This window comes from Mobula birostris, chromosome 18 (genome assembly GCF_030028105.1).
Source record: "Mobula birostris isolate sMobBir1 chromosome 18, sMobBir1.hap1, whole genome shotgun sequence".
NCBI lineage: Eukaryota > Metazoa > Chordata > Chondrichthyes > Myliobatiformes > Myliobatidae > Mobula > Mobula birostris.
In genome coordinates, this window is record NC_092387.1 from 56,346,870 (window position 1) to 56,635,227 (window position 288,358).

At 43.3% G+C, this 288,358-nt stretch overlaps 3 protein-coding genes across 8 annotated transcripts in view; 1 reads left to right on the plus strand and 2 right to left on the minus strand.

Moving 5' to 3' along the window:
* Nucleotides 1-1,342: 1,342 nt before the first annotated feature.
* LOC140212133 (synaptotagmin-11) lies at nucleotides 1,343-84,017 on the plus strand. 2 transcript variants are annotated; one of them, XM_072282730.1, is made up of 5 exons: nucleotides 1,343-1,467; nucleotides 59,051-59,949; nucleotides 73,047-73,215; nucleotides 73,963-74,129; nucleotides 77,418-84,017. In XM_072282730.1, the coding sequence occupies exons 1-5, from the start codon at nucleotides 1,464-1,466 to the stop codon at nucleotides 77,565-77,567; spliced, it is 1,389 nt and encodes a 462-aa protein (XP_072138831.1). In that variant the 5' UTR covers nucleotides 1,343-1,463; the 3' UTR covers nucleotides 77,568-84,017. The 2 variants fall into 2 exon arrangements, with proteins under 2 accessions (XP_072138831.1, XP_072138830.1); XM_072282729.1 differs by lacking the exon at nucleotides 1,343-1,467 and adding an exon at nucleotides 47,880-47,947.
* An 8,000-nt stretch (nucleotides 84,018-92,017) lies between these two features.
* On the minus strand, nucleotides 92,018-235,167 carry LOC140212134 (uncharacterized). 3 transcript variants are annotated; one of them, XM_072282732.1, is made up of 32 exons: nucleotides 234,618-235,167; nucleotides 208,203-208,360; nucleotides 200,753-201,074; nucleotides 198,386-198,483; nucleotides 191,795-191,927; nucleotides 187,657-187,782; nucleotides 183,176-183,301; nucleotides 180,797-180,901; nucleotides 170,578-170,766; nucleotides 166,764-167,002; nucleotides 162,443-162,650; nucleotides 160,539-160,615; nucleotides 156,825-156,921; nucleotides 156,665-156,732; nucleotides 156,254-156,317; nucleotides 154,874-155,020; nucleotides 153,124-153,206; nucleotides 151,420-151,469; nucleotides 144,874-144,925; nucleotides 142,332-142,449; nucleotides 132,825-132,866; nucleotides 130,598-130,729; nucleotides 121,565-121,638; nucleotides 120,026-120,110; nucleotides 118,493-118,554; nucleotides 116,386-116,450; nucleotides 114,060-114,142; nucleotides 105,306-105,404; nucleotides 102,492-102,608; nucleotides 97,789-97,944; nucleotides 95,382-95,442; nucleotides 92,018-95,274 (listed from the first exon to the last, which is right to left on the minus strand). In XM_072282732.1, the coding sequence occupies exons 1-32, from the start codon at nucleotides 234,804-234,806 to the stop codon at nucleotides 94,694-94,696; spliced, it is 4,206 nt and encodes a 1,401-aa protein (XP_072138833.1). In that variant the 5' UTR covers nucleotides 234,807-235,167; the 3' UTR covers nucleotides 92,018-94,693. The 3 variants fall into 3 exon arrangements, 2 of the variants coding, with proteins under 2 accessions (XP_072138833.1, XP_072138834.1); XM_072282733.1 differs by lacking the exon at nucleotides 170,578-170,766; XR_011889652.1 differs by lacking the exons at nucleotides 92,018-95,274; nucleotides 95,382-95,442; nucleotides 97,789-97,944; nucleotides 102,492-102,608; nucleotides 116,386-116,450 and having other exon boundaries at nucleotides 105,321-105,404.
* Nucleotides 235,168-245,095: 9,928 nt separating this feature from the next.
* The window catches only part of edc3 (enhancer of mRNA decapping 3 homolog (S. cerevisiae)), a 152,912-nt gene continuing 109,649 nt past the window's right edge, over nucleotides 245,096-288,358 (minus strand). For all 3 annotated transcript variants that reach the window (XM_072282734.1, XM_072282736.1, XM_072282735.1), the window contains exons 5-7: nucleotides 269,864-270,017; nucleotides 267,294-267,511; nucleotides 245,096-255,616 (exon numbers count right to left, since the gene is read on the minus strand). In XM_072282734.1, the coding sequence (XP_072138835.1) occupies nucleotides 255,282-255,616; nucleotides 267,294-267,511; nucleotides 269,864-270,017 (707 nt within the window). In that variant the 3' untranslated portion in view covers nucleotides 245,096-255,281. The remainder of the gene's footprint in view (nucleotides 255,617-267,293; nucleotides 267,512-269,863; nucleotides 270,018-288,358) is intronic.

Consider the following 288,358-nt stretch of genomic DNA (forward strand, 5'->3'; position numbering starts at 1 on the left):
TTGTGTGTGTTACTGTGTGACATATTGCCGTGTGTGTGACAACCAGTTTACCAAATACAAAGTCTCCCTCACAGGACTGCTTGAGGGATGAATATTAGTCCAAACACAAGCCTTGCATTTTTTTGTTTTAAATAATGATACAGGAAGCTTGCCACTCAATCAGAAGGCAACATTCCTTGGTATAGGAGCATAACAGAAAGATCACAAATGTCAAACAAGAGAAAGTCTGCAGATGCTGGAAATTTGAGCAACACATACAAAATGCTGGAGGAACTCAGCAGGCCAGGCAGCATCTGTGGAAAAAAGCACAATCGACATTTCAACATGAAACCCCTCAGCTCAGGGCTAACAACCCGGACTGATAAAACAAAATGGTTATGGAAATAGCAATGAAGAATCTTTCTGCATCAGAGTGTGACTGTATTCCTGAGACTTGAGTGACTGACATCAGTGAAAACCAAGAGGAAGCTACTGTCATGATAATGGAAGTCCTGAACACCACCAGACCTGGAGGACCTTCATTGCTGCCCTAAACACCAGTGACGTAATGGGCAGTAAGTACCTCCCCGCTTCTTACATCATCCCCACTCTCCTATCACCTGCCAGATCTTGCTCCACCCCTTTCTCCCACCTTTTTAGACTGTCTCCCTTCTTTCTTTCTAGTCCAGTTCCTTGACCCAAAACACTGAGCATCCATTTCCTTCCATAGATATTGCCTGAGTTCCTCCAATATTTTGCGTGTTACTACAGTTTATTGCCTGTTTTATTTTAATATAATTCCGAGCTTGAGTACTCCTGATGGGGATAGTTTTACCGAAGAACTCTGTGTATTCAGCCTCTTCTGTGGTGCTGGGAATACCAAGAGCCAAAGTATCCCTGGGAGATAAAATACAAAAGTTTAAAATTAAGTCATCCTCTTAAAGACTTTCAAGCCGCAATAAATCCTTTAAGTGCAAGTTTACTCGGGGAGAAAAATAATCAATAGGGGACAAAGGGTTAAATAGTTTTGTTCTTGAAAAGATTAATCATTGCGACAGGAGGAGAGCTGTAGTGTCTGGCTCCTATCTTTGCTATCTGAGCCTTTTTCTCTGAATGAAGGAGGGAAATGGTTCTGATGAATCATACCTCGCTGTTTATCGAAACCTCCCACAGACCTGGCCAAATCTGTGCTGAAAAGCTGCTGAGTGAAAATCAATTGGACACAGGCATGCCCTGCCTCCGTAGTGATCAGAGGCTCTAGCTTCTTGTTTTTGGACAGCAGAGAAACATTTCCTCAGTTAAGCAAGGAAGGGGGCGGGGGTGGGGGTTGGGGGGGGGGTGAAGAGTAACTCCAACTGGTATCACCACACAAAGCTAGCTAAAAGACTTCTTTTGTTCTGCACACTGCCAACTTTGTGTCAGATTTAAACTGGAAGATAAAAGTTTCCGAAAGTGAAGAGGTGCACGGTTCCTTCCACAGCAACATGAGTAAGTAAACAAACTTTTAAGTCTTCAGCGAATCGTGGCGTGTGGGAGATAGTTGCATGCAAATGTCCATCCTTGAAATTTGCGCATTTGGAGCAGGATTAAATTTTATGAAAGACTAGATTTAAACGAATCATTGTAGACTAAGTTTTGGGCGGTGTGCATGCCGTTGGCATGTAAAAGGGTCTTTGTTTAATGTAGTGGTAGTTGTCTGAGACGTTGTCGGACAATATTACTGACCTCTCACAGACTGACTGATTTACTAAATCACTTTTCATCCCTAAGAATCCTTCTGCTTTTCGAAGTCTGTGGCTTCTGTCTAATAGATCTCTGTATATTTTAAATGGAGCATTGAAAGATGAAACTGTGAATAGAACCCCTAAACTGTTTGTTATCAGCAACATCTTTCAAGCAAGCACTTTGTAACATGGATGTTATCCGGATGGGTTTGGGGATTCATTATTTAACTCTTAACTGACGCAGATTCGACTGCAGCTGATATTAAGTACCATTTACATTAATCTTTCCTTGCTGGCTGTTTAAATTATGGCATTCTGCTCCAAAAAGTAAGGTTCTGGCCGAAAGATGGTACACTCAGTGAAGGCTGCAAAACGTTTTGGGAGTAATAGAGATGATAGAGTTTTTGGAATCCTAGACAGAAGAGATTCTGCAGATGCTGGAAATCCAGAGCAATAGACACAACATGCAGGAAGAACTCAGCAAGTCAGGGAGCATCTGTGGAAAGGAAGGGTTACAGCCCGAAACGTCGACTCTTTATTCCTTTCTATAGGTGGTGCCTGATGTGCTGAACTCCTGCAGCATTTTGTATATGTTGTTTAGGAATCCTATCCTCATACTCTGTGAGATTAGACCCTCATTATCCTACAGAGTCTAACGATCGAATTAGATTTTATGGGAAGCCATTTGGGAGTTCCCTAATGCCAATTCCACATAATTAAAAAAATGCATCCAGCTGCTGTAGAGACCATTCAGCCCATCATGCTGTGGCAGCTCTTTGAATATACTGCCACTGTCCAAAAGGGTTCTGTCATCGAATAACTGAAGATGAAATAAAAGGCTTGAAAGTGATTGTAGGAGACAATCTTATGGATCTTATGTACTATGTTAAGTTCAGTGCAATATATAAATTCCAATAAAAAATAGAAAATGCTGGAAATAGACCGTAAGACCATAGAGAGTAATAAAAGATGAGCTGCGTGCTGCAGAAGGAAGCAAGCTAGTGTTTTATGACATATCACCAGAATAGAACATTCATTTGATCTGAAACCAGAGCTCTGCCTCACCCTAGATGTTCTGCCAAAACAACCCAGTACTTCCAGCTTTTATTTCAGACTTCCAGCATCAGCAGTATTTCATTTCTATGTTCTATTTAAATGCCAATCGTTGTATTAGATTACTTCATACAATTATAGGAATTTATAATGCCAGTTTGCCCTGTCTAGGCTTCTCGTGATTTTACCTATATTGCTTAAATCTACCCTTGGGGTTCTTTGTTCCAAATCAAAATGATCCCACTCTAGACAACCTCTCCTGTTAATAATAATTCTCCAGCCCTGGCAACATCCTGTAAGAGTCTGATTAATTCAGCTAGAGACAAAAATAATAATTATATTAAAATATTGGGATTCAGTATTTGATTTTACGGGGCAACTCAAGACCCAAGGAGAGATGAAAAAGTTTAGCAGGAGCTAACTGAATTGGTGCCTTCATGTTTCAGAAAAGTGTTGTTTCATCCCAATGCTTTTGCAATCCAAAGAATCCATGGAAGTCAAGAATGAGGCATTTTATTAAGTATTACATGACAAAGGAAAAACAAAGAAAAAGACAAAAGAAAAGGTAGACATGGCTGTCTCATACTCAGACTAGAGATAACCTAAAATCCCAGTGATATCAGTTAGTCTATAAAATAGCCAGATTCAAGTGGTGTGATACCTGCTACTGAAAACTAAGAATTTTCTAGAAAAATAAAGAAGGAACTGTAGTGTAATTACTTGAAAATTCACCAAACAATTACATATAATAGGGAATTATGTAGAACTACAAAAAAGCATAGGAAACTTCAATTGCAAGAACAGTAACAATTCTCCATCCCAATTCAACAGCTTGTAAACTTTATTGAACTGATGTAGACAAGGACGCTATTTTGCCCATCATTTCACTGTTGGCTCTTTGACCTTGCTTCTTGAGTGTCAGCCTCTTCAAATTGTTAGAGTGTAAGTACATGGTTCCCTGGAAGTGAACTTGCAGTGAGAATGGATGGTGAAGGCTCTTGGCATGCCGGTTTCCTCAGAGGAGCACAGAGCATAACAGTAGGGAGATTATACAGCAGTCATAGAAGATGCTGATGAGGTTGCACTTGGAGCATTTTGTTCAGTTTTAGTTGCCCTCCTGTAGGAAAGATGCTATTAAACTGAAAAAAGTGCCGAAAAGATTTACAAGGATGTTCCCAGGACTTGAGAGGTTGGACAGGCTAAAACTTTATTTCTTGGAGTGTGAGAGACTGTATTTGTATTATTTTTACATCCAAGGGAGTAGAAATCTTTATGTTGTGTCTCTGTCGCAATGTACAAGCAACAAAGAGGGGAAATGTGGGAGGATATTGCCACTAAGATTGCATACATAATTGTTTTGTATACATGTATGTACAGTCAGATACACAGAGATGATCATATGGATAATCATATGATCCTATAGAGTTGTATAAAATCATGAGGGGCATAAACAGAGTCAGTGCACTCTGTCCTTCTCCTGGGCTTGGAGAATCAAGAACCGGCGAGCATAGATTTAATGCGATAGGGAATATATTTAAGGGGAACTTGAGAGCAACTTTTTTTTACACAAAAGTTTGTATGTACACTTAGTGGCCACTTTATTAGGTGGCCCCTGTACCTAATAAAGAGGCCACTAATTGTATGTTCATGGTCTTCTGCTGCTGTAGCCCATCCACCTCAAGGCTCGACATGTTGTGCATTCAGAGATGCTCTTCTGCACACCACTGTTGTAACGTGTGGTTATTTGAGTTACTGTCACCTTCCTGTTGGCTTGAACCGGTCTGGTCATTCTCATTAACAAGCTGTTTTCACCCATAAAACTGCTGCTTAACGGAAGTGTTTTTTGTTTTTTGCACTATTCTCTGTAAACTCTAGAGACTGTTGTATGTGAAAATCCCAGGAGCTCAGCAGTTTATGAGATAATCAAACTACCCTATCTGGCACCAACAATCATTCCAAGGTCAAAGTCACTTTGATCACATTTCTTCCCCATTATGATGTTTGTCTGAACAACAACTGAATCTCTTCACCATGTCTGCATGTGTTTATGCATTGAGAAGCTGCAAATGATTGGCTGATTAGATATCTACATTAATGAGCAGGTGTGTGGGTGTACCTAATAAAGTAGACATTGTGTGTATATGGAATGAACTGTCAAAGGAAGTGATTACAGCAAGTATTGATTAAGGAACATGGTGCCATTGGAGAGAGTCCAGAGGAGGTTCACGAGGATGATTCCGGGAATGAAGGGGTTAACATACGAGGAGCATTTGGCAACTTTGGGCCTGTACTCACTGGAATTTAGAAGAATGTTGGGGGATCTCATTCAAACCTACCTAATGTTGAAAGGACAAGATAGGGTGGACTTAGAGATGATGTTTCCTATGGTGGAGGTATCCAGAACTAGAGGGCACAGCCTCCAACTTGAGGGGCGACCTTTTAAGACAGAGGTAAGGAGGAACTTTTTTAGCCAGAAATTAGTAAATCTGTGGAATGCTCTGCCTTGGACTGCAGTTGAGGCCAAGTCCGTGCATATATTTACGGTGGAAGTTAATCATTTCCTGATCGGTCAGGGCATCAAAGGATATGGTGAGAAGGCAGGTGTATGGAGTTGAGTGGGATCCGGGATCAGCCACGATGGAATGGTGGAGCAGACTGGATGGGCTGAATGACCTAATTATGCTCCAATATCTTATGGTCTTAAGTAAATTAACAACCTTTTAAGGGCAGTTGGAGAAGTATGTGTAAAGAAAGTTTAGAGTGATGTTTGGTAGGCATGAACAAGTTGGGCTGAAAGGTCTGCTTCCATGTTATATGATTCCATGACTAAATCTTCTAATGAATAGTGTATATAATTGTTCAAACTAAATGATTAAACTGTATTTTAGTATCCATGGGCAATGTTGGCATTAACTACCTGTCCTTTACAATCTCCAAACTGGGGAGACAGTGTGAAGCGAAAAGCAATTTGCTGGATGAACTCAGCAGGTCAGGCAGCATCTGTAGAAGGAGATGGACAGTTAATATTTCAATATGGAGGGTCTCAACTCAAATTGTCTACTGTCTATTGCCCTCAATAGATGTTGCCTGACCCGTTGAGTTCCTCAAGCAGATTATGTTTTAGCTCCAGATTCTAGTGTCTGCAGTCTTTTGGCACCACAGCATTGGGTACTCGGGGGGAAAACAAACATGCCCACACATCTCCTTTGAACTTCCCCCAACACACTTTAAATGCATGCCAGCTAGGACTGGTCATTTTAACCCTGGTGGGTGGGGGGAGGGAAGGATACTGCCTGCCTACCACAGTTATGCCTCTGATAATCTTATTAACCATGGCAGGAAAAGGACAGCCAATGTTTTGGGGCAGGACCCTTCAACTCAGGTTAGATCCAGCCTAAATGAAGGGTCTTGACCCCAAATGCCGACTGTCCATTTCCCTCTTCGGATGCTGCCTGACCTGTTGAGTTCCTCCAGCCTCTTCTGTGTTGCTCCAGATTCCAGCAGCTGCAATCTCTTGTCACCATGCAGTGGGTCTGGAGTCACATGTAATTCGGACAATGTAAACACGGCAGATTTCCTTCCCTGAAGGACCATAGTCATCCAGATGTGTTCTGATAATAATCTGATGGTTTTCTTGGTTACTGTTACAGTAAGTAGTCTATTTTTTTATTTTCCTGTTACCATCTCTATCTCTGTAATCTCCTTCAAACTTAGAAAAAAAACATCCTCCCTGATGTTAATCCCTCCACCATTGGCAGACAACCTGTCTCCCCCCAAGACTCAGGAATCCTCTATCTAAACACATAGCAGTTAATATAATGCTCTTCCAGTGCCAGCAGCCCAGGTTCAATTCCACCACTGTCTGCAAGGATCTTAAACGTTCTCCCGTTTCTGTGTGAGTTTCCTCTAGTTGTCCTCGTTTCTCTCACATTCCAAAGATCTACAGATTAATAGGTTAATTGGTCACATGTGTATAATAAGGTGGTACAAGCTCATTGTGCGTGAAGCACCTTCAATAACTCCAAAAAACTGAGGTTGGGTAAAATACTGAAAGGCTTTTATTCGCTGTACAATACGACCTCCATGGTGAGTGTCTGCCCCCGGACTGAGGGGGAGGGGCAAGGCGAAACACCTTTATACAGGACTATGTGGGAGGAGCCACAGGGGCGTCAGCAGAGGGGTGTGTCCAGACAGTTAACCCAGTTACAACATATATATGGTTTACCACATGCTGGAAGGACCTGTTATTGTGCTGTACACCTAAATAAAAACAAAACAAAACAAAAATAAACTTCCCTCTTTCTACCAAGAGACACTTTAAACCAACTGCATGACTAAGTCTATGAAGATGGAGTTCAGTATCTCCTTTATGGAGTTTAGTGACTGTGCTACTGTGAAGCACCTTCAGATGTTATGTAGACTGTATAAATGCTAGGAGTCACAACTGGGGAGTAACAATTGTTGTTGTAATTGAGGGAGTAACATTTGGGGGAGTAACAATTGGGGTGTATTGAGTCGGATGTGTTTCTGAAGTTACTCCCTAAGACCCAGGGCAACAACATTAAAGGCACGAGGTATATCAAGAACCCAAGCCCATGTGGTCTAACGTCTCAGTTCTTCCATCTACTGTTAGTTGGTAACTACCCGAACACAACATAGAACATGAGAAACAGAACATGGAACCACACAGGAACACATGTTTCAGTGCATTATGTTGTGCCGAACTAAACTAATACTTACCTAGTTAAGCCCCTCACCCCCTCTGGGGCTCAGGCTGCCGACAGCAGCTCACCTGATCCCTCTGTCCTGGGCCAGTCTTTCAAGCTGTCCCCAGGTGTAGCCTGTCTTCTTGGTGTATCTGTAGCTCTGGGTTTTTTACAGGATGGAGTTGTTAGCAATAAGACCACAAGACCATAAGATGTAGGAGCCGAATTAGGGCATTTGGCCCATCAAGTCTGCTCCGGCATCTCATTATGGCTAATCCATTTTTACTCTCAGCCTCAGTCTCCTGCCTTCTCCCCGTATCCCTTCGTGCCCTGACCAATCAAAAATCTATCAACCTCTGCCTTAAATATACATAAAGACTTAGTCTCCACAGCTGCCGGTGGCAACAGATTCCACAGATTCACCACTCTCTGGCAAAAGAAATTCCTCCTCATCTCAGTTTTAAAAGGATGCCTCTCTAATTAGAGGCTATGTTCTCTGGTCTTAGACTCTCCCACCATAGGAAATATCCTCTCCACATCCACTCTATCAAGGCCTTTCAGCATTCATTTGGTTTCAATTAGGTCACTCCTCATTCTTCTGAATTCCAGTGAATACAGGCCCAGAACAATCAGACACTCTTCATAGGACAAGCTGTTCAAACCTGGAACCATTTTCATGAAACTCCTTTGAATCCTCTCCAGTTTCAGTACATCCTTTTTAAGATAAGGGGCCCAGACCTGCTTACAATACTCCAAGTGAGGCCTCACCAGTGCTTTATAAAGTCTCAACATTACATGCTACAAATCATTGCCATATAACATAAAAAGAATTAGTTCCAACACAGACCTCTGTGGAACACCACTCGTCACCGGCAGCCAACCAGAAAAGACTCCTTTTACTCCTACTCTTTGCCTCCTGCCAATCAGCCACTGCCTTCTCCAGGCTAGAATCTTTCCTGTAATACCATGGGCTCATAGCTTGTTAAGCAGCCTCTTTTGTCAAAGGCCTTCTGAAAAGCCCTGCACAGATACTGCCTGACCCGTTGAGTTCTTCCAGTCTTTCGTGTGTTACTCCAGACTCCAGCCGCTGCAAACTCTTGTTGTCCTCTACATTATTTGCCCAGGCTATTTCAACTAGCTCCCAGATCTGACATACGCCCTTCCAAGCTTACAAACATCTGACATGTACGGTAGCATAGCGGTTAATGTAATGCTTTACAGCACCAGCAACCTCGGTTCAGTTCCTGCCACTGGCTGTGAGAAGTTTGTACGTTTTCTCTTGTGGTCATCCTGGTTTCCTCCCACTTTACATTACATATGGGTTAGGGTTAGTAAGTTGTGGGCATGTTATATTGGCACCGGAAGCATGGCGATACTTGTCAACTGTCCCCAGCAAATCTTCCGACAGTGTCGGCTGCTGGTGCAAGACGTTGCATTTCACTGCATGTTTCGATGTACATGTGACAAGTAAAGCTAACCTTTATATCTTTACAGTCCATACATAGGAGTGAGTGTTTGGGAGACCGATGGGATCGGTTTGCCAGCTGCTGAAGGGCTGTAGATATCTCCTGTCAGGTGCGGTGTCGATTCCTGACCTGTGAGCTGTTTGAGTGACAAGCATCTCACAGAAACAGAACCCTGCCGTAATTCGCTGTGCCGCTGAGCAGCCCAAAGGCAGCGGGCGTATGGGAGCGCCACCGCCTACAGGTTCCTCACTGCCATTCCCGACTTGGACTTGCATCACTGATACCCCATCACTGAATACAGATCTGGGATCTCCTTCCCCCAGCTGCCCTGTGGCGGGACCACTGCCAGAAGGAATGCAGCAGTTCGACAAGCAGCACGCTAAGACTTTCTCAAGGGCAATAAGGGCACCACGGTAATGTAAAAGTTAGTGCAACACTATTACTGCTCCAGGTATCAGAGTTCAATCCCAGCATCCTCTGCAAGGAGCTGGTATGCCCTTCTTCCTGGGTGCTCCAGTTTCCTCCTCCTGTCCATAGATGTACTGGTTAGTAGGTAAACTGGTCATTGTAAATTGTCCTGTGATTAGGCTAGGATTAGATAGGTGGGCTGAGCCAGAAGGGCATGTTCCGCACTGAATCCCTAATTAAAATAAACATGATGATTATGAAGACACGTAGTTCTCTTTTATTGTCATTTAGTAATGCATGCATTAAGAAATGATACATTATTTCCTCTGGTGTGATATCACAAAATACAGGACAAGCAGGCTTTTTCCACTGAGGCAAGGGGAGAAAAAAACCAGAGGACATGGGTTAAGGGTGAGGGGGGAAAAGTTTAAAGGGAACATTAGGGGGGGCTTCTTCACACAGAGAGTGGTGGGAGTATGGAATGAGCTGCCAGACGAGGTGGTAAATGCGGGTTCTTTTTTAACATTTAAGAATAAATTGGACAGATACATGGATGGGAGGTGTATGGAGGGATATGGTCCGTGTGCAGGTCAGTGGGACTAGGCAGAAAATGGTTCGGCACAGCCAAGAAGAGCCAAAGGGCCTGTTTCTGTGCTGTAGTTTCTATGGTTCTATGGTAAACCAAGACTGAAAAAACTGACAAAACCACATAATTATAACATATAGTTACAAACAGTGTAGCAATACCATAACTTGATGAAGAAGTCCGTGAGAACAGTAAAGTTCAAAGTTTCTCAAATGTCCCACATCTCACGCAGATGGGAGAAGGAAGAAAAACTCTCCCTGCCATGCCGACCGCAATCCGACTCTGAGTCATTCGAAAACTTGGAACTCTGATCAGCTCTCCGAGTACTGAGCGCCTTCTCTGTCCGAACGATTCGACCTCCTTCTCGGTCGCCAAAAGCAGGCAAGGCCAGGGATTTTGAGGCCTACCCTCCGAAAGATCCCCGACCACACAGTAACGACAGCAGCGAACGGGCATTTCAGAAATTTCTCCAGATTTTCCTCTGTGCTTTCACGTCCATTCTCCATCCAATCAGAATTGTCCATGGCCCCTATTTAACAGATACGGTATCATTTTTCACCGGAGAGCTGCGCACGCGTGGCGCGTCGCCATCTTCTCCTCCCGCCTTATAAGAGATAAGTAATAAGTAATAAATGCCAGCTGGCTAAGTCTTTCTCACGGGTAATAAGGGACATGCAATAAATGCTGGTGTCGACAGTGACTCAAGGAAAATGAATGGTAAAGATTAGCAGAGGTGGAAACTGAAAATTGGCAAGATCTCTCTGATTATACAGTGTCAATGATTGTCATTAAATGGTAATTACATAATAACACAATCACTGGATTCATTTTAAGATAAAAGAAACAGCCACAAAGCATAATGTGCTTACTTTATATTGAATCAATAAAGTAGAAGTATTCTCAATGGATGGGAAGGAGATATTTACCGAAGTAAATTAAGGTCCCACTCTGCTCCCTTGATTGGTTGACAATTAGTATTCACTTTAGTATTTGACTTTCTCGAGTTCAGAAGCACAGATATTCCTTCTGGCTCAGATCTATCATTAAAAGGTTATTGACCCAGCACAGAAATAGGCCCTTCTGCCCATCGATTGTGTTGACTATCTGCCACTCATTTTGTTTAGAGGTACAGTACAGTAACAGGTCTTTCTGGCCCAACAAGCCCACGCTGCCCAATTACACCCATGTGACCAATTTATCTACTAACATGTACGTCTTTGGACTGTGGGTGGAAACTGGAGCACCCAGAGGAAACCCATGTGATCTGAGGGAGATTGCACAATACAGCGATGGAATTGAACACAGGTCACTGCCGCTGCAATAACATTATGCTACTTGCCAACTTTCCAGCTAATTAATCTTCTAACCCTCTCATCTCCAGGAAACTGGGGTATCTGGAAGAGCATGCAAACTCCACACAGGCAGCTCCCCAGGTCGGGGTTGAACCCCCAACGTGAGGCAGTAGCTCTACCAGCTGACCACTCTGTCACCTTAATGTAATATAGATTCAAGATTCAAGTTTATTTATCATGTGTACATCAACACGTACAGTGAAATGTGTCAATTGCTCTGACAACGAACATACCCAACGTGTGCTCGGGATGTCTGCAAGCGTTGCCACACATTCTGGCACCAACATGCACATGGTGCTCAGCAGAACACAGAACACTAACAAGCAATGAACAGCAGCAAAAACAAATCCCATTCCTCGCTCGCATCGATGCACAGAATCCCATTCCTCGCTCGCATCCTTTAACCCCAGAACAAGCCTCCCTTGACCCAATGCACACACATAGTCCCTTAACATCAGGACAGCTCTCCAGTATACTGATATACGCACAGTTGTCACTTTATTAGGTACACCTGCTCATTAGATTAGATTATGAGGACACGCAGTCCTCTTTTATTGTCATTTAGTAATGCATGCATTAAGAAATGATACAATGTTCCTCCAGTATGATATCACAGAAACACAAGACAAACCAAGACTGAAAAACTGACAAAAACCACATAATTATAACATATAGTTACAACAGTGCAAAGCAATACCGTAATTTGATAAAGAACAGACCATGGGCACGGTAAAAAAAAAGTCTCAAAGTCTCTTGAAAGTCCCATCATCTCACGCAGACGGTAGAAGGAAGAAAAACTCTCCCTGCCATGAGCTTCCAGCTCCGCAAACTTGCCGATGCAGCACCCTGGAAGCACCCGACCACAGCCGACTCTTGAGTCCGTCCGAAAACTTCAAGCCTCCAACCAGCCCTCCGATACCGAGCACCGACCACCATCTCTGCTGAGTGCTTTGACCCCGGTCCCGGCAACAGGCAATAGGCAAAGCCAAGGATTTGGGGCTTTCCCCTCCGGAGATTCTCGATCGCACAGTAGCAGCGGCAGCGAAGCAGGCATTTCAGAAGTTTCTCCAGATGTTCCTCCATGCTTCTCACATCTGTCTCCATCAAATCAGAATCGTGCACGGTACCTACTTAACAAATACGATATCATTTCGGAGTGGCCACGAGTCAGCCAATCATGTGGGAGCAACTCAGTGCAGACATGGTCAAGTGGTTCAGTTGTTGTTCAGACCAAACATCAAAATGAGGAAAAAATGTGATCTATTGTAAGAGACTTTGACCATGGAGTGATTGTTGGTGCCAGGTGGGGTGGTTTGAGTATCTCAGAAACTGCTGATTTCCTAGCATTTTTACACACAACAGTCCCTAGAGACTACAGACAGCGGGGCAAAAACAAAACACATCCAATGAGTGGCAGTCCGGTGGGTGAAAACACCTTGTCCATGAGAGAGGTCAGAGAAGAATGGCCAGACCAGTTCAAATGACAGGAAGGTGACAGTAACTCAAAGAACCACATGTTATAACAGTGATGTGCAGAGGAATATCTCTGAACGCTCATGTTGAACCTTGTAGTGCATGGGCTGCAGCAGCTGAAAACCACAAACATGCACTCAGTGGCCACTTTAAAATGCAGAAGGTACCTAATAAAGTAGCTGCTGAGTGTGTACTTAGCCAGCAGACCATTTTGCTCTGGGACATGGGAGCTTTCACCACACAACATCTTATCAATTGACTGAATAAATTTGCCATGCCGATAATTAATTTCTTTGTAAAAATAAGATGTAATGTTTAACATAATAACTCATTAACTGGAGAAAGAAACAAAAAGAGCAAACTGTTGGAAGGTATGGAGGGCTATGGTCCAGATGGGCCAGAACAGTGGTTCAGCTTGGACTAGATGGGCCAAAGAGCCTGCTTCTGTGCTGCAGTTCTCTGTTACTCTCAACTGGTGAAGATGAATGAGGATGACTATTCAAGAATACAAAACTGTAGAGAACATTTACATATATCATCTAGGCTGATATAGAATTTATGGAGTTCCAGATAGTCTGCTGAGTTCTCTCTCCAACAAGCAGAAAAAACTCAGAAATAGAATGACTCAGATGCGTGCGTCTTCAGCCTATGTCTCCAGGGCTTCCCAACATTTTCTACTGCCAGCCAGATACTTGGTACTTAGAGGGCAGTGTTACCATCTTACTAAGAGAATAGGAGGAGACTGATGGCTAATCTTATAGAGGTTCATAAAATTATCAGGGGCATAGATAGGGCGAATGCACACAGTCTTTCCTAGGGTTGGGGAATCAAGAACTAGAGAGCATAGATGTAAGGTGAGAGGGGAGGGATTTAATAGGAATTTGAGGGGCAACTTTTTTTACACAAAGGACGGTTTCGGTTTGGTATGGCAGCTGCTCTGCATGTGACCACAAGAATCCACAGAGAGTTGTGGACACAATGCAACACATCACATAAACCAACCACACCTTCATGGGCTCTGTCTATACTTCTCGCTGTCTCAGTAAACAGCCAGTATAATCAAAGACCCTTCCCACCCCGGATGTTCTCTCTTGTCCCCTTTCCCTTTGGGCAGAAAGTAAAAAAAAAGCCTGAAAGCACATATCAGCAAGCTCAAGGTCAGCTTCTATCCCGTAGATATCAGACTCTTGACCAGACCTCTTGTATAATAAGATGGACTCTTGGCCCCATAATCTACCTCGATATGATCTTTGCATTTTATTGTTTACCTGCACTGCACTTTCTCTGTAGATTTACACTGCATTGCTATTGTTTCTCTTTGTTCTACCCTAATGCACTGTGTAATGATTTGATCTGTATGAAATGTATGCAAGACAAGTTTTCACTGTATCTTGGTACATAGGACAAAAATCAACCCACACCAATATCTTGTTGAAGCAAGCTGCCAGAGGAAGTGATTGAAGCAATTACATTAACAAAAGCCATTTCAAAAGACAGTTGGACAGTTCCATAGATGGGAAAAGTTTCGAAGGTATGAGCCAAGCACTGGCAAATGAGACAAGCTTAGCTGAGCATCTCGGTTAGTGATGGATCACCCGGGCCAAAAGGTCTGCTTCTCTAATATATGACTCTGTTGTAGAAATCGTAGCAGACAGCAGACCACGTAGGGTTCCTCTTGGTGTTCCACCTTCCACCCACATCCCGCATGCTGAGAGGTTAGCTACTGATTGTCAATTGCCCTCAATGTAAGGAAGTGGCAAAAGGCTTGGAGGGAGAAATTGGTGGGAATAAGAGATAAGGCAGGAGAAATGCAACAGAAGAGACTATTCTGCTGGTATGGACTCAATGAGCCAAACGGCCTTCTTCAGTGACATACATCACTGTTTATACCCAAGGCTGATCTCGCAGATTTGGAACCTAGTGGATTCCATTGGCACAAGAATCCCGCAAATATTGCATGTGGAATTAACAGATCATCAGCCCAAATTACACTAATTAAGCCTCAAATGCTTGTTTGAGCATTGTATTAGAAGAACAGGATAGGGGACAATTCCCCAGCTCTTCAAGCTAAGACTTCAGGACCTGTCATGTCCTCAATGTAAGTAGTCAGTCATAGATTCATAGAACACTACATCACAGAAATGGCCCTTTGCCCCATCTAGGCTGTGCTGAGCTGTTATTCTGCCTAAACTATTGACCCTTATCTAAACCATAGCCCTCCATACCCCTCCCATTCATGTACCTACCCAAATTTCTCTTAAATGTTACACTTGAACTCATATCTACAACTTTTGCTGGCAGCTCATTAAACACTCGCACCACCTTCTGAGTGAAGAAGTTCCTCGTCAGGTTTCCCTTAAATATTTCACCTTTCACCCTTAACCTATAACCTCTAGTTCTATTCTCACCAAATATGAGTGTAAAAAAGCTTGCAAGCATTCATCCTATCTATACTGTCATAATTTTGGTTTACTCTACAAGATCTCCTATCACTCTCCTGTGATCTAGGGGATAAAGTCCTAACCTATTCAACCTTTTCCTATAAACCAGGTCCTCAATTCACAGCAACAGCCTTGTAAGCTTTCTCTCACACTTTCAAGCTTATTGATATTATTCCTGCAGATGGTGACCAGAACTGAACACAATACTCTAAATTCAGCCTACTAACATCTTGTACAACTTCAACACACACTCAGTGGCCACTCTATTAGGTTCACCTGTACACCTGCTCGTTAATGCAAATATCTACTCAGCCAATCATGTGGCAGCAACTCAATGCATAAAAGCATGCTGACATCACCAAGAGGTTCAGTTGTTGTTCTGACCAAACATCAGAATGGAGAAGAAATGTGATCTAAGTGACTTTGACTGTGGAATGTTGGTGCCAGACAGGGTGGTTGAAGTATCTCTGAAACTGCTGATCTGCTGGGATTCTCATGCACGACAGTCTCTAGAGTTTACAGAGAATGGTGCAAGAAAACATTTAAAAAATCCAATGAGTGACTGTTCTGTGGATGAAAATGCCTTGTTAATGAGAGAGGTCAGAGGAAAATGATCAGACTGGTTCAAGCTGACAGGAAATCTACAGTAACTCAAATAACCACACATTAAAACAGAGGTGTGCAGTGGAATACCTCTAAATGTGCAACATGTGAAACCTTGAAGTGGATGGGCTACAGCAGCAGAAGACCTGGAACATACACTCAGTGATCACTTCATTAGGTTCAGGCAGTATAACTGGCCACTTACTGAAACATCCCAGCTCCTGCATTCAATGCCCTGATTTATGAAGTCTTTTCAATCACAACCTTTCATTAGTTGCATTAAGTTGTTAATCCTGACTCTTCATTGTAGACTGTGTCCACTCAACTGCATGTCTCAACTTCTAACGGCAAGGAATTTCATGTGTCAGTTTCCATGCATAATTTAGAGATGTTCCCTTAGCAATCTATGTGTCAAATCAATTGTGTGTGTCATGCAGTTTTTGCAGCCTGTTGAATACTGATAGAGGAAAGGCAGGTAACGTATTTACTTTTAAGTTTATCGCCCCTACTGGTGCATAGGCCGCCAACAGCAGCTCACCAGAATCCTCTATCCTGGGCCAGTCTTTCAAATTGACCCTAGGTGTAGCATGTCCTCAAAGGTCTTTCCTCTCCCAGGGATGAGGTCTTTGGAGCTTCTGGTGACGTTTCTGTAGCTCTGGAGGTTTTACAGGATGGATTTGCGAGCCCCTTGTACAGCCCTCCTCCTTTTCCTGCCGCGTCTGGGACCGTCTATGGCAGTGTTAAAGGCAGATAAGCTGCAGTCGTAAACTTTGATAAAGTAGTAATTCCATTGCGTTCAATCTCTATTGAAGCAATGACATTACTGTGTTACACTGGCTGACACAAAGTACAGAGGGTGACAATAAACTTGAAATGGCATCATTACATCATAAACCTAAGTCCATATTCAACGCGAAGTCTTTCTGCCTTTGACAGCAAATTCACAATCTATGTAACTTTGATCACAAATTATTATGTTACTCCGTCGGTATCTGGGAGGGATATGTATAGTTGCCCATTAAGAATGGTATGGTATACAGGAGTTCATGCTGCACCCTCCCAGTTCCCTGCATTCTGGTACTCTCTCTGTGGACCAGGCATGCTCTTCAGTGTGGGCCTCCCCCACGTGCTCTGGTTTCCTTCCAGATCCCATAGGCATGCTGAGGGGTCAATTGTCAACTGCAAATTTCCCCTTGATTGGTTGAGAGCTTCAAGTTCCAAGGTGTAAATATCACCACCAATTTGTCTTGGACCAAGCAAGCACACTGGTATCTTTACTTCCTCAGAAAAAAATTTGCTATGTCCTCAATAACTCTCACCAATTTTTATAGATGCATCTTAGAAACTATCTATCCAGATGAGTAGCAGCTTGGTGTGCAAGCTACCCTGTCCAAAACTACAAGAAATGGCAGAGCATTATGAACATGGATGGGGCCATCTTGAAAACCAAGCTCCCTCCATGAACCATTGACACGTTCCACACTTCCCACTCCTGGGAAAAGCACCCAATGGAATCAGGGACCCCACCCCTGTCATCCTCTGTCCTCCCCTTTCCCATCAGAAAGAAGGAATCCACCCCTGTCCTCCCCTTTCCCATCAGACAGAAGGAACCCACCCCTGTCATCCCCTGTCCTCCCCTTTCCCATCAGTCAGAAGATACAAAAGCCCGAGTGCTTGAATAGCTGGATTCAAGGACACCTTCTATCCTTCTGACATCAGACTCTTGAACAGACGTGGCACTCAAAGGCTTTTCATTTGTTTTTGGTGCATGTGACAATAATAAACCAATGCCAATTAAGATAGGTAAGCAGCAAAAACAAGTCAAAAAGGGAAGTTTGTGGGCTTGTGAGAGAGAATGTGTTGTGGACCAGTAGGGATAAGTCAAGGGGAAAATTAAACTAACGTGACTGCCCTGCTGGGCTCACTGGGCAAAATGGCCACCCCCTGTGTTGTTATAAGAATGTTCACATTGATAGATAGAACAATGCAGCACGGGATCAGGCCCTTCTGCCCCCGAGGTTGTGTTGAACTATTTGTTAATGACAACACACACAAAATGCCGGAGGAACTCAGCAGACCAGACAGCATCTATGGAAAGAAGTACAGGTGACGTTTCAGGCCGAACCCTTTTGGCGGGAAACCTGGTGTTTCGGCCTGAGAGGTCGACTGTACTTTTTTCCGTAGGTGTTGCCTGGCCTGCTGAGATCCTCCGGCATTTTGTGTGTGTTGCTCGCATTTCCAGCATCTGCAGATTTTCTCTTGTTTGTAAGTTAATGACAAACCTCTTTTGTGAGTTGTGCCCTCTGGTGCTAGACTCTCCCACTATTGGAAACATCATCTGTGCTTCCACTCTGTCACTCTGTCTAGACCTTTCGGTATTTGGTACTTTCAATGAGATCCCCCCTCCGCCTCATTCTTCTAAACTCCAGTGAATACAGGTCCAGAGCCATCAAACACTTCTCATGCATTTTCATTCCCAGGTTATTCATGTAAACATTCTCTGGACCCTCTCCAATGCCAGCACATCTTTCCTTAGATACAGGACTTAAAATAATGGACTATTTGGCCTATTGGGCTCCCATTTCCGAATTTCTCTGTGAACAGCAGATTTTCATTTTATTTTTTGTCTCTATCAACCTATGCTGAGCTATTTAATACAACCATGCTCTATAGTACATGCCAATGACTTCTTTATCAGAGCGCAGCCCTGTACAATCATCCAAGGACTTCACTGCCCAAAAGAGCCTCTAATCCCCTCCATTAATAACTACACCCTTGACTGATGCTGATGAGTACTTTTTGGATTCAGCAATACTTAGTCAACTCATCAATTGGTGTTTGATTACATGCTGACTAATGCACTTGTTTCCCGACATTCTGCATTGTAAGCCGTATACTTCTGTATCTTTCAGACTGGTTTTATTTCTGCAGAGATAGTTGGCACTGAATGAGGATCAGTAATAATTGATTCGGCTCACTGATGGGAACTGAAAGTTTGCTTTCATCATGAATCCTTAAAAAAAACTTTTAAGGTATAACCATCAATCTGAAAAAATTGGCCTCGAGTGTGAGAGCATCTCATATCCAAAGCAGTTTGAGGGAAAGCAGCAGAACTGGAGAAGACATGTGTCCTGGACTCAGCTGGATTTGGGTGAATAATTAATTTGCTAATTGGTACGATTGATTCCATCACACTCCAAAGAGATACCATTGGTTGTTGTGTTTGGTGTGTCATTTCTGGGGATTGTGGTGTTCGTCAACAATTTGGCCTCTGCTGTGTCGCAGAGAATGACTCACTTCAGTGTTAAAACCCCACTTTAGATCCTCTAATGCAGCGAGAAAGCCGAATTGTTAAAGATTTTAGTTTTATTTGTCACATGCACATGGAAACAGTGAAATACATCTTTTGCATCAAATCAAATCAGTGATGATTTTGCTGGGCAGCCCACAAGTCTGTTGCTGTGCTTCTGGCACCAAATTAGGATGCCACAACTTAATAAACACAAGAGATTTTGTAGGTGCACGAAATCCAGAGTAATACACACAGTTCTGATGAAGGATCTTGGCCCAGACTGCTTATTCCTTCTCATAGATGCTTGCCTGACTTGCCGAGTTCCTCCAGCATTTTGTGTGTGTTACGCACAAATTATTAACCCTAATTCATATTTCTTTGGAATGTGGGGGGAAACTGAAGCACCTGAAGCAAAACTATACATTTATGAGAGAACATACAAGATCCTTACAGAAAGCAGTGGGAATGGAACACTGATCGGTGATCACTGCAATTGTGTTAACCGCTACACTGTCGTGCCGTGTATTTGTATAAGAAGTTGCCTGTATCCACTCTCATTTCTCTTTTATTTTTAACATACTTGAAAAAACTTTTACTATCCACTTTGATATTGTGTTGGGCACGTGACCAAGTGGTTAAGGCATTCGTCTAGAGACTTGAAGGTCACTAGTTCGAGCCTCAGCTGTGGCAGCCTGTTTGTGTCCTTGAGCAAGGCACTTAACCACACATTGCTCTAGTCTGTGCGAGGAGTAGCGCCCCACACAGACTTCCAATCTGCGCCTTGTAAGGCATGAAGATGCCCGACGCAGGCGTCTCATGGTCTGAATCGACGTTCCCTCCCTTGATATTATTTGCTAGCTTGCTTTCATATTTCATCTTTTCCTTTCTAGTGATTTTTTTAGTTGCTCTCTGTAGGTTTTTAAAAACTTCCCAATCCTCTATCTTCCCACTGATTTTTGCTTTGTTGTATGCCCTTTCTTTTGCTTTTGCAATAGTTTTGACTTCCCTTGTCAGCCATGGTTGTGCTGTTTTACCATTTGATTATTTCTTCATTTTTCTTCACCTTCCACATTTTTCCAGAAACACACGCCATTGCTGCTCAGCAGGTTGGCGGCATCTGTGGTAGGAAAAAAGTTGTTGATATTTCGGGCTATTCTTTGCCTCAGTCAGGGGTCTGATGGATGCACAGTAACCAGTAGGTTCCCTAATTGACAGCAGCTTTAAGAGTGTAACATTCCCTCCAAGCATAAGAACAAAGGGACATGGAAGTAGTTATCCACTCAGCCCCTCAAGCCTCTCCTCCTGTTCAATATAAGTTTGACTGATTTCCTCCAGACATCTCATCTGTATCAGTTCTCAAAGCCTTCAGTTCCCTGATTTTACAAAAATATATCTACTTGTTCTTTAAATAACCCCTGTGATCTAACTCCACAGCCCTCCGGGGATTCTCTACCTTCTGTAAGAATTGGGCAGCACAGTAGAGTAGCAGTTAGCACAATCACTTTTCAGTGCCAGCGATCGTCAGTTGGGGCTCAATTCCCTCCATTGTCTGTACGGAGTTTGCATGTTCTTCCCAGGACCACATGGGTTTCTTCTGGGTCCTCCCACATTCCAAAGAGACAGGGTTAGGGTTAGCTAGTTGTGAAAGTGTAGTGACACCTACAGGCTGCCCCCCAGCACAATCCTCGCTGCTTTGATTTGATGCAAACGATGCATTTCACTGTATGTTTCGATGTACATATAACAAATCTTTAATCTTTAAATCTCGTTGAACGTCCTATGCACTGCAGTTTTAATTTACCTCCGCTAATCTTGTAACTATGTCCCTTGTTCCAGGTATTTCCATTAATGATTTGATATTTCCTTTCCCGTCATTAATCCCAATTTTCTGGAGAAGTTTTGTACATTTTTTTCCTATATTCCTCTTCAAACAATCCCTTCAGATTTTTACTGAGTGAGAATGGATCTGGATTTAATTCAGGGTTCAGTTCCACATCATTTGTATAATGAACTACAATGTAGAGGTGACATAGAGCAACAGGCTGAAGTTATTCCATTGAGTAGATTTAATTCTTTTTAGATAACAACCGTTTCTAAAGACCTACCTTAAAAATTTGCTTTCTACAATTATACCCTGTGGAGATCTATGTTGCCAATATACAGAAAATGCTGACGAAACTCAGCAGATCAGGCACCATTTATGGAGGAGAATAATCAGTCGATTTTTCATACTGACTTTCAAGAGGACCACAACTTCGTCATTGGGTTTGAAGGCTTGCATCTCTCAATGAGCCAGAGAGCTATGTTGGCTGGAGTCAGGGCTTTATGCTTTGGCTCTTGGTAGGGTCACCCATGCCAAACAGGTCAAAGGGTAGAGGACAGACTAAGAATGGTCCTCCAGGTTTGGGGGTTCAGCTCAGGGCTAACAAGCCTGACTGGTAAAACAGAACTGTTACTGAAACAGCAATGAATAATCCTTCTACATCTGAGTGTGACGGTATTCCTGAGTCTCCACCTGGGACTTGCATGACTGTCAATAATGAAAACCGAGAGGAAGCTGCTGACATGATGAAGGAAGCTCTGAACAACACCAGAGATAGAGGATCTTCATTGCTGCCCTAAACACCAGCAGTGTAATGGGCAGTTAACTACTTCAGACCGAGACTCCTCATGGGAATAACAGGTCACAGCCTGAAACGTTGACTGTTTATTCCCCTCCATAGACATACAAGTTCCTCCAACATTTTGTGATGTGCTGCTTAAGATTACCAGCATCTGCAGAATCTCTTGTGTTTATGTTGGCAATCTTTTTAATTACACCAACCTTGCATTTTCATTTTAAGAATATGGCATGCTATCATGCATGGATAAGTGACAAATCATATTTACGTATGGGTTATACTACAGAGTTAACTATTCAATGATATGACTGGAAAACAAAGCTCAAATCAGTGAAAACACTATGAGGAAATGAATAACTTTGAGGACATGTCTTAATTACTGATATAACTATTCACCCGCAGCTTATAAAAAAGCTGCAAGATGATGCATTTGCCTAAAAATTTTAATAACTTTTGATTTCTAGCAACACACTAAAATCTGGAAGAATTCAGTGGGTCCGGCAGCATCTGTGAGGGAAACGGACAGCTGACCTTTCATGTTGAAACCATTTATCGGACAGAAAAAGAGTGGAGATAGCCAGTACAAAGAGGTGAGGGGAAGGACTGGAGCAAGAGCTGGCCGGTGATTGGAGGATCCGGGTGAGGATAGGTAATGGGCAGCTGGAAGAGGGGAGAGTGGTAATAGCGATAGACGCTGGAAGGTGATAGGTGGAGATGACAAAGGCCTGTCGATGGCTCATGGACCTCCGGTTCCCTCCTCTTGAAGTCAATAATCAACTCCATAGTCTTGAGTGAGAGGCTGTTGTGGTACAGCTCAGCCAGATTTTCAATCTCCCTCCTATATGCTGACTCATCACCACCTTTGGTTTGATGATAGTGAGTTTGTCTGCAAATTTAAATGTGGTATACAGGCTGTGCTTCGCCTCATAGTCATATGTGTAGAGCAGGGGTTTAAACACATAGCCTTGTGCTGCACCCATGCTGATGGAGATTGTGGCTATTAAGTGTCAGCCCAGTAACCGAAACTCGACACCCACTCTTAAATGAACCAAAAATAAAACCGAGAAGTGCGAGATCTAATCATGTACCATCTAGCTTATAAAAGGAAAGCCATATTTCATCAGCTGCGAATTACAAGGGATCAACAAACCTTCTCTGCCCTTTATAATCTTGTATAGAACAAATGGTTGAAATAAGAATGCATAAACAGCTATTAAAGCAATATCACAGTTAATAGAAGCTATTGACTGACATGGTGTGATAACGTGACATGTTCCTCTAGAGGAAATCACCTTGCATGTAAGCTAGTGCAAAGCTCCTCAAGAAAATTTATGCATTGAAGTTCTCATTGTTTGCAGACATTTAGAATGGGCTGTTAAATAGTAAAATTTCCTGGGGTCCTTTATCCAGATACAGAGACTAGGAGAGTGGTGATGTTGATATTGGCACTGGGTAATTATTGTCACATAGAGATCATGGAACAGTACAACACAGTACAGGCCCTTCAGCCCACAATGTTGTGCTGACTCTTTAACCCACTCCAAGATCAATTTAACCCTTCCCTTCCACAGAGCCCTCCATTTTCCTTTCATCTATGTTCTAAGATGTAGAACGAAGTGAAAAAGCTACAGAGAAAGTGTAGAGTAGGTAAACAAAAGGTGAATTATCATAACAAGGTAGATTGTGAGGGCAAGAGTGCCTCTTATTGTATAGGAGGTCTATTCCAGAGTCTGTTAACAACAGGATAGAAGCTGTCCTTGAGCCTGGTGGTACATATATCCTGGGGGGTGGAGGGTGATGGCAGAACAGAGTATGTCCATGGTGGGTGAGGTCTTTGATTGTTGCAAGACGTCTGAGTTAAGGTCAGTAGGATAACATGGACCGGAGAGTAAAATGGAAAAGTGTAGTAAAATGTAATTGTGTGGAAAAGGATTTGCATTCCTATGGTGCCTTTCATGATGTCCAGAAATAAAGAAGTCTATAAAAATGGCGGATCCATCGCAAACAAAGCCCTCTCCATCACTGAGCACATTTACAAGGAGCACTACCACAAGAAAGCAGCATCCATCATCAACGACCCCCATCAATCAGGCCATGCTCTCTTCTCACCACCACCGTTGGGCAGGATGTACAGGAACCCTAGGTTCCACACCGCCAGGTTCGGGAACAGTTATTACCCTTCAACCATCAAGCTCCTGAACCAGTGTGGATAATTTCACTCAACTCAACACTGAACTGATTTCACAACCTACAGATTCATTTTCAAGGACTCTGCAGCTTAAGTTCTCAGTATTACTTAGAACATAGGACATAGAATAGTACAGCACAGTACAGGCCCCTTGGCCCACAATGTTGTGTGGACCCTCAAACACTGCCTCCCACATAACCCCCCACCTTAAATTCCTCCATATATCTGTCTAGTAGTCTCTTAAGCTTCACTAGTGTATCTGCCTCCACCACTGATTCAGGCAGTGCATTCCACACACCAACCACTCTCTGAGTAAAAAACCTTCCTCTAATATCCCCCTTGAACTTCCCACCCTCTACCTTAAAGCCACGTCCTCTTGTATTGAGCAGTGGTGCCCTGGGGAAGAGGCGCTGGCTATCCACTCTATCTATTCCTCTTATTATCTTGTACACCTCTATCATGTCTCTTGTCACCCTCCTTCTCTCCAAAGAGTAAAGCCCTAGCTTTAATAAATAAAATAATTTATTTGTTATTATTATTTTTGCATGGCTTGTTTTCATTTGTACATTAGATGTTTTTCAGTTTTTGTTATGTATAGTTTTCACAAATTTTATTGATTTTTCTTTGTTTTCCAGTAAATGCCTATAAGAAAATGACTGTCAAGGTAGTATATAGTGGCATATTTATATACTTTGATAATAAATTCACTTTTATTTTTGAACTTTGATCTCAAGATGGCTCAAAACTTCTGCAACCAATGAATGCCTGTAGGGTGCAAAACACAACAATGATTTGCCATCAGACAATAACCCAATGAAAAGCAATGAAATAGCTGGTCTTGATGATCTGTTTCAATGATTTGTTTGGGGACTGGCTAGGCTGGGAATCACTTTGTCTTATTGTGTGTACTGCCTTGCAAACATTTAAGAGCCATGGTTTAACTTTGCATTCCCGAGTGGGACAGAGGTGCACTGAGTAGAACTGCTTTCACACTGCCTCACAGACTGGGGTTCAATCTGGTGCTGACTGTGTGACAGGATCAGGCATGGAAACTATCACCAGATCCCCATGCGTGGAGCAGTAAGTTTGCCTTTCACTTCGTCCTCCATGCAAATTTTAGCCTTCACTTCTGTGATAGGTGTCATTGTCTTTTGAAGGCTTTTTAACCTGCCTCATCCTTCAGGAGGACAAATCAGAGTAGTACTTGGACACTGAATGGTAGGTGTTGGAACAAAGGGACCAGCGAACGCAGATCCATTCCTTTGAGGTGGCACCACAGGTTGATAGGTTGTAAAGCAAGCTTTTGGCACATTAGCCTTCATAAGTCAGGGCATCGAGTACAGGAGTACTTTGTACTACCTCAACACACCATTGTAATAAAATTATCCATATGCAAGGCATGCAAAACAAAAGTATTTCACTATAATTCAGTAGGCAACAATATAAATCTATTTATCCCCTTGTTTTAGACACAGCCAGCAATGGAAATAGTTCTGCCTTACCTATCCCGTAACAAGTTATATGAGACATTGGTGGGACTAGATTTGGAGTGTTTCATTCATTTCTGGTTACCTACCTATGGGAAATATATGAATAAGATTGAAAGAGTGCAGAGAACATTTACAAGGCTGTGGCTGGGACTTAAGGACCTGAGTTAGGGTATTATTAAATAGGTTAGGACTTTATTCCCTGGAGCACAGGAGAATGAGGGAGATCCTATTGAGGGATACAAAATTATGAGGGGTATAGATATGGTAAATGTAAGCAGGCTTTTTCCCCTCAAGTTGGGTGAGACTAGAACTAGAGGTCATAGGTTAAGGATGAAAGGTGAATGATTTAGGAGAAACCTGAGGAGGTGGCTTATTGTCTCAAGGGATAGTGAGAACATGGAACGAGCTGCCAGTGGAAGTGATGGATGCAGGTTTGAGTTCAACATTTATTTATCTATTTATTGGGGTACAACATGGAACAGGCCCTTCTGGCCCTTTGAGCCGTGCCACCAGCTACCCCACGATTTTCTCCCAGCCTAATCACGGGATAATTTACAATGACCCATCAACCTACCAGCCGGTACACCTTTGGACTGTGGGAGGAAACCAGAGCACCCGGAGGAAATCCACGTGGTCATGAGGAGAACGTACAAGCTCCTTACAGGTACAGTGGCTGGGTTTGCCTGTACTATAAAGCATTGTGCTGAGCATTTGGCTACCACGCCACCAAACTAAGAGAAGTTTGGCTAAGTACATGAATGGAGGAATATGGCGAGCTATGGTCCAGGAGCAGGGTGATGGATCTAGGCAGGAAACCAGACTGGCAAGAACTAAATGGACTACTGTAGTGTTGTTTCTCTACTGTAGTGTTCTATGACTCAATGACTCTATGACTCTAATAAACCTGAGTTTCTCTATTTACAGCTGGTTGTTCATCCCTGAATTGTATCTCTCCACCATTAACAGCCTAGCATTCCCTCCCTAAACCTCTCCCCCTTCTATTCTTCTTTTATGTAGCCCCTAAGGCTAGCCAAACTTTTGGCCATCGCATTGAAACCTCCCACTGCGGCTCAATGTGAATTTCTTCAAGTTTGCTAACATTCTTGGGATGCTCTTCAGGAAGATCTGCTACAGCAAGTAGGAGGTGTTGACTTTTCTGAAGTCAACCTCACATGCATTATTGATTTTTAAAAAACAAACAGGTCCACAGCTTCCTTCCTCCTGCTATAATACGTTCAGGAAGTAAACGACGTGAAAGGCTGTCTGCCGGGCCATTCATGGTTTCAATGCCTATCTTATCTTGGTTAACACAAAAGCATCACGTCACCGCTCTAACTTCCACAAACTCAACCTGCAAATTAACCTTTAGGGAATCCTGCACAAGGACTCCCGAGTCCCTCTGTGCTTCATATTGTTGTATTTTCTCTCCATTTTAAAAATAATCAACTCTTTCATTTCTTCTACCGAAGTGCATGACCATATACTTCCCAACACTGTATTCCATCTGCCACTTCTTTGCCCATTCTCCTAATCTGTCTGTCCTTCTGCAGCCTCTCTACTTCCTCAAAACTACCTGCCCCTCCACCTATCTTTGTATTGTCTGCAAACTTTGCAATAAAGCCATCAATTCCATCATCCAAATCATTGTCATATAACGTAAAAAGAATCAATCCCAACACGGACCCCTGTAAAACACCACTAGTCACCGGCAGTCTACCAGAAAAGGCTCCCTTTATTCCCACCCTTTGCCTCCTGTGACTCAGCCAGTGCTTTATCCATGCTAGTATCTTTCTAGTAATACCATGGGCTCTTAACTTGTTAAATAGCCTCATGTCAGACACCATGTCAGAGGCCTTCTGAAAATCGAAGTGCACAACATTAACCATTTCTTCTTTGTCTATCCCGCTTGTTATTTCTTCAAAGAATTCCAACAGATTTGTCAGACAAGATTTTCCCTTGAGAAAACTATGCTGACTATTTTATCATATGCTTCCAAGTACTCTGAAACCACATCCTTAACAATCGACTCCAACATCTTCCCAACTACTGAAGTCAGATGAACTGGCCCATAATTTCCTTTCTTCTGCCTCTCCCCCTTCTTGAAGAATGGAGTGACACTTGCAATTTTCCAGTCTTCCTGAACCATTCCAGAATCTAGTGATTCTTGAAAGATCATTACTAATGCCTCCGCAACCTCTTTAGCCACCTCTTCTGGAACCCTGGGGTGTACACCATTTGGTCCAGGTGACTTATCTACCTTCAGACATTTCAGTTTCCCAAGAACCTTCTCTCTCGTAATGGCAACTTCACACACTTCATGCCCCCTGACACCTGGAACTTCCACCATACTGCTAGTGCCTTCCACAGTGAAGACAGTGCAAGATACTTATTCAGTTAGTCTGCCATTTCTTTGTCCCCCATTACTACCTCTCCAGCATCATTTTCCAGCGGTCTGATATCCACTCTCACCTCTCTTTTATACTTTAAGTATCTGAAGAAATATTTGATAACTTCTTTAATATCTTTTTTGTAATTTATTTTTTATTGAATTTCATCATCAAACATTTCCATAAGATGTATTTCAGATACTGTACATATATAGCATATAACCATATTTGTCATAAATCTCCACACGGTATTTATCTGAGGTATACACATATAGAAAGGAGAGGAAAGAAAGAACAATTGAAAGAAAAAAAACAATGTACAGAGTAGGGAGTGATTTTTTTACAACATATTCATTGACTTGTGAGAATAAAATCAGGCCTATGAGGTGTTATGTAGTTAAACCATTTTTTCCAGTATGAATAAAATTGTTCCAACTTATGATTAACAGATGCTGTTATCTTCTCCATTTTGTAAATGTCCATTGTAATTTCCATCCATACATTTAAGGTTGGGCTCTCCTGTGATAACCATTTCCTGGTGAGGGTCTTTTTACCAGCCACCAGCAGTACATTCATTAGATATTTATCTCTTTTCAACTATTCTTGAGGTATATACCAAAAGTATATGGTCTTACTCTCTAAGGGTATTTCACATTTAAAGATGTCTTGTAGGGCATTGTGTGTCCCACTCCAATAGTCTTTGATAACGCAGCATTCCCAGAAAATATGATAATGGTTTGCATTTTGATTTCCACAATTTCTCCAGTAAGCAGGGGACCTACTGTACTATTATAATGGGATTTCTGAGAGGGTGTAATAAAATATCTTATCAAGCTTTTCCCCCCAAACTCCCTCCATTTCTGTGAACTGGTACACTTCCATTGATATCTCCATATTATTGTCCAGTCTTCCTCAGATATTATTATCCCTCCTTCCCTCTCCCATTTTGTTTTAATGTATGAAGTCAAATTTGTTTTAAGATTTGACAAACCCTTATAAACGCTTGAAATTATTCTACTATCGTTGTCTGAATTATATGCTTTTCTAAATAGCTCTATCAGACACGTACTTGCCTTGGTTACATTTTTAATCATCCTATTAACATACGGTCGCATTTGTAAATACCGGTAAAAATCTTGTTTTTCTAATGAGTGTTTCTGTTTGAGCATTTCAAAACTGAACAGTGTTCCTTCTTTCATTATATTGCAAATAGCTGTTATTCCTCTAGCTGTCCAGTCCTTAAATCTAGCATCCAGTTTATTCGGTGTAAAATCTGAGTCATATGCACACCATTTAAGAATTGCAATGTCTCTCTCTAGATTATATTCTTTTATAACAGTTTTCCATATTTTAAGAGTCCATTTCACCCACGGGTTGTCAATATTATTTATGTAACTTTGTAGGTTGTTATCAGCCAAAATTGCCTGTATGGGGATGGAAAGTATTCTTTCCTCAAATTTTTTCCATTGAGCGTCATATGATGGGTTGCACCAGCATATCACAGCTCTCAACTGTGCTGAAAAATAATAACCTCTAAGAGGAGGTAGGCCCCATTCCCCCCTTTTCCTTGGCTAATTGCAAAGTTTTGAGATGAACCCTAGGCGTTTTACCTTGCCATATATATCTTGATAGCATCTTGTTCCATTCACTGAATTGATTTTGGTTAATTTCTATTGGTAGGGTCTGAAAGAGATATAGTAGTCTGGGCAGTATATTCAATCCTTGAACTGAGACCAAGAAAAGGAATTAGGTTCCATCTTGTTACATCTTCCTTAATTTTTTATATATAGGCTGATAATTGCATTCTGATAACTTTGCCAAATCTTTCGGCATAATGATGCCAAAATATTTGACGGACTGTTTGCCATGCCCAAGGATATCTACTTTCAATTTCTCTTGGTGGGCTATAGTTATATGAAAGTAGTTGGGTTTTATCAATGTTGATCTTGTATTCTGATAATTGGCCATATTGTTCAAAGGATTGCATCAATTTAGGTAAAGAGTATGTTGGTTGCCCTAGATAGATCAAAATGTCATCTGCATAACAGGCCAACTTATGCTCTGTCCCTTTAATAGTAATTCCCGTGATACCTTCATTTTGTCTGATGTATTGAGCTAATGGTTCCAGATATAATGCGAAGAGTAGCAGTGACCATGCACAACCCTGTCTTGTGCCCCTTTCTAGGGTAAAACTATCAGATAAATGTCCATTGATTTTAATCCTGGCAGTAGGATTGTCGTATAGTGCCTGTATAGTTTTAATAATTGTGTCATGTCGACCAAATCTATGTAAAACTCTATAAAGAAAATTCCAATTAACCGAATCAAATGCCTTTTCAGCATCCACGCTTATTGCTATTGCTTCAATTACATTTTTTAATATGATCCATACTGTGAAGTATCCTTCGTATATTGTCTTGTGTTTGGCGTTCTTGTATAAAACCTGTCTGATCATTATGTATCAGTATGGGTAGAAAATCTTCTAATCATTTGGCCATGATGGAGGTAAATATTCTATAATCCACATTAAGAACAGATATTCGTCTAAATGACCCACATTCCATTTTATCCTTGCCTTCTTTCGATATAGCTGAGTAAAGGTGGCATTTGTGCCTTTCTCAGGGCCCAGTTCAGTGTGGGGAGTAAAATAGGAATTAACTTACTTCTAAACTCTTTATACCACTTTGCTGTATATCCATCTGATCCTGGTGACTTTCTTAATTTAAGCCTACTAATTGTAGTTTTTAGTTCAGCTTCAGTTATGTCAGCAGTCATCGTTCTATTTTGTTCTTTGTTTAAAGTGGGTAACTAAAGAATTCAGGAAGGTATCAATTTGGCTTATGCTTCCCCCTGGAACTTTGGAATATAGAGTTTTGTAAAACATTTCAAAAGCTTCTTGAATTTCACTTAGCTTATTTTTTTATCACTTTTGTTCTTGGATCCCTTATTCTATGAATTGTATTTTCTGCTATCTTTTTGTTTCAGTTTCCAAGCCAGTATTTTCATAGATTTAGATCCACTTTCATAGTGTCTCTGTTTCAGAAACATTAAATTTTTTCTAATTTCTTGGGTAGCCAAACTATTAATTTCATTCCTAATTTTTTAAAATTTCCTCTAGTGTATCCTGTGCCAAACTCAATTTGTGTTTTTTTTTTCTAGTTCCTTCAGCTTATTTTGTAATTCCTCTAATGTTCTATTCCTTATTTTTTTCTTATATGAAGATATCGCTATAAATTTTCCTCTTAAGACAGCCTTCAGAGTATCCCATTAGAATGGGAGGTGAAACCTCTCCATTATCATTGAATTCTAAGTAAAGACCAACTTATTTTTTAATTTGTTCCTTAAAATAGGGATCATTGAGTAGACATGAATTTAGTTTCCAAATAGTATTCTTTGGTTGTAGGTCAAAATCAACAGATAACTATATAGGTGCATGGTCACTTACATCTATTGTCTCAATTCCACAGGTGATTATGTTGTCTCTAGCTTTTCCAAATGTTATGAAATAGTCTATTCTTGTATATACAGAATGGGGGCAGAATAATGAGTGTAATCCCTTCTGTCGGGGAAAAAGTCCCTTCATATATCAATTAGACCAACATCCTCAAAAAGAGTGTTAACTTTCTTATGTAAGGACTTTGTTTCATAAGTTTTTCTATTGGAAGAGTCTAACTTTGGTTGTAATTGTAAATTTACGTCTCCCCCACATATCAAGAGACCTTCTGTTTCCATTACCATAATATTAGTAATTTTCTGGAAGAAACTAAGATCACTTCCTGGGGGTGCGTATATATTCAATAAAGTAACTGGATTTCCATCTATATTCCCCCTTACCAGAATATATCTGCCCTCCGTATCTCCCGTTTTGAATACTTTTTCAAAATTTAGCTTACTTGAGATGAGAATAGCAACTCCTCTTCTATGTCCTGATTTATATGAGGAGAAAAACAAATCAGTGAAGCCCATTCTCTTTAATTTTCCATGCTCATTATCACTTAAGTGAGTTTCCTGTAAATATACTACATGGGCTTGTTCTTATTTCATTTTTGATAGAATTTTACTGCACTTGATTGGATTCAACAGCCCATTGACATTAAAAGAAATTAATTTTACTTTGTCTTTAGCCATGAAGGCTAAAGAGCGCCTGAAGGCTTTGTGTGTCAGTGCAAGGAGCATTTGTAACAAGGTGGATGAATTGAAAGTGCAGATTGTTATTAATGATTATGATATAGTTGGGATCACAGAGACATGGCTCCAGGGTGACCAAGGATGGGAGCTCAACGTTCAGGGATATTCAATATTCAGGAGGGATAGACATGAAAGAAAAGGAGGTGGAGTGGCATTGCTGGTTAAAGATGAGATTAACGCACTAGAAAGGAAGGACATAAGCCGGGAAGATGTGGAATCGATATGGGTAGAGCTGCGTAACACTAAGGGGCAGAAAGCGCTGGTGGGAGTTGTGTACAGGCCACCTAACAGTAGTAGTGAGGTCAGAGATGGTATTAAACAGGAAATTAGAAATGTGTGCAATAAAGGAACAGCAGTTATAATGGGTGACTTCAATCTACATGTAGATTGGGTGAACCAAATTGGTAAAGGTGCTGAGGAAGAGGATTTCTTGGAATGTATGCGGGATGGTTTTTTGAACCAACATGTCAAGGAACCAACTAGAGAGCAGGCTATTCTAGACTGGGTTTTGAGCAATGAGGAAGGGTTAATTAGCGATCTTGTCGTGAGAGGCCCCTTGGGTAAGAGTGACCATAGTATGGTGGAATTCTTCATTAAGATGGAGAGTGACATAGTTAATTCAGAAACAAAGGTTCTGAACTTAAAGAAGGGTAACTTTGAAGGTATGAGACGTGAATTAGCTAAGATAGACTGGCAAATGACACTTAAAGGATTGACGGTGGATATGCAATGGCAAGCATTTAAGGATTGCATGGATGAACTACAACAATTGTTCATCCCAGTTTGGCAAAACAATAAATCAAGGAAGGTAGTGCACCCGTGGCTGACAAGAGAAATTAGGGATAGTATCAATTCCAAAGAAGAAGCATACAAATTAGCCAGAAAAAGTGGCTCACCTGAGGACTGGGAGAAATTCAGAGTTCAGCAGAGGAGGGCAAAGGGCTTAATTAGGAAGGGGAAAAAAGATTATGAGAGAAAACTGGCAGGGAACATAAAAACTGACTGTAAAAGCTTTTATAGATATGTAAAGAGGAAAAGACTGGTAAAGACAAATGTAGGTCCCCTACAGACAGAAACAGGTGAATTGATTATGGGGAGCAAGGACATGGCAGACCAATTGAATAATTACTTTGGTTCTGTCTTCACTAAGGAGGACATAAATAATCTTCCAGAAATAGTAGGGGACGGAGGGTCCAGTGAGATGGAGGAACTGAGCGAAATACATGTTAGTAGGGAAGTGGTGTTGGGTAAATTGAAGGGATTAAAGGCAGATAAATCCCCAGGGCCAGATGGTCTGCATCCCAGAGTGCTTAAGGAAGCAGCCCAAGAAATAGTGGATGCATTAGTGATAATTTTTCAAAACTCGTTAGATTCTGGACTAGTTCCTGAGGATTGGAGGGTGGCTAATGTAACCACACTTTTTAAAAAAGGAGGGAGAGAGAATTATAGAATTTTTAAAAAAGGAGGGAGAGAGGAATTATAGACCGGTTAGCCTAACGTCGGTGGTGGGGAAACTGCTGGAGTCAGTTATCAAAGATGTGATAACAGCACATTTGGAAAGCGGTGAAATCATCGGACAAAGTCAGCATGGATTTGTGAAAGGAAAATCATGTCTGACGAATCTCATAGAATTTTTTGAGGATGTAACTAGTAGAGTGGATAGGGGAGAACCAGTGGATGTGGTATATTTGGATTTTCAAAAGGCTTTTGACAAGGTCCCACACAGGAGATTAGTGTGCAAAGTTAAAGCACACAGTATTGGGGGTAAGGTATTGATGTGGATAGAGAATTGGTTAGCAGACAGGAAGCAAAGAGTGGGAATAAACGGGACCTTTTCAGAATGGCAGGCAGTGACTAGTGGGGTACCGCAAGGCTCAGTGCTGGGACCCCAGTTGTTTACAATACATATTAATGACTTGGATGAGGGAATTAAATGCAGCATCTCCAAGTTTGCGGATGACACGAAGCTGGGCGGCAGTGTTAGCTGTGAGGAGGATGCTAAGAGGATGCAGGGTGACTTGGATAGGTTGGGTGAGTGGGCAAATTCATGGCAGATGCAATTTAATGTGGATAAATGTGAAGTTATCCACTTTGGTGGCAAAAATAGGAAAACAGATTATTATCTGAACGGTGGCCGATTAGGAAAAGGGGAAGTGCAACGAGACCTGGGTGTCATTATACACCAGTCATTGAAAGTGGGCATGCAGGTACAGCAGGCGGTGAAAAAGGCGAATGGTATGCTGGCATTTATAGCGCGAGGATTCGAGTACAGGAGCAGGGAGGTACTACTGCAGTTGCACAAGGCCTTGGTGAGACCACACCTGGAGTATTGTGTGCAGTTTTGGTCCCCTAATCTGAGGAAAGACATCCTTGCCATAGAGGGAGTACAAAGAAGGTTCACCAGATTGATTCCTGGGATGGCAGGACTTTCATATGAAGAAAGACTGGATGAACTGGGCTTGTACTCATTGGAATTTAGAAGATTGAGGGGGGATCTGATTGAAATGTATAAAATCCTAAAGGGATTGGACAGGCTAGATGCAGGAAGATTGTTCCCGATGTTGGGGAAGTCCAGAACGAGGGGTCACAGTTTGAGGATAAAGGGGAAGCCTTTTAGGACTGAGATGAGGAAAAACTTCTTCACACAGAGAGTGGTGAATCTGTGGAATTCTCTGCCACAGGAAACAGTTGAGGCCAGTTCATTGGCTATATTTAAGAGGGAGTTAGATGTGGCCCTTGTGGCTACTGGGATCAGGGGGTATGGAGGGAAGGCTGGTGCAGGGTTCTGAGTTGGATGATCAGCCATGATCATAATAAATGGCGGTGCAGGCTCGAAGGGCCAAATGGCCTACTCCTGCATCTATTTTCTATGTTTCTATGTGTATTTATCTGTTAGTATATCATTGAAATTTGCAGAATATAACTTAATCAATCTACTCCCTGAACAAATAAGAGCCAAGAAACGCGAATAATAAAAAAAAGGTAAGGAAGGTGTGGTTCCAAGGCTGGGGTCTCTAGATGACCCTGGGTTGGGCTAGAAGAAAAATCTAGCCGTGGGGGATAGCCCCTCCTACCTGTAGGTTGAGGGCCCCCGTTGCAGTACCTATAAAAGTAAGTAAAAAAAAACTATGTCCATTACACAGAAATAATTTCCCTGTGTATTCCTCCCATGTATATATTCTCATTTAGGAGGGGAAAAAGGAATAAATAAATGAATTTTTAAAAATTGAGTAATATAAATTCCACAATATAACACGTATTTCTCGAGATAGGTATATCACCGTCTATTTTTGCTTCCATTTAGTTTATCAGCACTTTTAAAGTTAGCCAAACCTTATGGCTCTTCTGGAGGAGGTGAGGGCTGCCTTCGGAGAATTGACAGTCTCTTCCTAATATCCTTCTCTCGTCCTGCTCCCGCCCCCTCCACCGTCTGGTACAGTCGCATCCCTTCTTGGTAAAATACCTTCAGTTTAGCAGGGTGCGGGGTCTGGAATTTAATCTTTTCTTGCTTTAATATTCGTTTCGCTTCGGAATATTCCTTCCATTTCTGTAGGACCGCCGGGGAGTAATCATGATCGAAGTATATTAACTACCCAATCCAAAAAACCCTCTTCTTACCCCAAGCCCTTCATAGAATCTCCGCCTTGCCCCTGAATCAAAGGAATTTAAGTACAATGGAGTGCGGTTTACTTTGTCTGTCTCTGGGAGGCCACTGGACGAACGAACGATGTGCCCTTTAAATTTCAATCTCCATAGACTGGGGAATCTCCAGCGATTCCCGCAGCAGCTTATCTACAAAGTCCATCATCAACAATCCCTCCGTTCCTTCGGGAACATTATAAATCCTGATATTTTTCCGTCGCAGTCTTCCCTCCTGGTCAAGCAATTTACTTTCCTGTTGATTTAATATTTTAATCGTCTTACTTAGTATCTGTTCCACGTTTTGCATGTGATCTTCCATCTTCTCAATTCGAGCCTCTGCCACCGCTATTTTCTGATTGACGTTGGCGAGCTCTGACTTTATATCATTGAGTTGCTGCTTTATATCTTTTTGGACTTCCCTTATCCCTTTCAGAATCCTTATCATATTTGCAGCTTCGCCTGCACGAGGCCCAGAGTCAGCTCCACCGCCACGCACATGTATAGGAGAGCCGCGCGTTGCACCTCTCTCTTCCATAGGCTCCACAGTGGTGCTTTTTTTAATCTCCATTCTTGCCCCCCTTATCAATTCGGATATTTTCGAAAGATCTAATACCTGATGGATTAACGGGGCGAAGTATGTGTTTTTCCGGAGGAGCTGTTGATTTAAGCTGCCATTCTGAACGATGACGTTACTGGAACCCCACCTCTTTAATATTATTGGCTAGCTTACATTTGTATTCTATCTATACCTTCTTAATAACTTTTTTAGTTGCCTTTCATTTGGTACTTGAAAGCTTCCTGATCCCCTAACTTCCCCCTAGTTTTTGCTCTATTATATGCTCTCTCCTTGACTTTTATATTGTCTTTGACTTGTCTTGTTAGTCATGGTTCTGCCATCTTGCCTTCAGAACACTTCTTCCTCTTTGGGATGTATATATACTGTGCCTTCCGAATTGCTTCTAGAAATTCCAGCTGATTCTGCTCTGCCGTCATCCCTGCCAGTGTTCTTTTCCATTCGGTTCTGGCCTACTCCTCTCTCATGCCTCTGTAATTCCCTTTACTCCTCTATATCACTGATGCATCTGACTTTAGCTTCACCGTCTCAAGTTTCAGGGTGGATTTGATCATATTATGATCTCTGGCCCATAAGAGTTCTTTTACCTTAAAGAACTCTAATCAATTCTGGTTTATGTCAATGGGTATCCAAGGGAAAACACCCCACAGTTTACATCATAGTTGTTGAAGGCCAGTCACCCCAAATTCAGGGCATCATTTCAGGAGATACTCAGGACAGGGTTCAAGCCCAGAATTTCAGTGTGACCAGCCACATAAGAATAATAGCTCCAAGAGCCCAATTGATGTTGAGTGCCATGCCCTGACATCCAGAAACCTCTCCACAATCTACAAGGCACAGTTCAGCAGCTCATTGGAATACTGTCCACTTGCCTTGGACGGTGCAGGTGCAACAGCATCCAGGACAAAGCAGGCCCCCTTTATCAACCCAATTAACCACCCTAAAATAGTCACTCCCTTCCCCACCAGCACACAAAGTGTGTGCCATCCACAAAGTGCTCATTTGTGCAACTTTAACAGCAGTACCCAACTCTACCATCTTGGACAAGCACATTGGATGCATGTGATCATCTCCAACAGTAAGTTCCACTCCAAACTTCACACACTCCTAACCTGCAAATATCTTGTACCTGTGTTCTAGAGCTCCCTCCCCAGCAGTACTGTGTAAAGAAAGTTCTCCCTGAGACCACTATGTTCTAAAAAAAACACAGGGGAAAGGAATAGGTGCTAGCTGACCTTGTCAGCAATAGTTTGCTCCCACTAAAATTAATTTTTAAAAAAATCTAGTTTCATAGGAAATGCATTTATTGGATGCTGGTATAATTATTGTTTAATGCATTTATTTCTGCAAATGAGATGTCTAACTTGGAACACAGCCAATCGATGTTGATAAATAACTATCAGAAACTCGCATAACTTAAGAGACTAAGGTTTAATCTTCCTTGAGTAAAGCAAATTGTTTTATTTTCTGGGAAGGAAATAATCATGCCATTGTCGGTCATCTGTTAGGAAGCTATGAGTTCAATCTACAAGTTGTATTGGAAATCTTTTAAGGGTAGTGAAGAAAGATATGTATATAGATTACATATATTTTACACACAAACATGAACATACACACACACACACACAAACGCGCGCGCGCGCATGCACACATACATACATACATACATATATAGTGGATTCCAGTTAATCGGGACCAGTAATTTTTGGCCCAATTGAGCACTGCTCCAATTCGCTGAAGTATCATGGAAATAGTTGAAAATATATAAAAAAGTCAAATTACCATTCAACTGAGTAACAAATTGTGTATTTAAATGAAATTCAGAAATTACTGCTTATCTATCACTGCTTTTTGAACATAAGCACATGCAAATGATGCCACTTAAAAACTGTTCGCTCAGGTATGGTGTAGTGTCTAATGGCCATACAAGTACATATGTTGGATGCCAGTTATAAACTATTCAGCAACAGTCTCCTGCCCCAATTAAGTGTCTTAGTCTCCCAAACAAAGGGAATCCCAGCTATTTTCTCAATTAGTTTTTGTCCTTTATGAGTTGCCCCAATTAGCCGATGGCCCAATTGACCAGAATCCTCTGTATACACATATATAGCCAATGGCCATGTGCATTGGCTCGATAATGCACTCTAATAATATCTTTATTGAATGTGCATGCATATATGCATATATAAATGTATATACAGACACACACATATAGGTTACATGAGGTGCTTAGTGGACACAAGAGCTGCCGATGCTTGAATCCAGAGCAAAATAACCATCTGCTGCAGGATCTCAGTAAGGCAAACAGCTTCTGTTGTAGATCATTGTTTCAGACAGAGATGCTCCATAGGACTTCTAGTCCTGGTGTAGGTTCTCGACCTGAAATGTTGAGACCCCAGAATTTGATGGATAAGTGTTGGTTACTAGTGGACGTCATGCTTATCTCCAATTCATACAACTGTTGGTTCAACTCTTGCATCACAAATTACCTCCATAATCTAGTGCAGTGTTGAGGGAATGCTGCACAGATAGAGGTGGTAGTGAGTAGAGCAGCTGCTGCACATCCTCAGAGATGTGAGACCCATCCTGACCTCTGCTGACTGAGTGGAGTTTGCAGGGTTTCCCTGTGACCACATGCTTTCTTTTAGTTGTTCCATTCTCTCCCACATTCCAAACACATTGGTTTGTTGGTTAATTGGCTGCTATAACTTGCTCCTAGTGAATACTTAAGTGGTATAATCTGGGGTTGGGGGGAGTTGATGGGAATGTGGGGAGAAAATATGGTATTAGATAGTATAGCTTTCAAGTGACTGAACAGTTGATGGTCCGTACAAATTCAATGGGCTGAAGGGTCTTGTTTACATGCTGTTCTCTCTTTTATTCTATACTTATTGAAATAGGGCCTCAAGTTGATACAAAGAATCCCATGACAAGAGAGAAATGTAGGGGATTCCTTCCTTGTGACCTGACCAATGTCTATAGCCCAGTGAAAATTATATAAAAATATCCCAGAGATTCATTTATTTATTTAGAGATAAAGAATTGGAATCAAAATCAGGTTTAATATCACTGGCATGTATCATGAACTTTGTTGTTTTGTGGCAACAGTACATCGTAATATATAATAATAAAAAGTATAAATTACAGTAAGTACCTAGATATAAAAATTAAATTAAATAAGCAGTGCAAAAGAGAGGGAAAATACTGAAGCAGTGTTCTTGGGTTCTTTGTCCATTCAGAAATCTGATGGCAGAGGGGAAAAAGCTGTTCCTGAAATGTTGCCTGTGGGTCTTCAGGCTCTTGTACCTCTTCCTTGATGGTATCACTGAGAAGAGGGCCCGTAATGGATGTCAGTCAGTCAGTCAGTGGGTGTCGTCCCGAATCCGGGATTGGCGGCTATGCACCTCCGTCTTCTTTGACCTTGCGACAGCATCGAGTACAGCCTCTCCTCCAGTTTGTTCTCACTGGCTGCCTTGGCAACGCCTGCCGCCGCCCCTGCCGAACTCGGGCCCTAGGCCATGTCGGCCTCCAGCCGCGGCCGCTTCTTTGAGCTCGGCCCTTCCTTAGACGGCGGCCTTGGACAGGTTCAGGCACACGGTGCAGCGCCCAAGTTCATCATGTCTCTTCTAACTAGGTGCATAGCATACGATTTGTAGATACATGGTGAGGCTTTAATCTCTTCCACGGAAGATGGCTGTTGGCTCACAAGTAGCTTGTCCACCCTTTGTCAGGTTTGTTTCTTTTTTAATCGTGCTGGGTGTCCTCACACTCTCCTCACCAGACTAAGTCCGGTGGGGGAGCCGGACAAGTCGCCAACCACTCACCCATGGCCCCCGGCCGAGCTCCGGGTGCCTGCCCCTCCCACCGAATCTCTCCAAGCATCCAGCACCCGACCAAAAACCAAGGCCGAGCGGCCGGCAACCAAACCGGTCCTGGATGATGGGGGTCCTAAATGATGGATGCCACCTTTTTGGGGCATCGCCTTTTGAAGGTGTCCTGGATGCTGGGGAGGCGAGTGCCCAGAGTTTACAAATTTCTGCAGCTTTTTCCAACCCTGTGCAGTTGCCTTTCCATTCCAGACAGTGATGCAACCAGTTAGAATGCTCTCCACGGTACATCTGTAGAAACTTGTGAGTGTCTTTGATGACATACCAATTTTCCTCAAAACTCCGAATAAAATATAGCCACTGGCATGCCTCCTTTGTAATTGCATCAATATGTTTGGCCCAAGATAGGTCCTCAGATAAGTTGACACCCAGGAACTTAGAACTGCTATCCCTTTACACATTCTGATCCCTCTGTGAGGACTAGTGTTTGTTTTATCACTCAGCTTACCCTTCCTGAGGCCCACGGTCAATTCCTTGGTCTTACTGACGCTGAGTGAAAGGTTGTTGCTTCGTCACCACTCAACCAGCTGACCTGTCTTGCTCCTGTACGTGTCCTCGTCACCATCTGAAATTCTGCCAACAATAGTTGTGACATCAGCAAATTTATAGATAGTGTTTGAGCTGTATCTGGCCACAGAGTTGTGGGTTTAGAGAGAGTGGAGTGGTGGGCTAAGCATACATTCTTGTGGTGTGCCAGTGTTGATCATCAGCAAGGAGGACATGTTATTTCTGATCTGCACCATCTGTGGCCTTCTGGTGAAGAAGTCAAGGATCCATTTGCAGAGGGAGGTACAGAGGCCCAGGATTTGGATCTTCTTGATTAGAACTGAGGGTATAATTATGTCGAATGCTAAGCTGTAGTCAATAAACAGCAGCCTGATGAAAGTAGTATTATTGTCCAGATGATCCAAGGTGGAATGGAGAATAAATGAGATTGCATCCACCGTAGACCTGTTGTGGTGGTAGGCAAACTGCAGTAGGTCTAGGTCCTTGCTTAGGCAGGAGTTGATTCTACCCATGATCAAACTCTCAAAGCACCTCATCACAATAGATGTGAGTGCCACTTAGCGTCAGTCATTGAGGCAGCTCACTCTGAACTTCGTGGAGACTGATATGATCGTCATTCTTTTGAAGCGGGTGTGAACTCCAACTGCAGCAGTAAGAGTAAAGATGTCCTTGAACACAGCATGGTAACGGGGTCTTCTAACAAGCTCAAGGTCTCCAATTAAACCCATGTGACCACTTAGCTGTCAACCCGTATGTTTTTGGGATGTTGGAGGAAACCAGAAGAAACCCACATGGTCACAGGGAGAATGTAAAAGCTCCTTACAGACAGTGGCAGGAATTGAACCTGGGTCGCTGGTACTGTAGCATTATACACCAATGCAGGATTATGGGAACAATGCACCTCTGTAAGTGCTATCTATTGGATAAGGTTTTAAGCTGTTGCCCCCCTCTTCTCTCTCAGGAAGTTAAGGAACCTACGGCATTAAAGTCCCAGAAAAGCAGGGGTGTTCATCTGGATGTCCCATGTGGGTAAACACGCCTACAACTGGCCATCTAGTTCTTATCCCGTTGTTGTCTGTTGGAGCATGGTGGACAAATTAACTGTTGTGTTCCTTCCCTTGTAAGAATGGCCACATTTCAGAAGTTAATTGGCTTCAAACGATTTTGGATAACTTGAGAGTGACATGGAGGGTGCTACAGAAATGCAAGTCTTTTACATTGCATTTACATTACAGATTAGTTGTTGTTGCTGTTCTGATAATCCAAATCCAATATAGAACCTCATAAATCTAATTCCTTCCCAAGTCCAGGAATCCTCCCAATATGCCTTCAGGATGTTGATCTCTGTCTCACTGTACCTGACTGTACAGTGGCTGTACAATTATCCACAACGTTATGCCCGCAACCCCCTGCTCTACTCTTTGTACGCTCATGACTGTATGACCAGATTCTGCTCTATCTCCATCTACAAGTTTGCAGGTGATACCACTGTAGCGGGCTGCATCTCAAATAACAATGAGTCAGAGTACAAGAAGGAGACAGAGAGCTTAGAGAGAGGGTGTCATGACAACAACCTTTCCCTCAATGTCAACAAAACAGAAGAGCTGGTCATTGAATTCAATGAGGGGGTGTTGCACATGCTCCTGTTTACATCATAAATGCTGTGGTTGAAAGAATAGAGAGCTTCAAGGTTCCTTTGGGAGAGCATCAACAATAGCTTCTCTTTGTCCAATCACATTGATATCACAACCAAGAAAACTCATCAACAATTCTACTTCCTCAGCAGGCTAAAGAAATTCGGCATGTCCCCATTGACTCTGACCAATTTTGTCTGAGGCACCATAGAAGCATTCTGACTGGATGTATAATGGCTTGGTGTGGAAACTGCTCTGCACGTGAACGCCAGAAACTGCAGAGTTGTGGACACGGCTCTGCACGTCACAGAAACCAGCCTCCCTTCTACCTTCTCTGTCTATACCTGAGTAAAGCAACCAGTCTAATCAAACGTTCCATCAGCCTGGACATTCTCTCTTTTCCCCTCCCGCATCAGGCAGAAGAAAGAAAAGCCTGAAAGCACACTCCACCAAACTCAACGACAGCTTTTATCCCACTTATCAGGCATTTGTTTGTTAAGTTTGTTATTTCTGTGGGATCATGGGGATATCCCCCCCACTACCTATTAAATGCTCCCAATGGCATGTGTCTCAAATAGCTTCTGACAACCAAGTCTAGACCCTGGCCTTCACGTGTGGCTTAGCCACTAAGTCCAGTGGAGCCATTTTTACTGACAGGAGTAGGGACAAAGGTGGGTTATCGGCACCTTAAAATCAGTCGCTTTTGCAGATGGGGCTCATTAGCTGTGGTTAGCAGGTCATCTCAGAGAAGGAAAGCTCTGATCTCAAACCTCGGCTGCCTTGGAGCTATACACACTCATGGGGTAGGCTTTGGGAGTAAACCCTGAGGAAAAGTCCGGAGCTGGAGTCCCTAAAGCAGTCCAACTCTGAGTTCAGCACCAATTGTCAACTTCTGCAACTGGTATCAAACTGTATCAGCCTCTGCTCTTCCTTTAAATTCATCAGTTTCATGGAGTGGGAGAGCCTGCTGCATGGGCACCAGCTTGCTCTCAGTATCGTACTGCCCTGGCTTGTGCACCAGTTTGCGTGTCATGTAGACAGCAAGGACACAATATTCATGGTTGTCCCCAATCAGTGGAGGGCCTCAAATATCCAACACTTGATAGACTTCTTGTACTCTTGACTTCACACTCCACCTCATTATGATCTTGCACTTTTTTGTTTACCTGCTCAGTACTTTCTTCAGCATTATTCTAGCTCAATGCACCGCAATGATTTGATTTGTATGAACAGTATATAAGAGATGCTTTACATTGTATCCTAGTACATATGACAGTAATAAACAAATACCAATACCTGGCTGTATCTTACAACTTGTATGTTGATGTAACTGTCCTCCTTATATTAGAAATATAAGGAAATGGACAGTCAGCATTTTGGGCCAAAATTCTTCATCTAGGACTTCTCCTTGGAGGGAGCTGTTCCACTGGGACAAACTTCAGTCAGTCTAGGGCCAATGTCAAATTGAATAATTGGGGCTATAGATAAGGCTTTAAGCTGGATGGTGTGGGAAGTGGGTGAAGAGGTGGATGTGGGTTCCATTGAGGAACATCACTAGGTGCTTGTGGATCAGAATCAGTGGGCCGAATGACCGAAACCTGCTCCTAAGTCTTACGGTCTTATATTGCTCTGACAATTTATGATGCAATTCTTCATCTTCAGGATGATATCCATATCCAATTTATGTTTAGTAATTAGTAATTCATTGGACCCAATTAAAGGCTTGTTCCTTCTAAACTGATCCTTTTAGAGCAGCTTATAGAATTTTATTGATGTGATAATAACACACCTAGCTGTCTTTCCTCACTTGAAGTGTGTCATTCCACTGAGTTCAACCTCATTCATTATTTTCTGGTATAAAAATAGTCTTCCCCTGTCATTACAGCTCAAAGGGAAATGGTTATATATTGGCTTTCAGGAAATGAGTGATGCAGTTATGAAAAACACAAGTTAATATTTCACAAGGCATCAGAGATACAATGGAGTGAGAAGCGATCCACTTGTTATGCAATAAAACCTTATCCACAGCCTCAAAACGCAGGCTATCTTGCTTCTAATTGCATGGGAATAAACCAGACGCTCTGCTACACAGGTAACTGATCGCCACTAAGTTTTCAATTGCAGTCTGCATGCAGTGTTGTAACTTTACATTAGACCTTTACACCTTGGTGGTTTGCTTGGCCTTTCCTATCTTTGACCTTCCAAGTTAGAACAGCATGCTTGGTCATGGAGCCCATTGAAGTGCACAGCACTGAATGAGAGACATTCAGCCCATTGTATCCCATGCTGGGGCAATACACACAAAGTACTGGAGGAGCTCAGCAAATCAGGCAGCATCTATGGATGAGAATAAACAGTCAACGTTTTGGGCCAAGACCCTTCATCAGTCCTTCATAGATGCTGCCTGATGTGCCGAGCACCTCCAGCACATTGTGTGTATTAATCTAGATTTCCAGCATATGCAGTACCTGGGACACATTAAAAACTTATCTCGCAGTTGCTGTGCCTGCAGTCAACGAACGACACAGCATTCAATTGAACTGAACTGAACTAAAATGACTGTGGTTTGATGTTTTATATTCAATGTTTTGCTTGTTTTTTTTTGGTGCTTGCGTGAATGGGCAAAGAATTAGGGAGACATAAGCAGATTTTTATTTACTTACTGAGTTAGAACGCAGAATATGCCCTTCTGGCCCTTTGATCCACGCCACCCAGCAACCCCTGATTTAATCCTAGCCTAATCACGGGACAATTTGCAATGACGAATTAACCTTCCAACCTGTACATGTTTGGACTGTGGGTGGAAACTGGAGCAACAGGAAGAAAATACGTGGTCACAGAGAGAATATACAAAATCCTTACAATCAGTAGCGGGAATTGATGGTTAAATTTCTTGATGCATGGATTACATATCAAAAGAATCCTAATTCAGAATATCAAGCCCTGTTATTGTTAGCAAAATGGTATTGAAGTGATAAATCAGTAAAATTAATTTTAATCTTTTTAATATTCATAGTCTCATACAGCACAGATACAGGTCTTTGCCGACCAAAATTGAAACTAGCCCAATTTGCCTAGCGTTTGGTCTAAATTCCTCTAAACGTTTCTTATACACGTACTTGTTGAAGTGTCTAGGTTTAGTTTAGTTTAGATTCACTGCAGATTAATTTGATGTGTAGATTCACCTCAAATGAAGGACTCTCCAGTAAAGGGAGACTGAATTTAAAATATTGTGAAGTAATCTCATTGCTCTAAATCTTGCTGTTGAAATACATAGAACTTAGAACAACATAGCACAAGAACAAGCCCTTTGGCCCATGATGTCTGTCCAAACACAATGGCAGATTAAACTCTATTTCTCGTGCCTGCACATCATCCATATTCCTCCACTCCCTGCATTTTCATGGATCTAACAGTCTTTTAAACACCACTACCCTATCTGCTTCCACCACTACCACTGGCATCCCATTCCAGGCACCTCCCACACTATAATTTTAAAAAAACTTACCCTCTCACTTTAAATGCATGTCCTCTAATGTTTGACATTTTTCCCTTTGGAGGAAGATTCTGTTGGTCTGACCTATATATGCCCCTCATAATTTTATGAACTTCTTTCCTGTCTTCCTCAGCCACTGACTCTGCAGAGACAACAACCAGAGTTTGTCCAACCTCTCCTTATAGCCCATAGAAAACCTACAGCACAATACAGGCCCTTCGGCCGGCAAAGTTGTGACGAGCCCATGCCTTCTAATCCAGGTTTCATCATGGTAATCTCTTCTGCACTCTTTCCAAAACCTCACTTCCTTCCTGTAACAGGACAAGCAGAATTGAAAGAGATAAGATGTGTGATCTCTTCAAAAGGCAATGCCCCAAAAAGGCAACATCCATTATTAAGGACCTCACCACCCAGGACTTGCTCTCTTCATCTTGCTGCCATCAGGGAGGAAGAACAGGACCCTGAAGATACACACTCAACATTTTAGGAACAGCTTCTTCTCCTCTGCTCTCAGGTTTCTGAAGGATCCAAGAATCCATGAACACAACTTCACTATTTTCTCTCTTTTTGCACAACATTTACTTTTTCACGTACACTCAGTGGCCACTTTATTAGGTACCCCCTGCACCTAAGAAAAGGCCACTGAGTGTATGTTCAGGGTCTTCTGCTGCTGTAGCCCATCCACTTCAAGGTTCAACGTGTTCTGCATTCAGAGATGCTCTTCTGCACGCCACTGTTGAAAAGAGTGGTATTTGAGTTTCTGCCGCTCTCCTGTCAATTTGAACCATTCTGGCCACTCTCCTCTAACCCCTCCCATTAACAAGGCATTTCCAACCACAGAACTGCTGCTCACTGTGGTTTTTTTTGGGGGGGGAATTTTTTGCACCATTCTCTATAAACTCTAGAAAATGTTGTGCATGAAAGTGCCAGGAGATCAGCAGTTCCCGAAATACTCAAACCACCCCATGTGGCACCAACAATCATTCCATGGTCAAGGTCACTTAGATCACACTTCCTCTCCATTCTGATGCTTGATCTGAACAACAACTGAACCTCGTGACCATGTCTGCATGCTTTTACGTATTGAGTTGCTGGCACATGATTGGCTGTTTAGATATTTGCATTAATGAGTAGGTATAACGGTGTACCTAATAAAGTGGCCACAGAGTGTACATTTCTTATTGTGACTTACAGTAACTTTATGTATTGCACTGTACTGCTGCCTCCAAATATCAAATTTCATGTCTAAGATAGTGATAATAAATCTACTTCTAAAGTTAAGATAGTAGATCAAGTTGACACTTGTTTCATGGAGAACTGACTAGGAATTTGTTCCCTTGTGAATATCTAGAATGTGTACAATATACCCTGAAATTCTTACTCTTCGCAGACATCCACAAACCAGAAAAAAAGTCCCAAAGAATGAATGACAGAAAAACATTACAACCCCAAATCCACCCTCCCTCATAGTCAAAGCATCAACCCTCCCCCCACTTGTTCTAGCAGAAAGCATCAGCCCTCCACCCCCATCCACCATCCACCATGCAAACAATAGCAACCCCCAAGAGACCATGATCTAGAGTCCATCAAAATCCAGGTTCATCCCAACAGGATGATGGTGTACTTGGAGAATGCCAGAGCAAGTTCAGGGATACCTGTGATCTACTGTTCCTGCTTCATACAACTAAGCGGTAACCTTTTTGCAATTGAAGCATCAAAGAAGTTAACATGTGCAAACATGTGAAATTAGCTTGCCCTAGATCTGATCTGTAAATATTAACACTCTCTCTTGAATGCAATTACATAATGATAAATATTGCTATATTTATCGATGTGGTTCGAAGGAAAGTTATTGCTCTTTTAGACACTTAGTAGGTTTTTGTTTCTGGTACAAAAGTTCACGTGAATGGCCTCAGTCAGAGACAGTGAGCAAACAATCAAGCAAGTTAATGTTAATCTAGGTTTACATTTTAAACAATGTTATTTTGCCAGTTCCTCACCCCACCCCCACCTCGGAGAGTCTGTGGATATATTTCCATTGCCTGTGCTGATATGAGCAATAAGGAATGACGTCTGAGCATTTTCACAGGGGAACGGCTGACATAAGAGGCCAGCTAGTGTGGGAGCTTAGCTAAAGCTGCTTGCCTTCCTCTCAGACTTTCTTCTGTCTTTAATGCAACATGATTTTTGTCACTTGGGAAGTTTAAACCCTTAACTGTATGGAAACTTCTACACAAATCAACGCAGCAGGTAGGAAACCGGATATCTGATCATTTTAAGAACTTACTGTCCTTCCTGGCAATTGGTTTGATGAAATCTATTTGGATACTGTATACTTACTGTTTGAATACTTACTGTGAGCTCCACATTGCATAGACAAAGTTGTTCCATACAGTGTTTATGAGGCAGTTTTAAACACAATTGAATAAACCGTCTGTTTGATAAAATGGATTCTTGATCTCACAGTCTACCTCATCATGGTCTTGCTCCTTATCGTCTGCACTGCCTGCACTTTCTCTGTAATTATAACACTATATTCTGAATTATGTTTTTGTGTTTACCATCTACTACCTTGATGTACTGTTGCACTGAAATGGATGGCATTCAAATCAGCACTCACTGAAGTTTAAAAGAACGAGGGGGGGATCTCATTGAAATCTACGAAATATAGAAAAAACCTAAATTGAGTGAGAAGATGCTTCCCATAGTGGGGGGGGGGGGTCTAGGACCAGAGGGCACAGCCTCAGAATAGAAGGAGGTCTCTTTAGAACGGAGAGGAGGAGGAATTTCTTTGGCCAGAGGGAGGTGAAACTGTGGAATTCCTGACCATACATGGCTGTGGAGGCTAAGTCATTGGGTATAGTTAAAGCTAAGGTTGATAGGTTCTTGATTAGAAAGGCATCAAAGGTTATGGGGGAAAGGCAAGGCAATGGAGTTAAATCAGCCATATTTGAATGGCGGAGTAGACGCAATGGGATGAAAGGCCTAATTCTGCTCCTATTGTCTCGTGTTCTTAGTACTGAACACAGGTTGCTGGTGCTGTGAGTAGAAATGTTTGCTCGTTACATACAACAATAATAAACTAATTACCAATTGTCACATGAATTGACAGGGAATAGAAAGTTACAGAACACATATAGGCAAATGGGTTTAGTTAGTTTGGCATTCTGATCAGCACAGACATGATGGGCCAAAGGGCCTGTGCTGTTTATGTACTATTTATATTCATGTTCATTCCTCTGTATCTTTCCCTCATCCACCTTTCTCTTCAACCTGTGTTAAACACTCAATTTGACGATCCCATCCCACTCCCACCAGCATCCCATGTTTATACTTCAGACATGAAGCATCCCCAATTCCAGGTCTCCTGTCTCCCAATTTCCTCCATCCAATTCACTCATCACCCTTTCACTTGGTGACCTATGGTGGCTCCCAATTAAACAATGTATGACCACTGTAAAATTCTTGCCCTTCTTTTGAAATGCTTCCCTATCTCCGTAATCTCATGAGAAATAGAGGTGATAGATCATTCACTCAAGAGATTCAGCTGATGCTGGAAATCTAAGGCAACACACACAAAATGCTGGAGGAACTCAGCAAATCAGGTTAGCAGCATCTATGGAAAGGAATAAAGAGCCAACATTTCAGGCCAAGAAACTTCATCGGGACTGAAAAGGAAGGAGGAAGAAGCCAAATTAAGGTGGGGGGGGCAGGGGGGAGATTGGTTTGGAGTACAAGATAGAAGGTGATAGGTGATGCTGGTGGAAGAGGGGGTTGAAGTAAGGAGATGAGAGCAAATAGGTGGAAAAGGTAAATAGCTGAAGAAGAAGGAATTTGATAGGAAAAGATTTGAACATAGGAGAAAGGTAAAGAGGGGAGCACCAGGGAGAGGATATGGGCAGGTGAGGAGAAGAGAAGAGGTAAGAGGGGAGCCAGAGTGAGGAATGGAAGAAGAGGGAAGGGGAAAGGGAAAAATGACTAGACATTAGAGAATTTTAAATGGAAGGAAGATCTTCTCCTCCTTGTGATTGATTTATTGTTCAAGAAAGTCACCACTAATGTTCTAAGTTGACACTGTTTTCGTATATTAACATCACATTACTACTAATTTCCTTTGATTTCTTTGATATCTGCTCCCACTAATATCTGTATTATCTCCTACAATAGTTCAATATCAATAGTTCCATTTAATATCGGAGACTGTATACAACATACAACATGAAATTCACCCTTTCTATGCCTTCATGATTTTATACAGTCACCCCTCATTCTTTGCATTCCAAGGAATAAAGTCCTAGCCTGTCTAACTTCTTCCTGCAACCAGGCCCCTCGAATCCTACCAATATCCTTGTAAACCTTTGGGCTCGAAACCGCTGAATAGGAATTGCTATTGTTGCACAGTGAATGTCAATCATGCTGTTTTCTGTGCAATGTGCCTCTGCCAGTAGGCTGCAGGGACTGTCCGGATGAGGTTTTACTAAGTGGAATACCCAGGAGGCAGATCCTCCCTAATTGCTGGGCCAATTGAGAGAGTTTGTGAAGGACTTCCTTTTGATCTTACAGCACCTCCCATCTCAGAATTAGAATCGGATTTATTATCACTGACATAGGTCATAAAATTTGTTGTTTTCAGCAGTACAGTGCAATACATAAAGAATTACTATAAGTTACATCAAGAATTATACAAAAATATAGTGCAAAAAGGAAGAAAAATTGAGAGGTAGAGCTGCTGGGTTCATAGGCGGTTCAGAAACCTGATGACAGAGGGGAAGAAGATTCAAAGATTCAAAAAACTTTATTGTCATTTTAACCGTACATCAGCTCTGCAGGGCAGAATAAGACAGCGTTTCCCAGGAGCAGTGCAATCATAACATAACAATGAAACACTAAATAATAAACATAACAATAGATAGTAAAACACAACAGCCACATGTCAGTTAAAATCAAGTTATAAGTGTCCAGTGCAAGTTAAAAGTGTCCAAAGCAGAGTCAGGTGGAGCAGCTATTTAGCAGTCTGACTGCCTGTGGGAGGAAGCTGTTTAGTAGCCTTGTGGTTTTAGTTTTGATGCTCCTGTAACGTTTGCCTGATGACAGAAGAACAAACAGTTAATGGAGAGGGTGTGAGGGGTCTTTAATGATGTACTGTATCTTCTGGAGGCATCGACTCTGAAAGAGGTCTTGGACAGAAGGTAGGGAGACTCCAATAACCTTCTCTGCTCCCCTAACCACCCTCTGCAAGGCTTTTTTGTCAACAGCACTGCAGCTGGATTACCAGGTTGTGATGCAAAAGGTCAGCACACTCTCAACCACGCCTCTGTAGAATATAGTTAAGATGTTAGTTGGGAGTGATGCTTGTTTAAGCTTCCTCAGAAAGTGCAATCTCTGCTGGGCCCGTTTCACAATCCCAGTGGTGTTCCTGGACCAGGTGAAATTGTCTGAGATCTGCACCCCAAGGAACTTGATGTTTTCCACTCTCTCCACTGTGGAGCCGCTGATGCTGAGGGGTGTGTGCTCAGGCTGAGACCGTCTGAAATCGACGATCATCTCCTTGGTTTTGGTGACATTAAGCATCAAGTTGTGTCATCATTTTCCTGTACCACCCCCACCCCCAATGGTAGGAATGAGAAGAGAAGATATCCTGGATGGTAGGCACTGCTTTTTGAAGATGTCCTCTACGGTGGGGAGGTGAGTACCCATGATGGAGATGGCTAAATTTACAAGACTCTGCAGCTTTCTTCCAGCTTTATTTGGAGCCTCCATGCCAGACTTTGATGCAACCAGTTAAAAGGCTTTCCACAGTACATCTGTAGAAATTTTCTGGAGTTTGTAGTGACATACTAGTCACATCAGACTCCTAATGAAGTATAGCCATTGCTTTCCCTTATGACACAATCTTATCTGTAGTCTATGGGGAATGTCAGTTCATGAGCGAACCTTGAGTCTCTGAGGTCTTGCTTTCTCATTCCTTCTTTATCTGCTTGCTGAGAGAGTATATGCAAAAACCATTGATGCTATCCTCACCCGCACCTCCTCCCATGACACAAACATTTCCTGAACATCCACGTTCACCCCATCTTTCTGCCGTCTTAACAGTGATAGAGTTCCTCTTGACCTTACCTACCACCCCATCAGCCTCCGAATCCAGTACATTTTTCTCCGCAAAGTCCGCCATCTCCAAAGGGATCCTACCACCAAAAGCATCTTTACCTCACTCCCCCCACCCCACTGTCTACTTTCCACAAAGATCGCTCCCTCTGTGATTTCCTTGTCCATTCGTCATCTTCCCAGAACATCCTTGCAAGTGGCCAAAATGTTGCTGTCCATTCACCTCCGCTCAGGTCCCCAAATAGTCCTTCCCCGTGAGGCACCACTTCACCTGCAAATCTGCTGATATCATCTGGGGGGGGGTGTTGCTCCCTATATGGCCTACTCTACATTGGTGAGACCTGTGGCAAATTAGGGGATGCTTCATCAAGCACCTTCGCTCCATCGCGAAAAGCAAAACACTTAGGTAGCCAAATATTTTAATTCTCATTCCCGTCCGACATGTCAGTCCACAGCTCCTCTTATGCTACAATGAGGCCAACCTCAGGGTGGAGGAGCAACACCTTATATTCTGTTTGGGTAGCCTCCAACCTGATGGCATGAATATCAATTTCTACCTCCAGTTAAAAAAATTCCCTCGGCATCTCCTCTTCTGCTATTCCCAATCTGGCCTCTTATCTCTTCTCACCTGCTTATCACCTCCCCCTAGTGCCCCTCCTCCTTCCCTTTCTCCTATGGATCACTGTCCTCTCCTATCAGATTCCTTCCTCTCCAGCCTTTACCTTTCCTACCCACCTGGCTTCATCTATCACCTTCTAGCTATCTTCCTTTCTCTTCCCATACCTTTTTATTCTGGCATTTTCTCCCTTCCTTTCCAGTCTGGATGAAGGGTCTCAGTCCAAAACTGTTTGCTCATTTCCATGGAAGCTGCCTGACCTGCTGAATTCCTTCAGCATTTGTGTGTGTTACATATAAAAGTAGTTGTGCTTCATTGTACAAACATCTCTGCACTAATAATATATAGATAATATAGTGAAGAAGATAAATCTCTGAAATTCAATCACAAAGGGATGCATTTAAATAAATTCTTTTGATACATTTTAATCTCTTTTTTTTCCCAGTCCTGATGAAGGGTTTCGGCCCGAAATTTCAACTGTGTTCTTTTTCATTGATGCTACCTGGCCTGCCGAGTTCCTTCAGCACTTAGTGTGTGTTGCCCGGATTTCCAGCATCTGCAGATTTTCTCTTGTCTTTTAATGTATTGTATAGTTAGATCCGAAGAGTCACATAGCACAGAAACAGACCCTTCAGCCCACAATGTCCGGGCCAAACATCAACCACTCAGCTATACTAATCTTATTTATCAACAGTTCTTCCATTGCCTTAAGTATTTTAGGCAGAAAAGTAACGTAGCAGTTAGTGTAAAGGTATTACTGCCCCATCCCTTCCCACCGATCTCCCTCCCGGCATTTAAGCGGAACAAGTGCTACACATGCTCTTACACTTCCTCCGTCACTACCATTCAGGGCCCCAGACAGTCCTTCCAGGTGAGGCGACACTTCACCTGTGAGTCGGCTGGGGTGATATACTGCGTCCGGTGCTCCCGGTGTGGCCTTCTATATATTGGTGAGACCCGACGCAGACTGGGAGATCATTTTGCTGAACACCTACGCTCTGTCTGCCAGAGAAAGCAGGATCTCCCAGTGGCCACACATTTTAATTCCACATCCCATTCCCATTCTGATATGTCAATCCATGGCCTCCTCTACTGTAAAGATGAAGCCACACTCAGGTTGGAGGAACAACACCTTATATTCCGACTGGGTAGCCTCCAACCTGATGGCATGAACATTGATTTCTCTAAATTCCATTAATGCCCCTCTTCCCTTTCTTACCCCATCCCTTATCTATCTATCTATCTTTCTTTCTATTTATTTATTTATTTATTTCCCCCCCCCTTTCTCTCTCTCTGTCCCTCTCCATCTTCCTGTGGTGCTCCCCTCCCCCTTTCTTTCTCCCTAGGCCTCCCGTCCCATGATCCCCTCCCATCTCCAGCCTTGTATCCCTTTTGCCAATCATCTGTCCAGCTCTTGGCTCCATCCCTCCCCCTCCTGTCTTCTCCTATCATTTCGGATCTCCCCCTCCCCCTCCCACTTTCAAATCTCTTACTATCTCTTCTTTCAGTTAGTCCTGACAAAGGGTCTCGGCCCGAAATATCGGCTGTACTTCTTCCTATAGATGCTGCCTGGCCTGCTGCATTTCACCCGCATTTTGTGCGTGTTACTGCCCTCCTATCTACCCTGACATCTTCTGGTAAGGATTGGAGTCAAATTTACCATCGTACTGCAAAGTTCACTCAAATACTAAAATGAACTAGAGGAACATGATGTGGAAGTTGCAAGTTGCTTTTCACATTTGTAAACCATGAGTTTGTATCACAGGAGCCTAGAAACAGAATCAGATTAAACATCACTGGCATATATCATGAAATTTGTTGTTTTGTGGCAGCAACACAGTGCCATATATAAAGAGCTATAAATTACAATATGAAAAAACTATGCAACACACACAAAATGCTGGAGGAACTCAGCAGGCCAGGCAGCACGCCTTTACTTCCTGAGAAAGCTAAAGAAATTTGGCCTGTCCCCTAAAACCCTCAATAATTTTTATAGATGCATCGTAGAAAGCATTCTTCTGGGGTGCATCACAACCTGGTATGGAAGTTGTCCTGTTCAAGACCGGAAGAAGCTGCAGAAGATCATGAACACAGCCCAGCACATCACACAAACCAATCTTCCGTCCTTGGACTCACTTTACACTGCATGCTGTCGGAGCAGTGCTGCCAGGATAATCAAGGACACGACCCACCCAGCCAACAGACTTTTCGTCCCTCTTCCCTCCGGGAGAAGGTTCAGGAGCTTGAAGACTCGTACGGCCAGATTTGGGAACAGCTTCTTTCCATCTGTGATAAGACTGCTGAACGGATCCTGACCCGGATCTGGGCCGTACCCTCCAAATATCCGGACCTGCCTCTCGGTTTTTTTGCATTACCTTACTTTCCCTTTTCTATTTTCTATTTATGATTTATAATTTAAATTTTAACTACTTACTATCGATTTGTAATCCAGGGAGCGGGAAGCGCAGAATCAAATATCGCTGTGATGATTGTACGTTCTAGTATCAATTGTTTGGCGACAATAAAGTAAAGTAAAGCATCTAGGGAATAGAGTCCAGCTGATGTTTTGCACCGAGACCCTTCATCAGGACTGGAGGAAAGAAGATGAGGAGTCGGAGTAAGAAGTTGGGAGAAGGGGAGGAAGTAACACAGAGTGATAGGTGAAATTGGGAGTTGGTGGAGGGGTGATGCAAATTGCTGGGAAGTTGATTGGTGAAAAAGATACAGGGCAGGAGAAGGGAGAGCCTGATAGGAGGATAGAAGTCATAGAAGAAAGAAAAGGGGGAGGAGCACCAGAGGGTGGTGATGGGCAGGTAAGGTGAGAGAGGGAAATAGCAGTGGAGAGAGGGAAGGGGGTGGGATATTAGCGTAAGTTTGAGAAATTGGCGTTCATGCTATCAGGTTGGAGGCTACCCAGACAGAGTATAAGGTGTTGCTCCTCCAACCTGTGTGTGTCCTCATCACGACAGCAGAGGAGGCCATGGACTGACATGTTGGAATGGGAATGGGAAGTGGAATCAAAATGGGTGGCCCCTGGGAGATCACAATTTTTCTAGTGGGGGGACCGTAGGTACTTGGTGAAGCGGTCTCCCAATCTACAAACTTCATTTCCAGAAGAGTTGGGATATTTTCCAAAATGCAATAAAAACAAAAATCTGTGATATGTTAATTCACGTGAACCTTTATTTAACTGACAAAAGTACAAAGAAAAGATTTTCAATAGTTTTACGACCAACTTAATTGTATTATGTAAATATATACAAATTTAGAATTTGATGGCTGCAACACACTCAACAAAAGTTGGGACAGAGGCATGTTTACCATTGTGTTACATCACCTTTCCTTTTAATAACACTTTTCAATCATTTTGGAACTGAGGATACTAATTGTAGTAGATATGCAATTGAAAATTTTGTCCATTCTTGCTTGATATAAGACTTCAGCTGCTCAGCAGTTCATGGGCTCCGTTGTCAGATTCTCCTCTTCATGATGCGCCATACATTTTCAATAGGAGATAGATCTGGACTGGCAGCAGGCCAGTCAAGCACACACACTCTGTGTCTACAAAGCCACGCTGTTGTAGCCCGTGCAGAATGTGGCCCTGCTGAAATAAGCATGGATGTCCAGGGAAGAAACGTTGCCTTGAGGGCAACATATGTCTCTCTTAAATCCTAATATACCCCTTAGAGTCAATAGTACCTTCACATACATGCAACTCACCCATGCTGTGGGCACTGATGCACCCCCATACCATCACAGATGCTGGCTTTTGCAACTTTCACTGATAACAATCTGGATGGTCGTTTTCATCTTTGGCACAGAGAACTCGACGCCCGTTTTTTTCCGAAAACTAGCTGAAATGTGGACTCATCTGACCACAGCACATGGTTCCACAGTCTTTCAGTCCATCTGAGATGAGCTCGGGCCCAGAGAACTCGCCGGCGTTTCTGCATAGAGTTGATGTACGGCTTCCTCCTTGCGTAATACAGTTTCAAGTTGCATTTCTGGATGCAGCGACGGACTGTGTTGAGTGACAATGGTTTTCCGAAGTACTCCCGAGCCCAGGTGGCTATAATTGTCACAGTAGCATGACGGTTTCTTAGGCAGTGCCGCATGAGGGCTCGAAGATCACGCGCATTCAACAGTGGTTTCCGACCTTGCCCTTTACGCACTGAGATGTCTCTGAATTCTCCGAATCTTTTCACAATATTATGTACTGTAGATGTGAAAGACCTAAATTCCCTGCAATCTTGTGTTGAGAAATGTTCCTTTTGAACTGACTAACAATTCTCTCATGAATTTTGGCACAAAGGGGTGAGCCACGACCCATCCTTGCTTGCAAAGACTGAGCTTTGATGGACGCTACTTTTATACCCAGTCATGATACCTCACCTGCTACCAGTTAGCCTGCTTAATGTGGAGTCTTCTAAACCGGTGCTACTTGAATATCCTGTGCACTTTTCAATCTTATTTTAACTCTGTCCCAACTTTTGTTGAGTGTGTTGCAGCCATCAAATTCTAAATTTGTGTATATTTACAAAATACAATTAAGTTGGTCAGTAAAACTATTGAAAATCTTTTGTCAGTACTTTTGTCAGTTAAATAAAGGTTCACGTGAATTAACATATCACAGATTTTTGTTTTTATTGCATTTTGGAAAATATCCCAACTTCTCTGGAAATGGGGTTTGTATGTTAGGTCTCACCAATATCGGGAGCACCGGATATAGTAGGTAATCCCAATAGACTCACAGGTGAAGTGTCACCTCACCTGGAAGGACTGTTTGTGGCCCTGAATGGTAGTGAGGAAGGAAGTGTAGGGGCAGGTGTAGCACTTGTTCCCCTTGCGAAGATAAGTACAAAGAGGGAGATCAGTGGGGAGGGACAAATGGACAAGGGAGTGATGTAGGAAGTGTTCTCTGTGGAAAGTAGAATGTTGGGGGAGGGAAAAATGTGCTTGCTGGTGGGATCCCGTTGGAGATCTGGAAGCTACAGAGAATTATGTGCTGGACGTGGAGGCCGGTGAGCTGGTATTTGACGACAAGAAGAACTCTATCCCTGGTGGGGTTGCAGAGGATGGGGTGAGGGCAGACATGTGCTAAATGGGAGAGATGCGGTTGAGGGCAGCATTGATGGTGGAGGAAGGGAAGCCCCTTTCTTTGAAGAAGGAGGACATCTCCTTAGTTCTGAAATGAAAAGCCTTATTTTGAGAGCAGATGTGGCAGAGACGGAGGAATTGAGAGAAAGGAATGGCATTTTTACAAGTAACAGCGTGGGAAGAGTTATAGTCCCGGTAGCTGTGACAGTCAGTGGGGATATAATGGACATCAGTAGATAAGCTGTCTCTAGAGATAGAGACAGAGACAGAGAGATTGAGAAAGGGGAGAGAAGTATTGGAAATGGACCAGGTAAATTTGAAGGCGGGTAGAAGTTGGAGGCTAAGTGAATGAATTCGACAATTTTCACACGAGTGTAGGCAGCAGCCCCATTGTAGGAAAAGTGGGGGCAGCCACCAGTGTTGTCTTAGAACACAGACTGTTCCACGTAGCTGACAAACAGGCAGGCATAGCTGGGACCCATGCGAGTGCCCATGGCTACACCTTTTGTTTGAAGGAAGCGGGAGGGGCCGAAGAAGAAATTATTGAGAGTGAGGATAAGTTCCACCAGATGGAACCAAGTGGTGGTGGAGGGGGACTGCTTGGGTCTGGTGTCCAGAAAGAAACGGTGTGCTTTGAGGCCTTCCTGGTGAAGGATGGAAGTGTATGGGATCTGGATATCCATAGTGAAAATAAGATGATTGGGGCCAGGGAACTTGAAATCATTGAGAAGATCCAGAACATGTGATGTGTCACGGATGTAGATAGGAAGCGTTTGAACCGGGGGGATAAACTGAGTCAAGGTATACAGATATAAGTTCAGTGGAACAGGAACAAGCAGAAACAATGGGTCTACCTGGACAGATAGGTTTGTGGAGCTTGGGTAGAAGGTGGAAATGGGAGGTGCAGGGTGAGGGAACTATGAGATTGGTGGCAGTGGATGGGAGATCCCCAGTGTTAATAAGGTCAGTGGTGGTGTGGGAGACAATGGCCTGGCACTCTTTAGTGGAGTCCTGTTCTAGGGGCAAGTAAGAGGAGGTGTCAGACAGTTGTTATCTGTGGGTTTGATGGTAGGTTAGGCTTAGTGCAGAGTGAGTGGAGATTAATGCGTTCGGAAGGAGTGAGCTTGGAATAGGAGAGATTCATTGTCTGTTCAGTAAGATGATGGATGAGGGGAAGAAGCTGTTCCTAAAAGAGTGAGTCTTCAGGCTCCTCAGCCTCCTCACTGATGAGAAGACAACATGTCCTGGGTGATGGGGGCCCCTAATGATGGATGAAAACTTTTTTGAGGCATTGCCTTCTGACGATGTCCTCAGTGCTGGGGAGGCTAGTGCTTTTCATGGAGCTGGCTTGGCTGAGTTTTCAACCTTCTGCAGCTTTTACCAATCCTGTGCAATGACCCCTCCATACCAGACTCTAATGCAACCCTACTTTAGAGCATGCAAAGCCAAGTGCAATCCTATTGATCAGGTCCATAAGGTTAGGTAGGTTTTGTTCCTGTATCACATTAACATTATCATGTCTGTCTTTTGATTAGTGCCCCTCCAGGTTCTCTTAGGAGCTGGTCTGGCTTTCCTTTGCTTCTGCCTGATTGTTGGCTGTGCAATCTGCTGGCGGAAAGGAAGACGTCGGGATCCCACCAATGGAAAAGACCAGGCTCTGGAGCGGATTGTCCTAGACTCCAGTACGGGGCTGCTTGGGAACCCCAGCAAGCCTGTCAAGCAGCAGTACGAGGAGGTAGAGGGCTCAGTGCTGGACTACCCACAGAGCATGACCGGCAGCCCGCTGGAACTTGGCAGCCAGTGCCAGATTGGTCCTCGCGGAAGACCTTCCTTGCCTTCCATCCCAATTATCCAGAAGACCAGCCTGGCAAGCAAAACCAGGAGAATCCTGGAGAGACGTTGCACTTTATCAGGATCCAGCTTGGACTTCAAAGAACCTGCTGCATTGGGAAGCTCAATGGTAAAGCCCTTGGGTCCGACATTGGGTCATTCCCAAACTGCGCCGGACAGCCTCGTGGCCATGAAGTCAAAGCCAAAGCCTCTCCTGCACTTCATCATCTACTACTCCTCCTATGAGTTGACTCTAACAGTGTCCATCATTGGTATCCACAACCTCCCCAAGAAGTTTGGTGCCGGCTGTGACTCCTATGTAAGGGTCCATCTCCTCCCGAAGGTCATGGAGCCACAGCAGACTGCTGTACGCAGGAAAAGCCTGAACCCCGAGTTCCGAGAGAGCTTTCAGTTCTCGGGATACACCATGGAGGAGATCAGATGTTTCAAGCTCCGTTTCGCCACCTACGTCAAGGAGTTCCACAACCTCAAAGACACGTTCGTTGGCGAGTTGCTCTTTCCCCTACAACAGGCTGACTGGAAGGCAGACACTCCCTCCACCTACAACATGGAGCTGACCACAACAAAGACAAAGCTTAAGAAGGTAAGACTCAGTGAACAAGGTTAATGACAGATTCTTAACAGTGGAGGAACAGAGGGGCCCAAGTACACAGAGTCTTCAAATTTGCCATGCTAGTTGATAGAAAGTCATATATTTTTTTGGCCTTGGTCAGTCAGGGGATTCAGTTCAAGAGCTACGAGGTAATGTTGCAACTCTATAAAACCCGGACTTGGTACGTCGTGTTCAGTTCTGGTCGCCTCACTGTAGGAAGGATGTGGAAACTTTAGAGAGGCTGCAGAGGAGATTTGCCAGAATGCTGCCTGGATTAGAGAACATGTCTTATCAGGAAAGGTAGAACAAGCTATGGCTTTTCCCTTTGGAATGTAGGAGGATGAGCAGTGACTTGATAGAGGTCTAGAAGTGGACAGGCAGCACCTTTATCCTGGGACAGCAATGGCCAATACCAAAGGACATCCTGTGAAGGTGAGTGGAAGAAGAAAGTTTATGGGAGATGCCAGAGGCAGCATTTTTATTAAGAGAGTGGTAGGTTCCTGGAATGCAGTGCCAGGTGTGAAGGTAGAGATTGATACAATAGGGTCACTTCAGAGACTCTTAGACAAATGGATAAGAGTAAAATGGAGGGCTATGGATTATTAGGAGGAAAGTGTTAGATAGATTGTGAAGTAGGTTAGAAGGTCATCACAACATCATGGTCTGAAAGGCCTATTTCTGTGCGCTACTGTTCTATATTCTATGAGGTATCTGAATTAGTAATCATGGATGACGAAGCAAGTTCCCATAGTTATTTCATCCTTTCCAAAATGGTACTCCATATGCAAAGTCCATCCCTTTCAAAAGTATCCCCAGATCTTAAGCAGCTCTTAGATAGTTTTTCAGACATTCTGAACACCTAATTCAGATTCACTTTACAATGCTGTATGTTGCATTACCACAGAAAAATGAACTTCTCCTTTTGCTCTCTAATATGGTTTAGGAACTTGGATAACATACAAGGAGCATTTAATAGCTCTTGGCCAATACTTGTGGAGTTTAGAAGAATGAGGGGGGATCTCATTGAAACCTATCAAATATTGAGAAGCCTAGATAGAGTGGACATTGACAGGATGTTCCCAGTAGTGGGAAAGTCTAGAACAAGAGGACACAGCCTCAGAATACAGGGACATCCCTTTACAGCAGAGATGAGAAGGAACTTCTTTACCAAGAGGGTGGTGAATATGTGGAACTCATTACCACAGACAGCTATGGAGGCCAAGTCATTGGATATACTTAAAATGGAGTTTGATTAGTAAGGGAGTCAAAGGTTATGGAGAGAAGGCAGGAGGATGCAGTTGAGAGAGATAATATATCAGCCATGATCATAGTCATAGTCATACCTTACTGATCCCGGGGGAAATTGGTTTTCGTTACAGTTGCACCATAAATAATAAATAGTAATAGAACCATAAATAGTTAAATAGTAATAAGTAAATTATGCCAGTAAATTATGAAATAAGTCCAGGACCAGTCTATTAGCTCAGGGTGTCCGATCCTCCAAGGGAGGAGTTGTAAAGTTTGATGGCCACAGGCAGGAATGACTTCCTATGAAGCTCTGTGCTGCATCTCGGTGGAATGAGTCTCTGGCTGAATGTACTCCTGCGCCCACCCAGTACATTATGTAGTGGATGGGAGACATTGACCAAGATGGCATGCAACTTAAACAGCATCCTCTTTTCAGACACCACCGTGAGAGAGTCCAGTTCCATCCCCACAACATCACTGGCCTTACGAATGAGTTTGTTGATTCTGTTGGGGTCTGCTACCCTCAGCCTGCTGCCCCAGCACACAACAGCAAGCATGATAGCACTGGCCACCATAGACTCATACAACATCCTCAGCATCGTCCGGCAGATGTTAAAGGACCTCAGTCTCCTCAGGAAATAGAGATGGCTCTGACCCTTCTTGTAGACAGCCTCACTGTTCTTTGACCAGTCCAGTATATTGTCAATTCGTATCCCCAAGTATTTGTAATCCTCCACCATGTCCACACTGACCCCCTGGATGGAAACAGGGGTCACCGGTACCTTAGCTCTCCTCAGGTCTACCACCAGCTCCTTAGTCTTTTTCACATTAAGCTGCAGATAATTCTGCTCACACCATGTGACAAAGTTTCCTACCTTAGTCCTGTACCCAGCCTCATCTCCCTTGCTGATGCATCCAACTATGGCAGAGTCATCAGAAAACTTCTGAAGATGACAAGACTCTGTGCAGTAGTTGAAGTCCGAGGTGTAAATGGTGAAGAGAAAGGGAGACAAGACAGTCCCCTGTGGAGCCCCAGTGCTGCTGATCACTCTGTCGGACTTCTTTCTTTTTTTGTGTCTCTAGTGGATTGTAAGTCCATTTTATGGACTTACAATCAACCTGTCGGATCGAATGGTGGAGCAGATTCAATGGGCCAAATGGTCTAATTCTGACCCTATGTCTCATGGTCTTAAAATCTACATTCTGTGGAATTTTGGAGAGTAGTGGTGATTTTATTGAAACACCTAAGAGCCCAAGGAGGTGTGGCAATGTGTTTCCCCCAGTGGGAAAACCTCAAATGAGGAAAAGTAGTTAGGGGTCAGTCATTTAAATCAGCAGTACACTGGAACATTTTCTTGCAGAGGGTGTGAATCTCTGCAGCTCTCTACACTGGAGAGCTCTAGGGTCCAGATAATTGAGGATATTTAAATAGGAGGTATATAATTTGATGGAAAGTCAGGGAATTGAGGGCTATTGGGAACTGGGATGGAGGAGGGGGTGATGAGACCTGGAGCAGAGCAGCCAAGATCATGTTGAATGAGAGGGAGGGCTTGAGGGACCGAGTGGCCTACTGCTGCTCCTATTTCTTATATTCCCATCAAATCTGTCCGAGTGCTGTATTGTTGTGTTTAACATACTATATCAGACCCCCAGGCTGCCCTCTTGGGTGGTTGTAAAACATTTAATACCCGTTCTTTCTTCTGGTCTGAGTAGCACCCATCAGCTATCTCCTTCCCCTCGCCATTCTCTCCACCCACCTGTCATCCACACACTCCTCCCACTGGTTCCCCTCTCCACCTCCTTCCCTGACAATGGATAGACAAAACTACCCAATGCATCGCTGGCACCAGCCTACCCACCATCAAGTACATATATACAGAATTTGCTGGAAAAAAGCCAGCAACATCATGAAGAATCCCACTCACCCTGCTCATGGACTGTACGTCATCCCACCCCCATCAGGGAGGAGGCTACGTAGCATCCATGCTAAGGCTACCAGATCAAAAACAATTACTTTCCACAAGCTGTGAGGCTGATCAACACCTTCCCCCAGTAACCCGCCCCTCCTCACCACAACCTCCACTACCTTATCATTACCAGTCTGTCACCTTATGTATAGAGACTTCTGTGCCTCAGCCAGCTGGTGGCGTAGCGGCACCAGCGCCAGACTTCGGAGCGAAGGCTCCCGAGTTCGAATCCAGCCGGCTCCCTTGCACACTTTCCATCTGTGCTGGGTTGAGCGTCGAGCTAGCAACTTGGCCTCGTAAAAATAAGAAAGCCTGCTAAAAAAACGCCGTCATGACGGCGTCCTGATGACTCCACTCGGAGTTCAGGGCTTTCTTCTTCTTTTGTGCCTCATGTCATTTTATGGGCTTATAATCAATCTACGTATATCAGCTATCTTATGTATTTATATTTATCGTGTTTTCTTATTATCGCACTATTCATATTATTGTGTTTTTTTTGTGCTACATCAGACGCAGGGTGATAATTAGTTTGTTCAGCTTTACATTTGTGCACTGGAAAGGATATTAAACAATTTTCAATCTTTATTTTTTGCTCAACCTTCCTCTTCTATCAGATTTCATCCAGCCCTTTGGTGCTTTAATCTGTCACCTCCCGGCTTCAGATAACATTCCCACACTCCCCCCAACTCACCTATCAATCACCCCCTTGCCTAGACACACCTATCACCTGCTAGCTCCTTCTCCACGTTTCACACTTGAATATCTCCCTCTTTCTTTCAGTCCTGATGAAGGGTCTCAGCTTGAAATAACGATTGTCCACTTCCCTTGACAGATGCTGCCTCACCCACCGAGTTCCTCCAGTGTTTTGCGCATTGTTCAAGATTATGGCATCTGTAGTTTTTTGTCTCTTCAGGTCAATATTTATGCTTCAGCATTCAAATCGGATCAATAAATACGTTTTGCTCAATTCTACTCACTGGGAGCTTATTGAACAGTGAACAATAAACTCACACACATCGTCCTATCAATGATCATTCTTTGAGTTGAACAAATAGCATTAGATTCATAAAAATAAATTTCTGAGAAGGGAAAACAAACTCCAGTCTCAACAATAGTGATGCTTAACAGATTATCACAAATACCATCTGCTATACTAACTCCTTTTAAAGAAGGAAATATTGTTGTCTTTATGCAGAGGGTCCATAGAAGGTTCTTAGAACTCGGTACAGTTCAGGGTAAATCATAAATACAGGAGATTCAAAGTTCAAAGTAAAATTTATGATCAGAGTACATACATGTCACCACATACAACCCTGGGATTCTTTTTCTGCGGGTATAATCAGTAAATCCATAGAACAGTAATTGTAAACATCAGAAATTATAAACTATAAACAAACTGTGCAAATGCAGATATAAATAAATATCAATAAATAAACAGCACTATATAACAATATAACAGAGTCCTTAAATAAGTGTAGCTATCCTCTTTTGTTCAAGAGTCTGATGGTGGAGGGGCAGTTACTGTTCTTGAACCTGGTGGTGCGAGTCCTGAGGCTCTTGTCCCTTCTACCTGATGGCAGCAGTGAGAAAGGAGCATGGCCTGGGTGGTGAGGATCTTTGATAATGGATGCTGCTTTTCTACAGCAACGATTCATGTAGATGTGCTGTGCTCAATGGTTGGGAGGATTTTACCCATGATGTACTTGGCTGAATCCACTACCTTTTGTAGGATTTTCCACACAAAGGCTTTGGTGTTCCAATACCAGCCTGTAATGCAGTCCGTCAGCACACTTTCCCTCACACATCTATAGAAGTTTACCAAGGTTTTTGATGACGTGCCAAATCTCTGCAGACTCCTGTGGAAGTAGAGGTGCTGTTGTGCTTCCTTCACAATAATATTTATATGATGAGTGCAGGACAGGTCTGCTGAAACAGTGACACACAGGAATGTAAAGTTACTGACCTTCTCCACCTCTGATCCTCTGATGATGCTCATGGACCTCTGTTTTCCTGCTCCTGAAGTCTACAATCAGTTCATTGGCCTTATTGCCATTGAGTGAGAGGTTGTGTTTATTACACCACTCAGCCAAGTTTTCAACCTCCCTCTTGTATGTGATACAGCCCACAACAGTAGTGTCATCAGCAAACTTGTATATGGTGTTGGAGGGGTTCTGCAGCTGTCAGAAATCTACGAGCAACACACACAAAATGCCGGAGGAACTCAGCAGGAGAAGGGCAGCATTTATAGAGAAGAATAACCAGTCAAGGCCCTTCATCGGGACTGGGATGAAAAGGGGCAGAAGCCAGAATAAGAAGGTGGGGGCAGGGAAAGGAGTGCACACTGGGAGGTGACAGGTGAGACCAGGTGAGGGGGAATGTGAGTGGGTGGGTGAAGTAAGGAGCCTGGAGGTGATAGGTGGAAGAGGTAAAGGGCTGAAGAAGAAGGAGTGGTCAGCAGACCACTCTTCCTATTGCTTCCCAGCTTCTTACTTCATACTCCTCCCCTACCCACCTACTTTCCCCCTCACCTGGTATCACCCGCCAGCTTCTATTCATCATCACTCCCATGAAGGGTCACAGTACGAAATGTCAACTGTGTATTCCTCTCCTTAGATGCTGCCCGACCTCCAGCATTTTGTATATATCACTGATGCTGAATGTCTGAAATTAAAAAAAAATACTGGAAACATTCATGGTGTTGGGCAGCTTCCTGGTGGGAGGAACAGAGTAAATGTTCTCAGACACCTTAATTCTCTGTCCTGAGCCTACTCTGACCTCTCTATCCTTCATCTCCTATACTGTTCCAGTAGAGCTCAGTATAAACTCATCTCCTGGTGATACAATACAACCTTCCAAAGCCAACAATGAATTCAACAGTACCAAATTGTCAGCTAATTCATCACACAGCACACAGTTCCATCGTTCACTTTGTCCTTCATTCACTTCCTCCAATTTATCCATCTGTCAGAAGCTACATTTTATTAGATTAGATTAGATTAGATTATGAGGACACTCAGTCCTCACTTATTGTCATTTAGAAATGCATGCATTAAAAAATGATGCTATGTTCCTCCAGAATGATATCACAAGAAACACAAGACAAATCAAGACTGAAGCTGATAAAACCACGTAATTATAACATATAGTTACAACAGTGCAAACAATACTGTAATTTGATAAAGAGCAGACCTTGGGCACGGTAAAAAAAAAGTCTCAAAGTCCCGATAGCCCATCATCTCACGCAGACGGTAGAAGGGAGAAACGCTCCCTGCCATGAACCTCCAGTGCCACAAACTTGCCGATGCAGCACCCTGGAAGCACCCGAACCGACTCTGAGTACGTCCGAAAACTTTGAGCCTCTGACCAGTCCTCCGACACCGAGCACCAAGCACCATCTCTGCCAAGCGCTTCGACTCCGCCCTGACGCTGCCTGATCTGCAGAGTTCCTCCAGCATTTTATGTGTGTTGCTCTGGATTTCCAGCATCTTCAGAATCTCTTGCATTTATAAGGCTAATCTTCAATCTACTTTGTTATGATCTTGCACCTTATCTTAATGCTTGCAATGCACTTCCTCTGTGGTTGTTGTAGTTGATTCTGGTTTCTGTTACTGATTTACCTTGTACTATCTCACTGCACTGCAATGATTTGATCTGTATGAACAGTATGCAAGATATGCTTTTCACTGTACCTCGGTACATTATCACTAATAAACCAAGTTGCTGGATATACATTATGTTTGCGAAGAGAATTGTGTGGCAGGCAATTCTTCATCAAAAACTGAGAGACTTTAACTTCCGGCTTGTTGGATCTGCTGCAGAACCCTGGCAAGGGCACTAGATTTTAACAAGTTACTGTTTATTCTAGATTACTTTTCTTTACAATGTTTGCTCATTGTAACAGCCCATTCAGGATCTGTGCTCTGACGTCAGTAGATTATCCTGATATAATTATATTCACATTTATGCCTTGCTTTATCACATTGAAAATACACCGGGGACCTGCTATGAAGTTCAGTAATTAAGCCTCTGGACAATATTTCCCACACTTCAGTTTTCACTCACTCTCATCCTGGTCCCTGTGGTCCCTGTGGTCCCATCCCCCTGCCACCCACCAATCCTCCACATTCAAGTTATTTCATCCACCAGACACTCTTTCAAGATCTAAGATTCAAGATTCAAGATCAACTAATCTCATTTCTGGCACATGTGCAAAGGAGAATGAAATAATTGTTAATTCAGATCCATTACAGCACAATAAAAACAGTAAGATAAAGAACACAATAGTAAAAATAATGCTATAAATATAAATACATAAGAGAGCTAACGTACTTAGATTGATGAAGTGTACATAAAGTGACGTTAGGTACAGGGGTGACTCTACCTAAGGTAACTGACACGAAATGATAAAGTAGTGGTGGTTGGGTGTGTGGAGATATTGATCAGCCTTACCTACTTGGGGATAAAAACTGTTTCTGAGTCTGGTGGTCCTAGGGTAGATTCTATGTGGCCTCCTCCCATATGGGCTGCATGGTGGCATAGCTATTACAGCACCAGCAATCCAGATTCATTTCCTGCCACTGCCACAGGGAGTCTACACATTCTCCCTGTGAGCGCGTGGGTTTCCTTCGGATGTACCAGTTTCCTCCCACATTCCAAAGGCGTGTGGGTTAGTTGGTTAATTGGTCACATGGGTGCAATTGGGCAGGCTGGGCTTGTTGGGCTGGAAGAGCCTGTTACTGTGCTGTATCTCTAAACTAAAATAAAATCAAGGAAAAATAATTATAGACACTACCTACCCTTCAAAGTGCCTATTCCAAAAGCTCTCTTGTGGAAAGTGCTATAGGGCTATCAAAACAAAAAAAAAACAACAACTTCATGCTATTTTAAAAACTTCTTACCCCAGGCAGTTAATCTGATCAACCATTCTTGTTAGCCCCTCTATCTGTTACCTCAGTCACCGCAGTGCACTAAAACACTTCAGACCACTTTTTATAATGCTGGTATTTAGGAGTCTATGCACGTTTTATTCAATTTCTATCCTTTAGCCTCTACTTTTGTTTTTTATATAATTCTTTATAGTTATTAAATATGTTGTTTTTTGCTGCATGTCATGCCTGACCAACGCACCACAGCAAATCCCTAATACTACGATTAATAATAAATGTATATGGTGAATGAAGTTGGTTGTTGATCATCGATTCCATTCAAGAGATGGAAGCAGTGCTGATGAGGCTAGCATTTTTATTGCCCACCCCTGTTGGTCCCCTGAGAAGGTAACACATAAGATCACAAGAAAATAAAATCAGACTGTGAGTCATGGGTTAGAAAAGTTGAAGAGAAGCTCAGTTAAAAAGTCGTTTTGAAATGGTAATGAATGAAGAGAGAGGTTATAGGAAGAAATTCAGTAGGCCCCAACAGTGGAGCAGTTATTATTAAGTCAAAGTCAAAGTAAATTTATTATCAAAGTATTTATATGTTACCATATACAACCCTGAGATTCATTTAGGGTTAAAGATAAAATATACCCAACATAATAAGTTAATTACCATATACTACCTTGAGATTCATTTTGAATTAAAGGATAATATATACCATATATTAGAAGATACTCACCATATACTATCTTGACATTCATTTAGAAATAAAGAACATTGGATTTATAAAATATTGGGATTAAGGAAGAGACTAATAGTTCATGGAGATCTTGAAATGAAGCAGAATTGGAAAGGTTTACTGAGAGGTGGCAGGTGCAATAGAAGCTGAGCACAAAAAAAATTATTTATCAGAACCTATCACAATCTGAAAGTAATTCACAGCCAGTGAAGCTCCTCGTGAGTACAGTCACGGCGATGGCGTAGCAGATGCCCCAACCAATGTGTGCACAAGCCGGCAATGTGATAACGGTCAGTTGGTAATGCTATGGAGAGTCAGTTCTGCACAGAACCTTCACCTTACGTAATTTCCTCTCTGTACATGTTTTCCGCTGATACAGTTGCTTGTGTGGGCATATTTGTAAACAGCAATATAAAGATAATTTAAACCCATTGCTTTTCTTTATTATACGTCACCCCACTACATGAAGCCTGATCAGAAATCTGCTCTTGTGTTCATCAACTTGGGTAAATAATTCATAACTGTGAATCGACATGAATTATTAGCCAGCTTCTGGTTATTTTTAGATAGCATGCATAGTATATTTTATCAATCAGCTTGTGTCATCCTGGATAGAAAAACATTAGATTTTTTTTGTGACGCACTTCGTTCCCACTCGGGGAGCTGCTTTTCTTCTACAACTGTCTTGGCACATTTGAATAGCTGTTTATCTTGTCGTTGTTTGTGTTAATTTTATATTCATCTCACTAAGGGCCATTGCAACACATCTGTTTTTGCAGTACCGGTTATGACATAGCACCGTATTTAAGGTCCTTTCATAAACACAGTTTTGAATTGTAATTACCTTTGCAATTTAGGTCGCACTTGACTGATTCATTCACCGTAAGTTTCCGCCGACAACCGTTTGACTATCTTCACGTTACTTCCTTAGTGCCATGGATCAAAGGATAAAATTTGAGCTAGACACTAGAGATCTAAAATGCTGGGAGTTCCCAACTGATCATCCAGCATCCGTGGGAGGAGAAACAGGGTCAATGTTTTAGGTCACGGACCCTTCTCGTAAAGCAAGAAAATGAATGTGTTAAATTGCAGGGAGAGGTATGCCCCTGCTCTTTTCTAGAATGCAAGTGCTTGCCAACCTGTGAATGCCAGCACGTGTGAATGGTGAGGTAGTGTGTCCCTTTACGTTGCAGGCTAGTGTAGCTGAGGGCACTTGCTTTTGGTTTCAACACACAATGACTTAAAACAATATGAACTATCAGCCAAGGAAATGTCGGCTGTGACAGATAACGTTTAGTTCAAAAATACAATTGAATGCATAGGCAAGGATATGAAGGGACAAAGTCAGTGACAACGGGGCCTGAGGTCAGGAAACCGACCTCAGGTATTGTGGACTGTTCAGTGAACCAGGATGATGATTACAGATCACTGACCCTAGGAAGCAAAGACTCTTCATTGTCCATCCCTCATCTGTAACCAGACACCGGGAGCAAGGGTCTGTGCCGACGAGGAGGTATTGATATTGATGATGTACCGAGGTACAGTGAAAAGCTTGTCTTGCATACAGATCATACAGATCAAATCATGTAAAAAGCATTACGCAGTGTATTGAGGTAGAACAATGTAAAACCGTCACAGAAAGTAGATTAAAGTGTAACAGCTACAGAGAAAGTGCAGGTAAACAATAAAGTGCAAGGTCAGGAGTCCCTCTTTAAGATACAAGCGCTCCGTTCAAAGCCTGATAACAGCTGTCCTTGAGCCTGGTGGTACATGCTTTCAGGCTTTTGTATCTTCTGCCTGACAGGAAAGGGGAGAAGAGAGAACGTCTGGATGGATGGAGTCTTTCCAGAGTCTTATAAAGTTGAAATATTGCCTCCTGGCTGTCGAATGCAATTTCTTGACTATTAAAGGCCAACACACCATGCACCTTTTTAACCACCCAATCAACTTGCATGGCAGCTTAGAGGGATCTGTAGGCATTCCTCCACTCTGCTAAGGATCCTGTATTCTGCCCTTAAGTTGAATATTCCAAATTGTATCACTTCAGACTTTGTCTACATCTCATTGCCTGGAAGAGTGGTGGATGTAGAAGCCCTCTCAGTATTTGGAACTAAAATATCTACATGATGAGTGACTTTCAGGGTTACAGACTGAGATCTGGGGTGTGGATGGTGAGATTTGGCTGATTATTTCTTTTCCAGCCCTCATGGAGACAGTGGACAAACAAGCCTCTTCCAGTGCTCTAAATTTCTGCCGTGCAATGATCTCACATTCCACACTGGTGAGGTTGCTGAAGGATTCACAGTCTGGAAGGTGCTGGGATGGATACTTTGCAGTTGATTGGCATCCGTACTTATTAACCATTTAGACATCCAAAGTAAAAATAGGGAATGCTGGAAATGAAATGTTAACCCCGTTTCTCTTCCCCCAGATGCTGCCTGACCTGCTGAATGTTTCTGGTACTTTAAAAAATTTTTGATTTCTAGCATCGGCTGTTTATTTGTAATTTTCATTCAGATATTCACAATGATTCACAGTGGGAGTGGTCATATTGGAAGGCACACTTGCCAACACCTTGTGTTGTCTGTAACAATGTGCACTACATTCACAACATTTTCCACATCGTGGAACCCCTTCAAGCTCTGAAAGAGCTATGGAATTACATAGACAGAGAATTAGACAGGAGTAACAATAGGGAAAAGGTAAAGAGATTCTCCTTGGAACAAATTTGGTTGAAGTGCAACCTTCCAGATGGACGAGGAAACTTTTAAAAGCATAGGCAGGAAGTAACCTAGTTAAGAATGAGAGAGCTTCTAAAAGTTCAGGCAGGCAATAATCTAGTTAAGAACTAGAGGGCTTTCAAAAGTGTAGGCAGGCAATAAGTGGAACAGAAGGAATTGCAGATGTGTGATCTGGAGCAAGAAACAATCAGATAGAGAAACTCACCAGGGAACAGCTTCTGTAGGAAGAAAGGAATTATTGACATTTTGGGTCTGATGTGGGGTTTTGACCTGAAACATCGATAATTCCTTTACTCCCACAGATACTTGCTTGACCTGTTAAGTTCCTACAGTAGATTGCTGCTGCAGGTAATAAATGTCAATGTAGTGTATCAGCTAGCATGATGCTATTGCATCTCGGGTATTCCAGAGTTCAGAGTTCAATTCTGACACAGATCTGTGAGGACTCTCTGTACCTCCTCCCTGTGGAATGTGTGGGCTTTCTCCAGGTGCTCCAGTTTCCTCCACAGACCAAAGGTAGGATAACTGGTCATTGTAAGTTGTCCCATGGTGAAGTTAGGGTTAATCAGGGTTGAGGGGTTGCTGGGGTGGCATGGCTTGGAGGGGCAAAAGGGCCTATACCATGCTGTATTGCTAAATAAACTACTCCTGCTGCCATGAGCCAATCATCAGACACTTTGGTGTCATAGAGTTATACAACATGGAAGCAGGCCCATTGGCCCAACTCATCCATGCCAACCGAGATTCCATCTAAGCGAGTACCAGTTGTCCCATTTGACCCCTATCCCTCTAAATCTTTCCTATCCGTGTACCTGTCCAAATATTTTCTCTAAATGTCTCCAGATTTAAATTCAGTTGTGGGAGATCGAGGGGGACATGAGGAGATGCCCCATGCACACTTATTGCAACAGGTAAGGAGTATATTTAGCCTATTAGATCAATGTTAGCTTTCTTGGAGGAGATCTCAATTGTTTCAATTCCACCTTATTCTCTCACACATTTTGATTAATTTCCCTTCAATTCTTCAACCGATTATCTTTACTAAGAGGTAACGTTCTGAAGCTGATTAACCTATCAAAAAATCTTTGGGATGTGTGAGGGAACCAGAGTGCCTGGAGAGGGAACTCATTGGAAGAACCTGCAAACTCCACATAGACAGCAGCCGAGGTCAGGTTTGAACTTAGGCCCTTTTGAAGTGTGAAGCAACAATGATGACCAGTGTGCCATCCAGGAATTTGGGATGTTTTCCCCAAAGTGAAGTGCTGATGAAGGGCCTCAGCCTGAAACATTGACTGTTTATTCCTTTCCATAGTTGCTGCCTTCCCTGCTGAGTCCCTCCAGCATTTTGTGTCTGTTGTCATAGGAAGGCAGTTGACTAAGGAGGAGGTGTTTACAGGTTCAACAGCTGAAAGAAGGAGCTTGTGCGACTGCAGGTGTCTGATGTTTCAGTTAGCCTGCACGATGATAGCCATCTTCTGTAAGTTTGTCTGTTGACTGACCAGCCTTGCTTTGTTTTCAGTGTCTCAGCACACAGGACATGTCCAATCACACAAGCATCATGGTGCAGCCCAAGCTGGTGGGCCAACTCTTCATCCTCCTGCAGTATCAGACCCTGGCAAACCGCATCAAGGTCATGGTCCGGAAGGCTGAGAGCCTGGCCCGACTAATCCGCATACCGGGATCACCAGGTGAGGGACCGCAGGGATGGGTTTTCATAACACTGAACCTGGGCACAAGTGTGAATAATTCTTCATCCTGTACACTTGCAGTACATTCTCCCCATGTGGGAATAGAAACTACTGTAAAACTATGATTATCTGCTTTCTGATTGTGTGGTAGATCCCAGGTTTTGACAACTGGTCCAAGAACATGGAACAGTACCGCACAGTAAAGGCCTTTTGGCCCACCTACCACCCCTAACAGATTCCATCATTTTCAGCACTTTGTTGCCTCTCCTATCACCTCCCAGCTTCCAACATCATTTTCCACCCTCCTTCGTCCCACCTCACCTGAATCCATCTGTCACCTACCTGCCCCTGTTTCACCCCTTCCCTCCACCAGCTATCCTCCCACTTTCCTTCAGTTCAGATGAAGGGTCTCAACCCAAAATGTCAACTGTCCATCACCCTTAATAGATGCTGCCTGACCCATTGAGTTCCTCCAGCATTTTATCTGTTGCTCCAGATTACAGCATCTGCAGTCTCTGTGTCTCCATCTGGCTGTGATGGTGCTCACCGTGTAAGACTTCACAAACCTTCAGCAGAGAATGCTGATCCTCTTGTCCTGAGCAGAACCGGGCTCAGCTCAGTGAAAACAGAGGGCAGAGTCAAATCACGGATCTTCTTGCCATCGTGACATTTCAGGAAATGAATCAGCTTAAATCATTTCTCATGGAAGACTCTGTCTAACCCATTACCTTTTGTGCTTCTTTGTAGATCACAGCATCATTATAAACCTTTACAGAGATGGCAAAGTAATTTCCAGCAAGGAAACCAAGACTGCAAGTGGCTACAATCCTGTGTGGAATGCTCCATTTCTCTTTGACATTCCACCAGGAGACATTGCAAGTCTGGACATCTCTCTGGAGTTTATTGTCATGCAGGTAAGGCAATTGCACAATTGGAGCTTATGCTGTTGCCACTTTCAACAAGGTGAAATTCAGGATTGGGCATTTTACAGAAACTGCTGATGGTGAGGTCAGGATATTAAGCTGGAAATGGTAAGATGGTAGATGTTGCAAAGTAGAGCTACCAGGACTTGATGTTTCAATCACTATGGTATGTTGGCACTGTCGATGTTGGCAGTGGGCTTGGAGTGGTGACAAGGAGGGAGGGTAGGTACGTCATCGGGGTCATCGGGTGGGCACCCTCCTTCTTTGACGTTTCGCTGATAAGTCCATGACGTCTCCAGAGGGCTCAATGGTGCTATCTGGCGTCCCAGATACACCCCCCTCATTTCCATACCCTCCTGTCTTCATCTTGCAGCCCAGTTGTTGTCTTTCCTTTTAATCCATATCCAATTGCTGCTTTCTTCTGCTGCATTTGACAAGGACTTGATGGCTTGTTGGAGGGAGTGACCCCTCACCCCCATCTTCTTCAATAGACTGGTCGTAGATGTAGCAACGAATCCCCTGCATCCCACTTCTACAGGGAAAATCTTGGTCTTCCAGCCATTCTGGGCAGCTTTAGTTGCCAGTTCAGAGTACTTGGTCTTTTTCCTCTCATAAGCTTCTTCAACACCATCTTCCCATGGTACTGTCAATTCCACAACATATGCCACACAAGATATATATTTCTTAGGAAGTATACATCATCTAAACCTAATGTGTAGGAATGCAAACTCTCCATCTTTGTCTAGAGAATGGAAACTCATCTAATCAGGATCTAATCTAATCATCTAATTAGGCCTGGTTGCAGTATTTGATAAGGGTAGCATTGTTTCTTTACAAGATAAAAGTTCCTGCCATTAGGTTGCAATTTAATAGCACAGTAGAATTTTATTATAACTTATGGGCCAATTAAGGGTTGCAGACTTTTAATTAGGATTAAAGTTCTTATGACAGGGTTTACTCTTGGATGGAGCTGTAATCCATACCAACTAGCTGGTAATTGATCCGGTCAATGAAATATTACTGCCATCCTCAACTGGACTAAACGTTGAGTACTAAAACCCTCAAGCGGCACTGTAGCGCAATTGTGCTCCTGCCTGTAACTGGTTTGTAGATTCTCCCTGTGACTGTGTGGGTTTCCTCCGGGTGCTCTGGTTTCCTCCCACATTCCAAAGCTGTACGAGTCAGTAGGTTAATTGGCCACTATGGGTGTAATCGGGTAGCATGGGCTCACTGGGCCAGAAGGATCCGTTACTATGCTGTATCTCTAAAATAAAATATTTTCTCAAGGCTAGGTTAAGTTACGGGCCCAATAGGTTTCCAATTTTGTTTTGCTTCAGGAGAAGCCTTATGTGTGTTGGAAAATGAGAATTCTGGAATTGAGCTGTATATGAGGTCACTGGGATCTTTTGGGTCGATGAAATTGTGTTCAGAGCCAATTGTTTTGTGAAATGTCTGTGTAGAATGATGGCCCTACTTGATTTACTTGTTTCTTGTGGCTGGTAGGTGACTAAGAAGGATTTTTTTGCCACTTTCTCTATAGCAATGTCAGTCATGTGAGGCATCAATTTAAGGTGATTAGCAGAAGGTTTAAAGTGGGAGCTGACAGAAGAAATATCACCCCACCAAAGGCAGTGCCTGGTACTCACTACTCAAAGGATGGCAGAGTCACAAACCTAAATCATACTTAAATATTGCCTGGGCAACATCCCAAGCACCATCAATCTTCAGACCACCCAGGGACTTGTGCTAATATTATTTTGTGATTGTATGTGCTATTGTAACCACATGTGCTGAGTGCTGTGTGTGACTGTATGTACTGTGTTTTGCACCTTGGACATAGAGGAGCACTGTTTTGATTAGCTGTGTACATGTGTATTGTTGAATGTCAATTAAACTTGAACTTGAAGATTTAATAGCTTATTAAACTGAGTATGAAGAGCTGGGAAGTGGAATTATTCTCACTAACTCATTTGTCACTGCATACATTCAAATGGACCTATTGTAAATACTAATATCCATATTCCATTTCCTTGAACAATACTGATGTGAAATTTGGATTAACATCATTGCTGGCACAGACATCGTGGGCTGAAGGGCCTTTTCCTGTGCTATACTGTTCTATGTTCTATATTGCTTTGCTTATTCTTTTCAGATCTATGTCAAACTTCTCCAGTCTTCAAAAGTATCTCCACTGCTACTTGTGGCAAATTTCAAGTTATACTGACAGATTTTTTAAAAAAAATATTGACTTGGCCCTTTGGTGCCCACAGTGGCTATTGGTCCAGAAAGGCTCATATCTACTGGCAAACTTCACTTTCTCCTCACCTAGGACCACCTGGGCTCAGACAAGGGTGTGGAAGAGAGCTTTTGGGCCCCCCCTTCCTGTTAGGGCCAGGGCATGACAGAAGTCCGAGTTCCCACACCACCTAGTTCAAGACAGCTACTCCCCTTTGATTCTTAAACCAACGCAACCCTAATGAGTATCTCATTATAGTAACACTTTGACCTCTTTGTATTACAGTGAGCACACATACAAAGTGCTGGAGTAACTCTGCAAGTTAGGCAGCATCTATGAAGAGGAATAAACAGCCGATGTTTTGGGCCAAGCCGAAACCTAGACAGTTTATTCCCCTCCACAGATGTTGCCTGACCTGTGGAGTTCCTCCAGCATTTCATGTGTGTTGTGGATACATACAGTACATTTATAATATTTTTATTTTGACGCACATTGCAGTAACAGGCCCTTCAAGCCAAACAAGACTGCATCACCCAGTTACGCTCATGTGACCAATTAACCTACTAACCCATATGACTTTGGAACGTGGGTGGAAACACACGCAGTCACGGGGAGAAGGATCAAATTCCTTACAGACAGCGGAGGCATTGAACCCAGGTCACTGTTACTGTCATAGTGTTAGGCTAAACACTAACTGCTGCTATGTTGCTCAATACACTGTATTGTGCCAATGACAATAAACTTGACTTGGGTTGACTACAGATGGGCTGTACATGATCTTGCAGACAATGGGATTTTCAGGGGCTGTTGGATAGCGTCCTGAATGATAACCCTACTTGTTCACTCTATCGCAAGGGTTCCCAACCTTTTTTATGCTTGGACTAATACCACTAAGCAGGTCAGTGAGCCCCAGGTTGGAAACCCCTGCTCGATAGTCTCCATCCAGAGTCCAGATCTATCTCTAAGACCGCCTTCCCCTTCTCGAAGTCGGAAGTGAATCCAAACACAGGTTACTCTATGTAAATATCTTCTCTCATTCCCAGGGTCGTATCTACACCAGAAGCTACGTGCTTGGTCGTGTGTTCATTAGTGCAAGTGCTCCGGAGGCAGGGAAGATGCATTGGAAGGAAATGTCCAGCCGGGGTCACGTGGAATCTGCCAGATGGCACCCAATCCAGTCAGACACTTTCTAGATATCCATGTATATGCCATATTCTCTCCCTCTTCCGAAAGCATTGGCCTATCAGTGATAAGATGTCTCAACTATCCTATATTTATTCAGAGCTTGGTGTGGTAGAGGCAAATGGTCCCCTTCACTTCTGTTGGTCCATCCCAGTCAAGTGTTAGTTGCTAAGGGATTCAAGGGGACTATGTTGAAACCATTTCATCTCTGAACCTTGAGGATCATGGTCAATAGAACTGCCATTTCAACATGCAGAGGATTGAGTGAGATCAGTTGTGAGAAGTAGCAGCGAAGCTTAACTAGCCTGTAGCAGGGTAAAAGTTGCATTATAATCACATACATGTGTTTAAATAGCACTTCTTCCCAGCATAAGGGCCTCACATCCAGGACAGGTGAAGAAAGGTACGATTAAAGAGATAGTTTTTTAAAGAGTATCGCAAAGAAAGGTTAAGAACCTAATTTCAGAATTCAGGAACCATAAGCTTAAAGGAATTGGATGCCAATGACAGTGTTTAAAATCAGAGATATACAAGAGGCCAGAGTTGGAGGAGAGCACAGCTCTTGGTGGTGGATTAAAGATGGAAAGATTAGCTTTATTTGTCACCTGTACATCGAAGCATACAGTGAGATGCTTCATCAAATAAAATCAGTGAGGATTGTGTTGGGCAGCCCAGAAGCATCAGCACACTTCCAATGCCAATATAATATACCTGCAATTCACTAACCCTAACCATACACCTTTGAAATGTGGGAGGAAGCCACAACATCTGGAGGAATCCCAGATAGTCATGGAGAGAGCATCTGAACTCTGTGGGAATTTAACCCTGAAATTACAAGTGGCACCGTAAAGTGATGCACTAACCACTACACTACTGTGCTGCAAGAGAGGGAACATAGTACTACAAAAGTATTTGGAAACCAGGATGAGAATTTCTAAAAGTATGTGGTTACCATACCAAGACCCAACACCAGGCAGAGAGCCTGCATTGGAGGATGAACATGACGCAGTCTCTGCTGGGGTGATGGGTGAATGAGATTTGGTGTGAGGCGGGCTCAAGGGTGAATGGAATTTGGTCTGAGTCAGGGTGAGACGGTGCGGGTTGGGAGTGGCATCAAGGTTTGGTTGCCTGACAGAAGAAGCTCAAAATGTTCTGAAGGGTGTGTTTGATTCCCAAATGCCACAGGGCTTGTTGGGGAGGAGGAACAGATGGATTAGAAATGATTGGAGGCTATGGTATATGGTTTAACATAGTGCTATGGTTGGACCTTCTCTAAGATAGATCCCTCCTTATGAACATTATCATAGGATTCTCCAGAAGGTCATTCATGGAAACATCTGCATTCTTCTTTCCAAAGGAAAAGGTAACTAATTAAAATATTTCCTCTGAGGGCCAAAGAGAAGGATAGACCTGATTTAGGTTGGAAATGTAATGCGGCGGCTTATTGATGCATGTAGGATTATTAATTGTAATTGTCAATGACATTGCGTCAGAAGTGATACTGGAAACTGCACTGGTGCACATAGTTCAGGATTATCAGAGTCTTAGGGGAGTAAAATGATCAGACAGCAGGTGATTTGTTAGTTTGCAGAGACTAAAATTTGTGTGCATCACAATTTGGAGTCTGTGTGTGGGTGCTTATCCTAATGGCACAATTTCCCAGAATATAATGGACCACTAACAGTCTCAGGAGAATTGCTGGAGCACTCCACATTATGTTTAATTCTGAGCACACAGTGGAGCTCTGTACCTGTCATCCACTGCACCATTCTCCGCTTTTAGAAAAGTATCATTCGTGCATTCACATAATTTGCAAATTTACAGGATTTCTCAATTTCTTTGATTATCTCAGTGTAACATGTTATTGACTTTGCATCCTAATCTTGAAGAAAATGTCATCCCTTGTCTAGATGCAGTCGAATTTTGTGCCATTTCTTTTACAGTCTCCACCAAGATTAACTTCTGAAATACACTCATGACCTCAAAATTCTTTGGCATTCCTTTGTACATCTCCTGTAGGAATTAAGTGATTTATGTGCACGCTTCTAATTTTATCTTCTAGCTTCATGACAGACCTCTTGGTGCTGCTCACTTCCACTATCACTCCAACATCCCATCTCCAAATGTCAGATCTGTTAGCTGTTGGTAACAGATCAACTTTAGCTCATTGTTTAAAATGCTTACTTTCATGTCTTGAATCATAATTTAATTTCTGTCTCAACTGCTTCTCTTCAATTCTCCCCTCCAAGTTTTGGATGAATCATGTTCTAAGTTTAACGTGTCTAAGTAAGTCTGCACTAGTAAGTCAATGGGAAAATAACCCATTGTGGAGTGTGGAGTGTGGCAAAAAGTTACAAATTGATACCTTATAGTTAAACTTGAGCTCTCCTGTAATACCTGCTCCCTTCCTGTTTCTTTAACTATTCTCATGAGTCTCTGTTGTTTCATTTCATGTTGGCTAATATGGTGAAATAGGTTTACCAGTAAACACCTACTGCTTTTGAGCTTCACGTTGTATTTGTGTAGCCACCCAAACTTCTAAACCTGTAGATTTTCTTTTTCACTATTTATGATCTTGAATGGACAATGACCAACATCTTGTGGAAGCCAATCCATTCTGGCATGAAAGACCGTCAATGACTATTTCACTCCTAAGTTTAGTTTGCAAATACAGGTCACTAACGTGTATTAATTGTGAACAATTGCTGACTCTCCAATACCCACATTCAACTGAGCAGACACAAGTGGCAGATCCAGTTCAGTCCCACCAACTCTGCAAAGGAACTCTGTGACACATGCCATGGAACCTTGCTTAGTTCAAAGTCACTTTGTAATCACGACAGAGTCCGCTACAATTCATGTTGTCTGATCACTCCTGCATATAGACTAATAGAGTCACAGAACACCACAACACAGAAACAAGCCAGGTATAGGCAGCAAGGAAGAAATGAAATACTTGAGGAATATAAGAAATGCAAGAAAAACAATTAAGGAAATTAGGAGGGCTAAAAGAAGGCTTAAGGTGCTCTAACAAACAAGGTGAAGGAGAATCCCAGCACCTTCTACAGCCGAACAGCAAGGCACAAAATTGATCCCCTTGAAGATCAGAGTGGTCATCAGAATGAGAATCAGGTTTATTATCACCGGAATGTGTCATGAAATTCGTTGACCTAGCAGCAGCAGTTCAATGCAATACATAATATAGAAGAGGAAAAAATAAAATAACAATAATGAATAAATCAGTAAATCAATTACAGTATACATATAATGAATAAATTAAAAATTGTGCCAAAAAAACCAGAAATAACATATATTAAAAAAGTGAGTTCGTGTTCAAGGATTCAATGTCCATTTAGGAATTGGATGGCAGAGGGGAAAAAGCTGTTCCTGAATCGCTTTGTGTATGCATTCAGGCTTCTGTACCTTCTGCCTGATGGTAACAGTGAGAAAAGGACATGCCCTGGGTGCTGGAGGTCCTTGATAATGGACACTACCTTTCTGAGACTCTGCTCCTTGAAGGTGTCCTGGTTACATTGTAGGCTAGTACCCAAGATGGAACCGACTAAATTTACAACACTCTGCAGCTTCTTTAGGTCCTGTACAGTAGCAACCACCCCCCCCCCCCACCACCACCACCACCTCCCAGCCTGCCAGACTGCTCTCCACGGTACATCTATAGAAGTTTTTGAGTGTATTAGTTGACATACCAAATCTCTTCAAACTCCTAATGAAGTATAGTCACTGCCTTAACTTCTTTATAACTGCATTGATCCGTTGAGACCAGATTAGGTCCTCAGAGATCTTGACACCCAGGAACTTGAAACTGCTCACTCTCTCCACCTGATCCCTCTATGAGGATTGGTATGTTTTCCTTCATCTTACCCTTCCTGAAGTCCACAATCAGCTCTTTCATCTTACTGATGTTGAGTGCCAGATTGTTGCTGTGACACCATTCCACTAGTTGGCATATAACACTCCTGTACGCCCTCTCATCACCACGAGATTCTACCAACAATGGTTGTATCCTTAGCAAATTTATAGATGGTATTTGAGCTATCCCTAGCCACACAGTCATGGGTATAGAGAGAGTAGAGCAGTGGACTAAGCACACACCCCTGAGGTGTACCAGTGCTGATTGTCAGCGAGGAGGAGATGTTATCACCAATCCGCACAGATTGTGGTCTTCTGGTTAGGAAGTTGAGGATCCAATTGGAGAGGGAGGTACAGAGGCCCTGGTTCTGTAACTTCTCAGTCAGGATTGTGGGAATGATGGTAGTAAATGCTGAGCTATAGTCGATGAACAGCATCCTGACATAGGTGTTTGTGTTGTCCAGGTGTTCTAAAGCCGTGTGAAAAGCGATTGAGATTGCTTTTGCCGTTGACCTATTGTGACAATAGGAAAACTGCAGTGGGTCCAGGTCCTTCTATGCATGGAGCCAAATGAGATGGGGAAGATCTTAAATGTAGTTTTTGCATTTGTATTTACTCAGGAGACAGACACAGAGTCTAAAAGTTCAAAGTACATCTAAGTCACCATAAACAACCCAGAGATTAATTTTCTTGCGGGCATACTCAATAAATCCATGATAGAATCAATGAAAGACCGCACCAACTGGGTGTTCAGCCAATGTGCAAAAGACAACAAACTGTGCAAGTACAAGAATAAGGAAATAATAATCATAAATAAATAGTCAATAAATATCGAGAACCTGAGATGAAGAACCCTTGAAAGTGGGTCCATAGGTTTTGGGAAGATTTCAGTGCTGGGGCAAGTGAAGTTTTGTGAAATTATCCTCTTTGGTTCAAGAGCCTGATGGTTGAGGGGTAGTAACTATTCCTGAACCTGGTGGTGCGAATCCTGAGGTTCCTGTACCTTCTTCCTGATGGCAGCAGTGTGAAGAGAGCATGGCCTGGACAGTGGGGGTACCTGATGATGGATGCTGCTTTCCTGCAACAACGCTTCGTGTAGATGTGCTCAATAATGGGGAGGGCTTTGCCTGTGATGGACTGGGCTGTATCCACCACTTTTTGTAGGATTTTCCATTCAAGGGCATTGTTTTTTTACCCCAATAGCAGGCTGTGATCTATAGAAGTGAGGTAAAATAGCAGGAAGATCATAAACTATATAGGGATGCTATGCTACTGTGCCGTACATCCATGTAGGTGTAGTTAAGATAATAAGTGACATCTTAAAAGAGTCAGTTATTTTCAGACAGAACATCAGCTCGGCTGAGACTAATGGGTTAGGACTTTATTTCCTGAAGTGCAGGAGAATGAGGGAAGATCATATAGAGGTATACAAAATGGCATACATTAAGAGCAAGAGAATAACTAGAGATAGTATAGGATAAAGTGGGGAACATTTGCTTGCATGTGGTGGATGTGGGTAAGGTTGTTAATGAATACTTTACTTCAGTATTTACCAAGGAGGAGGAAGTGGTGGATAGGGATATCAGTGCCAAGTGTATTAATACGCAAGGGCATTTTAAAGGAGGATATAATCTTGGGTCTTTTAAAGAGCATTATTGTGGGTCCTGGGTTCGAATCCAGCCAGCCAGCTCCCCTGCACCCTTTCCATCCGCAATGGGTTACGAGCTGATGATCTCTTTGGAAGCTCCGCAGCAGAAGGCAATGGCAAACCACTGCTGTAACTTGTCTCGTACACGGTTCCCCACTACGTCAGAGAGGTGTGGAGGGAAATCGTCCGCTAACCAGAGAAACTCCGGATGCGACGTACGTTTCCTTTTCCCTGCTGTGGATAGGTCCCCAAGCCCTGATGGGTTATTGAGAGTGGCAATGGATGAGATTGCTGGGGCCTTGACCAATATGTTCATTTCTTCCTTAGCAACAGGTGAGGTCCCAGAGGACTGGTAAGAAGTTAATTAAGACCTTAAGACAGGTGCAGAATTAGGCCATTCAGCTCATTGAGTCTGCTCTGCCATTTGATCATGGCTAATGTTGTTCCATTATTCAAGAAAGTAACCAAGGATAATCCTGGAAACTATACACTGGTGAGTCTCACATCAGTAGTAGGGAAGGTACTGGAGAGAATTCTTAGGGATAGGATTATATGAGCATTTGGAAAATCATGGCCTAATTAGGGAGAGCCAGCATGACTTTGTGCGAGGCAAGTCAAGCTTTACTAATTTGTTTGAGTTTGTACAAGGTGATAAGGGTGAATGATGAAGGTAGAGCTGTGAATGTTGTCTACATGGATCTTAGCAGGGTGTTTGAGAAGGTCACTCATGGGAAACTCATCCAGAAGATTAAAATGCATGGATCCATGTCCGAATTGGCCTTTAGGATTCAGAACTGACTTGCTCATTGAGGACAGAAGGTAGTGGTCAAAGGGACTTATTCTAGCTGGAGGTCTGTGATTAGACATTTTCTGCAAGGATCTGTGCTGTTTGTGATGTACATAAATGACCTGGATGAAAATATAAACAACAATTCAAGCAACACACATCAAAGTTGCTGGTGAACGCAGCAGGCCAGGCAGCATCTCTAGGAAGAGGTACAGTCGACGTTTCAGGCCGAGGCCCCTCGTCAGGACTAACTGAAGGAAGAGCTAGTAAGAGATTTGAAAGTGGGAGGGGGAGGGGGAGATCCAAAATGATAGGAGAAGACAGGAGGGGGAAGGATGGAGCCAAGAGCTGGCAAGGTGATAGGCAAAGGGGATATGAGAGGATCATGGGACAGGAGGTCCGGGGAGAAGGACAAGGGGGGTGTGGAACCCAGAGGATGGGCAAGGGGTATAGTCAGAGGGAGAAAAAGGAGAGTGAGAGAAAGGATGTGTGAAAAAAATAAATAACGGATGGAGTACGAGGGGGAGGTGGGGCATTAGCGGAAGTTAGAGAAGTCAATGTTCATGCCATCAGGTTGGAGGCTACCCAGATGGAATATAAGGTGTTGTTCCTCCAACCTGAGTGTGGCTTCATCTTTACAGTAGAGGAGGCCGTGGATAGACATGTCAGAATGGGAATGGGATGTGGAATTAAAATGTGTGGCCACTGGGAGATCCTGTTTTCTCTGGCGGACAGAGCGTAGATGTTCAGCAAAGCGGTCTCCCAGTCTGCGTCGGGTCTCACCAATATATAAAAGGCCACATCGGGAGCACCGGACGCAGTATATCACCCCAGCCGACTCACAGGTGAAGTGTTGCTCACCTGGAAGGACTGTCTGGGGACCCGACGCAGCCTGGGAGACCGCTTTACTGAACACCTACGCTCTGTCCGCCAGAGAAAACAGGATCTCCCAGTGGCCACACATTTTAATTCCACATCCCATTCCCATTCTGACATGTCTATCCACGGCCTCCTCTACTGTAAAGATGAAGCCACACTCAGGTTGGAGGAACAACACCTTATATTCCGTCTGGGTAGCCTCCAACCTGATGGCATGAACATCAACTTCTCTAACTTCCACTAATGCCCCACCTCCCCCTCGTACCCCATCCGTTATTTATTTTTATACACACATTCTTTCTCTCACCCTCCTTTTTCTCCCTCTGTCCCTCTGACTATACCCCTTGCCCATCCTCTGGGTTCCCCCCCCCCCGTCTTTCTCCCTGGACCTCCTGTCCCATGATCCTCTCATATCCCTTTGCCTATCACCTGTCCAGCTCTTGGCTCCATCCCTCCCCGTCCTGTCTTCTCCTATCATTTTGGATCTCCCCCTCCCCGCCCACTTTCAAATCTCTTACTAACTCTTCCTTCAGTTAGTCCTGACGAAGGGCCTCGGCCTGAAACGTCAACTGTACCTCTTCCTAGAGATGCTGCCTGGCCTGCTGCGTTCACCAGCAACTTTGATGTGTGTTGGATGAAAATGTAGATGGGTGGGTTAATAGGTTTGCAGATGTTACAAAGATTGGTGATGTTGTGGATCATGTAGAAGACTGGCAAAGAACACAGCGGGATTTAGATCAGTTCCAGATATGGGCGGAGGAATGGCAGATGGAGTTTCACGCGGCCAAATGTGAAGTATTGCACCTTGGATTCAAGATTGTTTCATGTCATTTCCTGTACACAAGTGCAAGGAGAATTATTACTCTGAAACTGATGCATTGTAAAAAAACTACAGAATTTAAAGAACATAATAATAATAATAACTACATAATAAATACAATTACATAAGATAGTTTATGTACATAGATTGATTTCATGTCCATAAAATGACTCTAGACTGTACATAAGGTGACTAACAGGAAATAATAAAGTAGTGATGCAGTTAGTGGGAGGACGTGTTGATCAGACTTACTGCTTAGGGAAAGTATCTGTTTTTCAGTCTGGTAGTCCTGGCATGGATGCTATGTAGCCTCCTCCCTGAAGGGAGTAGGACAAATAGTCCATGAGCAAGGTGGGTGAGATCCTTCATTATGTTACTGACCCTTTCCTGACACCTTTATGTATCTATGCCATTGATGGCAGGTAGGCTGGTTCTGGTGATGCCTTGTGCAGTTTTGAATCCCCATGGTAGAGCCGTCCTGTCCGCTGTGGTGCAGTTTCCCTACCAAGCAGTGATGCAGCTTGTTAGGTTGCTTTCTACTGCGCATCTGTAAAATGACATGAGAATGGATATGCAATTCAAAACCAATTTCCCCTGGGATCAATAGAGTATGACTATGACTATGACAATGCCCAGCTCCTTTCAGCCTCCTCAGAAGGTAGAGGTGTTGTTGAGCCTTCTTGGTTGTGTAGGATGTGTTCTAGGACTATAAAAGCTTGAGTGTGATGTTCACTCCCAGGAGTTTCAAACTGCTTACAGTTTCCACTGCTGTGCCACTGATGTAAATGGTGCAAAGAGCGACACGAGTTCTCCTGAAGTCGATAACCATCTCCTTTGTCTTGTTGACATGAAGGAAGATGTTATTTGCCTGGCACCAGGCCTCGAGCTCGTCCACCTCCTCTCGGTAGGCTGCATCATCATTGTTGGTGATGAGCCCCACCACCGTCATGTCATCAGCGAGCCTGATGAGATGATTGCTCAGATGTTTGGCTGTGAACAGAGTGTACGGCAATAGGCTCAGCACACAGCCCTGGGCGACAGCCATGATGAGGATGAAGGAGAGGGTGGAGTGGTTATGCCTCCTGATTATCGGAGGTCTGTTCACTGGGAAGTCCTACACCCAGTTGCATAGTGGGGTACTTAGACCAAGGGGCAGGAGCTTGTTCTCCAAGGTCTGTTGGATAATAGTGTTGAATGCTGAACTGAAATCCAGAAACACCATTCTGACATAAGTGTGCGGCAGGTCAAATGTAAAGCGACAGTACTCTGTTAAGGGCAAGACCTTTAATAGTGTTGATGAGCAGAGGGATCTTGGGATCCAAGTTCATAGCTCTCTAAAAGTGGCTTACAGGTTAATAGAGTGGTTAAGAAGGCATTTGCCATGCTTGCCTTTATTAATCGAGGTATTGAGTTCAAAAGTCAGGAATTTATGTTGCAGCTTTATAAAACACCCATCATTCCATGAGGGAATGTACATTATGTAGGTTTCATACAAAAATATATGTTCTCATGCATGAACACTAACCTAGCAAGAGTTTTAGCTTCTAGCAAGCATTGTTAAGAATGGGTTTCAAAGCACTGGAAACACTGCCCCTGTACCAGGTAGATGGAATGAGTTGGGGGTGGGTGGCTGGGAAACAGGAATTAATTATCATACAACATTAATGTTAGTTTGTGTATGATTTTCTACAGGCATCTGGGTGCTATGTTTGGAAATTTTCTCAGTACATCCTAACCCCAGTGCTTAAAATATTACTGGAATGTGAATCAATAGATCTTAATCGGTTAATAACAAGTGGAATGTGAATCAATAAATCTTAATTTGTCAATAACAAGTGGAATGTGAATCAATAAATCTTAATTGGTCAATAACAAATTACTAGGGGTGTGAAAGAGATCTTCCACTTCCCTGGTAATGCAAACACTGACACCAGTATCAGTTTCAATATTACTCAGGTGCATTGACGATTTGTGTATAAGTGATACCCTTAACAATGTGAGGTGCTCGATTGAACTGCAGAAGAGCATTGCATGGTGGAGAGCAGTTAGCACAATGCTGTATAGCACCAGCAAATACCAATCGGATTCAATTCCCTCCACTCTCTGCAGGGAGTTTGTATGTCCTCCCACATTCCAGTGATGTATGATTGGGATTACTGAGTTGTGGACATGCGGTGTTGGCACTGGAAGCATGGCAACACTTGCAGGCTGCCCTTAGCACAATCCTCACAATGTATTAGCCGTTGGCACAATCAACACACTTCACTATCCGTTTCAATGGACACATGACTAATAAAGAATACTAACCTTTATTAATGGGAATTGACTATGTACAAATTCAGATGAGCCAGAGTCTGGTCAAAAAATTATTTATTAGGAAGGATTTTTAAATAAATTGGAGATGGCTAGCCAGTGAATTCTAAATGTTGGGCAGAGCTACCTGTCAGCAGATGAAGCCAAATTTATTATGCTGAATTTTAATATCAAAGCAGAAGAGGGAATTCTTTAATAGATAAGAACATTCCAGCACAGAGCGGCTCCAGGGCCAAGTTATGTTAAATATAAAGAATAACTTTGATAAATAAACCACCACAAATCCTCTGCAGGACTGGTATTTCACCAACATTGTTGACTAAGTTATATGTTGTCTTGGCTAAATTCCTGGAGATCACAGAACTAATTGCAGGTCACATGCAATGGTGGCAAGTAATGGCAATCATTTATTTGTGTGCAAACCTCAGATCATGCAACATCACCAGCTTTGTTAGTTTGGTAAAACAATTATCCATTGATGTGCATTGAAATGGTCCTTGTTGGTATAGGTTCATTCTCTGTGTGAACCACTATCTCTCCAGAATGAATAGCTGTGGTGTGCCTCTATTCAGAGCATGTATACACTTCGGAGAGTTTGTACACCTTTGTATATTAATGTAATTTGTGTGTAAATGTTGTTATCCAAATAAATATTGCAAAGTGAAGATGCCTTCCTTTATTCTGTCTGATGTAATTTTATCTGGTTTAATCTACATACACTCAGTGGCCACTTTATTAGGTACACCTGCCTATTAATGCAAGTGTCTAATCAGCCAAACATGTGGCAGCAACTCAATTCATAAAAGCATGCAGACATGGTCAAGAGGTTCAGTTGTTGTTCAGACCAAACATCAGAATGGGGAAGAAATGTGATCTAAGTGACTTTGACCATGGAATGATTGTTGGTGCCAGACGGGGTGGTTAGCGTATCTCAAAAGCCAAATATCTCCTGGGATTTTCACATACAACAGTCTCTAAAGTTTACAGAGAATGGTGAGAGAAACAAAAAAAACCATCCGATGAGCGGCATTTCTGTGGGCAGCAAAATGCCTTGTTAATGAGAGAGATCAGAGAAGAATGGCCAGACTGGTTCAAGATGACAGTAACTCAAATAACCATGCATTACAACAGAGCTATATAGAACAGCATCTCTGCATGCAGAACACGCCAGACCTTGAAGTGAATGATCTACAGCAGGAGAAGACCACAAACATAATGTCAGTGGTTACTTTATTGGGTACAGGAGCTACCAGAGAGTATATTATTTCATTGTTTGATATTTTACCCCTTCTCTTCTGCAACTATTGGGGAACAGATCTACTTACTGTGCTACATCATCTATAGCCCATTTTTCATCTGGGAACCTTGAAAGAACCATGGAGGGCTAGTTTAGGCAATTAGGCCATCTCTTTCAATGCTCTCCTGCACTTCAGTCTCCTTTCCTCATGCCTCCCCAACACTATCATCTAGAACTTGAGACTGTAATTATTATAACAGTCTTCCCAGCCGTAGGGACTCTGGCTCAGTCCTGATTTCATGTCTTGCTGTGCATTGTACACATTCTCCCTGTTACCACGAAAAGTTTTCTGCTGGGTGCTCTGGTTTCCTCCCTCATCCTTAAAGACCTTCACAAAGCCCTTACAAATTTCCCAACATAGGTCAGTGATAATAAAGCTAGTTCTGGTGGGTTAACTGGTGACTATAAATTATCCTTTTACATAGGTAGAAAGGGCAGTTGACAGGCTTGGGAACATAAAACATTACAGGCCCTTTGGCCCATGATGTTGTGCCAACCTCATCACCTAATGTTGCCTTGCTGCTGCTTGTACATGGGAGGGGGGAGCTGGGGGGCTTTGGGGTTTTAACATTTAGCTGTCATTCATTCTTTGGGGCACTCTTCTGTTTTGGTGGATGTTTGTGAGGAAAAAGAATTTCAAGATGTATACTGCATACATTTCTCTGATGTTAAATGTACCTATTGAACCTACTCTAAGATCAATCTAACCCCCCCTTCCCAAATAGCCCCCCATTTTTCTTTCATTCATGTGCCTACCCCTAACAGCCTCTAGTGCCCTAGTTTATTTGCCTCTACCACCAGCCCTAAAACTTACTACCACCACCAGAACTTACGACTCTCTGCATTAATAAACCAACCTCTGACTTTCTCCCTATACTTTCCTCCAAATCACTTTAAAAGTATGTCCTCTCATATTAGCCAATGTCGCCCTGGGAAAAAGGGGCTTGCCCTCCACTTTCTCTATCCTCTTATCTTGTGAGAGAGAATAAGTTACAAGATGGCTCTGGGCCTGTATTCACTAGAATTCTGAAAAATGAGAGGTGACCTCATTGAAAGCTATCGAATGGTGAAAGGTCTTGATAGAGTGGAGGTGGAGAGGATGTTTCCTATGATGGGAGAGTCTAAGACCAGAGGACACAGTCTCAGAATAGAGGAGCATCCTTGTAGAATGCGGACAAGGACGAATCCCTTTAGCCAGAGGGTGGTGAATCTGTGGAATTCTTTGCCATAGGCAGCTGTGGAGGCCAAGTCTTTATGTATATTTAATGCATAGATTCTTGATTGATCAGGGCAAGAAGGGATACAGGGAGAAGGTAGGAAGATTGGAGCTGAGAGGAAAATTGGATCAGCCATGATGAAATGGCAGAGAAGACTTGATGGGCCAAATGGCCTAATTCTGCTCCTATATCTTATGATCTTATGGACTACAGGGAAATAATGATGGCAAAGAGTTTGCTCTGCCAGGAACCACTGTGGCCCAAGAATCCCCCTTCTATAGTATTTAAGTATCCAATTTTTTTTTGAGAGCTACAATCTGTTACTTCTATACATTAGGTACAGCTATGTGTGAGTTGATGGTAAAGTGAAACCACGTCACTCACTTTAACTGTTAAACATCAAAGCATCTCACCACTCCACTAGGAATTTCATAAAGAATCATAACTGCTTATGAAATTTATCCTGCCACCTACCATTCCTTTACCAATCAAAAATAATAGCAACAGGACATCAAATCCAATGCTTTCATCAACTCGAGCAAAGACAGACACTACAAGCAGATCCATGTTATTCTTTCCCCACCCACTTTTCTTAAAACTCATTCTTCAATTTCCCCTTTATCTTCCTACTCCCTCCAGCAAAGTTCAGTCAAAGATTGACTATGGCATCAAATTTATACCTGATATCACAGCACTTCTATTTACATCTGAGAAAGGACCTGTGAATTGAAGTTCACAGCCTTCTGTCAGGATAGTATCAGGTTGCAGGAGGTTTGGCTGGCAGCTCTCCCTTACTAGGAGTTTCGAAGTGATTTGGTATGTCACAGGCTCTTGCAGATTTTTACACAGGTATGGTGGAGAGCATTCCGACCGTTCGCTTCACCACCTGGTATGGAGCCTCTAATGCAAGAGGCTGCCAAGCATTGTAGACTCAGCCAGCTTCATTCCGCGCACAACTCTTTCCACTATTGAGGACATCTTCTAGAGGCAGTACCTCAAGCAGCTGGCATCTATCATTAAAGACCCTCACCATCTGGGCCATGCCATTCTTCACCTGCTATCTAACAGACAATGTGTGAGTGAATTTGCGTCTTATAAAATACAGTCCACCGAGAAGACCACAACCTTGTTGTGGTTTGGAGGCTTTTGTGCCTTAGTGACCCAGAGAGCTGTGTTGGCTGGAGTCAGGGCTTTACGCTTTGGCTCTTGGTAGGGTCACCCATGCCCAACAGGGCAAAGGGTAGAGGTCAGATTAAGAGTGGTCCACCGGTCCTCTGGGTTCAAGGGTTCCGCTCAGGGCAAACAACCCTGACTTGTGAAACAAATTTATTTTGGAAACAGCAATGAAGAATCCTTCTACATCTGAGTACAACAGTCTCCACCCAGAACTTGCGTGACTGACGGTAGTGAAAACTGCGCAACTCACACAAGAGGGAAGCCCTGATCACCACCAGAGATGAAGGACCTTCATTTGCTACCCAAAATGCCCGTGGTGTAATGGGCAGCAGAGAAACAAAGCACAGTATTCCGACAAAAGACCACATGATACAACAGTATAGGTGCAGCTCTGGTTGTAATGAACAACATGTCACAAATCAGAAAACATGCTAAATACAAGGCTTCACAGGATCAGCAAGGTAAGGAAACAAACATATTCCACATATCGTGACTGCCATAACAACATTGCCAGTGCTCTGACTGGGGACCGTCATTAACTTTGATGCTGCATAAATATGTAGAACTAATTTTTCATAGAAAATGCCGAATTTTCAGAAACCTTAACAACTCTTCTAGGGAGCTTAATAAATCTAGGCCAAGAATTCTCACTTTCAAGATGTCATTAATTAAATAATGTTCCTATCATTTTACATTGGAAACAAAGTTATCTCAACGTTATTTTTAATCCTACCATCTTCTGTGGAACCTGGATGTTCAAAAATGGGACAAGGAGAAGCATTATAGCATGGTCTAACTTTGAATATGAGGGTGGCACTGCTGTGCAGTTGGGAGGGATAAGACTTCAGAGCTCCCGTGACCTGGGTTCAATCCCGAAGCCCGGTGCTCTGTGTGTGAAATTTTGCACGTTTTCCCACTGACGAGTGGCTTCCTCTGGGTGCCACAGTTTCCTCCCACACTCCAAAAATGTGTGGGTAGGATGGTTAACTGGACAGTGTAATATGCCCCTCTGTCTAGATCAATGGTTCCCAACCTGGGGTCTGTTCAAGAAACATGTACATGGCCCTGGGAATAACCTCCTGGTGGAGTTGAAATTCATTCACGGCATAAAAAAGGTTGGGAACCCCTGGTCTAAATGAATGGTAGAACCTTGAAGACAAACAACCAGATATCGATTCTGTATTCTTCCCATTTTTTCCATCAAAGTTGATCCAGCCAGGCTTAGTCAGTTTATCTCTCATGAAGTGATACATTCTGCATTTTCTTATGAAGATTTGTTCTATACAGATTAAGGACTGAGCTAAAAGAAAGCCAAAGCATGAGCTCAGAAGGTTCCAGTGCATTTTACAGCCAATGAATTATAAATAGTAGACGCTGCTACATTGTCAGCAACCCAGCAGCCAGTGCATAGGAGTCTTGCAAACAAAAGATGTGAGAAAGGTACCAGGCAATCTGTTTATGCGATACTGGCCAGCACGTTGAGAAGATCTCCTCTACTCTACCGTTAAACTATGATGTGGGCTTTTTCCATTCAGGAGGGAGCTTAATGTTTCACTCTGAAGACAGCACCTCCAGTGATGCAGCTCTCCTTCAGCAAGGGTATTATTCCTCCCTCCCCACCCCTCACAACTGTAGGATCCTGCCCAAGAATCGGGAATGTCCACACTGAGCCACAGTCACCAATTCAGAGTGGGGTCATGGTCAAAGATGAAATGTACATTTTGCTTTTTTAGAAGAATGAAATAATTGTCATTTAAGAACCATCTCAGGAGATCTAGTAGATCTCATTTGAATCTATGGCAACTATTTTCATAAAATACTGTCCAAATTTTTTTCAAAGGTCCATTGATACGATAATCCAACATTTTGGATTGCATTTTACAGAGAGGAGCTGTACCCAATAGCACTGCACTTATTCAGTTGCTGTTCAGGAAACCTGTGGATGACATTGGGAACAACCTCCTGGTGCAGTCGCGATTTCTCGGAAGTAAGCATAAAGAAGATCCTCCCCTCATCCATTGAACCACAGTCATAGAGCAATACAGGACAGAACCAGGCCCATCGGCCTATCAAGTCTGTGCTGAATGAGTCTCATTGACCTGCACTTGAACCATAAGACACAGGAGCAGAATTAGGCTATTTGGCCCATCGAGTCTGCTCCGCCATTCAATCATGGCTGATCCTTTTCTCCCCTTCATACCCATCCTATCCATGTATTTAAACAAACTTCTCATAATTGCTGAAATCAAACCTGGCATCAGCTCATTACACACTCTCGCCACTCTCTGAGTAAAGAAGATCCCCCTCACGTTCCCCTTAACCTATGACCTCTAGTTCTAGTCTCACCCAAGCTCAGTAGAAAAAGCCGGCTTACATTTATCTCCTTCGCTCCAGTGAATAAAGCCCTAAGCTATTCAACCTTTCACTATAACCCAGGGTCTCTCGTCCCGGCAACATCCTTGCAAATTTTCTCTATACTCTTTCACTCTTATTGACACATTTCCGGGAGAATGGTGATCAGAACTGCACACAGTACTCCAAATTAGGACTCACCAAGTCCATAGCTCTAGTCAAATTGTAGGCAGCTCCAATGTCTCACCTGTGCCTGAATAGAATGTCCAATCCATTATACCATCCATACACCCAGCTTCACCCCAATTTCTTTAATGTCTTTGGTTAACCAAAACCTATCAGTTGCTGATTTAAAACCAACTTTGTCAGTCATGAAAGAATTCCAGGTTCCTAACCTCTTATGCAAATAGAGCAAAAAAAAAAGACCAAACTGCTGGAGGAATTGAGTGGGCCAGGTAGCATCTATGGAGGCACGTTCTGGATCGAAACCCTGCCTCAGCACTGGATATGGAATCATTCAACAGTGCAAAGGAATAAACACAGTGGCAGAAAAAGGAAATCTATCTTGGATCGTAAACAAACCTGCAGTGCAATATTATTTGCTGTGTTGAACCACATATTATAGTGACAAGCAAGCAACAGCCTCGTAAAATTAATAAGCTTGTCAAAGATTATCAAGAAGACAATGCTCCTTAAAGATTGAGAGCTTCATTCATTTTTGTTCTTCAATTTAGCAGCTTTTTACGATCTTGATTCCTTCCTAAAGGACACAGCTACATTATTTTTTATTCAGATTCACCCTGTGCATATTAAAGGGCCTAGGAGATAAGAGAAGAGAACATTTAACTGCAGACGACATTGCTCTTCCAGATGGCTTCTCGTCCTCATTCTGGACCTCAGAAGCTGAGGAGCAATCGGGAGGTGACTTGCCCGCGCTCAGAGGTGGGATGGGGCAGTTGGGCCTGGAAGGAGATGGAGTCCTGCTCAGGGGCAAGGGTGATAGAGGCCTGTCTGGTGTGCTGGCTCCCTTGGGCTGCAGTGGGATTGGTGGAACCCCACTCAGCCTTGCCTCTGGAAGCAGAGCAATCTCAGAGCCTTGGTCAGAAAACAGGGCCTCAAAGTAACTCTGGCCAACTTTTGCATTTCGTGCACTGGCCTTGGAAGGTGAGGTCATATCTTCCCTTCGGAATGGGGAGAGATCTCTGCCCCTTCGGTTAAAAGGCCTGTACTCCTGAAAAGAGTGAGCTGCCCACGGACTGACAAATCGCCCATCTGAAGCCCTCAGTTCAGCTTCTGTCCCAGATGCAGCGAGAGATGAAGGTCGGCTCTTCTCCATCGGCTGGTCACCCATCACTTGAGCTGTTGGGTAGGAAAGAGTGGGGGGAGAGAACAGTCAGAGGTCAACATGAACTTCAGAACAAGGGACTGTGCGCCCGAAAGCAGCGGCAGAGATCACAGCAGTTCACCTTTCATCAGGTCTTCATTTCTGTGTTTCAGCAATTCCATTTCACAAGCCATGGCAGCCATCTAAAATAGAAGAAAGGAGCATGTTTACAAAGTTGGTACTTTATCAGGAATTGGATAACAAACTCCCTAAAGAACAGAATACAGAATAGTGCAGTGCAAGAACAAGCCCTGCAGCCCAGTGTCTGAAGTTCAAAGTGAATTTTATTATCAAACTACATATATTACACCATATACAACCCCAAGATTCATTCTCTTGTGGGTATACTCAACAAGTCGATAGAATAGTAACTGTAACAGAATCAGTGAATGGTTGCCAAATTAGGGTTTCCAACCAGAGAGCAGAAGACAACAAACTGTGCAAGTGCAAAAAGAAGAAACAGTAATATCAATAAACATCAAGAACATGAGATGAAGAGTCCTTGAAAATGAGTCCATTTTAATGATGAGGCAAGTGAAGCCTAGTTGAGAGGCAGTAACTATTCCTAAACCTGGTGGTGCGAGTTTTAAGGCTCTTGTACATTCTTCCTGATAGCAGCATTGAGAAGAGAACATGTCCTGGGTGGTGAGGGTCCCTGCTTATACACGCTGTTTTCCTGCGACAATGCTTCAGGTAAATATTCTCAGCGGTTCGCGGTGCCAAGATTGTGTTTACAAAGCACAATACCAAATTGAAATTAAACCTCTTCTTTCTATATGGGATTCGTGTCCCTCCATTCCCTGCACGTTCATATTTCCTGAAATTGGAACTAGATGGGAGAGTAGTTTAGCTCATGGTGGAACGGTGGAGCAGACTCAATGGGCTGAATGGCCCACTTCTGCTCCTTTGTCTTGTGATCTTGTGATCTAAATGCCTTTTCAATGTCACTATTTTACTTGCTTCCATTACCATCCCTGGAATCCCATCCTAGGCACAATAAACGTGAAGTCTCAGTCTACCACCCAATTCAAACCATAATAGGGTCACTATATCTGAATCTTATATAGGCTAGATTATTACCCTCTACAATTTGTATCTTTTATTACTTCACAAGTGATATCTCAGTCTCTAACAATCGTGCTATCTCTATTCTAACTAACAAGATCTCACTGACACAATGTTATCGAGAATTATCGGTTAGAGCATTGGCCTAAAGCAGGGGCCCCCAAACTTTTTTTGCACCGCGGACCAGTTTAATATTGACAATATTCTTGTGGACCGGCCAACCGGGGGCGGGTTGTTCAAGTAGGGTTGCCAACTTTCTCACTCCCAAATAAGGGACAAAAGTAGCAGTCAAATACGGGACACTTGTGTTTACCCCGAGAAAGACTACAATGACTATGAAGCCTCGCGCGGGCACCTGTGTGCGCATGCGTGTACGTGCAGAATTTTTTCTACAAATCGATTTTGGCTTAATCTTCCTGATTCTGATAAGTGAAACTACACTGTACGAACATTATTTCTACTTTATATAGGCTGTGTATTTATCATTCCTGCTTTTACTATATGTTAGTGTTATTTTAGGTTTTATGTGTTATTTGGTATGATTTGGTAGGTTATTTCAAGCCAAAACAGTGCGTGACAGGGAATGAGGAAAGGTGCAGCTGACTCATATCATTTCATATCGCCAAATAATATTGTTTCTACGCGGCCCAGTAGCATATGCTTTGCGGCCCGGTGGTTGGGGACCACTGGCCTGAAGCACCATAATGCCTCCATTTTTAAATTCTCATCCTTTAAATTGCTTCTCAGTCTTGCCTATCCCCAACTTTTGTCTCCAGTAGTCCTAAGATCTTCACTTATTAACTCCAGATCTGTCTCAGCTCTTCTTGTACACTGGCTCCCATTGCTCAACTATTAGCTGATGAAATGCCTCTGCGATTCTCCCTCCCTTAAGACCTACAGTTGAATCTACCTTTGGACATGATGTTAAGCTTTCTTGAATACACCACCAACACACACAAAATGCTGGAGGAACTCAGCAGGTCAGGCAACATCTACAGAAAAGAGTAAACAGTCGATGTTTCAGGTAGAGAGAGGGGTTGGGAGGGTTGATATTTTAGTACGGGTGGGTGATCTGTTAGTTTCTGTGTGAAGGAGGGGTTGGGGTTTGTGAGTTTTATCTCTTTTTTCATGTGGGGGGTGTGGTTGATGTCTTTTCTTTCAATGACTTCCATGGGTTTTCTGTATTTCATGGCTATCTGGAGAAGATGAATCTCAGAGTTGTATTCTGTGTACTTTCTTTAATAATAAAATGAATCTTTGAACTTCTTGCTTAGGACATTTCGTCCACCTCATTGCAAAGTGATCACTGCTTTGTTAGAAATGGAAAATGTCAAAAAGGTTGCACTAAGCTTTTACGGAGTGCTGAAACACCAAGATTTAAACTTTAATGCTCTAATGTGCATTTCAAAGAATATTGTGATTACCTTTTGTCTTTTAGTGTGCAATTGGTGCTGCAGCTGTTGCATTTCCTCCTCTAGCTTCTGAAAGTTCTGACAGGCAGCATAGTCCTTCAGCCTCTGGTTCTGCTCCTCTAGACTCCGTTGCTGCTCCTCCTGGGATTTCAACATCTCCCCCACATTCTGTCTCAAGCAAAAAAAAAAGTGACAGGTTAATCTGTGGGAAAGACTAGTGTTTCTATAGCTTCTCTTACAACCCTTTCAGCACTAGAAAGCTGGAAACAGCAGGGTAGGCCACATCTGAGGAGAGAGAAACATTTAATGTTTCAGCTCCAAGACCTTCCATCAGAACAACACAAAAAGCACTGGAGGAATTCAGTGGGCCAGGCAACATTTATAGAGGGGTAGCCTCCAACCTGATGGTATGAATATTAATTTCTCCTTCCGGTAAACAAATTCCACTCCCCTCTTCCATTACTATCTACTCGGACCTTTCACCTCTTCTTACCTGCCTATTACTTCCCCCAGATCTCCTCTTCTTTCCCTTTTCCCTATGGTCCACTCTGCCCTCCTGTTTCACTTCTCACCCCAAACCTATGACCTCTAGGGATCTATTCCCACCCAGGCTGGCTTCTTCTAGTCCCCATTCTGGCTTCTTGCCTCTTTTCACCTGCCTATCACCTTCCCCCACCTTCCCTTTCACCCACGGTCCACTCTCCTCTCCTATCAGATTCCTTCTTCTCCAGCCTTTCACCTTTCCCACCCACCTGGCTTCACTTATCACCTTCCAGCCAGCCTCCTACCGCACCCCCCCCCCCCACCATTTTATTCTGGCGTCTTCTGCCTTCCTTCTCAGTCCTGAAGAATGTTCATTCATTTCCATTAACGCTGCCAAGTTCTAACAGCACTTTATGCATGTTCCTCCTTATTTATGGAAGGAAATGGACAGATGACATTTTGGGATGAGAGGCTTCAAATCACCCACTGCCCATTTCCTTCCACAGATGCTTCCTGGGAGTTCCCTCATCACTTTTTTTGTTGCTTCAGATTCCAGCATCTGCAGTCCCTTATGTCTCCTTTCATCAGAGCCCTCTGTTCTGATAAAGGGTCGCAGATCCTAACCGTTTACTGTGTTAAAAGTGCCCGACTTGTTTTCAGCCATTGAATGTGCAGAACAATTTTGCATGTTACTTTGAACATGTACATCACACATTGCTTGACATCATTGTACTGGATTCCTACTATGTATTCACACAGAGAGTATAGCATGCATCCAGTGGCCACTATATTAGCTACACCTGCTCATTAATGTTCATCTTCTTAGCCAATCATGTGGCAGCAATGTATTGCATAAACACGTAGACACGGTCAAGAGATTCAGCTTTTCTTCACATCAAACACTTGAATGGGGGAAAAACGTGATCTAAGTGACTTTAGCTCTGGAATGATTGTTGGTGTCAGATGGGATGGTTTGAGTATCTCAGAAACTGCTGATCTGGGATTTTCACACACTGCAAGTATCAGGGAATGATACGAAAAGCGAAAAAAAAAACCAGTGAGTAACGTTTCTGTGGGCAAATTGCCTTGTTGATGAGAGAAATCAGAGAAGAATGACCAGACTGATTCAAGCTGACAGAAAGGCAACAGTAACTCAAATAACCAAGTGTTACAACAAGATGTGCCAAAAAACATCTCTGAATGCACATGTCAAACCTTGAAGTAGAGGGGCTACAGCAGCAGATAGCCATGAAGATACACGGTGTGGCCAGCTGAATATTCATAGGAGGTACCAAATAAAGTGACCATTGAGTGTACACGCAAACAACAGGAATTCTGCAGATACTGGAAATTCAAGCAACACACATCAAAGTTGCTGGTGAACGCAGCAGGTCAGGCAGCATCTCTAGGAAGAGGTACAGTCTCGGCCTGAAACGTTGACTGTACCTCTTCCTAGAGATGCTGCCTGGCCTGCTGCGTTCACCAGCAACTTTGATTGAGTGTATACCCATGAATTGAGTCTGTGAGTTGACAATAATCATGTTTTAGCTAAAATTCAAATTCAGTCTCACAGCACACAAAATCACAGCGCTAGACAGGTGAATTTCTAGTCGATAGAGGGATGAATATTAATCTTCAAAAAAATGCAATTGGACTGTGACTCAGGCTTGTTTTAATGTCACGTCGAAATGGCAATCCCAGCTAAGCCACAGTTTCTCAGTTCTCCGCTGTAGTTCCAGGTTTAGAATTCCATCCACAAGACCTGAACTGTGACTCAGTATACCGCTCAGCCAACACTTCTAACGCTTTGAAAACTACTGCACTTCAAACATCAATATCCAAAATAAAAATGGAGTAAAGGGAAATGCTTTGTCCCTCCATTTAGAGTTGGGTCAACATGAAGGGTTGGAGAAATGCAGATTTCTAGTTGGATAGGAAGCATTGAAGGGATGATTTTAGAGAAGAATGGTTCATCTAGAGCAGGGTCTCCCAATCTTTTTCATGTCACGGATCAATACCATTAAGCAAGGGGACCAGCGACAAGGTTGGGATTCCTGATCGAGAGTTAATTACTCAGAGTAGAAAAGCATCAGCCAGACTAGTTACCTGATAGCGGGAGGTTATCGTTATAGAATATAGAACAGTACACAGACGTTGTCCCTAACTAATAAAGTGAATGACACCTAATCCTTTCTGCCTGCACACGTTCAATATTGTTTTATTCTCTGCACACTCATGCACCAATTGAAGAGCTTCTTAAACCCCTCGACTGTACCTGCACCTACCACTTCCCTGGCAGGATATTCCAGATACCCACCTTTGTTGTGGACAGTACTCATTGCTGGGACAAGACTCTAGTGGTGGAGGAATGATTTTTAAAGGTCTTTCATTTGAAAGATGAGATTTACCTGTCACACGTACTGTGAGACATACAGTGATATGTGTCACTTGACCAACACAATCTGAGGATTGTGCTGGGGCAGCCTGCGAGTGTCCCCACACTTCTGGCACCAACACAGCATGCTCACAGCTCACCAACCCTAACCATGTGTCTTTGGAATGTGGGACGGAACCAAAGTACAGTACACAGAGGAAACCCACGGGGAGAACGTACAGACAATGGCAGGAAGCAAACCCCGGTTGGTGTTTGCTGGCACTGTAAAGCAATTACACCAACTGCTACATTAAAGACCTGGAAAAAGATGCAGTTTTTTTTGGCATGTGGGCCACCTCTTAGTTGATGGGTCAAGTGGTTTTGCTCAACAACAAGTACTATTAATGTGGCAAATTCATTCTAAATCCCTTTACCACCACCAACAAATTGATACGCTGATTTAGGGGGTTCTTTCTTTCTTTCTTTCATTCATTCATTCATTCATTCATTTATTTAACAATACGGCGCAGAGTAGGGTCTTCTGGTCCTTTGAGCCATGCTACCCCAACAACCCTGATTAACCCTAACCTAATCCCGGGGCAATTTTTACACTGACCACTTAACCTACACGGTATGTCTTTGGAATACGAGAAGAAACCGGAGCATCCGAGGAAATCCCACACATTCCATGGGGGTGAGTGTACAGAGACACCTTACAGAACAGTGCCGGGATTGAACTCCGAGTCCTGAGCTGTGATAGTGTGGTGCTAATGGCTATGCTACTGCGACACCCATGGTAGTGTAGAAATGTGGAAAATTATAGTAAATTTCATGGAAAGGAAGAACTTAAAATGTCTCAAAGGAAGAGGGGTAGAGAAGTTTAGGAAGCAAATTTCTAGCACCTGGTATCTTGGTGGGTGAAGACATCATCAATGACAGATCAGGTGAGGAACCTCCAAAGGGTGAAATTAGGGCAGAGGGTCTTTGGAGAATTATAGGGATGGAGCAGATAACAGCAACTATAAATGAAGATTTACCAGATGCTGCCTAGATTAGATGGCATCTACAAGGAAAGGCTGGATTCTCTTGGCTTGTTTTCCCTGGAGCGGTGGAAGCTGATGGGAGATCTGGTAAAGGTTTATAGAATTAGGAGAGGCATAGATAGAGTAGACGTCCAGTACCTTTTTCCCAAGGTTGCAAAGTCTAATACCAGAGGACATGCATTTAAGGTGAGACGGAGTAAGTTCAAAGGAAACGTGCCAGGCAAGTTTTTTTTACAGGGGAGTGGTGGGTTAGGGTTAAGGTTATTATTGCTATTTTTTTCTCACGTAGTTTGTTGTGTTTTGCACATTGGTTGTTTGTCCACTCTGTCTTTCCTTGATTCTATTATGGTTCTTAAATTTACAGAGTATGCCTGCAACAAGACGAATCTCAGGGAGTATGCCCGCAAGAAAATGAATCTCGGGGCAGTATAAGGTGACATATATGTACATAAATTTACAATGAACTTTAAACTTTTTGAACAGCAGTCCAGCAAGTTCGAACCTATTAAGTGAACAGTGAACGCCTGGAGACAATGAGCAACTGTATGCAGCCAGCGCTGTGCTGTAACTCAATCCTGCACCCAACTTCTCATACAGAAACTGAGACCATTCTTTGAGTCCTTAGAGACTTTGTTTTGATGAACTACAGTTCATTTTATACTACTGAAGAATGCTTGCTTGTTCCCTTCCAAACTCCGGTTCTGTTACTATGGAAGTGTGATTTTTTTTAAAGATTTAATTTAATCAGAATGGTTGTTTGTTTGAAAATGAAAGGTGGTGCTCTCATAAGGTAGATCATGATGGAACATAGTTACCCGGACAAGGTGTGACCTGGGGGTCCAATATTCAACAGAAGTCTCCCCTTTCCTGTCATCTGGTAGGTTGTTGTAAGCTTTTATCAGATCTTCTTGCTCTTTTGCCAAGGCAACCAGCTGTTGAAAAAGCAGGAAAGCTATCATAGTATCCTTTGCATAGTATTGATACAAGAGTAAAGTTCTTTAAGACTCTATGCTGCCTATTGTTCAATCGCAAACAGAAGAGTGTATTCTTCTCCATAGATGTTGCTTGCCCTGCTGAGCTCCTCCAGCATTTTGTGTGTATTGCATTGAATGGGAATATTAAAAGACCACTAAATGATCGACTAATCACATTGCAAGTGGGTTACAATGAAAATAAGCTTCAACAGGGGTGAGCATTTGTCCCGTAGTGTGTCTGCTACAGATAAAGCCACTTCTTTGAAGCAAGATATCCCCTACATCCAGGATACTCAAGAGAAAACAAACACAGAAAGCTGGAAACAAAAAATAAACTGTTTATCCCTGTACTGTATATACTGCATTTCTCTATGATTGTGGGCTTCTGTTGCTGTAGAAGAAGTATCCACTTCAAGGTTTGTTATGTTGTGCATTCAGAGATGCTTTGCTTTTCTGCACAGTACTATTGTAACGCCTGGTTATTCGAGTTACTGTGGCTATTATCCTCTGACCTTTCTCATTAACAAGGTGTTTTCACCCACAGAACTGCTGCTCACTGGATGCTTTGTTTTTTTGCTAGATGCTCTGCAAACTCTAGAGACCGTTCCATGGAGATCAGCAGTTTCTGAGATACTCAAACCACCCTGTCTGGCAGCAATAATCATTCCACAGCCAAAGTCATTTAGATCACATTTCCTCCCTGTTCTGATTGTAGTCTGAACAACAACTGAACCTCTTAACTATGTCTGCAGGCTTTTATACATTGAGTTGCTGTCACGTGATTGGCTGATTAGATATTTGCAGTAACGAGGTGCATAGGTATACCTAATAATGTGGCCACTGGGTGTATTTCTTGATGCTGAACGCCTTCATCTGAAACATGAACTCTGTTGCTCTGTCTGTTGAAGCTTCCTGACCCCTGCTGAGTTTTTCCAACTTTTAAAAGTCAACATATTGTTGGTTGTACACTTTCAGCATTGTTAAACTTACACCCAGCCACCTGCTCAAATTGATAATACAATTGCTTTCCCCAACTCACCTCAGCTGGACATAAATGTTCCCGCAACATCCTCCCCACCATTGAGACGTCTATAAGGAGGGCTGCCACAAGAAAGCAACATCCATCATCAAAGACCCCGGCCTTCCAAACCATGCTCCCTTCTCACTTCTGGCGTTGGGAAGGAGTTACAAGAGCCCTAGATCCCACACCACAAGCCTCCTTCAACCATTAGCCTCCTGAACCAATGTGGAGAACTTCACTCATCTCAACATTGAACTGATTCCACAACCTATGGACTCTACAACTCATGTTCTCAGTATAATTTATGTACTTTTTAATTTGCACATTGGCTGTTTGTCGGTCTTTGTTTATGTGTAGTTTTTCATTGATTCTAATGCCAGGTATGAGGAACTCGTCAGTGACTGTCGGAGGCAGGGATGGAAGGCAAAGTACATGCCTGTTGAAGAGGGCAGCCGGGGCTTCGCTGGACAGTCTCTCCACAGAGCCCTCAGTGCATTGGGCGTCACTGGTACGAGGAGGCAGAGAGCCATCGGCAACATCACCGAGGCAGCGCAGGAAGATTCAGGGTGGCTCTGGATGAAGAGAGCACGTCCATGGGGATCTGCAGCATATGCTACCTGAACACAAGTTGTGGCTTGATTAACCACAGCTGGGTCGCCTGGTGAGGGTGTCTGATGTTGAAAGACCCAAGACACCCAATAACCCCAGGTTACATCACTGAGCCTCACGACAAGTGTTCTTCAAATCAAAATACCTGTCTTTCCTACTGTGAATGCCTGCAAGAAAATGAAACTCAAAGTAGTTTACGATGACATATACAGTACATACTTTGATAATGGTTCCTTTAAACTTTGATGGAAAACTAAATATATAATGCAAACTGTTCCTTTCCTAACTGCTTATTACTCAGACATGACACCTTCAGTCACCAATCTCCTGATCAATGAACTCCCTCTCAGCACCACTTCAGCTTGCTACGCCACTCTTGTCCTTAAACTCTCACTCTTTTAGTTAATTTGTCCTCCATGATCTCCACTCCCCTTTCAGAAGAGTATCAATCTCATGAAGTGGAACTTCTTTACTCAGAGTGTGGTGAGAATGTGGAACAAGCAGCCTGCAGAAGCAATAGACCAAAGACAATAGACAATAGGTGCAGGAGTAGGCCATTTGGCCCTTCAAGCCAGCACCGCCATTCACTGTGATCATGGCTGATCATCCACAATCAGTATCCAGTTCCTGCCTTATCCCCATAACCTTTGATTCCGCTATCTTTAAGAGTTCTATCCATCTCTTTCTTGAAAGCATCCAGAAGCGGCGGATGCGAGTTTGATTTCAATATTTAAGAAATTTGTATAGGTACATGGATGAGAGGGATAAAGAGGGCTCTGGTCTAGGAGCAGGTGGATCAGAGTAGGCAGATTAATAGTCCAGCGTGGACCAGGTGAGCCAAGGGGCCTTTTTCTGTCGTGAGGTGTTCTATGACTCTATGACCTCTAGGCACAATGAAGCAATGCAGGTTATCCTCAAGTAACAAGTTACACTGAGGGAATGTGCAAGCCCAAAGCTGTTTGTAGCACAGATCACGCAAGACAAACAAAAATGATTAACCTGGCTCCATTTCCAAGGTGTCTCACCTGTTCCGACATCAGCTGGCTACGTCGGCTGAAGTCGCGATTCTCTCCTTCAAGAGTCTGGGTGAACCGCTGTTCAAGGCTCACGGTCTCTTCAAGCCCCTGAAAAATACAGACGATCTCCTTTATACCATACTCATTAATTACTCTTTTAAAGTCTGCTGGAAAAAGTCTGTTTAGGCTGAATTCTGAGCAAAAAGATAGTGCTGAGGCTTTATAAGACACTGGTCAGGCTGTACTTGGGAGTACTGTCAACAGTTTTGGGCCCCATATCTCAGAGAGGATGTGTTGTCATTGGAGAGAGTCCAGAGAAGGTTCACGAGGATGATTCTGGGAATGAAGGGGTTAATATATGAGAAGCAACACACATAAAAATTGCTGGTGAACGCAGCAGGCCAGGCAGCATCTATTGGAAGAGGTACAGTTGACTTTTCGGGCCGAGACCCTTCATCAGGACTCACTGAAGGAAGAGTAGTAAGGGATTTGAAAGGGGGACGGGGAGGGGGAGATCTGAAATGATAGGAGAAGACAGGAGGGGGAGGGATGGAGCCAAGAGCTGGACAGGTGATTGGCAAAGGGGATATGAGAGGATCAAGGGACAGGAGGCCCAGGGAGAAAGAAAGCGGGAGGGGGGGGAAACCCAGAGGATGGGCAAGGGGTATAGTGAGAGGGACAGAGAGAGAAAAAGGAGAGAGAAAAAAAAAATATATATTATAATAATAAACAAATAAATAACGGATGGGGTATGAGGGGGAGGTGGGGCCTTAGTGGAAGTGAGAGAAGTCGATGTTCATGCCATCAGGTTGGAGGCTACCCAGACGGAATATAAGCTGTTGTTCCTCCAACCTGAGTGTGGCTTCATCTTGACAGTAGAGGAGGCCGTGGATAGACATATCAGAATGGGAATGGGACGCAGAATTAAAACGTGTGGCCACTGGGAGATCCTGCTTTCTCTGGCGGACAGAGCGTAGGTGTTCAGCGAAACGGTCTCCCAGCCTGCGTCGGGTCTCGCCAATATATAGAAGGCCACATCGGGAACACCGGACAAATGAGTAGCATTTGGCAGCATTGGGCCTGCACTTACTGGAATTTAGAAGAATATAAGGTGATCTCATTGAAACCTACCAAAAGGACTAGATAAGGTGGATGTGGAGAGGAAGTTTTCTATGGTGGTGGTATCCAGAACTAGAGGGCACAGGCGCAAAACTGAGGGGCAACTTTTTAGAATAGAGGAAAGGAGGATTTTTTTTTAGCCAGAGGGTAGTGAATCTGTGGAATGCTCTGCAGTGGAGATCAAGTCCCTGGGTATATTTACAGCGGAAGTTGATAGTTGATAGTATGGGGTTGGCTGGGATCTGGGATCAGCCATGATGGAATGGCGGAGCAGACTCAATGGGCTGAATGGCGTAATTCTGCTCCTACGTCTTATGGTCTTATGCCAAGATGATACAGACCACTGCAGATGAGTGATAGAATCTAGGGTCAAATAATGGGAATGTAGGGTGAGTAAGAAGGGTAAAAGTCCTCCACGAGGACCACAACCTTGTTGTACTGTTTGGAGGCTTGCATGCCTCAATGGCCCAGAGAGGTGTGTTGGCTGGAGTCAGGGCTTTATGCTTTGGCTCTTGGTAGGGTCACCCATGCCAAACAGATCAAAGGACTGAGGCCAGACTAAGAGTGGTCCACTGGTCCTCCAGCTAAAACTCTGACTGGTAAAATAAAACTGTTACGGAAACAGCAATGAAGATTCCTTCGACATCTCAATGCGATGGTATTCCTGAGTCTCCACCCAGGACTTGCATGACTAACAGTAGTGACAACCAAGAGGAAGCTACTGAGCAGACATGATGAAGCCATGAACAATGCCAGAGATGGAATAACAGCAACATAATGGGCAGTAAGTACGTAAGTGTCAAAGTGGGCAATTGACTCTTCTGGGTGGAGTCAATATTGGAGGATATTGGAGGGTAAATATGGGACTAATGTAGGAGTAGTAGAAATGAGTGGTTGAAGGTCAGCAGAGACTCAGTGGACTGTAGGACCTGTTTCTGTGACTATGAAAAAGTGGAATCTATCAAAGCCTCCATCTATGAGCATCTCCTTCAGCCACATCAGCAAACCAACCACAGATTAAAAAACTAGTCAAGCTGTCTGAGGTTATTCTCTCCACTGCTACATTGCACAATAATGTAACTGAACGATAATTGCTAATTTATGTCCGACCATTTCCTGTTGGATTAGTAAATCACTTGGGTGGAAAAGGTTTTAAATGTCAATGTACTCATTTACATCAATGAGTCTTGGCAACATTGCTTTACCCGTCAGAGTGTATCTATTACCAAGCCGCCCCCAGGTTTCAAAAGTCAAGTCAATGCATAAAGCGGCACTGCAAATGGAGCAATGCCTTCATAACAAAGCTGCAAACTGTCTGATCACCAATATAGAGCTGTTGAACCTCCGTCATCCCTGTCTAAAATGACAATGATTGTTTTGAAATGCATTAGATGGCAACAGTAGATAACTCATTAGATTTAACATTTTCCCTGGCAGATTTCCACAGCATGCCAATAAACATTGTGTATGCACAGTTAGCATTGCAGCCTGTTTTAAACAAGCAATGAAGCCAGTTCTGCTAGGGTTGGGTTTATTATACTGGTCAACAAAGATTTTGCTTCTTGAATAGTTCTGGGTGTACCTTATGCATTTTGGATTGCAGATCATGAAAATCGGCATGGAGTTTTCCCATCACACACCATTTTTCATGAAATTGCCTATATTTTTTAATTTCAATTCATAATTCAAGTCAGAATAACTGATGCTGAGATTAAGGAAGGCATTTTTGTTGGTCCACAAATAAAACAGGTCATCAATGACAGGCAATTCGAAGAATTCTATTGGGACTGGAGAAAATCACATGGAAGGCATTCAAGGATATTCTTGAAAATTTTCTTGGCAACTACAGAGCACCAAACTATGTAGCAGCTGTTGACAACATGCTTCAAGCATACAAACCATGAAGTGCAACATGTCACTAAAGATTCATTTTCTGCATTCCTAGTTACACTTCTTCTTGCAAACCTTGGAACTATCAGTGACGAGCATGGTGAAAGGTTTCACCGGGACATTGCAGTCATGGAAAAATAGCATCAGGGCAACATGGATCAATCAATGCTGGTTGATTATTGTTGGACACTTAAGCAAGAAACCTCAGACAGTGAGTCCAAAAAAAATCATCAACAAAACATTTTTGGCTTAGTTGAACTATTGCAAAGTGTCAGCACTGTTGTGCGATTAAACACATTATATTCAATAAAAGTTAATTTCCAAATTCCTATGAGGTACAAGTAGTTTAAAATTATATTTGTGTTCAGCTTCGTGCAATCTATCATTAACAAAAAATGTTCTGAAGAAGCAAAACTTACAAAAAAAATGTTGTCCTTTGTTACCAGTCCAAAGTTGTAGATTCAACACCTTCATTCCCCCAAGCCAAAACACAGACCTACCTGCAACCCCCATCATCCATCACCCTGACATCTCAGTATCTGCTTTCTCGCCCCGCATTACAAAAACTGCTCCCCTTACCCCCCTTCACTTCAACCCTCTTGTTAAACTCCTGAAGTTTGCAGACGACACAACTGTCATTGGCCTTATCCGTGAGGGTGATGAGTCTGCATACAGACAGGTGATGGAACGGCTGGCTCTCTGGTGTGGTCAGAACAATCTGGAGCTAAATACGCTCAAGACTGTGGAGATGACAGTGGACTTCAGGAGGAGCCCCCCAATACTCCCCCACTCACTATACTCAACAGTATTGTGTCTGCTGTGGAGACCTTCAGGTTTCTGGGTGTCACAATCTCCCAGGACCTCAAGTGGACACCCAATGCGGACACTCTTATCAAAAAGGCTCAGCAGAGGTTGTATTTCCTACATCAACTCAGGAAGTACAACCTGCCTCAGAAGCTGCTGACTCCGCTCTATTCAGGAATAGTCCAGTCTGTTCTCGGTTCGTCCATCACTGTCTGGTTTGGATCAGCTACCAAACAAGACAAGAATAGACTCCAAAGAATCGTCAGGGCTGCGGAAAGGATTATCGGTGTGAAGCTGCCCTCAATCCAGGACTTATATGCATCTAGAGTCAGGAAGCGAGCAAGCAGCATCATTGTAGACCCATCACACCCTGGACATCACCTGTTCCAACTCCTTCCTTCTGGTAGGCGCTTTAGATCACTGTATGCCAGGACAAATAGGTACAAGAACAGTTTCTTTCCATATGCCATCAGTCTTATGAACACTTGAATTTTAGTTGTATTATAAACCAAGTCCACCTGTACATACACAGGTATACCTCATTGTATATAGTTCACGATTATTTGCACTATTGTTTTGTTTGCTTTTTGATTCTGTACAGCGAGAGCTCAGGGAAACCGGCATCAACTTCCCTGTATGTGTCCCCATACTTGGCGATAATAAAGGATTCTGATTCTGATTCTGATTAAAGTCCTGTAAATCTAACAGCACTGATGTTTAAACAAAGATTAGTTATGCAGCATGGGGTGGGGATTATGCAGTGATTAGAAGGAGAAATAGATGAACTTCTTTCTCCTGAAAGACATTATTAAATTCACCAGAGCTGAAAACAAGTCAGTACCAGCTGGCACAGCAGTAGGAAAGTGGGCAACACAACCAGTACAAATGGGCTGAAATAGTACTGTTAGCCAGATGACCACATGGGTAGGAAATGAAGTGGGATTTAACCAGATGTTAGCTGTGGCTGAGTGGGTAGTCCTTTTGTCTCCCAATCAAAACGTTGTAGGTTCAAGTCCCACTCCAGCTCTTCGACCCCCAAATCCTGACCAATGCAATATACAAAGGGGAATGCACGGTGTAATAGTGCAGTATTGAGGTTCATCTTCTTTCTACACAAGATACTAAGCCACCGTTTCAGAGGAGTTGTTCTGGCTTGCTGCCTAGTCGACATTACTAAATACAATGGGGTGTCTGGGGTGTCAGGGAGGGGTAGCACCTCTGGTGGAGGAACATGTCGGTCCTTTTCAAGGCGGTTAGTCCACCTTTGGTCCCCACCTGGCACTCAGCTCTCACCTGTGGCTCCCCGTAGCTGTTTGCATGCGACAGCGGCCACACCCTGGCCAACGGCTTCAACAAGCCGGCTAAACCAGGTGAGGGTAGCCGACGGGTCTCAAACCCTCAGTGAGATAGGGTCTCAAACTCTCAGTGAGATGTCTATCCCAGCATGTGAAAACAGATCCTGGCAGATTGAGCAGACAAGACCAATGGAAGGTCCAACGGTCAAGAAGGCCGTCTCTGCAAGCGTCGTGGAACGTGTAGAGCAGGACAAGACACAGAAGACGTCCTGGTCATCCACTGCGCCTAGACCCATCTCCAGCCGTCTTGACTCTGTCTTGCCACTAGATCCAGATGGGAATTGGGAAGAGAGAGTGGGGCTGACGCTGCGCAACTCTCCCTCACTTAAATCCAAACCACGTGCTAGTCTCAACACCATCATAATGGTGTTGAGGTCCTCATCGACGTGATGGACGAACACACTAAATACAATATGTATTGGGAACTTCCATGTATAATTTGTCCATTATATTTCCTAATCTGTAGACTCATGCAGCAATCTAATAAAGTAGTTCCCTTTGCCAACATTTGGCCCATATCCCGCTAAACCTTTTTCATCCATGTCCCTGTGCATTGTAATTGTACGTGCTTCAATCATTTTCTTTGGCAGTTTGTTCCATACCTCCTCAAAAGTGAAAACATTGCACCCAAATCCCTTTTAATCTTTCCTCTCTCAACTCATACCCACATCTAGTGGTTTTAGACTCCCTTACCACGGGAAAAAGACTGTGTTCATCCTTGATTTTATATACTTCTCAGCCTCCTACTCGACAACGGAAAAGAAAGTCCCAGCCTATCCAGACTCTCCTGATAATTCAAGTCCTCCAGTACTGGTAACATCCTTATGTGTATTTTCTGCATCCTTTCCATCTGAATTACTGTATATTCTTTCAATAACTCTGAGACCAGAACTTCACAGAATACTCCAAGCGTGTTCTGATCAACGACTTGCACAGCACTTCATTGTCTGTGAAGTATGCTGTGATCTTTTGCTTGTATTTAATGAGTCATGAGGTAATGTTGCAAATCCTGGTTAGACCCCACTCGGAATATTGTGTTCAGTTCTGGTTGCCTTAGGAGAATGTGCAAGTTTCAGCAAGGATGGTGAGGAGATTTACCTGGATGCTGCCTGGATTAGAGAGCATGCCTTATGAGAGTAGTTGCAGCAACCTAGGGCTTTTCTTTCTGGAGAGAAGGGTGAGAGGTGCCTTGTTAGAGATGTTCAAAATGATAATAGCCATATCTCAAGTGGACAGCCAGAGTCTTTTTCCCGGGACAGACATGGCTAACATGAGGGGGCATAATTTTAAGGAAAGAATGGGGATGTCATAGGAAAGTTTTCTTTTTTATACGGAGTGGTGAGTGTGTGGAACACCCTGCTGGGAGTGGTGGTAGATGCAAATACATGAGGGGCATTTAAGAAACTTGGGCACATGAATGATAAAAAAAAATAGAGCTATGTAGGAAGGAAGGGTTAAATTGATCTTAGAGGTAGTTTAAAAGGCCTAACCAACATCATGGGCGTAATATTCTAAGTTCTGTCTCATAAGATTGTGGAATGCTCTGTATAAATATGAGACTTTTAATTAAGACAATATTAATAACACTTTTCCTTCCTGCTGTTCCCTGAAATTGGTTTATTTATTCTCTCTCTCTCTCAAATTTCCACAGCACCAGGTTCAAGAACAGCTATTTCCCTTCAATCATTCATTTCTTGAACTAACCAAAACAACTCTAATCACTACTTCAGTACAGCAACACTGACCATTTTACACTAGAATGGTCTTATTTTTTGCACTTGATGTAAATGTTTTATTCATTTAATAACTTACAGAGCAGACACTAGTAATTTGGGTAGCTGAACTGTGCTATCCCAGGTATACATTTAGATGCCACATGTTTACACACACCTCAGTAACACACAGTTTGGTCACACCAGCCCTTCTTATCAGTCCCTCATTGCAAATACAGGTTTTGAAAACAAAGATCAAAAGTGTTTGACGCCCTTTATGACAGATCCCTATGACACTTTGAACTCCCCTTCTTTAAAAGCAGGGGAGGGACACAGATCAGCTTGAGAACCCTCATAAAAGGGCTGATCTTCAGTGCAGCACTAGTACAGGGCAAAGTGTTCAAGACTGAACAACATATCTGGGAAAGGAAGGAGTAAGGCTGGGAATACCTTGGCACGCTCTCCAGTCTGAGGTAATTGTCACAGGATACCCTAGACCCTGGCTGTTACTAGGCAGGGTTGCTCTCAGGGCTGGAGAGTGAGAGAGGACTAGAAAGGATACCTGAAGACATTTGAGGGGAAGGAGGAAAGGAGAGTTCATTTGAGGAGAGAAGGGATATTGAGGACATTTGAAGGGCTATGGGAGGAGAGGTGGGACTTTGAGGACATTGAGGGCACTTGAGGGACTAGAGGAGGAGAGAATGAGGGGAGGGGCGAGCATTGAGGAAATTTGAGGGGAGTGGGGGAGGGGGGAATGAACAGGAGAGGAGGAGAGGAATGAGCCAAACTGCAGCTTGGCAATAGAGTGGGTGAAGGTTGGAAGGGGGAATCTGAGGAAAGGGCAGGAGGTGGTTATGGTATAGGTGGGACAAGGAAGAGGAGCTTACGTAGGATGAAGGTGAGAGGGGTCAAGGGGACAGTTAGAGAGGGGTGGAAATGAGGTGGCCACAGCAGACAAGAATATCTGTGCCCTAAACCACACATGTGTGTTTCTGGACGTGCATATTGATAGGTACCCACACACTCACCCATGCAGAAGATGCCTGGTGTCCAGTTTCCTTGGAACCCTTTGCCTGTGGATTAAAGCCAGGAGCAGGTCCTAGTGTGGCTGTGCGCAATGGCTATCCTCTCATCACGGGGTCACAGGCTGGCAAATTCCTCTCTCACTTGGAGGAAATACCCCAAAGAATGCAATAACTGACCAAGATACAGGAGGGCAGGTGACAAAAAGCTTCAAACCTGGAGGTGGAAATGTTTATGGATAGTATTCTGTGACTTATGGCTTGATAGAAATCAAGGGTACACAGGAGTCCGATGTGGAGCCTTCCTGAAATAAAGATTATCATTGACTGTACACAGGAAACACAGGAGACAGCAGATGATGAAATCTGCAGCAAAGGAACAAACTGCTGGAGGAATTCAACGGGTCAGGCAACTTCTGTGGGTGCTCAATACACACAAAATGGTGGAGGAACTGAGCAGGTCAGGCAGCATCTATGGAAGGAATAAAAGTTCGATGGTTCAGGTTGAGTGAGTGATCAACATTTTCGGTTTTGATGTAGGGTCTCAACCCAAAGTATCGACTATCCCTTCACCTCCATAGATGCTGCCACATCAACTGTATAGAGTATAGTATCATATTAACATGAGGAACTGGCCATTCAGCCCCTCAAATCCATGCTAGTGTTTCTGATCCACCTAATTGAAGTGCCAATGTAGAAATGCACCAATTTCATTCAAAATGTTGGAATAGTTCACAGCCAGGTAATTTTAAGAGCTTTGAATTAAATTAATCTGCAAGAATGAGAAATTCAAACTAACAGTTCCAGCATATGGAAAAAGAGCCTCGAGTATCTAGTAGTTTCCAATGAACATCCACTTACCTGTGTAAGAATTTGGGCCTCGTTCAGTGATTTCAGAGCGGTATCCTTCCCTCCTCGCAGCTCAGAATTTCTATCGGAGTAGTCTGAAAAATACAAGGAATATCAAAAATTTGAAACCTAACACAGGACGGGAGATGAAAGGATAATTATTGAAGACAGTTTTATGACTCAACTAATAGAGTTTTGGTTACAACTAACTCTCTCTCTCTCTCTCTCTCACACACACACACACACACACACAGAAATACTTCAGATTCAGAATTAGTTTAATATCACTGACATACAATCAATGGCCAATTTATTAGGTACATCTGCTCATTAATGTAAATATCTAATCAGCAGATCATGTGACAGCAATGCAACGCAACAAAGCATGCAGACATGGTCAAGAAGTTCAGTTGTTATTCAGACCAAATATCAAAATGGGAATGTGATCTGAGTGACTTTGACTGTGGAGTGATTGATGGTGCCAGACAGGATGGGTTTAATATCTCCAAAGTTTCTGATCTCCTGGGATTTTCATGCACAGCAGTCTCCAGAGTTTATACAGAATGGTGTGAGAAACAAAAAAAACAATTGTGGGCAAATGATAGAGGTCAGAGGAGAATGGCCAAACAGGTTGAAGCTGACAGGAAGGTGATAGTAATTCAAATAACCATGCAATACAACAGTGGCGTGCAGAAGAGCATTTCTGAACGCACAACATGTCAAACCTTGAAGTGGATGGATTACAGCAACAGGAGACCGCACCTGAGTTCCATTCCTGTACCTAATAAAGTGGCCACATAGTGTATGTCATCAAATTTCTTGTTTAATATCACTGACATTATCATTCTATTAAGACCTTGAAGAGAATGAGAGGAGAGAGAAAAGGAGAAGAAGGGGTGGGAGGGACAGAGGAAAAGGAACAAAGTGGGAAAAGGGAAAGAGGGAGAGAAAGAGAGAGTTCAAAGGATAATGAGTGGAAAAAAGATAAAGAAAGATAAAGAAGAAGGAAAGTGAGTGAAGAAAAGAGGAAAAGCAGTGAGGAAGAGGGAAGGAGATGGTAGAGAACAACAAATAAAGGACATGAAACAGAAGAGGGGAAATAAAATGTACTCAGTTAAAATATTAGAAGGTGGTTGAGAGAATGGGGACATAAAGGATGCTGAAGGCAGAGACAGATTTTCCATTTCAACCAACCAAAATACAGTAGGCTGAACAACGTCCAGTGCACAGGTTTCTGCATTGACTAGTGGAATTAGAAGTTAAAGAAGGCAGTGATGTTGATGAATGGTGTCCATTGAGTTTATTTTGATATGCATAAGTACATGTATTCACATGTGCAATGAAAACTTACTTGCAACAGTGTCTCAGACAGATACAACATTCACAAGAAAAACATAAGTTACATAAAGAACACAATTAGAACGAAGAAAGTCCATTGTAGTGACAATTGGTCAAAGTGAGCATAGTGTTTCCTCTACTGAAGTAGTGATTAGATGTGTGCAAGGACGGTTCAAGAACTGAATGGTCGAAGGGAAGTGGAATCATCCCATAGTGTGGAACTTCAGGTTTCTGTTCCTCCTGTCCAAGAAGATGCTATGGCCCAGGTCTTTGCCAATTGATGTTGTGTTCTTGTCACTTGAACCAGTTTTGTGTAGTTGATTCTACAACCCACAGACTCACTTTCATGGACAACTGACGTCTGCAGGATTATTATTTTTGTATATTTGCACACCGTCCTTTTTTGCACATTGATTATTTGTCAGTTTTTAATGTATATTTTTCATAAATTCTGTTGCAATTCTTCATTTTCCTACAGGAAAATTAATATCAAGGTTGCATATGGTAACTTAAGTTCTATGTATTTATTTATTTACTTACTTATTTAGGGATAGAGCCTTTCTGGCCCTTTGAGACACACTGCCCCAGCAACCTCACAACCCCCATTAACCAACCCTAATCATGGGACAATTTACAATGACCAATAACCAGCACATCTTTGGACTGTGGGAGGAAACCAGAACACCTGTGGAAACCCATCTATTCCATTGGGAAGGTGTACAGAGACTCTTTACAGAATGGCGCAGGAATTAAACTCTGAACTCCAGAACGCCCCCAACTGTAATAGCGTCAGGCTAACCGCTACGCTACCGTGGCACTCTAATGCAATTTGATAGTAAATTGTACTTGGACTTTGCCTTTCATTTCTGTGAGTAGTGACTTTAGCCTGTAAGTGAGTTTGAGGGAGAGATCAGGTGGCAAAGTGAACGAATGTGACTTAAGTGCACCAGCTAGGATGAAGCTCGTACAGCCAGACCACAGACAGAAGGGTGGATGCTACCTTGCACTTTGGCATTCATTTTCTCAAGAAGGGAGTCACAACGATGACAACTCTGAAGCGAATAACTGCAAAAAGGAGGAATTGAGGAATTAGTTCCTTCTGGGGGAGGGGAATTCTGGATTAGAAAATTATTAGCAGAACTTCACTCATCAATGTGGGCATCACTGGTAAGACCAGCATTTACTGCACATCCCCAATTCTTTGAATTGATTGGCTTCGCACTTTACTGCCCTTGTGTCTGGAGTCATATATAGGCCTGAACAGGCCAAAGACATCAATTCTTTCAATGAAAGACACCTGTGAACCAAATGGATTAATCAAATAAAGATTAATTTTACAGATACCAACATTATATTCCAACTTTAATATTTTTAACTAACTATACCATATCCTAATGTAATATAGTAAATATTGGCTGCTGTAGTAGCAGGGCATGAAACAAAAGTGAATATGAGATATTCGAAACCAGGGTGCCCAATTATTGTTCCAGTTATTTAATAGCTATGTTTTGTGAAGACTTAATAAGGTCCAATCAGATTCCTCCCATGATTAATTTAATTTGTTTATTTAAAATGGTCATATTTATTGTGTATGCTCACACTGTAACATCAAAAACAATCATTATTATTTCATGCACATTAATAAAGGCATTGTAATGACATGATGTGGATTAAATACTTTCAGCTTGCAAGTTCATATCTCGCATAGCAATGAATAACCATGATATATTGTCAGAGAAACCTCACCTACAGTAAAATAAACGTATTAATTCAGACTGCACACAGCTCCCATTATACTATTTATTTATTTATTGAGATACACACAATGTTCGCCCTTCTGGCACTTAAAGCCACACCATCCAGCAATCACATGACAATTTATAATGACCAATTAATCTATCAACTGGTACATCTTTGGACTGTGGGAGGAAACCAGAGCACCCAGAGGAAACCCACACGGTCACGGGGAGAATGTACAAACCCCTTACAGGCAGAGGCGGGAATTGAACCCAGGTCTCCTGTACTGTAAAGCGTTATGCTAACCACTATGGTACCGTGCCGCCCCTACTATTGACTCTTTGGTAAATAAAGCTTACTTTTATAAACACAAGAGATTCTGTAGATTCTGGAAATCCAGAGTAACACACACACAAAATGCTGGAGGAACTCAGCAGGTCAGGCAGCATCGTTAGGCCGAGTCCTGATAAAAGGTCTCAGCCCAAAACGTGAACTCTTTATCCCTCCATAGATGGCACTTGATCTGCTGAGTTCCTCTAGCATTTTGTGTGTGCTGTGTTTACGTTTACATCTCAGTTTCCATGACCCAAAGAAGTTCCAAAGAAAATTAGTCCGTAAATTACTCTGGAATTACATTCACTATAATGGGATGGCAGGGTAGAGATAAATCTCTACCAAAGGAGGTGTAAGGTACTCATTGCCTCCGCTAGCCTGCAGGTCACCCTTGGGCAAGGTGCAACACCTGCTCAGCCCCCCCGATCAGGGTCATGTGAAGCCATGGGAGGAGGTGGTGTATGGTCATATGAGCAGCCGGTGCAGATCACAAGTCCTGGTTATACAACCACTGACACCAGGCAGACAATCTCTGCAGACCATTGATAATGACTGGGGTCACCCATCTTGTAAAGGCACTGCCCAGAAGGCAGCAATGGCAAACCACTCTGTAGAAAAATTTGCCAAGAACAATCACAGTCATGTAAAGATCATGATCGCCCACGTTATACGGCAGGGCACATAACGAAAAATGATAATGGGTCAGATTATGGGTTGAGGTCTCACTCCTGAGACTTGAGAGGAAAAAGCAAAGTGTGGTACTAGAAGGAGTACAGAACTCTCAGAAGTATTGTGTTTCAGACAGGGGAAAAACTCAGGGGATACCAGTGTAAAACTCCCATAGCATCTTTAAGGGAAGAGCAGGAAAGCCTCCTCTATTGCCCTGGGAATTATTTCTCTCTCAAAATACATAAGTGAAATGATGATCATTATGAGGACCTTGCTGGGTATGAATTGGCTGCAGTGTTGGTCTCTCTGCTTAAGGGTCAGGCTTGGGTACTTTGCCAGCAGGGTGTTGGTACAGCTGTAAGTCCTACCTCTCGTGTTCATCTGTTGGGCTCTCTTGTTGAACTTCACCCAAGACTTCCACTTCTGCTAACTGAAATAGATCAATAAGGTCAGTCTAACACATCCTAGGTCTAGAAGTATAACATTAACAGCAGCAACAACAACTAACTGTGCTCATTGAGTCATAGTCATACAGCTCTGAAACAGGCCCTTTGGCCCAACTTGTCCATATTGACCAAGATTCACACCTAAGCTAGTCCCACTTGTGCACATTTGGACAAGCTTCATGGGAGACTGAAGAGAAATCCCATGATCAAAAATTTGGGTGCCGGGGTAGGTATTAGAGACCTTCCTTACAGAATGAATTCAGAGTGGGATAGAAGTTCATTCGGAGAAACAGGCCCTTCAGGCCCAAAAAGCCCACACTACCCAACTACACCCATGTAACCAATTAACCCACTGACAACCTGAACGTCGCTGGAACATGGGAGGAAACTGGAGCTGTCACAGGGAGAATGTACAAGCTCCTTACAGACCGCAGCAGGAGCTGAACCTGATGACTGGCTCCGTAATCACCTTATGCTAACTGCCATGCCACCATAGAGAGGGAATTTAAATACTTGGGATCTAAGCAGTTAAAGGCAAGGTGGCCAATAGTGCAGAGGTTAAGTTCTGAGATAATCGAGTCCTAAATTACAGGAGCAAAGATCTTGGAGGGTATTAGGGAATTATTAACCTCCTTTGAAGTGCTTATGTCCCCTGGAAAATAATGTTACCTGATCCCCACAATACCTCTTTATAATTCTCCATGCTTTTACCCGGAAACTCAAAGAACACTCCTAACTCCAGGCAGTGTCTGTCAAGGTCAAGAGTGGGGCTGGGCTGCGAACTGTTGTGGTTCCCACACTGCAGTGAGAAGACCAGTCACAAACACAGGGGATGCTGCAGGCGCTGGAAATACCATGCGAGTCAGCAGAGAAATGTAGCATTTGTGCAACTGCTTTATAGCACCAGCTATAAGATCAGGGTTCGATTCCTGCCACTGTCTGTAAGGAGTTCTCCCCATGACCACGTAGGTTTCCTCTTGGTGCTCTAGTTTCCTCCCAAATTCCAGAGACCTACGTGTTAGGCTTAGGGAGTTGTGGGTATGCTATGTTGGTGCCAGAAGCATGCTGACGCTTGTGGTCTGCCCAGCCTAATCCTGCCTGATTTGATTTGACTGCAAAGCCACATTTCACTGTATGTTTCAACGTACACACGGCAAATAGAGCTGATCTCATTGATCTTTTAAACCTTGAGCAATATATACAAGTACTGGAAGAACTCAGCCAGTCAGGCAGCATCTATGGAAGGGAATAAACAGTTGACGTTTTGGGTCAAGACTCTTCATCAGGATCAGAAAGGAAGGGGCAGAGAGCAGAATGCGAAGGTGAGGTAAGGGGAAGGAGGCAAGGACAGTCACTACTCCCTGCCCGAAACCACAGTGGGAGTCAGAACAGCCAGAGACGGGACGGTGATTAGTGACAATGTGTGGGGAAAACCAAGGTAAAAATGTAACAAACCTTTAATTCCATTGCCGAAATCTTTATTTCGAATTCAGTCTTCTCCGTTCGTCTGAGCCTTTCAAGCTGTCGAAGTGTGTGCTCCCTGGAGCCACAGAGACAAACTTCAGTAAAATACCCTAAAGCAACATCCAAATCTTATGAGGTTTCATCACATGGCCTATTATGCCACCCAAATATATTTAATATTAATAAGAGGGTTCAAAGACATTGAAAGCCAATGCTTCTTTTAAAGCTCTCTTGAAAATTTCTATCCTGGTTGCTGTTGTTTTAACCAAATTAACTTCATTCATAATAAGTATTTGCAAGAATAAACCACGCAATGCCACATGACCATAAGACCATAAGGGACAGGAGCAGAATTAGGCCATTTGGGCCATTGAGTTTGCTCCACCATTCCATCACAGCTGATTTATTATCCGTCTCAACACCATTCTCTTGCCTTCTCCCTGTAACCTGTGATACCCCTACTACTCAAGAACCTATCAGCCCCTTTTTTTAAACATACCCAATGACTTGGCCTCCACAGCAATCTGTGGCAGTGAATTCCATGAATTCTCCGCAATCTGGCAAAATAAATTTCTCGTCATCTCTGCTCTAAAACATTGTCCCCTTATTTTGAGGCTGTGCCCTCTAGTCCTAGACTCTTCCTCTATAGGATCATCCTCTCCATGTCCACTCTATCTAGGCCTTTCATTCTTCTAAATGTCAGTGAGTACAGGCCCAGAGCCATTGAATGATCCTTATATTTTAACCCTATTTTCTTTTCAATGCATTTTCATTCTTAAGTCATAGATAATGTGTTTAGTGTTAAATTACATTGTTTAACACCAATCATATCGTTGTCATTTGTGGTCCACTGGGTGGTACACCACCACAATAACTGAGGGGCTTCCTCACCCAACCTAGCCCCTCCCTGTCCAATTGTGGAAGAACCCTGTACTGTGGTCCTTCCCCACCAATCCCTTTGCTTGCTCCAGTACTCAGGATAATTAACTGGAGATTTAGAGCAAGTCCCAATGACAGAGAGGGCAGGGAAATGGACACAATAACCCATGTTAAAGTCCACTGAACCTGAAGCTTTCAGCTGCCCATCAACTGTAGTGCTTGTACCCACAGCCTCCAAGTTGGCAACCTCAAACCCAGCTCACAGAACTAATCCAGCTGGCTAAACAGAATTTGTATCTGTTTTGTTAACATCAGCCTCTGCTAGTCAGTCTGAGCTCAGAGAAACAGAATGACTTTAAAATCATGTACATCACTCAACTATTGCTAATCCTGCAATATTGATTTTTGCGACCAAGCTGCACTGATTCACGCAGTGACATTATGGGAGACATTTTCTAATGTAGCCCTTACCAGGAAAAAAAAGCATTACTTCTCTCTGATCCGTGATCAACCCAGTTCGGGTCTGCCTTTGTTAATCCCACTAAAATCAAAGGATAAGTGCCACACGCAGGCAAGCATGAAGCATGACCTTTACTTGCAACCCCAGCACGCTCTCCATCAGATGACGAGTGAATGATTCACTCGACTTACTTCTCTGTCACTTGCTGCTTCAACGTGGTGACCAGGTTTTCCAGTCTCTGGTTTTCCGAGTTGCATTCAGTGAACTGCAGGGCAAAAGAACTCACTGTCAGCTTGGGAGAGGGCAGGCGAAGATAATACCAGCATATGCTTGGATCTTTAGTCCTGCGCTGTATAGGGCTACCAACGTGAAGTTGGCGAATTACAGTCAGAGAGTTATACAGCACTGAAAAAGGCCTTTCGGTCCAACTGCCCATGCCTATCAAGATAAGCCATTCCTATTTAGACCATAAGACTGTAAGACCATAAGACATAGGAGCAGAATTAGGCCCATTTGGCTCTGCTACTCTATCATGCCTGATCCTTTTCTCTCCTCCTCATCCCCACTCCCCAGCCTTCTCCTCATAACCTTTGATGCCGTGTCCAACCAAGAACCTATTCATCTGTGCCTTAAATGCATGCAACAACCTGACCTCCACAGCTGCCTGGGGTAACAAGTTCCACAAATTCACCACCCTCTAGCTAAAGAAATTTCACCACATCTCTGTTTTAAATGGACACTCCTTTATCCTTAGGCTGTGCCCTCTTGTCCTAGACTCCTCCACTATGGGAAGCATCCTTTCCACATCTACTCTGACTAGGCCTTTCAACATTCAAAAGGTTTCAATGAGATTCACCCTCATCCTTCTAAATTGCAGTGAGTACAGACCCAGAGCCATCAAATGCTCCTCGCATGATAACCCTTTCATTCCTGGAATCATCCTTGTGAACCTCCTCTGGACCCTCTCCAATGCCAGTATATCTTTTCTTAGATGAGGAGCCCAACACTGTTCACAATACTCAATGTGAGGCCTCACCAGTGCCTTATAAAGCCTCAGCATCACATCCCTGCTCTTGTATTCAAGACCTTTTGAAATGAATGCCAACATTGCATTTGCCTTCCTCACCACCGACTCCACCTACAAGCTCTGCACACGGACTCCCAAATCCTTTTGCTTCTCAGATTTTTGGATTTTCTCTCTGTTTAGAAAATAGTCTGCATGTTTATTTCTACTAATAAAGTGCATGACCATGCATTTTCCAACATTGTATTTCACTTGCCACTTTCGAGCCCATTCTCCTAAAGTGCCTACGTCCTTCTGCAGCCTACCTGCCTCTCCAACAATCTTCATATCATCTGCAAACTTGGTAATAAAGCCACCTTTTCCATAAATATAATCTGATATACAGCTTAAAAAGAAGCGGTCCAAACACTGACCCCTGCGGAAAACCACTAGTCACTGGCAGCCAACCAGACATTGATCCTTTTATTCCCGCTCGCTGACTCCTACCAATCAGCCAATGCTCTAACCATGTAAGTGACTTTCCGGTAATACCACGGGCTCTTAATCTGGTAAGCCACCTCACATGTGGCACCTTGTCAAAGGCCTTCTGAAAGAAGACTTTTTTACCCAAGTTTGGCCCACATGTTTCTAACCCTTTCCTGAGTAAAACACACAAAATGTTGAAGGAACTCAGCAGATCAGGCAGCATCTATGGAGAGGAATAACGAGTCAATGTTTCAGGCTGAGATCTTTCATCAAGACTAACCCTTTCCTGTCCATGTACCTCTCCATGGATTAGATAAATTTCCATTTGTGACTGCTGAGTAGACACAGTCCAGCCTGTGGTTATCACTCGTTGTGTAGGGCGAGGCTTGTTTGCTTTGACTTTCAGTGACAGGTTGGGCGGGGGGAGTTAACCAAATAAATTTGCAGATGGTGCAAATCCATAAATGTCAATAGCAAATTCTAGAAATTTGTTGCAGGTCAAGCAGCATCTGTGGAGAAAAAAATTGGAACTGGGAGAGGTTAGAGAGAAAAGAAATCAGGTTTTTAATACATGGGGAGAGGGGAGAGCACAGAAGAACAGTTCGTCTTGTCCCCATAAAAGATAATTGCCCTGAAATATCAGCTTTTGCTTCTCTCCACAGATGCTGCCTGACCAGCAGAACATTTCTACAGTTTCTGTCTTCTTTTCAGATTTCCAGAATCTGCAATATTTCAAGAGGTGATGAAATTTCCCCTTATTTCAGTCATAACTGGTCACCCCTCATGCTAGGATAAGGTCCTTGTCACTGAAAGGCAAAGTCTATACCAGAGTGGAAGACAAGAAAGATTAAATAACCACTAAGGTTGTTGTGTTTTGTAACTCCAAAACAAAACAAATTGAAAGAAAAATATGGGAGACTGGGGATAATGTGTGTTTAGCTTCATTTTTATGTTTAGTGAGACACCCACTATGTGGTGGAGTGATGACGTATACCATTCACATACTTTTACATTCACCAGCATTGCGTTATGTAAATGACAAAGAATGCTTAATCAAACAATATTTACAATGTTACACAAATATTACTGTAATATTAAACAGACAACAGAGGTGATAGTGCAAAGTGACTAATTCCCAGAGAAGGTGAAAATGTAGATCAGCTACTGGAATCCTTCAGCCCAGAGGAGAATTGGAAACTCAGTAATAATCAGCCTGCTGGAAGAACTCAGTGGGTTGAGCAGCATCTGTGGGGGAAAAAAGGATTTCTCAATGTTTTGTATTTAAATCCTGCATCAGGTCTGAGCGCAGAGAGGGAAGATAGTCAGTATAACAAGAAGGGGAATGGTGAGACAGGGCCAGTGGCTGACTGGTGGATCAGAGAACGGATTTAAATTTAAGATTTAGGATTTAAGATTCAAATTTTAAGATTTAAAATTAGAGATTTAAGATTAGAGATTAGCTCTATTTGTCACATTTTTTAAAAAAAATCATTTATAGGATTTGAGTATTACCAGCTAAGCCAGCATTTATCGCCCATCCTAATGCACATAGCAAACAATGCATACAGTGAAATGTATCATTTGTATCAAGTCCAATCAGTGAGGATTGTGCTGGGGCTGCCCACAGGTTTAGCCGCACTTCCAATGCCAACATACTAACCCCAACTCACTAACCCAAACCATATGTCTTTGGAATGTGGGAGGAAATCATGGGAGAAACGTACAAATGCCTTACAGACAGTGGCAGGAATTAAATCCCAATCTTACAGCAGGCGCTGTAAAACGCTCTGCTAACAACTACACTACTGTGTCACCCTACTGAAGGATGACCAGCAGATGAAGTCAGGGGAAGCGGTGGTCATAAGTAGTCCAAATGAATTTGAGTGTGGGGTGAAAGTTAGTGGCAGAAGTAATACAACAGAGATGTCTGCATGGGTGCAGGAAGCAGCACTAATACAATCATCAGTACTCTGGAGAATGAGCTGAGGAGCGGTTCCAAACCTCCAGTGGCACAAGGACTATTACATCTAGCCTACAAAAAGTCAGGCGTAGCTAAGATCCAGGCGAATGCCCATGGATACAACTCTGATTTACAGCAATCGAGAAGAGTCAAACGAGAAGTTGCTCAGGGCAAGAACAAGTTCAGCCAGGGAAATGAGACTGCTGGAGGGGAAACTAGTGGGATCTTTGTTGCACAGGGAAGCAACATGAAAATTTCCGTGTCAGCCTCCGTTGGAAATCCAGTCACTGAGTACATACAAAATTAAGACCAAGAGACTTGACCCTTTCTGATGGTGATGCATATTGCAACCATTTATGAATGAGGGAATTGGAGGAGCATCATGTTGCTCAGTAATTGTGGAATCATTTCCTCGTACACTGCCCATATCAGAAAGCCAGGTAGGTTCAGCTAGGAACTCCAGACACACCAAACTAACAAACCCCCATTGGCTCAACGGCTGGCCAAGCAACAAACCAGTCGGATGTGCCAACATGATTCTGAGACCTCGAATCAATGCAACATAAGCAGTTATATAAAACACAAGCTAAGGTGATCACGCAAAAGCTCACATCGTGACTAAAATGAAATCAGTAAGACCACTTATGCACTGCTACAATATCAATGCACAGTCTCATTTTGCATGGAAGTCAGAGAGGTCGTTTTACACAAAAGCACAGCAAACATCAACCGTTCTGTCAAGTGACTCATCGACAATGGAGCTCTTTGTTCCACAATGTGCAATTTGTCTCCTATTCATCTGAAGCAACTTGAAAAGGGTTTGCTGAGATGAAGCTGCTGCGTTTTAATACACCCACGTTATTTAATCCCGGGTGTGGTCAATGCAGTTAATCCAACAGCCGACTTCAATATCAACGCTTTCACACTTTAAGGCCAATTTGGCAGGGCAGTGGTTTGTCAATTGGCCTTCACTGTGATTTGAGGGTTATAGGACACAGAACATTACATCACCGCACAGCACCTTTGACCCACAATGTTGTGCCAACCTTTTAACCTCCTCTAAAATCAATCTAACCTTTCCCTCCCACATAGCCCTCCATTTTTCTATCATCCATGTGCCTAAGAGTTTCTTAAACGTCTAATGCATCAGCCTCTACCACCACCCCTGGCAGGGTGTTCCACGCACTCACCACTCTCTCTATAAAAAAGACTACCTCTGACCTCTCCACACCCCTCCAGCCGATACTTTGCTCCAATTATCAATCGGTTTGAAGGCTTGTAACCCAAGGCAGCAGAAAGCAACAGAGTTGAAGATAACACTACAGTTGATAAACACACCAATCTGATCCCAGGTTAAAGAGCTGCATTCAATTCTGGTCACTTTCCCTGGGTAGGGCATACAGGATTCCAAGAGTGCTCCATACGGTTACCAAATTGAACAGTGATAAAAATGAAATGAAAAACAGAGAATGTTGTTAATTCACAGTCAGCCAAGCAGCATTTGTGGAGGGAGAGAGAGAGAGAGAGGGAGAGAGTCGATGTTTCAGATTTATCAAACAATCTGCTGGAGGAACTCAGCAGGTTGAGCAGCATCGGGGGTGGGGGGGTGGGGGGAGGAATTGTCGGTATTTCGGGTTGCAGGGTTGATGTGTTCTGCTTTAGACTGATGACCTTTCATCATGTGACCTTGGATCAGTCTGGCTACAGTGTCTTGGCATTGAACTGAGACCTGATGGAGAGAGCTATTATTGATGGAAGAGATCAGAGCAGCCTTAGAAACAGAGCCTCGATATTAAGAAGCACTGTGCTCCGATTTCCTCCCAAATTCCTAAAAAAAGCACGGGTTAGGTTTAGTAAGTTGTGAGTAAGCTATGTTGGTGCTGGAAGCATGGCAACACTTCTGGGCTTCCCTCCAGCCCATCTTCAAACTGTATAGATCATTGATACAATCAACACATTGCACTGCATAATTTGATGCTTCAACGTGCAAGGTAATGAAAGACTCTCGTTGAATCTATGCAATCTATTTACAACAAAAAGAGTAGTTGTTGGTAACACAGGGTTAACAAATAAACTGGATGTTGGGAGTATATATTTTTCATTATTTCCTTCCGGCATAGGAGACCATTCAGCCCGCTGAGCAATCCAGTCAATCCCTTCCCGTCCCTTATTACCCTCCTTCACGTGCCCATCGCCTTCCTCCTGGTTCTTCTGCCACCCACCCATAGTTCATAATGTCCAGTTAACCAACCCACACGTCACTAGGACGTGAGTGGAAACCCCAGCCCCAAGGGGAGACCTGCACCGACAACACTGGAGGTCAGGACTGAACTTCGGTCATCTGCGCTTTGTGGTAGTGGCACTAACTACTGCACCATTGTGTCACCCAAAGTGGCACAAAACAGATAGTTCCCGTTCAGTGAAGTCAGCCAACGTAAAACTGAGACAATTTACAATGCAGAGGGGAAAAAACTGCAGTACCTTTCCAAATGAGAGATTGTTACATATAACTGAATGCATAAAATCAGTCTCAGTGATTAAATGAAGGATGGTCTCCAAGATTTACTGATTGTCCCAATACCCAACTATCTCCATTTTCGATGGCTGCAACATTGTTACGAATTGCAGCCATTAGGAATTCCAAAACTAACTTGAGAGGTTTTATTAACAGCAGACTGGACACTTGAACAGATCTCTCATACACTAAAGATGAACTTGATTTCACCATCTATCTCATTATGGACCTTGCACTTTGTTTCCCAACACTGCTCGTCCTCTTTAGCTGCAACACTATATCTGAATGTTGATCTTTACTACCTTTGATGTACACTCAGTGGTCACTTTATTAGGTACGCCTGCTCGTTAATGCAAATATCTAATTAGCCAATCATGTGGCAGAAACTCAATGCCTAAAAGCATGCAGACATGGTCAAGAGGTTCCGTTGTTGTTCAGACCTAACATCAGAACGGGGATGAAATGTGATCTAAGTGACTTTGACCATGGAATGATTGTTGGTGCCAGATGGGGTGGTTTGAGTTTCTCAGTAACTGCAGATCTCCTGGGATTTTCATGCACAGCATTCTCTAGAATTTACAGAGAATGATGCAAAAATGAAAAAAAAACATCTAGTGAGCACCAGGTGTGTGGGTAAAAATACCTTGCTAATGAGGGAGGTCAGAAAGAGGTTCAAGCTGACAGGAAGGTGACAGTAACTCAATGTGCTACAACAGTGGTGTGCAGAAAAGCATCTCTAAGCATCCAACACGCTGAACATTGAAGTGGATGGGCTACAGCAGCAGAAGACCACAAACATCCCTAGGAGGTACCTAATAAAGTAGCCACTGAGTGTATATTCAGGAAGTGAAGGATGGAGACTCCCATAACACAAGTTTCAAATCTGTTTGACAGAATTTTAAGTATTAAGAGTTGTAGAACATTTGGGTAGAGTCACAGACTTTTAATATCAGCTGTGGGAGAGGCAACCAGCCAAGGCATGAGACCCCAGGTTTGATATCTTACTATACCATTCTCAACTGTTTTGCTAAAAATCTGGGAATAGTTCCAGTTTGCATTCCTCACTAACATTTCGGTTGTAGAGTAATACAGCATGGAAACAGGCCCTTCAGCCCAATGGTTCAATGCTGACCGTTATGTCCCATCTAAGCAAGTCCCATTTGTCAGAATTTGGTCTATAACCTTCTAAATCTTTCCACTTCAGGTACCTGTCCATCTGTCTTTTATTTACATTGGTGGTGCGCAAGTGGAACAGGTCAAGAGCTTTAAGTTCCTCAGGGTCAATATCACAAATGACCTGACTTGGTCCAACCAAGCAGAGTTCACTGCCAAGAAGGCCCACCAGCGCCTTTACTTCCTGAGAAAACTAAAGAAATTTGGCCTGTCCCCTAAAACCCTCACTAATTTTTATAGATGCACCGTAGAAAGCATTCTCCTAGGGTGCATCACAACCTGGTATGGAAGTTGTCCTGTCCAAGACTGAAAGAAGCTGCAGAAGATCGTGAACACGGCGCAGCACATCACACAAACCAACCTTACGTCCGTGGACTCACTTTACACCGCACACTGTCGGACCAGCGCTGCCAGGATAATCAAGGACACGACCCACCCAGCCAACACACTTTTTGTCCCTCTTCCCTCTGGGAGAAGGCTCAGGAGCTTGAAGACTCGTACGGCCAGATTTGGAAAAAGCTTCCTTCCAACTGTGATAAGACTGCTGAACGGATCCTGACCCGGATCTGGGCCATACCCTCCCAATATCCGGACCTGCCGCTCGGTTTTTTTTTTTGCACTACCTTACTTCCCATTTTCCTATTTTCTATTTATGATTTATAATTTAAATTTTTAATATTTACGAAATTTAACTATTTTTAATATTTAATATTTGTACTCCAGGGAGTGTGAAGCGCAGAATCAAATATTGCTGTGATGATTGTACGTTCTAGTACCAATTGTTTGGCGACAATAAAGTGTAAAGTTTAGGACCTCCAGCTGGTCGGTGTCACCTATGGATATTGTGTCCTAGCTGTCTACGTGATACTCAAGCCAGTATGCAAACCAGGGCACTGTGATGTGGAGAGCAAGCTGTTGCCCAAGCAGCAGACTTCCCCTCTCCACCCAGCTGATGAATCCAAAGGAGTGGTGGAGACCAATACAGTTTGGCCCCGGCAGCGTTGTAGGAGTTGGTAATCAATGTTGAACTCAACATAGGACTTCCTGAGGGACTGAAGCTCTAGATTCTTTCCTTGAGGTTTACTCCCAAAGCCTTCCCTATGATTGGGTATAGCTGCAAGGTAGCGGAGGTTTGAAATCAGAGTTTCCTTCTCCTAAGTGAGCTGCCAACCTGCCTGAAGCGAATGGTTTAGAGCACCTGCAACCCGCCTTTGCCCCTTCTCCTGTCAGTAGAAACAGTCCCACTGGGCTTAGTCACTAAGCTGGCCCGGGAGCTGGCCTTGGTTGTCGGAGGCTTTTTGAGACGAATGCCATTGAGATAAATTAATAGGCAGTGTAGCATTTGATAGGAGCTTATCCCCACTACCTCCCCGGCTATGATAACTTTAAGGAACTAACTGTCTTTTAAAAGTTGCTATTGTACGTGCCTCAACCATTTCTTCTGGCAGCTCATTCCATGTAGTTATCACACCTCGTGTGTGAAAAAAAAAGCTGCTCCTCAAGTTCCTCTTAAATCTTTCCCCTCTCCCCTTCAATCTTTGTCATCTAGTTCTTAATACCCAAGTTCTAGGAAGAAAGAGAATTATTTATAAGAAATAAGAAAATTATTTGTGTGGGCATGTGGCCAAGTGATTAAGGCATTGGACTAGCGACCTGAAGGTCGTGAGTTCGAGCCCCAGCCGAGGCAACGTGTTTTGTCTTTGAGCAAGGCACTTAATCACACGTTGCTCTGTGATGACATCGGTGTCAAGCTGTATGGGTCCTAATGCCCTTCCCTTGGACAACATCGGTGTCGTGGAGAGGGGAGACTTGCAGCATGGGCAACTGCTGGTCTTCCATACAACCTTGCCCAGGCCTGCGCCCTGGAGAGTGAAGACTTTCCAGGCGCAGGTCCATGGTCTCGCAAGACTAACAGATGCCTTTAATTTAAATTAAGAAGAAAGCTATGTGCATTCACCATATTGATACTCCTTATGATCAGTTTCAGGCTAGTTGGATGGTGAAATGGGAATTGAGGGTTAAATAGCCTCCTTTCCTTCCTGTTTTTGATGTTCCCCCCCCCCAACTCTGCAACGTGTGCCTCTGACCTGTCCTCGCGCGGACTCCAGCTCCTGATGCTGCTCCTCCAGCTCGCTGTTCCGCATATGCAGCATGTCCCACACCTTCTGAAGCTCCTCCCGCACCTGAAAGAGCTCGCTGTCCACTTCCTCCAGAGAGGCCTGCAAGGGAAAGCCACAGCGTGACACTTGGGTAGGGCCATGAACACGGAGTCACACGCTGGAGGGAAGGTGGCACAGCGGGTAGAGCCGCTGCCTCACAGCCCACAGACACACGGGTTCAATTCTGACCTTGGGCACTGTCCGTATAGAGCTTGCACCTTTTGCCTGTGACCGTCTGGATTGCTCTGGATGTTCTAGTTTCCTCTCACACCCCAAAGATGTCCAGTTCCGTGGATTGATTGGCTGCTATAAGTTGTCCCTAGTGTGTGCATGTTGAATGGGAATAGAGCAGATAGTCAGTGCAGGTACAGGGAGCCGAAAGGCCTGCACACATGCTGCCTGACTGTAAATACACTGCATATCTGGAGAACATTCTGCCATTATTCAATATCATACAGTCACAGAAAATTACAGCACAGAAACAGGACTTTCGGCCCATCTAGTCCATTACTATTGCCCTGCCTAGTCCCGTTGACCTGCACACGGACTATAGCCCTCCATATCCCTTCCATTCGTGTGCCTGTCCAAATTTCTTGAACCTGCATCCACCACTACCGCGAGCAGCTCATTTCACACTCTCACCACCCTCTGAGTGAAGAGGTTTCCCCTGCTGTCCTGCAAAATCCTTTCATTTCAATGACGTATCTAGTTCCACTTGGAAGTTGCTATCCATTCTAGTTCCATTGCTTTTTTAGACAACCAGCACCTTGTCACATAAGGAATTTCTCATTTTGTTTCTTTTGTGCCAGTCATAGCCTGGTTACTGCCTATCACTCTGACCCCACCATCAGAAACCAATTCATCTCTAGATATTCCAACATTTCCAACATACTGTGTCCAGTTCTGGTCGCCTCACTATAGGAAGGATGTGGAAGCATTGGAAAGGGTACAGAGGAGATTTACCAGGATGCTGCCTGGTTTGGAGAGTATGCATTATGATCAGAGATTAAGGGAGCTAGGGCTTTACTCTTTGGAGAGAAGGAGGATGAGAGGAGACATGATAGAGGTATACAAGATATTAAGAGGAATAGATAGAGTGGATAGCCAGCACCTCTTCCCCAGGGCACCACTGCTCAATACAAGGGGACATAGCTTTAAGGTAAGGGGTGGGAAGTTCAAGGGGGATATCAGAGGAAGGTTTTTTACTCATAGAGTGGTTGGTGCGTGGAATACCCTGCCTGAATCAGTGGTGGAGGCAGATACACTAATGAAATTTAAGAGAATATTAGACAGGTATATGGAGGAATTTAAGGTGGGGGGTTATATGGGAGGCAGGGTTTGAGGGTCAGCACAACAATGTGGGCCGAAGGGCCTGTACTGTGCTGTACTATTCTATGTTCTATAATGATTACAAAATGCAGAATGTGAAATTCCACTCTGGGAAACTTAAAAGAAAAATCTGTCAGGCCAAAAGAAGAGGCCTTTGGAACTAATTAGAGCAGATTCCCAAAGAGCTGACACGGATACAATGGACCAAATGGTCTCCTTCTGTACCTTTTGGCTGGAATTGCTCGCAAATTCATTCTTGGTCAGTAAGACTAGTTACTCAATATGTCTGCATCAGCCATCATAGGTAGTAATGCAATCACTCGAATCCAGTATAATGTCTGGTGATGATCTCGGAGAAGATCCTTCATTAACCATGTTCATCATAACGCAGGTCTGAAATTTATTTCTATTGTTAATGGAATTCAAGCTGTTGCTGGTGGGTAACACATTTCAAACCAACACTTTCCCTTAGTTAATGTGTAGCAGTGTGGTTCACTTACTACATTCTTTCTAAGAGGAATTTTTTCACGTGCGTAAATTAACATCCCACCAACGTGAGTTTTGGTTTAAGCGTTTCAATGTATTACCAGGAGATGGGGCATTTAATGGCTCAGGCTGGTTATCTTCAAAGGAAGCATGGTTGCAAGTCAGAAGCAGGTCACCCAACCCAGTGTTAACTCCTACCAACCAATGTGCACACAAAGATGTATATACACGCACACACGTGCACACAGACACACGTGTGCACACATGCATATATGTGGACAGAGAAAGTCAGCAAAGTCAATGAGTGACAATAAAATATTTCTGCTCATCCCACACTTACCTTTATTTCCCCTGGTTTGTTTAAGTTGGCCTCTTCCAACTCCTGGAGAGAGAAAGTTACACAATTAAAATGCAGAATTGTCAAAAAAAAAACACCTCTGAGTAGTTTGGAGCAATAATTTGCCAGATCACAACAGCAAAGTCTTGATTTGCAGAGTGCTGTGGAATTCTGACTGGTCATCAGGCAAGTAAGGCTCTGCTCCACACAGTGTCTGCCAGCATTTTCTCTTACCTTTTCTAGCCTCCCAGTAAAGCCCAGTGGTTTGTGGTGCCCCTATTGACAGCTTTTACTCAGCAAGACTTGTGTGAAAGGGCTCCTCAAATCTTTAATCTCCACCACCATAGGGAACAAAGGATTTACCACCTGAGTTGTGTAGCACTAAAGCTATGGATCGTTTTATTTTGTTGTTCAGCTAAGAAAGAAGATGCAGATTCTCATTTAAGCTGAGAGGGGGTAAACGTGCGAGGAAGTTTTTTAAAAATAGAGAGTGGTGGGTACCTGGAAAGCACTGCTAGGGGAGGCAATGGAGGCAAGTAGAGGCATCTGAGAGGGTCTTTGATTCCATCTGGCAGAAAGGGACTAGTATAGTTTGGCATTTAATTAATTTGGCACAATTGTGTTGTACTGTTCCATGTTAAACATTTTAACCTCCAGGCGTATGGTTTCTCTCCGTGTGGGATTAGGAAGGTCAGCTCTGGAGTTCAGGATAGATGAATGAGCCTCAGGATTAACTTTTGGGAGAGGAGTCAGGGGAGTTGCTTATTACTGTTCACCACTGGATGCTACACGGTCGTCAGACTTCCCCCTCACTCCATCTCACCAAATATCAGCCACCCCCATTCCAGTACTCAGCATCCCCATAGCTTAAACTGATCATAGTCCAAACTTGCTGAGAATGGACAGGATGCCAAAGATGCCCAAGCCCTGCACAACAGGCTCCGTGATGGTCTTTAGCAAGAGAAAATGAATGAGTGTGAAACCCCCAGAGTCTGCTCAAACAATGGACCCACCAGATGAAGGTAGGATTCACACGAGCCCACTGCAAAGGATCGGAAAAAGCTGAAGTGAGTTGCAAACTCAGCCATCTTGATTATAGACACTAGTCTTCCCACCATCAAGGACATCTGCAAAAGGTGATGTCTCAAAATGGCGGGATCCATCATGAAGGATACCCACCACCCAGAACGTGCTCTCTTCTCATTACTACCATCAGGGATGAGGCACAGGAGCCCCAAGGCACAACTCAGCGCTTTAGGAATAGCTTTTTCCACTCTGCCATGAGAGTTCTGAATAGACAATGAACCCTTCAACTACTTTTTCTCTCTTTTTGCACTAATTTAATTTTATACATACTTCCTATTATAATGTATAGCACATTTTACATATTGCACTGTACTGCTACCACACAACAACACATTTCATGACATACGATAATAAAACTGATTCTGATTCAGCCCTGTTCCCTCTGCATCCTCCTCTCAGTGACTACACTGGGAGTCAGAAAGGATGATCTAAGAGGAGACATCTCAGACTGATGAGCTGTCACAAGCAAAGGTTCCAACGGGAGAATAGGACCATCTGTACTGTAACAAATCCATTTCTAGCTCATTAGTTTAAACAGATGGGCTGGCGAACATCATACGCCTTTCATTTTTAAGTATTGTTACATCCAACTGGCAGACTACAGCCAATTCTGTACAGAAATTCCCCGTGGGCACAGGAAGAGAGGATGACTTCTTAATTGTGATGTTGACTGCTTATTCCCCTCCACAGATGCTGCCTGACTGACTGAGCTCCTCCAGCTCTCTGTGTTGGTTGAACTCATTGTGGTGCCACTAAATGAGGTGACCCGGTGGCAGAACTAACAGAGAAGCTGCAGTGACACAGGTTCAATCGTCCATAGGCGGCATCTGTGGAAAGAAACCAGAGCTAACATTTCAGGTTGGAGACCCTTTGCCAGAACCGATGACCTCTGGTGCCAACAGTGTGGCGTTCACGTGTTCTTCTGTGACCATATGGGAACTCCCTGGGTGCTGCAATTTCTTCCCAGATTAAAAACTTCTCCGGGTTGGTAGATTGATTAGCCATTATAAATTACCCCCATGTGCCGGTGAGGCAAGTGATGAGAATGTAGGCAGAAAGAAACAGGATTAGTACAAGACTTGGGGTGCCACGATAGTGTAATTCTACTCCAGCGCCAGCAACCAGGGTTCAATTCCCGACGCTTGTCTGTAAGGGATTTGTACATTCTTTGTGTGACCACATCCAAAGACATAGGGGTTAGTTGGCTAATTGGCCCCATGTGTGTAATTGGGCAGCACAGGCTCGTTGCACAGGAAGGGCCTATCACCATGCTGCATCTCTAAATAAATAAGATAAATTAAATAAGGGCAAGTTTATGTTTTGTGATCGCTACAGACTCAGTGGACCAATGACTATTAGACACAGGAGCAGAATTAGGCCATTCAGCCCATCAAGTCTGCTCCACCATTCCATCATGGCTGATCCCTGATCCCACTCAACCCCATACACCTGCCTTCTCACCATATCCTTTGATACCCTGACCAATCAGGAAACTATCAACTTCTGCCTTAAATATACACAGGACTTAGCCTCCACTGCAGTCTGTGGCAGAGCATTCCACAGATTCACGACTCTCTGGCTAAAAAAGACCCCTCTTTACTTCTGTTCTAAAAGGTTGCCCCTCAATTTTGACACTGTGCCCTCTAGTTCTGGATACCCTCGCCATAGGAAACATCCTCACCACATCCACCTTATCTAGTCCTTTGAACAATTGGTAGGTTTCAATGAGATCTGCCCGTATTCTTCTAAATTCCAGTGAGTACAGGCCCAAAGTCGTCAAGCACTCATCATATGTTAACCTCTTCATTCCCAGAATCATCATTGTGAACCTCCTCTGTACTCTTTCCAATCACAACACATCCTTTCTGAGATATGGAGCCCAAAACTGTTGACAATATTCCAAGTGCGGCCTGACCAGTGTCTTATAAAGGCTCAGCATTATCGCCTCGTTTTTATATTCTAGTTCCCTTGAAATAAATGGCAACATTGCTTTTGCCTTCTTTACCACAGAGTCAACCTGTAAATTAACCTTCTGGGAGTCTTGCACGAGGATTCCCAAGTCCCTCTGCACCTCTGATGTTTGAACATTCTTCCCATTTAGATAATAATCCACACTATTGTTCCTTTTACCAAAATGCATTATCATACATTTCCCAACACTGTATTCCATCTGCCATTTTTTTGCCTATTCTTCCAAATAACTCCTGCTGCAATTGCATTGCTTCCTTAGCACCCCCTATGTCTCCACCAATCATCTGCAAACTTTGCCAGAAAGCCATCAATTCCATTATCCAAATCATTGACAAACAATGTGAAAAGTAGCGGTCCCAATACTGACCCCTGAGGAACACCACTAATCTCTGGCAGCCAACCAGAAAAGGCCCCCTTTATTCCCACTCGCTGCCTCCTGCCTGTCAGCCATTCTTCTATCTAGGCCAGTATCCTTCCTGTAACACTATAGGATTTTACCTTGTTAAGCAACCTCATGTGTAGCACCTTATCAAATGCCTTCTGAAAATCCAAGTAAATTACATCCACTGCTTCTCCTTTGTCTACCCTGCTTGTTACTTCCTTGAAGAACTCTAACAGGTTTGAAAGGCATGATTTCCCTTTGTAGAAATCATGCTGACTTTGACTTATTTTTTTAGTCTCCTAATACCCCAAAACCTCATCCTTAATAATAGACTCCAACACTTCCCCAACCACTGAGGTTAGACTAACTGGCCTATAATTTCCTCTCTTTTGACTTCCTCCCTTCTTTGAGAGTGGAGTGACATTTGCAGTCTTCCAGTCCTCCGGGACCATGCCAGAATCAAATGATTCTTGAAAGATCATGACCAACGCATCCATTATCTCTTTAGCAACTTCTCTCAGGACTCAGGGATGTAGTCCACCTGGTCCAGGTGACTTATCCACCTTAAGACCTTTGAGATTGCCTAGTTCTTTTTCCTTTGTAATAGCAATGGCACTCACTCCTGCTCACTGACACTCACGGACCTCTGGCACACTGCTAGTGTCTTCCACAGTGTAGACAGATGCAAAATACGCTTTAAGTTCAGCTGCCATTTCTTTGTCCCCCATTACTACCTCACCAGCATAATATCAATTCTCACCTCTCTTCTACTCTTTACATAAGTGAAAAAACTTTTAGTATCCTGCTTTATCTTATTGGCTAATTTGCCCTCATATTTCATCATTTTCCTTCTTATAGTTTTTTTAGTTGCCTTTCGTTGGATTTTAAAAACTTCCCAATTGTCCAACTTCCCACTCACTTTTGCTACCTTTTATGCCTTTTCCTTGCTTTTATGCAGCCCTTAACTTAACACCCCTTGTCAGCCACAGCGACCTAAACCTGCCATTTAAGAACTTCATCTTCTGTGGGACATATCAATCCTTCACCTTGTGAACTATTCCCAGAAACTTCAGCCACTTGTGCTCTGCCGTCACCCCGCCAGTATCCTCCTCCAATCCACCTGGGCAAGCACCTCTCTCATACATCTGTAATTCCCTTTATTTCACTGCTATACTAATACATGTAACTTATAATTCTCCCTCTCAATTTGCAGTATGAATTCAATCACATTATGATCACTGCCTCCTAAGGGTTCCTTTACATTAGGTTCCCTAATAAGATCTGGGTTATTACACAACAACCAATCTAAAACAGCCTTTCCCAGAGAAGGCTCAAGTACAAGCTGCTCTAAAAAGCCATCTTGTAGGCATTCAACAAATCCTCTCTCTTGCGATCCAACACCAAACTGATTTTCCCAATCCCTTTGCATATTGAAGTCTCCCATTACAATTGTGTCATTACCCTTATTACATGCCTTTTCAAGCTCCCTTTGCAATCCCAACCCCAATCTTGCCTACTGTTTGGAGGCTCATGTGGTTCTCATAATGGTTTTTTTATCCTTGCGGTTTCTTAACTCCACTCACAAAGATTCAACGTTCTCTGACCCTATGTCACCTCTTTCTAAACATGTAATTCCATCTCTTACCAACAGAGCCACACCACTGTCTATGCCTTTCTGCCTGTCCTTTCGATACAAAGTACATCCTTTGATGTTAAGCTCCCAACTATGGCCTTCTTTTAGCCACAACTCAGTGATGCCCACAACGTCATACTGACCAATCTTTAATCCGCTATGAGTTCGTCCACTTTATTCCGAATGTATCTGCCTCTAACACCACCCCTGCAAGTGCATTCCTGGCACTCTCTGTGTAAAAGGCCTATCTCTGATATCTCCCCTGAACATTCCTTCACTCACCTTCAAAGGATGTCCTGTATTCTTCACCCTTTTGAACTTTGACTCTGTGGTACAACTTAACTCTTTGTTCAGTCTGCTTGTCCTTCCTTATGTTCATATTACACATTACATCATCAACTTGTAAACCTGCTGGCTCACTCTCGTCTCTATCATACTGGTTCCCCCATCTCCCTGCCATATTAGTTTAAACCACTCCAAACAGCTCTGGCAAATCTGCCCGCAAAGATATTGGTCCCCCTCGGGTTCAAGTGCAACCTGCCCCAGAAGTCCCAAAGATCCAGAAATCTGAATCCCTGCCCTCCTGCTCCAATTCTTCAGCCATGCATTTATCCACTTCCTCATTCTATTCCTATCCTCACTGTCACATGGCATAGGCAGCAGTCCTGAGATTACTAACTTCGAGGTCCTTCTTCTCAGCTTCCTTCCTAACTCCCTGTATTCTACTTTCAGGACCTCCTCCCTTTTTCTACCTATGTTGTTGGTACCAGTATGCACCACAAATTCTGGCTGCTCACCCTCCCTTTTCAGGATATTATGGACAGATGGACCTGTTTCACAAACCACTGACAAAGATGTGTTTATCAATCCTATCAACCACGCAGAGTTCAGTGAAGGTTCGCTTGCTCCATACACGTCAACCCTTGCAGAGAACCCTTGCTGACAGTAATGAACTGCTCTCTGCCCCATGAGCACTGACTTTTCAGCCCGTGAGCAGTGTGGTGTTCCAGTCAATGCGTGCAGCTCCAGTCAATGTGCAATCACCGCGTTCCACAATTGATTGGCCTTTGCTTGTAACTCCCCTGGGCTCCAGCCACTGGATCTATGAGCAGTCATTTTCCAAATCCAGCCAAGCCACAGAATCGGCAGTTAGCTGTAAACATTGCAACATCTCCTACTCACGAAACAAACCTGCAACTCTTACTTCAAGCCATAAACACAAGAGATTCTGCAGAAGATCCCCCAGCATTTTGTGTGATTTGCTCCTATTTTTCAGTGCCAGACCAGGAGCATATTTCAAAGTTCAAAGTAAATTTATTGTTGAAGTATGTATACAGTACAACACCATAAACTACCTTGAGATTCATTTGCTTGCAGGCTTTCACAGTAGATGACGTACAATAGAATCAATGGAAAACTACATACAAAGATTGACAAGCAACAAATGTGCAAAAGAAGACAAATAATTAACAAATAAATAGAGAGATAGAGTACGTAGAAAAATTATATTGAGAACATGAGTTGTGGAGTCCGTGAAAGTGAGTCTGTAGGTTGTGTTTAGTGATTAGTTCAAAGTTGAGGGGAGTGAGGCTATCCACAATGTTTCAGGAGCCGGATGGTTGAAAGTTAATTACTGTTCCGGAACCTGGTGGTGTGGGACCCAAGGCTCCTGTACCTCCTTCCCAATGGCAGCAGTGAGAAGAGAGTATGGTCTGTATGGTGGGGGTTGTTGATGATGGATGCTGCTTTCCTGTGGCAGCGCTCCACGTAAATGTGCTCAGTGGCAGGGAGGGCTCTTCCTGCGATGTAGCCACCAATTTTGAGCAGAGTTTGTAAGAATTGGTAAATTGGTTTACTTTATCACATATACCAAGGAACAATGAAAAATGTGTCTTGCATACTGCAACTCCACCCACCGTCCCACACCAGATGAAGGATTACATTTGTCTAGCTATGCCTGAAGCTATAACCTGATTTCAAAACTGTCTGATATTTTCTAATTATGTAAATCAACTTACTCCACCACCAATGAAAACCCCGAAAGAATTCTCTTCAATAACTCACAGTTAATTCCTCTTATTTTCCTTCCAGAGGCAGTGGCACACTGATGTTCACAAGACATGCACCAAAGCCAATCCTGCTCACTGAACCCCAGTTATGAACATACGAGGGGTGATTGATAAGCTCGTGGCCTAAGGTAGAAGGAATCAATTTTAGAGAACCTAGCACATTTATTATTCAACATAGTCCCCTCCTACATGTACACACTTAGTCCAGTGGTCATGGAGCATACGAACCCCTTCTTTGTAGAAGTGGTCCACAGCAGGGGTAATTGATAAGTTTGTGGCCTAAGGTAGAAGGGGATGAGTTAAACAATAGACAATAGACAATAGGTGCAGGAGTAAGCCATTCGGCCCTTTGAGCCAGCACCGCCATTCACTGTGATCATGGCTGATCATCCACTATCAGTATCCAGTTCCTGCCCTATCCCCATAACCTTTGATTCTGCTATCTTTAAGAGCTCTATCCATCTCTTTTTTGAAAGCATCCAGAGACTTGGCCTCCACAGCCTTCTGGGGCAGAGCATTCCATACGTCCACCACTCTCTGGGTGAAAAAGTTTTTCCTCAACTCCATTCTAAATGGCCTACCCCTAATTCTTAAACTGTGGCCTCTGGTTCTGGACTCACCCATCAGTGGGAACATGCTTCCTGCCTGCAGCGTGTCCAATCCCTTAATAATTTTATATGTTTCAATAAGATCCCCTCTCAGCCTTCTAAATTCTAGAGTATACAAGCCCAGTCGCTCCAATCTTTCGACATATGACAGCCCCGCCATCCTGGGAACTAACCTTCTGAACCTACGCTGCACTCCCTCAATAGCAAGAATGTCCTTCCTCAAATTTGGAGACCAAAACTGCACACAGTACTCCAGGTGTGGTCTCACCAGGGCCCTGTACAGCTGCAGAAGGACCTCTTTGCTCCTATACTCAATTCCCCTTGTTATGAAGGCCAGCATGCCAGTAGCTTTTTTCACTGCCTGCTGCACTTGTACGCTCTTGTTACATGCACGTGCAGTTTAACTCCTTGAGTGAAAATGCAGAATGTTTGAAGTTAATAACTCCTTCTTCTACCTTAGGCCACGAACTTATCAATCACCCCATGCTGTGGACCACTTTCTGGAGGTCCAAGACGCCGACTTCTACAAAGAAGGGATCCGTATGCCCCATGACCACTGGACTAAGTATGTAAATGTAGGAAAAGTAAATGTGCTAGGTTTTCTAAAATTGACTCTGTCTACCTTAGGCCATGAACTTATCAATCACCCCTCGTAGGAAGCCCTCTGTCAGTTGGGGTGGACCATGGACATTGTGTCCCAGCTGTTTACATGACATGTAAGCCACACTGGCCAGGGCAGTATGACATGGAGAATAAGCTCGTGTCCATGTCACAGGCTCCCCCTCTCCAAGCAGCTGAGAGGGATGGCAGAGATCAAAAGAGTTCGGTATCAGTGCCATCGCAGGAGTTGCCAGTCAGCATCGATCTCAACGTAGGACTGTCATAGTGACTCCAGCTCCAGAATTTTCCTTGGGGTTTACTCCCAAAGCCTTCCCTGTGAATGGGTATAGCCACAAGGCAACAGAGGTTTGAGATCCATTCTCCTTTTCCTCGAGGAGCTACCAACTAAGGCTGATGAGTCCCATCTGCCTGAAGCAACTAGTTTTACGGCTCCAGTAACCTGCCTTTGCCCTTTCTCTTGGCAGTAGAAATGGTTCCACTAGGCCTAGTAGCTAAGACATATGTGAAGGCCAGGAGCATAACTTGGTTGTCCATGGCTATTTGAGATGCACACTATTGGGAGCATTTAATAGGTGGTGGGAGCTAATCCCCACTACTTACCCTGGCTATGCCAACCTTTGTGAACATAACCACAATGTAAACTTAATCAGCAACAGGGTAAACCAAAAGATTTACACGACCTCAAAGTAAAATTTCTGGGCCACGAGGAGGAATGCGACTGCCAGCCTGGTCTGAGGTAGGTTGTAACATGCATCTTAAACTAGGGATTTAAATCAGAGAGGATGACAGAAAAAACTTCAGAGCTAGTGATGACAGAGACAATCGGAGTGTTGCAATGAGTGTCCAGTGTTGGGGTGAAGGGGCATCACTGAACGTCCAGAGTGGGGTGAGAGGTATCAGGAAGTACTGTATCCACTATTGAGGTTCATCTGCAGAATGGGGATGGCAACGAAATGAACATCGAAATAGAACCTCCCCCTTGCAGACCTTAAACTGCCATCGTTGATCCATCAGCTACAACAAATGTGCGAATAGCGTAGACTGTGTTTCAGCCTAGGTACGCAGGATTTGACTAACCCAAGGGTGTCGAGATGTCAGCCCCCGCCCCTCCCCAACGTTTCACCGTTGTCACTCACTGACCTCTCTCAGGCCTCGTATGATCGCGTTCTGCTGCCGCTGGGTGGTCTTGGAGTCCCGGAGGTCTTGCTGCAGGGAAGATATTTGCTTCACCAGGTCGTGTGTCAGGAGCTCGTCGCCACTGTACATTTAGACAAATGTAGGGAGTGCACTTGAGGTTTGGGAACAAGTGGGCACATTTAAACGAAATAACATTCAACAACGTGGCGATATATCTGTCCTCACTCTCTTCTTCACCAGAAGATTTTAAGAGCAGCAAAATGTGGTGCCAGGGACAACAGCAGAGGATTGTGGGTAAGACAGGGAATGAGGGGTGAGGAATGCTTGGTGTACTGAGGCTTGTTCGTGTGGTGAGACACGGCCAAGTGTGAGGAATTGACTTCTGATACTGAGAGAAAAAAAACTATTTTGTTATAGTGAGAGACCTTGGGATCCAAGTTCATATCTCCTCGAAAGTGGCTGCATACGTAGATAGATCAATAAAGTTGGAGTATGGCAGGCCACCTTCGTTGGCCAGAGCATTCGTCTTAAGAAATTTCATTCAGCCCTATGAAAATCTGGTACAGCCACACTTGAGCTGGCTAATTGGTTACACATTTGGCTTGGTGGAGAAAGCAGAGGGTGGTAACAGAAGGCTGTTTCTCCAAATGGAGGTCTGTGGCTAGTGATGTATCTCAGGGGTTGGCGCCAGGGACATTGCTGTCTGACATCACATCAACAATTTGCATAAGAGTGCTCAAGGTTAGTAAGTTTGCAGGTGACACTAAAATAGTTAGCATAGTGGACCACAAAGAAGGTTATCAAATATTACACTGGGATCTCGATCAGCTGAGTAAGTGGGTTGATGAATGGCAAATGAAGTTGAATTCAGATAAGTGTGAGGTGTTATGTTTTGGAAAGTCAAACCCTGGTAAGAATTTCACAGTGAATGCCAGGGTCCTGGTGAGTGTTGTAGAAGAGAGGGATTCTGGAGTGTAAGAACAAGCTTTCCCAAAAGTGGAGCCACAGGTAACAAGGGTGGTAAAGAAGCTTTTTGACACCATGGCTTTCATAAGTCGAGGCATTGAGTATAAAGGTTGGGCGATCATGCTGGTGAGGCTGCAGTTGGAGTATTACATTCAGTTTTAGTCGCCCTGCAATAGGAAAGTTGTCAGTAAAATGCAAAGAATGTAGAAAAGTTTTATACGGACGCTGCCAGGACTGAGCTACAGGGAGAAGATGGACAGGCTAGGTACGGGGGTAATAAACCTACAGCACAAGACAGCATGCAAAAAAATGTTCTGGCTTGCGGGACGCAATGCCACTCTTCAATTCTTTAAACCCCTCCCGTGATAAAAAGATACATCCTGCTTTCCTTCCTCCTATCGTCTACTCTCCTCTCCTATCAGATTTCTTCTTCTCCAGTCCTTTACCTTTCCCACCCACCTGGCTCCACCCATCAGCTTCTAACTAGCCTCCTTCCCTTCCCCCAACTATTTTCTGACACCTTCCTCCTTCCATTTCTGTCTCTTAATAAACATCGACTGTTTATTAATTTCCATAGATGCTGCCTGTCCTGCTGAGTTCCTAGCTTGGCACCAACCAGACAGTTGCAAGAGCGCGTGACACTGGACGATAAGTTTTGAAATCCTCATCAACCTGGCATCCACATCAGTATTTGGATAGTAAACGGTTGGGCCAATTGCAATTGGCTTCACTCTGCTTGCATTTTCTTTGCTGTCCTTCTGAGGGAACACTGGATGATAACGGTAAATACTGAAGGCAGTTGAGCACCTTCATGAATACTTATTTTTCAATAGTCTTTTAAAAAATATTAATAGTAATAATTTTCAACAGGTTTTCTAAAATGCTTCTTTTATTTCAATTTGGCTCTGTTATACTTTTATTAATAATAAAACAATGAATACATAATTTTTCCTTTAAAAAATCCATAATTATTGTTACTAATTCATCAAATAATGATCACCTCTGCTCAAAACTACCATGGCACGCGAGAGAATTTTTTTAGAAGATTATCACCAATTTGGGCAGATGCTCCTAAAAAGGTTTGCCTCCGCTGTACTAGGACTTTATTTCATAGAATGTCAGAGACTGGGAGGTGTATAAAATCATGAGGGCATAGAGAGGGTGAATGCACATAATCTTTTCCCTCAGGAGTAGAGGGACGGGTTTAAGGTGTGAAGGACTTGGAACATGGAGGGAGTGGGGGCAACTTACTTACTTGTATGCAAAAGTTGGCGTGCATATGGAATGAACATCGAGTAAGTGGTTGAGGCAGCTACAATAACAATGTTTAAAAGCCAGTTGGGCAGATATGTGGATTGAATTGAATTGATTGGAAAGGTTTAGAAGGTCATCGGCCAAACACGGGCAAATTGGACTAGTTTTGATGAAACACTGTGGTCAGCATGGATTAGATGGGCTGAGGGGCCTGTGTCTGTGCTGTATCATTCTGTGACAGTATGACATGATGGGCTGAAGGGCCTGTTCCTGTGTTCTGCTGTTCTGAGTTCTGCGAATGAAGTGTGTAAAGCAGCACTGGTACCTGTTTAAAGGGGGCCCCTGGTTGGGAAGCTGACAATCTGGCTCCTCATTGTCTGCAAAATAATACAAAGAGACAATATTTCAGTTACAGTACCGAACTGTGACAGAGAAGCCAGCAAAATGAAGGAATCACAAATGTTGTTCTGTTGGACCATGACACCAATCAGAATTAACAGCAACCACTTTGTACACAGCAGTTCAAAGCAACATCGCATTTCTGGAGTCTACTGACTGTCAGGAATTGGGCAAAGATAAAGAGCATCTCCTTTGCACTTTAATGCAAAGCACATCCTGCAGCTCAAAGCAGCAAAAAGGTTTTTAAGTTTAGACAAAACCCACACACTGATCGGTTTTCACAACAGATAGGGAAGGGGTATACAGGCAGGATGGAGGGGGAGAGAGTGAGAAAGGGGGAGGGGGGGGAGGGAGAGAGGGGAGAGGGAGAGAGGGGGAGTGAGAGGGAGAGAGAGTGAGCGAGAGAGGGAATGAGAGAGAGAGGGGGAGGGAGAGTGAGGGGAGAGTGGGGGGAAAGAAGGGGAGAGAGGGGAAGGGGGAGGGGAAGAGGGGGAGAGAGAGAGAGGGAGGGAGGGGGAGAAAGGAGAGAGAAGGCAAAGCAGAATGAGAGAGAGAGAGAAGGGGAAAAGGAGACTAGGCAGAAAGAAAAGGAGCTGAAGAAACAGGCAGAGTAATAGGAAGACTATGTGATACGACTGCTGCTGGTCTCTCTCAGCAAGGACAAGATTTCTGTCTGGAAGATGAAGTGGTTCCCAAATATTGAAGTTGTCTGATTTCCTTTCATCCCCCGCAGGCTGTTACCCAGCTCTATGTTTGTTCACTGTTCTGGAGATCAAGAGAAAATATAAGGCAGTCTCATATTCCTAGATCATCTTTCACAAGTCAGTGATGTCTCTTTAAAATACATTCGATGGTCTTGTAATGTAGGAATCACAACTGCCAATATGCACACAGCAAGCTCTTTGAAACAATAGCCTGTGGGTAAAGTTGCTTTCATTGTTTCAATTGTGGGATAAAAACAAGAGATTCTACGGGTGCTGAAAATCCAGAGAGACAAACACAGAACACTGAAGGAACTCACTGAGTGAGGCAACATCTATGAAGAGGAATGATCAGTCGATGTTTTGGTGCTGATAGAAGATCTCAGCCTGAAACTTTGACGAGTTATTCCTCTCCATAGATCAGCCTGACCTGCTGAGTTCCTCTAGCATTTTGTGTTGGTCCCTTTGCAAAATTTAATTAGAGTGATAGAGAAGCACAGCACAGAAACAGGACCTTCGGCCCATCTAGTCCATGCTGAATCCATTTAAACCGCTTACTCCCACTGACCTGCACCGGGACCATAGCCCTCCACATCCCTACTATCCATTACCTATCCAATCTCTGCTGTCAGTACATAATCTATTTCCCCCGTTCTATACATTTTCATGTGTCTAAAAGCCTGTTAAAGACCACTACTGTATCTACTTCCACCACTGCATCTGATAGCTTGTTCCAGCTACCTACCACTCTCTCAACCTGTCTTGCACATCCCTTACACGTTCCTGTTCTCACATTAGATACATGTCCTCCAGTATTTTACATCTCTACCCTAGGAGATAGATTCTGACCATCTACCCTTTCTTTGCCTCTCATAATTTGGTAAACACCTAATAGATCTCCCCTCAATCTATGAAGCCCCAGGGAAAACAACCCAAGTTTGTCTTGCCTCTCCTTACAGCTCAAACACTCTAATCCAGGCAGCATCCTGGTAAAGCTCTTTCAAAACCCTCCACATTCTTCCTGTAATGGGGAGACCATTCAGAGTGTGGTCTAATCAAAGCGTTATAAAGTTGCAACATGACTTCCTTACACTTTATTAATTTCTTTGTTTATCGATCTATCTATTTGTCTAGATATCATGATACAGTGCAAAATGGGATCTTCTGGCCCTTTGAGCCGGGCCTCCCAGCAATTCCCTGATTGAACCCTAGCCTAATCACAGAGCAATTTACAGTGACCAATTAACTACCAACTGGTACGTCTTTGGACTGTGGGAGGAAACCAGAACACCCGGAGGGAACACGTGCAGTCATGGGAAGAACGTACAAACTCATTGCTGGCAGTGGCAGGAATTGAACCCGGATTTTCTGTACTGTAAAGTGTTGTGCTAATCATTATGCTACTGTGCCACCATTTGTACTTAGCCCCATACTCTTCTCCCTGTACACGGCCAGATTCTGCTCTAACTCGACAAGTTTGCAGATGACATCGCCGTACTGGGCCATATGATGAGTAAGAGTACAGGAAGGAGATAGTGACATGGTGTCACAGCAACCGCCTTTCTCTTGAAGCTGGTCATTGACCAGGGGAGGTGGGGGTGTAGACGCTCTTGTGTACGTTGACAATGCTGAGGTTGAGAGCCGCAAATTTCTCAGAGTGAACATCAATAGCCTGTCCTGGCCAAACGCCTCTATCTCCTCAGGAGGCTGACGCATTTTGACTTGTCCCTCTTGACCCAAAGCAATAGCTGTTGATGCACTACCCTTGCAAACAGCTATAGCATCTGTTCAACTCCCAAAGTGAGGAGTGATTGTCTGTTCAACTCCCAAAGTGAGGAGTGATTGTGTGTTCAACTCCCAAAGTGAGGAGTGATTGTGTGTTCAACTCCCAAAGTGAGGAGTGATTTTGTGTTCAACTCCCAAAGTGAGGAGTGATTTTGAAGTGGTTTAAATATAAGCTCAATAGCCACTTTTTTGGCTACACCTGTATGTCTGCTCGTTAATGCAAATATCTAATCAGCCAATCATGTGGCAGCAACTCAATGCATTAAAGCATGCAGACATGGTCAAGAGGTTCAGTTGCTTTTCAGACCAAACTCAGAATGGGGAAGAAACGTGATCCAAGTGACTTTGACTATGGAATGATTGTTGGTGCCAGACAGGGTAGTTGATTATCTTAGAAACTGCCTATTTCCTGGGATTTTCATGCACAACAGTTTGTGGAGTTTACAGAGAATGATGCGAAAAACAAAAAAAAATCTAGCGAGCGGCTGTCTTGCGTGTGAAGACACCTCATTAATGAGAGAGGTCAGATGAGAATGGCCTGACTGGTTCAAGCAGACAGGAAGGTGACAGTAACTCAAATAACCACATGTTACCACAGTGGTGTGCAGAAGAGCATCTCTGAACACAGAACCTCGAAGAGGATGGGTTACAGCAACAGAAGGCCACAAACTTACACTCAGTGGTCATTTTATTTCATACAGGAGGTGTCTGATAACATGGTCACTGAGTGTATATTTCAGATTTTCTTTAACTATAGAAATAACGGCAAAAAGAAAAGAGGAACATGAAGCAGGAATTCTCAAATCCCATAGAGGGAAATAAACAGTCAGTGTTTTTGGCAAAATGTCAACTGTTTATTCCCCTCAATAGCTGCTGCCTGACCCGCTGAGTTCCTCCAGCATTTTGTGTGTGGGGGCTCCTGATTTCCAGCATTTGGTCAATCTCTTGTCTTTGTGATTCTCAAATCCAGTTTATATCAAAGAAAGTTGGGCTGCTGCTGCCACCTAGTGACAGTGGAAGACACTGCAACAGGTAGACTCAGTGTAATTCGGCACAAAAGCAGGTCTTTTGGTCCAACTCTTCCGTGATGACAAAGATTTCTATCAGAGCCAGTCACTTTTGCCTGCATTGCTTCCCTATCTCTCTAAATCTTTTATGTCCATGCGCCTATCCAAATGTCTAAACGTAGTAATTGTACCTATCTCACTGCATATACAGTACTGTGCAAAAGTCTTAGGCAAATATAAATAGTTAGGGTGACTAAGACGGTTGCACAGTCCTGTATTTGTCAGTGTGGAGCAGAGAGTGAGTCCTTGAATCTGGCGGGAGAAAAGATGTTGGGAATGGTGAGGGTGGAGCACTGAGGGGAGGGGAGGGGCAAAGAAGGAGTGCCAGGGTGGGGGATAGAATGGGTGCAGACACATCCAGCTCTGAGACACCAGGCAGGGTGATTTAATTCCAAACAATTGGTCTATTAATCATTACAGAATGTCTCTCTGGTGCTTCCCACTCTCTCCCCTCTCCCTTCCCCTTTTCTCACCATGATTCCCCTTTCCCTGCCCGCTTCCCACTCTCAGTCCACAATACAGACCCGTATCAGCATCAGGTTCATTATCACTCACTTATTTCATGAAATTTGTTTTTTTTTTGCAGCTGCAGTACAGATCAATACATAAAATTACTACAGTCCTGCACAAAATTCTTAGGCACCCTAGCCGTTTGTGCACAGTACTGAGTCTCAACACCTTCGGTGAATAAGTTACCCCTCAGATCTTTTTTTTTAAACTATCCCCTCTCACTTTCAACTTATTCCCTCCAGTTCTAGACTCCCCTACATTGGGAAAAAGACTGTAACCATGCATCTTGTGTATGCCACTCAAAATTTTATATACCTCCTGCCTAAGGAAAGCTACAAGCATCTGTAAGGACAATACACACCCATGCAATCATCTGTTTGAACTTCTTCCATCTGGCAGACATCATGAGATTTTCTATGCCCGCACTTCTAGACTGAAAAATAGCTTTTTCCCCAGAGCTATAATTGCTCTGAACCAATCGATCAAGCATCATCCATAAGTTTATTATATTGCTACTTTAATACTGGTTTTCTGGCTGTCACGCATCTGAGTTGTGCTTTTGTACTGCTGGACATTGCTTGCACTGGCTGGTTACTTGATTTTATTTATTGTTTATTTATTTTATTTGTTGTTTTACAGCATTGAGTACGAGAGTTGCAAACTCATTTTCGCTGTATTGGTGCATGACAAATTGTACTATGCAATGACAATAAAGATATTTCAATTTCAATTGGGTAGTGTGGGCTCATTGGACCAGAAGGGCCTGTTACTGTGCCTTATCTCTAAATAAACTATAAATGCCCTGTAAGAAGCTTCAATGTGATCACTCCTTCTTCTAAACTTTCAAGACTACAGGCCCAGTCGACTCCATATATCCATACGTAACACACCCCCATCCCTAAAAGTATTCTGGTGAGCTTTCACTGTGCTTGGAAAGTATATCTGCAAAGTTAAGATGAGCTAAACTGTACTGTACCCAAGATGAGGTCAAATACTTCCCTTTATAATTGTGGTCCTTTACCTCTTCTACCAATCAGCTCCCAGCTTTTTACTTCATCCCCTCTGTCCCGCACACACACCTTCCCCCTTACCTGGTCTCACCTATCACCTGCCAACTTGTACTCTTTCCCCCCGCCCCACATTCTTATTCTGGTTTCTGTCCTCTTACTTTCCAGTCCTGATGAAGGACATCGACCTAAAATGTTAACTGTTTATTCTCCTCCATAGATGCTGCCTGACCTTCTGAGTTCCGCCAGCATTTTGTGTGTGTTGCTCTGTGTTATGTAATTCAATATTTCAGTAATATTTAGGTTATGTTGTAAATATATTGTTTGATTAAGCATGTTTGTTGTTTACATAATTCATTATGGGTTATATATAAAAGTATGTGAATGGCATACATCATCACGCCACCACGTAATAAGTGCACGCCTCACTGAAAGTAAAAACTAAACATACACAAGTTATTTCCCGCTCCGTGTTTTTCTTTCAATTCGTTTTATGTTTTGGGGTTACTAAAAAAAACCCTCTTTTTCCAGCATCTGCAGACACTCTTGTGTTTTAGTCTCTTTACTCCTGCCCTCTAATCTTCCTGGAATAAAGATCAGTTACAAATGCTTTTCTAATTGCTTACTGCACCTGGATTTTAACTTTCAGAGAAGTGTAGAAGGATGCTTCAGACACTATCAATGTTAATATTTCCCAGTCTCTCACTGTGCTCATTTTTCTGTTTCATGTACCAAATTGGACGACCTTATATTTTGCCGGAGAAAGAGAGCTCTGATTTTAAACCTCTGCTGCCTTGCGGCCATACACACCCATGGGAAAAGCTTCGGGAGTAAACCCCAAGGAAGAAATCTGGAGCCGGGGTTCCCAAGGCAGTTTGATGTTGTTTACAACTTCACTCTTGCAACCTCTGCGACAACACTGGAACCAAGCTGTATCGGCACTTGCCCATCCCTTGGACTACATCAGTGGCGTGGAGAGGGGTACCCACTGCATGGACAACAACTGGTTCTTCAAATCTTCCCGCCCAGGCTTGCACCCTGGAGAAGACACAGTCCACCAGAGGCTCAAACCCATGACTCCCTGGGATCGACGGCTGCCTACTATATATTTTCCCACCTTATATTCTTTCTGCTCATTCGTTCAGCTGAGGTCCAAGCTGTTGCAGCCTCTCTACACCTCCCTCCTGACTCACAATCCCACTTAGTTTTTCCACAAACTTCGAAAACAGGTTATTGTCATAACTGACAGCTGATGTCAGTTGTGAACAAACATCGTCAAAGTCTATCAACCTCAGTTAGACACCCTTTTCCTCATTCCTTGCATATTTTCTTTTAATTAAACAGTGGACAATATATATTTTAAAAGCTCAGTTAATTATCATAAAAAGTCTAAAATTATTACCTTCAAGCTTTAAGGAGAGGTGATCGGGTGAGTCTTCTTGATTCTTATCACTGGCAAAACAAAAGCAAGATTAGTAATGTGTGTGAAACAATGCGAGAACAAGAGTGATGGCTGTGGGAAGGGGAAGGGAGGAGGAAAGAGGAGGAGAAGTGGAAGATGGAGTACGTTGACAGTAAAAATAAATGGATTGACGGGGGAAATCGAGACTCAGTAGAGATAAAAAAGATAAGAAGAAGGAAGGTAAAAGGATAAAGATGGGAAAAACAGTCAGACAGATACAGAGAGACAGACAAAGAGAGGTGGATAGAGTGAGACAGAGAGAAGCAGAGAGAGACAGACAGAGTCAGAGAGAGAGGCAGAGACAGACAGTCTCTACAAACTTGAATGAATATTTGGACACACACTGGTGCTTTGAAAGGCAACTGTCTGAATGTTAATATTTGTAGAACTGTTCATTCCGCGCTCCAATGGAAAGAATATACCTAATTCCCGAAGGTTTCAAGTGAATCAAGAGATCGACTGAAACAGCAGAGAATTTTTCAAGATGAGGAAGTCACAACCAATGTTTACTGAACACTGGATTTGGCACAGATGGGGTACTGTTCCCAGTTGTGAGTACCACTGTTCCAGAAAAATGTGAAGCTTTGCAGAGAATGCAAGAGACATTTACTAAAATAATTCCAAGAATGAGGGAGGAGGTAGACTGGAGAAGATGTCCTAGCAACAGAGGAGGTAATGAATGAATCTGATCTGTAAGTTATCACAGGTGTATGCTTAATAGATGGAAATATTCATTGGATCAAAAACCATGAGACACAGACTGAAACAGCTGTTGGCAGAATTCTTATTTTTCTTGTAGGTTAACTTTCCTAAGCTTTATATAATCTCCAATACTCTATGTCTCTGGTCATAGACTCTCCCGCTATAGGACATACCCTCTCCAAATCCACTCTATCTAGGTCTTTCAATATTCAAAAGGTTTCAATGAAATTCCCCCTCATTCTTCTATACAGTACAGGCCCAGAGCCATCAAACACTGCTCACATGTTAACCCTTTCATTCCCAGAATCATTCTCATGAACCTCCTCTGGACCCTCTCCAGTGTCAGTACATCCCTTCTTAGAGACGGAGCCCAAAACTGCTCACAATAATCCTAGTGCAGTCCAACCAATGTCTTACAAAGCCTCAGCATGACATCTTTGCATTTATAGAGGGAGCCATTGAAGCATCTGAAGGGTTAAGAATTTGTTTGCAGAGTTGTGAAATGAAGCTAGGGGAGCAGCTCCACATGAATTGCTCTTTTTGGCCACCAATTAGGACACTCTTAATTGTGAATATACAGAAGTTTGTCAAAGCTTGATAGGTTCTTGATTAGTAAAAATGTTAAAGGTTACAGGGAGAAGGCAGGACAATGGAGTTGAGAGGGAAAATAAATCAGCCATGATGGGACGGGGGAACAGGCTCAATGGAATGGATGGCCTAATTCTGCTCTTATGTCTTATGAGCAAACAACTGTGGCTTTTTTGAGGTTTTGTATCATTAGTATCATTGTATCATTTACCTATATCAATGTGCAATCAGACCTTGGACAACAATCACAACTGGGCTATGCTCTAACATTTAAAAGGCAGGAAGAAAGGGGGAACTAACACACACACATACACAATGGAGACAAAGTTTTAAATATAAAGTTTTAAAACTAACTTGTTGGACCTAGTTTCCTGCTGACAACAATCCTCCACTGGCTGTTCACTCTGCCTGCTCTGCATCTTGTGTGACACTGTTGCCTGCAAAAGGAATTCGATTCGGTTATCCTCTCGTTTCTGTGGAGGGTGGTGAGAGCCAGGGAGAGAAACAGCGAGGCAGGGAGACAGGGAACTAGGGAAGGGGCCGAGGATGCCTTAATTTGGCCTCATTATATTTAGTCTCATGAGTGATAATTTCTATAACTTGGAAACAAGGCCTTCGGTTCAACTCGACCACATCAACCAAGATGTTCATCCAAGCTAATCCCATTGGCCCGTATTTGGCCCATATCCCTTTAAGTCTTTTTCTATCCATGTACCTGGCTAAATATCATTTAAACACATACAGTATAATTGTACCTGTATACAACTTAATGGCAGACACCCACCATCTTCTGTGGAAAAAGTTGCCCCTCAGGTCCCTTTAAAACTTTTCCCCTCTCATCTCAACTTCTGCTCTGTAGGTTTGGAATCCCCTGCCCAGGATGTATGGGGTATCCAGGGAGGGGTAGTACCCCTGGTGAAGGGGCTAGTTGTGTCCATTCTGGGGCAGCTCATTCACCTTTATTCCCAATCAGACACTCAGCTCTCACCTGCGGCTCCAATTAACCGCTTGCACGTGACAGTGGCCACACTGCTTCACCAGGCAGGTGAAGGTGGCTGGCAGGCCCCATACTCCGGTAAGATTGGGACATGCCTGTCCTAGCATGCGGTCAGCTCCGGCGGACGGGGCGGATGAGATCTACAGGAGATCCAATGGCCACGAGGGCGGTTCTGCAACGCTTCATGGAGAGCGAAGGACATGACCAGGCACAGAAGAAGTCATGGTCATCTACCGCAACCGAGGAAGACCTCAGTTGTGATGACTACTCATACCACCGGACCCAGACTTCCGAGATTGACTGAGTGGAACTGCCCCAGTACAACTTTAGAAACTCTCCCACACAGGTTTCTGCATGCAGTTCACCAACAGGAAGGCTGGACAAATCTAATGGTCGTTATAGTATACGATGGACAACCACTCATTAATCAATCACCCTGGGAAAAAGACTATGAACATCCACCTTATCTATATCCCTCGTGATTTTATACACCACAATAAGCGCATGATATTGAATTACGGGTACTGTAAGTAATCCATAAGCATTCTGCTATAGTCTTATGATTCTGTAAGACTTTATTACTTGGAGCATTAGGGACTGAGCATATAAAATCATGAGGGGCTTACATACGGTGAAAGCACAGTCTTTTTCCCAGGTTGAGAAGCCAAGAACTGGGGGGGGGTAGGATTATGGTGCGAAGGAAGAGATTTAATAGGAACCTGAGGAGCAATGTGTTCTACAGGGTGAGTGGATGGTACATGGAATGAGCTCCCAGAGGAGGGTGGTTGAGGCAGGTACAATAAAACTGTAAGAGATATTTAACAGAATGGATATTTCATGGATATGGACAGTACAAAGATAGAATTGGTTTCCCAACCTGGGGTTCGTGGACCCCTTGCTTAAAGGTATTGGTCCCTGGCATAAAAAAGGTTGGGAACCCCTGGTATAGAGGGATATGGACCAAACATGGGCTAATGGGATTAGTTTCGAGGGACATCTTGGTTGGCATGGACAAGTTGGGCTGAAGGGCCTATTTCTGTGCTGTATGATGATGATTATGACTGAGGAGAGCTGGGTGAGGTGACAGATGGTAGACCGGTTACATACCTGATTCACTTGGCACTGCTCCAAGGGTTGGCTGGTCCTCTTCAACTCATCGAGCTGATGTTGTAGCTTCTGGCTCCTGCTCCGCTCCAGCTCCAGCTCCTGCCTGCAGGCGTCAAGCTCCACCCGGACCAGAGTGCCACCCTGCAGCTGAGAACATCCAAGATTTTTCATGAGAAGCTGCGTCAGGGAGCAAACCGGTGGTGAGGCAGGGAGGCACGTGGAGTTGGCACCATGCCAAGCCAAGTCTAACAGACCATAGATTCCTGGTACAAGGACCAGTTTAAGAGCTTTAGGTGGAGAGTGGAAGCTCTCAGGGTCCAGCAGGTTGGGGGGTGGAGTGGGAAAGAAACTGACACAGATTGGGAATTCACCCACACCAGCCTACAATACCAGTCCTGCCCAACAGATGGCATCTTGCCATTTCCACCTGGATAGGTAATACATCATGCAAACCAGCCTCCCCTCCATCGACTCTGTTTACACTTCCCACTGCCTCACAAAAGCAGCCAGCATAATCAAAGACCCCACTCACCCAGACCATTCTCTCTCTGCACCCCCCCCATCAGCCAAAAGGTACAAAAGCATGAGGGCATGAACCACCAGGCTCAAGGAGAGAATTATCCTATCAATATTAAGACTATTGAATGCTCTCCTTGTACAATAAGATGGACCCTTGACCTCACAATCTACATCACCATGGCTCATGCACTTTCTCTGCAACTGCTACACTCAATTCTGCATCCTGTTGTCATTTTACTTCCTCAACGTTCTTATGTGCCTCTCAAAGTCCAACCCTACCTCCCCATTGTGAGAGGTGGAAATGGGTAAGGCTAGCCAACGAGGCTCTGGTGAAGCTGTATAGGCCAGCCCCCTGTACAGTGGGTGCAATGGACTGCAGAGGCATTGATGAACTCCAACCATACCAGTGACTTCAGAGGACGATGGAGACGGAACGTCATCGATGGCTTATGCTTCACTGGCAGCTAAACGCCCAAGTAAAGTGAGATGTACTTATGTATGGTAAGACGTGTCCAGATGGCATGCAAAACAAAAGCTGTTCACTGTACATGTGACAATATTAAACCAGTGACAATAATAAACCAATACCAATAATAAGAATGGGGTGTCTGAGGTAATAAGTCATAGTTGTGAAAACAAATCATGGCAACCTTTCCCTCACACAAAACTGCTTCAACCGCTTTATACATTCAAGAAAACAGGGACTTCAACTTGTACAACTATTGAGTTTTATTAAAATTATTTAATAAAGTTATTCAAATTATTCAATTGTGAGATCTCAGAAAGTCAGTTCACCCATTCCAAGTCTAATGAGGACATTGTGTTCAGGATATCTGCAATAGGTTAGCCAAAAGGATGTACCTTAAGTTTCTTCAATTCCATTTCCATCTCCCCCTTCTCCTTCTCAAGTCCATGAATCTGGTTGCTGTTTGAAAACAAGAGGAACGTTAATGAGTTTCTCTTCCACTTCCTTCATTTGCTCACCGATAGCCCTGCCCATCATTCAAAATGATGCAGCAGAGACAGAAACAAAAGAAAGAGAGAGAGAGAGAGAGAGAGAGAGAGAGAGAGACAGAGAGATAGAGAGAGAAAAACAGACACAGAGAGACAGAGAGATACTGAGAAAGACAGAGATAAAGAGAGAGACAGACAGACAGAGAGACTGAGAGAGACAGGGGGACAGAGACAGAGTCAGAGAGACTGGGGGAGAATAATAGAGAGTCTCAGACACACAGAGCTCACATGGAGTATGCAGGGTTCCTGAACACTTACCGATATTTCTGTAGCTCAGCTTGGACACTCTCTAAACTCCTGGAGAACTTGGAGGAACCTCGCAGTTTCTGGGGAAAACGGAAAGAGTCGATGTAGCACTAGGGTTTCAGCACCCCACATTGCCTCAGCTCCCCGACAGGACGGGTGGTGACCGACTTACCGAGTCGCTGCTGATGTCTTTCTGCAGTTGGAGCAGGTCAATAACACGTCCGCTCTCCTCTTGCTGCCGCTTGAGCTGTGCCTTCTCCGCATTCACCCTGAGGCCAGGAAGAGCACTTGGTGAGATGTATTAGAGTAACGCTTCACACTCTCAGGGAGGGTGCAGTGACCCTCTGCCTATCATCTGCTGCCCCTCTTCCTCCTCTTTCATCCCTCTCCTATCACATTACTTCTCCCTCAGGCCTTCACATTTTTCACCTACCACCTCCCAGCTCCTTACTTCATCGCCCCCTCCCCCACCTCCCTCCCCCCTCACCTGGTCTCACCTTTCACCTGCCAGCTTGTACGCAACCCCCACTCACCACCTTTGTATTCTGGTTTCTGCATCCTTTCCAGTCCTGATGAAGAGTCTCAGCCCAAAATGGCAACTATTTATTCTTCTCCATAGAAGCTACCAGGCCTGCTGAGTTCCTCCAGCACTTTATGCATGTTTTTCTCATTTTATTCTGTATTGTTATTGTTTGACCTCAATGCACTGTGTAATGATTTGATCTGTATGAAGCGTGTGCAAGACAAGCTTTTCACTGTACCTCAGGACGTGACAATAATAAACCAATTCCAATTACTGTCCCTAGAGTGGGTCCCAGTAAGTCTCTGCCTGGATTAGAGAGCCTGTTTTATGAGGATAGATTGAAGGGCTTTTCCCTTTAGAGTGAAAGAAGATGAGAAGTGACATGATAGAGGTGTACAAGGTGGCAAGAGGTATAGATTGAGTGAACAGACAGTAGCTGTTTTCCAGAGCAAAAATTGTTAATATGAGGGGACATAATTTTGAGGTAATTAGAAGTATGGGGAAGATGACAGAGGTTAGTGTTTTTTACACAGAGTGGGGGGTAGTGTGGAACCCCTGCCAGGGGTGTCAGTAGGGGGACATTTAACAGACTCTTAGATAGGTGCATGGATGAGAGATAAAGGGAGGGCAATGTTGGAGAGGACGGTTAGTTTGATCATAGAGTAGGTTATACAGTTTACACAACTTAATGGGACGAAGGGCCAGTACTGTGCTGTAGTATTCCATGCTGTGTCTGCAGAGGGTAATGTGACAACCACCCTGTGCACATCAAGAGGAAATAAGGCCCATCCCTTCATGCCAACATGATTCCTCTAGCTTTCCTGAATCAAGGTCTAAATTCACCAAAAAAGCTTTCCACACTGACCATCCGTCACTTGCCCAAATCCCATTTTATAATCAAAGACTCATTGATAAGCAACCTTGAGATTCATTTTCTTCTGGGCATACTCAATAAATCCCATAACCATAATAGAATCAATGAAAGTCTGCACCAACTGGTTTGCAAAAGCCAACAAACGGTGCAAATAGAGAGGTAAAATATACAAATAATAAATTATCAATAAATATCGAAAACGTGAGATGAAGAGTCGTTGAAAGTGAGTCCATAGGTTGTGGGAACAGTTCAATGAAATTGAGTGAAGTCATCCCCTTTGGTTCAAGAGCCTGATGATTGAGGGGTAATAATTGTTCCTGAACAAGTGATATATGTCCTGAGGCTCCTGTACCTTCTTCCTGATGGCACTAGGTGATGGGTGACCCTGATGACAGATGCTGCTTTCTGGCGATATACTCCATGTAGATATGCTCAATGGTGGGGAGGGCTTTACTTGTGATGGACTGGGCCATATCCAGTATATTTTGTAGGATTTTCCACTCAAGGATATTGATGTTTCCATACCAGGCTGTGATGCAGTCAGTCAATATACCCTCCACCACACATCTGTAGAAGTTTGTCAAAGTTTTAGATGTCATGTCAAATCTTCGCAAACTTCTAAGGAAGTAGAGGCGCTGCCGTGCTTTCTTCATAATTGCCCTTACACGCTGGGCCCAGGACAGGTCCTCTGAAATGATAACACTGAGGAATTTAAAAGTGCTGACCCTCACCACTTCCCATCCCCCTATGAGGACAGGCTCATGGACCTCTGGTTTCCTCTTCCTGAAGTCAAAGTACATTGCTTAAAGTAAAATTACGTGCTGCAGATTGCAGTGAGAGTAATTCAAAGGAGATATATTTAGAAATTTTGTATGTAGCTTGCAGAACAGTCTCAAGAACAGATTCTAAACTACTTTTTAATGGTCACCAAGTGCAATAAGGTGGACTCTCGACCTCACAATCTACCTTGTTGTGGCCTTGCATCTTATTATCCGCCTCCACTGCACTTTTCCTCTAAATGCAGCACTTTATTCTGCACTCTCTTATTATTGATTTTCCCTGGTACTACCTGAATGTGATGTGATGAAATGATCAGTGGGGATGGCATAAAAATCAAAGTGTTTCACTGTACCTCAGTTTATGTTCAAAGTTCGAAGTAAATATATTATCAGAGTACATATATGTCCCCAGATACACCCCTGACATTTGTTTTCTTGCGGGCATACTCAGTAAATCAAAGAAACATAATAGACAATGCAAGACTACATCCAACAATATTATTGTTATAACTGTGACACCAGTAAACCAACAATTCTCCCCAATCCCAGGTTCAAGCAGCATAAAGTAGGCCATTTAGCCCACTGAGTCTGTGATGCCCATGAACCACCCATTCACATTAATGTGACATCAATCTGATCGTCTTCTCCCCACATTCCCATCAGATTCTACCCTCCCCACACACAAGGGGCCATTTACAGCAGCCAATTGACCTATCAACCCGCCTATCTCTGGGATGCGCACCCGAGGAAACCCAGGTTGTCACAGGGAGAACATGCAAAGGTGTATGCAAATTGAACCCAATCACTGGAGCTGTGAGACAATGGTCCTACTCGCTCAAGTTCAAGTTCATAGCTTTTACAGGTACACAGTCACAGGTTAGAAATAGATCTAAACTAGAATCAAAATCAGGTTTGTTATCACTGGCACGAAATGTTTTGTTTTTGCAGCAGCAGTACAGTGCAAAAAGTACACTAAAAATTACTATGAACAGCAATAAGAATATACATATAAAAATAAATACTGGCAAAAATGTAAATAATATGTTCCGTTCCCCTTTGGATATATAAATGGCCATCTCTATGGATTATCCAAACCCCCTTTTCTTAGATGGAATGGAGAAAGGAATATTGTTGGCTCATTTGGAATACAAATTGTGCCAAATTCCTGTTTCTGTGCTATGATTGGAACATGATTGACCAGAAGACATAGGAACAGAATTAGGCCATTTGACCCACCGAATCCACTCCGCCATTCAATCATGGCTGATTTAGTTTCCCCCTCAACTCCATTCTCTTACATTCTCCCTGTAACCTTTGACACCCTTATTATTCAACCTCCATTTTAAATATACTCAATGACCTGGCCTTCACCGCTGAATGTGGAAATGAATTCCACAGATTCACCACCCTCCAGCTAAAGAAATTCCTCCTCATCCCGAGGGACATCATTGTATTCTGAGGTTGTGCCCTATTGTCCTAATCTCTTCATATCCACTCTATACAGGCCTTTCAATAGTTAATAAGTTTCAATGAATCCCCCTCATTCTTCAGCAACTCCAGCAAATACAGACCCAAAGCCACCAAACATTTGTCATACATAAACCTTTCTATTCTTGTAATTGCAAAGACTGAGATCATTATTATCACAGCGCAGAGGTGCCAGAACATTCATTGTGATGTAAGAACATCAGGAGGTTAGCTTTCTCCTACCTGGCCAACGCAGTCCTTAACTCAATCAGCTCTTCCAAATCTGCCGCAAAGATTTCACAATCTCCCAGCAACTCAGCCTGCAGCAGGGAAGAGAGAATCATCAGAAAACCAGACAGGGATTCAAAACATTCCATTACCTTAACAGATTACTATATGTTAGCGGAATTGATGGATTACCAATCTGCAAGTTCAAAACCCTGAGTTACGTATGATGGGCAGTTATCTACAAGTTTTAATGCTGGTGTTAAACAGTTGTTTCTGACCGAGAGAGGCCACATGGCAGTGGCACTATTATCCTAAAAATATAAATTCAAATCCCACTAAGACCGCTGGGGATTTAATTCATAGTATAACGTGGAGTTGCAAAGATAATGCTGGTAATGATGAAACTACCAAACTAGCATCATCAGTTTCCTTTGTGCCTTTCAGGAATGGGAACTTGTTCTCCTTACCTGTCTGCCATGGACTAAATCAGAGAAAATTTATAGCAGTAGAAGCTATCATGTCTTTATTGGTTAGGAAACTACCCAGCCTGATCCTGCCTTCCTGCCCTGCAGGTACAGCTTATGGAGGAAAGGTCAAAGTGAAGAGTCACTATTAATATTATACACCTCAATTACATCTCTAAAAGGAAATAATCAGAATAGTTGCTCTCTAATCACAGATTTATTTTTATTTATTCAGTTAAGTACTAAAATCTAAAATAAAAGCTTTAAATGGTGGAGCTACTCAGTAGGTTGGGCAGCATCTGTGGAGAAAGAAACAAAGCTAATTGTTCCCAATAATGATCAAGGACCACCAATCTTAAATATTGACTCTATTTCTCGTTTCACAGATGTTCCCTTTGTTCAATCCATCACTTTCCCACCCTCTCTTCAACTTATAGGGAGGAGGAAGAGTGTAGTGATGATGACACTAAACAGTGACTCCTTGCATCTTCGGAAACAACTCTATTTCCATCTTTAATATCTTTATTTTTCCCTCTCAGGGCCTTTTGAAGACCCTGTCCTGAAGTTACATGCTGACTACGGTTCTCTGCGGGAATGGGACCCATTCTCGGGGTTTCATAACTGGCCGTTGTTCGGCATGCCAAGGGCTCACTCTAAGAGTCCGGCTTGGCTTTATAAGCCTAGGATCTCGGGGCTCTGGAGACGGACGGATCAAAGGTTGGTGTCATGGCAGGAGACCCGTGTGTCATCAGGGGAGTCGGAATACCTACAGCTGTGTGCTCAGATCTTTGGGCACAGAACTTGAAAAAAGTGACAAATGGACTTTTAACATTGTAAACCAGCGAGTTGTTTGTTATGTCTCCCTACTCGCTGCGAAAATGGAGACACCTCTTTCTCCCTTATTAGGGAGAGAGAGCGCCTGTGGTATGTCGAATACCGGGTGAAACGCGAAGTCTTTGGGGTAACTACAAGTCTGTGTCTTTGCTGTTGCTTTGCTCACGCTTGAGTGCTCGGTGGCGGGTGCCGATGCTTTTTGTTGTTGGTGGGAGGAGGAACGGCTGGAAAGGGAGAGGGTGGCACAAGTGATGTGGTCTGGGAGCCAAAATCATTTGGGAATCACTGGTCTAGACTAATATATAAATCCAATTCCAGAGCAAAAATGGAAATGGGTCAGCAGATCGCTTGGTTTCTGAGAGTCCCATTTTCAAAGAACCCTGATTCCATACTGCCCCATATCAAAGTGGGAGCACACTTGCCACATGGATTGTAGGGTCTGAAGGAGAATTTTTACCACCATCTTCTCAAGAGCAATTAGAGGTGGACATTAAATGTCAACCTTGCCAAAATGGTTCCCATCTCCTGAGAAAATAAAATGGTGCATACCATTGCTATCACTAAGACAAATTGTTTCTCAAGCCCCATGCTGACTTCTGTCTCCCTGATAAAAGCTCGTACCTTCTCCTTCTTGGTCAGTTGTTTCACAGCTGCCAGCTGGAGCTCTTTCTCCTTGGCTTTGAGTGCACAGGCAGTTTCCTGCCACTTCTCCTTCCACTGCTGAGCAACTTCACCCTGCTCCAGGGTTACCATGGCGAGCTCTTCAGCCTTCAGCTGTAGCTCTGTCTCCAGGCACTTGCTGCGCTCTCTGAGCTGGGCCTCGGAAACCCTGGAGAGGAAGCACATCAGTGTTAATGAACAAGGTTCAGTGAAGATTAGAGTCGTCGGTGTGGTGAAAGAGACAGTCAATGGCCATTGTCGACTGATACTCAGCACAGCTTAAGGGATTCCTATTAATGGTCATAACTTAGTGACATTGTGAGCACAATGGGAGAATTACTGACAATCATGCCTGTTGACCATACTACTCAAGAGTGAGATTGCTTTATGCAAATAACTTATACATGATCACCTTCCACGCACAGCACTATTTATTTAGTTATTTATCTATCTATCCATCTATTTATTTATAGATACAGCACAGAATACGCCCTTCCAGCCCTTCATGCTATACTGCCCATCAGCCCCTCGATTTAATCCTAGCCTAATCACGGGGATAGTTTACAATGACCAATTAACCTACTAACCAGTACTTCTTTGGATTATGGGAGGAAACCCACACATTCCATGCTGAGGATGTGCAAACTCCTTACAGAGGATGCTGGAATTGAAAGCGGGTGCACTTTATTTTTGCCAGTGGAGGGAGACGGGTTGTTGCTTGTTGCCACTTACGCGTAGGAGGGAGGGGAGTGGAGGGGGGGAACTTTGGGGTTCTAACATTTAACTGTCATTCTTTCTTGGGGCACTCCCCTGTTTTCATGGATGGTTGTGAAGAAAAAGCATTTCAGGATGTATATTGTATACATTTCTCTGACATTAAATTGTACCTTTGAACCTTTGAACTCCGACACTCTGAGCTGTAATAACGTTGCGATACCCAATACGCTACCGTGGCACCACTACTCGAAGAATTTTCCTGCTTTTCCTGCGTTTGATGGCACTGAACATGTGCTCACTGGAGTTTAGAAGAATGAGGGGGGATCTCATTGAAACCGATCAAATATTGAAAGGGCTGGACAGAGTAGACAGGGAGAGGATGTTTCCTACTGTGGGGGAACCTCTAGGACCAGAGGGCACAGCCTCAGAATACAAGGACATCACTTTATAACAGAGATGAGGAGGAATTTCTTTAGCTAGAGGGTGATGAACCTATGGAATTTGTGTGTATTTATAGCAGAGGTTGATAGGTTCATTATTAGTAAGGATGTCAAAAGTTATGGGGAGAAGGCAGGAGAATGGGGTTGAGGGGGATAGTAAATCAGTTATGATTAAACGGCAGAGCAGGCTCAATGGACCAGATGGCCTAATTCTGCTCCTCTGTCTTATGGTCTTATGGCCTCAACTGGAAGTTACTGTGGTTTCTATTTTCAATATCAATTAGAGTCAAAATTATACAGCATGGAGACTGGCATAACTCAGATCCCCTTTAACTCTTTCCTATTTCACCTTAAACCTAGGTCCTCCAGTTTCGGATTCCCTACTCTGTGCAAAGGATTTTGACCATCCACTTTACAGAGTCATAGAACAGAAATAGGCTTTTTGGCCCATCTAGACTGTTCCAAACCATTATTCTGCCTAGTCCCATTGACCTGTACCTGGACCATAACTCTCCACTTCCCTCCCATCCATGTACTTACCCAACTTTCTCTTAAGTGCTGAAATCAAACCTGCATCCACCACTTCTGCTGGCAGCTCGCTCCGTATTCTCACCACCCTCTGAGTGAAGAGGTTCCTCCCCAGGTTCCCCTTAACTATTTCACCTTTCACCCTTCACCTATGACCACTAGTTCTGGTGTCACCCAACCTGAGGGAAAAAGCCTGTCTGGATTTACCGTATCCATACCCCTCATAATTTTGTATACCTCTATCAAACCTCCCTTCATTCTCCTAGGCTCCACTGAATAAACTCATAACCTATTCAAAGATTCTCTATAACTCAAGTTCTCATGACTTGGCAACACCCTGGTAAATTTTCTCCATACTCTTTCAATCTCATTGATGTCTTTCTCATAGATAGGTGACTAAACCTGCACACAATATTCCAAATTAGGCCTCACTGATGTTATCTCTGCGTTTTGTGATTTTATAACCCTTAATAAGGTCACTCCTCGGCGCCTTCACTCCCAGCCTTTCAGCTTCCTGTGAAATGAGTGACCTCCCCTACTCAATCACTTGCGACTCACCTGCCTGATGCTGTCAATAAAAGTTGTGCCTTTCTCAAAACTAAATAACATGGGGTCATTTTAAATTGAGCTCCTGCACTTTTATAGCCCAGCGGTGGTGGTTGGTGCAGTATGGACAAGATAATCTGAAATGCTTGTCTGGTCCAGACCTAACACGAATTGATTAGAAGCATGAAAGCCAATTTCACTTTGTAAATACCAAAGAACAAGTTCCACAGGTTGGAGATTCTTGCAGAAGACAACATGTTCTCAACAGAAAGTGTTCGTTGATAAGGACATTCCTTTCCACAAAAGGTTGCAAGTCTTTGGAATTCCCGACTTATTACGATAATGTTGTTTACTTATTCATTTTTTGTGTTTGCATACTGGCTGCTTGTCAGTCTTTGTGTGCAGTTTTTCATTAGTGATATTGTATTCCTTTATTCTACTGTAAATGCCTGCAAGAAAATGAATCTCAGGGTATATGGCGACATATAAGTACTTCGAACTACTCCAGAAGGTAGTAGATTGTCATGGAAAACTGATGATTGAGGCTTGGGAAGTTAGGTCAGAATCACAGCATAGGAAAGCCCTTCTGTTCACTGAGGCTATGCTGACTATCAAGTACACACCCCACTTTTTAATAATCTCCCCACACCCCCATAGCCACCATTTACCTACACTGTAGAGATAATATGCAGGAGAACAATCCACCTCAGGGAAGTGAAATGAAATAACTGGGGGAAATATGGTAGAGTAGCAGTTAGTGCAAAACTATTACAGCTTAGGGCGCTGGAGTTCGGAGTTCAGTTCCTGTGTCCGCTGTAAGAAATTTGTATGTTTTTCCCGTGTGTGCATGGGTTTCCTCCAGGTTTACTCCACAGTCTAAAGACATACTGGCTAGTGAGCTAATTGGTCATTGTAAATTGTCCTGTATCTCCTATGTCTCATTCTAATAGATGAGGGTCAATCAGGTTTGTTGTGGGCTGCTGGGCGGAGTGGCTCGAGGGGCTGGAAGGCCTAAATAAATAACATAAAATAAATCAATAAAATAATGAGGGATAGGGTGAATGCGCAAGGTCTTTTTCCCAGGGATGGAGAACTAGAGGGCATAGTTTTAAAATGAAAGAGCAGAGAATTAATAGGAAGCTGACAACAATTTTATCACACAGAGGGTGGAAAGTATAAGGAACAGGCTGCCAGATGAAGTGGTTGAGGTGGGAACAATAACAACAATTAAAAGACATGGATGAGTTGGGCTGAAGGGCTGTTTCTGTATTTCTCCAACACTCAGACTCCGAATCTAACTCTTAATGTAATGTTTTGGAAACTCCAGGTACATGCCTTTGCTCTTTGGACTATTGTGAGCAGTTTTGGGCCCCCTATTGAAGAAAGGATGTGCTGGCATTGGAGAGGGTCCAGAGGAGGTTCACGAGAATGATCCTAGGAATGACAGGGTTAACGTATGAGGAGCGTTTCTTTGGCTCTGGATCCGCACGCATTGGAATTCAGAAGAATGAGGGGGTATCTCATTAAAACTTATGAATATCGAAAGGCCTGGACAAGGTGGACATGGAGACAATGTTTTTAATAGAGGGAGAGTCTAGGACCAGACAGCACAGTCTCAGAATACAAGGGCGTCCCTTTATAGCAGAGATGAGGAGGAATTTCAATGAGGGGAATCTCATTGAAACCTACCGAATATTAAAAGGCTTGGATAGAGTGGACATGGAGAGGATGTTGCCTATAGTGGGGGAGTCTAGTACTAGAGGACACAGCCTTAGAATAGAGGGACATCTATTTAAAACCAGAGTTGAAGAGAAACTTCTTTAACCATCAGGTGGTGAATCTTTGAAATTCATTGGCGCAGGTGGCCGTGGAGGCAAAGTTATTGGGTATAATTAAAGTGGTTGTTGATAAGTTCTTGATTAAAAGGGCAACAAAAGTTACGTGAAGAATGGGGTTGAGGGGGAAAGTAAACCAGCCATGATCAAATGGTAAAGGTGGGCCAAATGGCTTAATTCTGTTCCTATGTCTTATTGTTTGTGATCTCCTTTTACCTGAGCTCTTCACAGTGTTCCCTTAGAGCCTTAACCTCGTCATCATGGGCTTTGACGTCTGCCTGTACAGCAGTCAGCAGCGTCTCCTTCTCGCTGACCAGCTGAGCCCGCTCATTTTCCAGGGCCTCTATCTGATTGTTCAGGATCTTCCTCTCGGCTTCCAGATGATGGAGCTGCTCCTGACGCAGCCCCAGCGTCTGCCGCAACTCGCCCAGCTCAGCAGTGAGCCTCTCATTCACCTGGAAATTGAAACAGTGCGGTAAACGGTCACTGACTCTCACCCAGCTGAACACAGAATGAACAATGGGAGACAGCAACAGAGAGGGAGAAGACCTGACAGCACAGACCCTAGGGTACAAGCAAACAAGAGGAAACTATCTTAAGTTCAAGATCAGGTTTATTGTCATTCAACTGTACAGATGTACACCACCAAACAAAACAATGTTCCTCCAGACCAAGGTGCACAACACAGTACATATAACTCACACACAACACATAAAAGTAATATTACTGCAAATATATTAACAAATAATAAAATATATTCCAGAAGATTGACGTTCAGTATAAGACGCATTTATAACACACGTTCAAAAGTAAATAGTATAATGCTACTGGCGCTTCATACGTGATGAGATCTTGGTGATGGCAGGGAGTTCAGCAGTATTACGTCCTGGGAAAAGAACCTGCTTCCCTTCCTAAAGGTCCCTGCTCTAACGCTACAGTACCTCCTGTCTGATGGTAGGGGGTCCAAGAGATTGACAGACGGATGGGAGGGATCTGTAACGATCCAATGAGTCCTGTATACGCAGCGCTCCTGATTAACATCTTGGATGGGTGGAAGAGAGACTGAAGTTATGGAGACATCTAGTAAATTCATTGATTACCCCACTGTCCATACTGTCATTTGGTTACCTAAGCTACTACATGAGAGAAAGATTTACAGTAGAGTCATAAAGTCATACAGAAAAACACCTTTCACTCAATTCTAACTAAGGAGTCAAAGTCAAAGTAACATTTATTATCAAAGTATGCATCCATTACCATATTCTACATTATCTTCCAGGCAAAGTAAAGAAATACAATAGAATTGATGAAAAGCTATACATGAACATTAAATTGAAGTTTATTGTCATCTCAACTGTGTATATGTATACTGCTAAATGAAACAACATTCATCCGAACCAAGGTTCACAACACAGTACGTATAATTCACACACAACACATAAAATGAAGTAATATTACCACAAATAATAATGTGAATTTATGCCACAAGTTTAAAAAGTAAACAGTATATTGCTACTGGTGTTTCATACGTGGAAAGATCTGGGTGGTGGCAGGGAGTTCACTAGTCTCAAAGCCTGGGGGAAGAAGCTGCTTCCCATCTTAACGGTCCTTGTCCTAATTCTGTGGTACTTCCTGCATAATGGTAGGGGTCAAAGAGACTGCTGAATGGATGGAAGTTATCATTGACAAAGACTGACAAACAATGAATGTGGAAAAGAAGACAAATTATGCAAATTAAAAGAATAATACTGAGAACACAAGTTGTAAAGAGTCCATGAAAGTGAGTCTGTAGGTTGTCATACTAGTTCAGAGCTGTGGTGAGTGAAGTTACCCACACCAGTTCAAGGGCCTGATAGTTGCCAGTGACACAACTATTGTCTATGGAATTTCAGATGTCGATGAGGAGGTACACAGGAGTGAGATAGATCAGCTGGTTGAGTGGTGTTGTAGCAACAACCGTGCACTCACTGTCAGTAAAACCAAGGAATTGATTGTTGACTTCAGGAAGGGGAAGTCAAAGGAACACACACCCATCCTCAGCAGGTATGGAATGGATGAGCAGTTTCAAGTTCCTCGGTGTCATCATCCCTGGGGATCTATCCTGGGCCCAACATATTGATGCACTTACGAAGGAGGCACAAAAGCAGCTGCATTTCATGAGGAGTTGGAGGAGAATTGGCATGTCACCAAAGTCACTCTCAAATCTCTACAGATGTACCTTGGAGAGCATTCTAACTGGTTGCATCACTGTCTGATATAGAACGGTCACCTTATAGGATTGGAAAAAGCCACAGAAAGTTGTAAACTCAGCCCACTCCATCGTGGGCACCAGCCTCCCAGCATCCAGGACACCTTCAAAAGGCAGTGCCTCAAAAAAGAGATACTGAATTCAATCCCTCTAGCAATGAAGGTCAACATTCCGTTTGCCTTCTTAATAACCTGTTGTACCTGCAAGCCAACTTTTTACGATTCAAGAACAAGCACTCCCAATTACCTCTGCACAACAGCTGCTCCTGAACCTGGTGCTGCAGAACTAAGGGTCCTGTACCTCCTGCTCAATGGTAGTAGTGAGAAGAGGGCATGGCCTAGACGGCAAACTTCTTTGATGCTAGATGTTATTTTCTTATGGCAGTACTCCATGGAAATGTGCTCAATCGGGGGGAGAGCTTTGCCTGTGGTGGACTGGGCTGGATCCACCACTGTCTGTGGCTTTCTTTTCTGTTCCTGGGTATTGGTGTTTCCATACCTGGGCACAATGCAACCAGATAGGACACTCCACACTGTGCATGTATAGAAAGAGCCCATCTAAGATAATCCCATTTACCAGCACTTGGCCTGTGTCCCTCTAAATCTTTCCTATTCATATACTTATCCAAATGTCTTCTCGATATCATTATCGTACCCACCTCAACTACTTTTTCTAACAATGCGTTGTCAGCTGTCTGGATAATAAACTCCACTGGACTTATTAGTGACTGCCTTACACTGAAGGGCTTTATTTCTGACCTCTGCACATGTGGGTAAATATATCCACCCTTTCTAGCCATCTCGCAGTCTTGAAAACTTCTGTCTTCTCTTTCCAGGAATTACAAACTCAGCTTCAAGTCAAGTTTGAGTTCATTGCCATGGTTACACATACCCAGGGTGGAAGTACCATGAAAATTGGCTTTTAGCAGCAACAGCACAGTAAATTACAATCATAAGATGAAGTAAAGTTAACATATATAATACATGTGCAAAGAGGGACAACTAAATATACATAACAACACTAGAGCAAGTTGAGGGAAATGAAAAGCTCTCCCTGACAGTTAGAATCAGAATCAGGTTTATTATCACTGATCTATGTCATGAAATTTTTTTTTGTGGCAGTACAGTGCAATACTTAAAAAAGACTAAATTAGAAAAAGAAATACATTAAATAAATGGTGTGAAAAGGACAGCAACAGAGATTAAAAGATAGTGAGGTAGTGTTCATGGGTTTATTTTCCATTTGGTAATCTGACGGCGGAGGGTTAGAAGATGCACCTTGATAAATTATCCTTCATCACAGAGGATTACGTAACAGAGATCTTTTTCCATACTTTATTCAATGCAATTAGATCAACGTAGCAAACTGCACTGTGCACATGTACGCCACGGTAGAGTAGCAGTTAGTGCAATGTTATTACAGCACAGTGCACCGGAGTTCAAAGTTCAGTTCTGACATCTTCTCTTTGTACGTTCTCCTCATGAACGTGTGGATCTCCCCCGGGTACTCCGGTTCCCTCCCAGCTTCCAAAGGCATATGGGTTAGGGTTAGTAAATTGTGGACGTGCTATATTGGCATTAGAAACACAGCAACATTTGTGGGCTGCCCTCGGCACATCCTCAGACATGCTAGTTGTTGACGCAAATGATGCATTTCACTATACGTTTTGATGTACTTGTGAAAAATAAAGTTAACCTTTAAAATCTTAATCTTTACTTTGGGAAATCGGCAATGCTACAACCAAATGAGGAGGATAAAGAGAGATTGGAATGTTACGTATACCTGCGTGATGGTTGATAATTTTTCTTTCAGTAAGACCTTCTCTTGGTCTTGCCTATTGGCCTGGGATTTGGTGTTTAGCAGCTCCAAATGGAGATCAGCCAGTTGGTCATCGAAACCTTCTCGCCCTCTCAGTGCTCGCTCTAACTCCAGGGTCAGATGTTGGACACATTTGTGTAATTCCAGCTTCTCCTGCAGAATTTAGCCGTTTGACATCTTGCTCAGCCATCATGCTCAAAGTTCAAAATAAATTTATTATCAAAGTACCTATATGTTACCATATACTACTTGAGATTTATTTTCTTAGAGGCATTTTCAGAAAGAGATAAATATAATAGAACCTATGAAAATAAATAAAGATCGACAAAGGCTCCCCTCTTGTCTGTTCTCTTCTTCTCACCTGCCTATCACCTCCCTCTGGTGTCCCTTCTCCTTCCATTTCTTCCAAGGTCCACTCCTATCAGATTGCTTCTACTTCTGACCTTTACCTTTCCACCTATCAACTCCCAGCTTCTCACTCATTCCCTCCCTCCCCTACATATGCACCCACCTTTCCCCTCACCTGGTCACACCTATCACTTTGCACTCCTTCCCTTCCCCTCCACCATCTTATTCTGGCTTCTTCTTTCTTCCTTTCCTGTTCAGATGAAGGGTCTTGGCTTGAAATACTGACTGTTTATTCCTCTCCATAGATGCTGCCTGACCTGCTGAGTTCCAGCGGCATTTTGTGGCGTTACTCTGACAAACAACCAATGTACAAAAGAAGACAAACGGTGTAGAAAAATCTAATACTGAGAACATGAGTGGTCAAGAGTCCTTGAAAGTGAGTCTTTAGGTTCAGAGTTGTGGTGAATGAAGTTATCCACACTGGGTCAAGAGCCTAATGGTTGCTATGTCAAGTTTATTGTCACATGCACAAGTACAGCGAGGTACAGGTACAGGTACAATGAAAAGCTATCTTGCAGCAGCATCGCTAAGACAAAACACGAAGGATAAATTATACACAAGTTATACAAGACAATAAAGAGAAAAAATATTGTGCAGAAACAGTATTAGTGCAAGAAAACTGACACACCTTGTTAACATAATACTACATACCCATTTCTTTTGAATGATACGAAGACAATGGCATTGTAGTAGTCAACAGCATAAAATTACAGAGACATTAGTACATTGCCAAAACTAAGGCAAGTGACAAACCCGGCAAACCTTTAGGGAGGCCTACAAAGCACAGAACAGACTACATTCCAAATAAGCATTAACCAATGAATTTATCTTTGGGGGCAAAATGGGTGGAACAAGGGATAAAAGTCAGTCGAGGTAAGTAAATATTATTTCCTTACTGTGGGAAGTGTCTAATGGAGTTGAGAATCTGTATTAGAATCAATATTTTTGCTAATAAATATCAATGAGTTGAACTTGAGTGTGCAGTGCACAGTTTTCAAGTTTACACAAACCTTTGAAGATGTATTGATCTGTGAGGACAAAGTCCCTTGAGGTCAGTGAGATGTAGGTGCACTGATGGAATATGTAGGCAGGTGACAGGTGAAATTTACTGCAATGTGATAGGAAAAATGAGAAAAAGCAATGTAAATGTGAAGGTATAATTCTAAATATGAGAACAGTGACGTCAAAATTGCACACAGGATCCAGGACTTTTTCAACTAGAGTGGAAAACCAAAGCACAGAAGTTGTAATTAATTAACAGTAATAAACAGTGGTTTGATGACAATTTGAGATTGTGTTCAGTTCTGGACACAACTTTTTACAAAATATTGAGAGAATGGAGAAGAGGTTTACCAAAATGATTCCAGGGATGAGGTACTTTAGTAATGTGGATATACACTGGAGAAGTTCTGGTTGGTCTTCTTGGAATAGTTGAGGCTCTGATTTAAGATCATGAAGGACAGACACAGAATAAATAACAGAACCGCTTCCAGAATAAGAGAAGGTGACTAGCAAAATAATCTTCCGCACTCCCCAACAGACCACCATACTTTCCATGACAAAGTTCTTACTTTACCTCCAGACCAAGACCATTTTCAGACCATTTATACAAGTAAATTTTCATCTATCCTTTGATCCTTTTCCAATGGTTTACACTTTCTGCTTACCAACCTGTCAAAATTCTTCCCATGTCTCATTGGAGAAGGATATTAGAGCTAGTTTGTATTATGTAAATGAAAATTTGCTCTATACATTGTTTTGCAACATTGTGCTGGCCTAATGGTTGTTAGTACTGAGAATTATTTTTAATTCCAAATTTATTTAGTTACCTGATTTTTTTTTCAATTCGCTAATTGCAATGGGATTTAAACTCAGCTGCAGAATTCTGCAATGACAATATTTTGCAAGCAACACAAAAAAAGGCACTGCAGGAGCTCAGCAGTTTAGGCAGCGTTCATGGAGGGAAATGGGCAGTCAACATCTCTGGTTGAAACCCTGTATCTGATCTACTCCAATTTGTATAATCAGATGCAATCATCTTCAGCACCTGGTCACGTTTGCCTATCACCACCTAGTTTTTGAAACCATTCCCAATCTGCCCCCTCCCTCATGTGCCTATCATCCTCCCTCACCTGGATGTATCTATCACCAACTAGTTCAGGGGTTCCCAATCAGGGGTCCACAGACCCCTTGGTTAATGGTAAGCCTCATTGGCATAAAAAATGTTGGGTACCCTTGAACTAGTAGGTGATAGATATCTAATTAGTTCTTATAATACCCCCTCTCCTTTCCTGCCCTACCCTCATGAACTGTGCCTCACCTCCTTCTGGTTCCCAAACTCTTTCCCTTTTTCCCATAGTCCATGGTCCCCTTATCAAATTCTTTCTTCTTCGCCCCTTTACCTCTTCACCTATTACCTCCCAACTTTTCACATCATCCTTCCCCCTCACGTGGCCTCACCTATCACCAGCCACCTTGTACAGCTTCCTAGTCTGGCTTCTGCCTCCTTCCTTTCCAGTCACAATGAAGGATCTCGGCCTGAAATATCATCTGTTAACTTCTTTCCATAGATGCTGCCTGACTTACTGAATCCCTCCAGCATTTTGGGTGGGTTACTCAGGATTTATAGTAACCGCAGGATCTCGTGTCGTGTTCCATCCCTTTCCTGCACCATATTTTAAAGTAGTCAAGTTGAAATGTCTTGGCCCAAAACACGGACCTCCATAGACGCTGCCTGACCTGCTGAGTTCCACTGGTACTTTGTGTGATGTTCCAGATTCCAACATCTGCAGTCTCTCATGTCTCCATATTATTGTACCCACTTGTACCACTAGATGGAGCCTCCTGCCTTTACAGATCATCACCTTCGGCCCAAAGATCCCTCTGGTTTCCGACAGCTAATACTGCAGGCATATTCAGCAATTTGCATTAATGTCAAAAGGATTATCACAAATACAGTTGTTCATATTTCAAAAGCCCAAGTTTACAAGCTATTTAAAATACCTCAAGCAGATTTTGGGGAGATAAATTAATTCTGATTCTTGTAACATTAATAATGGAAACTAGGTAGTCAGGTAATACAGGTTTAATGTAACACACACAAAGTGCTCTGGGAACTCAGTAGGTCGGGCAGCATCTAGGGAGAGGTTTCGAGCCTTCTCTGCTGCCATGATGAGGCACTCTCAGGTTGGCGGAGCAACACCTCATATTCAGAAACACAAAATACTCTGCAGATGCTGGGGTCAAAGCCCCACCCCCTCCCTTCCCCCATCCCAGTTTCACTGTGCCCCCTCCTCCAGCTGCCTATCACCTCCCTCATGGTTCCGCTTCCTTCTACTACCCATTGTGCTTTCCCTTATTCCCTCTTCACCTTTCCTGCCTATCCCCTCCCTGCTTCCCCACCCCACCCCTTGCATCTCACCCTAACCATGGACTTTTTACTCTCCACCTATCCGGTAGGCGCTACAGGAGCCTCCACTCCCACACCAGCAGGCACAGGAAGAGCTTCTTCCCTGGGGCTGTGACCCTGCTGAATGTCACATCACAGCGCTAAGCAGTATTGCACCCATATTGTACTGTCTCAGTACCTTTATATTTGTGTGCTGTAGCACTTACTTTTTATTCGCAGTTAGTTTGTAAATAACACTATTCTTTGCATTTCTGGTTAGATCCTAACTGCATTTCATTGGCTTTGTATCTGTACTTGGCACAATGACAATAAAGTTGAATCTAATCTTTCCCTTTACTGGTTTTTCACCTGGCACCTACCAGCTTTCTCCTTCCCACCACCCCCCCACCTTCTTTATAGGGCCCCTGCCCCCTCCCTCTTCAGTCCTGACGAAGGGTCTCGGCCCAAAACATTGACTGATCGTTTCCACGGATGCTGCCCAACCTGCTGAGTTCCTCCAGCGTGTTGTGCGTGTTACCTCATATTCAGTCTGGATATCTTCCAAACAGATGGCATGAACATTGATTTCTCTAACATCTGGTAATTTCGCTCTACCCCCCCCCCCTCTTTTTCCATTCCCCATTCTGGCTCCCTTCTTACCCCTTTTTTTCCCTCAACTGCCCATCACCTCCCTTTGATGGCCCTGCTCCTTCCCTTTCTCCCATGGTCCACTCTTCTCTCCTATCAGATTCCTTCTTCTTCAGCACTCTACTTCTTCCACCTATCACCTCCCAGCTTCTTACTTCATCTCCCCCCCACCCTCACCCACCTTCCCCCTCATCTGGTTTCACCTATCTCCTGCCAGTTTGTACTCCTTCCCCTCCCCCAACCTTCTTGTTCTGGGTTCTTCCCCCTGTCCTTCCCAGACCAGATGAAGGGCCTTCACCTGCAACATTAACAGTTTATTCCTCTCCATAGCTGCTGCCTGACCTGCTGAGTTCCTCCAGCACTTGGCATGTGTTACTCTGGATTTTCAGCATCTGCAGAGCCCTTTGGGTTACAGATTTAGTGTAACAGTTGAACTGGTCCTTGGCCCACTAGAAGTGACGATTCGACTGGTGGTAAAGGTGGCAAACTGCATACTTAACTTCATCAGCTGCAGCACTGAATTTTTGTTTTAATTTAGAGATACAACGCTTTCCAGCCCAATGAGCCTGCGTTGCCCAATTACACCCATGAAACCAATTAACCTACTAACCTGCACATCTTTGGAATGTGGGAGGAAACCAGAGCACCCAGAGGAAATGTAGGCAGTCAGAGGGTGGATGTTTAAACCCCTTACAGACAGCAGTGGAGAATGAACCTGGGTCACTGGCTCTGTAAAGCATTATGCTGACCTCCAGGCCGAATAGAATAGTCAGGAAATCATGTTGCAGCTGTAAAAAACTTTACTTAGGCCACATTAGGATCAATGTGTGACTTTCTGCTTGTCACACTACAGGAAGGCTGTAAAGGCGTTAAAGAAGGAGCAGAAGAAGGGGTACACCAGGTTATGGACACAAGACACTGCAGATACTGGATTCTGGATTAAAAAAAAACAACCAGGCAGAATCTGTGTAAGCAGAAGAATAGTCAACAGATCCTGCTGCAGGATCTCCAACCAAAATGCCGACTGCCACTGTACCCCCTTTGAATGCAACATCAAGTTGAGATCTTGTTTGAGAGATGTAGAGACTGGCAGAACTTCTGGGGTATCAGTAGATCTGCTGGCGGTTTACTCCTGAACTCAGTCCAATAATATGAACATTTTATGCACCACAGTCCTGAGTAGACACCGGATAGCGAGCCAGAGAGATTTTTTAAGAAGTGGGCGGGGGGCAGTCGGCACACTTAGCATGCCACAGTTCCCAAGGAAACAATGGATTGCGCAAAATTAGGCATTTGGCAAGACATAATAGAAAGGTTTATGCGAAGCGGCTATTGTGGTAGTGGGCCAGTGTTGGAGTGGGAGAGTTGAGGCTTTGGCTTATTGAGGCTTCAGTGAGGAGAGGCTCATGCAATAGGTAGATTTTCTTTTTCATTATTTATTCTTTTTTTCTTATTGCACACTTAGAGCAGTGGGGATGCCTGGCCGGATAGTGAAATGCTCCTCTTGAGGGATGTGAGAAGGCAGGAAGACATCCAGTGTCCCTGATGAGTACATCTACGAAAAGTACATCCAGCTGAAGCTTCTAACAGACTGGGTTAAGGAGATGGAGATGGAACTGGATGAATTCCAGATCATTCAGGAGTCTGAGGAGGTTGACAGATCGGACATACAGGGAGGTGGTTACACCCACATACACAGGTAACTGGGTGACCGTCAGGAGTGGGAGAGGGGATAGGCAGTCAGTGCAGCATATCCCTGTGGCCGTTTCCCTCAACAACTTGTATACCACTTTCGATACTGTTGGGGGGTGGAGGGGGGGGGGGGGAACAGTGACCTAGCAGAGGAAAGCTAGCGAAAAGAGGTCAGAAGGAAAGCAGGGAGAAGAGGTGAGCTGTACTGATAGGGGATTCATTGGTTAGGGGAACAGAAAGGAGATTCTGTGGATGAGAATGAGATTCCCAGATAGTTCGTTGCCTTCCTGGATGCTAGGGTCAAGGACGTCTCTTACCGAGTCCACAGCATTCTGAACTGGTAGGTGAGCAGCCAGAGATCATGATCCACATTGATACCAATGACATGGGTAGGAATAGTAATGAGGTCCTGCACAGTGACTTCAGGGAGTTAGGTGTTAAGTTACAGAATAAGACGTCCAGGGTTGTGATCTCAGGATTGCTATCTGTGCCACGTGTTAGTGAGGCCAGAAATAGGAAGATCATACAGTTTCACATGAGTCTGTGCCCTTGAGCAAGGCACTTAATCACACATTGCTCTAGTCTGTGCGAGGAGTGGCACCCCACTAACTTCCAATCTGTGCCTTGTAAGGCATGAAAATGCCCGACGCAGGCCTCTCATGGTCTGAGTCGACGTTCCCTCCCTAAGGAATTGGTGCAGAAATGAGAGCTTCAGATTTTTGGATCATTGTGCTCTATTCCAAGGAAGGTGGGACCTGTACAGAAGGGACAGTTTCGACCTGAACTGGAGGGGGACTAGTATCATAGCAGGGAAGATTGCTAGTGCTGCATGGGGGTGGGGGTGGGGGTGGCTCAAACCAGAGATGCCGAAGGATGGAAACCGGAATGCCAGCACAGTTAGTGGAGTGGCTGTGGCGAAAGATGTTATAGAACGTCAGGAATCAAAAGTTTGAGCATAGTGGGACTAATATTCTGAGCTGTGGTTATTTCAATGCATAGAGTATTGTAGGAAAGGTGGATGAGCCTAAGGCATGGATCAGCATGTGGAACTATGACATTGTAGCCATTAGTGAGAATGGGTTGCAGGACTGGCAGCTTAGTGTTCTGGGATTCTGTTGTTTTAGATGTGACAGAGTGGGAGAGATTAAAAGGGGAAGGTTGATATTACTAGTCAGGGAAAGTGTCACAGCAGTGCTCAGTCAGGACAGACTAGAGAGCTTGTCTTGTGAGGCTTTATGGGTAGAACTGAGGAATAAGAAAGGTATGACTACGTTTAATTATACTATAGACCACTTAATAATCTGTGAGATTTAGAGGAGCAATTGTGTAGAGATTACAGATTGTTGCAAGAAATGTAAGGTTGTGATAATAGGTCATTTTAATTTTCCACATCTTAGCTGGGGTTCATATACTGTAAAAGGTCTGGATGGGAAAGAGTTTGTTAAATGTGTTCAGGGACGTTTCCTTAGTCAGTACACAGAAATCCCATCTAGAGAGAATGCAGTACTAGATCTCCTATTAGAGAATGAGACTGGGCAGATGACTGAAATTTGTGTAGGGCAGCACTTTGCATCTAGTGATCATAATGCCATTAGTTTCAAGGTAATTATGGAAAAGGATAGGTCTGGTCCTTTGACTGAGGTTCTAAAATGGAGAAAGGCCAATTTTCATGGAATGAGAAAGGATCTGGCAAGTGTAGATTGGGACAGGTTGTTTTTTGGTGAAGATGAACTTGGCAGGTGAGAGGCCTTCAAAAGTGAAATTTTGAGAGTACCGTGCAACACACGCAAAATGCTGGAGGTACTCAGCAGGCCAGGCAGCATCTATGGAAAGAGTACAGTCAATGTTTTGGGCCGAAATCCCTCAGCAGGACCCGAAACTTCGACTGTACTCTTTTCCATAGATGCTGCCTGGCCTGCTGAGTTCCTCCAGCATTTTGTGTGTGTTGCTCGGATTTCCAGCGTGTGCAGATTTTCTCTTATTTATGTGAGTTTGTACGTTCCTGTCAGAATAAAAGGCAAGGATAACAGCTTTATGGAACTTGGTTCTCAAGAGATATTGAGACCATGGTTAAGAAAATTAAGGAGATGCATAGCAGGTTCAGGCAGGCAGGAACAAATGAGGTACTTGAGTAATATAAGAACTGCAAGAGAACACTTAGGAAGAAAGTCAGAAGGACTAAAATAAGTCATGGTGAAAGAAAATTCTGAGAGCTTCTACAGATATATTAAGAGCACAAGGATAGCAAGGGACAAAATTGGCCCTCTGGAAGAACAGAGTAGTCACCTTTGTGTGGAGCTGAAAGAGATGGGAGAGATCTTAAATGGATTTTTTGCATGTATATTTACTCGGGAGATGGACACAGAGTCTATAGAAGTGACGGAAAGCAGCTTTGAGGTCATTGCCCCTATACAGATTACAGAGGGTTGATGTGTTTGCTGACATTAGGAAATTAGAGTGGAGAAATCCCCAGGGCCTGACAATGTGTTCCCTTGGAGCCTGTGAGAGGTTAGTGCAGAAATTGCAGAGGTACTTAAAACACCCTTAGCCATGGGTGTGTTGTCAGAGGATTTGAGGATAGCTAATGTTGCTCTACTAGTTAAGAAAGGCTCTAAGAATAAGCTAGGAAAATATAGGCTGGTGAGCCTGATATCACTTCCAGGAAAGTTATTGCAAGGCATTCCAAAGGACCAGATATATAAGTATTTGGATAGACAAGCTCTGATTAGGGCTAGTCAACATCGCTTTGTGCTGGTAAGTTGTGTCTCACCAGTCGAGGAAGTTACCAGGAAAGTTGATGAAAGCAAAGCAGTGGATGTTGTCTACACGGACTTTAGCAAAGTATTTGACAAGGTCCTGCGTGGGAGGTTGGTCAAGACGGTTCAGTCACTTGGCAATCGAGATGAGGTAGTAAATTGGATTGGACTTTGGCTTCGCAGAGGAAGCCAGAGGGTGGTTGTAGATGGTTGCCTCTCCGACTGGAGCCCTGTGACTGGTGGTGTGTTGCAGGGATTGGTGCCGGGTCCTTTGTTGTTAGCCCTCAGTGTCAACAATCCGGATGATAATGGGTGAAACAGGATCAGCAAATTTTCAGATAACACCAAGAATGGGGGTGTAGTGGACAGCAAGGAAGACTATCAAAGTTTGTAGTGGGATCTGGACCAGCTGGAAAAATGGGCTGAAAAATGGCAGATGGAATTTAATGCACACAAGTGTTGCACCTTGGGAGGACCAGCCAAGGTAGGTCTTACATGCTGAGTGGTAGTGCACTGAGGAGTGTGGTAGAACAAAGGGATCTAGTAACACAGATACATAATTCCTTGACAGTGTCATCACAGATAGATAGGGTTATAAAGAAAGTTTTTGGCATATTGGTCTTCATAACTCAATGTATTAATTACAGGAGTTGGGATGTTATGTTAAAATTGTATAAAACAATGGAGAGGCCTAATTTGAAGTATTGTGTCCAGCTTTGGTCACCTACCTACAGGAAAGATGGAAGTAAAATTGAAAGACTGCAGAGAAAATTTACAAGGATGTTGCTGGGACTGGAGGACCTGAGATAAGGTTAAATGAAAGGTTGAATATATAAGGAACTTACTCCCTAGAACATAAGAGGTGGAGTGGAGATTTGATAGAGGTATACGAAATTATGAGGGGTATAGATAGGGTTAATGAAGCAGGCTCATTCCACTGAGGTTGGGTGAGGCTACAACTAGAAGTCATGGGTTAAGGGTGGAAGGTGAAATGTTTAAGGGGAACATGAGGGTGATCTTCACTTAGACAGTACTTTGAGCATGCACAAGCAGCCAGCACAAGTGGTGGATGTGGGGTCAATTTCAACGTTTAAGAGAAATTTCAATAGGTAACGGAATGGGAAGGGGAAGGGGAGGGTTATGGTTTGAGTGCAGGTCGATGGGACTAGGCAGATTAATGTTTCGGCATGGACCAGATGTGCCACAGGGCCTTTTTTTCTGTGCTGTAGTGTTCCATGAGCCTATGACTCTAAATTCTGGGGAAGAAATGTCACCCAACTAGAGGTCTCACCTGGAAAAAACGATCCTTGTCCGCTACCACATCTTCTAATTTTGTCTTCAAATTAGTGACAGACTCTTCCAATCTCTCCATTTTGGCAGCGAGGAGGTCCCTTGCCTACAAACACAGGTGAATGAGGGTTAGGAAGGGAAGCAACACACTCCAACATCAATTGGCTTCACTTTTATATTGCACCCCTTTATAATCACAGTAAATCACCCCTAAGCTACCTTTTTTTGCTATTTATTCAATTGCAGGATGTGGGCGTTGCCAGCTAAGCCAGCATTTATTGCCCATCCCTAGCTGCCCTTGAGAAGTTGGTGATGAGCTGCCTTCTTGAACTGCTGCAGTCCCTGAGGCGTAGGTACACCCATAGTGCTGTGAGGGAGGGAATTCCATGATTTTGCCCCAGCGACAATAAAGCAATGGTGATATGTTTCCAAGTCAGGATGGCGAGTGGCTTGGAGGGGGATTTCCAAGTGGTGGTGTTCCCAGGTATTCGCGTCCTTCTAGATGGTAGTGGTCGTGGGTCTGGAAGGTGCTGCCTTAGGAACTTTAATGTGTTGTTGCAGTGCATCTTTAGATAGTACACACTGCTGCAACTGTTCATCGATGGTAGAGGGATTGGATGCTTGTGGAAGGGAACCTCTAGAGAAACGAGCTGCTCTAATCTGTATCAAGCTGCTTTTCACCTTAACAACTTCCGTCATTACCAAAATAAAACTTGCACATCTGATTCTCTGGGCCAAATGGCCTAATTCTGCTCCTATGTCTTACACCTGACATGGTCCCTGGCATTAAATCAAAACCGGTAGAGAAATCCCTTGATCTACAAAAGTTCCTTGAAATTATTTCATGGATTGACAAGTCAGAGCACAACGTTGGAAGTATGTAACTCAAATGGCATCTTATCCTGTAAATGGAGAACAGTGCAGTATTTACTATGAAAATACCACACTAAATCAATGACACATACTGATTTGGAATCAGGTTCATAATCACCATCTTAAATGACGTGAAATTTGTTATTTTTAAAATTTTTTATTAAGATACAGCATGGAGTAGGCCCTTCCGGCTCTTTGAGCCATGCTGCACAGCAATCCCTGATTTAATCATGGAACAATTTATAATAACCAATTGGCCTACCAACCGGTACATCTTTGGACAGTGGGAGGAAACCGGAGCACCCGGAGGAAAGACACACGGTCACGGGGAGAACATACAAACTCCTTACGGGCAGCGGCAGGAATTGACCCTGGTTTGTTGGTACTGTAATGCATTGTGCTAACCATTACACCATCAGCATTACATTGCAAAGACTTAAAATTCCTATAATTAGAAAATAAGTAAACAGTACAAAACAAAGGAATACTGTAATGAGGTGGGGTTCATGGGATTATGGACCGTTCAGAAATCTGATGGCTGAGGGAAAGACACTGTTTCTGAATTGTTGAGCATGGGTCTTCAGGCTCTTGTACCTCCTATACCCAGAGATTCACTTGCATTAGTGTGATATTCCATAAAACAAACTTTCATAACTCAGGAGTATTCATTTGAATAGGAAAGTAAATCAATACAACTGCAACTTATGTGTAATGTGACGAAGTGCCCTGATGCAATTTCAAAAGATTTAACAACCAGTCTCCAACACCAGATAAAGCAGACGATTTGAGAACACTTGACAGAAAACTTGATAAGAGAGACGGGGTTCAGACAGTTGCTAGGGGGTGGGAGATTTGGTGTTGGGTGGTGTAATGTTGAATTAGGTTCGTGGGGTCTGGCAAGTGAGACAGGAAATGTACTGACTTTGAATGGGTACATTAATCATTGATTTACAAATAGCAAAAATTTGACCAAACATTCCCAAGTTACAGACACTACAAAGCTGAATACTCAACAAACATACTTAGTTAAAAGTGAGCACAAAGCACACTTTCCCAATGGTCTTACCTTAAACAAAGGAAGAAGACAGCAAGCCCTTCCACATGCTATTTTATATACCCAGGATATTTGAAACTGGACGCCAGGCAGTTACCCAATATGAAAAGCAGCTGCAGCTTCCAAACCAACCAATTACATCGGAAGCAACTTTTGACAATCAGAATAAGGCATGCCCCCACAGGACAGGTGAGATGGGGATTTCCATAACAAGAAGCCAGGTCACTGAAGGCATGGTGGCCAATAGTGGAGACAAAGGAAATCAGGGATGTACAAGAAGCCGGGGTTGAGGGAAGGCAAAGATCTTGGAAAGTTGTATGGATGAGAGGTGAGATGAGAAATCAGGGACAACACAATCTGCACTCAAAGAGTCTTGCAATTAAGCCCTGACTTTTGATCTCTACAATGCGTTTAGAATCTCTGATTAAAAATGCTTTGTCAAAAGGTAATTACCAAACTGGCTTTGTTGTATTTGACGCGCATTTCGTTGAGTTCTTCATGCAGTTCTGTCTGAGCTTGCAAGGAATCAGTCAGTCTTTGATTGGCTTCGTTGGTTTTCAAAAGCACTGAATGCTGAGCCTGCAACAGATGAGGAAAGGTTTAGAGTAATGCTGGAGGATCTCAGCAAGTCCGGCAGCATCTATGGAGGGGAATAAAGAATCGACGTTTCAGGCTGAGATCCTTCACCAGGACTGGAAAGGAAGGGGGCAGAAGCCAGAATAACAAGGTGGGGGAAGGGTTAGGAATACAAGCCGAAGAGTTGAAGAGCAGCAGATATCACCGAGAGGGAGCAGTGAGAGAGGGTTGCACTGAACTCCCGCTGAAGATTTAAACTTCTTCAGCATAGAGAACCTCAAAGGGACTTTGCAGTTCAGCAGCAAATTTATTTAGATTTAGAGATGCAGCAAGCCTGAGCTGCCCAATTTTCTCCATGGGTCCAATTATCCTACTAACCCATACGCCTTTGGATTGTGTGAGGAAATCGAAGCACTCGGAGGAAACCCACCGGGTCACAGGGAGAACGCACAAATTCCTCGCAGGCGGTGCTAGAATTGAACCCGGGGTCACTGGCGCTGTAACAGTGTTACGCAAACCGCAATGCTTCCGTGCTGCCCCCAAAGTAAAGATGGAGGACCCGTCATTTGTCACACTGAAAATATGTCAATTTACAGACAATAGAGCACGTTCTTGTGTTCCAACAACTCAGAAATTCCCCATGACAGAATTCAAAAAAATAATCTGAGATACAGAATTAGAAACTTGCTCTTTAGAAACTTATGTAAAAAAAGCAAAAGGAAGAACAAATTTTGTCATTTGGCGTTACAGAAAATCACGATAAGACAGTTTTGTCAGAACACAACCCTTCTGTGACACAGATTGCAGTTGTTCCAAGCAATCTCCTACATTGTGTTTAATTACCAGAGCAGAATCAAAGTGGAATTGCCCAGAGATATTGTTTTTCCATATTATCACCCATCCTTTCAATGAGGTATTAAACGATAGTCCAATTTACTCCTTAGACAGACCCAATGACATTGTTGGGAAGAATCGCAGGCAGATTATCTCTGATGTCCCAACTAATGTGCACTGAACATCAATAGAAACAGAGAGTCTGATAACTACCATTCTGCTGTTTTGTGCAGGTGGCACGGTAGCAAAGTGGTTAGCACAATGCTTTACAATCCAGGTGACTTGGGTTCAATTCCTGCCACTTCCTGTAAGGAGTTTGTATGTTCTCCCTGTGACCACATCAACCAGGTTTCAGCTCTCCTACCTTGCTTTCAATTGAATTCCAGTTCTTACTTAGAGCGAGACCTTTGGCTTTGTTAAAATTCTTTTCCTCTAGTTCCCACAAGAGTTCCCATAAGGACAGCTTGGTTCTCCTGCAGTCAAGGTTTGCTAAAGGTACCATTGACATTTTTGAACACACCCTTACATCAATGTACTTTCTCAATAAGGGGAACTACTATGAACAAATGGACAGAGTGACCATGGGATTGCCCCTGTCACTGGCTATTGCTAATTTCAACATGGGGGGCCCTGAGTTCATCGCCCTTACACCCCAAGGGAGAGAGATGATTGCCTCCCGTTCCCGGGCATTCTAATTACGATGTAAACTGGACCGGATCCTGGGACATGGCATCTATCGGAAACCCACTCACACGGACTTACACCTCAACAATAACAGCCACCAACATGCTTCTCAACATAGAGTGGTTCTTTCTACTTTGATTAACTGCGTGAAAACTATTTCAGACCTGGAGAGTTTCCCCGAGGAAATAAGATAATTAAGCACAACATTCCTACAGAGTGGCTACAAGGTGAAGGAAATCAATCAGGCCCTTAAAAGAGCTGCAGTAAACCAGAAAGCCTAACAGTGAGGAGAAACCCATCAGTGCCACCTGTCTTCCCGATATCTCTATGGTTTCTGGAAGGATCGCCAGGATCCTGAAGAAATACCAGATTAATACCATCCACAAACCCGTAAGAAAGCTCAAATCACAGCTTATGCTGGTCAAAGATAACCTGGGACAGGTTGGCTGCCATTTACAGGATCCCTTGTGAATGTGGAGCAACGTCTATCGGCCAGAAGGGGCACATGGCGGAAACCCGCATCAAAGAGCATAGGGCACGTATCCATTTGAGTTACCCAGAGAAATCAGCAGCAGCAGAACATTGCATTCGCAATGACTATAGTAATGACTTTGACGGCACAAAACTACTGTGCTGCGCCAATGGCTTTTTGGACTGCCTAGTAAAGGAAGCCATTGAAATAAAATTAGAGGAAAAGAATTTTAACAAAGACAAAGGTCTCGCTCTAATTAAGAACAGGATTTTAATTGTAAGCAAAGTGGCACAGTGGAAATCTGATTGGATGAGGACTAACCAATCAGGAGGGACAGACTTTGTGAGCATGAATACCACCGGACTAGGCATGCCCAGGCATCATCACTGAAGAAGGTAGGAGAGCTTGTCATCGAAATGTCAGTTATATTTGATACCTGTACCCAGCTGGAAGCCCTAGAAGAGTTTATCCGTCTGAGTCTCTGGTATTGTGAAACAGTGGCTCGACCAGCTGTTTTGATCAAGTAGGCTGCGAGATCCGTTCCTACTGCCAGGAAGGTCAGTAACAAATCAGCCCTGGTGAACCTCAGTCCTCCTCACCACTGAGTCACATCAAAGATAAACTTATATCTCTGCACAGTGGAGAGTGTCCTGACTGGTTGCATCACATCCTGGCATGGAAGCACCAATGCCCATGAAAAGAAAAACCTACAAAAGGTTGTGGGTATACTCTTCAGCATCGGAAAAGTTCTCCCTACCAAGGAGCACGTCTACCAAGAGCGCTGCCACGAGGAAGCTGTATTCATCATTGAGGACCCCCACTATTCAGACAATGCTTTCTTCTCAATGCTGTCATCGGGAAGGAGATACAGGAGCCTTAGGCCCTACACCATCAAGATCAGGAACAGTTATTACCCTTCAACCAGCAGGCTCCTGAACCAGAGTGGATAACTTCACTCACCTCAACACTGAACTGATTCCACAACCTACGGGCTCACTTTCAAGGACTCTACAACTCATTTTCAGAATTATTTATATACTTGTTGATTATTATTATTTATCTATTGTATTTATCAATGAATAATATTTATTACTTATTATTTGGATTTTTTTGTATTTGGACAGATTTTCTTTGCACATCGGCTATTTGTCAGTCTTTGTGTGTAGTTTTTCATTAATTCAATTGCATCTCTTTGTTCTATTGTGAATGCCTGCAAGAAAATTAATCTCAGAATAGCTTATGGTGGCATATAAGTAGTGTGATAATAAATATACTTCAAACTTTGAACCAATGGATATAAGTTTAACACGACTGTACCGTAGGTGAGAATTTGTTTTGCACTATGGTCTGAATTAAATACTTATTGGAGAAATTGGTGCAGCTAGCAGGGCAGCAACATTTACTGTATGTAGTTAGTACAGCCACTGCCTCATATCGCTAGTGGTCCAGTGTCAATCCTGACCTCTGATACTGCCTATGTTGAGTTTTAAACCCACATGGGTTTCCCCAAGTGCAGTGGTTACCTCCCACATTCCAAACACGTGCAGGTTAGTGGGTTAACTGGCCTCTATAAATTTCCCCTGCCATGTGAGAGGATAAATTTCGCTATCCTGTGAGTGGTGGAATCTGGGAAGGACACAAAGGAACTAATGTAGGATTGGTATACATCGGTCATAGTACATAGTATATGGCCAGTGTTGATTTGGTTCAAAGATCAAAGTAAATTTATTATCAAAGTATGTATATGTTACCATATACTACCCTGAGATTTTTTTAAGAAGGCATTCATTCACAATAAAATAAAGAAATACAATACAATCAATGAAAAACTACACACATACAAAGACTGACAAACAATCAATGTCCAAAAGAGGACAAGCTGTGGATGGATAGATAGATAGATGATAGAGAACGTGAGTCGTAGGGTCCTTGAAAGTGAATCCATAGGTTGTGGAATCGGTTCACTGTTGAGGTGAGTGAAGTTATCCATACTGGTTCAGGAGTCTGATGGTTGAAGGGTAATAACTGTTCCTGAACCTGGTGATGTGGGACCTATGGCTCCTGTGCCTCCTTCCTGATGGTAGTAGCAATAAGAGAGCATGACCTGGATGATTGAGGTCCTTGATGATGGATTCTACTTTCATGTGGCAGTGCTCCTTCTACTGTAAATATGCTCAGTGGTGGGGAGGGCTTTGCCTGGGTGGATCATGGAGGTTATTTAAGCTTCAGTGCAGGACTATGAGTATAAGAACAGGTGTAGGTTAATCGGATATCTCTTTCCTGAAGTCAGTGGTGGACATGGGGCTGAACAGCCTTTCTCATCACTAAGAAACAGAAATAAACCCTCCTGGGTAATGCACAGACCAACCTCATGAACGTTCCTCAGATCTTCTCCAGCTTTGTCACGCTCCTCCTCAAGCACCTTCACTCGCTCCTGGTAAACTCGCACCATTTCCTGAGTGGACTGCAGTTCCTGGATCAAGCTCTCCTTCTCCTAAATAGCCCCCACACACACAGAAAGTGTTTAGTTGTGGAGAGGTGGGTGGAGATGAAAAAAAGCGGCATACATAGGTGCAGAAGTGGTGATAATATCTGTGTAGATGCATTTTCTGAGGTTGGAATATACATGATTTAAATTGAGAGAAAACAAGGGTTGCACTGGAAATCATTTGGTATTGACTGCTTATCTGAGAATGAACGTGCAATTGGTCAGCCGGTTACGAAAGGGACATGCCTGAACATGCCTGGCTCAGTACAAGAAATTCCTGTCACTTTAAACCAAAACCAGGACTGCCTCTGTCATGCAGCAGAGAAGATCAAAGATGAGACAGGCAGGAGTGTGATAGGAATTCAATAGTCCAAGACATAGGAGCCGAAGAATTAGGCCATTCAACCCATCGAGTCTACTCTGCCATTCCATCATGTCTGATTCACAACCCCTTTTTCCTGCCTTTCCTCTGTAACCTTTGACATCCTTACTAATCAAGAACCTGTTAACCTCCACTTTAAATATACCCTATGACTTAGCCTCCACAGTCATCTGTGTCAATGAATTCCACAAATTCACCTCCCTCTGAAGAAATTCCTGCTCATCTTTGTTCTAAAATCCTTGAAAGTGGCATCACTGGTAGATAGAGATGAAAGGAGAGGTTTTGGAATTTTGGCTTTCTTCAATCAGAGATTAGAACTAGAGGTAATAGGTTAAGGGTGAAAGGTGTAATATTTAAGGGGAACCTGAGGGGGAACATCTTCCAACAAAGGGCGGAATGAGCAGCCGGGGGAAATGGTGGATGCAGGTTCAAATGCAACATTTAAGAGAAGTTGGGGTAAGTACCTGGATGAAAGCAGTAGGACGGGCAATAGTTCAAATGTGGTTTGCTAGGACTAGGCAGCATAACAGTTCAGCATGATCTAGAAGAGCCAAAGGGCTGTTTCTACACTCTACAACTCTAAACTGACATCCTTGTATTCTGAGGCTGTGCCTCTCTAGTCCGAGACATCCCACTATAGGAATCATCCTATCCACATCCACTTTTTCCAGGCCTTTCATGTTCAATAGGTTTCAATGACCTCCCACCTTATTCTACTAAACTCCAGTGAGTACAAGCTCAGAGGCATCAAACACTCCTTGTTTGTTAACCCCTTCATTCCTGAGATCATTCTTGTGAACCTCCTTTGTACTCTTTCCAATGCCAGCATATCTTTCCTTAGATAAGGGGCCCAAAACTGCTCACAATACTCCAAATGTGGTCTGGGCAATGCCTTACAAAGCCTCAGGGAGTCAGGGTGTCAGCGAGGTGTTTCACTGGCTATGAACGTGACTTCATTGTATTTCACCTCCTTGATGAAACAAAGTCCTTCCCCCCCTCCCCAATGTACCTTTCCTGTTGAGTCCCGATGAAGGGTCTCAGCCCAAAACTTCAACTACTTATTCCCCTCCATCGATACTGCCTGACTCCAGCATGGTTTTTTTTGTGTTTTGCTCAAGATTTTCAGTATCTGTGGAGCCTCTTGTGTTTATAATCTCAGAATTACTCCCTGTGCTGAGAGGTAGTGAGTTTAGGAACAGAAATTAACATGTGGCCAAGGAGCACATTGGAAATTTAGATGATCGCAATCTTTTGGGACAAGGTGTCCTGTGCAAGAATGTTGGATTGCAGTCGAACTGGAGGGAGACCAATATGATTCAGGGAGGTAAGCCATTGCTGTTCGGGATGGTTTAAACCAGTGACACTGGGTGGTGGTGGTGGGGGATTGGAACCCAAAATGGCAGTGTAACAGGAGGGAGAGAGAAGCACCTGGAGTAAAAGGAGCGGACAGCCAGAGATGGACTGAGAATGTAAGAAGGCTGGTTGGGAACTTAACTGCATTTACTTTAACGCAAGGACTCTCAGAGGTGAAACGGATGAGCTGAGAATGCAATTATGATATTACGGAAATCAGGGAAATGTGACTGGAAAAACAGTTCAACGTTCCTGGGGATAGCATTTTCAGGTGTGTCCTGGGGTGGGGGATTGAGGTGGTCCCAGAAGGGGAGGAGGTGTTAGAAGGGGTTGCAGCGCTGATCAATGAGGGTATCATGGGACGGGGTAGCTTTAATTTAAGTTATAATAAGTAGAATTTAGAACTCAGAAAGAGCTGATAATCTTAATGGGATCACTGGCCTCCAAACAGTCAGCAGGATTTGAAGATCAGAAATGTAGTCAGAAATAGCAAATGGTTACAAAAACAACAGGGTTGCAGTAGTGAGTGGTGGTAGTAATTTTAATTGTAAAGGTGGCATGATAGCGTAACGGTTAACATTACAGTTTACAGCACCAGTAGCCCGGGTTCAATTTCCACCGCTGTCTGTAAGGAGTTGCATGTTCTCCCCATGACTGCGTAGGCTTCCTCTAGGCATTCCGGTATCCCTCCCACATTCCAAGGATGTATAAGTCAGGGTTAGCGAGTTGCAGGCATGATATATTGGCGCTGGGAATATGGCACCACTTGTGGGCTGCCCCCAGTGCATCCTTGGACAATGTTGGTCGTCGATGCAAATGACGCATTTCATGTGCACATGGAGATATACAGTGAAGCAACACATTTCAACGAAAGTTTTGATATTTAGATGTACATGTGACAAAGAGAGCGAACTTTTTGTTTTGCAGTTTTTGGCTGGGAATGTAAGGGGCCAGATAAGTGGATTTTGTTCCATACCCATGGGAAGGTACGTTTGTGTGGTGGCACAGTAGTGTAGAAATTAGAGTAACTGTATTAACAGTTCAATTTCCGCTGCTGTGTGTAAGGAGTTTGTACGTTCTCCTCAAGGCTACGCAGGTTTCCTCAGGGTGCTCTGCTTTCCACCAATATTCCAGAGACTTACAGGTCAGTAGGTTAGTTAGTCACATGGGAGTAATCGGGTGACACGGCTCATTGGCATGGAAGGGCTATTACCGTGCTGTGTCTCTAATTAAAACGTGTTTTTAAAGGAAGTCTGTACAGAAGGTTCACAGCCTTAAGCATTAACTATGGATCACAGCTGGGGTAGAACGTTATGGATATTTCATAAGATGGAGATCAGGGCAAACTACAGGAACTGATTGCTGCTAGTCCTAAAGCAGTGACCTCTTCTGGAAACCCGGTGCCTGGAGAATGTCCAATTAAACCAGGAGTGCGACTGTCCACAACTTCTCTCTTGATTCAGTTCAGTGGTGAAGAAACGCCACTGAGGTGAACTACTGAGCAGTGTATCATTACTCTTGCCACCCTGCAGTGAAGGTCTGCAATAGTACTAAACTACCCAAGAATTTTTGGTGACATACCAATTCTCATCAGACTCCTAATGAAGTATTAGCCATTGACCTGGAAAAAGATGCTGGCGGGTCCACTCTATCAATGCTTCTTTTCGTCTTGTACACCTCTATCAAGTCATCTCTCATCCTCCTTCACTCCAAAGAGAAAAGCCCTAACTTGCTCAACCATTCCTCATACGACATGCTCTCTAATCCAGGCAGCATCCTGGTAAATCTCCTCTCCACCCTCTCTAAAGCTGTCACCTACTTCCTATTACTGACTTACTGCCTGTTACGCTGCTGGTGCTTAGGGCAGCAATGAAGGCCTCCATCTTCATTGCTCTTTCTGTAACTATTTTTTTTTGACCAGTCAGGGTTGTTAGCCCTGAGCGGAACCCCTGAACCTGGATGACCAGTAGACCACTCTTAGTCTGGCCTCTACCCTTTGACCTTATTGGCATGGGTGACCCTACCAAGAGTCTAAGCACAAGGCCTTGACCCCAGCCAACACAGCCTCCAGGTCACTGAGCCACACAAGCCTCCAAACCCTACGACAAGGTTGTGGTGTTTTAGGAGGATGTACTTTCTATAAATAAGGTGACGTGTTGTGCTGTACTTTGTAGCTCTGCCTCTCCTGAAAAGATTCATAAATTAAATTTTGTTACAAGTGCTTTTGTGAAACATTACAGAATTTAAAAGCAATGGGTAACAAATCAGAACAACAATGTCCACCTGTTTAAATGCATCTTCCAGCTTCGCCAAGGACAGCGTACGGGAGGGCGATGATGGCATCGACTCATGGTCACGGTTGATTAGATCCAGTGCTGATTTTGCTTTAGCCATTTCAACCTCCAGATGTAAGATCCTGAGTGGGATAACAGAATTCTTTATTGCACAAACATCGAGGCTGGACTGTGAAATCACCTGTGGCTCAGGGTGACCGGCCATTTTGCATCCGAGTCAGGAGACTCGAAGCTCAAGTCCCACGACAGAGGCCAAACAGAATCTGGACTGGTGCTTCAAACTTAGTGATAACTCCGCAGACTCTCTCCTGATCAGCCCCTAACTCATGCAAACAACCCGTGAATATCCTGGCGGGAAGACTTAATAGAGCTGTTAGGGAGGGTTTAAACTAATTTCTCTGGGGAATGGGAATTGGAATGATAGAGTGGAGGAGGGGGAAAACAGAAAAAAATCTAAGATAGTGAGCAGTAAGTCAGGAAGGACAGGCAGGTGATGGGGCAAATTTGCAGCCATTGGGATGAGTTGCGGTGCAATCAAAGCAAGAAGGACCAAATACTGGACTTAAGGTGTTATATTTAAATGCACGCAGCATAAGGAATAAGGTGGATGATCTTGTCGTACAGCTACAGATTGGCAGGTATGATATTGTGGCCATCACTGAGACCTGGCTAAAGGATGCATGACTCTGGGAGCTGAACGTCCAAGGATACACGATGTATCGGAAGGATAGGCAGGTAGGCAGAGGGGGAGGCGTGGCTTTATTGGTAAGAAATGATATCAAATCATTAGAAAGAGGTGATATAGGATCGGAAGGTGCAGAATCTTTATGGGTTGAGCTAAGAAATAGCAGGGGTAAAAGGACCCTGATGGCAGTTATTTATAGGCCTCCAAACAGCTGCAGTGATGTGGACTACAAATTACAACAGGAAATAGAAAAGGCTTGTCAGAAGGGCAGTGTTATGGTAATTGTGGGGGATCTTAACATGCGAGTGGATTGGGAAAATCAGGTCGGCACTGGATCTCAAGAGAGAAAATTTGTAGAATGTCTACGAGATGGCATTTAGAACAGCTTGTTGTTGAGCCCACTAGGGGATCGGCTGTACTGGATTGGGTATTGTGTAATGAACCGGAGGTGATTATACAGATTGAGGTGAAGGAACCCTTAGGAGGCAGAGATCATAACATGATTGAGTTCACTGTGAAATTTGAGAAAGAGAAGCCGAAATCCGATGTGTCAGTATTTCAGTGGATTAAAGGAAATTATAGTGGCATGACAGAGGAACTGGCCAAAGTTGACTGGAAAGGGACACTGGCGGGAAGGACGGCAGAGCAGCAGGGGTTGGAGTTTATGCGAGAAGTGAGGAAGGTGCAAGACAGATATATTCCAAAAAAGAAGAAATTTTCGAGTGGAAAAAGGATGCAACCGTGGCTGACAAGAGAAATCAAAGCCAAGGTTAAAGCAAAGGAGAGGGCATACAAGGAAGCAAAAATTAGTGGGAAGACAGAGGATTGGGAAGTTTTTAAAAGCTTACAAAAGGAAACTAAGAAGGTCATTAAGAGGGAAAAGATGAACTATGAAAGGAAGCTAGCAAATAATATCAAAGAGGATACTAAAAGCTTTTTCAAGTATACAAAGAGTAAAAGACGTGAGAGTAGATATAGGACTGATAGAAGATGATGCTGGAGAAATTGTAATGGGAGATAAGGAGATGGTGGAGGAACTGAATGAGTATTTTGCATCAGTCTTCACTGAGGAAGACATCAGCAGTATACTGGACACTCAAGGGTGGCAGGGAAGACAAGTGTGCGCAGTCACAATTACGACAGAGAAAGTACTCAGGAAGCTGAATAGTCTAAAGGTAGATAAATCTCCTGGACCAGATGGAATGCACCTGCATGTTCTGAAGGAAGTAACTGTGGAGATTGCGGAGGCATTAGCGATGATCTTTCAAAAGTCGATAGATTCTGACATGGTTCCGGAGGACTGGAAGACTGCAAATGTCACTCCGCTATTTAAGAAGGGGGCAAGGAAGCAAAAAGGAAATTATAGCCCTGTTAGCTTGACATCGGTGGTTGGGAAGTTGTTGGAGTCAATTGTCAAGGATGAGGTTACAGAGTACCTGGAGACATATGACAAGATAGGCAGAACTCAGCATGGTTTCCTTAAAGGAAAATCCTGTCTGACAAACCTATTGCAATTTTTTGAGGAAATTACAAGTAGGCTAGACAAGGGAGATGCAGTGGATGTTGTGTATTTGGATTTTCAGAAGGCCTTTGACAAGGTGCCGCACATGAGGCTGCTAAACAAGATAAGAGCCAATGGAATTATGGGAAATTTACATACGTGGATAGAGCATTGGCTGATTGGCAGGAAACAAAGAATGGGAATAAAGGTATCCTATTCTGGTTGGCTGCCGGTTACCAGTGGTGTTCCACAGGGGTCTGTGTTGGGACCGTTTCTTTTTACATCAACGATTTGGATTATGGAATAGATGGCTTTGTGGCTAAGTTTGCTGATGATACAAAGATAGGTGGAGGGGCCAGTAGTGCTGAGGAAACAGAGAGTCTGCAGAGAGACTTGGATAGATTGGGAGAATGGGCAAAGAAGTGGCAAATGAAATACAACGTTGGAAAGTGTATGGTTATGCACTTTGGTAGAAGAAATAAATGGACAGACTATTATTTAAATGGGGAGAGAATTCAAAGTTCTGAGATGCAACAGGACTTGGGAGTTCTCGTACAGGATACCTTTAAGCTTAACCTCCAGGTTGAGTCAGTGCTGAAGAAGGTGAATGCAATGTTGGCATTCATTTCTAGAAGAAAAGAGTATAGGAGGCTATGTTGAGGCTCTATAAGGCACTGATAAGACCTCACTTGGAGTACTGTCTGCAGTTTTGGGCTCCTTATTTAAGAAAGGATGTGCTGACGTTGAAGAGGGTACAGAGAAGATTCACTAGAATGATTCCGGGAACGAGAGGGTAAACATATGAGGAACGTTTGTCCGCTCTTGGACTGTATTCCTTGGAGTTTAGAAGAATGAGGGGAGACCTCATAGAAACACTTCAAATGTTGAAAGGCATGGACAGAGTGGATGTGGCAAAGTTGTTTCCCATGGTGGGGGAGTCTAGTACGAGAGGGCATGACTTAAGGATTGAAAGGTGCCCATTCAGAACAGAGATGTGAAGAAATTTTTTTAGCCAGAGGGTGGTGAATCTGTGGAGTTTGTTGCCACAGGCAGCAGTGGAGGCCAAGTCATTGGGTGTATTTAAGGCAGAGATTGATAGGTATCTGAGTAGCCACGGCATCAAAGGTTATGGTGAGAAGGCGGGGGAGTGGGACTAAATGGGAGAATGGATCAGCTCATGATAAAATGGCAGAGCGGACTCGATGGGCGGAACGGCCGACTTCTGCTCCTTTGTCTTATGCTCTTAAATTCCTCTCCTTCTTCACAAATTCTTCCTGGGTGTTCAATCCCCTACCGACTACACTGGCACAGAGTATTAATGAAGATTTCCAATCCAAGAGATACAAACTTTGCTTTTGTTATTTGTTGTTCTATGTATTTTCTTGTAAAAAAATGTGTAAAATATATGTTAAAGTTATGTTTTCTTCCTGTGACTACTGCTTTAGCTGATGCTATGTGCTAGTGATTCTGCTGGAAGTTTTTCATTGAAAATATGCATAGTGTAAAAGTAATTGTGTTTATCACAATAAACTTATTTTCGATTTTGAAACCAGACATTTTTTTCAAAGTTCAAAGTACATTTATTATCAAAGTATGTATACCTTACAGAATCTTGAGATTTGTCTCCTTACAGGCAGCCACAAAACCAAGAAACCCAAAAGAACCCATTAAAAAAAGACTGTCAAACACCCAATGTGCAGAGAGGAAAAAAAAAACAATAGAAGTAAGCAAATAGCATTTAGAATGAAAGTGAGTCAGCAGATATAAAGCCCAGGTCGCTGAAACAGGCCACAGCCTCAACCTCAGTTCAGTGCTGAATCGAGTAAATGTCACAGAGCAGTGAACAGCACTGGCCCAACCCTCACCTCTGGTCTTGACACCTGCCTTTCCAATCCAGCAAGCCTGCCATTTAAATCATCCAAACATCGGGTTATTTCTCTTTCTAGGACCTAGGCCCTGTCACTTCGATACGCCCTGGGTCCGGACCCCACCACAGTGGCGGTTTTTTGTTCTAATTATGCCCTTTCTTGCAAAAATATTGTATAATTTACTTTAATTTACACTCTTCTCGTGAATGCTGCTTATACAGTATGATGCTGTGTGCCTGTGATGCTGCTGCAAATAAGTTTTTCATTGTACCTGTGCAAACGTGTACTTGTGCATAGAACAATAAACATGACCTTGACTCTGAAACTCTCGGAGAAGACTTTAACCTGTGTTCTGTCTGGCTCAGAGATGCACTAGAACAGGGATTTCCAAACTGGTGTCCACAAACCCCTTGCTTATGGTGTTGGTCCATGGCATAAAAAAAGGTTGGGAACCCCTGCATGAGAAGTATCCCATCATGTTATCTTAAAAAAGAGTGGAGGAGCTCTCCTTGGTATATTGCCACCTCCTGCTGGAAATGGCAAAATTGCACGTGGGATGCTAAACCCAGGTTCCATCTCAGCTATGGAAAGAGGAACAGTTAACTGGCGAAGGATCCTCAACCTAGATCATGAACTCTGTTCCCGCCTTTGCAAATGCTACCTGACTTACCAAGGTTTTTCTGGCATATTCTGTTTTTAGCTCAGATTTCCAGTGCCTTTAGTTTTTATTTTAATTATACAAGTACATGTTGCAGAAGCTTTCAAGGGAGAAAACGTTAAGGGACAGTGTAACGGCATAACTAAATTGTTTCAGATCAAATCACGTAACAGCATTTTTACTGGCAACTAGACAAGTGAGCCGAGATCAAAGTAGATGGAATCAAAATGCAAGACATTCTGCAGATGCTGGAAATACTGAGCAATACACGCAGAATTTTTGTAGAAACTTGGCAAGTCAGGCAGCATCTATGGAGGGGAATAAACAGATGGACAAATAAATAGTCTGCAGGAACCTGCAGTGCAGTGCACAAACCATAACTAGTAACCTTGAGATTTGCAGTTGCTTAAACACTGTTTTAATATTCACAACTTTATAATCTTACTCAACACAAAACAATGCTGGAGGAATTCAGGCAAGTGAGGCAGCAACCATGGAGGGGAAGAAACAGTCCCAACAACTTTTGGCCAAGACCCTTCATCAGGACTGGAATCTGAATCAGAATCAGGATCGGGTTGAATATCACTGGCATGTGTTGTGAAATCTGTTGTTTTGTGGCAGCAATATATTGCAATACATCATTAAAAAACTATAAACTACAATAAGAAATATATACTATATATAAAACTAAATTAAATAAGTAGTACAAAAGCAGAGCACAAAAAGATATTGAGGTAGTGTAGATGGGTTCATTGTCCATTCAGAAATCTGACAGTGGAGGGGAAGAAGCTGTTCCTAAAATGTTGAGTGCGTATATTCAGGCTCCTGTACCTCCTCCTTGATGGCAGCATCTCCATTTGACGATGTCCTCAGTGAAGGGGAGGCTAGTGCCAATGATCGAGCTGGCTGAGTTTGCAACTTCTGGCAGCTTTTTCCGATCCTGTGCCGTGGCCCCTCTGTACCCGACAGTGATGCAAACAAATAGAAAGCTTTCCATGTGACATCGGTAGAAACTTGCAAGAGTCTTTGGTGACATACCAAGCCTCCTCAAGCTCCTAATGAAATACAGCCACTGCCATACCTTCTTTGTAAATGAACCAATATGTTGGGCCCAGGACAGATCTTCAGAGATGTTGACACTCAGGAACTTGAAACTGCTCACCCTTTCCACTGCTGATCCCTGAATGTGGACTGGTGTGTGTTTCCCCTGATTTCCCCTTCCTGAAGTCCACAATTAATTCCTTGGTCTTACTGACAGCGAGTGCAAGACCACTCAACCAGCTGATCTATTTCAGTCTTGTACACCTCCCCATTGTGGTACAAGCTGACATGTGATAGGTGAGACTAAGTGTGGGGGAGGAGGGGTTGAAGTAAGAAACTGGGAGGGGATAGGTGGAAGAGGTAAAGGACTGAATTGTACTCCTTCCCCTCCCTCCAATGTCTAATCCTGGCTCCCGCCCCCCTTCTTTTCACTCCTGATGAAGGGTCACGGCCTGAAACATCAGCTGTTTATTCCTCTCCATAGATATCGCCTGAGCTGCTGAGTTACTCGAGCATTTTGTGTGTGTGTGTGTGTGTGTGTGTGTTAAATAGAAGCAAAGGAGAACGTGATCAGGTACTCTCAGTCAGAAAGAGCAAACTCAATAGCAATTTCAGAGCATGGCAGTCCTTTTAGAACAACTAGCACAAGTTCAATGGGCAGAACAGCATATTTTTCTGCTGCAATATTGTCCCACTCAATGACACTGAGATCAGAGAGCTAGCGTGGTATGGCTGTCATTGCATTTACTGTCATTCTAACAGAGAGCAGGATAAAACAATGAACTGAGCATAAACTACCAGAGGATTAATCAATAAGGACATCTTACTTATCTTTCAATGATCCGCTTTTCTTCTGATCTTCAAGGCGTGACAATTCCAGTAAGTTTTTCTCTCCTTCCAGATTGGAAATGGAATTTTCCAATTGCTAAAACATTGTGAAACAGAATGATACTTCAATAAAAGCTCCATTTATTTTGTACATTATCCTGGAGGCACATTCCACATTCTCACTGTTCCCCCAATAAACAATTTTCTCTTGAAATCTTTTCTGGAATTATAATCATTTTCCGGATGACAGGTGACTTGATAGAGGTCATAAGATGATAAGAGACATAGACAGATTGGACAAACAGTGCCTTTCTCTCCAGGGTAGAAATTACTAATACGAGACAGCATTATTTTAAGTTGATTGTAGGAACATATAAGTTGATTGAGATGTCAGAAGTAGATTTTTTACAGAGAGAGGAGGCTGTATGGATGTGCTGGCAGAGACAGGTACATTAGGGACATTTAATGGTTGAGGCAAGTTTGATGTTGTTGTTTAAAGTTAAACTGGACAGCTATATGGACAGGAAAGGAATGGAGGGTTGTGGGCTGAGTGCAGGTCGGTGGGACTGGGTGAGAGAAAGAATTCAGCATGGACTAGAAGGGCCGAGATGGCCTGTTTCCTTGCTGTAATTGTTATATGGTTATATGGTTACTTAAGACCTCTTAGGTAGGCACATGGATGAAAGAAGAATGGAGGTCTTTGCAGGAGAGAAGGATTACATTGATCTTGGAGTAGGTCAGGACATTATGGGCCGAAGGGTCTGTCGTATGCTGCACTGTTCTATGTCCATTTGTTTATAGATATTCATTTATTCATTTATTTACAGGCTTTGTAACTAAGGATTTATCACCCAGCTCTGATTGCCCTCAAGAATTGGGTCTTAAGCCATTTTCTCAAACAGCTGTCGTCCTGGCGACGGTGCCCTCAAGGTGTTGATGAGTGGTGTGTTCCTGGATTTAGGCCCAGAGCCGATGAAGGAACAATGATGTATTTACGGGTCAGGGTAGTGTGCAACTTGGAGGGGAGACTGCAGATGGTGATGCCCCATACACTGATTTCCCCACATCCTTCTTGTTGTGACCAGGAATATAGGACTGCCACATGAAGCTTCTCATGGTATTAATCAAAACACTTTCAATGACTTACAGAGGGAGCTCGAGCAGTGGCATGGACACAAATTGGTGGGTGTCTCAATCTCACACACACACACACACACACACACACACAACACACCTATCTTCACAAAATATCACAAAGGCTGGGCAGTTTCAAGTTTGAGGGTGTCAACATCTTTGAAGATCTATCCTGGGCTGAATGTATTGATGCAATTATAATTTTTTAGTTTGAGGGGATTTGGTATGTCACCAAAGACTCTTAGCAAATTTCTACAGATGTATCATGGATTATGTTCTGACTGGGTGCAACTGGTATGAAGGAGCCACTGGACAGGATCTGAAAAATGTGCAGAGGGTCGTAAAGACAATCAGCTCCATCTTCAGCACTAGGCTCCCCACCACTGAGGGCCATTTTCAAAGGTGATGCCTCAGAAAGGCAGCATTCATTATAAAGAACCGCCACCACCCAGGACATGCCCTCTTCATTACTAACATCAAGGAGGAGATACAGGAGCCTGAAGACACACAGGCAACATTTTAGGAACGGCTTCTTTCACTCTGCCATCAGATTTATTAACAGACAATAGACCCATGAACAACAAGTCAATATGTTTGTACTACTTCCTTACTTTTTTTATCTACACTCAGTGCCCACTTTAGCAGCTACCTCCTGAACCTCAGAAAGTGACCACTGAGTGTATGGTCATGGTCTTCTTCTGCTGTACCCCATCCATCTCAAGGTTTGAAGTGCTGTGTGTTCAGAGATGATCTTCCGCACACTTGTTAGCTTCTACCTTCTTGTTAGCTTGAACCAGTCTGGCCATTCTCCTCTGACTTCTCTCATTAACAGGGTGTTTTCACTCACAGAACTGCCGCTCACTGGATTTTTTTTTTGTTTTCACACCATTCTCTCTAAACTCTAGCGACTGTTGTGCGTGAAATTCCCAGGAGATCTGCAGTTTCTGAGATACTCAAATCACCCTCTCTGGCACCAACAATCATTCTCTTAGGTCACTTAGGTCACATTTTTTCCCTTTACCGATGTTTGGTCTGAACAACGTATGAACCTCTTGGTCATGTCTGCATGCTTTTATGCATTGAGTTATTGCCACATGATGGGAGATTATATATTTGCATTAACAAGATGTACAAGTGTACCTAATAAAGTGGCCGCTGAGTGTATGTCTGTAATAACCAATCTGATTCAATTCTGGTATCTGGGGAAACAAACAAGAAGGAATGCCACTTACTTTCTGCTTGAGAGAGAGCATCTCAATCTTGGTCTTGCTTTCCAACAGCTGATCCTCACGTTTCCGCAGCTGGGCAGACTGTTCCTCGAGAAGCCTGTGTGCCTCTTTGAGACTGCCCACCAGTTGAGCCCTCTTCTTCCCACTGTCCAGTAAGGAGACCCTGAGGTCCACGTCAAAGCCACCCAAGCCCACCCGCTCAGACAGCGAGTGGAGGGGATGTTCTAGCTGGCAGGCGTCTGGATGGTGGGACGAGGAATAATGTCTTCTGGTCATCATATGGTCAAAAGGCTCAATGTCAACTGCTCCATTTGGGAGAGGTGAACTGAGTAGCAAAAAGAAAGACCACATCAAAGTCCAAAGTAAATTAATCATCAATGTACAGGTCATCAGAATTAAGCTGTCCTCAGAATTTCTGTGACATATGTAAATATATATATATCTTACTCTCTCTCTCTCTCTCTCTTTCCCTCTCCCCACCCTCTCTCTCTCTCCCCCCCCCCTTTCCCTCTCTCTCTCCCTCCCTTCCCCTCCCCTCCACCTTGACTCTGATGGGCATTATTTCATTTGGGTTGAGAGGAACATTGTGGAGGGAGATTATATTATATGGATAATATAAAAGATTAAGTAAGTAATGTATAGTATAGCAGGTACCATTCCCACAGTTTAGAGGATGAAAAGTTCAAAGTTCAAAGTAAATTTTGTTATCAAAGTACATTTATGTCACTAGATACAACCCTGGGATTCATTTTCCTGCGGGTATTCTCAGCATATCTATAGAATATTAACCATCACCGGATCAATGAAACATAGAAAGCCTACAGCACAATACAGGCCCTTCGGCCCACAAAGCTGTGCTGCACATATCCATACCTTAGAATTTACCTGGGGTTACCCACAGCTCTCTATTTTTCTAAGCTCCATATACCTATCCAGAAGTTGCTTAAATGACCCTATTGTATCCACCTCCACCACTGTCGCTGGCAGTCCATTCCACGCACTCACCACTCTCTGCGTAAAAAACTTACCCCGACATCTCCTCTGTACCTACTTCCAAGCACCTTAAAACTGTGCCCTCTTGTGTTAGACAGTTCAGCCCTGGGAAAAAGCCTCTGACTATCCACACGATCAATGCCTCTCATCATCTTATACACCTCTGTCAGGTCACCTCTCATCCTCTGTCGCTCCAAGAAGAAAAGGCCAAGTTCACTCAACCTATTCTCATAAGGCATGCTCCCCAAACCAGGTAACATCCTTGTAAATCTCCTCTGCACCCTTTCTATGGTTTCCACATCCTTCCTGTAGTGAGGTGACTAGAACTGAGCACAGTACTCCAAGTGGGGTCTGACCAGGGTCCTATATAGCTGCAACATTACCTCTCGGCTCCTAAACTCAATCCCACGATTGACGAAGGCCAATGCACCATATGCCTTCTTAACCACAGAGTCAACCTGCACAGAAACCTTGAGTGTCTTATGGACTCGGACCCCAAGATCAAATGAAAGATTAAATAGAGTGCAGAGAACAACAAACCGTTGAAATGGAAATATAAATAAATAGCAAAAAATAATGAGAACATGAAATAGCAGGATAAAGAGTCCTTAAGGTGAGATCATTGGTTGTGGGAACATAACAGTGGATGAGCAAATGAGTGTAGTTATCCCTTTGTTCAAGAGCCTGATGTTTGTGGAGTGGTAACTGTTCTTGAACCTGGTGGTGCGAGTCTTGAGGCTCTTGTACCTTCTACCTGATGGCAGCAGCAAGAGAGGAGCACGGCCTGGGTGGTGGGGATCTCTGATGATGGATGCTGCTTTCCTACGACAGTGTTTCATGTAGATGTGCTCAATGGTTGGGAGGGCTTTACCCATGGAGTATTGAGCCAAATCCACTACCTTTTGTAGGATTTTTCATTCAAAGCATTGGTGATGCAGCCAGTCAATACACTCTCCACTTCACAGCTATAGAAATTTGTCAAAATTTTATACATCATTCCAAATCTCCGCAGACTCCTAAAGAAGTAGAGGTGCTGCCGTGCTTCCTTTGCAATTACACTTACGTGCTAAATCCAGGAAGGGTCCTCTGAAATCGTAACATTCAGGAATTTTAAGTTGCTGACCCTCTCCATCTCTGATCCTCCAATGAGGACTGGCTCACGAACCTCTGGTATCCCGCTCCTGCAGTCTATAATCAGTTCCTTGGTCTTGCTGCCATTGAGTGAGAGGTTGTTGTGTGACACCACTCAGCCAGGTTTTCAATCTCCCTCCTATATGCTGATTCATCACCACCTTTGATTTGGTCCGCAACAGTGGTGTCATCAGCAAACTTGAATATGATATTGAGGCTGTGCTTAGCCACACAGACATAGGTCACGGTCATACCCTCCACCCATGAAAGGTACTGGCTGAGGTTTACAGAAACTGCAAACCTCAAAAAACTCCGAAAGAAGCAGTAGATTCAACCAGATCTACCACAGGCACAAAGTGCCCCACCACCAAGGATATCTTCCGAAGGTGAAGCCTTAAGAAGGGGGCAGCCATCATTAAGGATGCTCACCATCCAGGACATTCCCACTTCTCATTACTACCATCAAGTACATGGGCCTGAAGTTTCGCTCTCAACATTTTAGCAACAGTTTTCTCCACTCTGCCATTAGATTTCTGAATGGTCCATGAACACTAACTCACTATTCCTCTTTTGCACTATTTATTCATTTGTTTGTTTGTTTTTATTGTAACTTACAGTAATTTGTTCAGCCTGCAGTGCACTGCAGCCACAAAACAACACATTTCATGACATATGTCAGCGACAATAAACTGGATTCTGATTCTGACATAAAAGGGAGCCAAGAGAAACAATGGCTGCTCTTTATGGAGCCTAAGAATGACGGTTTGTCTAAACGTTAGAGCCAGTCTTTCCAGGAGTGATGTTTGGTCACGCAATGCTTAAATCAGCAGTAAAAATCTGGTCAATAGATCCAGGGACACAAGTTCAGGTCACACAATGGCAGCTGAGTAATTTAAATTCTAGGAATTAATTGAATATGGAATTTACAGTGGGAAACATGAATCCAGCAGATTGCAAAGATTAAAAAAATATGGTTCATTAAATTCCATTTATATTCAATAGCCACTTTATTAGTTACCTCCTGTACATAATAAAGTTGCATTGAGTGTATTGGTCATGGTTTTCTGCTGCTGTAGCTCATTCCACTTCAATATTTGATGTGTTGTGTATTCAGAGACGCCCTTCTGCACACCACTGTTGTAACGCATGGTTATTTGAGTTACTGTCACCTTCCTGTCAGCTTGAACCAGTCTGGCCATTCTCCTCTGACCTCTCTCATTAACAAGGCATTTTCTGAGATCAGCAGTTTCTGAGATACTCAAACCACCCCGTCTGGCACCAACAATCATTCCAAGTTCAAAGTTACATATTTTCCCATACTGATGTTTGGCCTGAACAACAACTGAACATCTTGACCATGTCTGCATGATTTCATGCATTCAGTTGCTGCCACATAATTGGCTGATTAGATCTTCACATTAACGAAAAGGTGTACTTAATAAAGTGGCTGCTAGGTGTATATGGTACTTTTTTAACAGAGCAAAATGTTCCAAGGAGCATCAGTGGAACATTACTTAGTTAAATATCTAACATTAAACAGCAAAATGAAATTTTGTCAAGTGACCAAATGCTTGTGCAAGTTCAGTTTATTGTCATTCAACAGGCACATGTATACCACCAAACCATATAACCATATAACAATTACAGCACGGAAACAGGCCATCTCGGCCCTTTTAGTCCGTGCCGAACTCTTACTCTCACCTAGTCCCAGTGACCTGCACTCAGCCCGTAACCCTCCATTCCTTTCCTTTCTACTTTATACTCTATTGTCGCCAAACAATTCATACTAGAATGTACAATCATCACAGCAATATTTGATCTTGTCCATATAACTGTCCAATTTAACTTTAAACGACAACCATCAATTTCCCTCGGGATCAATAAAGTATAACTATGACTATGAACATCGAACCTGCCTCAACCACTTCTGCTGGAAGCTCGTTCCACACAGCTACCACTCTCTGAGTAAAGAAGCTCCCCCCTCATGTTACCCCTAAACTTTTGCCCTTTAACTCTCAACTCATGTTCTCTTGTTTGAATCTCCCCCACTCTCAATGGAAAAAGCCTATCCACGTCAACTTTATCTATCCCCCCTCATAATTTTAAATACCTCTATCAAGTCCCCCCTCAACCTTCTACGTTCCAAAGAATAAAGACCCAACTTGTTCAACCTTTCTCTGTAACTTAGGTGATGAAACCCAGGTAACATTTTAGTAAATCTTCTCTGTACTCTCTCTATTTTGTTGACATCTTTCCTATAATTCGGAGACCAAAACTGTACACAATACTCCAAATTTTGCCTCACCAATGCCTTGTACAATTTCAACATTACATCCCAACTCCTATACTCAATGCTCTGATTTATAAAGGCCAGCATACCAAAAGCTTTCTTCACCACCCTATCCACATGAGATTCCACGTTCAGGGAACTATGCACCATTATTCTTAGATCCCTCTGCTCTACTGCATTCTTCAATGCCCTACCATTTTACCAGGTATGTCCTATTTTGATTCGTCCTACCAAGATGTAGCACCTCACATTTATCAGCATTAAACTCCATCTGCCATCTTTCAGCCCACTCTTCTAACCGGCCTAAATCAATCTGCAAGCTTTGAAAAACTACTTCATTATCCACAACTCCACCTATCTTAGTATCATCTGCATTTCGCTGGACCAAGATGCATAGCGCAGTACATATAATTCACACACATAACACAACTAGTAATATTACCCCAAATAAATTAATTAATAATGAGGTGCATATACAATACAAGTTAAAAAGTAAACAGTATAATGCTTCTGGTGCTTCATATGTGATGGGCCTGGATGGTGGCAGGGAGTTCAGTAGTCTCACCACCTCAAGGAAGAAGCAGTTTCTCTGTCTTGTCAAACATACGCATCCACATGCTTTCTTCTCCCTTGATTTACTTTTCCTATCCCCTCCCTACATGGTTCCATCTGCCCATCATTTCACCCTTATCCAGCTCAACCCACCACCTACCAGTCCATCTCTTCTCCCCCACCAAGTTCCATCTGCTTTCTACTTTTCATCCTTGTGTTTCCACCTATCACCTACTGACCTTCACCCACCCAGGTTCAACTGCCCATCATTCTTTCCCCTTCCTCACGACCCTTTTTGCACCTCATGCCAGTTCCACCTATCACTTACCGGCCTCAGTCTTACCCCTCCCTCCCACTTCGACACATTGGTTATTCTTCCACGAGACGCTAGACTTTAAGTCCCGATGCAAGATCTCCGCCCAACATGCCGAAATATTCTGCTTGACCTACTTGACTTGAGTTCTTCCAACAGGTTATTCTTTTGCTGCAGGTAACAGACTTTTGGATCGAGTTACTGGGCAAAGAGAGGCTGGGGATGGAAGGCAAAAAATGGTAGCAATTCAGCATGGGTATAATCTAGAGGGCTAAAAGATAGCAGTGAACTCTCACTATCTGTGAATCTGACTTGGAGATTATGACAAAGGACAGAAGAATTTTGGCTTGATGCCTTCCAATATCAAATGTCCAGCAACTTCATCACATGTACTTGATGTTATTGTCACATGCAATGAGGCACAGTGAAATGCATTTTGTTTTGTGTGTGACATCCAGACAAATCATGCCATACATAATTACACTGCGGTAGTAGAAAGCAAGCAGAAGATAGTGTGGCATTTGAGGAGAAAGTGCAGAGCAGGTGGACAAATAAAGTGCAAGGCCATGGCAAAGAATTCATCTTTTAGCTTATGAGAGATCCATTCCAGTGTCCCATAACAGTGGGATAGAAACTGTCCTTCAGCCTGGTGTTACATGCTCTCAAGCTAATCTATCTTCTGCTCAAAAGAGAGAATGATGGGTTAGGAAGGAATCCTTGATTATGTTGGTTGTTTTCCCAAAGCAGCAAGAAGTGAAGTGATGGAAGGTCAGCTGGTTTGAGTGATGGATTGGGCTGACTAGAAACGTGAGAAGAGGAATGGTCCTTGGTGTTACTGAGAAAAGTTCCAACTCCAGTCCAAATTCCCAGGAATCTTCAGGAAATTTAGTATCAGTTAGACACACACACACACACACACATACAGTCGATAACGGTTCAAGTTCCAGTCAGAATTCCCAGGAGTCTATTGCCCCGTTTGTATCTCAGTAGCTGTGACACACACAAACCCGCACACACACCGACAGAATCAACACCAGTGGTTCCGGGCTGACTGCAGAGATCAATGGGCACCTCGTGAATCGGTGCCCTGGGACGGTTTCCATTTCTGATCAGAAGTGGGTGGTGGAAACGCGCCCACAGCGTCCTGCAGCCAGGTTGTTAGATACTCGGCCATGAGGATAGAGGGCAGGTATCAGGGAATGAAATCCCTTTGTAGCCCAAGTGTAATCAAGCCACAAATAGCCTGTGGAATGTTATTCCCACTTGTGCCCAACATGCACACATTTTAATGAGGTCCTGAGAGAGTCATTCTGCAAGCTCCCACTGCAGTTTCAGTTATCTGAATTACAGACGTAATGATATCATTGACTTGCCTTATCATCCAGCAACATAACTTGGGCACAAGCCAACAATTCTTTGCCATAACTATCCAGCTTTTATTGATCCAGCTTGAGGCAATCTGTTCTCCACCTCCGCCCCCCCCACCCCACCAAAGCATCTTGCGGCCAATCAGAATTACTTTTCCAAAATGCAGTGACTACTGCATCGTGGGAGATACAGCAACCTGTTTGGTGCACAGCAAGATCCCTCAAAACCCTGATAACCACCGTCACTAAAATCAGGTTAAAGGATGGGTACCACAGCTACGAACTTTAGGGATAAACTCTGCTCAAAAGACAATTGTGGAATCCAAGACAGGAGGCAGGGTCGGAGTTAACACCAGAAGATAAAAGTAATATCCAGAATAGTGTTGCATCCTCACGGAACAGTACGAGGAGTGCAAGATTTGGATTGTTCTGTGCTGGTCGTGCTTCCCCTCTTTATGTCTTACAGACATATCACGGTGCAAACCGCCTACAGCCCAATTCAACCCAGTTTACTCCCTTGGACCGGTAGGTTTTATGTAACTGTGGGACAAAGGAAAACAAAATAGAAAGGGAAAAATCCAGGAAAGGCAGAATTAAAAATAATTCTTCTGAGTCCTGATGAATGGACTCGGGCCAAGGTATCAACCGTTTATTCTTTTCCATGAATGCTGCCTGACCTGCTGAGTTCCTCCAGCATTTTGTGTGTGTATCTCTAGATATCCAGCATCTGCAGAATCTTGTGTGTTCATTAAAAATAACGCTCAGAATCAAGACCGCAGCGATTAGTCATTGAGTCCACCGTCTTACCTTCCTGTGTCAAATGGAGCATAATACAGCCTCTGTGCAGGGTTCAGTGATCGTAGGTTCTCCTCGCCGGGATAGCAGGCTGGCAGCGACCTCAGCTCCCTCACACGATACCGTGGCCAGATCGGATCAATGTCTCCTGATTCCTTGCTGAGCGGCTCCTGAAGGAATAATGGGAAGGCTCGGGTTAGTAGAGGCAAGATGTGTAGCAGTCCACACGGTCTCCACAATCAGCTCTCTGTCAGGTGCTTGCTTTTCAATTTACAAATCAGCAAGGCAGCCTGCCAGCAAGCTTAAAGCAACACTGCCTCTATCTATTTTCAGCTGTAAACCCTAAAATGATAAGGAAATGATTCTTAAACCAGATACTCGATGGCAATGGGCAAATTATTATCCCTGTGTTTGGACATCTTTCTCTAGCTGTGCTAGAACAGTAGAGCACAATGTTGTGCCGATTTGCACCCAGTGGCCACTTTATTAGGTACGCCTGCGCATGAGTGCAAATATCTAATTGTCACGGTAGTGTAACGGTTAGCTTAACGCTGTTACAGCACCAGCAACCAGAGTTAAATTCCTGCCACTGTCGGCGAGGAGTTTCTACGTTCTCCCCGTGACCATGTGGGTTTCCTCCCACATTTAAAAACGTAGGGGTTAGAAGGTTAATTGAGCACATGGATATAACGCTCAGTGGGCTGGACGGGCCAGTTACCCCGTGCCGCATCTCTAAATAAAATCAGCCAGTCACGTGGCAGCAACTCAATGCATAAAAGCATGCAGACATGGTCAAGAGGTTCCGTTGTTGTTCAGACCAAACATCAGAATCGGAGAGAAATGAGACCTAAACACGAGGAAATCTGCAGATGCTGGAATTTCAAGCAACACACATAAAATTGCTGGTGAACGCAGCAGGCCAGGCAGCATCTCTAGGAAGAGGTACAGTTGACGTTTTGGGCTGAGACCCTTCGTCAGGACTAACTGAAGGAAGAGCTAGTAATAGATTTGAAAGTGGGAGGGGGAGGAGGAGATCCGAAATGATAGGAGAAGACAGGAGGGGGAGGGATGGAGCCAAGAGCTGGAAAGTTGATTGGCAAAAGGGATATGAGAGGATCATGGGACGGGAGGCCTCCTCCCCCTCCCACTCCCAAATCTCTTACTAGCTCTTCCTTCAGTTAGTCCTGACGAAGGGTCTCGGCCCAAAACTTCGACTGTACCTCTTCCTAGAGATGCTGCCTGGCCTGCTGCGTTCAACAGCAACTTTTATGAGAAATGAGACCTAAGTGAGTTTGTCCATGGAATGATTGTTGGCGGCTGACGGGATGGTTTGAGTGTCTCAGCAACTGACGATCTCCTGGGATTTTTCACGCAAAGCATTCTCTAGACTTTACAGAGAATGGTGTGAAAACCAAAAAATAAATCCAGTGAGTGGCAGTTCTGTGGGCAAAAACACCTTGTTGATAAGAGAGGTCAGAAGAGAATGGCCAGATTGTTTCAAACTGACAGGAAGGTGACAGTAACCCAAATAATCACATATTATTACCAACAGTGGTGTGCAGAATAGCATCTCTGAAAGCACAACACGCTGAATCTTGAAGTGGATGGGCTACAACAGCAAAACACCACAAATATACACTCAGTGACCACTTTACTAAGTACAGGAGGTACCTAATAAAGCAGATCCTGAGCTTAACCCTTCCCTCCTACACACCCCATACCCCTCCATTTTCTTTTATCCAATTTGCCTATCTAAGGATTTCTTAAAAGTCAGTAATGTATCAGCCTCAACCGCCCCCAGCAGTGTAATCGGAGACTTATCACTCACTACGTAAACAGAACTTCTTCTGGCACCTCCCATAAGCTCACCTCCACTCACCTTAAACGAATGTCTACTGGTATTGACTATTGACACCCCAAAAAAAAGGCACTGGCTGTTGGTGATTAGTGGTGCTGTAAAGCATTGTGCTAACCGTTTCGCTACCGTGCTGCCCCAAGGACATCCACTTATGGCAAGAGGGGGAAAGTTCAAAGGATATGTGTGCGACTATTTTTTTTCTTATGGAGGTGCCTGGAACAGGTTGCCAGGGGTGATGGTGGAATCAAATACGAGGCTTTACAGCATTTAAGAGGCTTTCAGACAGACACATGGATGCATAGGGGACAGAGGGATATGGATCATGTGCAGGCAGAAAGAATTACGCTTAATTTGGCACTGTGCTGGGAACAGACATTGTGGATCAAAGGGAATATTTCTGCACTTTACCCTCCTCTGTTCTGTAATTCCCTATGATCAAAGCTCCAAGGGCCCACCCTCGGAAACGGTCTTGGATTATGTGCAGCTCCTGTTGCCGCTTCAGATCGGCAGACTGGAGTTCGTTGTCAAGTAAACATCAAATGGTGTCACTACCAATAGCTGGGCAGGGAGGGGATAAAATTGACCCATGTACCCACCAAGGATGCCTAACACCTGTTAGACTGCAGGACGTGGGCAAGGTACAGCACAGGGGTTCATACAGACAGGCAGCAGAATCCGAGTCCACAACAGCAGTCAAAGGGCAATGGTTGAACAGCATCAGGGATGGGATGAGGAGATTTTCATCAATGCAGTCAGTTGTTAAAAGCTGAAATGCACTACAAAGGAGGGTTATGGTAACAGATTCAATGATAACTTTCAAACGGCAGTTGGACAAAGACCTGCAACACACGCACAAAATGCTGGAGGAACGCAGCAGGTCAGGTAGCATCTATGGAGAGGAATAAACATTCGACGTTTTGGACCGAGACCCTTCATCAGGCGATGAAGTCCTGATGAAAGGTCTCAGGCTAAAGTGTCACCTCTTTATTCCCTCTATAGATGCAGCCTGACTTGTTGAGTTCCTCCAGCACTTTTGTGTGTTCAGGATTTCAAGCACACAGATCGGAAAAAGCCCAGATAAGCAGGAAGATCGGGGAGCTAGAGCTAAATATCTTTCAATGTGCTAGGACAGCTGCAACGGAATGAGTGGCCACTCTGCCTACTCCCCGAAGTGTTGAATGTGGAGCATCAAGGCAGTTTGCTTATGACAATGTGCTGTAACATGTTTCTTATGGATACCCACTGCTTTGCTGACCCACTGGACTAAAAGAGAGAGAATTATAAAAGGGCCTCATTGTGGTTTGTAAAGAAAATACATTAAATAGTTCAGATAAAGTAAACACAGGATATCAAAATTAAATTTAAGATAATTAATCTATTTGGAGAATAAATTTAAAGTTGAAAATAATTATCAGGAGAATTATTTTAACTAATCCGACAGAGTAGTGAAACTGCAGTGACAAGCCTTATAGGGTAGTGTAGTAATTAAGTTATTGGACTAGAAGCCAGAAGTAGCCACAGAATCACAGTCATAGAACATGGAACAGGCCCTTCAGCCCATCTTGTCCATGCAGACTGTGTTGTTTACCACAGCTAGTCCAGTTGTCCATGTCTGTCCCAAATCGCACTGAACCTTTCCTGCCCACGTACCTGTCATTTAAACATTGCAACTGTACCTGCTTCTAAAGCAGGGGTACCCAAATCTTTTTTATGCCATAGACCAAAGCCATTAACCGAGGGGGTCCGTGGACCCCAGATGGTTAGTCCTAATATACAGCTTCCACTTGCAGCTCGTTCCATATACACACCACCCTGTCTATGAAGAAGTTGCCCCCTCACGTGCCTCTTAAATCTTGGCCTTCAAACTTTAAACCTATGCCTTCTGATTGAAGACTTCCCCACCCTGATAAAAAGACTATCTACGCCCCTTATGTACATTTATAAAGATCATCCCTCAGCCTCCTAGGCTCCAGAGAAAATTGTCTCAGCATCTCAGCCATCCTGGGGAATTTAAATTTAAAAAGCGAGTACCTACAGTCATGAGACCACTGGGTTGTATAAAGACCAATCTGTCATTCAGGGAAAGAGTTCTTTTATCCTCATCCAGCCTGGCTTTTAAACATGGCTCGAGTTCCACCAAAAGAGTTACCTCTCAGTTGCCACCTCAGCTCAGGGGCAATTGGGGATGTACAATAAATACTGGCAGTTCCACATTCCAGAAATAATTTGAAAATTGTATAGCACTTTCAAGAGATCACATCAAATGAAACATCGCCAAGTCTCAAATCTTTGGAACGGACCTTGACAATTCCAACACGAGAGGCGAGATGCTATGGAAAAAACTACAGAACACAGTAAGTGTTGACATTCAGAGTTAATATGGGTTTGTTTGAGTACAAGGAAAAAGTGGTCAAGTCTTGCACCTTATTATAATGGGCCCTGGAGGACCCTGTGGTTTTGTTCATAGAATGCCAACACAAGTAAATTTCCTTCACTGTATCAGAAATGCAGATGGAGCAGTAATAGGGTCTGGATAGTAAGCTCTCCTGTGGTCAGTTTTTGCTACAGACAATGTATCCCAGAATAGCAATCAGCTACGTACGGTATGGTTGCGCCAGCGATCACTGATCGAGGATTCAATTCCCGCCGCTGACTGTAAGGAGCTTGTACGCCCTCACCATGACTATGTGGGAGTTCTGGTACCACCCTCCCCCATTCCAAACACCCTTGCAAACAGTCTTGGATTACATGTAGCTCACGCTATGTTGGTGCGGGAAGCATGGCGGCATTTGTTGGTTGTTGATGTAAAAACAAAACATTTCACTATATGACTTGATGTCCATGCGACAAATAAAACCACCCCAAGCTAAGTAGGTAGCCCGAAGCAAAATCGATATAATATGAAGCAACACGCACAAACTGCTGGAGGAACTCAGCAGGTCAGGCAGCATCCGTAAAAATGAATAAACAGTCAACGTTTCAGGCCAAGACCCTTCTTCAGGACTGGAAAGGAAGGGGTAAGATGCCAGAATAAGAAATGGGGGGATGGGAAGGAGGAGAGCTAGAAGGTGATAGGTGAAGCCAGGTGGGTAGGCAAGGTGAAGGGCTGGAGAGGAAGGAATCAGACAGGAGGGGAGAGTGGACCATAGGAGAAAGGGACGGATTTCATCATTGCACCTTGAACACAAATTTATTTTCATTCAAAATGTAGCATTGGTACAAAGTAAATAATTGACAAAGGATTAATCGTGGAATGTTCTCAAGGGAGGGAGGAGAAGATAGCGGCGCGACACAGTGCACGCGGCCGTTCCAAATTGATATCATATCTGTGAAGTAGGATGCCGCGCACAATCTTGATTTGATAGAGACAGACGTAAAGAAGCACGGAGGAACATCTGGAGCAACTTCTGAAATGCCAGCTTCGCTGCCACTGCTACTACACGATTGAGAACCCCCGGAGGGAAGGCCCCAAACCCTCGGCCTTGCCTGTTGCTGGGGCCGGGGTCAAAACGCTCGGTAGAGATGGTGCTCGGTGCATCGGTGTCGGGGAGCTGGTCGGAGGCTTGGAGTTTTCGGATGGACTCAGAGTCGGACTGTGGTCAGATGCTTCTGGGATGCTGCATCAGCAAGTTGGTGACGCTGGAGGTTTACCGTCAGCGTGAGGTGATGGGACTTTCGAGAGACTCTGTGACTTTACCGTGCCCATGGTCTGTTCTTATCAAATTACGGTATTACTTTGCACTGTTGTAACTACATGTTATAATTATGTGGTTTTTGTCAGTTTTTCAGTCTTGGTTTGTCATGTGTCTCCGTGATATCATTTTGGAAAAACATTGTATCATTTCTTTATGCATGCATTACTAAATGACAATAAAAGAGGACTGCGTGTCCTCATAATCTAATCTAAATAACTCTTTTTCCCTTTAAACATATTAACAATTGCTTATTGCTTGACTTCAATCAATCCCACACCCAGCCACCAACATCACATCTTTTTTGTAAGGCAAACAAGTGTGAGTGTGAGTACATAAGTAGAAGCACAGAGTAATGACAAGAACAGGCTTATCTGCATTGCCGTTGCATAGTCGACGCACGCATTCACGGTTTAGACGTGGAAGTGGGTCATGTCTAAAACAGACAGGATAGGGTAAAACTCTCCCTCTCATTTCACCTAGGCAATGCACTTACCTTGAAGTAAAAGATTAGCTTTATTTGTTACATGTACATCACAACATCAAAACACAGTGAAGTGTGTCATTTATGCCAAGGGCCAACACAGTCCAAAGATTGCGCTGGGGTCAGCCTGCAGTGTTACCACACTTGCAGTGCCAACATTGCATGCCAACAACTCACTAACCTTAATCCTAACTGTACATCTTTTAGGAATATGGGAGGAAACCAGATCACTTGGAGGAAACACACATGTTCACAGGAAGAACATACAAACTCCTTACAGACAGTAGTAGGAATCTCCATCGATGTTTGCTGGCACTGTAAAGCATTATGCTAACTGTTACGGTACTGTGCTACCCAAACAAGCTCTGGGCAAATCAGAAGATGGGGTCTGATTTAAAATACAGACACAGTGCTGGAAATACTCAGCAGTCAGATTCAGATTGATTACCATTGACATATATTGTGAAATATAGCATGTTGTTTTGCGGTGATTGGCACCCGTCTGTCTCAAAGGACAATGGGTGATGATAATCACCATCACAAGTCTGGGCGGAAGGTATGGAGATCCTGAGATGCCCAGTCGTCAAGATCCCCTTCTCAGTCTCGTCAGTGTAGTCCAAAGGAAAGCCTATGAATCAATACGTTTGGCATCAGCTTGGCTGCAGGAGCTGCAGAAAGGATGTTCAACGACATCCAGTTGCCTTAGGGACTCCACTCCGGATTTGCTGTCTGGGCTTACTCCTGTAGCCTTCGCCTCTCCCAAGGCTGCCCACAAAGCAGTGGGACTACTTACCCATAGCTGGGGATCTGGTTCATGAGCACCAGGGTGTGTCCTCACACCGGTGGGCCTGAGTGCTAAGTGTGCAGGGGCCAGACCTCCTCCCTGTCCTCTGTACTTCAACTTGAGTCTGAGAGTGTTGAGCAGTGTTATGTGTTTTACTGAAACGTGGCTGCACATGGGCATACCCGACCAAAACGTTTCCATTGAAGGCTTCCAGACCGTTCGGGCTGACCGGAAGTGCACTGAGAGCGGTAAGCGTAAAGGAGGGGGGCTTGCTGTTCTGGTTAACGACAGATGGTGCAATCCTGGTCATATTATGATCAAGGAACGTGTTTGTAAACCGGATATTGAACCTTTTGCTGTTGGACTCCGGCCATATTCCACCGAGATGCAACACTGGGCATCATGGAGGTTGTTCCTGCCTGTGGCCATCGAACTTTGCAGCTCCTACCGTGGAGGGTCAGACACCCTGAGCCAATGGGCTGGTCCTGGACTTATTTCCATCTGGCATAGTTTGCATATTGTTGTTTGATTCTTTGTGGTTTTGTATTGCTATATTTATGCTCTATTCATGGTTGGTGCCGCTGTAACGAAACCCAATTTCCCTCGGGATCAATAAAGTATGTCTATGTCTATGTCTATAAAAGAGTTCAGTTTCCGTGTGTCACCAGCAAGGGGGCACTACGTGAGGCTTGTTGGAGAGGCTATGTACTGGCAGGGAGAGACTTGCACAGTCAGCTCCTTTTCGCGAGACTGCTAGTCAGTGGCGGAAGCTGAAAGTGAGAGTGACAAGTACTACCCCTACACTACCACATTAGACATGTCACAACAACCATTTTGACAGTAACAGTACAGTGGGATATATAAAACATACTATAAATTGCAATAGGCAATATAATGTGTATTAAAAATATATTAAATAAGTAATGCAAAAAGAGAACAAAAATAGTGAGGTAGTGTTCATGGACTCATTGTCTGTTCAGAAGTCTGATGGTAGAGGGGAAGAAGCTGTTTCTAAAACATTGAGTGTTTGTCTTCAGGCTCTTGTACCTCCTCTCTGATAGTAGAAATGAAAAGAGGGCATGCCCTGAGTGGTGGGGGTCCTTAATGATACTTCCATCAGTCTCAGGAGCATGTGTGGGGGTAGAAACAGTTAGCATTTTAGGACGATGGCCTATCATCATCATCAAGAAACACTAGAAACCAAACATACTTGCGATTAAAGTCCATCAATCTGAAATGTAACGAGTTTACCCTCTACAGATGCTGCCTGACCTGCTGATTAACTCCAGCAATTTTTTTGTATTTTTTGTCTCAGGTTTCCAGTATCTGTCAGTTTCTGCATTTTAAAAAGTGGGACGTGGATGGTGTGGATGACCAGCTGTCAAAAGGTTTTTACACAAGTTCCAGTACACAATATATCTCCAAGGGGCCAGGGAGGGTACAAAGTATAAACTCAGGAATTTTATACGGGATAAGCAGTACAGCTCAATCCTGCCTTTAACAATCATTTGGTATTTCATGACATTTCCCTGAATCATCCAGTGGGTTGTTATGGTAACCACTGTAACCAAAGCAACACATTTTTCATTGGCTTTCCTCAATAACTGCTGTGTTTCATAAACAAAATTTGAGACAAGGTGTACAGCTTGTTATATTACAGTGTACCATACTCATTCTAAAGCATATTAAAACCCTCCCTAGTTTAGTTTCAAACAAACCTCTGTTATAAGCTTCTTCATACTTTTACCTTTCTGATATTTAATAACAAGGGAGGAGGCAACCATTCAGCCAGTTAATCTCATGCTAGCACTCAGTGCATCAGTCCCATTTTCCCTATTGCCCATTCTCTCTCTCCCTAACAATGCCCAACTCCCACTTCATTCTCCAGTCAACTGACTACATTAGGGGTATTTACAGTCATCAATTAACCATCTCTTTGCAACATGGAAGGAAATAGAGTACCCAGGGGAAAGCCACATGGTCACAGGGAGAAGTGATGTCAACGGTCAGGACAAAACACTGGTTCTGAAACTGTGTGGCAACGGCAACTGCTGTACCATTGTGCCATGCAACACCTCAGTGCCAGGATCTTGAATGATTTTGATAGGCACTAACAAAGAGAAACTAGCACCTGGTTTAGAGAATGTGAAACCAAAGAATACAGATTTAAAAACTGGCTAAGGAATTATTGGGGAATGAAGAACCTTTTGCTCTACCAAGCGAGTTAGTAAAGTGAGGAATAACCCATCTGAAAAGCTGATGGAAGCAGATTCAATAATCTTTCAGAAGGGAATTAGATAAATGTTTTTGCAACCATAAAAACAACCAAAGGAAAATGGGAAAAGAACAAGGAGAGAGTGACTAATTAGACAGGTTTTTCAAAGAGCCAGTGCAGGTGGAAGGAACCGAGTGCCCCCTGGCTGTAAATTAAGAAATTGTTCTGAACCTTTGCTTCACCTTCCCATCATCTCTAACCCTTTCATACACAAGCTCCAGCTACTTAACCCACCACTCTTGTCTCGGCTAGATCCTTGCAACACCCCGTACTACGATCTGAAGTGAGGCGCCTGCACAGAGGGAAAATGAAAGAGCAAAACAAATATTCCATCTGGATAATCTCCTACCTAACAGTATAAGCATCAATTTCTCTAACTTCAAATAATTTCCTTCCCTCTCCTTCTCTTTTTTTTCCCCATTCTCCATTCTGGTTCACATTGCATCCTTCCTCTTCTCCTCACCTGTCCATCACCTCTCTCTGGTACCCCTCCTCCTTTCCTTTCTCCCATAGTTCACTCTCCTCTCCTATCAGATTCCTTCTTCTTCAGCCCTTTACCTTTTCCACCTATCACCTCTCAGCTTCTTACTTCATCCCTTCTCCCCCACTCACTCACCTTCCCCATCACCTAACACCAGCTAACTTATACTCCTTCCCCTTCCACCCTTTTCTTACTCTGGCTTCCTTTCCAGTCCTGATTAAGGGCCTCAGCCTGAGATGTCGATTATTCCTCTCCATCGACGCTGCCCGACCTGCGTTGTTTTTCCAGCATTTTATGTGTGTCGCTCTGAAATTCTAGTATCTGCAGAATCTCATGTTTAGAGTGAAAGATCTTCATTTCCAAAACACCTTCCACAACCACAAGATGTCCCAAAACAGTTTGAGTAGTGAAGATACCTTGTGCTGGATGAAGATAATGTTTTGGAAGGGACACTCCTATAGTTACAATGGCACATCCCTCAATCATCCTGACTGTCACTCAGTGGCCACTTTATTAGGTACAGGAGTGGAACTTGGTGTGGTCGTCTGCTGCTGTAACCCATCCACTTCAAGGTTCAATGTGTTGTGCATTCAGAAACGCACACCACTGTTGTAACACATGGTTACTTGAGTTACTGCCACCTTCCTGTCAGCTTCAACCAGTATGGCACTTTTGCTGACAGACCTGCCACTCACTGGATTTTTAAAAAATTTTTTGCATCATTCTCTGTCAACTCTACAGGCAGTTGTGCGTGAAATTTCAGAAGATCATCTTCTGAGATACTCAAACCACCCCGTCTCGCACCAACAATCATTCCATGGTCAAAGTCACTTAGATCACATTTCCTCCCCATTCTGAACAACAAATGAACCTCTTGACCGTGTCTGTATCCATTGAGTTGCTGCCACATGATTGGCTGATTAGGCATTTGCATTAACATTTGCAGGTGTACAGGTGTGCCTAATAAAGTGGAAGTTGATTATAAATCAGCCACATGATACACATCCCTTGTAAGATTATGTGGTTGCTGAATTGTTTGCAAAGAGGACAGGAACTTGATGTTCAGAGCAGACTGATGGCTGGTCAGAGTACACATTTGGGAAATTAAAAGGGTGTAGAGCATTTTCCAGTGGAATCTGAAGGAAGAGAAGAATACTTTGTTTCTATATGCTTCTCTTGATATGGGAAGATATTACTGAGACACTATACACATCAAAATGATGATTTGACATAACACCATAAATAGAATAAGCTGCCATCATAAGTGGTTGCAGCAGGCACAATATCAACATATAAAAGACACTTGGACAAGTGCAAATGATAATAAACTTAACTTGGCAAGTACATGTATGCACAAGTGCATGGTAGATTGCTGAGAAAGATTCAGAGGGATACGGGCCAAATGGGACTAGCTTAGATGGAACTTATGCCGGCATGGACGTTGGGCAGAGGGGCCTGTTTATCTGCTGTATCACTCTATGATACTAAGCAGGGAGCTTCCAAACCACCAAATAGATCAAAAATGCAGATTTTAAATGTGGCTGTAGGGCAGAGATACTTATGTGAATCTCAGAGCTTTCAGCTAACCCAGGAGTCGCCAAAGCAACCAAAGCTGCAGATGAACAAGATACCTGAATTGAAGGAGCTCAAATGCCGAGGGATTGTTGCCTCACAATAGAAGGGTGTCCCCTTAGAACAGAGTTGAGGAGCTACTTCTTTACCCAGAGGGTGGTGAATCTCTGGAATTCATTGCCACAGACAGCTGTGGAGGCCACGACATTGGGTATAGTTAAAGCGGAGTTTGATAGGTTCTTGATTAGTCAGGGCATCAAACGTTTTGGGGAGAAGGCAGAAGAATGCATTTGAGAGCGATAATACATCAGCCATGATTGAATGGTGGAGCAGACATAATGAGCTGAATGGCCTAATTCTTCTTTTATATCTTACGGTCTTATTACAGCGTTGAAGAAAATAACAACAAAGAGGAGTAGAAACATTAATAACGTTGAGACAGGCACTGCATTTATGCAGACCCTGAGCATTACGTGCAGGAAATTTTGATGAAACAGACATAAAAACCAGTGCAGTTGTGAAATGCAGCTGTGTTTGTAACCAAGGAAGCAGCAGTTCTCTTTTCGCCATTATCTGACTCCTTTGACATATCCTGTGTGGGTTTTTGTTATTACTGGCCATTTCCATCAAGGCTCCTATGATGCATAACCTGTGGGTGGAAACAATAAAGAGAGCCATTTATGAAGTTGCATCTCCTTACACTAGGCTGTGGGTTGGCAATAAATTGGGTATCCAGTGTTCAGCTACTATGTCAGTCTGATTTATTAGTATTGTAATGGATGACATTGCAATGAAAATGGGGCATTGTCACCATGGTGGTAGGATTATGGACAACTATCTCTGTCTTCAACGTGTGGAATAAATGTATCTTTGCTCATCTCACCAACTTCCAGTTGTCACATAATCTGGAAGGGGGCAGAAAAGAAAATTACAAGAGGAAATAAAGGAATATCCTTCTCTATCCACGTTCAGGTAGTCAAAATGAGGTTTGGCGATTCAACTGATCTCTCCAGATCAGTAGTCCAGTCCTATGGATAATACTGCCGTTGCTTAATATGCCACAGCCATGAAATAACAGGAGATTCCTCACTTTTACCTCAACCGATGGAGCAATTAACATGTGTAAACACACTGAGGTAATTAGATTTGAATTACTTTATTGTCATGTGAAATCCTATGGTCACATGAAGCTCAGGATAAATATAGTGGTAATAAATACAAAAATGAGCACAAAATAGCAGAATGGTGCACAGATTGTTCTACAATCTGAGGTGGTAAAAAAAATCAAAATCACAATATTAGAATAATGAGAGTACAAGAGGTGATTGGTTCAAAAGTGTGATACCAGTGGAGGAGAATCTGTTCTCAAATCTGGTTGTCCGGAATTTAAAGCTCCTTTTCCTACTGCCAAATGCAGGAGAAAGAAAGCGAAATGGGAATAATCCTTGACATGATAACATTAGCCTTCCTGAAGGTGGACTAGATAGAAACATAGAAAACCTAGAGTACAATACAGGCCCTTCAGCCCACAAAGCTGTGCCGAACATGTCCTTACTTTAGAAATTACCTTGAGTTACCCATAGCTCTCTATTTTTCTAAGCTTCATGTACCTATCCAGGAATCTCTTAAAGCCCCTATTGTATCTGCCTCCATCACCGTTGCCGTTAGCCCATTCCATGCACTCACCACTCTCTACGTAAAAAACTTACCCCTGACATTTCCTGTGTACCTACTTCCAAGCACCTTAAAACTGTGTTCTCTCGTGCTAGCCATTTCAGTCCTGGGAAAAAGCCTCTGACTATCAACACGATCAATGCCTCTCTTCATCTTATACACCTCTATCAAGTCACCTCTCTTCATCTTATACACCTCTATCAAGTCACCTCTCATCCTCTGTTGCTCCAAGGAAAAAAGGCTGAGTTCACTCAACCTATTCTCATAAGGCATGCTCCCCAATCCAGGCAACATCCTTGTAAATCTCCTCTGCATCCTTTCTATGGTTTCCACATCCTTCCTGTAGTGAGGCGACCAGAACTGAGCACAGTACTCCAAGTGGAGTCTGACCAGGGTCCTATTTAGCTGCAACATTACCTCTTGGCTCCTAAACTCAATCCAATGATTGATGAAGGTAAATGCACTGTATGCCTTCTTAACCACACAGTCAACCTGCACAGCAGCTTTTAGTGTCCTATTGACACGAACCACAAGATCCCCCTGATCCTCCACACTACCAAGAGCCTTACCATTAATTCAATATTCTCTCATCATATTTGACCTACCAAGATGAACCACCTCACACTTATCTGGGTTGAACTCCATCTGTCACTTCTCAGCCCAGTTTTGCATCCTATCAACATCCCGCTGTAACCTCTGACAGCCTTCCACACTATCCACAACACCCCCAACCTTTGCGTCATCAGCAAATTTACTAACCCATCCCTCCACTTCCTCATCCAGGTCATTTATAAAAATCACAAAGAATAGGGGTCCCAGAACAGATCCCAGAGGCACACCGCAGGTCGGCCTTCATGCAGAATATGACTCATTTACAACCACTCTTTGCCTTCTGTGTGCAAGCTAGTTCTGGATCCACAAAGCAATGTCCCCTTGGATCCCATGCCTCCTTACTTTCTTAATAAGCCTTGCAAGGGGTACTTTGTCAAATGCCTTGCTAAAATCCATATACACTACATCTACTGCTCTACCTGCATCAATGTGTTTAGTCACATCCTCAAGAAATTCAATCAGGCTCATAAGGCATGACCTGCCTTTGACAAAGCCATGCTGACTATTCCTAATCATATTATGCCTCTCCATTTGTTCATAAATCCTGCCTCTCAGGATCTTCTCCATGAACTTACCAACCACTGAAATAAGACTCACTGATCTATAATTTCCCGGGCTATCTCTACTCCCTTTCTTGAAAAAGGGAACAACACCTGCAACCCTGCAATCCTTTGGAAACTCTTTCGTCGACATTGATGATGCAAAGATCATCAACAGAGTCTCAGCAATCTCCTCCCTCGCCTCCCACAGTACCCTGGGGTACATCTTGTCCATTCCCAGTGACTTATCCAACTTGATGCTTTCCAAAAACTCCAACACATCCTCTTTCTTAATATCTACATGCTCAAGCTTTTCAGTCCGCTGTAAGTCATCCCTACAATCACCAAGAACCTTTTCCGTAGTGAATACTGAAGCAAAGTATTCATTAATTACCTCTGCTATCTCCTCCGGTTCCATACACACTTTTCCAGTGTCACACTGGATTGGTCTTATTCTCTCACGTCTTATCCTCTTGTTCTTCACATACTTGCAGAATGCCTTGGGGTTTTCCTTAGTCCTATCTGCCAAGGCCTTCTCATGGCCCCTTCTGGCTCTCCTAATTTCATTTTTAAGTTCCTTCCTGCTAGCCTTATAATTTTCTAGATCTCTATCATTACCTAGTTTTTTGAACCTATCGTAAGCTCTTCTTTTCTTCTTGACTAGATTTTCAACAGCCTTTGTACACCACAGTTCCTGTACTCTACCATCTTTTCCCTGTCTCATTGGAACATACCTGTGCAGAACTCCATGCAAGTATTCCCTGAATATTTGCCACATTTCTTCCACACATTTCCCTGAGAACATCTGTTCCCAATTTATGCTTCCAAGTTCCTGCCTGATAGCTTCATATTTCCCCTTACTCCAATTAAACACTTTCCTAACTTGTCTGTTCCTATCCCTCTCCAATGTTATGGTAAGGGAGATAGAATTGTGATCACTATCTCCAAAATGCTCTCCCACTGAGAGATCTGTCACCTGACCAGGTTCATTTCCCAATACCAGATCAAGTACAGCCGCTCCTCTTGTAGGCTTATCTACATATTGTGTCAAGAAATCTTCCTGAACATGCCTAACAAATTCCACCCCATCTAAACTCCTCGCTCCAGGGAGATGCCAATCGATATTTGGGAAATTAAAATCTCCCATCACGAGCACCCTGTTATTATTACACCTTTCCAGAATCTGTCTCCCTATCTGCTCCTCAATGACTCTGTTACTATTGGGTGGTCTATAAAAAACACCCAGTAGAGTTAGTGACTCCTTCCTGTTTCTAACTTTCACACACAGAGACTCTGTAGACAATCCCTCCATGTCTTCCTCCTTTCCTGCAGCTGTGACACTATCTCTGATCAGCAGTGCCATGCCCCCGCCTCTTTTGCCTCCCTCCCTGTCCTTTCTGAAACATCTAAAACCTGGCATTTGAAGTAACCATTCCTGCCCCTGAGCCATCCAAGTCTCTGTAATGGCCACAACATCATAGCTCGAAGTACTGATCCACACTCTAAGCTCATCCACTTTGTTCATGATACTCCTTGCATTAAAATAGACACATCCCAAACCATCAGAACGAGCGCACTCCTTCTCTATCACCTGTCTATCCTCCCTCTCGCACTGTCTCCAAGCTTTCTCTATTTCTGAGCCAACCGCCTCTTCCTCCGTCTCTTTAGTTCAGTTCCCGCCCCCCACCCCCCCAGCAATTGTAGTTTGAACTCTCCCCAATAGCCTTAGAAGACCTTCCTGCTAGGATATTGGTCCCTCTTGGATTCAAGTGCAACCCATCCTTTTTGTACAGGTCACTCCTGCCCCAAAAGAGTTCCCAATGATCCAGAAGTCTGAGTCCCTGCCCCCTGCTCCAATCCCTCAGCCACGCATTTATCCTTCACCTCACTCTATTCCTATACTCACTGTCACGTGGCACAGGCAGTAATCCCGAGATTACTACCTTTGTGGTCCTGTTTCTCAACTTCCTTCCTAACTCCCTGTAGTCTGCTTTCAGGACCTCCTCCCGTTTCCTGCCTATGTCATTGGTACCAATATGTACCACGATCTCTGGCTGTTCTCCTTTCCACTTCAGGATATCGTGGACGTGATCAGAAACATCCCAGACCCTGGCACCTGGGAGGCAAACTACCATCCATGCTTCTTTCCTGCGTCCCTGGAAGATGGAAGGAAGTGACGAGCCTGTGATGGATGGGACAGTGATTACCACACTCTGCGAATTTCATTGGTCAGGAGCAGAGCAGTTACCATACTGCGCTGAGATGCAATCAATAAGAATTTTTCCTATATTCCATCTGGAGCAATCCTTATGGACATGCCAAATCTCCTCAAACACCTAAAAAAGTGAATATGCTGATGTGCTTTCTTGATCACATCTCCCATCTGAAGGTCAACAGTCACACAAGCCAACCTCCTCAATTATACTGAGGAAAATTCAGCAATTCATTTCTTTCACTTGATTTCAACAAATGCCCTTGGCTTCCAAGGTGAAGAACCGAGGATCGAAAAAGAACAATATACAATCTGCGGGAGGAACTCAGCAGGTCAAACAACATCTGTGGAGGGAAAGGAATGATGAATATTTCAGTCGAAAACTTGCATCAAGTTTCAACTCAAAACATTTGTTGCTCCATAACGCAGCATCTGCCGTTTCTGTGTCTTTAAAATTGAGCTTTGACCAGCGACCAATCCAGACACCAGAATTTGAAACGAGGGGATTTCACTCTGGTCTGCTGTCTGAGTAGAAAAAGAGAGCCGTGGATTACGGCAGCGTAATTGAGCTCTGACCAGTGACCAACTCACATTTGAGATTGAATAGCAAGAGCAAAATAAAGGAAGGCAGGGCAAGAGCAGTGGCCATCGTCTGAGTAGACAGAGTCAGAGTGGTGATTTTGAGGCTTTAGCCCTTCGAGGCTTCAGTCAGAGAATGCAAAGAAAACAAAAAACTCTCGGTTATGTTTTTTTTTCCCTTCCCTTCTTTATATCTGCTCAGTTAGGATAGTAGAGATGCGAGGCAGGATAGTTGAACCCTCTTCTTGCAGGATGTGGGAAGGCAGGGAGACCTCCAGTGTCCCTGATGACTACAACTGTGCATCTAGCTTCTAACAATTCGTGATACGGAGCTGGAGCTGGCATTGGACGAAAGCCAGATCATCTGGGAGACTGAAGCGGTAATAGATAGGACATAGAGAGAAGTAGTTACACCCAAGGTGCAGGACACAGGAAACTGGGTGACAGTCAGGAAGGGGAAGGGGTTAAGGAGTCAGTGTAGAGTGCTCCTGTGGCCATCCCCATCAACAACAGGTCTACCACTTTGGATACTGTTGGGGTTTGACCTAACAGAGGAAAGTCACAGTGGTCGGGTCTCAGCCACTAAGTCTGCCGCTGTGACACAGAAGGGAAGGAGGAGAAGAGGCATGCTCTGGTGATAGGGTATTTGTCAGTTGGGGGAACAGACAGGAGATTCCGTGGGTGAGAACAAGATTCATGGATGGTACATTGCCTCTCGGGTGCCAGGGCCCGGGACAATGGAAATGGCAAGAGGTCGTGGTCCATGTAGGTACTAATGACGTGGGTAGGACAAGTGATGAGGTTCTACATAGGGAGTTAGGTGCTAAGTTAAAGGGCAGGACCTCCAGAGCTGTGATCTCAAAATTGCTACCTGTGCCATGTGCTAGTGAGACTAGAACTAGGAAGATTATGCAAGTTTACATGTGGCTAAGGAGTTGGTGAGGGAGGGAGGGCTTAAGATTTTTGAATCACTGGGCTCTCTTCCAGTGAAGGTAGGACCTGCACAGAAGGGACGGTTTTCACTTGAACTGGATGGGGACTAATATCCTAGCAGGAAGGTTTGTTAATGCTGCACGGTGGGGTTTAACCTAGAGTTGCAGGGGGTTTGGAACCAGAGTGTCAGAATAGTTAGTGGAGAGGTTATGGGGGCAGATGTTGGTAAGGCCTCAGACAAAGTCAGGAATCTAAAGGGTGAGCATGGTGAACTGGTGTCCTGAGCTGCATATATTTCAATGTGAGAAGAATCATAGGAAAGGTGGGTCACAGCAGTGCTCTATTAGGACAGATGGGAGAACTTGACAAGTGAGGTGTTATGGGTGGAACTGAGAAATAGAAAGGTATGCCCATATAAATTGGGCTATATTACAGACCACCCAACAGTCCTAGGGATTTAGAGGAACAAATTTGTTAAAAGATCACAGATTTCTACAAGAAACATAAGGTTGTTATAATAGGTGATTTTAACTTTCTACATATTGACTGGGAATCCTATACTGGGATAGAGTTTGTCAAATGTGGTCAGGAAAGTTTCCTTCATCAGCACATAAAAGTCCCAATGAGAGAGTGTGTGATACTGGATCTGCACTTAGGGAATGAGACAGGGCAGGTAACAGAAGTTTGTGTAGGGGAACACTTTGTATCCAGTGACCACAATGCCATTAGTTTCAAACTAAATATTCAAGAAGAGAGGTCTGGACTGCGGGTTGAGATTCTAAGTTGGAGAAAGGCCGGTTTTGATGGGATCAGAAATGATCTGGTAAGAGTGGACTGGGACAGGCTGCTTTCTGGCAAAGGTGTACTTGGAAAGTGGGAGGCCTTCAGAAACGGAATTTTGAGAGTACAAAGCTTATATGTGCCTGTCGGAATAAAAGGTAAAGATAACAAATATAGGAAACCTTGGTTTTCAAGAGATATTGGGGCCCTGGTTAAGGGAAAAAGCAGGTGCATAGCACATATAAGCAAGTAGAAATAAGTGAGGTGCATATGGAGAATAAGAAATGTTAGAGACCGCTTAAGAAAGAAATCAGGAAGGCTAAAAGAAAGCATTTAGTTGCTCTAGCAGACAAGGTGAAGGAGAATCCTAAGGGATTCTACAGATCTGTTAAGTGTAAAAGGATTGCAAGGGACAAAATTGGTCCTCTGGAAGACCAGAATGGTAATCCGTGTGTGGAGCCAAAATATATGGGAGAGATGTTAAGTGCATTCCTTGCATCTGTATTTACTTGGGAGAGTCTATAGAAGTGATGTAAACCAGCATCAACTTCAAGGACTCTGTACAGATTACAAAGGAGGAGATGTTTGCTACACTGAGGCAGATCAGGGTGGATAAATTCCAGGGCATGACAAGGTGTTCCCTCGTGAGGCAAGTGCAGAAATTGCTGGGGCCCTAGCAGAGGTATTTAAACATCCTTAGCGACAGGAGAGGTAGCAGAGGATTGAAAGGTAGCCAATGTTCCAATATTTGAAAAAGGCTCTAAACAGAAACCAGGAAATTATAAACGCAAACAACAGGAATTCTGCAGATGCTGGAAATTCAAGCAACACACATCAAAGTTGCTGGTGAACGCAGCAGGCCAGGCAGCATCCCTAGGAAGAGGTGCAGTCGACGTTTCAGGCCGAGACCCTTCGTCAGGACTAACTGAAGGAAGAGTGAGTAAGGGATTTGAAAGTTGGAGGGGGAGGGGGAGATCCAAAATGATAGGAGAAGACAGGAGGGGGAGGGATAGAGCCAAGAGCTGGACAGGTGATAGGCAAAAGGGGATACGAGAGGATCATGGGACAGGAGGTCCTGGAAGAAAGACGGGGGGGGGGGGCCCCAGAGGATGGGCAAGAGGTATATTCAGAGGGACAGAGGGAGAAAAAGGAGAGTGAGAGAAAGAACGTGTGTATAAAAATAAGTAACAGATGGGGTACGAGGGGGAGGTTGGGCCTCAGCGGAAGTTAGAGAAGTCGATGTTCATGCCATCAGGTTGGAGGCTACCCAGACGGAATATAAAGTGTTGTTCCTCCAACCTGAGTGTGGCTTCATCTTTACAGTAGAGGAGGCTGTGGATAGACATGTCAGAATGCGAATGGGATGTGGAATTAAAATGTGTGGCCACTGGGAGATCCTGCTTTCTCTGGCAGACAGAGCGTAGATGTTCAGCAAAGCGGTCTCCCAGTCTGCGTCGGGTCTCGCCAATATATAAAAGGCCACATCAGGAGCACCGGACGCAGTATATCACCCCAGTCGACTCACAGGTGAAGTGTTACCTCACCTGGAAGAACTGTTTGGGGCCCTGAATGGTGGTAAGGGAGGAAGTGTAAGGGTATGTGTAGCACTTGTTCCGCTTACACTGATAAGTGCCAGGAGGGAGATCAGTGGGGAGGGATAGGAGGGACGAATGGACAAGGGAGTTGTGTAGGGAGCGATCACTGCGGAAAGCAGAGAGAGAGGGGGAGGGAAAGATGTGCTTAGTGGTGGGATCCCGTTGGAGGTGGCGGAAGTTACGGAGAATAATATGTTGGACCCGGAGGCTGGTGGGGTGGTAGGTGAGGACCAGGGGAACCCTATTCCTAGTGGGGTGGCGGGAGGATGGAGTGAGAGCAGATGTACGTGAAATGGGAGACTGCTTTGCTGAACATCTACGCTCTGTCTGCCAGAGAAGGCAGGATCTCCCAGTGGCCACACATTTTAATTCCACATCCCATTCCCATTCTGACATGTCTATCCACGGCCTCCTCTACTGTAAAGATGAAGCCACACTCAGGTTGGAGGAACAACACCTTATCTTCCGTCTGGGTAGCCTCCAACCTGATGGCATGACCATCCACTTCTCTAACTTCCGCTAAGGCCCCACCTCCCCCTCGTACCCCATCTGTTACTTATTTTTATGCACACATTCTTTCTCTCATTCTCCTTTTTCTCCCTCTGTCCCTCTGAATATACCTCTTGCCCATCCTCTGGGTCCCCCCCCCTTGTCTTTCTTCTCAGACCTCCTGTCCCATGATCCTCTCGTATCCCCTTTTGCCTATCACCTGTCCAGCTCTTGGCTCTATCCTTCCCCCTCCTACTTTCAAATCCATATCTCACTCTTCCTTCAGTTAGTCCTGACGAAGGGTCTCGGCCTGAAACGTCGACTGCACCTCTTCCTACAGATGCCGCCTGGCCTGCTGCGTTCACCAGCAACTTTGATGTGTGTTACCAGGAAATTATAGCCTGATGAGTCTGACATCAGTTGTGGGGAAGTTATTGGAAGGTATTCTAAGGGACTGGATATGTAAGTATTCGAATAGACATGGACTGATTAAGTATAGTCAACATGCATTCTTGCATAGCAGGTCATGTCTCACCAAACCGATAGAGTTTTTGAGGAAGTTACCCCGAAATTGGATGAAGGCAAGGCAGTGGATGTTGTCTACATGAAACTTAGTAAGGCACTTGACAAGGTCCCATATGGAAGGCAGGTTAAGAAGGTTCAGTTGTTCAGCATTCAGGATGAGGTAGTAAATTGGATTAGACTTTGGCTTTGTGGGAGAAGCCAGAGACTGGTAGCAGAGGGTTGCCTCTCTGACTGGATGCCTGTGACTAGTGGTGTGCCACAGAGATCGGTGCTGAGTTCTTTGCTGTTTGTCATCTATATCAATAACCTGGATGATAACGTGGTTATCTGGATCAGCAAATTTATGGATGGCACCAAAATTGCGGGTGTAGTGGACAGTGAGGAAGGCTTGAGAGGGATCAGCATCAGCTGGAAAAATGGGCTGAAAATTGGCAGATGGAATTTAATGCAGACAAGTGTGAGGTTTTGCATTCAATAGGACCAACTGTTGTAGGTCTTACACAGTGAATGGTAGGGCATTGAGGAGTGTGTAGAACAAAGGAATCTGGGTATACAGGTTCATAATTCATTGAAAGTGGTATCAGAGGAAGATAGGGCTATAGAGAAAGCTTTTGGAACATTTGCCTTCATAAATCAATGCATTGAGTACAGAAGGTGGAATGTTATGTTGAAGTTGTATAAGATGTTGGTGAGGCCTAATCTGGAGTATTGTGTCCAGTTTTGGTCACCTACCTACATGAAAGATGTAAACAGAGTTGAAAGAGTGCAGAGAAAATCTACAAGGGTGTTGCCAGGACCAGAGGACCTGAGTTATAAGGAAAGATTGAATAGGTTAGGACTGTATTCTTTGGAACATAGAAGATTGCGAAAAGATTTGATAGAGGCATACAAAATTATGTGTGGTTGAGACGGGGTAAATGCAAGCAGGAGTTTTCCACTGTGGTTTGGTGGGACTACAACCAGAGGTCACAGGTTCGGGGTAAAAGGTGAGAAGTTTAAGGCGAGCATGAGGAGAAACTTCTTCACTCAGAGGGTCCAGAGAGAGTGGAATGAGTTGCCAGCACAAGTGGTAAATGGGAGCTCGATTTCAATGTTTAAGAGCAGTTTGGTTAGGTAGATAGATAGTAGAGATATGGAGGGCTATGGTCCCAGTTCAGGTCAATGGGAGTAGGCAGTTTAAATGTTTTCTGCATGGACTAGATGGGCCAAAGGGCCCATTTCTGTGCTGTACTTCTCTATAACTCCAAAAGGACAGATCTCTTTCAAGCTCATTAGCTTGGAATAGAAAAGACGAAACAATGATGGATGAACATTGTCCTGGATCTTATCATACTTGCTCATACTTTAAGTGTAAATTCATTATCTACCTCACAGTTTCAGACTTGGGATTTCACCTTCTAAACCAGAAAATTGCATTGGAAATTACTATGGTAAACAATGTACTTTAAAGCCATTAAAATGAATTAGCATTATTGTACTGTGAATCCTAGATGTAATAGGCTGACAGAACAGACCACCAAGAAGGAAGCTTGAAAATTGCCTTATTTTTGTTCTAATTGTGCTCTTTCTTGTAAATCTGGTGTTTAATTTATATTTAATTTGTTTTTCTTGTGAATGCCACTATGTGATGCTTTGTGCCTGTGATATTTCTGCAAGTAAGTTTTTCATTGCACCGGTGACAATAAACTTGATTTTGACTTTACTGGTCATGCATTTTATTGTCTGGTCTGCACATCATTTTCTCGGTAACTGTAACGCAATATTTTACAACCTGTTATTGTTTTTCCCTTCTACCTCAATGCACTGTTGTAATGAAATGATCTTTATGGATGGTATGCAGCACAGAGTTTTTCACTATACCTCAGTACATATTACAATAATTACCCTATTTACTAATTCCATCATAAAATGAACAATAAATAAATCTTTTCAAAATTATTCATTGTAGGTGTCAAGGCTAACAGTGGGCCTTGTTATCTAAGTATGTATGCTAAGTATTATTGAGAAGATAGTGGCAAGTAGTCTTCTACAAGTTCATTATTGCACATGGGGAGAGCTCCTTGTGCTGCAGCAGAAAACGGCATAGTCAGTACTGGAGCTGAGACAAGGGGTACGGTGCATGCTAATGGAGAACTTACACTCAGTGGTCACTTGATTAGCTATCTTCTGTACCTAATAAAGTGGCCATGGAGTGTATGTTTGTGGTCTTCTGCTGCTGTAGCCCATCTACTTCACAAGGTTCGAGATGTTGTGCATTCAGAGATGCTCTTCTGCATGCCACTGTTGTAATGTGAGGTTATTTGAGGTACTGGCACCTTCCCGTCAGCTTCAACCAGCCTAGTTATCCTCCTCTGACCTCTCTCCTCTCTCATTAACAAGGCATTTTCATCCACAGAACTGCTGCTCATCAGATTTTTTTTGTATCTCGCACCATTCTCTGTAAACTCCAGAGACTGTTGTGCGTGATCAGCAGTTTCTGGGATACTTAAACCACCCAATCTGGCACCAACAATCATTCCATGGACAAAATTACTTAGACGACATTTCTTCTCCATTCCAATCTTTGGCCTGAACTACAACTGAACCCCTTTACCATATTGGCATGCTTGTTATGCCTTGTGTTGCTGCCACATGTTTGGATGATTAAATATTTACATTAAGTGGCCACTGATTGGATAATTAAATCAATTACCTAATAGTGGGTTGAAACAGCTGGGAGGTGGGGGACTGCCCAAATTTTCAAGCACATTTAGGTGTTGAGACAGTTTTTGCACGTCAAATGTCATAACTGCCTGACCACTCTGGGTAAGACAGAAGCTAGCCCTAAAACTGCAAAACTATTAGGTGGGGGTGTTGGGAGAACTGACCTTTTTTTTGTGCCACTGGAGAATTAATCTGAATTGTATTAATTTGGCTGGTTTTACCCAGGGCAGCATGTTGGACAGTGACAGCAAGTCAGGGTGGAGAGTGCCAGTCAGAAAGTGCGATAGATATCCCAGATAAACACGGGAAGGAGCTCGGCTGTGACAAGGCTGGACCAAGAATAAACTGAGCAAAGTTTATTATATGTAAAAAGAATAAAGGTATGACACTTTTGCACACCTCCCCACACACTAACTCTCCCACCATGTGTGTATACACACACACCACCCACACACTAACTCTCCCAATGTGTGTACAGTATACACACACACCATGTTGCTTCTGCACACCTCCCCACACACCAACTCTCCCACCATGCGTATAGACACACACACACACACACACACACACCACGTTGCTCCTGAAGGCTTGTGTTAGAGTGAGTTTTTGGGTAGATGATTCATTTACTCTTAAATGACTATGGCCACCAGTTTTCTGCTCTTTGACAAAGTACTGTGGATTGAGTTCACAACAATGCATTTCGTAAAAGCTGTGATACCAGAATTCTAGCCCAGACACTGTTGCTGCCTCTGGGATGGAAGTGTGAAGTTTACAGGTAGTTTCGACGGCAGCATTATTTATACTTTGTAAACATGAATTGTCCTCTACGTTAGAACGTAAAATACCAAATAAATGTATTGTTGATTTAACTTGCATTTCTAAAAGCTGTGAATACCAGCCCAGACATGCCGGCGTCGGTAGGACTGGATGAAGTCAGGTGGTGTGATGTTTTGTATGTAGCTTCAAAAGAAAGCATTGTCTATACTTTGTAAGTATGGATTGCCCTTTGTGTTTAGCAAATAAATATCGAGCCCACATTGGGCTAGCAGACCTTTCCACCGAAAGTGTCTCCGTCCGTATGATGCCTGCTGTACCTTGTTGTATTGAATAAAGAAGCTCCTTTGTATCTACCAGTGACTCTCTCGCTCTCCCGTGATTTCATTCACGCCACAACAGCTTGTGCAACCAAATAAGGTGTAAACCTGGAATGAGGCATACAGTCTGACAGTATTTTTTCCCAGATTTATTTCTGTCCCCCAATCGCCTCCTCCTCTGGCACTGAATTTACCGCCTTGTGAATTACAACACTGATCATCAGGTTTGTGGATAATGTGTTACCACTCTAGTTCCACTCTCCCAGAACACCGCACCTGCTGTTCCAGACGCAGTGAATCATTACGAAGTAACGTAGTAATGTGGCTCCTGGACATTGATACAAAGGCGCGCAACAAAAACCTGGAGCCGCAAATTCAAATTCAGAATCCGAATCGGGTTAATTATCACTCACAGCTGTCGTGAAGTTTGTTGTTTTGCAGCATCAGTACAGTGCAATACACAAAAACACACATTACAATCATATATATCTACATACATACACACACATTTTATACGGATATATACATATACATAAGTATTAGAAATAAAGAACAAAAATAGTGAGGTAGTGTTCATGGGCTGCTTCATTGTCCGTTCAGAAATACGATGGCGGAGGAGATGAAGCTGTTTCTAAAACGCTGAATGTGTGTCTTCAGGCTTCTGTACCTCCTCCCTGATGGTAGCAATGAGAAAAGGGTCATGTCCTGAATGATGGGGGTCCTTAATGACGGATGCCGCCTTTTTGGGCATCACCTTTTGAAGATGTCCTCTATGCTGGGGAGGCTGGTAACCAGAAAGGAACTGGCTGAGTTTACAAGCTCTAGTTGCACAGTCGGCTGCAGAATTTCAATTCAGCAAACTGAATTTGTGATAAATGTTCGTTTCAGTCACTCCAAAGCTGATTCCTTTATATCCCTTTATCGTTCTGTAAATGTCAAGTGACCTACTTCCCGGAAAAGGGCCAGTAACACCATGAGGAATCACACCCACCCCTGACTTTGGACTGTTTTCCCATTCCTAACAGGGAGGAGGCTATGCAGCATCCATACCAGCACCGCCAGACTCAGAAACTGCTATTTCCCTAAGTCGCCAAACGGATCAACACCTCCACCCTTTATTAAACTACACCACCTAACGTCACTTCATGTACCTACAATCAGTCTGTGTATATAAGTTACTTGCGCGTTGCTTTTATACGATTGTATTTATATTTACTGTGTTTTACAAGTTTTGCTCTCTATGCTCAATGTGTGTGTTTTTATGCTGTATTGGATCCGGGGTATTAGATCATTTCGTTCTCCTTTACACTCGTGTACTGAAGAATAACTAGAAACAATCTCGAATCTTGAAGTGGCACAATCCTGGAATACTCTGAAGTGGCCTCCAGTATTCGGCTCAAGGGCGGTGAAAACGCAACGCCCACATGACACAATGGTTACGTTAATCTCTGCCTTTAATTACAAGCCACTCTCAAAGTTACAACACGAATACATTTTCCACTGGAAGATAAATGTATAGTGACCCCAGTCATTAAAGGCACGTTACCTGAAACTGGAGCGGAGATCTGTTTGGATTGTAACCTTCATCGCAGCTGCCGCCCAGCTCCTTGAGAGTGAGAGGTGGGGACCGGGGGTATTCTCTGCCGTAGCAGCTGTCTCTCAGCCCCAACCTATGCTGCCAATCTTGTGCAGGCAAGCACCGACGAGCCTCTCGGATGGTGGCGAAATCAGCCATTTGTCAGTCACCAGGCCGAGAAATACTTTCCAATAAACCATACGCGGCATTACAGAAGCAGTCTGCAGGATCAGACAGTGATTGGGTACAACTCAGTACAACTACCCTGCAGCTCTGCGGGTTCAATATTCCCACATTTTACGAGAGGCAAATAGTTGTTTGCATCGGTCACTAGGAAAACAAATCCGGGCACTTCCTATTTCTTCTAGTGTCACTTTGAAATACCCCGCCTTCTGCGTCCACAGTAACGGGAAATATACACGCAATTGCAACCGACAACTGTCCTGTCTCTCTAACTCTCCCCGATACTTTGTAAGCATATTTCGAGTGCTATTTTTATTTAAATTCTCCTTTTACAGAAGTCCCCAGCCCCTTCGATTACTCCAAGGGGCTTCAGTGTATTTTAACGCTGGATTAATTCCCAAAACCGACTCCCACCTAGAATCCTCCCCCAGCAATAATGCGTCCAATTTTTTTCCCCGGAGTTTCCCTGACAATGTAACCACTTTCAGTTATAATGCATCCCGTCCAGGGCGACTTCGCACAGACTGCGCCTGCGCAGCGGGCAGTACCGCGGGAATTTCTCCTCGAATTCAATTGGATTAAAATTGTGCACAGACTGAACGACCGACGATTGGGAAGGATAACACACTGCTCTTTGAAATCATCTGTATCTTCTTTTAAAATTGCAAACTCAAATTTTACTCTATTTTAATCTGTTGTTCATACGATCATTCAAACCTGCTGTTTCACAAGGAATTCCAGGTTATAACGTTAACGGTGCTCTGGAGCCGGGTTGACCTGTATTTCCTCCGCTTTAAAGTATATTTGAACTTCATGTCAATTAATTTATGCAGCTATACAAAAACAAAAGTACTCTGGATGCAGAGAATCTGAAATAAAATCAGAAATTGCTGGTTTCCCTGATTTTAGACTGCATATGTACTCTGCTCCCGACGCATAGGTTTCGAACGGTTTTCTAAATTGAACCAAAATATGAGCGAACTCATGGTAAATTGATTACCTCTCCCTCTCCGAAGATGGTCAGCTTTCGCACCTGTTAACGCCTCTCTCCTTTTGCTGAAGTATCCCAATTACCTCCAAACCCAGTATCTCTGTGCTCTCTTTATCCCTCAAACCATTGGGTTGTTATCCCCTCGATGCCTATTGACGCCTTAACGCCATTATCTCCTCTCCTTTGGGATTTTAGTTCTTTGGCCCATACATGAGTGAGGTCTGGAGGAAAGAGCTCCGAGTGATATCCAAAATGTACTTCAGAAACGGTTCTTTGCAAATGTATCCCATTTTCTGCTTTCCAATATTTTGTCAATAGCTGAGAATGCAAAGCGTGGTAATTACGTAAATGAGATTTCTCCTGTTTATTGGCAACAAGATCTAAACTCCTGCATTGCACTAGGGCAGACAGAGGAATACAGATACTACACACCGGATGCTGGAATTCTTGAGCAACACACATAAAATGCTAGAGGAACTCAACAAGTCAGTCAGCCAGCATCTATAGAGAACAGGGGTTCTCTGCCTTTTTATGCCATGGACCAATGATTAAAGGCATCCCTTAGTCTTGCAAGACCATGGATCTGCGCCTGGAAAGTCTTCACTCTCCAGGGCGCAGGCCTGGGCAAGGTTGTATGGAAGACTGGCAGTTGCCTATGCTGCAAGTCTCCCCTCTCCATGACACCGATGTTGTCCAAGGGAAGGGCATTAGGACCCATACAGCTTGGCACCAGTGTCGTCGCAAAGCAATGTGTGATTAAGTGCCTCGCTCAAGGACACGACACAACACGCCGCCTCAGATCGCTAGTCGAACGCCTGAACCACTTAGCCACGTGCCCACATGGCCCAATACTATTAAGAAAAGGTCCATGGACCCCAGGTTGGGAACCCGATTGAGAGGAATAAACAGCTGAAGTTTTAGGCTGAGACGCCTTAACCATTTGGCCACGTGCCCACATGGACCAATACTATTAAGAAAAGGTTCATGGACCCCAGGTTGGGAACCCCTGATTGAGAGGAATAAACAGCTGAAGTTTTAGACTGAGACCTTTCATCAGAACTGGAAAGGAAGGGCTAAGAAGCCAGCATAAGAAGTGGTGGAGGGGAGGAGAAGAGGAGGAGGAGAACAGGCTGGAAAATGATGGATGAGACCAGGTGAGGGGTAAGTGAGTAGGTGGAGAGGGAGAATGAAGTGTAAAGCTTGAAGGTGATTACTGGAAGAGGTGAAGGGCTGAAGTAGAGAACAGTAGACCATGGGAGAAAGGGGAGGAAGAGGGGCTCCATAATGATGGGGAAGGGGACCAGAATGAGGAATGGGAAAGGGTGGGGGGGGGGGAGAGAGAAAGAGAAGCTACCAGAAGTTAGAGAAATTGATATTCATGCCATCAGGTTGGAGGCTACCCAGGCAGAATGAGGTACTGCTCCTCTAACCCGAGTGTGGATTCATTGTGGCAGTAGAGGCGGCTATGGAACGACGTGTCAGCATGGGAATGGGAAGTCAAATTGAAATGGGTGCCCACTTTCAGAAGTCGAACTGAAATTGTTAGCCACTGATGAATCCTGGCATCAAACTACAGAAACCATTCACGACCGATTTTTCAAGGAAACAGCACCTACCCTCAACATAATCTGGGCCAATGTGTGGTGGGATTAGATAGATAGACAGACAGACTTTATTAATCCCAAGGGAAGTTTGGTTTCGTTACAGCCACACCAACCAAGAATAGAGCGTAAATATAGCAATACAAAAAACCCCAACAAAATGCAAAACTATGCCAGATGGAAAATAAGTCCAGGAGCAGTCTGTTGGCTCAGGGTGTCTGACCCTCCACGGGAGGAGCTGCACATTCGATGGCCACAGGCAGGAACGACCTCCTGTGCCGCCAAGTGTTGTATCACGGTGGAATGTGGCCGAAGTCCAACAGTAAAAAGTTCAATATCCAGTCTGCAAACACGTTCCTCGATCATTGCACCATCTGTTGTTAGCCAGATCAGTAAGCACCCAACTCCTTCACGCCGCTTACCGCTCTCGGTGCACTTCCGGTCAGGCAGAACGGTATTACCCACCAAACTCTTCTCCTCCAAAAGTAGATTCCTTGAGGTCAATACAGAGAGCAGCATCTAACAAATGAGGTGCCAATTTGCTGAAGCTTCAACATGTATGTGGAACCACAGAGGTAAATAATCTCAGGACCAATGAGAAACATAAATGGCTATCACAAGAGAGCACAGTTTTAAGGTGCTTGGAAGTAAGTACAGAGGAGATGTTGGGCAAGTTTTTTTTATGCGGAGAGTGGTGAGTGCGCGGAATGGGCTGCTAGTGACGGTGGTGGTGGTGGATACAATAGGGTCTTTTAAGACACTCCTGGATAGGTACATGGAGCTTAGAAAAATAGAGGGCTGTGGGTAACCCTAGGTAATTTTTAAAGTAAGGACATGTTCAGCACAGTTTTGTGGGCCGAAGGGCCTGTATTGTGCTGTAGGCTTTTTATGTTCTAGGTTCTAAATAGACTGGGGGTATCTTTTTCCTATGGTGGAAACGTCTAACACCAGAGGATGTGCATTTTGAGGTGAGAGGGGATGATCAAAGGATTCATCGGGCAAGGTTTTTTTAAAAAACAGATGGGTGCCTTGAATGTGCGGCCAGGGGTGGTGGTGGAGGAGACAAATTCATGAGGAACATCCATGAGGCTCTTAGATTGGCACATGGATGATAGATAAATGGAGAGAAAGGCTAGATTGGTCTTAAGTGTAGATGATAAAATCAGCACAACATTGAAGCCCATTGAAGACCAGTACTGTGCTATAAAGTTCTATTTTCATAGGGGATACATGTTATAGAAGTGGTTGAGAGGTTCTTAGCCATATGTATGTGCAGAGACTGGAGGCATATGGATCTAGTGGGTTTTCTAGGGGTGCTTCAGTTTCCTCCCACATTTCAAAGATGTACAGTTATGATTAGCGAGTTGTAGGCATGCTATGTTGACACTGGGTGTCCAGCACAATCCTCACTGAACAGTGCTTTCCCTGTTTCAAAGTACATGTGATAGATAAATCTAATCTTAAATCTTTATGTTCAATATACAAAATCAAAGCTCTGCAGTCGCTTTCATCTCCTGCTATGCAGTGAAGCACAATCCAACAGATGATGGAAAAAGCTCCAAGAACATTACCATCCCACCCAATGGCAGACTGACACTGCTTGAGCAATGGTCAAAACTCTACACTGTCAGGAAGGTGCCCACGTTGTAAGCACTCTGGGACAGCCTGAGTGAAGTGCAGAGAAGATTTACCAGGACATTGCCTGGATTGACTTTAGTTAATGGTGGATACTGGATAGCCTGGGCTTGTTTTTGATTAGTAAGGATGTCAAAGGATACAAGAATAAGGCGGGAGAATGGAGTTAACGGAGCTAATGAATCAGCCATGATGGAATGGTACAGCAGAGTCAATGGGCCAAATGGCCTACATCTGCTGCTACTAAGCCTTATGGTCACACTTTCCCTGGAGGGAAGCAGGCTAATGGGTGACCGAAAAGTAGTTTTAAAATTATGAGAGGCAAAGATAGAGTAGAGACAAACTCTTTTTGCTTTAGTAGGAGTACAAAAATGAGGCAATTTTAAGAGACATTTAGTTAGACACACAGATGTGAGGGAAGTGGAAGTATATGGGCATTGCGTAGGTAGAAGGGATTAGCTTAGTTGGCCACTTGACCACTAATTTAATTGATCGGCACAATGTTGTGAGAAAAGCACCCATTTCTATCCTGTACTGTTTTATTTTCTATGTGCTCTGCGCAATTTATCAGAACGTGTGCGCGTGCGTGTGTTTTGTGGCAAAGAGTTTATAGGGGAGTTGAAAGGTATTTTGTTTTACAAAAACAGCAGTTGACATTGGAATGCACGTGGTGGGATCAGATCTGGTTACTACATTTGAGGCATTTGGACAGACCCTTGAATAGGCATAGCACAGAAGCATGTCATTCTAATGTAGACAAATGGGATTAGTGTAGATGGGCAAAAATGATCAGCACAGATAAGGTAGACTGTAGGGCACAACTCTGATCCTCATCAACCTGAAACAGTTACTGTTTCTCTTTCTACAGAGGCTGTTTGACCTCTTGAATGTTTTTTTAATTGTTTTTCCTTTATTCAAACACAAGTGAACCTGTATAAGAAAATAATCAGGCAATCTCTTACCCCAGGCCTAGCTAGATAAACTAATAAAAGTTTGATCTAAAACTTAAGTTTAATAATACATCTTTAGAAGCAAGACAGAACAGTTGGGAGACAGGAATTTGAGAGCTATGGCATTGACAGCTCAAGACACAGCCAATTACAAAGTCAGGTATGATGGAGCAAATTTGGTGGAAGGTTAAGGATCTCAGTGATGTAGAGGAGAGGTGACAGTCATGGGAAAAGTTTCAAAATCTTAAAACTTGTAATTTAAAACATTTTGTGTGAAATTGTGTAAACCTAATAAACCTGTATAAAGCAACACACATCAAAGTTGCTGGTGAACGCAGCAGGCCAGGCAGCATCTGTAGGAAGAGGTGCAGTCGACATTCCCCTGGTCCTCACCTACCACCCCACCAGCCTCCGGGTCCAACATATTATTCTCCGTAACTTCCGCCACCTCCAGTGGGATCCCACCACTAAGCACATCTTTCCCTCCCCCCCCCCGCATTCCGCAGGGATCGCTCCCTACGCAACTCCCTTGTCCATTCCCCACTGATCTCCCTCCTGGCACTTATCCGTGTAAGCAGAACAAGTGCTACACATGCCCTTACACTTCCTCCCTTACCACCATTCAAGGCCCCAAACAGTCCTTCCAGGTGAGGCAACACTTCACCTGTGAGTCGACTGGGGTGGTATACTGCGTCCGGTGCTCCCGATGTGGCCTTTTATATATTGGCGAGACCCGACGCAGACTGGGAGACCGCTTTGCTGAACATCTACGCTCTGTCCGCCAGAGAAGGCAGGATCTCCCAGTGGCCACACATTTTAATTCCACATCCCATTCCCATTCTGACATGTCTATCCACGGCCTCCTCTACTGTAAAGATGAAGCCACACTCAGGTTGGAGGAACAACACCTTATATTCCGTCTGGGTAGCCTCCAACCTGATGGCATGAACAACCAGTTCTCTAACTTCCGCTAAGGCCCCACCTCCCCCTCGTACCCCATCTGTTACTTATTTTTATGCACACATTCTTTCTTTCACTCTCCTTTTTCTCCCTCTGTCTCTCTGAATATACCTCTTGCCCATCCTCTGGGTCCCCCCCCCACCCCGTCTTTCTTCCTGGACCTCCTGTCCCATGATCCTCTCGTATCCCCTTTTGCCTATCACCTGTCCAGCTCTTGGCTCTATCCCTCCCCCTCCTGTCTTCTCCTATCATTTTGGATCTCCCCCTCCCCCTCCAACTTTCAAATGCCTTACTCACTCTTCCTTCAGTTAGTCCTGACGAAGGGTCTCGGCCTGAAACGTCGACTGCACCTCTTCCTACAGATGCTGCCTGGCCTGCTGCGTTCACCAGCAACTTTGATGTGTGTTGCTTGAATTTCCAGCATCTGCAGAATTCCTGTTGTTTGTGTTTAAAAACCTGTATAAATCAGGGCTGGTGGATTATCACTATTCAATTAAATCTGGATTATAGGCAGTTCTTTAGAATGGACTGAAACTTATAGGAGAAAAAAAGATTCAGACAAGAAGAGAATTGTTGAGACCTGAAGTAACTAAACACAATAGTTCTGACAAACTGCACAGAACACAGAAAATAGAACAGTGCAGGATAGGGACCTCAAAGAGGACTACAACCTTGTTGTGGTTTGGAGGCTTACATGTCTCAGTGACCCAGAGAGCTTTCATGGCTGGAGTCAGGGTATTATGCTTTTGGCTCCAGGTAGGATCACCCATGCCAAACAGATCAGAGGGTAGAGGCCAGACTAAGAGTGGTCCGCTGGACCTCTAGGATCAGTGGTCCAACTCAGAGCAAACAACCCCGACTAGTAAAACAAGATTGTTATAGAAACAACAATGAAGAATCCATCTACATCTGAGTGCGACAGTATTCCTGAGTGTCACCTGGAACTTGAATGACTGACAAAAGTGAAAATCGAGCTACTGACACAATGGAAGAGACCCTGAACACCACCAGGGATGGAGGATTTTCATTGCTGCCCTAATGTAACAGAATGTAGATAGATACAGGATAGAAACAGGCCTTTTCACCCACAATGTTGTGCCAAACCAATTAAATTAGTGGTCAAATAGCCAAATAAACTAATCCCTTCTACCTGCACAATGTCCATATCCTTCCACTTCCCTCACATTTGTGTCTAACTGAATGTCTCTTAAAAGTCCCTAATGTACTTGCTTCTACCGCCCATCCCCAAAGAGTCCATTCCAAGCACCCACCACTGTGTAAAAAGAAATTGTCCTCAGATCTCCTTTGAACTTACTCCTTCTCACCTTACGTGCATGTTCTCTGGTATTAGATATTTCAACCCTGGGGAAAAAGATACTGTCTGTCTACTCTATCTATGACTCTCATAATCTTATAAACCTTTTATCAGATCTCCTGTCAGTCTCCACTGCTCCAGAGAAAATAACCTGTTTGTCCAACCTCTCATTATAATGCATGCTCTCTAATCCACACAGCATTCCGGTAAACCTCTTCTGCGTTCTCTCTAAAACCTCAACGTCCTCTCTCTGATGAGGTACCTTTGAAAATTGGAAAATTGTTAGATGTAACATCCATGCTACCAGAGGCCCATTAACATTTTGCTTAGTCAATCAAAAGAGCTGATTATCTGAGTAGTTTTCAGACCAGTGCATCATCTGTGGGTTTGTGACAACTTTTGAGACCGATCACCAGTCCAGACTCGATCAACTTCTAGGGAAATGTGAGATTTGCTTAAATTAGAGTACAGCAATTCCGACACCCGTAGATCAGATCATCAGACACGGAAAGAATTAATTTAAAAAATTTATTCAAGTTTATTTGTTGAACACCATGAAATCAAGAACAGCACATTATTTGTGTCTCTAAGGGTTGATATCCAATTGAGAAGACACAGGTACAAAATCCACAACAACACTTCACTGTGATACTGATGGAGTCTGCACTGTCAGATGTGTGGTTATTTACCTGAAATGTTAAGCTAAAGTCTGCTCAGACAGGTGCAAAATATACTTCAACATTATTTCAAAGACGACCAGGAAGTTTTCTCCAATATTTTGGTATATTTCAATCAATACCACTGAAACACGTTCCAGTCATTATAGAACATAGAAAATTACAGCACAGTACAGGCTCTTTTGCCCATGGTGCTGCACCAACCTTTTAACCTACTGTAAGGTCAATCTAACCCTCTCATCTCACAAACCCTCCATTTTTCTGTTATCCAGATGCCGATCAAAGAGTTTCTTAAATATCCCCAACATATCCACCTCTACCACCATCCTTGGCAGTGCAATCCACGCACCCACCACTGTGTAAAAAAAAATTACCTCTGGCATCCCCTCTATACCTTCTTTCAATCACCTTAAATTTATGCCAACTCATTATCTTGAGTTCTGATATATTGCTGTTTGCGGGAGTGAACTTTGCGACTACACTTCTGGTTGTCACAACAGCTGTCACATCTCAATCATCTAAAACAAAACAGTTCACCTGATAACCCAATCCACCCCTCCCCCCCCAAAATTCATTGCCTATGATCACCGAGAAGCAGTGGCTGCAGTGGACATTATCTACAAAATTCACTGCATTCTCTAGACCTCTGGCCAGGATTTTACAGTGTATTTGGGTAAGTCCTGTGACCTTCACATACTTGTCAGCTGCATCCACAAATGAGAGGACAGGCTTTATTTTCAAAAAGCAGCTGACAATGGCCATTGCTCAACCAAATAAGTGGTGTTTTTATTTTGACAAGCCCCAGAGTCATACACCAAAATTACTTGCTTCAATTTGTGTGGCATTTTGACATTAAGAACATTCCTAATCTCCTGTCAGGAATACTATAAGTCACATAGTGTGTCAAGTGACCAAAAGCTTAGTCAAAGTATTACACGCAAACATTAAGAAACCTGCAGATGCTGAAATTTCAAGCCACACACATAAAAGTTGCTGGTGAATGCAGCAGGCCAGGCAGCATCCATAGGAAGAGGTACAGTCGACGTTTTGGGCCGAGACCCTTCGTCAGGACTAACTGAAAGAGGTAGTAAGAGATTTGAAAGTGGGAGATCCAAAATGATGGAAGACAGGAGGGGGAGGGATGGAGCCAAGAGCTGGACAGTTGATTGGCAAAAGGGATATGAGAGGATCATGGGACAGGAGGCCTAGGGAGAAAGAAAGGGGGAGGGGGAAGCCCAGAGGATGGGCAAGGGGTATAGTGAGAGGGACAGAGGGAGAAAAAGGAGAGAGAGAAAAAGAACGTGTGTATATAAATAAATAAATAACAGAAGCGGTACGACGGGGAGGTGGGGCACTAGTGGAAGTTTGAGAAGCCAATGTTCATGCCATCAGGTTGGAAGCGACCCAGATGGAATACAAGGAGTTGTTCCTCCAACCTGAGTGTGGCTTCATCTTAACAGTAGAGGAGGCCTTCACCTGTGAGTCGGTTGGGGTGATATACTGTGTCTGGTGCTCCCCATGCGGCCTTCTATATATTGGCGAGACCCGACGCAGACTGGGAGATCGTTTCGCTGAACACCAATGCTCTGTGCACCAGAGAAAGCAGGATCTCCCAGTGGCCACACATTTTAATTCCACGTCCCATATCTATCCACGGCCTCCTCTACTGTAAAGATGAAGCCACACTCAGGTTGGAGGAACACCACCTTATATTCTGTCTGGGTAGCCTCCAACCTGGTGGCATGAACATTGACTTCTCAAACTCCCGCTAATGCCCCACCTCCCCCTCGTAACCCATCCATTATTTATTTATATACACACATTCTTTCTCTCTCTCTCTCCTTTTTCTCCCTCTGTCCCTCTCACTATACCCCTTGCCCATCCTCTGGGCTTCCCCCCCCCCCCGTCTTTCTCCCTGGGCCTCCTGTCCCATGATCCTCTCATATCCCTTTTGCCAATCACCTGTCCAGCTCTTGGCTCCATCCCTCCTCTTCCTGTCTTCTCCTATCATTTCAGATCTCCCCCTCCCCCTCCCACTTTCAAATCTCTTACTCACTCTTCTTTCAGTTAGTCCTGACGAAGGGTCTTGGCCCGAAACATCGACTGTACCTCTTCCTAGAGATGCTGCCTGGCCTGCTGCGTTCACCAGCAACTTTGATGTGTGTTGCTCAAAGTATTACATTTTATGAATCATTTTAAAATGAAGATTCGGATGGAGATTTTTAAAGATATGTCATGGCAGCAATTATACACTCGGTGGTCGCCATTTTATCAGATTCCTCCTGTACCTAATGTAGTGGCCACTCAGCCTATGTTTGTGATCTTCTGTTGCTTTAGGCTATCCACTTCAAGGTTGGACGTGTTGTTTGTTCAGTGATGCTCTTCTGCACACCACTGCTGTAACGCAAGGTTTTTTGAGTTACTGTCACCTTCTTGTCAGTTTGAACCAGTCTGGCCATTCTCCTCTGACCTCTCTCATTAACAAGGCATTTTTGCGCACAGAACTGCTGCTCACTGGATGCTTTTTGTTTATCACACAGTTTTCTGTACACTCTAGAGACTGTTGTGCATGAAATTCCCAGGGGTTCAGCAGTTTCTGAGATGCTCAAACCACTCTGTTTGGCACCAACAACTATTCCACTGTCAAACTCACTTCGATCACATTGTTAATGTTTGGTCCGAAAAACAAATGAACCTCCTGACCATGTCTGCATGCTTTTATACTTTTAGTTACTGCAGCAAGATTGACTAATTAAATATTTGCATAAACAAGGTGCACAGGTGTATCTTCTAAAGTAGCCATTAAGTGTACATGAAGATATCAGAAACATGGACAATTATAAGACAGAATGCAGGTCAGAGGAAAGAAAAGACCACCACAGATAGTAGAAACTTGAAATTCACAAAGCTTGTGTGATGGATGAGAAGGACTTGATGTGCTTTTGGTCACAGCCAGTAGAATTTTGGGTGAAATCAAATTTTGAGAGGACTGAGGCAGGGTGGCCAAGTCTAGAGGTAAAAGGCATGGAACTAAAGTAGAGATGCAGTCATATCAAATCTTGTCATTCTTCTTCAGATGGATAGAAGAACTGGTTACTTGGAACACACTAACATTTACAGCAACAAATAAAGGTGGTGCAGGAAGTTTGGTCAGGCAGCATCTATGGAGGGAAATAGTCAATCAATATTTCAGGTACTGACCTTCCATCTGGAAAGTTAGAACATAGAACAGTACAGTACAGGTCTTTTGACCAATAATGTGCCCACCTATTCCACAATCAATCTAACCCTCCCCTCCTACACAACTATAGGATTTCTTGGTTAAATTTGAAGCAACTTGAAAACCTTTTATGCAACATTTTCATATGATGTAATCTGACTTTTCCGAATCTTTTTTCTAAACTTAAATTATATGAGGAGAGGAGCGGAGTTAATGACATTGTTGAACATGTTCGATATAAGCTGCTGGTCTAGCCCTGTTTTGTTTTTTTTTCTTGGGTTTTTTTTCTTTTGGGGTTTTTTTTGTTTATATATATTTTTTCTTTTTATTTCTTTTTTAATGTTTAAACTCATTATGAGTTTGGAAGTCTTTTATATCTGTGTTACTTAAAATTCATTTTATCTATGTTGATGAACATTTTTCCAATCTCTGTGTACCAACTTTGTTATTGAGTTTGTAATTTTGAAAAATTAAAAAAAAGATTTAAAAAGGATTTGTCCATCTATCTTCATAGATGCTGCCCAGCCTCTGAATTCCTCCAGCACCTTAGTGCGTTGCTCCAAATTTCCAGCATCTGCAGTCTTGTGGCTACACTATCATTACAGCCAGATTTGTCCGATGAGCTTCGCATTATAAAGAAGCTACTGCCATCTGCTGGTTGAACAGTGAATATTCAAGTAATTTAGCTGAATATGGATTAAGAAAGGAGCACCAAAGAAACCTCTGGGTGCATGTCAGCTGGCATACCATGGACAGCATTCTGACTGGTTGCATCAGCACCTGGTATGGAGGAGCCACTGCACAGGATCACAAAATATTGCAGAGGGTTTTATAGTCATCCAGCTCTATCCTGGGCACTAACCTCCCCAGCATCGACTAAACCTTCTAAAGGCGATGCCTCAAAAAGATGGCAATCATCAAAGACTCATCACCAAGGACATGCCTTCTTTTTATTACAACCATCAGACAGCAGGTCCAGAAGACACACACAATATTTTAGGAACAACTTCTTCCTCTCTGCAATAAGATTTCTGAACAATAAACCAACCCATGAACACTGCCTCATGACTTTGCTCCCTTTTTGCACTACTTACTGGAATTTAATTTTTAATATTTCTTATTGTATTTTTAATATATTGCACTGTGCTGCTGCAACAAATTTCACAACATTTGTAAATGATATTAAACTTGATTCTGATAATTGCTCAGTCAACAACCTTGTGACCTCCAAGTAGTACCTTTTAAATCTGATGATCATTTCCACGATCACCACTCCCAGCACATCTTCCAAATAAAACAGTTCAGTCTCCCTTCATAACTAAACTGGCCAACCCTGGTACAACTCTCTGCTGCTTCCCAATCCCCTCCCAGCCCAAAATGACCTCTTTATAACAATATTTTCACTTTCCCAAACAGACCTGTGCTTCTGAACTATATAACTTCAATAGTTAACACTTACCTGGAAAAATCATTCCTAGATTAATACCTGGAGTCTGTTTCATTCACTGGTCATAAATATTGGAATGCTTTTGGCACCTGAAGGGATGTTTTGATCATCGTTTCAAACCAAAACATTATATTTATTCACAGCAAGCAAGGAAAGCCATAAATATTGTTCTCTCAACCCAAATCAAATTACAACTTTACAGGCTGTGTACCCTGAATATTCTCATTCTTCAGGAAGAACAATGCAGAGATAATTTTAGAAAATATTCTCAAATAAATCCAAAAGAAACAAGGGAGCATTTTTTTCTAAACCCTGACAGCGAAGAGAATGTGGAACTCAGTTAACACATGCACCAATTGAATTGATTAGCACAGTGCCCGGCATGGAACCAGGCCCTTTGATACATCTTATCCATGCCAGCCAAGTTGCCTTATCTGATCTAGTCTCATTTGCTTGCCTTTGGGCCCATTTTCCTCTAAACCTTTCCTATTCATGTACCTATGCAAATAATTTAAACTTTGTATTGTACACAACTCTACAACTTCATCTGGCAGCTCATTCCACATACCCACTGCCCTCCATATGTAAAAGCTACCCCTCAGATTCCATTTAAATCTTTCTCCTCTCATCTTAATTGCATGCCATTTAGTTTCAGACTTCTTTTTCCTGGGAAAAGGACTGTGACAATCCACCTTTATTTATGCCCCTCATGACTTTATATACCACTGTAAGGTCACCCTCAGCTTCCTACTATCCAGGAAAAAAGTTCTGGCCTATCCAGTCTCTCCTTATAACTCAAGTTCTCCAGTTCCAGTAGTATTCTTGTGAATCTTTTCTGCACCCTTTCTTGTCTTGCAAGTTTTTTTAAAAATGCGAAGCAGGATAAAAATGGAAGAATTAAACTAATAAAGTCATTCAGCGTGGGATGGAGGTGCATGCAGAACAATTGGCAAGGAATGGTTATACAGTAGTTATGTTATTTTAATAGCATCTAAAGAACTGTAAAATTAATTTGAGGAAGGTTGGAATCCCATTTCAAGGCTGATTTAACTGTCTTTAAATCATTATTGTTCTGGAGAGAAGAAAACTCTGCAATTTTGGTTGGGTCAGGTCCCTCAACTCATGCAAGTTTGACTCTTTTACGGCCACTGAATTGGTAGATTCAGCCATGTATTTCAAGAACTGGCAAGCAAAAACACTCAAAACTTCTACAGATGTACTGTGGGGAGCAGTCTGACAGGCTGCATCACTGTCTGTTGGGGGGCTACTGCACAGGAGTGAAAGAAGCTGCAGAGGATCATAAATTTAGTCGGCTCCATCTTAGGTACTAATTTACAAAGTACACAAGACATCTTCAACGAGCAGTGTCTCAGAAAGGCAGCATCCATCATTAAGAACCCCCAGCACCCAGGGCATGCCTTTTTCTCACTGTTACCATCAAGTAGGAGGTACAGAAGCCTGAAGGCACACATTCAGCAATTCAGGAACAGCTTCTTCCTCTCTGCCATTTGACTCCTAAATGGACACTGAGCTCGTGAACACTACCTCACTTTTTAAATACATATTATTTCTGTTTTTGCATGATTTTAATCTATTCATTATATGTATACTGTAAATTTATTTATTTCTTCTTCTTCTTCTATATTATGTATAGTATCGAACTGCTGCTAACAAATTTCACGACACATGCCGGTGATAATAAACCTGATTCTGTTTGAAATATGCTCAGATGCCACTTTATTAGGTACACCTGGTTGCTAATGCAAATATCTAATCAGCCAATCATGTGGCAGCAACTGAATGCATTAAAAGCATGCAGTCAAGAGCTTTAGTTGTTAACACCAAATATCAGAATGAGGAAGAAATGAGATCTAAGTGACGTTGACTATGGAATGATTGTTGGTGCCTGACAAGGCGATCTGAGTATCTAAGAAACTGCTGTTCTCCTGGGATTTTCATGTACAACAATCTCTAGAGTTTACAGAAAACATCCAGTGTTCTGAGGGCAAAAACGTTTTATTTATGAGCGAGGTCAGAGAAGAATGGCCAGACTGGTTCAAGCTGACAGGAAGGCAATAGTAACTTAAATAACACGTTACAACAGTGGTGTGCAGAAGAGCATCACTGAATGCACATCATGTTGAACCTTGAAGTGGATGGGCAACAGCAGGAGACTATGAACATACTCTCAGTGGCCCCTTTAGGTACAGGAGGTATCTAATAAAGTGGCTACTGAGTGTAAGGCAATACCGAAGCTGTTTATCTCCCTCCCCACAAAAAAAAACAAAGAACTGCTAAATCATCAATTGCCAGTAAAACTCCAATCAAGCTAGTCAAGAGGACAATGGTTAACTCTCTCTGGGAGTTCCTACAGTTTCATCACATCCATAAATCAAAGGAAAACCCAAGGGTTTTCTTCTCTCCGAAGATGAGGAGAGCTCCTTGACAAATATAATTAAGAGAAATTGATTGGCTTTTTAGTAAGCTTTGGACTTGTTTGTAACATTCCAATTAAGTGGCTATTCATTTTTTATTTCGAGCATCCTAACTTCCTTGCTTTTATTTCTTACTGCACCAGGAACCACACCAAGCAGCACATCAAGAGGAATACGAGACCAACCACCGGAAAACTCCCAGTTTTATTGAGCACTTTCTCTGGTGGCATCAAAAAGAAATCACATTTCTTCCAGAAAACAAGAGCATATTTGGACATTTTTTTCCTCAATTTAACACACTTTTAAAAATGTTAGTCATCAAAAGCAACAAATCCACAAAACATCTGAGTCACAATTACTTATGAAGTAGTATCATTATAACTGCAATAGACTACTACAGCCCAAGAATGACATCAGTTCTGATTCTGGAGTTAAATGCCCAGCCTTTAAAATTGAAGTGATGGAGAGGTACAGTATGTGCTGGAGCCTGATGCAACAAGCTAGCTAACTTCAACATTTTAAACCAACTTATAAGTGACCTGCTCCACTTATTATCTAAACTTACTCAATGTCTTTATATGACAGCTGATACTCAGTTAAATAATTACCTTCTAATAAACAGATGTTTTAACAGCCGCTGACGACAGCAATACAAAACAGAAGAGGGAGAGGGTGAAGTAGCACTGGCAGTTCATGCACACACATCACAGCTCAATATTTAAACATTGCTGCAGTATTTAATATTTAAATATTCAATATTTAAATCATGCGCCCGAAGCATGGATGGGAGCTTCCACTAAACGTTCACAATTGTCTACTGAAGGAAGGGAGGTGGGCATTCTCCTTTGAGAAATACGTTATTGGCAGTACAGTGTATTAGCTGTAATGCATGTAAACATAACTAAGGAGCACTGAATCTTAGTTCTGAAATACTAAAGGAACGGTTTCATAACCTGTAGCAACCAGGTTAAACTTCGTAGAGAAACATTTCAGTATTGTTAACACTAACTTTGATCCTTTCATTCATGCAGTTAAGAGCTTAAAGTGATTTCACTTTGCTCTGGACAAAATATTGATAGCAGCTTTCCCTCTCAAAGCTGAGAGAGTTTTTGAAGACAGGAAACTGCATGCACTTGTAAAGTTTGCAGGTTTTTAAAGGCAAGGTAGCAACTTACTTCCAAGCACTTTTACATCCTCAATTCTCTCCCCAACTTGGGCAAATTATTTCTGCGATTCTTCAAGCTGCTATTTATTTTTCCTGAGAGCCTGCAAATGTTTTGCCATCTGCAAAATCCAGGTCTAAATCTGTATTTGTACAACAGCCGAAGCAAATAAGGTCACTGGAAGGTGATGGATGTGTAAAGCTTGTCTTTTTCTTCTTCAGGCTCTCCCACAATAAATGGCAAAGGCAGTCAAAATTGATCAGATCTGCCTGTATTGCCTGGGAGGTTTACAATTGTCTAGTATCATCCTCCAGATTTCAGTTGAAGTTTTAGAACTTTCCATAGTAAGGACTTTGACATGGATCACCTGTCCAATGGTAGTATAAGGAACTACAGAGATAATCAAGTTGTCTACCACCTCCCACCAAAGTTGACAGAATACACCACTTAAAAATTTTGTGGAAGATAGGACTTACCTACCCCCTGCCTATTCAAATCAGTGCTGCCATTAAATACAAGATCTATACCCATAGCTATTTATTAAAAAAAAAACAAGTGAGGACTAATCAAGGCCAAGTCCTTCCTCCTTTTCTGAATCAGTACTTCTGGAACTTGTTAAAGACCTCCAACAGTGCTGAGAAATCAGAATTTGTCCCAGGTCAAGTGTACACTGTGCTCAAGCGTGTAATAGCCTTCTGGTGCAGAAAACAAAGGAAATAGTGGTGCTGTAACTACAGATTGAAGTGTTATCTGAAGTACATGGTGGAATATTTGACAGAACATCACATTTTTCCAAAAGCACCAGGATACTTAAATATGGCTCATCACTGAACAAGCAACTGAGCACATTGAGGCAATAATATCATTGCAGTCATTCTTGAAGCAACCTGTCAATGAATCTGGCTTCTTCTTGAAAAGAAATTGGCACTCCACTACTACACCAGCTTTCTGATAGTCATGGTGCAGAAAATTTACGTAGGCATTGGTACAAAATAATCTGTACAAAGAAAATTAAGCCAAACAATGAGATACTTTCTTAAAAATAGGACTTAAGTGTTAAGGATTCCTGCTAGCTATACTTCCAAAATCAAAGTCCTCGCACACAAAAGCTCCATCCCAATGGAATTATGCATTTGCTTCATTGGAAGTACATATTCAGCACTGTTGACAATGTTTGATCCCGACTTTCTACAGGTGTAATGCCAAAGTGCTTTTGAAAGGCCTTTAAGCAGATTTATACAGCTTTTTTCCCCAGTTTATGTATCAAAAGTCAATGTTCCTTCCCCCCCACCCCAAAATCAGTTACATTGGTAAAAGTAGCCTTTGTGTTTGTTTCTATGTCAAATTGAATTTTATACAGGTATTAGTCCATTAAATGCAGCAATCCCTCACTGCTACAAAAAAAACCTATAATATACCCAATAAAAAAAAATTCACTATTGTACTCAATTATGATATCTCAACAGCTTTTGATTATGGTGGACAGCCGGCAAACGTGAGGCTTAGAAAGAGGTATATTGTTGCAGTAGTATTGACTTAAATGGAAAAAAAAGACCAAGGTGAGTTGAATTAAAATCAAACATTAAACCAGGTTCTACATTGAAATATTGCACTTCTGGTTGTAAGAGACATGTTCACTGGTGGTGATCCTGGTATTCACAACACGAGCAAAACTGCAACAACTGTGTTAGCCCCTTAAGGATAAAATGATACCAAGATCTTAAATCTTAACATTCTAATAACAAAGATTGAAACCAAACATCATAAAATTAAGGACATGTATTATTTCAGCTCCCATGCTGCCTGCCATGGTACCCTACCCATCAGAAGTAACTATCAACTTAAGAATCATCTTGGTAAACAGATACTTTGTGACTGCGCATTTTATGCTGCTTGCTGAACCCTTCCAATCCTTTGACCATTGTACCTTCAGGAGACAGGAAGCACACAAGGAGTAAGAAATACTTCTGCATCAATAGTTAACCTGGTTCTAAATATTACTACTTTGTACGAACATCCAAGGTCCTCTGACCTACGAAAAGTAATTATCAACATTGTTCTCTGATTTCGATCAATAATATGAGGGCTATATCATGCAAACATAGGCATCCCAACGGGAAATTATTTAAAGAGACCTTTTGAACAGTTTGGCAAGTTAAAGTCAGAACATCTTCATCAGTTTCTAGAAATATTAATACATGCAATATTAGCAAACTTTTGCCACCTAGGACTTGAGGGGAAACCAAAGTACCCTCACTTTAAGGGCCATGTCAGTATTAATGCTGAGACTATATTTGTCTCTGAAGAAAAACGTAATGCCATTGATGGCTCTGCCATTCAAGTTGCATTTCTGAGTTTGACTGTTGTTCAGTATTTGTCATAATCATTCAGAAACGATTCTCAGAAGTTACCTCTCTTCCTCTATTTCCCAAATTTATAGAGAACAGGTTACGATTGTCCAAGCAAAACCTGTGATGGGAGTACAAATTGAGGGGTGAGAAACAACAAGCTGATCCACACAAAAAAAAAAATGTGCTTTCAATGATTGGATTGTGTGCAATTCCGATAGCTAGCATAAATAACAAAATTGTCTACCTTTTCACTTAATGAGCACACAACACTTGGAACCCCATGTAGCTAGAATGCAAGTAGCATGACGCATTGAAATACTTTTAGGCACACACAGCTTGAGTAGAAACAAAAACTTTTGATCCACTGTCGTGTACCTTTTAAAGTCTTCATTTATAATACCACCATTCTCTCTACTACTCTAACCAAGCCAAAAAAATAAAGTTATTTGAAATATTTCATTGGATTATGGACACATTGAAGGATTGTTTTTATGGCTGGCTCTAGCTTTGTGTACATTTTGAACTCTATTTTAGGGTCTCCTATGTTTTATAACTTAGTTTAACATTGGAAACAGCCTCACTTTGTCCTCTTTCCTCCCATCAGCTACATTTGCTGGGAATTTGGCTTGCTCCCAGACATAAAACACCCTGATACTGAAAATACTTGTAATTATTACACAGCATCTACCAAACCGATTCCCTGCTATCTCCTCCTCCATTATAATTGCGCACAAACACTTAACTTGGCAAAAACAGAGCCCTATCCTTCCCTCAAATGTAGTACAATCATTAAACTGACACCTGTCAACCTAGGCGCATGCAGGACTATTTTGTAGCTTGGATCACATTCAAAATCATTTTTCAGATCCACCTTACTATAACGGCCTACTATGCTTAAAGCCATTTCATACCCGATAGGTTTAACATGCAACCACTAGAGAAATAGAGTTGGTACTATTCAGGGCTCCATTCCAAATGGCAATCCATAGCTGGGAATGATTGGAACAGCAACTACTGCTGAAAACCATTTCACTGAAGACATTTCCTAATCTGCACTACACAAGATAATGCTATTTGTGTATTCCCAAGACAGCAATAGAACATGTAATTGATACTTTCTCCCAAATAAATCTAAAAGACATTAGCTGCATTTTAAGTAATTACTTTAAGCCATTACCTGTTTGTTATTGACAAACAAATTATTCTACCACATCTGAATGGTGCAAAGAAAACTGCAAATGCCATTATTTATCTTTCCTAATGAATACCTACCAATTTTTAAATCTGCTCAAGCTTAAAATGGCAATTCTCCCCACGAAAGTAACAAGTAGTGGGGCTATTCAACAGACAATCTCACTGTTGGTGCCCTTTCATACACTTAACAAATTCAGAAATGCTATGAAGAGTACTATGCACTGTTTTCTCAATAAAAAAAACACAGTAACTTGCATACGGACATGGTTCAACTGCAAAGCTATAACCGCCTTGAGCACAACCATCCCTTAATGGAATGTGGTATTGCACAAGTTGCAACAGGACACTGCTTTCCCTGCATTAAAAAAAATAACTCACTGTAACATTGAGATCATTTAAACCCAAGTCAGTTGTCCATTAAGGCTTCAAACTCTTCACCATGCACTTCCCTCTGCCAGTTGCGGGAATATTTTACCACCTGCACTTTCTTCTTCTTCTGCACAGAGCCATGATTATGCCAAGTGCAAAGGTATGACAAACTTGCAGCCAAAAGGTGAATGGTAGGAGATTCCCACCTCCTGGAAAACCTTCTTTGGTATTCCAATATCACAGAGATATAGGCGGCCAGCACTTTCCCCTAGAGGCAGAGGCAAGCCGAGAGCTAAAGACCACTTGGCATCAATGACGTGTTCCAATTCACCATCAGGCGGGTCTATACTCAGCACTGGGGCCCGATTCTGGTTGGCCCATTCAACGGCTGCTCTGTACCATGGTTGCTCGCGAAGATATGGGTTCTCATGGCAGTCGAGGCAATTGATCACCAAGTCAACGGGAGTATCTGGCAAGTCTGGAAATTTAAAAAGAAAAAATTATTTATGAAAGGCACTGGATGATAATTCCACTAAAAAGCATTGCTACCCAGTACCAAGGACATCCAATGAAGTGTTCTCTGCTTTACAGCATTTGCTACAAATTGAGAGTTGAACATTCAGTTTCAGAAAGGCACCAGCATTACATTAGATGTAGATTTAATGTAAAATTGTCTCTGTGTAGCATGAATACAGCCAGGTTCACATTTCTCAATTGGTACAAAATATGGTCCGAAATTCTAGTGCAGGAGCAGAAACTACAGGGGCAGCAGTACCATCTTCCACTGAAGATACGAGAACAGTATCCTGAAGCGCATGTCAAAAGAATTCTGCCAGTTTTTTTGAACAGCATCATACCAATCCAGAGGCACAACAACTTGATATGGCAACTGCTTTGCCCAAGGATGCAAAAACAAAAATAGCAGAGAGCTGTGAATGCAACCCAACCCAGTGTATATGGAAAGCAGCCTTCCCTCCATTCGAATCCTGCTGCCTTGTAAAAATAGTAACATCATCAAGAAGGCCTCCCACCCAAGTATCTCTTCTTCACTCCTTCCATCAGGTAGAAGATTCTAAGGTTTGAGAATACTTACCACCATGCTGACGGACAGCTGTTACAAGACTCTTAAATGGAGTTCTTGTACAATGAACCATAGAACCATAGAAACTACAGCACAGAAACAGGCCCTTTGGTCCTTCTTGGCTGTGCCGAACCATTTTCTGCCTAGTCCCACTGACCTGCACACGGACCATATCCCTCCATACACCTCCTATCCATGTATCTGTCCAATTTATTCTTTGATATTAAAAAAGGACCCGCATTTATCACCTCGTCTGGCAGCTCATTCCATACTCCCACCACTCTCTGTGTGAAGAAGCCCCCCCTAATGTTCCCTTTAAACTTTTCCCCCCTCACCCTTAACCCATGTCCTCTGTTTTTTTTCTCCCCTTGCCTCAGTGGAAAAAGCCTGCTTGCATTCACTCTATCTATACCCATCATAATTTTATATACCTCTATCAAATCTCCCCTCATTCTTCTACGCTCCAGGGAATAAAGTCCTAACCTATTCAACCTTTCTCTGTAACTGAGTTTCTCAAGTCCCGGCAACATCCTTGTAAATCTTCTCTGCACTCTTTCAACCTTATTTATATCCTTCCTGTAATTTGGTGACCAAAACTGAACACAATACTCCAGATTCGGCCTTACCTATGCCTTATACAACCTCATCATAACATTCCAGCTCTTATACTCAATACTTCAATTAATAAAGGCCAATGTACCAAAAGCTCTCTTTACGACCCTATCTACCTGTGATGACACTTTTAGGGAATTTTGTATCTGTATTCCCAGATCCCTCTGTTCCACTGCACTCCTCAGTGCCTTACCATTAACCCTGTATGTTCTATGTTGGTTTGTCCTTCCAACGTGCAATACCTCACACTTGTCAGTATTAAACTCCATCTGTCATTTTTCCAGCCCATTTTTCCAGATGGTCCAAGTCCCTCTGCAGGCTCTGAAAACCTTCCTCACTGTCTACTACACCTCCAATCTTTGTATCATCAGCAAACTTGCTGATCCAATTTACCACATCATCATCCAGATCATTGATATAGATGACAAATAACAATGGACTGTTACGTACCCCATAACTGGGTTGCCAAACCAGCAGAAATGGATCACTCAGTTGGAGTCTGGATTACTAGATCTAAGAAAGTTTTATTAAAGAAACAAGCAACACAGTAATTGAAAGGATAATAAATGCAACAGTTCAGCAATGATAAACACACCTGTGCACAGAATTAAGATAACAGGATCAATCAAGCTCTATCGTTGTCTAGAATTTCAAAGTGACACAAAGTCCAGTTCAATTTAGTTCAGTTCGCAGTAATCGTTGCCATGGCGATGGACAATGTGGGGGGAAGGAGAGAGAACAAGAACGAATGATCATTCGAAACGGCTTCCACACACAGACCTGCGATATTGCTCACAAGCAGCTTTCGGGCGAGTCCTTTGTGATGTCACCTGAGGTCACCGACTGTGACCCCTCCTCCAGATGCGGTCAATACTCTGCAGTGAACCCGGCACCCAAGCAAGGGTGGACACACACCGGGTTCCCGCTGATCGTACCTTTCCACCCTGTACATTTATGGCCCGGTACTTCCCACCGACTTGTGAGAGGCGCACCGCTTCCAGGGTCTCGTTACCTCGGGTGTCGTGGGTGTCTTGCCTTAGTGAACCTCTCCCTTTTTATCCCCCTGCTGGGGTATCGCCTGTCCATCACTTCAGACAGTTCAGGGTTCAAAGGGGGAGCCGCTCTAGACAGCTCTCTCTCCCGTCCCTTCATTACACATCTCCAAATTGCCTGTCCATCACTTCAAACAGTTCAGGGTTCAAAGGGGGAGCCGATCTTGACAATACCCAGACTGATGGCTCCTTCATTAACATCTCCAAATGCTGCTTCATTGTGTTCCTTATCTCTCCCTCCCCCTGAGGACAAGTGGCAGACCAACTGCTGATGCCACTGGTGCTAGCCCAGGCCAGCAAACATCTTAATTTATGTGTATTCTCGTCACAGGACCCAGCACTGATCCCTGTGGCACACCACTAGTCACAGGCCTCCACTCAGAGAAGCAATTCTCTACCACCACTCTCTGGCTTCTTCCATCGAGCCAATGTCTAATCCAATTTACCACCTCTCCATGTATACCTAGCGACTGAATTTTCCTAACTAACCTCCCATGCAGGACCTTGTCAAAGGCCTTACTGAAGTCCATGTAGACAATATCCACTGCCTTCCCTTCATCCACTTTCCTGGTAACCTCCTCGAAAAACTCCAACAGATTGGTCAAACATGACCTACCACACACAAAGCCATGTTGACTCTCCCTAATAAGCCCCTGTCTATCCAAATGCTTGTAGATTCTGTCTCTTAGTACTCCCTCCAATAACTTACCTACTACTGACGTTAAACTCACCGGCCTATAATCTCCCGGATTACTTTTCGATCCTTTTTTAAACAACGGAACAACATGAGCCATTCTCCAATCCTCCGGCACTTCACCCGTAGACAGCGACATTTTAAATATTTCTGCTAGGGCCCCCGCAATTTCAACACTAGTCTCCTTCAAGGTCCGAGGGAACACTCTGTCAGGACCCGGGGATTTATCCACTTTAATTTTCCTCAAGACAGCAAGCACCTCCTCCTTTTCAATCTGTACAGTTTCCATGGTCTCATTACTTGATTCCCTCAATTCTATAGATTTCATGCCAGCTTCCTTAGTAAATACAGACGCAAAAAACCTATTTAAGATCTCCCCCATTTCCTTTGGTTCCGCACAAAGCCGACCACTCTGGTCTTCAAGAGGACCAATTTTATCCCTTACAATCCTTTTGCTCTTAATATACTTGTAAAAACTCTTTGGATTATCCTTCACTTTGACTGCCAAGGCAACCTCATGTCTTCTTTTTGCCCTCCTGATTTCTTTCTTAAGTATTTTCTTGCACTTCTTATACTCCTCAAGCACCTGATTTACCCCCTGTTTCCTATACATTTCATACAACTCCCTCTTCTTCTTTATCAGAGTTGCAATGTCCCTTGAGAACCAAGGTTCCTTATTCCTATTCAATTTGCCTTTAATTCTGACAGGAACATACAAACTCTGCACTCTCAAAATTTCCCCTTTGAAGGCTTCCCACCTACCAATCACATCTTTGCCAGAGAACAACCTGTCCCAATCCACGCTTTTTAGATCCTTTCTCATTTCTTCAAATTTGGCCTTCTTCCAGTTCAGAACCTCAACCCTAGGACCAGATCTATCCTTGTCCATGATCAAATTGAAACTAATGGTGTTATGATCACTGGAACCAAAGTGCTCCCCTACACAGACTTCTGTCACTTGCCCTAATTCGTTACCTAACAGGAGATCCAATATTGCATCCCCTCTAGTTGGTCCCTCTATATATTGATTTAGAAAACTTTCCTGAACACATTTTACAAACTCTAAACCATCTAGACCCCTAACAGTATGGGAGTCCCAATCAATGTATGGAAAATTAAAATCCCCTACCACCACAACTTTATGTTTCCTGCAGTTGCCTGCTATCTCTCTGCAGATTTGCTCTTCCAAGTCTCGTTGACTATTGGGTGGTCTGTAATACAATCCCACTAACGTGGCCATACCTTTCCTGTTTCTCAGCTCCACCCATAAGGACTCAGTAGACAAGCCCTCTAATCTGTCCTGCCTGAGCACTGCTGTAATATTTTCCCTAACAAGCAATGCTACTCCCCCACCTTTCATTCCTCTGCCTCGATCACATCTGAAACATCGGAACCCTGGAATATTAGTCCTGCCCCTCCTGTAGCCAAGTTTCACTAATTGCTACGACATCATAATTCCACATGTCAATCCACGCCCTCAACTCATCCGCCTTCCGCGCAATACTCCTAGCATTGAAATATATACACCTCAGAAGATTTTTACCACCACTCACAACTTTTCTATCAGTGGATTTGCTTAAACTTTCAACATCATTTATTTTCACCCCAGCCACACTGTCAGCTCTTTATCTAAATTTAACTCATTGATCTTTACATGATCTGTCTACTTGCACTGCAATTTCAGTTCAACTATAACTATATTTTGAATTCTATTTTCCTTTTGTACAAGAGTGTACTTATCTATGGAATGAGCTGTCTGAGTGGCCCAGGACCGAAGCTCTGGGTCTGCAAGTCCACCGGGAAGTCGAAGGCCCAATATCTGCACAAATCCTCTAGAGACTAGAGGCCTGGAGGTGTCCTGTCCTGGGTTTGGAGGACTGCGTATGTGTTGTGGGTGAGTGAGTGGGAAGAAGTTGTTTTGCTGTTATTGTTTTGTTACTGCTGTTGTTCTGTTGACCATTGTGGTGCAGGAACGACGCAGGGTGACAACTGTGGGCTGCCCGAGCACTTTCTTAGGTTGTTAATGCAAACCAATGCATTTCACTGTATATCAGTACATGTGCAATAATAAAGCAATTAGAAAAATCCATTATATCAATACCAAATCAAGTTAGCCGATCATTCACAAACAAGTGAAAATCTACAGATGCTGGAAATCCAAGCAACACACACAAAATGCTGGTGGAACTCAGCAGGCGAGGCAAGCGTACAGTCCCTTCCGATCTACATCCGTGACACTTCACGCGTTCTGGATCTTTTCAATGATTTCAAGTTCCCTGGTCCCTATCATCTTATTTTTACTGTGGGTGTCCAGTCCCCATATACCTCAGTCCCCTACCAGGAAAGCCTTAAAGGTCTCTGGTTCTTTCTGGATATCAGACACAATCAGTTCCCCTCCACCACCACTCTCTTCCATCTAGCGGAACTCATCCTCACTCATAATAATTTCTCTTCTGGCTCCTCCCAATTCCATTAAACAAAAGATGTAGCCATGGGCACATGCATGGGTCCCAGCTATGGCTAACTTTTTGTCTGCTACGTGGAACAGTCTGTGTTCCAAGACTACACGGTAGCGTCTTCCACTTTTCTACACTACATCGACAACTGATTTGGTGATGCTTCTTGTGCCCATGCAGAACTCGTCGACTTCATCTACTTTGCCTCCAGCTTCCATCTTGCCCTTAAATTTACCTGATCCATTTCTAACACCTCCCTCCCCCTTCTTGATCTCTCTGTTTCTGTCTCTGGAGACAGTTTATCTACTGATGCCTATTATAAATCTACAGAGTCTCACAGCTACCTGGACTATACCACTTTCCATCCTGTTACTTGTAAAAATGCCATCCCCTTCTCTCAATTCCTCCATCTCTGCTGCATCTGTTCTCAGGATGAGCCTTTTCATCCCAAAATGAAGGACATATCCTCCTTCTTCAAAGAAAGGGGCTTCCCTTCCTCCACCATCAATGCTGCCCTCAACCACATCTCTTTCATTTCACACACGTCAACTCTCATCCCATCCTCCTGCCACCCAACCTCTTGCCCTCACCTACAACCCCACCCAGCCTCCGCATCCAGCACGTAATTCTCCGTAACTTCCACCATCTCCAACAGGATCCCAGCACCAAGCATTTTCTTCACTCCCCCCCCCCGCCCCACTTTCTGTTTTCCACAGGGATCGCTCCTTACGCAACTCCCTTCTCCATTCGTCCCTACCCACTGACCCTTCTGGCACTTTTCCTTGCAAGCAGAACAAGTGCTACACTTGCCCCCACACCTCCTGCCTTACTATCATTCAGGGCCCCAAACTGTCCTTCCAGGCAAGGTGACACTTCACCTGTGAGTCTGTTAGGGTCATATACTGTGTCTGGTACTCCCAGTGTGGCCTCCTGTACACTGATGAGACCTGACGCAGATTGGGAGAACGAGCCCTTTTTCACAGATGCTGCCTGGCCTGCTGAATTCGTCCAGCATTTTGTGTGTGTAGCTGATCATTCACTGTTTTTGTATGTGGGTTGTGTAATGTGGTAGAAAGGGCCAGACAAGGAAAAGCCAGGATGTTCCCCAGGTTTCTGATACCAGGAACGATTCAAGTTCTGCTGTAAAATTTTACTGAGCCCAGTATATATAGTTAGAAGATCAATGGGGGTGCAATTTGGTTCATTGCTTGGTAATGCACGAACAGAGCAGAAACACTGTGCTATGGGACAGAAGAATTAAATAAACCATACACCAGTTACGGAATACAGCAAATTACAACCACTGAGAAAATGTTAAGATTATCAAAAGCTTCATCTTTTGGATGAAGTACTGGAGATTACCCCATGTACCCATTTTAAACAAGAAGAAATACAGCACATTCTTTATGTTGCCCTGCTCAATCTATATCCCTAAGCCAACATGTCAAAAGACAGATTGTTTGTTATGTAGCTATTTTAAAAAATCTTGCGGTTCAGAGACTGGCTGCCAGGTTCTCTGTAGTCCAAGAGGAACATTTCTGAAGGACGTTCAACTGTAAAGCACTTTGGGGCAATTCTTATCATTAAAGACATGTTACAACTGAAAACCTTTTCCTCTCTGCTATGGATCTAAACCAAGTCTCAGCTGCCGGCTTTAACTCAGGAACCCTCTGGGCTCTAGTCACTAACAGGAGAGAACAGATATTCGTGCATAGTCTGCAGACTATTACGAGACTCGAAATGACAGGTTATACAACATAAAATGAACACTTAATAAAAATCCTGAGATGGAGTTTCTAAGTTCACTTCAAGAAGTCAGTCTCTTGCAGAATAAATGTGATCATAAATGGAATTGTGGCTGGTGTCAACAGGTGAGCAATAATAATAATAATCCACCTCGAGCAAGATTAACGCCACCCATCAACATTTACTAATTTGGGGCAACAACAGTTTTGAGATGTTAGTACAAGCAGGGTTAAAGAGCCCCAGGTGTAAGCCGTTCTGAGACTGGATGTGAAGGAAGCAGTGATGGTCATGAGCCAAAAATACATATTCAAGCTAAAACATGATTTAGCCGTTGGAAGCTGCATGTTTCAAGCAATTTCCTCTCCAATCTCAAACCAGTGGATTTCAAGGAATCAGCAATGTAATTAATCGCTTCCAAAACTTATTTCTCCCAAAATGTAATCTAATCAGAAACCATTTAAGGAACTGCAAGAGTACCACAGTGTATCTGTGTTCAGGAGAGGGAAAGGGAAAGAGCAGAATCCTGTTTTGTTGATGTATTCATAGCTGCAAACAACAGATTTGAAACATCAGGAAAAGTGGCTTCAGGCTCATTATGTGCAAACGCTCTTGGATCTGGGCTTAGAGACAACAAGCCTCTTGGGCCACTGCCCAAGTTTATCTGTAGTAAAAGCCAGTGTATTTGGGAGAACTGGGAAGGCAACTAAGTTTTGGGAGGTTGGTGGCTGCTTCACTCAAGCTGTAAAACAATGAAATCAGTTTAGGACGACAAGGCCAAAACTACTCTGAAATTTTACTGTAATCCAAGATAGATTTAAATAATAACATGGCAAAATATTTAGCAGCCAGCACTCTTCCAGAGAAAAGTTGGCATTGTTTAAATAGAAGTTGATTTATAGAACCTCTGAGAACATAATATTCATTCTGTTGGCTTGTGCAGACTTCTCAGGACCACTACAATACAGAACAATTAAACTCATTTGCTGTGCTTTTATACAATGTGCCAGGTACAATAAAAACAGGATCTATGGAAAACGATATGCCAAACCACCTTTTCCCCTATCAAAGCTAATCTGGCTAATAGCACACAGAGGAAGAATTTGGTTTTTAGAAGGCTTTTAGAGAGGGGGCATGGAAAAGCACTATAAGGGAGTTGACTGGAACCAAAAGTTGACAATGCCAATATATTAGAAACAGTGGTTAGGTGGCCAAAAGCATAGAAACATTGTAAATTCTATAAGGATTTCATGGAGGAGTTAAAGTAGGAAGGCAATATTGAAAGGACATAGAGCTCTGAAAACTGACAGCACAGTCATTCATTGCTAATTAATGGTTGAAGATGAGTAAGGGGTCAAAATTAGAGAAGCACATAATTATAAACACACAAGATTCTGCAGATGCTAGAAATCCAGAGTGCACACAAAAAGCTGGAGGAACTCAGATCAGCTGTATCTATGGAAAGGAATAAAGAGTCAGTGCTTCGAGACTCTTCCCCAGGACTGGAAAGGAAGGGGGAAGAAGCCAGAATAAGAATGGAATGCAGGGGGAGGGGAAGGAGTACAGCTAGGTGTTAGGTGAAGCCAGGTGGGTAGGGGTGGAGATCAAGAGAGAAACTGGGCGGTGATAGGTGGAAACGGTAAAGGGCTGAAGGAGGAATCTAAAGGGAGAGGAGACTGCACTATGGGAGAAAGAGAAGGAGGAGGGGTATCATGAGGAGGAGATGGGCAGATGACGAGAAGAAATAAGCAGAGAGCCAGTGTGGGGAATGGAAGAAGGGAGAAGGGGAAGGAGTTCAAGCTGAATAATGAAAAGTGAAGCCAGCTGAAGGGGGGAGGAATGAAGTGAGAAGCTGGGAAGTGATGAAGCACAAACATTTGAGGTGTATGTATATTGCTAAGATAATATATTGAAGGACAAAGCTATGCAAACTTAAAGGGTGATAAAGCAGTACAATCACAACTTAAAATTATTTTGTTCCTACACAGTAAACTTCTGAAACTCTACAGGTTTCCACAGAACCAAGACCTACAAAGTAACTTAACAAATGCAGTGTTTTATTTTGTTAAAACCACACATCGATAACTAATCACAGAGTTTTTTCAAGCTCACTGTAAAACTGGTGTATAAGATGATGAGAGGCATTGGAGGCTTGTTTTCCCAGGGCTGAAATGGTTAGCATGAGAGGGCACAGTTTTAAGGTGCTTGGAAGTACACAGGAGATGTCAGGGGCAAGTTGTTTTTTTTTAAAAATGCAGAGTAGTGAGTGTATGGATCGGGCTGCCAGCAACGGTGGTGGAGAAAAATACAACAGGGTCTTTTAAGAGACTCCTGCATAGATACATGGAGCTTAGACAAATAGAGGGCAATGGGTTACCCTAGGTAATTTCTAAAGTACGTAAATGTTCAGCACAGTATTGTGGGCCAAAGGACCTGTACTGCGCTGTGCATTTTCTATGTTTCTAACTGTTTCACTGCTGGATGCTTACATACTCAAAATGTAAGATATCAGAAGTAAATTCACTATTATTTGAGGAGTTTGTAAGATTATACTGCAGTCACAGAGCACTACAATACAGAAACAGGCCGTTTGGACCATTTAGTCGATATTGAACTGTTATTCTGCCTAGTCCCACCGATCTGCACCTGGACTATAGCCCTCCATACCTCACCCATTCGCGTACCTTTCCAATCATCCCCTAAGTGCTCAAACCAAACCTAGATCCACACATCCACCAGCAGCTCATTCCACATTCGCACCACCCTCAGTGGCGTTTCCCCTTAAACATTTTACCTTTTACCCTTAACACATGACCTCTGATTCTAGTCTCACCCAACCTCAGACAGAAAAAAAATCTCCTTGCATTTACCGTATCTATACCCCTCAATTTATGAAACATTTATTTTCTTGTTAGTTACTTTCCTATTTTCCAGCCTCCCCAAACCAAAACCCTGGAATATAATCCCTTCAAATTGTCCTTCACAGGCCATTAGCCAGATGACCCTTTACGGGCGAAAATACTAGAAATAGTATCTGCATAAGTCTAGAATGATAATATCACTGGCCTTGCCCTTTGATTCAAAACTATATCCTCATTACTTCTGGACTTTACTTCACTATATTCAAGGCCAACTTCCATTTCATCCTCTCATTAACAGACGGTCATGCAGAACACTGAACTCCTGTTTCAATTCCCATAAGTCCCAGTGAAAAGAACTTGGTGAAAGTTAGGATAAGAACAGTTTCGGTTGACATGTTTGAGGGAGAATGAAATGAGCAAAGGCCACTGAAGCTCAGAAGTGATCTGCTCCAATACTGTCACAAAGTTCAGCAGGAACTAGGGTAGTCTGTACGGTGACTCAATCCTTAGAGCAGGACATGAACATTCGTTTGTTGACTTTCATTGTTAGGAAAGCTATTGATTTAAAAATTCTCTGTAATGTAAAACAACACTTGGGTTCATTCTCCACAATAGCTATTGCATCTATGGAGGGTCTCAGCCCACCAAGACAGTTCAGCAAGACCTCCCCATAGATGCTGCCCAACTTGCTGAGCTCCTTCATTGCTTTGTGTATTGCACAAGACTTCCAGCATCTGCATAATTTCTTGTGCGTTTGATTTGCAGTTCATCCTTCTCATTGTTGTGTTGCTTACAATGGAACTTGCCTGCTGCCAAACAATTCGCCGGTCTTTGATTCCAGTCACCTAATCGCATTTATCCTAATGTGGCATCTCCAACAATGCAAGACTACCACAGTGCTCCAATGAAATAACAACCTCCAGTGTGTGTTCTGGTCCTTGAGTGAGCCTTGACATATTGTTATCTGATTCAGAAGTGAGGATGCACTGTTATACTTTCTCCCTGACAAATACTTGGAAGTAAATTATATTTCATTCATACTCTAATCAGTTCTTTTCATATATTGTACTCTTGAAAATCAATGGCAATTACACATTTAAAATCTTATCAGTTCAATTCCAGTGGAAATTTGAAAGGAAATCTGATTAGTGGGCAGTGCAGTAGCATAGCCGTTGGCATAATTGGTTTTCAACACTAGCTGTAAGATCAGGGTTTAATTCCCCCTGCTATCTGTAAGGAGCTTGAACTTCTCCCTGTGACTGCATAGGTTTCCCCTGGGTACTCTTGTTTTCCCGTCGCATTCCAAAAATGCAAAAGTTAGGGTTAGTACGTTGCAGGCATGCTATGTCAGTGCTGGCGATGCTTGTGGGCTTCCCCTAGAAAATGTCAAATGTGTTAGTTGCTGATGAAAAAGACACATTTCACTAAATGTACATGTGACAAACAAAGCTAATCTCATTATCTCTTTGAATTCAGACTGGAGAAATTTAAAGATCTAGTTTTAGGTGCTAACTTACTTTGTTAAAGATTGAAATCCACACCTGACTTCTGAGAATTGCCTTAAATTAAGTAGATTTACACTAATACAGGTTCCACATGTCCTACAACAAACAAAAGGACTAAGTATTAGGACTAACAACGTGGAAAATCAGATACCTTTTACACTGGCCACTTGTTTGCCGTCAGTCTTGCTAAAAAGTTGAAGCTCAGTAGTGATACATTCCAGCATCTTCACAAAGTTGGGCAAGAATAAAATAATTTGTACTTCATGATTGGCAAGATGGCGGCCGCAGCTGATACCTTGAGCTCCCTTCACATGTGGTCCACACAGCAATGCGACTGTCGGTCTTTGGTGGACATTCTTGGGATTTAACCTGAAAACAACAAATAGACTGATGTATGCTTAGATCAAGATAATTTGACCTTCAGTTGAAATGCTCTCTACAAGCATGACATCACATCAGACTTCCATTCTACTTCAATATCTTGTCAGTTGCTAATTCGTAATATATCACAAATCCCCAGGTCCTAGCTACCCTCTGTACTCCACCTTACTGGCCAGTTGTATGAATCGAAGTAAGAAACAAAAAAATTTTGAAGGTTTTCACAGCAGCTTTAGGTGCCAATGTGAAAAAAAATGTGCACTAGATAATGAAGGTATCAATATTACTGGATTATTATAAAACAAATTAATGCACAATATAATTGACAAAATGTGCCAGTGAAACAACATACATAGTTTACTCATGTGTATGCTATTGCAGCCCAACACCGGTACAAGATTCTACAGATTACTATAATCCTAGGCTTAAGCCTTCGGTCTGTTGAGATTGCATCATTAGAACACTGATGAACATACCAGTGCATCCAGTTCTGAATGTTATTAGATTCAACTTTATTGTCATTGTGCCGAGTACAGATACAAAGCCAATGAAATGCATTTAGCATCTGACCAGAAATGCAAAGAATAGTGTTATTTACAAAATAACTGTGAATAAAAAAAGTGCTACAGCACACAAATATAAAAGTACTGAGACAGTACAATACGGATGCAATACTGCTTAGTGTTGTGATGAGAGGTTCAGCAGTATCACAGTGTTATCTGATGACTCTGGTAAATTTTGGGGGACTTAAAATTTAATCTTCTGCATGTTTACTGAAACCTTTGAAACCGGACAAAATCAGCTTGTTCCATGGGTAGGACGGAATGGTAACAATTGCTATATCCAGTTGTCTCTCTCATGACCATGGAAACCAAATTCATATCCTATTAGATTTTCCCAGATCTAGTCCAGTTTACTTCAAGTCTAAAATAATAAAAACAGAAAATACAACAGTACAGCATAGGTACAGGCCCTTTGGCCCACAATGTTGAGTTGTATTAATCAAGCCAGTGACACCTAATCCCTGATGAAGGTTCCTGGACCAAAATATCAGCTCTTTATTCCTCTCCATACATGCTGCCTGACTTGCTGAGTTACATTGTGTGTGTGTTACTCTGGATTTCCAGCATCTGCAGAATCTCTTGTTTATGACATCTAATTCCTTCTGTCTGCAAGTAGTCCATATCCCACAGTATTCTCTGCATATGCCAATCTAAGACCCTCTAAGAAGCTTCTATCCTCTCCACCTCCATCACCACCCCTAGGAGTGCAATCCAGCCACATACCCTCTAAACTCAGGCAACATCCTTGCAAACCTCTTCTGAGGCCTCTCCACACTCGCAACATGCTTCCTCTAAAAAGGTGATGGAAACTTATGGAGATATTCCAGCTGTAGCCTAACCAGAGGTTTTTTTTAAAATAAAAGCTTCAATAGATCACTCGTCTCTTGAACTTAGTGCCTTTACAAACACCTTCTTTACGACCCCATCAACATGCTCCATTTGCAGTGAACTATGGAGTTGTACCCCAATATCCCTTTGTACATTAATACTGGAGTTAATACTTTCAAGTGCTTACTCTGATGATGATGCCATTTTTAAAGTTTGATAGAGGACATAAGTTACAAACAGCAGTTAAGTTTTACACTACAGCAAACATTGATTTGAGTAACCATACTTTGTTCTTGAATCCTAGAGAATGAAGGCATGCACCAAATGCTGACGAGGGCAAACAGGTTAATAAAGGAGTGCTTCCATGAATGTGAAAAATGGGATTGAATAAAAATTTAGTTAAGTGGTGCTAAAAGATGGGGAGAATTGGTTAGAAGTGGCTCATCTTTGGATCTTTTCCTCTGAAAGGGTTAAAAGTTTAGAAACCATTTTGCTCAAGTTTCAAACCAGATCAGATAAGACACGAGATGCAAGTACAAGATCATCCACTGCCTATGTAATTGCAGTATCCCGCACAGAAACAGGCTCTTTGGCCCAACTGGCCCAAGTCAGACAAGATTCTCATTTAAGCTGGTCCCATTTGCCCATACCAGTCTCAACCACTTTCTCTTGTGGTTAACTGAACATATCAACTTCCCTCTGGTGAAAACGTTGCCCCTTGGTTCCTTATTAATCTTTACCCTTTCACCTTAAACCTATGCACTCTAGTTCTGGATCCCTCAACCCTGGGGGGGGGGGGGGGGAGGTGAAGTTCAATAATGATGTTTGAAAACCTAGAATAATTCATTTCTTAAAAGCAAAATTACTGGGGAAACAAAAGATGAATGAAGTGGCAACCTGCAAGTCCTTTTGAAACATAAGGCACAATGATCAACATTAACACAAGAGGTACCTGTTAGGCCCACCAAGAAGTGTTAGTGTCATCTGGCTGGCACATACACCAATCATTTCCAACCTGCGTTCCAACGATAGGCCATGCCGTTCTGCAATTGCCAGCAGCCTTTTGTGCAAGTCATAAGAAATACTAGGAACAACCAATCCCGAATCTGTAATGCAAAAGAAAACCAACTATCAAATATGGAAAAAATCCAAACCGATTGCAGTGTTAGCTTATTTGGCCCTTTCGCCAACTAACCAAGGAAGAGAATGTGAGCTCAAGCCCAATGTACAATATATGTTCAGTTTAACTAGTTGCAAAAGTGAATATGAAGCTATCACAGACATCCCACCTTGCAAAAACTTATTTCAAGGAGGTCTCAACCGGAAGTCTCAACCTCATAGCAGTCTGTGTCAATGAATTTGTTAATTTTGCAAGACATCAGATTCACAAGTATTTTGTGAGATAGCTGACTTCTGAATTCTGTCTTAATGTGACGCACCATGCTGAATGCCCTTTCTACATCACAATTAGAATTTGGCAGCACCAAAAGCAGCTTCATCAACTAGCAGAGCTCTTTGAATTTCAACTGCCCCGTGCTCACAGATTTTACTTTGGACAGCTTCCCCCAGAACTCATCAACTGGCAAACTTTTGTAGTTTGGCACCAGTCCTTCAAGGTTAGTTGAGACATAATCCAGGACTCACCTCAACATGTCTTTTACAGTCATTTAACCCACCAGGGGCAATGGGAAAGTCAGTGTTGCAAACAGTGCAGCGAGCAATACAGTCATTATTTTTGACCCCTATTAGGCAAGGGTACACTTTAGTGTAGGCTGGGGTGAAGCACGTTTTATATGTTCTCTTTTTGGAACACTCTGCTATGGCGCTGCAGGACACTAACCTGAACTGATGGAGGGAGGGAGAGAGAGGGGAGAGTGGGGGGGGGGGGGGAGATCGACTGTAAAGCCTGCCCACAGAGAAAACTGATTGGTGTCTCTTTGTGCTAAGTACACCTATGAGGATATTCTCTTTTTTATCCCTCTCTCCCCCTCCCTCACTCACAAAAAAAGATTGATTTCCGGGATATTGTATATAATTTGCAGGCATCAGGGAGCTGCTATCAATATGCGGGAGAGGTGGGATGTCTGCTATCATAGTGAACTATTTCACTAGTATTCTTTAGTAATGTGAAGCCGTTACTATATAGTTCGTATAATGATTCCAATCCCAGAGCAGCACAACAGAATAACAGGCATCTGAACTGACCCAGCAAGTTGCCATAAGGGAGACATGGTAAATGCTGTCAATGGCACCCATATCCAAACATTATACCAGAATTATGCTATTCTTAGTAGATAAAAGGAAATCTAAACTGAATTATCCAGTATTAAGAACTCTCACAAAAATCCATGCACTTCTCACTCAAAACTGCATTGTGCACCAGTTTAAATCTTGAAAAAAATTGCAACTAGGTTCTCCAAGTATGGAAACTTTCTTCAGTGGCTAAAGAGCAGAGCTGATATATCTGATGACGATACCCCCATTATATAAAGCAAAAGTTGCAACGACTTAAATAATACATGTTGGTAACTATGCCATTTTACAGTCGACAAAATAAGTGAGGTGAAAGCCAATAGACTGCTTAATACCGTTTATTGAAGGCAGCCAGCTGATGAATATTTAATGCAGGATGATGGGATAGACAGATGTTAAAAATGATGAATTCCCACTCTGATGCGTCATTTAAAGATGCAATTAACACAAACCAGGTACAACAATAAGAGAGAATATAAAAAAGCCAGGAAGTGGTTAGTTACCTCCTGGTTCCCAAAAATAAAAAGCCAAGACTGAAGTAACCCTAAAAGTATGTTCAGGTACCCTTTATTAGAGCAAGTTAAAAAGCAAGCTGATTTACAAAGGAAAATTATTTTTCTTGTAATTCTACTTGACAACTGGAAAACAAGTAATGAACTTCAATAAAATTAATGTGCATTCCCTGAAACTCTTAAGTATTCCACGAGCAGCTGCTTGTAGTGAAATCTAGATATATTCTTCAGGAAGAATTAAGAAGTTATACATTATGCAACTGAGTCACTGGGGAATCCAGTCAATCTAAATTAAAACCAAATACATCATAAATTGTATCTCCAAAAATCTTCAGTGGAAAGCTAAAGCTACTTATAAAGCAGTATTGTTGATACCTTTATATACTGCACATTATCATAAATAGCTCACAGGAACGATGCCTCTGGTTTGTATTTTGGAAGATTAAGAATACTTGGGATCTTGAGGGTGGGGAAGGAAAGAAGAAAATGAAGGGAATCATTGTCATATAGAGGCTAGCATAATGCTTTACGGTGCTAGCAATCAAGGTTCAATTCCTGCCGCTATCTCTAAGTCCTGATGAATGGTCTCAGTCCGAAATGTTGACTGTATATGCTTCCATAGATGCTGCCTGGCCTGCGGAGTTCCTCCAGCACTGTGTGTGTGTGTGTTCTTGTATATTCTCCCTGTGACCCGTCTTTCCTCCAGGTACTATAATTCCTCCCAAATTCCACAGCTGTATGTGTTAGGAAGGGTTAGTAAGTTGTAGCTACCCTATGTTCAAGCCAGAAGCATGGTGACACATGCTTCCTCCTCAGTATATCCTTGGACTGTTGTCCATTAACACAAATGATATATTTCTCTGTATGCTTCAATGTATATGTGACAAAAAAAATCTTTAAAGACACGTAGAAATCAGTGCTGCAATCACTGGGATATGGGTTAACCTGCCCAGTCACTACTGAGGCGACTATGATTACAGCCCAAGACAAAGACACACAATGAAAAGATAGTAGGAGAGCTGCTCTTGCAGGATATTAAAGTAGTTGGCGGTAAAGCAGATTTCCAGCCAGCAGTGTTGGCTGAGGAGAGTGACTGTCCCATACATGGATGAGAAAATTCCAAGAAGATTAAGAGTATGTTAACAAATTAAAACAGTCTACTGATTGAATACAAAGTCTTGTGTACTTAACTATTTCAGAAATTATCTGTTCTGCAGACTATAACGTACATAAGTTAATCAGCACAACTTTCTGAAGCCACAATATTCAATGTTAAATTTTTATCGGTATCAGAACTTTGGAACAGGTGAATAAACAGCATTTTTATCCATGATTGAAAAAAACAAATGACTCCTATGAATTCTACACTCTGAAAATAATACATACCACATTTTTTCAACTGGTGTATACATTTGCAGGAGAATCATTGTAAGAGAGGAAATTAATTTCAACAGAACTCCTGAAAAATCTGAAATATTGAAATTCCAACAACCTAACACAAGTTATATTCTCAGACCCCATACAGGAAGCCTGGGTTCAAACTGCAGCCTGTCAGCTCATGACAGCTGATTATCCTCCACAACCAACATCTAGTTCTCAGGGAGCTTACCTTGTGGATAAATATAAACACAAAAGATACCTGGCTTGGCTTTTGCTGGCTACTTGTGTTAATAACTTAGTTCTCACAGGGCATGCTCCAGTATGTGACCTCAATACTGCTCTTCACCTGTACGTCCAGGCAAAGAGAGCTAGCCAAGTCTACAATTGTGAATGTAAGGGGTTTCTTCTTTTATGTTACTGCTAAAGCTAATAAAAATGGCTTCTTTGTTACGTTAGAATAAAATGGCTTCTTTGTTATGTTAACTGGTGAGAAAGTGCTTCTCTCTCACAGCTTATTTGGGTTATAATTACTGATAAGAAATTTGTATTCATTTGCTAACCAATTTGGATAGATGTTATTCTTTCTTGTGTCTGTAAGCTATTGTTTGCGCGGGCTTTGAGGCAGAAGGTGCGATGGGGACAGAGAGAGGAGACATGATGCTGTAAACTAGGCGGCGGGACGGACCCAAGGCCCAGGGTCTTCAGTGAGGAGAGGAGACAAAGACAGACTCGTGTGGAGCATCTGGTCGACCACCGTGGTTGGTCCCAGGCGGCGGGTTGAGGAGGTCGGAGGGGATCGAATGGTGGAAAGAAGATTCTGTTAATTGAGCTCCAACTGTTGTGCATGAAGTGGTTGAACTTTGATAAGTTTGGTGCCTTTTACTTTCCTTTTATATTTTATCTCTATTCATTACATAGTTCCAGTAAGATCTATAAAATGTAATCATTTAATCGCATATGATGTATTGCCTGTTATTTGGCAGGGTGGGTTACATCACACAGCATCCACACAAACATGATTACCCCGTCTGGCGGGGCCGAAGGCTGCTCCCCCTAGACGAAAGCAAGCTGAGCGAGCCTGAGGCTTACTGGGGGCTACATGAATAAAAACATTAATCACAAGCGTGCCCTTCATTAACAGAAAGAACATGAGAATTTTGGTAACAGTTGCATGGGATTAGTAACGGTGGTTGATTTCCATTGGTAATAAATATAAAACCACTACTTCAGAGCTGCTACAGGGGGTCACCAGGAATTAAATTCTCCATGGTCATTTGACATCATCTGACTGGTTGCATCACCATTTGGTATGGAGGGGCGCTGAATAGGAACAGTAAAAGGTGCAGAGGGTTGCAAACAAACACAGCCAGCTTCATCGTAGGCAGCAGCCTCCTCAGTACCAAGGACATCTTCAAAACCCGATGCCTCAAAAAAATGGCATCCATCAATAAGGATCCCCTACACCCATTTCTTCCCCTCCCCCACCAGATTTTTGGACAATGGATCAATTCATGGACAGTACTTAATTTTTGTTCTCTTTTAGCACTACTTATTTAATTTTTATATATTTCTTATTGTAATTTGTTTTTATGTATTGCACTATACTTCCACAAAACAGATTTCCATAAGGGCACGAGACATAGGAGGAGCATTAGATCATTGGGCCCATCAAGCCTGCTCCACCATTCCATCATGGTTGATTACCCCCGGATCCCATTTTCCTGCCCTCGCCCTAATTAATCAAGAACCTATAAACTGCTGCCTTAAATCTACCCATGACTTGGCTTGTACAGCCATCTGTAGCACTGATTTCCACAGACTGACCACCCTCTGGCTAAAGAAATCCCTCCTCACCAATGTTTGAAATGGATGTCCCTCTATTTTGAGGCTGTGCCCTCTAGTTATACACTCCCCCACTATAAGGAAACATCCTCTCCACATCCACTCTATCTAGGCCTTTCAATATTCAATAAGTTGCAATGAGATCACTCCCCCGCCCCATTCTTCTAAACTCCAGCAAATACAGCCCCACAGCCATCAAACACTACTCATATGTTAACTCTTTCATTCCTGGGATCATTCTTGTAAACTTCCTCTGGATCATCTCCAATGCCAGCACATCTTTTCTGAGATAAGGGTCACAAGTCTGCTCACAACACTCTAAGGGCGGTCTAACCAATGCCTTATAAAGCCTAAGCATGAAATTGTTTTATTTTAAATCTGGCCCTCTCAAAATGAATGCTAACTTTGCATTTGCCTTCCTTACTACCGCATCAACCTGCAAGGTAACCTTCAGGGAATCCTACTTCCTTTGCTTTCAGGACTTCCAAGTTCCTTTGCTGCTCTAATTTTTGAATTTGTTTCCCCATTTAGAAAATGGTCCACATTTTTATTCCTTCTACTGAAGTGCATGATTATGCACTTCCCGACACTGTATTCCATCTGCCACTTCTTTGCCTATTGTCCCAATCTGTCTTTGTCCTTCTGCAGACATCCTGCTTCCTCGACACTACCTGCCCTCCACCTATCTTTGTATTGCCTGTAAACTTAGCCACAAAGCAATTAATTCCTTCATCGAAATCATTGACATTGACGTATAACGTGAAAAGAAGCGGTCCCAACATTGACACCTGTGGCACACCACTAGTCGCCAGCAGCCAATCAGAAAAGGCACCCGTTATTTCCACTCTTTGCCTCCTGCCGGTCAGCCAATCTTTTGTCTTCTATCCATGCTAGTAATACCATGGACTTGTTAAGCAGCCTCATGTGCCACTGATATTAAACTTTATTCTAATTCAGATTGAGTGATTAATCAATTATGCCATTGGTAACATCTAGATTTCAGTAATGTTGCTAACCAATAACCCACTGCCATCAGGGAGGAGGCTATGTAGCATCCACCCCAGGACCATCATCATAATGTGCCATGTTGTATGACGTGGGCGATTATGGTCTATCCATGACAATGATTGTGCTTGGCAAGGTCAAGCACAATGTCATTGCCTTCTTCTGGGCAGTGCCTTTACAAGATTAGTGACCCCAGCCATTACCAATACTGTTCAGAGATTGTCTGCCTGGCATCAGTGATCACATAACTACGACTTGTGATATTCAGCAGATGCTTGTATGACCATCCACCTCCTGCTTCCATGGCTTCACGTGACCCTGATCCGGGGGGAGAGAGAAAACGGGCTATGCCCAAAAGTGACCTGCAGGTTAATGGGGTGTGGGGGTGGGGGGGAGGAGCACCTTACACATCCTTTGGTAGCAACCCATCTCCACCCCGACACCCAATGCCAGGACCACTAGTCCCAAAACAGTTTTTCTCCAAACAGTAAAGCTGATCAACACCTCTACCACTAACCCAGCCCACCAACTTTACTTTAAAATTTCCTGTCAGAGTCACCTTATGTAGACAGTCCTGTGCCGTGTGACACTTTATGGACATAAATCAATCTATGTATATTAGACAGCATACTATTTATATTTGTCATGTTTTTTATTATGTTCTTTAGCTCAACATTTTTTTGTGCTGCATCGTATCTGGTGTAACAATTATTTCATTCTCCTTTACACTTGTTTTCTGGAAATGATATTGAACGATCTTGAATCTTGAAACAACTGCCAGGAAAGCTTATACATATCTCATTTGATATTCTATAAGGCAACATCCCATGAAACTTAGATAGTATTGATGCACCTGTCAACTCTTAAGATTACATGGTACCTCATTTCTTTATAATTTCACTCTACCATGGTAACTTATACTTTTCAGATGATCTGTTTGCTTACAAAGGTAACCAAGAGATGACAGGACTGATGTCTATTAGCCTTTAGGGATCGAAACAAATCCGGTGGCTCTTGAAACATACACATACTTAAAACAAAAGTCATCAGGCAAGTTTATGTTTTTTGCCAGAACCTGTTTGCATGCCTCTCAAGAAATTCTGAATGAGTAGTTCAGATGCAGCACATACCAATTACACAGCAACAATGAAGAATGAGGAAACCGCTACTGTATACTTCAGGCTAAAACACACAATTTTGTAAACATACGTTGCCAAGGAACAATGCTTTTAATTCTTAACATGCAACACTGGTTAGAGTGGATGCTTTTCTTTGGGGGAAAAAATTCTTAAGATTTCTGTCACACAAGAGGACCAAAAGGAGTATGACAAGGATCTGTGCTGTAGTGGTCTATAACTCTATGATCACCTGAGTGTTGGAGTTCTGAATAGTTTGAGAACTAGTAATATTTGAACCTGAGATTTAAAGTTCCATATACAAATGCATGTGAAAAAAAAAATCACTCTCAGACTCCAAAGAATATCAGAGACTGAATTTATCAACTGCAACACAGTGCAACAGGAACTTAATCATTACATGCAGGTGAGCTACAAGCAAAACTGGTGCTTTTAGGACTTGATGACAATGTTTACTTTTTACAAATAAGCAATCAGATTCTGAACGGCCCAGGAACCCATGACCATGACGTCATTATTTTTGCTCTATTTTTCACTATGCTTTTTTTAATATTTTAAAATTGTAACTTATAGTACCATGGTAGAGTAGCAGTTAGCGCGACACAATTACAACTGGGGGTGTACTGGAGTTCAATTCCAGCACCGTTCTGTAAGGAGTCTTTGAACATCCTCCAAATAGAAAGCATGGGTTTTTTCTCCGGGTGCTCTGGCTCCATCCCACAGTCCACAGATGCATTGGGTAGGTTAATTGGTCATTGGACCTTTAAACCTTTAAAATGTCCCTTGATTAGATTAGAGTTCATTGGGTTTGTCAGGGACTGCTGGGCTAGTGTGGCTTGAATAGCCAAAAGGGTCTACCCTGCACTGTATCGCTAAAGAAAATTAAAATAAATAAAATATTTGAGTATATAGTATATTTTATATTTGTAGCATATTGCACTAAACTGCTGTCACAAAACAACAAATTTCACGACACGTGTCAGTGATAACAAACTTGATTCTGAAATTAAGGTAGAATATACACATCACAAAACATACACTGAGCATTAAAACTGTTGCTCCGATGGTGCTCTCATGCACATATTACAATATTTCATAAATGGAAACTAACTAGTAAAACATTTAGATTCAAATACCTTTGAATGGATACAGAACCTTTTACATCTTTTAACTTAAATGTACCTTGATTTTGTAAAGGGAAATGATCAAAACAATCCTGTTTCTGTTAAGAAGGAACCCAAAAAATCCAAACTTGATTAAGGAGAATACTAACATATAGCATGGTACATGCAACTGAGGAGAAACCCCAAAAAGTCTACTTTACAGTTACTACCAAAAACTGGTAAAATTTTATTTCTTGATTGCCAGGGAAAGAATATGGGTTTACATTTTTAAGAAGTTGCACATGGGCACATGCTGGTGATATTCCACTCTGCATTCTGCAACATCTACTCTGAAAGTGAAAAAGACTTGTTACAGAACACTTTTTGTGGCCTCAGGACACTCTAAAGCATCTCACGGCCAACAAACATTTCTGAATTTAGTCAAAGTAAAGAAGGTGCTCAATGCAGTTCTGGACACGGGATGCTAGTTGAAGAATGATGAGGCTTATAGAACACCTAGAAGGAACCCAAATCATTTTGTATGAAGTCTGAAGGCCCAGAGACATTAAAGCCTACAGCGCATTTAGAGAAGGTGTCAGTGAAGGACAATGCAAATACTGCTGACAGCAAATATGTACAAGAAGAACAATTTGATGCAGGAAATCTCTTTGCAATAAATTAATCTCCTTGCAGCATGAAGCACTGTACGACTGGTGGCATGTCGCTTTAAAATGGCTCAAACCAGAACATTTATTTGTTACATACAATGTGGGTGCTACAGGCAAAGTTATTATTTAATGACTATTAATGATTCACCTTATACCCCGACTCCCATACCATTTGGTTGACTATGCTGTAAGTCAATATAAGTTTAAGATGAATTTTGTTTGGTGCTATTTAGTGGATTTGTTTGATAAAAATATTTGGTTTTCTTGGCTATTTAAGGCGGCAAAAAAAATGGTCAGAGAATTGTTATAACATACACAGAACTGCATTCAGCTCTTTACACTGGTTTCTGCTACAGCAAATCTAGAAATCCCATTCCCCTACATTCTCAGAATTAGATTAGGTTAATTATCACTGGCACACATTGTGAAATGAGTTGTTTTGCGGCAGCAATACATTGCAAAACATTAAAAACTATAAACTACAAAATTATAAAAAACAAGTAGTGGCATAAAGAGCAAAAACAGTGAGGTAGTATTCATGGGTTGATTCATTGTCCATTCAGAAATCTAACAGAAGGGAAGAAGCCGTTCCTAAAATGTTGAGTGTGTGTCTTCGGGCTCTTATGCCTTCTCTTTGATGTAGTTATGAAAAGGGGGCATGTCCTGGGAGGTGGAGAATGAAGAATGCTGCCTTTTTCACACACCGCCTTTTGTACATTTCCTCAACACTGGGGAGGCTACACCCATAATAAAGCTTGTTGAGTTTACAACCCTCTGCAGCTTCTTCCGATCCTGTGCATCTCCCTCTCTATACCAGATGCAACCTCTCTACAGTACTTCTGTAGAAATTTGCTGGAGTCTTCAGTGACATACAAAATCTCCTCAAACTCCCCATAAAATATAGCCACTAACATACCTTCTTTATAATTGCATCAATATTTGTCCCCGTAACTGCAAATCATTCATTTCTGGAAGCTGTTTCCACCACCTTTATAGGTAACATCATAACTTTACTGTTTAGGGGATGGGGGGGGGGGAACTCCTTGTATCTGATTTGCACTTTCTTCCCCTGTCCCTCAAAACTCCAATACTGTGCTTCTAGTCCTTAAATCATTTCAAAGGAATGGCTCTCTTCTACTTAACCTATCTGAACAACCTGGATCATACACATCTCATACAGTTCTCCAATCTTCTTTGCTGAAGTTCTCTATTTTAGATTCATTAAAGCAAATCTTTCCTGCTCTCTCACCTTGCATCATTGAAGTGACCAGAAATGGACAATACTGATCCAAAATAGGTAAATCACTATGCTGCTGTTGCCCTGGAATCACACATAAACTGCATCCACTAAGGACAAAAGTGAACTTGCACTGTAATTGTTACCATTACAGATGTTAGGTTTTCAAAACCAAATTAATTTACAAATTCAAATTTCACTCACTAATTTAGTCTCCTATTTGTCCAAGACACTAGATCATTAACTCAGTAGCTTCATTCTTATGCACATTCCCTGAAGGAAACATCAGAGCACAGCACAATTTTGTAGTTTTCCCTTGCAGTCAATTTGAAATCATTGATTAGATGGTCACAGATTTGTGGCTGTTAAATGTAAATCAGTTGCATTTTCTTCAAGCGTGGAAATAATGGAGAAAACTGCATTGAGGATACGTACAAAATTGACTGCTGAGAAAACAAATTTGTCTGAGGAATGCCTAGTTCAATGTTGTCCTTCAGCTATGGTGTTAAGCAGATACCGGCCACATGCACCAAAACTAAAGATTTCAAAAGTGGGAAAGTTATAGGAAAAGTTTCAAAAATATTAAGTTGCTTTGCCTTACCCATGGCAATTGCATAATTCACCAACATTAAATTCCACTCTGATGGGTCAGCTCTGATGTGCTTGTAAAACATTTTTTAAACTTGAGTCTTTTGTACTTTGGGATAGCAGTATAACTAGGCAACTTACATACCAACAGGGCTGTGCCAAAAATGAACTGCTTGACTTCAGGTGAACTTGACAACTTTTCTTTTAAGTACTTCCAAGCAAAGACTTGGAGGAGTTAATATGCTTTGTCTGGCATTTTACATAAAAAATCCAAACTATTATACATACTATTAAGATTGATGAAGGAAGCTTAAAGACTGAGAACGATGGACCCTCCAAATCAGAAACAACGTAACATCTGGTGAAAATCCATAGTGGATCATTGACCAACAGATGGAAACAAGCTGAGAGTGAGCTGTGACTGTAAGAGGGGGTTCAGTTCCTCTGACCTGCCTTCCTACTGACTTATCACTGGATCCACTCCTGGACGCCCCTTCCACACCTCAATTTAAATTCTTCAGCACTGTCTACCAAGACCCTCTGTTCTGGAATTACCTCCCAAGAAGCCCTCATCTCTACACAAGAACATGGTGGAGCAGACTCAACAGGTGGCCTGATTCTGCTCCTGTATCATATGGTCTAAAATGCAAATTAGTCTGTTTAATCCAGAAGTCAAGGTAGGTGGCGCTCTTGATTTACATTCCAAACGATGCATTTTTTGGCGATTCAACTCAATTGAATGGATTCAATAAAAATCCAGGGCTTCTATTCAAACTAAAGCTACAAAGCACTGATTTAGTCATGCTGTATTTCATTCAAACAACTCTGCAGAATTTGCCAACTACAATTTGGATCATAAACTGCTACGTACAAGGGATGGCAAAATCTACGATAAGCATCACATACTAACTGGCATGAGAGGGAGTTAGCAATGCAGTTAACTTCTGGCATTACATTTCATGCCTCCTTGATTTGTTTCACAACAATTCAGTTTCCCACAATGACTGAAAGGGTTAGAGCTAGTGTAGTATAACTTGTTCAGACTGAAGATTATTGGACAAGCACATGCTAGTGTGATGGGCCAAGTCACCAATACGATACACTAAATATATAGCGTAGAGGGAGCTGCTAGCTTGACGGCCCGAGTCAAGTCAATGCTGCAGCAGAGGTGTTTATATCAAAGTTGCACCCCTTCCTGCCCCAAGGTTTGTGAGTGTCTCACAGATCTGTGTGGTAGGACTGGAGGCATGGAAAGGATAAGCAACACCGTACTGCAGCTGCTTACCACTGGGAAGTAAGGGGTGGAATTGGAACTGTACTGTGCGATTAATTAGCTTAAAACGGCCCTTGAAACTTTAAATGCTTCGTACATCCTGTCAATAAAAAACAGACACCTCACCCAGCATTCTGATAAAATCCCAAGGCCAAAAAGGCATCAAATGATGTAGAAGTAGTTTCAAGGCATTAGGCTGTCACAACATACTTTACTGACAAATTAAGTACAAGTAGTATAGTTATTGCTGCTTTAAAGCTCCCTAACCAAAACTGCTCAGCGAACATCTTCACTGTACAACTCAAAGAAAAATGGCTTTCAACCTCACAAAAAACTCGATTTTGTTGATCAAAGGAACTGTGGAACACCACTTGCAATTATAGATGCAAGGAGAAAATAGGACTTTATTTAAATTTTAAGGAAAGTATTCTTGGAACCTCTATCAGTTTACAATTTAAGCTCTACTTTTCCCAAGCATCACAAAATCTTCTTAAGGTAAGATAAACAACATATGAAAATAATCTATCCATCTTCATGTAGACTCAGAAACAGGCTTTCAAATTTAAAACTTCCAGATCACTTCACTTTGCAAAGTAACCAAATAGTTTAAAGATTATCTGTATTTGTCACATGCGCATCAAAACTTTGAAACAGTGAAATATGTCGCTTTGCATCAATGACCAACACAGTGTGAAGGAGCAGGGGCAGCCTGTGGGTGTCGCCATGCTTTTGGCACCAACAACATATTCACTAACAATTGGCACCTACAATTTACTAACACTAACCCTTTTTAGAATATGGGAGTAAACCAGAGCACCCAGAGGAAACCCCCACAGTCACAGGAAGAAAATACAAACTCCTTACAGACAAGAGCTCCTTAAGGCCCCAATTGGTGATCACCAGTGCTTTAAAGCAATACACTACCACTACTCTAACAACAGGAATTCTGCAGATGCTGGAAATTCAAGCAACACACATAAAAGTTGCTGGTGAACGCAGCAGGCCAGGCAGCATCTCTAGGAAGAGGTGCAGTCGACGTTTCAGGCCGAGACCCTTCGTCAGGACTAACTGAAGGAAGAGTGAGTAAGGGATTTGAAAGCTGGAGGGGAAGGGGGAGATCCAAAATGATAGGAGAAGACAGGAGGGGGAGGGATGGAGCCAAGAGCTGGACAGATGATAGGCAAAAGGGATACGAGAGGATCATGGGACAGGAGGTCCGGGAAGAAAGACAAGGGGGGGGACCCAGAGGATGGGTAAGGGGTATATTCAGAGGGACAGAGGGAGAAAAAGAAGAGTGAGAGAAAGAATGTGTGTATAAAAATAAGTAACAGATGGGGTACGAGGGGGAGGTGGGGCATTAGTGGAAGTTAGAGAAGTCGATGTTCATGCCATCAGGTTGGAGGCTACCCAGACGGAATATAAGGTGTTGTTCCTCCAACCTCAGTGTGGCTTCATTTTTACAGTAGAGGAGGCCGTGGATAGACATGTCAGAATGGGAATGGGATGTGGAATTAAAATGTGTGGCCACTGGGAGATCCTGCTTTCTCTGGCGGACAGAGCGTAGATGTTCAGCAAAGCGATCTCCCAGTCTGCGTCGGGTCTCGCCAATATATAAAAGGCCACATCGGGAGCACCGGACGCAGTATATCACCCCAGCCGACTCACAGGTGAAGTGTTGCCTTACCTGGAAGGACTGTTTGGGGCCCTGAATGGTGGTAAGGGAGGAAGTGTAAGGGCATGTGTAGCGCTTGTTCCGCTTACATGGATAAGTGCCAGGAGGGGGATCAGTGGGGAGGGATGGGGGGGACGAATGGACAAGGGAGTTGCGTAGGGAGCAATCCCTGCGGAATGAAGGGGGGGGAGGGAAAGATGTGCTTAGTGGTGGGATCCCGTTGGAGGTGGCGGAAGTTATGGAGAATAATACGTTGGACCCGGAGGCTGGTGGGGTGGTAGGTGAGGACCAGGGGAACCCTATTCCTAGTGGGGTGGCCGGAGGACGGAGTGAGAGCAGATGTACATGAAATGCGGGAGATGCGTTTAAGAGCAGAGCTGATAGTGGAGGAAGGGAAGCCCCTTTCTTTAAAAAAGGAAGACATCTCCCTCATCCTAGAATGAAAAGCCTCATCCTGAGAGCAGATGCGGCGGAGGCGGAGGAATTGCAAGAAGGGGATAGCATTTTTGCAAGAGACAGGGTGAGAAGAGGAATAGTCCAGATAGCTGTGAGAGTCAGTAGGCTTATAGTAAACATCAGTGGATAAGCTGTCTCCAGAGACAGAGACAGAAAGATCTAAAAAGGGGAGGGAGGTTTCTGAAATGGACCAGGTAAACTTGAGGGCAGGGTGAAAGTTGGAGGCAAAGTTAATAAAGTCAACGAGTTCTGCATGCGTGCAGGAAGCAGCACCAATGCAGTCATTGATGTAGCGAAGGAAAAGTGGGGGACAGACCACTACTCTACCATTCTTCCCTGTAGGAATGAATAGTTTATTCATTCAAAAAAATTCTATTTTTGTAAATTTAAAAAACATTCTAGCTTCAGAAGTTTCTCCACGTAGCAGTTTGGGTGACTGGTAGCATGCTTAACTTTGGGCTGAAGTCCATTAGGGAAATCTGAGGCCGCTGCAACACCAAGCTGTTGTTCACAAATGGGGCATTGAAATACAGGGTAATTTACCTAATTAAATGGTTTGAGAAAGGGACAATGCCCTGAATATTTCAATTTGTAAAGACAGTCTATTCAAACCAAGATGAACCTTTAGTAAGTACTTTCTAGCTAAGATCAAAGTGTTGCGGTGTGCTACACACAGCGCTAGAATAACCACACGGAGTCGGTGAGTTAGAGTTGTGATGAAAGAGATTTATTCAAACTTCGCGGCCTGCTTTAAAGCCTTCCCGGTGGGGAATGCATATTCCCAGACCCTTTCTGCGCGCGGGATTTTCCCCCTGCTGGTGAAGATGGCCTGGCGCCCTTTTTGGGGCCGGCCTTCTGCCTGCGCGTGCTATTGTGAGCCGGTTCGTGTGTGCTAGAAAGTGGGCCGCCACATAACCCCTCCCAGAACTGGCGCTACCTCCCCCAATGTCCACAGTCTGGATCGGCCTCTGTTTGGGAGGTCTGCCCCTGTGCCATGGTGCCTGAGCCTGGACCGGCTGTGCCAAGTCCACATGGGCCGGTTTGAGTCCGTCCACCGTGAAGACCTCCTCTCTCCCCCCCATGTCCAGCACGAACGTGGACCCGTTGTTCCTGATCACCTTAAACGGCCCCTCGTAGGGCTGCTGTAGCGGTGCCCGGTGTCCGCCCCGTCGTACAAAAAGAAACTTACAGTTCTGCAGGTCTTTGGGTACGCAGGTCGGGCTCTGTCCGTGCTGTGAAGTGGGGATGGAGGCCAGGTTACCGAGCCTCTCACGTAGTCTGTCCAGGACTGCTGCGGGTTCTTCCTCTTGCCCCCTTGGGGCTGGTATGAACTCTCCTGGGACGACCAGGGGTGTGCCGTACACCAACTCAGCCGACGAGGTGTGCAGATCCTCTTTGGGCGCCGTGCGGATTCCGAGCAGGACCCAGGGAAGTTCGTCCACCCAGTTAGGCCCCTCCAGGTGGGCCATGAGAGCCGACTTCAGGTGACGGTGGAAATGCTCCACTAGTCCATTCGACTGTGGGTGGTAGGCAGTTGTGCGGTGTAGCTGTGATCCTAAAAGGTTGGCCATAGCCGACCACAGGTTGGAGGTGAACTGGGCGCCCCTGTCGGAGGTAATGTGGGCCGGTACCCCGAAGCGGGCTACCCAGGTTGCGATCAGTGCTCGGGCGCAGGATTTGGAGGTGGTGTCGGTGAGCTGGACTGCCTCTGGCCATCTGGTGAAGCGGTCTATCATAGTTAGGAGGTACCGCGCTCCTCGCGACACTGGCAGGGGCCCCACGATATCCACATGAATGTGGTCGAACCTCCGGCGGGTGGGTTCAAACTGCTGCGGCGGAGTCTTGGTGTGCTGCTTGGCCGTTTGGCACTGCATGCATGTTTTGGCCCATTCACTGACCTGTTTACGAAGCCCATGCCACACGAACCTGTTGGAGACCAGCCGGACGGTTGTCCTGATGGAGCGGTGCGCTAAGTTGTGAATGGATTCGAAAACCCGCCGGCGCCAGGCCGCTGGGACGACGGGGCGGGGTTGGCCGGTAGCTACGTCATATAGTAGAGTCCCCTCACCTGGGCCTACGGGGAGGTCTTGGAGCTGTAAACCGGAGACTGCAGTCTTGTAACTGGGGATCTCAGCGTCTGCCTGCTGTGCCTCTGCCAGCGCTGCATAGTCCATCCCCTGGGACAGGGCCTGTATGGTAGGTCTGGATAGTGCGCCCACCACGACGTTGTCCTTTCCAGAGGCATGCCGGATGTCCGTCGTGTACTTGGAGATGTAGGACAGATGTCGCTGCTGGTGGGACAACCGGGGTCGGACACCTTCATGAACGCAAAGGTTAGCGGTTTGTGGTCTGTGAACGCGGTGAAGGGCCTACCTTCTAAGAAGTACCTGAAATGCCGGATTGCCAGGTATAGTGCCAATAGCTCCCGGTCGAAAGCACTGTATTTGAGTTCAGGTGGTCGTAGGTGTTTGCTGAAGAACGCCAGGGGTTGCCAGCGACCCTCGATCAGTTGTTCCAGCACTCCATCGACTGCTGTGTTGGATGCGTCCACAGTGAGGGCAGTAGGAACGTCCGTTCTGGGGTGCACTAGCATCGCGGCGTTTGCCAAGGCTTCTTTGGTTTTAACGAAAGCGGCTGCTGCCTCTTCGTCCCAGGTAATGTCCTTGCCCTTACCCGACATTAGAGTGAACGGGGGTGCATGGTTCGGGCTGCTGAGGGGAGGAAACGGTGGTAGAAATTCACCATACTCACGAATTCCTGCAGGTCTTTGACTGTGTTGGGTCGGGGGAAGTTACGGACCGCGTCTACCTTGGCGGGCAGTGGGGTTGCCCCGCCTTTAGTAATCCTGCGGCCCAGGAAGTCAATAGTATCGAGTCCGAACTGGCATTTGGCTGGGTTGATTGTAAGGCCGAATTCGCTCAGGCGGGAGTACAGCTGGCGGAGGTGGGACAGATGCTCCTGCCGACTACTGCTGGCTATGAGGATGTCGTCCAAATAGATGAATGCAAAGTCCAGGTCGCGTCCCACCGCGTCCATTAGCCGCTGGAAAGTCTGTGCGGCATTCTTTAGACCAAACAGCATTCGGAGGAATTCGAAAAGTCGGAACGGGGTGATGAGTGTTGTTTTGGGGATGTCGTCCGGATGTACCGGGATTTGATGGTATCCCCGGATGAGGTCTACTTTGGAAAAGATCCTTGCGCCGTGTAGGTTTGCTGCAAAGTCTTGAATGTGCGGCACAGGGTAGCGGTCTGGCGTTGTAGCCTCGTTCAGTCTGCGGTAGTCACCGCATGGTCTCCAGCCCCCCGTTGCCTTAGGCACCATGTGCGGGGGGGGGGGGGGGGCCATGGGCTGTCGGACAGTCGTATGATCCCCAATTCCTCCATCTTCTTGAACTCCTCCTTCGCCAGTCAGAGCTTGTCCGGGGGAAGCCTTCGAGCACGGGTGTGGAGGGGTGGTCCCTGGGTCGGGATGTGGTGCTGTACTCCGTGTCTGGGCATGGCTGCCATGAACTGCGGTGTCAGTACTGATGGGAAATCTGACAGGACTCTGGTGAATTCATCGTTGGACAGCGTGATGGAGTCCAGGTGTGGGGCTGGCAACTTCGCTTCACCCAGGGAGAACGTTTGAAAAGTCTTGGTGTGGACTAGTCGTTTCCCTTGCAGGTCGACCAGCAGGCTGTGGGCTCGCAGAAAATCCGCTCCCAGGAATGGTTGGGCCACGGCAGCCAGTGTGAAGTCCCACGTGAACCGGTTGGAGCTGAACTGTAGCCGCACAGTGCGGGTGCCGTAGGTTCGTACTGTGCTGCCATTTGCGGCCCTCAGGGTGGGTCCGGGTTCTCTGTTGCGGGTGTCGTAACTCGTTGGAGGTAAAATGCTGATCTCCGCTCCGGTGTCGACCAAAAATCGGCGTCCCAACTGCTTATCCCAGACGTACAGGAGGCTGTCCTGATGGCCAGCCGCCGTAGCGATCGGCGGCTGGGCCTTGGCGTTTCCCGGGAATTTGCAGGGTGGTCTACAGCGGCGGGCCTCTGTGCCCCACCGCTGGTGGTAGAAGCACCATTGTTTGTTGGGCTCTGCTGCCGGGCCTGGTCTGGTCTGTCGTTGGGCCCGCGGCTTGGTGATCTGTGCAACGGACGCCCCTCTCCTTCTCCACAACACACCTGCTCGGGCCGCCACCTCTCGGGGGTGGCTGAAATCTGTGTCGGACAGCAGCAGGCGTATGTCCTCAGGCAGTTGCTCTAGGAACGCCTGCTCAAACATGAGGCAGGGTTTGTGTCCTTCAGCCAGGGCCAGCATTTCATTCATTAATGCCAATGGTGGCCT

What these genes read in the sequence shown, in the direction of transcription:
- LOC140212133 (XM_072282729.1), top strand. Translation starts at nt 47,917, where the DNA reads ATGGAAACTTCTACACAAATCAACGCAGCAG. An exon ending in CCGCATACCGGGATCACCAG is followed by an intron (nt 73,216 to 73,962) that starts GTGAGGGACCGC and finishes GCTTCTTTGTAG; the next exon opens with ATCACAGCATCATTATAAAC. An exon ending in TGGAGTTTATTGTCATGCAG is followed by an intron (nt 74,130 to 77,417) that starts GTAAGGCAATTG and finishes TCTCATTCCCAG; the next exon opens with GGTCGTATCTACACCAGAAG.
- LOC140212134 (XM_072282732.1), bottom strand. Translation starts at nt 234,806, where the DNA reads ATGGCTGATTTCGCCACCATCCGAGAGGCTCGTCGGTGCTTGCCTGCA. An exon ending in AGCGGATCATTGAAAGATAA is followed by an intron (nt 191,928 to 198,385) that starts GTAAGATGTCCT and finishes TATCCCACTCAG; the next exon opens with GATCTTACATCTGGAGGTTG. An exon ending in CAGGAAACTAGGTCCAACAA is followed by an intron (nt 151,470 to 153,123) that starts GTTAGTTTTAAA and finishes TTGTTTTGCCAG; the next exon opens with TGATAAGAATCAAGAAGACT.